We start from the raw sequence: 288358 nt of genomic DNA, 5'->3' as shown, positions 1-288358 counted from the left end.
TTCAGTGGCTTATTGAAAAAAGTCAACATCCCAGAAACCAAACCCGCAAAAGCAGTTTCCATGACCATTGCCATTTTTGACAACAAAGTCCTTGGGGACAGCTGTAATTAGCAGACAACCGCAATCCATAGCTCTTGTAGTAGCCTGCAGCAAGAGGTCAGGTAGCAACACTGGTCATTCCTGTTTTGCTCTAGTCGTCAAAGTAAAGATCACTTCCATCATGAGGGCAAAATGAGGATCAGCAATACATACACATGCATTCCGATGATGTGCCAGCTTACTCTCAGCACCAAAACCAGACATTGTACCTGCCCGTGTCCATGAAATGAACCCCATGACCACCCCTCATATGAATACAATTCATTCTCTTATCCCTGGTTTCCTCTGACCTCCTGAAGCATGTTAGATTACTTAGTGAAGTCAAAGTGAGTGGCCAAATTCATCCGTAGGCACTTAAAACAGAATTCACAGTGTGGCAGCTTAAGTCCTATCTGACAAAATAAACCTTAATCTAGATGCAATCATGCTTACCAAAGGCCTGGGATATCTCTCTCAAGGTCCCTATGGTATAGACATATACATCTCAGACATCTGTCCAGGTGTCTGTTGTAGCCAGTGGAGACCTAATCAACAGAGCCAATGGTGCTTGGGAGAAATTCTTCACCCTGAACGGGAAGGTCCACTTTTGGCTAAAATGAGTGGAGTACTACGCTGGCTAACTCTGACACTTCTCTGGCTACAAAGGGAGACTGAGGTGAGCTGCTTAGCGGCAAATGCCTATATTCTCAAAACACATTTAGATGAATCTCACCCCAGAGTATCCATTCATTTACTTAGCTGTTCCACTGAAATGACTAGCAACAATCACAGTCAAGTTCATAGTGGATAGATCACTGAGTTATTTAAAATCCAGCATGTTTATTTCATCCAAATCTGATCAAAACAGTAATAAAAATAACTCCCACCTGTTTGCAGTTGTGTGGGAGGCCTTCGGTGGCATATCAACGGCATGCATTTTTACTGACCTCATTTCAGTTACGTCATCAAGACTTCCAATATCAGCCACATTTCACCACCATGACACACATAATTGCATGAGATGCGTCTGTAAATACAAGTAATTTACACTCCATAAGCATATGCTTCAGCTGAAGCCCATTTGATATTCACATAGCAGATTTATGTCCTCTCAGTGGTTCGTGTGGAGCTAATAATATAATGATGTATCTGCAGTGTTGGGATGGCTGTAGTTAAGTGAGGCAGAGGTTTTTCTTGGCCCCTCAAAATAGTTAAGGTGATGTCAGCTTGGAAAGAGGAAAAAGAGGGAAAATTATATATGTGTGGTTATCACTAGAACCTGCGACATCTGTTGTCAGTGGTGAAAACACATTAAAAATGGGAGAGTAAAAAAGCAGTAAGGGACTCACTAAGTTTCCAAAGATGATCTTAACAAGTCATAGGACTTTTCAAGTTCTTTTGTTCATGGAAAATTAATTAGCTCTGCTTTTCAGAAGATATCCTTTATTATTATTATTATTATTATTATTGCTATTTAACTCTACCTCGATGTAGAAAACTGTTCCTGTGACACTGGACTGCAATTCCAGCCCATAACTGAGATGTACCTCCACATTGCAACATTCTATTCAAATTCAATCCTCAACCTCAAATTATTTATCATTCAGAATAAAAGGATTTGGTTTGATATTTTGTTTCAGATTCAGCTCAGAAGATGATTACACATTGGTCCATGAAACAAAGAGAAAAAATACCTCTTATAACATCCATTCAGACCAAAAAAAAAAATCAATAACCAGCTGCAGAATACTAAGAATGCCAAGTCAGAAGAGTGGACTTGGTCAAAAAACTTGAAGTTGTTGAAGGAGTTCCAGGAATCTTGGAAGTCCCCTTAGCATTTTCGTCATTGCAAGGGTACAAAGTTATCTGGAGCAGTGACACAGCACATTTCAGAAATGCTTTAAACCATACTCACAAAAACAGTTTACTTAATATCCATTTGTTTCCATCTACATGGCCTCTAGCAATATAAATTAGCCAGCTACTGGAAAGAGTTGTATAAAAACATAATATAGTGGCCAAGGTACAATTATGTAGCTTAGATGATTCTATTCTTTCACTGATTCATTTAAAGTTTCTTATTTCAGCTGCAAAATATTAGGAAACTTATTCTTAAAAGTTACATTTTCTAAGAATATTTAAAAACATATTAAAAGAAATTCAGGTTGTAAGTAAATAATGGCCATTAGAGGAACACAGACCTGCAGAATTCCCTCAATTTTAAGCTTCATCTTTGAAAAAAAAAAAAAAAACAGAGTTCTAAGACAACTGAAATAATACAGAAAATCACACCAAGTTCTGACATTTAGTTTTCAGAAGAGGAAAAAGTTTTTAATATAAACAGTGTTTGTTTCTAAGTTTTTTAATGTCATGATTGATAATACACATATTTAATATGCCAAAACCCCCAAAAAAATCCTTTTTGGATTTTTTCAATCCATTTTAATCCACCTGGAATTTTTTTAGGAGTTGTTACCTATGCAGAAAATGTTGTTTTATTTTTGTTCTCCAAATCAGAAGGCAGCCAGAGCTCATAACTTGGAAATCATCTGAGACGTCTCCATTCCCAACACTAGAGCATTAGAATCTGTTCCACTTTCAGCATGTAACAGCATATACTTTCATCTTAAGAGTTGTGCAAGTCAGCTGCCTGTTAGTGTTAAACTTTTTAAATCCTCTACAAGGTGAAAATCATCAGAGTTCTCACTGACACTTCCATATAATAAAGGAAGCCTCAGCACTGGGTGGTTTCAGGATGTACATGATTTAGCCCATCCAGATGAGAGAATAAGAATAGGTACATCGCAAGAGTAAAATTTACATGTTTAAGGTTTATTCTGAGAATCATTTTTGGCAGATCACACTTTTTACGTTACTGCTCCATTGCTTAAAGAAATTATGGGAAAAAAATGTATTCTTGATAATACATGCTGTCACGAGAAGTGATTGTTTCATTTTCCGACACACAATGGCTGCACAAAATACGTCAAATTATGTTTAATGAATGAATGACATCATAAACTTGAATTAGGCCAGAAGCACAGCAGTGGTTTTTCTATGATCCCTCAGCAGCAGTTGCTAAATAGAAAACATTCCTATTTGTGTCACATTGTGTTTTGAGTAATACTCAAGACATCTTCTGGAACAAGGCAGTGAAAAGCTACTCATATACATCCTATCTGGCTCACTATTCCACAAAGTATTTCAGCTCCAATCCACAGACTAATGTTCCTGCAATTTCTGAAATAGAAATCTGCTAATCCTGGCATCTGAGGCAGTACTGCATTCAGACGATAAAAGCCTGGGTTCATTTTCATTATTATCTGTTTACTAGTGTCAATTCCTTTGTGTATTTCTCAAGAGGTTGGTTGTAGAGCATGGCAGGAAGTAGTTTTCCTTTCCTGCAGAAATGTTACTGATTTGAACTCCTTCTCTATGTCTCTTTTCATATTTTAACTTTAGACGAACTGAAGACCTTTTAAGGCCACTATACAAAAATCCACAGTAACCATCCTCAGCACCATCAACACCACTTTTTCTCATTGTAAAACACTTCTGGATGAGTTTTGTTTGATCTTCTCTGTTGAAGGTGTAAGAATTCATTCAATTAATAATTGCAATAATACAATTGCAATAATTAAGTCAGTTTTCTGACTTTGCATTGACTCATTCCCTTCCTCTCACGGATCAACGAAGGCAGGATTCTCCAGCACAGGGATGATAACAAAGACTTGGCACAAAGAAGAAAAGTGAACAACACGTTTCAGTAGTGAATTGCCTCTGTAACCCAGGAGCTCTATTACAACCATGAATAAGGAAAACACAAGTTCAAATCTTCGATCAAATATGTTGCTTCTTTAACAAAGGGAAACAATTGTAAGCGGAAAAGTAAAAAAACCCATTTCAGGCTAGCTAGGATTTGAAATCTCAGTCCAAATTGCCTACACCCCTGAAGAATATCTACTGGGCTAACAATTTTTCTGGGGAAGATCACCCTTCAGCCTGTGTCTCCTACTTGCCTTTCTTTAGCTCCAGAAGTATTATCCTGAAGTTGAGACACTTTCTCTGACAAATTTATTTTTGAAGCAACGTTTACCCTAATAAATGGATATTAAGAACTTGAGCTTTCCCAGTGGAAACCTAATTTGTCAGATAATTCCCAGGAAACTCTAGTTAGCTGCAAACGTGTCGCATTTAGCTGAATTCAGCAGCTGCCATTCGTGATACGGTGCCAACAGCACTCACTGAAACAAGCAAATGAGCACAGGATTTCAGGTCTGACTCTGACCATTTTCTCTGACCAACATCACAAGTCCATTTTGTCACCACACTAGTACACAGACATGATACACGCAGCCAGAGTTAACCACTAGCTACCCCTACCTTTCTACATCTGTGTACAATTGTGCGTATTTTAGTGCAAGGGAAGAGCCTCACACAGGAACACTTCAAAAGAACGACATTGTAGATAATTCCTGACTCTACTCCACTCCCAGACGACGCTTAGATGAATGCAGAGCGGATGACCAAGTGACCTACATTTATTGCTCTTTCCAGTTGGAGTTAATTGAAGGGCTTCAATCAGATATCTGTATCTGGAAAGTCTTTACATTCCTTTAGGCAGCGTGGCAGCATTATCCCCTCCCTGAACAGCAGAGAGAACATGATGCTGCATCTGGTCTCTGGAGTACGTGTAGGTTCCACACAGTCACCTGAATGTCCACACTGAGGTACTGGCTGGGCTGTACCACAGCTGCTTTCTGACCTGCAAATTCACATTCCTTCACATGGTGTCTAGAGCATAAATTTCAGAGAAACCCCCACATTTCTCTGCACTTTGGTCTTGTTCTAATTTGGCATCAGTCCACAAAATATAAATAAAATATACAAATATTACTATTTCTCCTGTCACTGACAGTACTTATCTTGCTATTTCAATGTATTTGCCAATATCACCACCTGTGCTCTTCAACCTGTTTAACAGCAACCAATTAGGAAGCTGACAACACAGGAGATGCTGAGATATTACAGCAGCATGGCAGAGCAGAGGAGCAATAGTGTCTTTAAAGGAATCAGCTAATACTGGAATACTCTTGCATTGTGTTACATTTTGTAAGAAATAAAATAAAATGAAATGAAATGAAATGAAATAAATAAAATAAAATAAAATAAAATAAAATAAAATAAAATAAAATAAAATAAAATAAAATAAAATAAAATAAAATAAAATATCATCCTCAGAAGGGTTTATAATTTACAGAGACAAACAGATGTTATTCCATTTTATGGGCAGGGAAGCTTCAGTTATAATTATCATGAAATTACTAAATTCACTATCTTTAGCAAAAGAGTGAGGGAAAACATAAAACTAAAAGCAATGTATTTCAAGGGTGCAGACTTCAATAAACACTGTAAATTGGTGGGTGAGATCTCCTCGGAAACAAGTTGAAGTGACAAAGGAGTCCAGAAGAGTTGGCAATTCTTTAAAGAAATGACAGTGAGGGTACAACCAGAAGCCATGCCAACATGAAGGAAGGATAGGAAGTGTAATCAGAAAACAATTTGGCTAAACCATGAGCTCTTCAATGACCTGGAGCTAAATAAAATGTACAGGAAGTGAAAACTACATTGAAATACTAAAGGCAAGTACGAATGAATAGCATAAATATGTGGGGAAAAAATCAGAAAGGCGAAGGTACAAAAAGAGAGGAAATTAGCAAAGGAAGCAAAAAGCTTTCTGTAAGCACATTTGCAAGAAAAAGAACTCCAAGGAAAAACAGTGGTTCACTGCTGAACGGAGAGAACAGTTCCTGTCAGATGAGTCCCAGAAAAGTGAAATGTTTAGTGCCTTTTCTATTTCAGCCTTCATTGGAAAGGTCAACTATGACTAAACAGCTGATACATCCAAGGGGCAATAACTCAGGTTACAACAGGGGAAGATCAGACTAGAGAATACTTAGATAAGGTAGATGATTCCAGTTCAGTGGGGCATTAGGACATTTATCCCGATACTTAAAGAGCAGGCAGAAACAATCTCTCAGGCATTAGTAAATCTATTAGAGAACTCATGCAAGATGAGTAGGGTCAGAAGACTGAAGAAGAGCCAGCAGACCACCTATCTGTATGAAGGAGTAAGGGAAGAGCCAGGGAATTACCAGCCTGACAGTCTAACTCTATCCCTGGAAAAATACTGGAACAGATAACCTAACTGTAATACTTGTAAGCACCTAGGCAGTAACAAAGAGCAGCCAACCTGGATTTGTCAAGAACAAATCATGTCAAACCAATATAATTCCACTTTACAACAGGATAACAAGCCTTGTGGGTAGAGGAGGAAAAGAAAATGTCATACATCTTCAGTTTTGTGAGGCTTTTGACACCAACTCACATAGTGTTCTCATAAGTAAGCTGTGAAAACATGGTCAAGATTAAACTACAGAGAAAAGGCATGCAAAACTGACTGGAAATCTGCATTTTAAGAGTAATTTGTCAATGATTTGGTGTGAAAATGGTAGGGTTGTGTCAGATGGGAATCACAGATGTCTGTCCTACGTCTGGTAAACTTCAATATTTTCAGGAACTGGAGGGAAGAAGGGATAAGAATGTGTTTGTTGCATTTACAGATAAAATCAAGCTCAGGCAGGCAGTCTGTAAACACCCTGAAGGAATCAGGAATCAGAAAAATTGTGACAGATTAGAGAGGTGACCTGGAAAAATGAGGCACAATTCAATAACAACAAGTGGAATATATTCACATAGGTGAGAATAACAATTTGTTCAAACACAGAACAAAGAACCACCGGAGAGACAAAAACAGTGAATCACAAACTGAACATGAGTCAACAATGTTATGCTGTTGTTAAAAAGAAAAACATGACACTGGTGTGCACAAAAACATCACCTGTATGTCTCGTGAAACATCCCTCCTGCTCCTCTCAGCCCTGCAATACTGTGTCCAGCTTTGGGAAGGACAGACTGTGCAACAAGAATAGAATGTAGAAAACAATGTGAATCAGAAGGAAAGAACTGGGATTGTCTTGGACTACGGGAAGTATGAGAGACAACACAAAAACAGTCCTGAAGCACTTGAGAGACAAAAGGAATAATTTCTTATATGCGGATGTTAGGATAAAATATGTGGGGTTTAATTGTAGCAAGAAATCAAACATCAAAAAATTAATTTGATAAACATCTGTCAGAAATAGTTTAAGTAGAGATGATCCTAACACCAAATAGATAGATAGTCTGAAAGATTTCAAAATGTTCCTTTTATCAGTCTTTTTCTTCCATGACACACTGTGGATTTCAGGGACAGAGGTCATGGATGGTTAACCAAAGTTCACATGGGGCATCTAAAATCGAGCAGAAAATTGAAGCCTGACCTTAACAACACCAGTTCAACTGTCTTTACCTCAGAATATCTTTCCTCTCACTTCCTCCCTCCCAATGAATAGATTAAACATGTAGAGTCTTTGTGCAACAAATGCCACATTAAAACTGTTTTCATACAGTAAAAAAAATATCATTCCGGTTGATTTTTTTTTTCATTTATAGTTTTGCTTTCTCTTTTATCACAACACAAGTGAAAAGGAGGTGATGCCAAAGCAGAGTTTTCTGGTGGAAAATACATTAAAAATATACAAATGCACCTTTAGACTTCTGCATAATTGGATCCTAGTTGATTAAAGGTCACCAACAAAAAGCCTTTTGACACAGCCCCCCCCAAAAAAGCTCAGCTCCCTCATGTAGCATGTGTCAGTACAGAACAGAGAATCGACACATTCAGTTTATTATGCCACATTTACAATTTAGGATGGATTATTAGTGGCAATATTTCTTTTATAGAAGTAGCAGATGCCATTTTTTTATTAGAAATGCTGCGAATAGTAATTAATAGCTTCCTTTTCTGTGTTAATAATACACTACTACCCAGTAAATATTTGCTAAATAATTAAGTGAAGAACTTATTTTTCTTTTCAATCCTCTATGCAATTTGCTTAATTTGATAGATTTTAATTGGAAAAGTAAAGACTTGGTTAATATTTAAAAAACAAACAGTTAATCATGTTCTTTTGCACTGCCTGTGTGTATCAGCTCCATCAGAAGCAGCATGCTGTTCTAGAGGGATGGCCAAACTAGAATTGAGCCACCAGAGATATCAAATGGTGTCTTTGAAAAATGGATTTTTAAAAATCATGTAAATGCTTTCCTCTTTCTGAAATAATTTAGGGTCTAAAATACTCTCAAATCCCAAACCATTCCTTGCATGTATTTTTGGCACACATATTCCCTGAAAGTTGTAGGAATTGAACATCTAACTGTTTAGATGCCTTTGACAGTTCTACTATGTATTTAAATAACTTGGTAAAGAGCTCCTGATCTAAAAATGACTAATTATGCTGCAAGTGGATAAAGAAAATCAGGCACAGAATACCATACAGAGAGCTAATATTTCCATTTACAGGTTTCCTGAATGGTTTAGTACTCTCCTATGTTTTTAATATAAAGTAGTTCAGTTTTAATTTGAAATAGTAGTTATCAGTAGCACACATAAATAATTTTCTCCAAACAGTGGTGGCAGTGAAAGGTATTTTCAGTCCTCTGCAGGTCTGTCAAAATGTTTGTAGAAGTAATTCACACTTGCAGTAACTGAACCTATGAAAGAATTCAATTCAATTTTTTTTTCCCCTCTTGTGCAGGGTGATTACAGGCAGCAGGTTTGCTTTATGTAAGAGACAATAAAACTAGACCTAGTTGGCTATTACGAGCTCTGTGGTTTCTAACAATTACCTGAGATTTGAACACTTCATTCCCGTTAAAGTTAAGAGCAACTAGATGTTTAAAACCCCTTGACACCTTTGAAATTTCCAGCCAGCTCGTCTGAATTCTGCTGAGGGACTGACTCTGTATACGTTCACGTAAATCCTATTAAAGTCGGTGGAAGTCACAGGCATGGCTCTGGGGCAGAGCGGGACCCCCTGCTATCTAGTCAGTGCAAATTAACAGCTGGGAGTGGAAGGAATGTAAAAAAGCAAAATCTCTTCACAGGGCCGCATTGATATGCAAGGGATTTGCTTGTCAGGCTGAGATGTGTGATATGAAGTGAATGTTTATTGCACACTGCAGGGAGCTTCCAATAGCAGCCAAAACGAGGTATCTATAGTAGATCTGCATCGGAAGCCGACTAAAAGTCAAGGCAGAGTGAAAGGCCTTTTGATACAGAATGACTTTGCGATTCTACATATTCCTTGTTAGGGGAGGAAAAAAAAATCAAAAATACCAAAAATACCAGCATTTGCAAGTTAAGGAAGAGGAAATTTGGAATCCTGACATTTTACCAGGACTTATAACTTGACTATTTTGAAGTATTTTAAAGTGTGTTTACACGTAGGCTGTGAGTGGATGCACAAAACTCAGTAAATTCCCACAGGAACTTCACATCAGAAATGATGTGAACTTTAGTCTCGTAAGTCAGGTAAACTGTCATGGTCCCTGGCCACAAACACAATCTTGGCCAGTACAGACACGCACCTCCCCTTACTGAAGGACTTCAATGCTTTTTCTCACCTGATCCCTGGAAGAAAATATTAAGGATTTTTAATCTGTGTTATGTTTGGGTTGGCCTGCTATGGCCTTTCTCCAGGAGAAGTGTGGAGAAGGACATGATTTCTTCTTCCAACAAGAACCACAGACAACTAACCAGCCCCTAATTTCTTCCACTCGGCTGACGAGCTCCATTCATGCATGTGGTACAAAACCAAAAATTGTTGCTGCTTGCTGCTGCTAATGCTACAAAACCCCCCATCCTTTGGAAGGGACCAAGACAAGGGTACCAGGTCCTTGCTTGAGGGTGGGGAAAACATCAAGTGTTGATTATCTAAAGATTAATTTCTCTGACACCGTTCCTTTCTTCAGATCAAGCAGCCAACCAAATGGCCACCACTGCATCAGTTGCTTGGGCTGCAATCAGCTGTGGTACTTGGTATTCAAATGCTTTGATTAGTTAAGTTAGTTATGTATACTGGTAAGTCACACATGTTACTGCACAGATCAAATCTGCAATACTAACATGAATGAATGACAATTTGAATGATCCCCTGCAGATCAAGAGTTACTTTCCAAAGGATATTTGTAAATTACTTTTTCTAATGGCCACATCAGAGATTTTGCACTCTATTCATAGATCATTTGTGAACAGAAAACGAGGAGCTTCATCAAACAAATCCCTCATTTTGAGTTATTTGCCATGTTCTCACTAGGAGTAGTAATGAATTCAAAAGCAACACCCACATGCATCCCAGTACACTCAGCCAGCTGGCCCACATAGACAGCACAAACTCAAGCCAGCATGAAAAGTGCAAACACAACTGCAAAAAAAATAAGCTGTCACATGGAGATGGAGATGATGGGGGCAGAAACTGAAAATTTCTCTAGAGTTAGGCCATAGTACAAGGTTGTCTGTCAAGGCCATGGAGAACCTGCAGTCATGCAGGGACCTCAAGCTCTAACTGGCAAGTGGTAATGGCATCACTGTCCAGCTGCCAAGGTGACACAGCCAGCTGTCCTCACTGTCCAGACAGCTGGGACATCACAGCTGCTGATCCATCAGCATCCAAACTGCCACAGTTTCTAAAGTGGTATTTTGAAGTGAGCCATCACACTTTGCCTAAAGACTCTCACTATGAGCTGCAGCAGATCAGCCAGTGGGAGATGGTGCTGCTGAGAGCAGTGGCCTCATCCATCATCCTGGTTTGCCAGGACCATTTCCAAACCACAGTGTTCTGATGCAGAAAAACTTCAGCGGATCTGGGACTAATGGCTTAAAGAGTGAGGTGTGCATCATCCCATATACCACACTATCAACCGAAGGCAGAGCTTGATCATACATCAGTTAGAAAACTCACAAAGTCATTAAAACGTGATTACAAAACAAACACTTCAAATGTGAATGCACAGACAGATATGAAGTGTTGCCTGTTTGCAGCCCAAAATCACACAAAATTTGCTCCTGTCAGTGCAAACAGTCCTACATTTGAGGATCTCACTAGCATTAGTACATACCTATCCCTACATTTGCTTTTCCTCCCCTCTGAAGCACAGTCCAGTGTCCTGGAATCATAGAATTATTTCGGTTGGAGGAGACCCTTAAGATCATCAAGTCCAACTGTTGACCTAACACTGGCACTAAAACATGGCCCGAAGTGCCACGTCTACGTGCCTTTAAAACAACTCCAGGGATGGTGACTCCAAGATGTGTCCCTTTGAAAAGGGGGACAAATACTTTCCATTAAGTACCAGCAAACTGCTATATTTTAAAGCATGAAATATAGTATATGCTTGGATCCACTGGTTAAAGATGGGAGTTAGAACTGCTGTTATAAATACTTTAAAATAATAAAACAGGAAGAAAAAAGTGGTCCAGAAGATTACAAATGCACAGGGACTACCACCTCACTGCTTTGAAATTGTTAGATGTACCTATATACACAAACCCACCTTGAGTACTGCTCATATACATGTGTGCTCTAGTTCTTGACTAGATCCATGTGGAGTCTGTTTGGATGCCTCTGGGTGGAGGTGCTCAGCAGTCACACCAGTCTGCCAACCAGCCTTGCTAAGCCCCAGCTGGCAAAATGCATGAAAGTTGTGTGCGGATAGACCAACTCTGCATCTATCTTTCAATGTTGGGGGTTGTCTTGTGCCTACCAGCCCTGCAGCCTCTTCAGAGTCCTGCTGGCTAAAGTTTGCCTCTTCAAGTGCAATTATCTGCTAATGTTAATGGGAATAAAAGGACATAGCTACCTAAATTCCACTAAGGATCAGGATATACAGGCTGTTGTCCACTGCCTACTTCTGTAAGGAAACACAGCAGATTTGCTGTGTCTTTCTCTTCTTTCAGACTGAAAACTCAGATTTTTCCAGTAAATGCTGAGGCAGGGGTTATACCAATATGTATTACCCACTCAGATTTAATCCTAATGTTTCTTTCCCATCGAAAGTTTAGGCTTCCTTCCTCCAGTCATGATGGCTAACATGTTTCCACAGTCTGTCTCAGTTTAGGTTTGTGTTTGAGGAGGGGTGGTAGAAACCTTTGTCATCAGCAGGACATTTCTCCCCTCATCTCAATAGCAGCTCTGACTTGGAAAGCAGGACCTGTCAGCCAGAAGCCATTGGTCCCCGGCACCAGTTCTCTTTTCTACCTTCCTCTGGCACTAAGTTCAAAGCAAAACTTAGCAAGAAATTACAACTATGTCTCTTGAGCCCTGTGAGTCTGCACCGGCACACCAGCCTTCCACGTGAGGAAATGCAGAGCAAAAAATACCTTCCAGAAGGCTTCTGCCTAATGCTGGAAAGCACTGATGCACTCCGGCTCCAGGGAGAGGTAAAAAGTTGATTGCCACCCACTCAATAACCATTTCCTTCTGGGTGATCGATGGAGTGTCATCAAAGACCGGTCTGGTGACAGGCGCCTGTTAGCTATCAGACACAGGACGAGAATGGCTCCATGATAGATGCTCATGGAAAGGGAAGCAGTAAAGAGCACGGCAGCAGTAAAAGGAACGAAATAGGCTTCCTGCTGAACAGAGAAGGAGGCAGCAGGATAAATGAAGGAACATTGATTGAATCGGAACATTTCTTTAAGCACAGAGCCCAGACTGCAGCGCTCTCATCGCACCATGTAAAGTTTCTTCCAGTACGTGCTTGGTGACAACTTGACACACTGATTTTAGTATTGCTCACTCTGTAATCCCCAGGGGAAGACATCTGAGTTCTTAACAGTACTTTTGAGTCATACCTTCCAAATAAACCCATTTTCCAGTTCCCTTCTGGCTAAGGTCACTGAGTTTCTGATCTCACAAGCAAAAGCTTTACAGGAAAGGTGAGCGGAAAGAGGAATGAAGGTGTTTGTGCTGTTCCTTTGCAGTATCAGCTGGTATAGCTTGGCCAGTGCAGTTTGCAGGCAACATTAGCTGACATTACATTAAAGCTCTCCCACGTAGGCAGAGCAAGAGGATGGCAGGGAGCAGGGCTCTTCTCAGAGAGACAGCCTTCCCTTGACTTTCTTTGGAGATCACACAGTGACACAATCTTTGCACAGAGCTGTAAGCCAGAGCCAAGTAATTCTTAGATTTACAAGAAAGGCTGCAGCAGCCCTGATGGGATGGAGAAACCAGTGGCAGGGGAAAGTTCTGAGATGAGATGTGTGTATCTGCATGTTCTGCACCTCCAGCTGGGGCCTGGGCTGGAGGGGGCAGCAAGGAAACCTCAGTTCTTGTGCTGGGTGCAGGAGCTGCCTCCCCTCCCATCACTGCAGGCTTACGAAACCAGAGAGCTCCCAAAGCAGAGATATTCCAGTCTTTCCTTCCCCTGCCTCAGCTAAGCTGTTGTGTTATAGCAGCTCTTTACATTGTGAATTTTGGGGTTGCCCTATCCAGGAGCAAGAGTTGAACTCAATGATCTTTGCGGATCCCTTCCACATCAGGACAGTCTATGATTTTATGATTTAAATATCCTCCCTAGTCCAATCTGTGAGATGCTGTTGCACAAAACGACATGTTTTTAAAAGCACATGGTCTCCACGTCTCTCTCAGTTGGTGCTGCTTTACTGTCTGAGCCAGCCTTGCTGCAGGAACAGTGCACATGTGCACGCACTCACACGTACATGGACACAGTGTGACTGAAGAAGTTAATAAGCTTCAAAGAGCTTCAAAGCATGCGACACAATAATCAAAAGTTCACATCAGGACAAGGAGTGAAGAGTAAGGCCTTGCAATGAACAAATAAATGACCTATGAGTCCTGTGTTCCCTGTACATTGGTACACAGACCAGACTGTTACCAGCATTTCAGTGCAGGCACATCCAGCTGGAAGAGAAGTCAGTGTGATGGTACCTGGACCTCCTATCACCAATTCCAACCAACTTCCAGCTCCTCCCCAGGGTAGCAGATGCTATTTTATGGCTCATCTCCTTTTATATTACCCACTCCACAAAGTGTGAACAGCTGGGGTCTGGGATGTGATGCACACCCACAGCAGGGAGGGAAATCTTATCACCAAGCCCTTGGAAACACTGGGGCAATGGTTTACTTTCTACATATATTTTTTCAAGCCACCAGACAACAGAAACAACCAGGGTTGAAGAAACTGTTTCAGTTTCAGCTCACTAGAACCCCATCACAAGGAACCTTATGGAATAAAGAAGGCTGAGAATTGAGTTCAACTCTGGCAACATGCAGAAGAAGACACCAGAAATGATCATGAAACAGACAAATAAAATAAATGACCATTCCATCCATAAATGTCTGGGAAGATTACATCAAAAGTAAGGCTGTAAGGCATAAATTTCTTCCATGCAAGAAAAGAATAAAATATATTCTCTGATTCAGCCCTATCACACACCTGTCTAGGGATACCATGGAGGTACAGACTAAAATACATATAAAATACATATAAAATACAATAAATCTATGTCTTAGTGATCTCATAATTTGAATTTTTCAAATAACTGCTTAAATATCTTTGTACTTCTGCTAAACTGCTTTGGGAGTAACATGAGACTGCAATATGTTTAATAATATAAAGAAAACTTTGAAGCTTCATCTTCCGGATTTTTACTCAAGAAAATATTAATCTTTAAACCTGGGCAACTTTTTTCTTTTTCCAGATCTTTTTCCACATTTCAACCAATCCAAAAGAAAAAATAATAATAATAATAACTTGGCATGATCTTCCTGCTTTCAGAGTCATTTTCAGGGTTAATTTCTAAACTGACAGGCCACCTTCAACTGAAAATTTAAAATGTTTGCAATAGATAACTACCAAAAATAAATGTTGCAACATTTAAAGGAAATTCTTTGTTGTTTTTCCTGAGTTAAATTATTCCATAAATTTGACTCAACTTGTTAAACAGTTCTATTCTGATTTTCTTTTTAATCAGATCCTCTGTTTGGAAAAAAAAACATATATTCATAGCTAAGTTTTGATATTTACCAAATGGCCCTCTCTTCTAACTGGAAAACTTAGCAGGGTAAGGGAGTAAAAGAATGGGCCCAAACACAGCATACTAAATAACTGTATGTCTTGTCTAACTCTGCAGTGACTCAAGATGCTATCTAAAGAGATTTCTGACCACCAGTTTCCAGCAGCTACCTTCATTGCCTGTGCAGAATCCTTCCTTATTTATGTAAGTACATTTTAGTTATATATACTTATATACTTACAGATGCATTTTAAAATGACCTTTTGAATAATTGCTATACTTCCTTTAAAACTGATAACAAATGTATTTCAATTGTCCGTGCAATGTGTAATCCCACAGGCATATATATAGCTTTAAACCATGCACTTCATGGTTCATAGTGAATGCTTTACTGCATGTCTTAAATATACTGAAATTGCTGTAAGAAGATAACTTTGAAGATTTTTTTTTTATTATTATTATTCTTGATACCCTTGGAAAATTCAGAAAATGCTGAGATATGAAGGACACACCAGGAGATTTCATTCTAACTGCATAGATTTTTTTTGGTGCTATATAAAAGGGCTTCTTCAAAAGGTTGCAGCATGTTGTACTGCTTAGTTGGATTGAGAGCATATTTTCCTGTCCTTCAAACATTGTCAGCCAGACCTGGGAGAGGAGGACTCAAAGGACATCCAGGTTCAGCCAGGCGATTAGACACTGGTAGGTTGCAACTGGCATCCAACCACCAGCCCGATAATGGGTGTCCTGAGCCGGCCAGGATGCGGCAAACCAAGACAGAAAAACAAACAGCCTGATGACTGTCACCTTTGCTGTCAAATGCAAATAGCTGAGGCAAGGAGAAAGGAGGGGGAGAAAGAGAGAAAAGAAAAAAATATGTTAAAAGTTTTTATTTCTAAAGTTACACTATGGGTCCTTCTTTGTGCATCAAATCCATAAAAATTCAAGGAAAAAGGCTGTCTATCCCAAAACTATGGCAGCTCTGCTGACAGTCTCACTCCCTCCCCATCCACCTCCCCCCGTGCCAACAGCAGCATAAGGACAGATTCCCTCAGACATCAGGAAAATATGTTATTATTTCTCCAGGGCAACCTCAAGCCCAGGGGCCAGTTCATCAGCTGGTAAATATATCTTGACTTTGCTGGAGCCCAGGTGATTTATTTCAGGGTCCCGCTCTTCACGGGGTGTACACAGACCACAACTGCATGACATGATACGTGCACCCACCATCCTGCCTGCCCTCCGTCATGTCACAAAAGCCCCATAAAAACTGGGTTTTGCAAACACTACCAGCCTGGGCCAGTCACGGGCAGGAGATAAGGCTCTCCTTTCTCCCAGGGTCATGGCCTTCAAGATCCTGCCTTGCACTTCTTAAAAAGTCATAAAATGAAGATATTCACTGAAGTAATCCCAGACCCTGCCTGGGGAGGATGAGGCAGAGCCCTCTTGGTGGGGCTATCTGCCTCTGGGATGCATCCAGCCCTGAAATTAGCACTTGGAAATGTCAGAGGCATCTTAATGATCTGTGTTTAAAGGAGTTTGTCAGATGAGGGCAATGGTGGCGTATCCTACACAGCCCTGTGAAAACTCACTGTGTCACCTCTTTTCAAGAAAGCTGAATTCTCAGGGAAATAGGCGCAGAGGAAGGCTGCAGAACTGCCCAGGGACATGGAAAACCTGTTTTACGAGAGGAGATGAGATGTACAAAGGCTGACACAGAATATGGTTTCCATACTTAAATATCCCAAACTGATAAACACCAGGGAACAACTATTTAAGCTACAAGATGATTGTTGGCTGCCTGTGAAGTCACTTAATGGAGAACAGAGATTTTCTAACCATCAGAGGAAGAAGTTTTTTGAAAATATAAGAAAAGCTGTGAAATTTTTTCATGAGATCCAGTCAAGTAAGTCATGGAAATTGGCAATATTATTTGAGCAGAGGGACTGTACTCAGTGAACCTTCACATTCCTTCCACCCCTACATCATATAAAAGCCAAAGGGAATTTTGCCATAGATTTAATTTGGCTCACCCTGAAATATTAATCCTATCAACATGTGCATGTGGCCTAATCAATTTGGGGTCTTCAAATGATTCAACACAGCTTTTCAGACCAAATATGGACCTAAAACTAAAAGAATGTATAAATTGTATCTTCAGCATCAGGAATGCAGACCTGGGCCTGCAGATCTCAGTGTATAGAATAAACTGCAATGGCAACAGATACAGTTTATTAATCAATTATCTCTGTTTATTGGAGACCACTATCTTCCTGCAGCTGCTAAACCCAATGACATGAAATGACAATTCTGTAAACTTTCATGGCACTCCAGAAAAGCTATCAGTAGTTTCCTGGCTGTAATTTTTGAGCTGATCTAATCTGACATATGGTGATTTTTTGAGTCATTTGATAGCATAGAGACCTAAGTAAACCCCTCTGCAAACAGCCATAAAAAGTGGCCCAGCAGTTTTTGTTACTTTTGGAAACCCAAAAGCACGTTACTGCAAAGAGTCAAGCATGAACACAGGAAGAATTAGGTCTTATAGATCATGACCTTGGGTGCATAAAACCTTTTTAAAACAAAAACGCGTTTTCAGATGAACAACCTATTTTTATAAAAGGAGTCAGCCTTCTGTAAAAAAGCATGACTCTTCATCAGAAACTGCACAATCTAGTAGACAAAAAGTTTTTATCCTAACAAAGTATTTTTGTCAACAGTATACGTGCTTAAGAAGTTAATTTTACGACCATTGAAGACAAAAACGTTCGGAAGGGTGGTTGACTTTTCAGTGAAAAAGTGACACTAGGTACTCCTCTGCAAATGATGGAAATTTATTCTACAAATAAATTTCATCCAGACATTTCCCAGGGCCATATTTTTAAGTCTGTCTTAACCGGACTTCCATTTCTTGCTTTAGCTTATGTCATTTGATCGTCTGAGAACCAACTGATCTCATAAATCAGCTATCTAGATATGTAAAAACCCTAACTTGTGCACTTCAGAATAGGAATGCATATCCAGACCTGTCTCCTAAATATCTGGGAAACACAAACCAATAGAAAACCCGTCTCAGAACATCAGTTTTAAAGCTGATACCTACAGACTGAAACAGAGATTAGCCTAAAGAATTTCTGCTAGCTTATGCTAAACTGCATATCTTGCTTACTAGTAATGCCACATCTAAGTTTAAAGGAAAGAAAATGCTTATAGAAATCTGAAGTACACAGAAATGGTGTCTCACAATCATGCAGCAGCTCCTGGACAGAACTGAACTCATCCTGCTTAACTTTATCAGCATCTTCATAATAAAGACTCTTCGTGTAGATGTGTTTTCTTGTTTCCACAAAGGCAATCTTGTTTAAATTTGCTGTAACTGACCAGTGAACCCACTCAGAGTTATAAGAGAAGGTTCTGGGGATATGAAGAGATTTGGTTCCACCATCAGCTGCTGCCTGGGTCCTACAGCAGTTGACACGTTGGGGAAAAAGGAGGTGAAGAAAAGGGCCTAACCAAAGAGCAGAAAAATGGACACGGGTGTGAAGCTGATTTTGTGCCTGCAGCTGAAACAGAAGCAGAGAATATCGAATGTCAGATGGAAGTTTATCCTCCCAAGCTTTCCAGCACCATTTTGCACAACAAAGAGATCTGGCTAGTTCAGATAAGAGGTGGATGAACATCCCAAGCTTCAGTTGCTTATTTATCTGAGGCACTCCACCCTTCACTAAACATCTCCATTCCTAGAATGATGCAAGTCTCTTGATTAAAACAATGCGGCACATTACCGGAATACCTCAGTACCACTGTTCTCTACTCATCCCACCCCAGAGAGCCATCACAAAACCTGATTTTGTCCTCCCAACCTCAGTGGCACCACTACTAGGCTTGGGTAAATATTTCCTATCCATACACAGGTTGTCTTATCCAGTCATTCTCAACAAGGGAAGATATTCCCGCATACACTTGTCTTAAATAAAGTTTTTCTTTGGTACCTGTTTGTACAGAAATGCATGGACAGGATCTTTAATTCTATCTGTTGGAATAGCTGCTCACAATAACTGAGAATACTGTGTATCAACAAGTCCCTGTGAAGAAGAGAAAGGACAACCTTGTCATGGCATAGATCTTCCTTTCCTTTTGAAACCTTGCAAGTTTTGGTCAATTCTTATCTCTCACCACCCCTACATATAACCTTTTTGATATGCTGATTTAGAAGGCCCTTCAAAGACCAAATCCCTGTATAGTGAGCCTGTAAAGAGTAAGTTCACTTTTCTTAGCTATCTTCCACCAACCCATTGGAAGTGCTCTGTAGGCTTTCTTCAATGATCCATACATGGAAAAACTTTCCTGCACACCAGCCTTGTAGAGACCTTCCAAAAAACAACCCTGACTTACTCAAATGTCACTTATCCATCACAAAGATGGGGCTACTCTCAGGAGACCTGTGCTGCAAATCACTTGCTCAAGTCTCACTACACTAAAATTGCTGTTGTGTACAGAGGGGACATAAATTCAAATTCACATCCAAACATGGTTACTTTTTCTCTACTGAACTCCAAATTATTATCCTTAGATGAAAAATTCTCCTCATATTTATCCCACCATCTGCCAGGTTGAGGGTGGTAGACCCTCACTGCCTCACCTTCTCTAATCTGGAATCTGGTTCCTGCCAGGTCCCACCAACACTGGTAAAAATCTCTCCTTTACATTAATGTGTAAGTTAATTGCTTCATAATTCCTTCTAATATTTTCACATCTTTCACCTTAATATATCCTTCCAGTGTTTATTTCCATCTCTTCCAGTTGGCTGTTTGACTTCAACTAATTTAGCTCAAACAATCATTTAGTCTGATTTATTCCATATGTAAATCAGTCTGTTGTATTATTTGTTTGAAGAAATTCTAGCTACTGCTTGTATGCAAGACTCTATACATTAAATTTCATCCTATGGCATCAGCACAGTTAAACTTATCACCTAGTTTGTCTCATTTAAATTCATATTCATCTTCTAATGAGCTAAAAATTAACAAGGTGGATAAGGTTCATTACAAATGTGTATTCATCTTTACCAAAACCAAATTGCACAGCTGCAATAGAACACACAATTTTATGCATTGTGGTAGAAAACTACATGACTCACGGAATTTCAGACATTAACCAGCATTTTTTTAAGACCCATATTTATCACCATGTGCAACCTACAGAAATCCCCTAGACATTGTCTGCACATAACCTACCACTGTAGATCTCTACACAGCCTTAGGACCTGGCCTGAATATGGTTCCCTGTTTTCTCTACACTCACACATAAAAAACTGGCATTTCAGCAGTTTGCAACTAATCAATTAATAGGTCACTCATAGACTGCGATGTAGTCAAATATTAACATGAGAGCAAGTGACCTCCTACCGTCACTGCAAAACCGTTGCAGTGGTGACTTCTCTGGGTGAAAAAAAAATTAACCAGCTCTGCGGGGATCTCCATGAGTGAACATCCCACTTTCAAACAGTAAAACTTCTCTTGCCCTCTGGAATATCATAGCATCAATCTGTCACCTATTAGGGATTTCCCCTTCAAGCTGTTAACATACCTCAGACTCAAACAAATACCAGTAATTAACAGGTTTGTTAAGGAAAGAGAAACAGCTTACTTAGTCTTTGTCTGTATATGGAATTATTTCTATACCAGTGAGGACAATCCTTTTCTTCATCCTAAACTTGCTTATTACCTTGCACAGAGAGGCAGTACTGTTAATCTAGTGTACTCCTGACCCTTTCTCTCGGATTATGGACTTTGCGAAGAGTTGCACAGGTTTTATTCCTTCAAGCCGGCAGATAGATTGTTTTAAACTCCAACCTTGTCAGTTTTCAGGAAGCTAAACTGCTCTGGACTTGGATCTTGCCCATAAAAAAAAATTAGAAGCTGTAGGTCATGGTTTGTGCTGCAGAACTGGTGTGAATGATTTTGTGGTAGATAATCACATGTATGAGTCAGATCTAAACAAATGCAGCCAGATCATTGCAGAAGGGTACAGAGCTACCAGAAATGCTGTCTTTTAGATTAATCATAAAAGCTAAGTTCAATCCTTGCTTCTGCAGGTGCATTAAAGCTAGCCCTTGTGTGTGCTTTGTGGGCTACTAACTCTTCATAAACCTCAGTCTGGTGAAAGATGTCAGATTCTCCAATAGATATTGGCAGGATAAAGGTATTTTTTGTTTCCTAGGAACCTGTTGTCCAGCTGTTCTCTGCTTTTCGTGGGTCTTGTCTTCGGCAAAACAAGAGAGATTTATTTATTATTTTTTTTTACAAAGTAAAATTTGTCCTCCAAAATTTCTAGGATTTGTCATTTTTATTTGTCACTTCTTTCTTGTGGAAAAACTTCACATGACACTGTCTGGAAAAATTAAAAAATGTGCCTTTCTTGTTCATGAAAACTCTGTATCTAAAAGCCTATGGACCATTTTAATGAAAAAAATTCCTTCCACAGCTCTCTGTAGGGGAAAAAAAGAACAACAGGTTGTGTCTGTGGAGGGATTTAGTGCTCTTAAACAAAAGACAACTTTTGCCTCACAGATCAACCAGCACCAGTGAGAATTTCCTTCTCGGCTCACTACTTCCACTGCAACAGTAGTTCTGGGAGGTCAAACCTGATGTTTCAAATCCTTTTGAGCTGATACCATTTTTATACTGATACAGGTAAAACGAGCTTCAAAATGCCTATTAGAGCTTGCTGACCTCCGCAGTCCTCTTGCTCTCTGTCGAACTATTTATTTCTGTGGAAGTGGTGGAAATCTTGGGGGAAAAAAAAGCATTCTGCAATACTGCTGGGCAAGAATGGGGTGTCCGTACTTCTTCTGGATGTACAACTTCTTTACAGCCAGATTTGTGAACACTGGGAAGATGGTTTGGCTCAGTTATTTTTGCGGTGAGAGTTAATAAGTCTATGTCCACAACATCGTAGCTCCCCAGAGAACCCAAACCCAGTGATCTTCTCAAAGCCATCTAGCTTCCAGAGCCATGTACAGGCCAAGTCAAGCCTGTAATTACAGCCGTGAGAGACTGACCACATAACGAATGATAGAAATGAGTCAGGAGGAGGAAAGGACACAGTAACACCCTCTCAGGCAGTCAGGGTGGCCATCAATGGTCAAGAGCAAAAACAGCAAATCCAGTGGTGCAGCTCCTTTCCCTATTCCCCACCTGGTGGTACCAATGGGGAAGAAAACTTGACGCAAGGGCCAGAAGGAAGTTGTAAACAGTTTCTTCCAACTGCATTTTCAGCCCGGTCCAGGAGAACATTATTGTAGAGGAGAAAGAGCCGTCAACCTCTGTAATCTCTCTGACAGCTGTGGAAGTATCAGGAAGGAGCAAGACTTGATGATTACTAATTTCTTCATGCTGGAGGCAAGGAAAGCAAAGTACAGACTAGGTAATGATGATAGAAGCTACTTTTAAAACCTTTAGGAAGCCATGATGGCAGATCCCAAACTAGGAAGTTAATAGGTGTGTTAGGACAAAGAGAAAATGCCCTGATTTAACACATGGCAAAGAAAGAAGCCCTGGGCTTTTCTGTGGAGACTGTGGAGATAACCTTCAGCCATTCTGAATGGTGATAAACCACATGCAATATTGGTCTCTGCACTTTGTTAGTGACCAACCAGAGTTTGCACAAGATGCTTCATTTGGGTCCTCAGGACAGGTTTCTACCCATGGGTGAAATTAAATCTAGTTGCTCTTTTACACTAATCAGCTGGGTGGCAGCTGCCCTTTAGGTAAACAATGAAAACCTCTCTCACACTGGTGACAAATTCACTTTCTTAAAGTGACAACTGCTGTAAAACAGAAAGTTTGGGGGAAAAAAAAAATAAAGGAAAAAAATCTCATCCAGGATTATTCACTTCTTAAAATTACACCCTTCTTATTCTCATAATGCCAGCTCAACAATTGTTCAACACTCCTCTTTGTAAATTAAACCCCGTGAAGAAAACACTTTTCCCTTTTGGTCATAAAAATGTAGGTACGTAAATGTACTGACCCTATGAATCAGGGGTCAATTATTATTTCTCAATGTGTGCTAACAGACAGGCAAGTAGACACTGGACAGACCCCAAAAGGCTGTGGACTGTGTTCTGGCTGCCTATTACGGTCATTAAGTAGGTGATTCATTGCCCAGTATTTAGGATTGCCAGACTGTGCCTCTCTATGCAATAAAGAAGGAGAAGGAGTTGCAACATCAAAGTCAGGCATTCAGTCGGCCATCTGTCTAAGACTTTGACTTATGTCCCTTTATTGTACATGGATCAGGGTCTACAATGGTGTACTCTGATCACCTAACAAACATCAGCACCATTCTAGGTGCTTGTGTTCATACCAAGGGCCCTGCTCTGTGATAAAACCAGCCCTGTATAAGCTGGGACGGGAGCAAAGCACAGAAGGTCACTGCAATCAATATATGAAGGAAGGCTGGCAATGCTTTAGAGAAGAATGGCAAAGAAACCACATTTGATGCTGTGTTCACGTGCTGTGGCTTAGGTTCATGGAGTGGGGAGTGGGCTGGAAGCCCACAACAATGCATGAGACTCCCCACTTCCCCAGCACCTCTCACAGGTCGACCTCAAGGTGCATTGCTGGAGGGAGTGAATGTTATTGATCCTCATTTTCCCAAGGAAATGGAAACTTCATAACATCACCAAGATTGCACAATGAGCATCAAACCCAAATGGTCACTCCCAGAGTCTCAGTTAATGAGAGGAGGAAGAGCTGTAAACTGGCCTACTACCAACACCTAAAGCAGCATTTAAAGGCAGGACTGCACTGCTATTCCTGTACTTAATCTACCCCAGTGCAGTACAGTAGCAGGCAATTAGCATGTCTTTGTTGCGTGAACTCTCCTGCAATGTATGCAGGCCTGTGAAAACCATAGGTCTGCTGTGATCCTCTCAGTTCAGATGAGGCATTAACCCTGGAATGGAGGGAGCAGGTGGAGGTGTTTTGGCAAAGCTGCTCTTCCCTCAAGAGTCAGAATGCGTTGTTTTCTGAACAAGCCTAGTCCTGTTTTCTCACTTAATTGTACAGCTACAGGTTTGTTTCCACCTCTCGCTCTTGTCACCAGACTGCGTAAGACCTGCCAGGCTTCCCATGCCAGGCGTGAGACCTGTATGTTTGACTCCCGTTTCTGGTATGTCAGGCAGTGACGGAGCGATGCCGCAGGTGACACCAGCAGATAGTGAATCACTGCAGTGCAAAAAAGCTGCCATGCATCACTGAAGACATAAGTGGCACAGCTGAGCCACAGGGCAAATAGTGGCAACACACTGTGTTGCTCAGGATCACTCCTGCATGCTTGATTTGCGTTTCCTATTGCTAAGAACCAGACCAGGCCACGCACTGACAGCAGGGAGGAATAGAAGCATAGAATCATTTTTATTGGAAGACACGCTCAAGATCATCAAGTCCAACCATGGTAGCAATCAGGAGCAGTTACAGAAAATAGGTTTTAGAGCTGGGGGCAAAAGGGCTCTGGTGGTTTGGCTCATCCTTGTACAGCAGAACTACTGACTAGGATATGTCCCTGCACACAGACACTCCTGCCAGTGTGAAATGAGAAGGTCCATACAAAGTCTGGGCAAGTCTTTGAGCAGCTGCCTGTGAAGCCCTTTAAAAGGGCCAGTGGCTTCCAAATGAGCTGATCAGTTTAATATACCCTGAAATATTAGCATATGTGAATACCCCGTTCAGCTAAGTAGCTAGTCTGTGACTTTCTTCTGAGGACAATATTTAGGAAATATTGTTGCATTAGTAATGTATTTATTCCTATTTGCTGATTTGGCAATTCTGAGCCTCACCTGTTTGAGTTTGCCCATTTCTTTTACAAAAACATGCACATGCTCATGTAATTCATCGTGCTCACATAACTCTTTGTGTTCTGTTGCTGTGTTGATTTGAGATTCACACATGCACACAAATTTGAGAGGGAGATAAAATCACTCTGGCTGAGAAGTTTTATCTTACCTATCTGTTTCTCAAATGGGTCCATTTGACGTGGAAAGGAAGAGGATAATTTGATTCCTAACAGAAAATGTCCTCCTTTGATCTTATTTTTCTGCAGTTACCCATTCCCCAATAGATCTTTTCTCTGTGATGTTTTCCTTTTGTTTTCCTTCATCCCTGTCTTATTTTACAGTAACACATTTGAGGTAACTCACCCAGGAAGACATCATATCTAACCCATTTGCAGCCAGGCACAACTATAAAACTCACAGCACTACCTTCTGTACCATCCTTCATCTTTAGAGGATAAAACACTATCTGGCTGGTCTTGCATTTAAGCCAGCAGATGCTAGTATTACTGCATTTCAAAGGACCCAAATCAATCCATTTCCTTCATTGTCCCACTCTCACAAAAACCTAGACAGAGAAGCCTGAGGCTTTGTAGTATTTGAAGTGCTCTAATCTGGACAGATCTTACCATTGCTGTCATAATTGATTAAGCTGTTGCCAGCATCCCCTGCATCTCCTGAGAGCTGTCATGGTTCACATTCGTCAGGGCATGCTCCAAAGTTCACACACTTCCACAAGGCACAGCTCAGCGAGAGTCAGGCATCATTAGAATAATAATACTTCGCACTTGCATCTTGCCTTTCATCACAGGCTCCCAAGGCACCTTGCAAATAATCAGAGTCCATTTCTACTACCCACCACCACACTCTGGTATACCATACAGCAATCCACTCCCCTTCAAAAAATGTTCCATGGAGCTATTTGCAGAGCGAGATACACCAAAGATCAGTAAACACTTAGTAAAAAAGTGTCACGATGCTTTTGAGAGATAAGCATTATTTCTGTTTTAGAAATGGAAAAACTTAATGTTTGTGTTTGCACTGGTCTACTAAGGGTGGCTGAAAACTGCCCCTGAGACCAGACTTGCCTGTCACCCACACTGGGTGCCCACAAGCATCGCCACAAGTAGGACAAAAGTGTCCCCATGCAGGATTTTGTGAGCCTGTGTCATACAGGCTGTTCACAGACATAGTGTAAAGGAGCCACACAGATGGAAGATGGACGCATTGGGGAACATACTGCACCTACAGGTGATTTGAAGCATCCTCTTTCAGTTTACCATGTGGTTTACCAAAGAGGATGCAGATGACTCAGTATGGGAGCTAACACAAAGCACAGCGTTCCTAAATTCCTGCTGAGTGTCTAGTCACTACAACTTTTCACCTTTCTCCAGCCCATGGATTCACTAGATATTTATTTATTGGATGCAAAATAGTACATATTAAATGTATTTTTACAAATAAAATATTAAATTTGAATTTTCCATGATCCAAGCAAATAGGAGTTTACTCACCCGATCTGTGCACACAGGCACAAATGCAGTGGATATGTATATTTTATAGGTGTATTTAATGCATGTGCAAGGCTGGGAGAGAAAAATTCAGGCACATGTTGATCTGAGTGCTCATTCTGTAGGAAAGAAAGCTTGCTGTGTGCATGTGTCAGGTTATTTTAAACTTGAGTGTTTTCTTCAAAGCAAAGAGTGCATTGAAGGCGATATTCCCCCCCATAAACAATGCAGGAGGGTCTGTCCTCTCTTCAGGCTGGAGGCCTATGAGCAAGTGGCCAAACAGAACAAGGGAAGAGGCAACAAATGGAGATAAGGAGGCAGGAGTAAGTCTCTGTTCAGCTGAGGGACTTGGTGTCTTTACTGACCACAGAAAAACATAAAGGGAAGATTCAGCACAGGTTAACATCCATGTCCCAGGAGACTGAGAAGTTGCAGTTTGCCTTGTCAATACTTATCTCTTGGATGCTTCATAAGATTATGACTTCCTACCTCTACTTATTTTCTCTCTTCTTCTGCCCAGAATTAAACAGAGAGAAGACAGCAGGTTGCTAAAATAAAATTAAACAGCTCACTAGAGAAAGAGCAAACTTACTTGGAAATCCAGGAGCCATCTCAACTCCTACCAGCTGGAGTTTCTCCCACTTCTACAGCCATTAAAGTTATGAAATGTTTGGATGTTTTACTAATTCCATTAAGAACCAGAAAGGCTGTTCCCACCATGACCAGAAAATGAAACAGCAGCAATCACACGGGAAAATGCTCAGCTTTCCAGACTCAGCAGTTTTATTAGTGCAAATACCCTCCAGATAGACAGCCACACATTTGACTGCTTCCTCACACTGAAGCCTACCTCAGCCTGCAGAAGCTAACCCAGTTACCAACCTTCTTCTCCGGCTTGTTTCACCAGCAGGAAGGAATGGCTCACCCATGAGGACTCTGACCTAGGATTCAGACACATATATTTTTCTCTGTCTTTTGTGGACTGCCTGAGCGACTTTTGGGCAAGTTGTTAATTGTGCTTGTGTCCCACTTTCCCAGATGTGAAATGGAAATAATAGCACTTCCATGCCGAAAAAATGGCATTAATAAAGTTAATTTTGAGGCACCTGGTATATGATGCTAATAAAAATCTGGGAACCACGATTTCCCAGGCTTCATCTCTAGCCTGGATCCAGGACTTCTCTAGCAGCAGCAAATGCTAATGTGGTGAGCATGGGACTTCTTTTTGTAGTGTTATGGATGATTTTTCCTTGATCACACAGATCCTGGAGTCATGTGATGCTAGATAATTTCACTCTTCATTAAAATAAAACCTAAAGTTTCATAGTCGGGAGATTGCAGCACAGACAGTGGCAAGGGAAAAAGAAAATGAATGCCTAAAAGCATGAATGCAAAAGGGGAGCAACTGAAACAACCTGACATTAGTTATTTGAAAATATCAAGACTTCTAAGGTGATAGACGTTTTATTAAGGAGGAAAAAAAAAAGAGATTTGTAAGTGCAGAGTTGACAACACTGAGTTTTGTTCTTCCTGGTTTTTCCCCTTCAGGTGCTAATGGCAATACAGTTCAGATCAGCACAATTCACTCCAATTCACCAGTGCAGGTACCTAAATTACAACCCCAGCACTGCCTGAGTCATTGAGAAAGTAAGACAGAGCTCAGAGCTGAGTTTTGAAGCCAGCTCACGCTACGGCAATCTTGCTCACTAGGCAGCAATGTAGCGAGTGTAATAGCATTTAGCAAAGGTATATAAAGCCTTGAGGAGCTTATAACACTGCAATATAGACAGAGGGACTAGAACAGGAAGCCACATAAAAAGAAAAATAATTAAACCATATCAATAATCGCAACCATATCAAGCCTGGTCAAAGGGAGGAAAATATTGTGTCCTTGAATGCGATCCCCGCTCATGAATCCAGGCCCTGGCAGTCACGCGTGGGTCAGCACAGATCAGCACAGCTTTCTGGTGCCTTTTCCGAGGGCCAGCCCACCCTCCTGCACCCGGTATGCAACAGATAGGCATGTGTAAGTGAGGTGTAAGACACAGACGTAATCAAATTATTGGCTGGTTCAGCTAGTGAAAGTATGCAGAAGATATGTACAATCATCTGCTAACATTTTCAAACCCTGTCATTAAAAATTCCTTGCTCCAGCCTGTGCCAAAGGGAGTGAGTAAAGTCTGTGGGTCCCAGAGCCCTGGTGCTCCCATCACAAGTTGCCTTCTTCCTACAGCTGCACAGACCCCATCCCAGACCCCTGTACCCCAGAAGTGCCAAGACCCTCCTGCTAACTCTTCTACCTCAGGGATGGGGTGAATTGTGTGTGGTCTCAGCCCAAAAGGAGGGACAGCTGTGTTTGGCCTGGGTCTCATCAGAGAGGGGCTGCCCGTTCTTCCTAGGAAGCTGGAAAGTTCCCAGGCAATCACACAAAGAGAAAAAATCTTCTTAAGAGCCGAGGAAGAGAATCAGACACAGGACTGTGGAGGGACTTGCTCAAGGTCACATTGCAAGTCACTGCTAGAGCTGGACTAAGACATGAGGACCCCCAGTTCCTAGGTTGTACTTTGATCTCTTCCCTTAAACCAACTCAGACCAAGGTAAATCAGGATAGGAAAATGATCAGACTAAGGAAACTTTATCTAATATTAAGGATGGCAGCACCTCCAGATGATGATGCTGGTAGCAAGAACAATTTCCTAAAGCTGTACAGAAGGTGATTTGTCCTGGACTGCTCTGTGGAGCTTAACTGTAATTAAGATCACTCCAGTTTCTTTGGGCATCCTAAGTCCAAAATAGCAAATTTCACAACTTAAGCCACTTTGCACACTGGGCAATATAACCTGATCTTCTTTAGCAGAAATGGTCAGTATCTCTCAGATATTTAACATTCGTCTTCAGAAACCCATCAGGCTGTTGTGCAGAGCACTGCACGTCCTGCTCTCTCTCTGTACAGTTTATTGCTTTCTTAAAGAGAAAAAGTAAATGGGCCAGATCTGCAGCTGACGTAAATCAGAATCTCCCTCCTGAAGTCAATGAAGCTAAACCAGCGGGCACTAGCTAAAGATCTGGCCCAATGAGTTTAGTGCCATGAGGTTATGAATCACTGTTATTATGTGGTGCTGGATGCAATTGCCTGATCCTTTCTCCCCATCTCCCCAAGGGGTCTGGAGCAGCCCTCCTCCTAATGCTGCCAGCAGCAGGGGGAGATGAGAGTGCAATGTTCAATTATCTTTTGCATGTTTTTCCAATAGTAAATCACAGCAGGGGATGTGACCTCCTGCTAATTGGAAGTCATGTCCTGTGGGCTTCTCTTCTTCCCTTTTGCTCCAATGTATATATTTGTATTAAATACTGATAAATGGCACAAATGTGTAGAGGTGGTAGATTCTGTAGAGTTGCAGCTCTAATGAAAATTTTTCTCTCAGATCTGTTTTTCTCCAGTTTAAAAATTTTTCAATCCTATTTATGCTAGGTTTTAGCATGAGAGGCTAAAGCTAGTGGAGATTCCTTCAGCCAAACCTGACTTAAATCAACTGAGCTGTTCCTGTGTTATAGGAGGATAATGTTTCTTTCACTACGATCTACCATGAGGTCTGAAATCCCTCCATGACCGCTTTATGTTTCAGAAAGGGCAAAACCTAGAGATGGTAATGCAGGAGACAGGAAGCATTTCTGTGTAGCTCATCAGCAAGCCAGTTTAGGTTTTCAAAGGGATTTAATCTGGGTGAAATTCAACCCCGTGGTCAATGAAGCACTTACATTCCTCCTGAAGCTCAGCAATAAAACGTAAGCACTGAGGGTAAGGTTGCCAGGCAGAGATTTCGGGGTGGAGGTGTGGGGGTGGTACACAGGCTGTGACACCCCGCTGGCACTGTGGGGAAGGGTGTGCTCTCGTGTCACCCAAGCCCAACAGCACACGTCCCTCTGCCCTGCACCAGGGTCACCAGACCTTCTGGTGGTGTTGTCCCGGTGTGGAACTGCTGCTTCAGGCGCTGTGCAGAGGCATCGCTGCTGTCCCTGTGCTCCCTTCACCTCTTTGCTTTGTGTCTCAGGTTCTTACAGCCTTGTAAGCCCATTGGACACAAGTACCTGGTCAACTTGTTCTACAGGATGTACCTGGCAGTGGGGTGGTTGCTCTGGAAAAAGCACTAGACCATAATCAAGCATGACCTCCCAGCAACGTTACTGTCAACCTCTTCCTCCACCCAGTACCAACATATCAAATTTCCTGTCATCCCATAAACCAACCTAGCCCTGTTGCACACGTGGAGGGATGATACTTGAGAAGCCTGTTACATTACGATGCTGTGAGACACAATTACGCACCTCTGAAATATAACCAGCACCTATTGCATCATGAGAGATGTACCAAGAATATGATTAGAGAAGGATAAAAGGTGTTTCTTTAATAACGCATTAGCCTACGTGTTTAATGAATGTATTTTAAATGCCAGCTGCAGACAGAACAAGGTGTATTTCAACACACATTAGCTGATCAAGGAAAACCTCAGGAGGAAGTCTAAAGGGAACAAATGCACTTGGCAAACTGGAGAAACCAGCCCACAGAGAGTTTAATGGGAATTAAGGCCCTAATTCAGCAAGGTATTTAACGAGAGATTTTTAAAGGTACTTAGTGAGTTAAACATTTAAATACCTTTAGAAATCTCATCCACCAACATGTAATGATCTCTAAGTCTATGTTCAGACCCATCGCTGTTCATTTCAGCAAAGTAAGCAGTACTAAAATGCCCTGCTGATTCAGGACCTAAATCAAATTTAACAGGCCAATCCAGAAATTACCTAAATCCTATCCAAGCAACTAAAGGAAGATTCCTCCTCCCATTTGCAGGTTCTGGAACCCTCTTGTGAAGTCACTTCTCAGTATTAAATTCTGTGGCTTAGTTACAAAGAAAAAATCCATAGCTAAGAAATGATTTTGTGTCAAATTATGTCAGACCTTCTGAGAAGAGCAGAGGTTTGAATTTCAAACAGCAGAATCAATAATCAACACACTGTACAAAAATTTGGAGTGTTGCAAAGCAGAAGTATCCACATGACACATAGAAATGATGTTTTATAAACATCTCCCTTTTTATGTCTGATTAGGAATACAAATCACAGTTGCCTCTGAACACTATCCCAGCGGGAATTTTAGAGGAGGAGGAAATGAGAGGAATCTCAGACATCATAGGGATGGGTACTGTGTAAGAGCACAAATCAAATCTCGTGAGTCCTATCCTCACCGAGTGAAAGTGTCAGAGAATTAGGGCCAGTCAGAGATTTAAGAATCTCTCTCAACTGGATGGGCAGAGAGTAACGAAGTCCCTGCACCGGGGTTCCCTCACTCCAACTGACTGCTCACAAAAAAAGTTTGCAAACACATTTGAAGAGGGAATAGGAGGGACTGATAAGATGAAGAAGAGACCCTTGACACTCTCTAGTTCTTTCACCCCTGGAGTGAAAGCAAAAGCTATCTTGGCCAGATCTTGAGAGAGGGAGAAGATCAGATACCGGTGACACTACTTTGAAGTGTCTCCAGAAGTGGCTGACACCACATAGAGCAGTGAAAACCTGATAAACATCAAGTACTCAACAAAGCTTCAAATTTAAGAACCTGAAGTGTAATGTACTTCTTTTGACCCCGAGGAGTCTCTGCCCACATGTCCAAAGTATGAAGCGCCCTGGCAGCTGGTCATGCTGCACAAGCACCACAGCTTTGCCAGGTCCTGGATCTACTCTTGGGACAAAGCATCCACATCTAGGCAGCTGCTGCAGCAAGAAGGTGTCACAGCATCCTCTGTCACCTCACTAACATCAGGGAGCAGCAGGTTCCACGGCTGCGCTCCTTCCCCCACCTTGCAACCCCCACCCTCTCATGGGCAAGCGTTACCCTCAAACAAAATTGAGAGCGTTTTTTTCAAAAATGGCAATACGGGAAATGTTTTGATCTGTACTGCAAAAATAACCACTTTACAAAAAAAGCCCCCTCATGCTTGTCAGTAGCCCCAAAGGTGCTACTCTCACTCTGCACAAGTGTAAGAAATAAGACCACACATCTTTTACTCACTTTACTATGATGAGGAAGATTTGGAGGAGAGTGAGGGGTGGTGAACATAGTACTGCTTTTGAAAAGGCATTTTAAACTACATTTTTATTTCCTAGGGCAAATTATCATATGTTTGGGGTTCAACCTGGGCTACAAAGATCGTCAAGTACAGCTATTTGGTTAGATGTGAGAAAACATCATGTTCGTGAACAAAATCGTGCTGCTAAATCTCACCTGCACCGGTGCGATTTATGCTGACAAAACCCACTCATCAGCTAGCAGAAGGGTCGCTGGTGTGACCCTGCTACTGCTGGTTTCACAGTGAAGGAGGGTGGTTGATGTTGGTGATATAACTGGTATTACAAAACATTTTAGGCTGAGGTGGGATCCTTGACTCACTGAACAGCTGCAACACTATAAGATACAGTTGAAATGTCATTGCCTTTACACAAAATATTCCTGACCAGCAGCTCTGCTGGCAGAGTGCTTTGTGTACTCCCATATACCTCATAACTCCCTTCAGGAAAAATCACTTGCATTGGCTCCTGCAGTGGGTTGGAGTGTGGTGTAGGGGAAATTGGACATGGGATGCTCTGCTGCAGGATCAGTCATGGGCAGGGCAACCTCTTCATCCCACTCAACTACATCTGGAAGAAGGAATTTACAACTCCTTTAAGAACACAGCTCAGAACAGGACAACTCACATTTGCTGCCTAGCCTTTCTCACCAGCCAAGCAAAATCAGGCAGGCATCACCTGAGATTTTCATAATATTTCTCATCATATTCCCAGCCACCATGACAAAGGTCTGGGGTGTGTTTGTGGCCTCAGTATGCATTCATATGGGGAGCTCTATGGATGTAAATACATGAGCATAATTTTTAATGTAAATTTTACTGTGCAGGCAGTGAAGTGTGGGGTTTTTGTCCACACTGTTTCCCCCTCCTAACAGGTATCTTGTGGCTTAACTCCACTGTCCTGCACAGTGGTAAGCAATCCAAGGTAGCCAAGACTGCCAGTGGCTTCCCTGCCCTATCCACAGATGCTGTGTGCAGTGTGGTGTGGATCATCTAAAGACAGTGCTTCTTCATCTGGATCTAGCTCTGCTGATTGCTTTTGTTCAAGAGCTGCAGGCAACCATAGAATCACAGAATCCTTTTGGTTGGAAAAGACCTTTAAGGTCATCAAGTCCAACTGTGAAGCTAGAACTCTCAAGTCTACCTCTAGAACATGTCCCTGAGAACCTCATTGATGGGTTTTTTAAACAGCTCCAGGGATGGTGACTCAACCAATGCCCTGGCAGCCTGTTCCAAAACCTGACAACCATCTCTTAGCCTCACTGCTGCAGCAGAACATGTTGATTCTTCCTCCTCCAACTCAGGACCATCAAGCAGATCTATTTCAAACCAAGTACTTCTACTGTTTTGAGTAACATGCTACAAACCAGACAGCATCTGTCCCGTAGACCCCTCCCACAACAGTCCTTGCTGAAGGTTGTATTTGGCAGAGTTTACTGACAAAGAGCCAGAGGGAATTCAGGAGATAAACCAGATATTTGCAGACAGCAACTACTGTAGCTGGAAGGATGCTGGCAGCTCACCTCTGTGTTTCGTGACAACATGGAAACTCCGTGGAAACTCATTAAAGCAGTAGCTTGACCTGGTCTTCACTTCAGTGATCAGCATCAGAAGTCTTCCCCCTGGACTGCTCACTGGGACTGTTTCCAAATGGTTATGAATAAGACAGCAGTAAGAGCAGAAATGCTCGTAGATTAGGTAGTCACAGTCCAGTGGTACAGTTACAATATGCTAAGACCTAATGAAAATCTGGGGAAACATCAAAATTTAGGGGAAACAATTACAATGTTCCATTTCAGAAGAGAAGTAAAAACCTAAAAAAATTATTTGGGGCACAGAAATGTGGAAAATAATGAGGAAACACTGAAATAAGCAAATGTTTGGAGATTCCCCACTATCTGTAGTGGCTTCTAGTGCTTCTTGGCATGGAAATTCTACAATCTTTGAAGGCCTGACCAAATCCAGACTTTCGGAGTTGGAGAACAGCAGTTGCTGATGTTTGAGCTTGGAAGTGAAAACTGGAAGTATCAGTGCCCCACTATGAGATCATCAGATCTTCCAGACTCCCAAAAGTATGGTGGTGGGATGAGCATTGGCTTCGTGACCTGGTAGTACACCAGCTCCATTTCACTGCATGTGTGGTAACATCTTGTGAAAGACTCTATAAGCTCTAGAAACCACACCCTTTGGACTGTCTACATGAGTCATGTGTTCTAGGATTGTATTTTCTGGAAACCTGTGCCCCCCTCTGCCATTCAGCGAGCAGAGAAGAGACTACACAGGTTTTGACAGATGCATCCTTGGCCGGAGCCTCTGAAGTGAACATATACTTGCATCTGACCATTTCTCCTCTGTTTCTTCCTGAGGAGCCTGTGAAGTCCTGGAGGAATCAAGAAGACCCACTTGATGAGTCCAAAGGAAAACACAGACTGAAGTTCTGGGAACATCAGGTTCAAACCCTCAATAGGCTCTACTATTGACTTTCTCTGTGTCATTGGGCAGATGATATCACTGCCTTGCCTAAGTTTCTGCAAAACATGTGGACATCTGAGTTACCATTTTTAAAGCACTTTGGTGTCATAAAGTACCATGTATAGACTTACTCACAGGAGTTAAGTTTTGCAGTGCTGGCCTTATAGATAATTGATTGCTGGCAAATTTACTTTTTAAGGGTTTTTCATGTGTATATTTTCCCACATAAAAGTTTCATTTGGTCTGCAACTCAAAACTGTCAGGTTTGATTTAACGTGTTGCGCAGAAAGTAAGAGTAGGTTGTATGTGTCCTACAGATCTTGCAAGAAACCTTTACAGCTGCCAATTGACCCAGTGTATGAAATTGCGTATACTAGAGTGGGCATTTCTCCTAGTTTCTATTGAGAAAGTGGGAGGAAAATCCCTTTTGTTCTCTGGTGAGAGTTTAATTTATGTGCAAATGTTCTTTGGGTTTCCTGTGAGTGGGAACCCAAACATGGTGAGGAGAAAAGAATGCTTTATCAAAGCATCTCACATTTCTGGTGCTTTTCAGCAGCACACATTTGATGAAATAACACAAAATGGGAGTGAAGAGGCAAATTAAATAAAACAAGCAGTTCACAAAAATATATTGCAACTGGAACAGGCCTGCAGGAAGGATTAAGAAAAGGAGTCACTAATATGGGCCTAAAGGTTTGTAACTACTGATTTCAGTTCATTAAGAGGAGATGCCTGAAAAGGCCTTCACTTCCAGACAACAGTAAATTGTCAAGGATTTCTTGAAGTGGATCTACTTTCAAAGGTAGACAGAGAGAGCAAAAGGTACATTAAAGCTCACGATAATTAGTTATGTAAATAATTCCGAGGACCTAAGTTTTATTTGCTTCAGGTCTTGGTGTTCCAATACTTTTGGGACAAAACCTATACCTGCTTTCCACAGCAAAAGCTTCTGGAAATACAGCCAGGGGCTCTGAATACATTATGACACTCCTGCCACTGGAACAGATATCTGGGAGTAGATGGATGTCCTCTTCAATTCTGAGACCATTTAGAAAAGAGTACAAGCTGCGCAGCAGTGATTAAAATTTTCTAGCTAGTGAATCTCAGCAGATATTTTCTATCTTTTCAGACTCTTGAGTCAATGATTTCTTTGCCAGATGATGGCTTTAACAGCTATGAAATGCATTTTTTTTTCTATAATGTTCTCATGCAGTCTGATCATGCATTGTACTTCCTTTCAAAATGAATGAAGAAAATAGGAAATAAGTGATTTTGAACCTTACATGTTTAAAATCCTTAGCAACCCTAGGACACCTTTTTCTTACCACTCCTCGTCTTAGTTAAAGGTCACCTAATATCTATACATTTGTATCTGTCAGAGCTGCAGGTACATTTACTACACTAATGTTGACTAAAGGCAGTGGAAAGGCTGTCCATGGCCCCGTATTGCATCTTCCTCTCTGTGAGCAACAACTTTGGAGTCCAGTCAGTGGAAGGAGTAATTTGTGTGCAGGTTTCAAGATTATAGATTTCATTTCTTCCTCTAGCAACCCGTCCTAACCACTGTGATTGCAAGGAGGGCAGGCTTTCTTGCAGATTCTACCACAGATGTGTATAAGAAGCAGAGCATGCTTGGTTTCCTTCATTTAAATATTTCAGCATAATTTCTAGGATTTTCATCCTTCTTGACATCCTGTGCCTCTATCCTGCGGCAGGTATAAAAAGTAGCAAATTTGTGACAAAGAGATGATTTAAAAGTTAAGCACACAGAGACGTAGCATCATATTACACCTACCTCAATGTCTCAGCAGGCAGACACCTAAAGAGGGTGCCCAGGCCTGGCCCGTTCCCACCCCCAGCCACCCCTTGCATCAGATCGAACAATCACCTTGAAGAATCAGGTCTGTTTGCTAAACCAGCAGAAAATAAATCTTTTTGTGTGCGTGTGTGGTTAGTTTCCATGTCAACTCACCGCACACTCGCATGATCTGTAGATGTTACGTGAGGGAGGGGCAGGAATACGTGAGTGGTGGCAGAGAGGGGAAAGTAGGTTACATCAGATTAAATCGAACATCAAACTGCACCCCAAATCCCCAGTGGCACATCTAAATCTACCGAGGCAGCCATCAGAAGTCTCAATGGGATGCTGAATTACGTGAGAATCCACAAAGGCTTTTCGCCATATAAAGACAAACCTGAAGGTTGAGGAGCTTTAGCTAAAAGTTTCAGACTCTATGTGGATCTCCAAGAATTAAAGTCGCAAGCACAACAGTGAAATTAATGTTTAATGGTTTATTTTAGTCTAAAAAAGATCATTTAATTCCAAGAATAATGGCAATCGGCCTGAAATATATTAATATCTAAACACTGAAATGGTGTTGAAATGGAGAGTAAGGATGTTTTATCATCAATAGTCCTTGTAAGTTATCCCTATCATTAGGATTTGTTTTTCATTGGACTTGTAAAGTTAATGTTTGACAATTTGATGATATGATGATAAAGTAAGTACTATTTTTACCAGCTACATGAGATGTACTAAATGTTACATAGAGTACCTAGCCTACAGGTATAGTTCATGAACCACATACAGTTGAATGATTTAGGGATTTTAAAGAAAATTAAAATTTTTATTTCTTTTAGAGGAAAAGGTAAAAAAAAAATTTTTAAAACTGTTATTAGTGATCTTGTTTTTCATTGTATGATAATAAACTATTAAAATCTCTAGGTATTAAAGTTGCAATGAAGAGTAATGAAGGGTATTTATCTTGTAAATTCTGTTTTGTGTTAGATAAGTAAAAAATACTTCTACAATCATGTGAAGATCTTTCATACAATTGCAGAAAGATGAAACTTAATAAAGTACATGTATTAAAATGGCCTAGATTTGTCTCCATCTTTATTAACTATATGTAATATAAAGTAGAACCTGGAAAGTATTTTAGTAATATATACAGTATTACTGATAGTTTTAGTGGAATGCAAGGTCCAGTCATCATATGTATTTTCAAAAACTGTTTTGATAAATGTCAGTTCAGAAAATAGCTAAGTGGATAACGTGCTTTATCAGCTGGATCTGTCAGAAACATGGTTGTAGGACGCACAGAGAGTTGGAAATAATTTTAGCAATTAGTTCAGGTATCGATGTTGAAGCTTATGCTGAAATATTCTAATTCCTGCCTGTGCCTATGCAAGCCCTATTAAAGACAGCTTGAGTGTCTCTGCAGATCCCCACAGCTGCACTCTAGACTAAGCCAGGATGACTTTTGAAGCTAAGGTCAGGAAGAGATCCAGAAACATGACCTCAGCTCAACAGTGAATTCGGCAAATGTTGAATTCAACAGGATGAGAGCAGAAGTGTAAAATTAAATGTGCTTTGCAGAATCGCAGCCCAAAAGGTGAACTAGCACTATCATATGCTCTGCAGACAGCCAGAAGTCCATCAATATTTTGGGAAGTCACCCCTTGAGGATCTGCCTGCATTTGCAGCTCCATGGCCAAAGAACCTCCAGTCATGTAATGAATTTTTTGAATTTTGCACTTGTCAGGAGGGAATCATATTGCCCCATATGTTTGTGTTGCAAAACTACTTGCCCTTTCCCAGACACACTGATGTGAGACATAAGCTCATCATACTTATGCCATTAGTCAGACAGGACCTTGATGTCTAAACCAAGTGTTCCCCTACTGAAAACTGGGCCACTCTTGCTGAATTTGATAGATAAAATATTTATGAAAGGTGTGAGGAGCTCATTTGTTAAGATATGACTAGTGTTAGCAGAGTGTCTCTGACTGACACAAGTAATTAATTAGAAATACACTGAACTGCCTCACACAGACAGAATACAGATTTGAGGGGGGAGGTCTAGGCTAAACCCATTTTTCTCCTACCAGCAGATGGTACTGGAATTCTGTTGCTGGAGCACCACATTCCGTCCCCACTAATTCTCACCTTTGTGGTTTTGTTCTGACAAACACAGAATTACCATGTTTTTAAAAAGAAAAAGAAAGGGGGGGCGGGAAATTTGTCCTTTGTCAATAGGCTCAATACAAAGTGCTGGTTCAGCAGAGCAGGAGAAGAAACAGAGGACCTGACTACTACTATGACTACTACTGCTACTACTACTACACTGACATTAGAAACCTGTTCCTACTGGCTGCTTCATTTTGCAGAATTATGCATGTGCAAAAGATAAAACATTAATTGAAGCTTCTAAAAGCTAAAGAGTTCCATTGAGGATTAAAAGCTGTCTATATGCCGTGTATTTGCTAGGGAAAAAAGGTCTATTTTGTTTAGAACAAGAATGAGGTCCATGATTATCCTTCGTGTCACCATTGCATCTGCAGACCTTAAGACTGTCATAACCTTTATTCAATAAGCGCATCAAAGGAATGGGGAGATGGAAATATTTGACTGGAGTGGGGAATGAAAATTTGGCAGCAGTGCTGACATGTAGGTGAAGTCTACACAAGAGACCTGTGCTGCTCCTGGATCACCAGCAGCGCAATTCGTTGTTACCAGCCGCATGTTCTACATCATCCTGAACACCCTGCCCTAACCTCCCCTTTTGACAAAGCTCATTTCTTTGGGGTGAACAAAAGCACACTTTGAAACCTGTTAACACACCTCCAGTAGGGAAGTTACTACTGTATCCAGTTCAAAAACCATTATAGGGATTTTTTGGTGTGAATCTCAATACGTATTTATAATCTTGACTTCTAGACATAACTCCCACCAAGTTACAACGATTTTATCCCATGTGCTTTAGTTTATCAACATGTAAAAAGAAATTATAAAGTTTTCCTTCCTCGCTTGAGCTCTACAGTTTGTTCCTTAGAGTGGTATTATCAATTATATAGCACCAAGAACTCAGTGGGAAATTTTCAGGCAACATATATTCCAATAAGTTAAATAAAGCTTGATCATTACCACTGTTAATGGTCTGTGCCAGGCACATTCTCTGAAAAAAAAATCTCTAAGCCCAATTTAGAAGTTTGCGTGGACAAAAGATCATTCCCAACAGGTCATTTGGATGCAGTCAACCCATCTGGTATGATAAAACACATAAGTTATAGGAGATGGGGCACCGGGGCCCAGTGCCAGAGAATGGCCCTGGGTACAATTACTTGCCTGGACATATATTCAAGCCACGAGTGAGGAAAGAAGAAGGCAATTTATTAGAGGTTTTAATACCATATTTTTCATTGTCATAGTCAGACACATAAATAAATTCGCTAGATGTTGCTACCATTAAGTATCCTGATGCCAGGTACCTGATGCTGTGTCTGTGCTAAGTATAAAAGGCCAGAGCCTGTCTCTGGTTGGGACAGCTGATGCCCAAACATCTGGACAGGCCCTTCACCCCTTGCTCAGGCTGCCAGCTGTTGAGCCATCAGCCCAGGCTGTCCCCAAACTATACCAAAAAACTGTCCAGGAGAGCCATCCATGGATGATGGTGTGACTGAGCTTTTCTGCATGCCTGGAGCATCCTTGTTGGTAGTTTGTATGCAGATCTGTATTCTAGATCTTTCTGCAAATGTAGACAGTACAGCAGGATGAACACTCTTACTGAATACCTACAGCACAGTGTACTTTCTTCCCCATTTTTGTTACCCTCAAGACATGACATCAGTTCAGCAACGTGCCATGAGGTCATTGCATCTCTGCCTCATCACAATACTCTGCAGCCAGCAGGTGGAAATAGACTGGGGCTCCAAAACAGAAAATCCCTTTTGTGGGAAGCAGGAGGCAGAGATCCCTAGGCATGGACTGGTTTTGTGTTGATTCAGCACTACAAAATTGTTTCTGTCCTCATTCAAGAGATGCAGAAATTTTTTTAACATGTTTAGGTGCAGAGCTGGAAAGTAGGTCAGGTCGAATAAGTGTGACAAGACAGGCCACTCACCGGGAGGTGGAAAGTTCAGCTATTTTAAGTACAGTTGTGACAAGTTTAGATTTGGCATTCGCTGATCAGGATCTCTCGAACACATAATAACTTCAACCTTCTCCCAAAAGGACAATTTGCCTGTGTTTGTCCTTAAAACATTTTGTGAAGTTAATGGTAGAAAGTAAAGTATTTATTTTAGGGGCTGAATATCCCATTAAATAAGCAATTCCAAGGTACTTAGGACAGCATAATATGGTAGTTTCAGAAATTACACTTAACATTACATAGTCAGTTTTAGGGCACTTAATTTTTAACTACAGTGTGTTAATGAGAAAAATCTGATTAACAATATAGCTAACAAATGTGTGTGATATGATCCATGCCTATTAAGATTTATTAATATAATGTAATGAAACCATTTCAAATCATAACATTATTTATTATGTACGAATGACCTAAATTTAATTTTGTACAGAAATGAGCAATACTGCTATTATTTGTTATTTTACTTATAAAACAGCCCTCAGCTTTCAGAGATATCTCCATAAAAATAATTATAATAAATCCATAATTTTAAAAGTGGTTCCTTAATATGCGTACCAGCAAAGCTGGAAATCTTGTATAATCTATAATATAAGAATATCTACAAAAGCCAATTAGAACTCCATAGAACAACCAAAGTTGTTACAAGCCTGACCAGTTAACGGATCTTAACATAGAGTTCATGTATTTCTGAAGTCTTCTTTTCAGACCATGTCATACATGCACCAAGCCACACACATTCAGCTCAGCTATTGCTCATCTCATTGATCAACTCCAACAAGGTAGACCCAGTCTGATGTTCCTGTTGCATTACAGAAGTTTGTAGCACCATTGTCATGAAGCCTGACAGTAGGAGGAAGGTTGATTCAGCAGGACACTAACACGGGATTTTGAACTTTGGCCCTTCCTGGTTCACAGTCTCTGTGTCATGGAGCATTTACATATTCAAAGGCCCCAGGGAGATTATTGCTCCCCTTTCCTCTGGGGTGTGCAAGGAGGAGCAAGTGATACTCCATGGTGCTCAGACATACCAGTGATGAGGGTCACATAAACACACTTAGTGACTCAGCACATTCTGTTGTCACCACCACAAGTGCCCATTCAACTTTCACACACTTAAGATTTACTCCAATGCTAATTCGGATGCTCATCAACAGAGTTTGGGTCGCTTCAAAGTAATCCAAGAATTCATTTGAAATGCAGTATTTTGCCTACTTTATGTATAACAAGTCTACCAACTCCTGGCAATATTTTTTTTCTCTTTCCCAGAAGTGACAAAAGCATGGTGTGTTTAAAAAAGAACCACACGACATGCTCAGAGATTTTCTTCCTAAACGTGTGGACTCCCTACTAGTGTCCCCGTAACACAGAAAACCCTTTTTTGACATCCTACCACTAACTCGAGTTTAGACACCAGCACTGTCTTCACTGAAGCACAAAGATGTTACGGGACCAGCAGGACTTTGTTTTGGTCATGGCCAAGCCAGGCCAAGCTTCAGAGATCAAAATAAACTTTCAATCTCACACATCTACAGGCAGCTTGCGCTGATGCTCAGAGCCATGAGACTCTCTTGGGAATAGACTTTTAGCACAAATTTCCCCACGTGGGTGCTGCTTACACAGGAAACACAGAATTATGATAAATTGTGCAGTTAATAAAATTATCAAGGGTTTTTAGAATTATTTGGGCATAATTTTGCAGGGGTTTGGATCTAGGGAAGTCATTGATAGCTAGGTAAAGTGGGTATAAAATACTTTTCAAATTAGAAAGGCTACATTTTACACTTCATTATCACTCCGCTGCACTTCATATTCATATTTTATAGGCTACATTAATAATAATAATCAGATATTCTGAGTTACCCTTCACAAGGAAAATATGACACATCTCTCCTACAGCCATGAACACTTTTGTGACATACCGTAACTTTTGGGGTTTCCTAGCTTTTTAATGCTTCGTATCACATGCGTCAGACTGTGCAAATGTTGGGGGATTTTAAGGGTGACGGGAGGTGAGGGGGTTCTGGTTTTGTTTTGGCCTCTTCTTTTGAGGTGGCGATTTGTTAATTCTTGTTTTGCGTATAACCTCATAAGTATATTTAAGCACAAAAATAAGGAAACAAGAAAATCTAGTGCAGTGTCTAAATGTTACCTATTCTCAAACTTTTCAAAATCTTTATTCTGTACAAAGTCTGTGGATAACTTTCTCCCTGTGGGTCCCTCAGGTCTCACCTGGCATCCCTCATACCTGGAGAGTTTTACCTTCTTATTTGACTTTCCCAACATTTGGTTCCTCTGTGAAATGATCAGCAAACCTGTAAGTCATGCACACAAGTCACTACACACATATTACAGGTTCAATGGGAGTCTCATATGAAATACAAGCTCACATGATATAAATGTGCACCATGCACTGATTCAGTGGGGCATCACATGCACAAGCCCGTATTTATCCATCTAAGCATGTGCTTAAGCACTCTGTAACATCTGGTCCTTTCCCAGAAAAATGGAAATGCTTACACTGTCACTTAATTGCCATTCAGTCACCCATCATTTCTTTGGGGGACAATGTTCAAATGGGCCACACTTGCACAAGAGTGAAAACAAAGCTAAGTCAGGCCAAAGTGAAGCTCCATAAAGAGACCTCAAAGATGTCAAGGGTCTTTGGGGCTAGTTCCTGGCTCACATGATTTGGTATTCAATGGGAGGACTGATGATAAAAAGAACCTGCTGTTCTTCTCCACATCCACAGCATGAGATTAACAACAGTACAGAGACACCTGAACCAGTAGAGACACCATGCAACGTTTACCTATTTGCAGATAAAATCAGTTCCCAAGGCATATTGGGCTTGATATGGAAGACATTTGCAACCAGATCCAAAGACATTAAGGCATTTAGGTTTAATCCATTCCTGGGCCGTTGAGGCCAACACAGAGTTCTACCACACTGAGTGATTATGCTGGCTTGATCTTTACACATTCCCTTCTTATCCCAAGGGCAAACACATCCAGGGGCATGTGACCATGGCTTGCCAAAGTGAGTTTACTATTGGTGGGATGGGAACTATTTTGACGTACACCACAGCCTGGCCCAGAACGAGGAGTTGTCACCAGCAGTATCACCCGCACCTGGCAGCAGAAGTTTGGAAACCTCTGGCTTACAAAAACCACCATTAAGCTTACATTCTGGTCAAGACCATTTCCTATCCCAGGAAACCTGACGCCTAGGGAGGGATGTCCTAGATAGCTGTGTGCTCATGAACAGAATAGAGCCTTTCTGATGGATTTCCCAGTAGAGGCTTCTCTTGGGCACCTGTTTGCATCTCTCATTTCAAGCAAGGTTGTGGGTTGTTTTGTTGTTGTTTTGGGTTTTTGCGGAGTTTTTTTGTTTGGGTGGTTGGTATGGTTTGGGGTTTTTTTCTGGTTTTGTGGTTTGTTTTTGTTTGTTTGTTTGTTTGGGGGGGTGTTTGTTGTTGTTGTAGTAGTAGCGGTGGTGTTGTTTGGGCCACTGACAGCATGTGATTTCATTAGGCTTGTGAGTAAAATTGTGAGTTTTGTGTCTTCCTCCTGTGAACTCCCCGCCCACTCAGCCCATTGCTTCCGAGAAAGAAGACCCGAAAATGGCTGCTTGAGATTTTCCTTTTTGCCAAACTGAAAATGAGAGAAAAGCTATGACTTTCTGAGTGCAGCTGTACTTTCCCAATCAATAAAAGCTGATCAAGAGCCTGAGATGCTCTGCACCCAGCTATAGCCCTGCATTTCCTGTCACTGCCTGAGGTGAAACCTTCCGCCGCCTGCTGCGATGATTCATTTCCAAAACTTCAGTTAAGTTATCACAACAGCAGGTGACCTCTGATTTTCACCCGTGTCTTTTCCCCACCCTTGCTTTCTTTTATTCTTTTTCAATTAAAATGTGACTCACTGTGACGGAATTTTGTCAGAATCCATCAGCCCCGACCTTCTCCCTCCACAAAGCCTACTCCTAATACCTCTGCCAAAAATCTTTATTCTAAGCCTCGGTATTTGGTGCCATCATTTCGTTGGATGTATCTGCAGCTTCCAGAAACTGAATTCAGAGGGGCTGTGTTGTGCCAGGTGCTGTACAGACATAATGAGACCTTCTCCCAGGAGTTACATTTTAAAAAGGTCTTTCAGTCCTTTAATGATACTCTCTCTTTTTCTCTTTTTTATTCTATTTCTCTTGCTGGTGCTCTCATGAAAGCGGTAGCCTGGCTGCAAACTTGCCTTTTGCTACCACCACAACAAACTAGATTGTCTTATTGGAGACAACAGAACTAGTCTGTATTAACACTGTGTTTAACTGATGGTAGGATGTCCTATCTTTCACTCTTCAAAAACCAGTTATGGTGAAATGCTGGGATAGGTTGAATAGAAAAATTCTTTGAGGTTAGAGATCCAATAAACCTTCTTATATATATATATATATATATATATATAGATGTAACATGTTTTAAGAGATTTTAATTTGTAATTAGCTATGCTGTGTATTTGCTTTTTTATATTCATCCTTCTTTTCTGCTGTGCTGGGAATTTAGCATCTGTTGGGGAGGCAACCTTGGAAGAAAGGCAAAGAGCTGTAGTAAGGAGGTGTCAGCAATGCTGTTTTCAAGTCAGAACTGGACCACTGACACCATTTGATGGTAGTTACCCCACTGTGATACTGCCTCAGACCACATCCTGGGAATGTGACACTTTATGTGCTCATCAGAGCTCAGAAGTCCCAAACAACAAACTGCAGCACATTAGGCAAAATTCAGCAGGCTAAATTAAAAGGTTTTTTTTTTTTAAGCACTTGTTTATAAATTGCCCTATCTGATTAAAAAACAACTGAGGAACCCTTAACTTGAGCACCCCTGGGTGAACTCATTCTCATAAGCAAAACCTCCCACTCTCCCTATCAGAAATGATCTTCAAGAGAGAACAGACAACAGCCTGGCCCACAGGCAGCCACATACTGGTGGTGGAGCTAATTGATGCAAATGGCTCCAGGGTGTTTTGCAGAGTATCTCCAGAGGATCTTCATTGCCTTCATCATCCACCCTGTAGCACAGCTTTGTTAAAGACACAGGTTACCTTCACAAGACTTTTCCTAAGAAGGAGAGTCTAAACAAGGTTGAGAAGTCAGCACCAAACTCTAGTACTCAATATGTGAAAGCTGAAGGTAGGCGGCATTATCGTTAGTCTCTTAAACATTTTAGTCAAGCTCTAATAATAGTTTTTCCCACATAAAAGGGTAAATGATCCTGTGTGTCAGAGGTTATGTCCTCACTTCGGAATTAACTCAGGTGAAGATGTTGTCTCTTCCTCCTTCTGGTTCACAGAGAAAACCCAAATCCGGCGGTGTGTTTGCCATTCAGAGCGGGATTACAATTGAAGCTCAGGATCTGTTTTCACAAGGGCTGCAACCGTCAGTGCTGAGGTTGCAGTCGCAGCATTTGAATGTTGAAGCTCCCCAGTGTTTTCCCACACATCTCCGTGCCCAGAAAATCACTCCAACTTACATACACTCACATGGGTGGGAGCAGGTCTACACCATCATCTCACTCCTCACCTCATCTCTGGTCTTGATTCACTGATCCTCCATATTGTATAAATATTAATTCATTCCCATGCATTTTTTGAAAGTACTGAGTAGCTCATTTGAAAGAAAAATCAAAGTGTTCTGTCTTAGATATTCAACTCTGGGAATATCTCCCAGCAGGCAGTATGGACAAGGATGCACCAGGTCTGTTTTCTTCTGCTCTGCAGAGTTCCCCAGCATCTTCCCTACAGGCTTTGCAAACTCAAGGGCTCCGGTCTTGTCATGTCATGCATACAAGGCCAAAACGTAGAATCTCAGCTTCATTCCATGAAAACACCAAGCAGCACGACTGCAGCACATCTCACACTTCAAACTGAAAAAGAAAGGACCCAAAATTACAGCTGTGTCTTAGAGGAAGAAGGACCCACAGGAGACATAGGGCCTAGTGTGGTGAGGACAGAGCTATCTTGCTGTCAAGGAGGCCAGCCTGCTTAATGTGGATGCAACCACTAGTAAATGCATTCATCATGGTAGATGTAGCCAGAGAGACACCATTTAATGCAGTAAAAAAAAATATGGGGTATTACTTGGGTTAATTCAGAGACTCACATAGGTGCATGCAATCCCTTTGTGGAAATAATGAGTATAGAATATGGACATGGTTTGCTAACTTGAATTTAGACACACATGGAATTCAACCACATTTTTGCAACTAAGATCTTCCTGTGTGATTGATAGTTGTCCTTTTAAAAGACTCAATAGCCCCCAGATTGGGACTTTGTCATAAGTAAAAATACGACAGATTCCTTAGATGATGATTTTGCTGAGGGGAAAGGCCATTGGTATCCTCTCATGAATCAGAGTTTTTGTGACACTGTTCTTCAGCTGTGAAGTTTTTTTCTGGTGTGTAATATAGACTATCAGCTTTGCAGAAGGCAGGGAGGTGTATTACATGGATAACTGACCCTAGTCTTGTTTTGAATGTGGATTTCCTTCCGTGATGACTTTATATTCAAGATGGAGTAAATGTATTGCAGCTCAATTAACATTGCAATATTAACCTTAATTGGAGACCTCCTACCTGCAGTGAAAACACAAACAATAATAGTTGCCAATCTACCATTTGAAAAATTACCTACCTACTAGTTTGTATCAGACAGCATGTCATAACCAGCTTCCATACTCAGGAGCTACCCAGCTGGTGTTGAGAACCTGACTCAAGAAAAACCATGAGATCTAAATCTGGGGAAAATATTATTAGCTGGCTGTGGTCATGACAAAGGGCAAACACCCTGCTGCAAGCTAAGATGAAGAGGTTTTAGCCACTGTACTCGCGTCAGAGTGCAAAGTAGCTTTGTGTATGACTACAGAGGTGGGAAGGAGTGGAAGATCCTCTGCATGCTCACCCCAGTTGAGGATTACGTAGGCAAAAGGTGTGAACCTTCAGTGCAACACAATTGCAGTGGCTACACTATTTCTGGAGGAATTTCTGCAGTTCAGATTTTATCTGTCAACACTGGAGGGGTAAACTGGGAAAGTTTCTCAAGATTAGAGAAAAAGAACTCGCTGTGCTTATATGTACTCTATCTAAACCCCTTAGATCTGCACATTTGGCTTGGATGTCTTCAGAAGGACAAATATTTGCATGAGACTACTTCTGATTTGTACTTCCAGAAAAGCCAGAAATAGTATAAGAATATCAATAATGACCTCTTTACTTCTGCTTCAGTTTGCCTGCAGGAGGAAGTACAAATCTCCAAATATGCTCAGTTCAACTTCAGTTTTTCTGGGTCTTTTGGTCAAAGCAGTTTCTCTAACTTTAGCTATGGAGAAGGTAAAAACCCCTGGAACGGAACAGCAAATATGGCAGAAGTGTTGGGTTGAAGAGTAATAATTCAACTGTCCTACCATTACACAGAGAGAGCATGTTACCAATGGAAGACTCAAGACTTTCTTGTACTCTGGAGTCACTACATTGCACTAATGTACAGACCTATTTACTGCATGGTACCTATTTCTGAAGGTAGAAGAGAGAGATGAAAAATCTCTTCCTGAGCCTGCCCAGAGCCTTATTTAACAGCAAAATGTTGATAATTTTAGATCTATGCTATCATGACCAGTTCAAATTATTTGGAACAAAATATCACTGTAACTTGCTGCTCTGTGCCTCCACTGTGCCTGACCCACCAGCGTGGTCCCTGACTGAGCACACACACAAGAGGAGCCAAGCAGCTTTGTTTGGGACAAAGAAGCATTTACAGATGCTTTTCTTAATGGGTCCACTTTCTGATGTCAGTGGCATCTCTTTAAATTTATTTCTTTCTTTTCATCAGAAAAGCAGTTAAATCTGCATCGGGAACAGCATTACCAGAATGTGACTTTTCAGCGTCAGAGGTGTTGCAACACGGATAGCTGGAAGTCTGCACTGCAAATAGGATGGGAGATAAGGAACTTCTTCACATCTCGGGTGGCCTGCATATCTCCTTCACACTGGCAAAGTAAGCAAATGGCTTTGCTAAATGACAGCTGTTGGATCCAGCAAACTGTTGGCTCCGTCCCTTTTCACATACTGTAAATATCCATATCAGAAAGCCCACAGCTATCCCACATTGAAACCTTGGCAGATAAAAATCAAAGCAGAGATACTGAAGTCTGACATCTTCATCCAAAACTGACTGAAGTTAATCTCCTAAATGATTTGGCATTTATAGCTATCCCTAAATTACCCTTTCATTCTCGGCAAAGGTAGCAGGGGCAGAAATCTCTGCAAAGCAGCTTTGAGAAGTATTGGTAACGACACTACACAAAGGTGGTGTTGCCTTTCTCAGACTTCGCCCACAGAATCCATAAGACAAGCTGGAACCTACACATCTATTGTCAGCCCTAAAAATCCAGGCTTGTTATAAAATAAAAAAATAAAAATGAAAGCCTCCCTAGTTAAACCTCCCTTTTCAAATTCACACTGGTAACAGAAACCTTATTACCAATCAGGCACTAAGTGTGCTGATGTGAGCACTGCAGATCGTTTCTAGCATGAGTTACAGCCCATTTTCAATGGCTTGTGCAATCAGTGGGTTTTCTAATTGCCTTGGGGATTAATAACACAATAGGAGGCCATTTCACATTGGTTGACAATTATTTTATCCAACTGTATAAAGAACAGGTGATAAATTAATAAATTATAATCAGTCAGTTATTAAAGCTTAATGGCAGATGGCTGTAACAAGAATAAAAAGAGCCTGAGCCTCACAAAATGGTATTTTGATAGTATTTTTCAATGCATTTTTAATGAGAGGCATATAAAATGCATAAAAACTTATAAATCATTTATAGAAGAACAAACTACAGAGCTGAATGGTCCAGTTATAATGCTATCATTATATTATTAATATCACAAGATCACACAGCCGCCTGCCAATCTGACTGGCAGCTTATTGTGTCAGGTGCTGTATAAACAGAGAGGGCTGACCCAGAGCTAAGGAGCTGGATGGCCACGGCCGGGTGCTGGGGGGCTGCACGCCTGGAAGATGACTTGCCAGTTCCATGGGAAGATCCCTGGGCTAAAGGCCCCTCACACACAGAAGCTCTGTACCAAAGTCCTTACTGACTGCTGAACACAGCCCAGGACACTGGGATTTTAACCCAGATGTACATATGTTTATTTTGAATTTTGGTGTGTGAAGCGGGTTGTGCCATGAGACCAGAAAACATCCCACTTTCTGGTGGGCAAATGGATGTGCAACACCTTGTTTTTTGTTGGTAGACATGTATTTTTTCACAGCACAAGTGTATGTGCATGTATGTATTTCCTGAACACCTTTTTTTTGGTATAATCGTCTGAAAACATAATCAATCAAATCAGTCTAGAAAGTCTACTGTTTTCACAGAATCACAGAATCACGCAGAATCACATCATGTTAGGGATTGGAAGGGACCTCAAAAGATCATCCAGTCCAATCCCCCTGCCGGAGCAGGAACACCCAGATGCGGTTACACAGGAAGGTGTCCAGGTGGGTTTGAATGTCTGCAGAGAAGGAGACTCCACAACTACCCTGGGCAGCCTGTTCCAATGTCTGTTACCCTCCCTCTTTTTGCTTCTTCTGAGGCACTGAGTAACCTACACATGCATTTTATCATTTCTGTATATTGGAATGAAATTCTGGCCCTTTTTAAGTCACTAGTAAAACTCTTTTTGACTATAGTTGAGCCAGAATTTCAAAGTTTGTCCTTATTTTCCAGGTTACAGGCCTACAGAGTACTATTTCTTCCCTTGTACTAGTTCAATGCATATGCTAAGAACAGCCTTTGGCTGGTTAGTCACTGGCTCAGATTGACCTCAATCAATTATAACTCAGGATTTTCCCCATGGGCAATTTAATGTTAGAAGGACACTGCTTAGGAAGCATTGATACACATCTGTCACGCACACAGAAATTCAAGCTTCTCCACCTCAAAACTCACCTCACAGAAAATTTTCCCAAATTCCTCCCTGCTGAAGGTTACCTAGTGATTTAGGCAAAATTAATTTAATATTCTTATTCCCTAAAGCCAGATGTGTTCCTCACAAAATAGTCATCATGAGTAATACCCTCACAGGCTGTATTAAAGCAGAGATCAAGAGCAGAGTAACCTCTGGAAACTAAATTACACTTCTTAACCTACAGGTAAATGCTTAGGCACTGCCAGACTTAAAAAATGTGGTTGACAGCCAAGTAGTCTTTCCCGAACATGGTCTGTCATGGCAACCAGTGCTGTCCCTTGGCTTTTCCCCCCTCCTTTCCTTCCTTCTCTCCCTAGCATCACTGGCTGCTTGCATCTTCATCCCACATCAGAAGCCCCATAAGAGGTGGCTCTCTTTATTTGCAGTGCTTATACAGCCCTGAGAGCCATGGGGAGAGGCTGGTCATGGAAAAAGGCCATTCCCACTGCACATATCAGAAAACAAGGACAAATACTCAACAAATATATTGGAAATATTTCCCTTACGCTGCATTTGCCATAAGCAGCCTGCAGCTGAACACAGCAACACCAGTCTGGCACCTTTTTCAAGCAATGACACTCGTGCTGTGTTTTCCTCGAGCAAGGGAAAAAAAGAGTGGCTCTTTTACACCCAAAGTGGAAGATGTTTTTGAGGAGCAGCAGAGCAGAGACAGACTCTTACTGGGCCTTGAGGAACAGAGTCAGCCCAGAGGGATGGCCTGGACACTGGCTGGGTGTTGACCCTGTGGGGATGAGAAGAAGGGGTGATGCTCAAGGTGCATTTGACCCAGTCCTTGTCCATGAGTGCCCTGCCTCCTGGAGGGTTGTGCCCCTTCTCCTGGCTGCTGCCTGGTGCTGCACAGGCAACTTTTCACTGGACTCCCCTCTCCCTGCCCCTCCACCTCTAAGTGTCCATCCTCTTTCATCTAAATAAAGAGTGATATGTGCCAACTCTCATGCCAAATTGCAAAGAGGCGTCATTAACAGAGACATCTATATGTGAGACTCTTTCAAAACTCTAAAAATTTCATAGGTATTAAAAGAAACACAAGGATTTCCCCATTTCCTTCCCCTGTAACACCTGCTTTCCTACTAATAAAAGTCCCTTTGCTCAGCATGGAACAGAACCTCCCCTGAGTCACAGGACTGTTTCTCATGCCCCTCATATGAGGTCTCAGGGTCCAGTTGTTTCTTGTAACCACAAGAAAGTACCTGGCTTTTCCAAGCAATCAACATGGAAAGACTGCTTATGCAGAAAATTAAAAAGGACTGATCTTTTGCAAGCTTTGAAGAGCACAGTTAGGCCAAAAACATGCAGTTTCCCCAGCTGTGAAGGACTCTCCAGGTGGTCAAGAGCTTATGAGGGCAGCACCCTTCCTCCCAGCAGAGATTGACCTGCAACAGGGTTCTCAGGGACTGCACAAGTGGAGAGCACCTTACTCAGCTGGTCCTGCAGCCCTTGGGATGGCCAGACAGCAGGCAAGCAGCCAAACTGGCCTCAGGCCATCCCTAGGCTGAGAGGAGCTTCAATGACTTCTTTGCCTCCACATCCCCACCAGACCCAGTGCCCCAGACTGACTCTCCCTCCACCATGAGCTCTTGCCCTCCCTTGCCTGCGAGCTCTGCTCCTTCTGCAGTGAGCTGGTTCATTTGATGCTCTTCTTTTCCCTGGTCAAAATGTGGATGATTTTTTTTGAGTCATTTCTCTCTCCCAAAGTTAAACTGAAGCATTTTGGCCTCTGTTTTTGCAAACATGTGGGGAAACTGCATTTCCCACAACTCCCACATTAAAACTGTCAGTATACAGAGAAACCCTCCATCCACCAAACCTTTTCCCTCTTCTGATTCTAGGGTCTTGGGCTTATTATCGTGATGCTACATTTATCTGACCTTTATCAGATATGCCATCTGCCATGCTAGAAACTTTAAAAAGCATTTAACTCTGGTTGTATCTAACTGCATTTTTCCTCATTACCCTCCAAATTTAGTGCAATATCATCTGGAAACACTGTGGCTTTCAATTCAGCTGAATCAAAAAAGCCAATTACATCAACAATAATATATATTAAAAAAAAAAAAAAAAAAGTAAAAGGCTAGAATGCACCCAGGATTCCAAGAACTAAGAAATAGTTCCAATCCCTGCAGGTTTAAATACAAGCTAATTTTGTACTTACTCCGTAAGTAGCTATCAACCTCAGACTTTCTTAACTGTGTTTTATTCTCCCCCCAGCTCACCAAGGTACACAATGCTCACAGTAAGCCGCCTTTTTTTTGGTCTCCCTCAGCAGCAATATCCTCAAAGAATTCCAGCCAGTTAATGAGGCATGCCCTTCCCTTCCTGAAACCATATTAGATATCCTTAATTAGGCCATGCTTTTCTAACTGTTCCTCCCTTAGTATCTCAAAAGAGGAGCTGAAGACTTTTAACTGCATAGATCTGCAGCTTCCCAGTGCATCCCCAGGCCCTTTATAAAAATAGAAAAAGAGATCACATTACCTCCCCCTCCAAACCTAAGATATCTCTTCCCTGAAGGAAGCCAACTTGTAAAAATAGCAACTAAGACTTCTCCAGTTTCCCAACCAGAGCAATAGCAGCCTAAATAGATGTGTATTTTTCTTTCGTCAGCGAGGATGAGCCTCGGCAATGTTGGAAATGTGTTTCAGATGAGCATGTGAAAGCAAGGGAGCACATCCCCTGCTCATCCTGAGCTCATGTTTCTATTGTTTATTCTGTTCACCTGAAACTTTACAAGATAATGTTGTGGTTTCTAAGACAGAAGTTTCTTCTATTTTTCTTTGTTAGGCTTCTCAGTGTTTAACTAGAACTGAAACATACCTCTTCAGATCATGCAAAACTTTGGCCTTGTACTGGAAATACCAGAAGCTTCTGGAATTTCTCCTTTTTGTTTTTCTTAAGATAGGCTCAACACAGACACATTCAATTCTCTTGATTAAGAGAAGATGAGTTTGGAATTGAGGTTTGCAAAGCATAATCTAACTGATAAATTCTACCAAAACAAAAACATCAATTGAGTCTCCTGATTCTCTCTTGGAATAAGCCCTGCAGTTACAGTACTGCCTACTCCCTCCCCATCAGTTTTTTTTTTAAATCTGATCTTCACATTTAACCAACAGGCAAAACAACTTCCTATAAAGATCACTTTCTTGGCTTGCCCCATCACTACACATTAGTGCAGAGATGGAATCTTCTTCAACAAACACAATTATTTTCTTGCTGCAGAGATAATACATTTTTCTCGCTTGGTGGGACTAATAATGAATGTAACATTAATTTCATACAGGCCAATGCAAAAGTGAGAAAAGACTGAAGCCCGACATCAGCAAACCACGGCAGATGTGTGTGGGACCCAGACAGAGCCCAGGTCTTTCACAGTTGCCAGACATGGACCAAATACGACCTCCCCCATGTTGTAGGAGCTATTTCTTCTGACTGCAAAACTTTACAGGCTTCATAGCAGTTGCAGGATAAACATCTGGTGCCCAGAGAAGGCCACACAGATCTGTTGGACTGGGGTTTAGGAGGTGTGAAAGTCAGTACTAGTGGCTCAAACAAGATGCTACAGATGGGGAAAGCTGAGTTCAACATTGAGACTGTGATAGTCAGAGGAGAGGTGGAAGCAGGACAGCTGCTTCAGGGACAGGGTAGGGTTTCTGCCAAAATTAGCTTCCTGTTTACTGATGACTAGCATTGCTTTATGCAAATTAAACCAATAGGACTGAAAGAGTAATTTCTGTGACCTATATCTGCACCATAGAAATTATTGCCCCAGAAGGCCCAGATTTTACCATTGCTCAGTAGATGGCTAACAATATTGACCTGGAAAAGTCTTCGATGTGTCTCAGCTCTGGGACTGTTAGATCTCAGGAGCAGAAGATACTTCCAGAATGCTGAAAACTTTAAAATTGTATTTAGTCTTTTAAAAAACCTTGCAAATGCCCTTGATCTCATTTAGTACTGATGATTGTCCTGCTTCAAGTGGGAGGTGAGATGAAAAACATCTAACAGTTGCAGCCTTTCAGCACTTTTATGGATTTCTGAAGTACAAGTAGATATCTCAAATTCCATAGAATTACTGGATAATCTTAAAATATTTTTTTTTTAATAGTAGTTGACTGTATAATGATTGTTCACTGAAAAAGACACTATTTGTGACCTTTGAGAAGTAACCAGTGCATCTGAACCCACTGAACATATACCACAATCAAAGGCAATCAAAAATGTGCATGACTACTTCTGTGGGGGAGACACATTTACCCCTATTTCTTGCAAGAATTGCAATCAAAACTATCTTTCAATTATGTTTGCACATCAAGAATAATGTTTTTTTCCTTCCTTTGTTATTTCTTCAGATCAGTGTGAGAGAAATTTAAAAACTTTCTATAAAAAAAACATTTATCTCCAATGCATTGCTTCTCTGTTTTTTCTTTTGTTGAGGACAATGCTTGGTTTATCGTCTTATCTCTGTGGCTAATAACAATTTGTGCTTTTCTTTAGGGAAACACAGACAAGGCATCATGATGTAAAAACACAGCGCAGTTGAAACATTTCAGTTTTACCTCAAGGTAAATTCATAAAGGTCAAACGTGGGTATGAACCTGACCCTGGGTAAGCTAATCTCATATTTAAGGTGAAATGCCTTTTATGTGCATACATCCTGCGTGCCTGAGTGGTGCAGAGTACCCATCTCTGCTGGTTTGCCTGCTCTCCAGCTCATTGTTCAATCCAACCATCACAGAATCATAGAATCATTTTGGTTGGAAGAGACCCTCAAGAACATTGCCAACCATTAACCTAACAGCGGTACTATAATGTGTTGCTTAGAACCTCATATATGCATCTTTTAAACACCTCCAGGGATGGTGGCAGGCTGGGCAGCCTCTTCCAGTGCCTGGCAACCCTTTCTGTGAAAAGATTCTTCCTAATATCCAGTCTAAACCTCCCCTGGTGCAACTTGAGGCCATTTCCTCCCATCTGATCACTTCCTACTTGAGAGAAGATACCAACCCCCGCCATGCTACAACCTCCTGTCAGGTAGTTGTAGACAGTGATAAGGTCTCCCCTCAGCCTCCTTTTCTCCAGACTGAACAGCCCCAGGTCCCTCAGCTGCTCCTCATCAGACTTGTGCTCCAGACCCCTCACCAGCTTCATTGCCCTTCTCTGAACTCTCTCCAGCACCTCAATGTCTTTCCTGCAGTGAGGGGCCCAACACTGAACACAGGATTTGAGGTGTGGCCTCATGAGTCCTGAATACAGGGGCACGATCACTTCCCTGGCCCTGTTGGCCACACTATTCCTGATACAAGCCAGGATGCTGTTGGCTTTCCTGGCCACCTGGGCACACTGCTGGCTCATGTTCAGCCACTGTCAATCAACACCACCAGATCCTTTTCCACCAGACAGCTTTTCAGCAACTCTTCTGCAAGCCTGTAGCATTGCATGGGGTTGCTGTGACCCAAGTACAGGATCCAGCGCTTAGCCTTGTTGAACTTCATACAATTGGCCTCAGCCCATCGATCTCAAAGAAGTGCAAGCCTTTGCAGAGGGATTTCCCCGGGTTTGCATGCCAGAGAAAGCCCCTCTGACAGAATCTGGAGGTTTCAGGTGGGTGCACACATCTGAGGCTGATACTTGGCCCCCACAGCCCTTGCAAGGGTTTTGCCTCTGTTTCTGGATGGGTGGGTATGTGCAGATAGCATTCTCTTGGGTGCTTGGGTTTGGCTGTGGTTTGGGGGCAGTGTTTTCATTCACATTTCCTCCATTACGCTTTAACTCTTGTCATTGTTCATTCTCCTTTCATTGTCGTGGAAGAACATTTCTTTCACTTCAGCATTTGGTCACATCAGAAGCAGATAAAACTGTGGGAGGTGGCGGGAGGCATGACTCATCCTCAGAGGTCACCCTGCTTTGCAGAGAGGGGGCATCATTGTCTCACCTTCTTCCTTGAATTCAGCATCCCCGAGCCGTGCTGCCTGTCAGTCCCGCCTGCCCACCCTCTCGCCTCACTGCCATCGCTTCTTCTGCTCCTAGCTTTCCCCCTTCTGAGGACAACACCAGTTGTCAAAGGGACCTTCAAGACCAAATTCAAAGCAAGGCTCACTTTGGTGCAGCACTGGTGGGCTAGCTGGCCACCCAGTGTATGCTACAGGCATGAAGCTTGATGGCTCTGTCCATTCACGTTAAGTATCTAGGCCTCCCTCATCACCTCAATACCTGTTAATTTACCATCACAAGACTTTACACATTAAGGAAAGACTATTCCCCCTTTTTCACAGAGAGTCATAGTTCAAACACCTTAAAAATGTTGGGTTTTACTATATCGTACTGACTTTTTCTGTACCACTATCAAATGGAAAACCCCAAAGACACATACTGAATTGATACCGTCTGAATATGGCCCTGGTCCAGTTTGCCAAATAATAAATTAATTCATAGAAAAGCACGTATCGGAGCAAAGTCTCCACACCACTTCCTTTCCATCTGACTCTTCCTCTTCACCTCAACTGTTAAACATTTTGCAATAGCAGAAGTAGTAAAAATTAACCAACTTAGAGGAGCCATGTAGCAGGCAGTCTGCGCGGGAGCCCTGAAAAGCCTGTAAGCCGTTCATTAAGTGGGAATGAAGCTATTCCAGTGATAAGCATTTATGAAAAACCCACCCCCAGAATCAAGTTGGAAAAATCATTATGCTTGCCTTCCCGCTGTGCTCTGGAAATAAAAATGTCTGCTTTGATATGTCACAGGCATTTCCTTGGAAAAATTTATGTGAGAGTGAGGAATTCTTAGGAATATTTTACTTCAGACCACAAATGTATAGGAATAGTCTTCTAAAGGCAACTTACATCATGAAACACACTTGAATTTCTAGACCACAGAGTCATCTGAACATTGGATCAAATCTGGCTCAGAAATTAAAACAAATACCCTTAAAAAGGGTGTGTTTAAAACAGCAACAAAAAAAATCCTTTATATGCAGTGATATTAATACTATAATTAAAAGCTGATGGAGAATATTAAAAGCAAGGTGTATCCTTCTAAGAAATTACCTAACAGAAGTAATTCCACGGGAATTCAATTACCAAGTGTTGGAATCAAGGTGGGGGGTGAGTGAAGTTTTCTCATTTTCATTGTTGTCAAACCTTTTATGTTGTGAAGACATCAGTTCGAGGCCTCTGAACATACAAATACATCACAAGAGTTTAGGCTGCCATATCCAGCCATTGTATAGCACTACTGCAAGGATCCAAGGATGTAGGATGCTTGTGGAATAGTCTGAATACAGAGATGAGTCTATACAATTTAAGTCACCATTTAAGGCTTACTGTGCAATTTTGTTGCAGAGTTGGCCCTTATACATATAGAAGATACCCTTCTCAGGGAGAAGCCACACAAAATAAAACAGAAACTACACCAAAGCAGACAGCCTACCCCCCCAAAAAAAGCAATGCTTGTGCCTGCAAAGAAAATGGCTGAAGCTTGAAGCATGGCTGAGGATTGCTCTTCCTCACAGCAGAGCCCTTTTGCTCCTGCTGAGACTCAGCTCAGGCTGGCGCCACATTTACTTTTGAAGCCTGAGCCTTACTGTTTTAAAATGGTGGTTATTGAGACTCAAAAAACAACAAGAGCCACTGAAGCAAATGGCAGCTGCCTCCCCTACGAATTTGCAGCATCGTGCTTTATACATATTCCCAGGCTTCAGGGCCACTATAAAGACATTTCTTCAATAGAAGGAATCATAAAGGTGCAAGTCAGAATAACAGAAAGGTAAAACTAGGCCCTGTAGCTTCATATTTTCTTATAAAATTATTTGGCTAACATAATAAATGGGTCACTTTTACTTTTCTGTGGAGAAGGTTGAAAATCCTGGGAATCCACATGCAGATATAACACAAAAAGATAGTTTTGCAGATTAATTAAAAATAAACCTTCTGAAACTTTCCTGTTTTCTTTTTAACTGTAGAACTTTCCAGACATATGATATCTAGCCACAGTATGGCTAATCTTATGATGTTATTTTAATTATAAAAACAAAACATCAACAGTTACCTTCTGTCTCCCTTGATATGAAATCCAAAGAGCAAAAGAAACAAGCCAGTGATGTAACCCTTTTTCCTGTTTTGTGTTTGAAACGTCCTCCAGTTACACGCACAATGGCCAAAGGAATTGCTTCTCATTTACAGTTTTTCTCTCTGCAAACCATAAACTGCCCTTTAATTGATTCAAAAGGTGGGTAGGGGTTAGCAGAATAAAAGTCACAGAGGAGCGGGAGATCTTTTTAAAGACTTTCAGTGGCAAATACTGACAAGGGGATAATGCAAACACAGTTAAATTCTTTTGATGCAAAGGAAGCAAATGCTCATATTGTGACTTGCAACAGAATGAGTCAAATAATTAAGACAATCAAGCTATGTCATGTTTTAGCTCACAGTCCCTGTAAAGTCTGGGGTTATAAACACTTTCTTTTCAGACAGGCAAACAGTGAGAGCTCTGTTCTGTTTTCCAGGGATGGATGCTATCACTTAGACAAGATCCTAACTCCCAGAGGGTGATAAAAGCTTATCACCCCCATGAACAACACAGCCCAGTAACTGGTGGGTGCCTCTATCTCTCAGCTCCAGCTGCTGGCTTCCTCTGCCTTGAAGTAAGGGAAACATAAATAAAACAATCACCATATGGATATTGCATTATGTAAATGACAGTGGCTGTAAGAAATGCAGTCTCATACAGTGTTGGCAAAGGACTTAATTCACCACCAGCAGTTCAAGGCGGGCTGAGCCGAGAGAAACGTTCCTCAGACATGTTTCTCCAGCAGCAAGGGACAGCTGAGCATTATCTTCAGGACACAGTCTTCCTGGCTAGCTGACACAGGGAGAGTGCTGGAAATTAACAGTCGGTTGCTGAGGATGGGTGACTCAAACTAACTGCCCAAAATGAGCAGGACTTGGTACAAGAGGAAGAACGTGCTGTATCTTGCCTCTGGCTGCACTTCCATGTAGCACCAACTTCCAGTATGCTCATGCAGCAAGGGGTGGTTTGGGACAAAGAGCTTCAGGAAACATCATCTTGGGTCTGATTCTTTCTCCTGGTTAAAATCAGCAATAATAGCACTAAAAGATGAAAGATGATGATGCACTGTGACTCCTGGACTATAGCAGGAGGGACTATTATATTGTGCTTTAGCATGAAAAAAGGCCTTCCTAAGCCTTCCCCCATCTCAGACTGTGCTCTGCTGGGGTTGATTTGCTGCTCATGTCCATTTCCAGCCAAAGTCTGTTATTCAGTTAAACCAATGCAAATCAGGAGCAGCCCCAGGTGAAGCTAATGAGGTTTCTCCTGACTCGTAGGGGTGTATGAGCCAGCAGATTTCATTCCTCTGTGGTCAGTGTTTATTACTGTAAGCAGGGAAAGCCAGAACTGGGCTGATTTACAAGTTAGTCACCAAAGTCTGCCATGAGCAACCCCTCTGAAGGACAGCCAAGGACAAAAGTTTAGACCTCATACAATTTTTACTGGTTTCAGCACTGGCCTTGAATCATCACTGACTGCCTAGAAGCAGTTCAGAATTTAGGAATCCAACATGGGACTGAATCTGAACTCAGAAGCCAAAATCCCAAATTGAGGGCAGCAGCCCTGCACCCTCCTTTCTTTAAGTTTCTTTGAAAGGTCTGTGGGCACACATGTGTTTGCTTTTCTGCACACACCCAGCCCTGTCCCAGGCTTGACTTGTGCACCACAGGGTCAGTGCTGTCCCCAGCCTGGGGCTCTGCTCCACAAGACAGGTTCACAGGGTGCCCAACACGTCCTAAGAAGTAAATGGCTGAGAAAATTTAACTTCTATTGCAGAACCTAAAACCAGGGAATTGCAGAGCCCTATGCCTGTTATCGGACCCAGCCCTTCATCTCTGTGCCCGGTTCTCAGCACAGGTGTGATTTTCAGCCTCAAACAACTTGAGAGACTTCATTTAAATAAGCCGCCAGTCTGAGTTCCCTTTAATCTCTGAGATAGGGGATTTTTTTGCTTGTATGTTCTGTGGTTGTAAGAATGAAAAATGAGTGGTCAGACCGGTAGTTTGCAGTTATATTGGCTGTTTCCTTTTCCAAAGATAATTATTTTTTTTTTTTCACTCAATGAGTCGGTTTTCTTAATGACTTGCAGTAAGGTGGTGGTGTTGCTTTTTTGTTGTTGTTGGGTTTTTTTTTGTTGTTTTTAAACTTTCATTGTTAATAATGACTCTGAAGTAGTCTCAAAGCAGTGTACGCACAGTTTTACAGAAGTGTGAATGCTCTGCTTTGAACCCCTTGCAAACAGATCACAGTCCCTAGGAGAGACACGCAAGTCTTAAAACTGACAGAACAAAATGAGTAAACCCGCTTACACAAACCACCACATAGTCTAAGAGACAACAATTGCTCATTATCCTTTTATTATACTCAAGCAGAAGAACCTTCTACAAAGCAAAACACTCATAAAATCTCCTACCAGTTAGGAATCTCTGAGAAAGCTATCCTCATCGTTCAGTGCAGGACGTTAATCCCACAGCCAAGGGAAATTATCTTTTGATAAAGTTAGGAAGTACACAGCAATAGCAGCAACCATTCAGGGTTTTTAAAACAAATAAATTACTGGGGTGCTTCCCATGTGTTACAAGCCAATACTACTGAAAACAGTCATTTTGCCCATTATGAGTGATTTATGAACATTCGCTTTCCTTTCTTCCCCAGCAAAGCCAGATACTAACAAACTTGAGATTAGAGGCTGAAAGAGGGTATCAGCTACAAATAGGATCCTAATGTCTATTGTTCTTTGTAGCAGATACGTTGGCCTGAAGACCGGGAATAGGAGGAAAAAGCAATTCTGTGATCCACAGTTTACACCAGTAAACAATGATTCTTTTAGTAAGTTTCTAGAAGATATGGAGCTTCACCCATCCAGGTCTGTATAGGGTACATCAATACAGATCATAGAGAAGGCCTCTGAAATCAGTTCATTGAATTTTATCTGTCCAAGGCTGCTCAGGATGGGACTTCTACAAATGAAAAGATGAACTCGAATAAACATTTCACATCTGAAAGTATGTTCTGATTGTTGGGAGTGATTGTTCCAGTGTTCACAGTTCCTATTTTCAACATCCCATTTCTGTTAATAGAAGGCAGAAACAACTTTTGGAGAGGAGATTGAATCTTTCTGGTCGACAAAGTTTGACTGGGTCTACATGTCTGCAGCTGAGTAGAGATAGGGGTCACCTGACTATGCAAACAGATCACTTTTCTCAATGTTATTACATCCTCCCCTGTCCCATAGATCACCTCTAATTTCAACTCCATCAGATCAATATTTGCTTTGCCTTTAGTCCTTACACAGGTTGTAACCTAGGAACATCACCCTGTGCTTTAGATTAAAAACTGGAAGATGCATAGAGCTTGCATCTTTTTCTGAAGTACCCATAAACCCTTTGAGGTGATGCCTATCCAGAAACTTGACAATTTAGCATTTGTCTGACACACCTACAAGAAGAACCACCTTCTTCCTCCACAGGCCCTTTTTTCTCTTGCCAACACTTGCACTTTCTCTTCCCCAAGTTCCTTTCCTGGGTTACTCACAAGGTATGTCTCAGCTGCAGTTATTACTCATTGCACAGATGCAGCACATGGAATTAATTTCAGAATTCAGTCTGGCCTGAGCAGAATAAATACCCATGCAATTAGTCTGCACAAAGATCCTTGTTGCAATATCTACGTCACTTAGAGTGCACAAACTAGCTTTGCTCAAGGTGACTCTGAGATGCCAACGTGGTAGAGCAGGGAAACATGGAGTTTCCCGAAACACACATACTAAATTCTGTCTTATTAGAGAGATCCATGGGATTTGGGTGCTCTGGGGCTAGACACAATAAGCCCAGAAGATTTTAAGTCCTAATCTTTGCAGCACATGGAAGAGCACCATGGCCACACAGAGTGTGGAGTTCACCACCATGACTGCTGGAAGGACCTGTAATTCCCTACCTTGCTGTTTAGCATTATTTCAAGTTTTGAATTCTATAACAGTTGCAGTGCTTCTGTGTATATTTCAACAGTAAGAAGAATTTCCAGAAAACTTCATAAGCTGTTTGTCTTCATTGTTGACACAAGCTGCTGACCACGCAACACCCTGTAGTTAGTGTTTCAGAGTCGGACAAGGGATTTCTTACTTTCATCCATTGGCAGAAGGACAAATTAAAACAATCAGTTAATTTCTTCCCATATATAGGTCTCAAAGCTGACTGAATACTTTTAGTTCTCTATATGATTAGTGCAGTGTTCAAAATCTTGAGTGGCAAACAAGAGAACAATTATTCATTCTTTCCCCTAAAACCAGAACTAGAAGGCAAGCAATGAATTATCATGTAGATTATTTAAACCAGAAGGAAGTCCCTTTTCACATGATGCATACCTAAACAAATGGAACCCATTGCTACAGGATGTTGTAGGTGCCAGGAGTTTAGATGAATTTTAAAAAGCAATTAGACAAATGTATTGAAAGAAAATCCATTAGCAACTATGAAAAATAAATATACACCTCCTTTACCAGAAGATGCTGAAAGGAAATGCTGGGGGACATGAAACTGGAGAGCTGACTCATTTTTATACTACTCTAAACATTCATAGTAAATCAATGTCAGAGACAGAAATCCTGGGATAGCTGGATCTTAACTCTAGAGCTGCTTTTACATTTGTATGGTTAAAAAGCATTACCTTTCCTTAGCCATTGTCCATACACATTTCTTCTCAGGGAATTTCTTCTAGCACGTGTCTTTAAAACAAGGAATGACATATTTACTAGGTGATGGTTTCCATTTGTTTCTTATGTGCTGTAACCTCAATTGCTAGCAACCTTCTTTTTGCCAGAAGTGGCTGTCATTTTTATTTAGATATTAATAGACCTTTTACAGAGCTGTTGGGCACACTTGTCCTCTACCATTTCTCATTTTTATATTTTCACCTAACATAAATTGAAAGTTTGAATGAAAATGTGCGGTCATGTTTTGTGTGCCATGCCAATATCTACAGAATATAGATAATTATACACAGTATTTCTGAAGTCACTAGGTTTCATACTTCTATTGACTTGACAAGGTAGTTTCAGGGAAATTTAAATGATCAGTTTCATCAGACTTCCAAGGGATAGAGAGAGTTTGAGTTTCATTTTTGGTGTAGCATAACCTCCAGAAAGGATTTCTGAAAGGCATTCCTGCAATATCCTTCTGCCTGCATCCTGCTTCTGCTCTTAAAATGCTTTTTTCTACTACTTGAAGAATACCAGGATGCCCACTCTTGCAGTTTCTCTTAATTGGTCTTGTATGAACACCTCATGAGATCACTCTTTGTAAAATACTGACAGGCAATTCCTTCAAGGCAGCCTCATGTGTTTTAGCATTTCTTGTTGCTTTGGGCCATTGCCCAAGGGTAAAAGCTGTTCATGACATGAAGCTTCTACATCTAAAACCACTCCTCAGAGGAGGTCGTCTTTTCCCTTTATTTTCTGTTTCAGCAGTACCCAGGAGGGATGGGAAGGTGCTCTGGCAGAAAGAAATATGTGATAGATTGCGGCCGCAAACTCCCACCTCTTGGTAAATATAAAGTTGCATTTTTTTTTTTAGTATGCCTCCAGAAACACTGTTATTTATTTAGCGAACCCTCCTGGAAAAAATATCCTTCTGAGCTTTCCTTCTGTTCAAAAAGCAATAATAATTTTAGAGTGAGCATCAAATTCCCAGGTCTATTTGTGTAAAAGCACATACAGTTAAAGTTTAGATCAAAAGAGGGGATTAACTGCATAGGTATAGAACACAGCTGATAATCAGCTGTCGATGAAGGTATTTTTTTCTTTTCTTAAAGGAGGAAATATTAAGAAGAAACTATCCACAGAACTTTCCAGACTGAGGGATTCAGCCTGCAGCGACATCCTTTCTCCAGGCAGTGTAACCTTCCTGGGGGATATTCTCCGGAGAACTGGGTGCAAGTCAGCAGTGCCCAAAGTCACTGGGAGTGGCTCATAAATGCTGATTTAACTCTGGAGCTGGTTGCTCTGCACAGGTGCAAATTTTGCCCTTGGCAAATATAAGCAACGTAAGTGACACAGAAGCAATGACTTCCGCGACCTCTCTCAGATGATTTGCATCTGAAAAGAGACGTTTTTTGAAATAGAACTGTTTTGTCTTAATGTCTCCAAAATAAAATTATTTGACTCTTTGATTCAAATTGACTTTTAATTCTGAAAGTTTCTTCAATGCTCAGCTATTAAAGTCCTGGGCATTTTTAAAGGTTAGACTCCAGAAAGAATTTTTCTTTTGATTTTGACCCAACTCTGACTTAAGAGCAAATTGCCAGAAGCAAATCAATCAAACTGAGTTATTAGCAGTTGTGTCAAAGTGAAACAAGAGTGAGCTTATCACAGAAGGTGTTGCCCACAAAATTTCCAGAGCTTTGCTCAAAACATGGGGTTATTTTTGCACATTTTGGAGCTATTCTTTGAATGTGTGGACAGCAATACTGACATATAAAGAATTAGCAGCTGAGGTTACAAAGAGAGCTGTGTGCCTGCAGAATTCTGTCCCAGGGACCTCACTGTAGTACTGAGCCTTTGATATCCATGGAAATGTGGATTCCCAGGAATTGTAAGTAATCCTGTGGGCAAATTTATCTTACAACACTTGGGAAAAATAAAACGCATCCAGCATGAGGTCATCAGTTCCTGCTGCGGGAACAATTGACAAGATGTAGTTTAAAAAGCCAGAATTCACTTGAAATCCCTCTACATCTGGAGCTTGCTCCTCAAGTTACAGGAGGCACAAATGTTCAAAACACTGAACCATTAGTGACTGAAGGAGCAGCAAAACATCTGTATAATGCATGAAATGTCTGGAAGTGTCTGACTCTCTGGGAATCAGCTGAAGCTTTCAATTGATGCTTTAATGGTGGTAATTGAAGTTTGCAGCACCCGCACATCCTAGCTCAGTAATTAGATGGATTACAATCTTTCTTGTTTGGCAGCATTCTTTAAACAAGCCTCAGCTTTTCATAGAGTCAACACTCTAGCAGAGATAAATGTCACATCAGTTCAGAGTGAAAAGTAATTTAAGGAAAGAGTCAAATTTATCTTCCCTGAGTACCAAACAGGAGATATTTCAAAGACAGGACAATGGGCCTTTCTATCTTAAAAGAATGGCCCATTTCTCACATATAAAGGCTATCTTGTGAGGGGGAATCTATGGGTGTGCCTTCCTTGAAATCACTGAAGCTAAACCTGCTTATAATATTTCAGGATCCAGTCTATGTATTAATGAATGGATGAAATTCTGGTAAATAGAATTGTCTAGGGAGAAAAGGGAGATTTCCAAAGGAGTAAAAATATATTGCCTATCACTTGGCAAGATAGGATTTGTCACTGTGATTGGTAACTGCATGGCCCATGGGGGAAAAAAAAATAAGCTATAAAAAAAGCTTTATGCTGGTATTTTTGAAGTGAAATTTGAAATTAAATAAAGGCAGTAGAGACTGGGAAACACCCTCCATCTATAGGGGAACGGGAGACATGCTTTTCAGTCACTTACATCCAAATCTTGCTTCTGTAAATTATTTTCACTCCTAGCCCAAAAGTGGCAGCGTCTAGCTTGTTCTTGTTTTAAAGCTACTGACAAATGCGCTATATTTCCCTATCTTATTTTATCGGTGCCCTTTGCATTTTCAGAATCAATGTTTTGAAAACAGATTTGTTTCCTAGTTCTCATGTCTAGATTTTCTCCTACCTGGATGTTTTAGTTGAATGATACAAAAACTTCTAAACATCAGTGGACTGGTTCATCTAAAGAACAGAGCAGCCTGAGGATTCCACTGAACAAATCCTTCTCACTATGTCCCGTGAACCAGATCACATGGTTGTGTCACCGCTATGATGGAAGGAGACCTCCAAAGCACAGCAGACAGGTATGGTTGATCTTCTTGAGGTCACACTATTGCCTCAGTTGCCCCTACAGCATCTCCTTTCCCTTCGCCACCTTCCTTCCTCATTCAGCAGATGGACAATGCTGGTGCTTTTACTATCCCACCAGAGTTAAAATATTTCATGACTGGAGCAAAACAGGTTGGCATAATTCCAGTGGCCAAAAGAGCACTGAGAAAGGAACTATGCATCTTCTCTTAATTTTATCCATGGCCTTCCAGTCATGTGCACTTCAACTGGAGGAAATTTAGTAGCTGCCACCATCATTATTCTCTCATAGCAGATTTTGCGTCATCCTCGGTTCCCCCACAACTGAACAGAGCTTTGCAGTACAACATCCCACCCAATTTTGCCTTGGTACCTTGAAACAAGAAGAGCCCTGTGGAAGCTGCTGCATTCCATTTCAGGGAAATGTATGAAGCATATAGATACTGAAATCTGAATCACTGAAGCCTTGACTTAGTATCCATTGCCATCAGCAAAGGACCCTACTGACAGTAACAGCAAGGATCTCACTCACTGTTCAGCAAAGGTTCGTAAGAACAAAACATCCCACAGGACATGCTTCATTTTCTCTATGATTTGCAAGGTGCTCAAGTACGTAAGTGATCAGAATAAATAAACAGAAAAAGAACGAACAAGCCAGACACTTAGACAGATGACTGATAGAGACTCTTTGTCACTGCAACGAATCACTCAGAAAGTCTGGGTTATATTTCCAACTTTGCCACAAGGTGCTGTCTGATCTTTGGGAAGTCCCTTGAAGGACATTTCCAGTCTGAAAACTGTCTACCTGAAAATGGAAACACCTAACTCAGCAGACTGACTTTCTTGAGTAGTCATTGTCATAGTGCCTTCATTTCACGAAAATAATAAGAATAATTTTTTAAAAGTGTTGTTGTGGGTTCTTTTTTCTTTTTCAAAGAGCTGAGCTCAGCTGTAGGCTGCCTTCTGCTTGCTCAACAGAAAAAGATAGTTGTATCCCTGCAACTTCGACATCACGGGCTGTTGAAGTAAGGTCCCTGTGGACTTCTTGGCTTGCACAATGTCCAGTGCAAACGATGATTGTATTTCCAAGAAGGAATGAGTGTAAGCTCATTTTAATGAAAGACTGCAACACCTCCAAACATCAGGGCGGTGGTTTACCAGAAAAAGCTTCAAGTAAGAACATTTGGGCATAAAACATATTAACTACTATTAAGTTTAATCATTTCATAAAATGGATTATATAATGTGATTGCCTACACACAAGAGACCCCTTGCAGGCCCAGGTTCCTTAACTGCAGAATATATCTTAAGGCTAAGAGATCAATCGATGGTAAGGACACTTCAGAGGTTTGACCACGTGTGGGAGGAGTAGTTTAAAGGAAGGTGCTTTAGCTGTACATCCTTTCCTGTCCTACAACACAATCAGTAATGTAGCTTTTAGGAGGATTATGATAAATTGATAGTGTAATGATAGGACACAGATATCCTGGGTGAAAGAAAACCCTGGATAACGCTGCTGTCAGTATGGTTTTGAGTGCTAAAATCCTTACACATTTTGGACGTCTCCAGTGCAATGTGGTACAAGCAACACCTGCAGTGGAGGTACAACATGAAGCACTGAACCAAAACAAGCTGCTCTCTGAGAAGTGAGCACTGGAGATGATGGACAAAGCCACCTATGATAGCCTTGTAGGATCACACCCATGTTCAGCAAAAGGCACACTAAGCCTCTGATTGACACACAACGGTTTTCACATACCTCTGCCACTTACGAACTGGTGCTGAAAAGGGAACTCAAGAGCTAATTTAAAGAAATGGGGCTTATCAACTTGTACTTGGTGCCACGTAAGTCATAAGTATAGCTACACTATTTTGAGACCAGCTCTGGCTCTGAGAGCAGCATAGACACAAGCACTTGGCACTGTGCCTGCACCAATAAATGATGCCTTGGGTGGTTCGGGTCTGGATCTCTCATCACCTACTGCATGGTTCATGGGTAAAATTCACCCATGGATAATGGTGAATTGACTGTGCTGTTGAATAACTTCTGCTCACAGATGCACTGCATCAAACCAAAGGCCACACATACATACAGAAACTGAAATGTCCACGTGCATGTGGAGGTGAGATAGAATTGTAGCAGCTGCAGAAATCACCCCTGTCCTACGTAAAAGAATTAGCAACAGCTACCATTCATCCATCTATAGTCATCCATTGCTAAGCTTTACAAAGAGGGTCTCAGTGTCCTTATCAACAGCTCAACTGTGTACTTCACAAGCACACTTCACCCCTTCTCCAGACTGGACCTTTGAGCAACATAATTTGTGAAAGACCATTTCAAAGTTCTTTCACAAAACATAGAATCTCATCACCCAGTAAGATGGTTGGGGATGGTTCAAGGTGACAGTGAATACCTGCAGGATACACCAGGTACCAGGTGTACAGAGTTGCAATAACTCCTGCATCAAGTGTGAAGCATAGACTGGATGCCAAATGGTACATTGTCCTTGATTCAAGTTATTTGACATAGGTGAGATACAGGGGCTGATAATCTTGTTTTGCTGAAGTTTTCTATAGAAGAATATTGTAAAGCATTTTCTCCTAAGCACTCAGCTTCCTATGCCTCAATCAGGTGGCATGAAAGCTGTGCAGATTGGACATACACTGGAAGCAGACCTGCAGCCTTTGGAGGTCCGCAAATGGCATGGAGTCTATATGGGATGATTGCACCAAGAACAGATGACATTCCCTGTGGGACCATTGCCAATTGGCTCTTCTTATCTGCTGAAAGGCTACTGGAGGTCACACTGCTGGAGCCCCGGTTCAGCATTGTACTTTCTTTATATTAAAAACAAATGTGCTGAAGCAGTTTTTCTTCTTCGGACCCTACCTCGTGCCATCATATAAATAACAAGCTTGCTACTTGCATATACATGCATACCCTTTATATATATAATTTTGAATGAGGCTGTGTCATTTCTTTGTGAATAAACTAATATCCATGGAGCTCATTCATGCACAGGTATACGTCTGATCAAGGTAGGACAGGAAACATAGAATGATAATTTTAGCTTTAGCTAAAACGATATGGAGTATTTTCAACCTGACACAATTTTATTCATTGCTATCTGTGGAATTCATTTAGAGAAGATCACTCGCACAACAGAGAAACTAATCACTATAGGCAGAATTCATTTTATCTAAGATTAGCCATTTAGGAGGCAAACATCTAATCTGAGGCTGTTTTCTAGGCTTCCTACTGAATGGAGAAAGAAGGCAACACCCAGTGCAGGCAGGATCAGTGACTCTCTGAAGACAACTCTTTCTGCTGACTACAGAGGGAGTTTGAATTACTAGTTCACTTGAAATTCTTGGCTTTTATGTAGTTCAGGTTATGAGAAGGAAAACTTCCTCCAAATATTTTCTCCTGCAACATTCTGTAGTTGCACGTAGCATGCCATTTTGCTTGCGCTCCCTGCCTATTTCAGGCAGTTTTCTGCTAAGGTTAGAATATAGCAGATCACAAAGGAATAAAGAGCACAACCTTTGGGGTTCTCTGAATAACACTCATAGGCTGGGTGCCTTTTCCCTTCATCTGTAAAAAAATTATGGGTCATTAATGCATTCAAGAGAGGGAACCAGTCCTGATTTCCAACAGGATGTTCATCAATACCTAGCACTGCCACGGCTATGAAATATCTATTGTTTGGTTTAAGCCCTGCTTAACAGACTAGGGATAAGAACCATAAAGCAAGCAGACGCTCTTGGATTTTTGTATCCTCAGAAGTGTGATTGAAAAGCAGTGACTGGTTCACTGCACTATTGTTCAAAGATTAAGGCAAACAGAACAAAGCAGTGGCAAGGCCATCCAGTCCATCAGAGAAGACACACTTTCCACAGTGTGTTTCTGAGTGTTTTGTCCAATCACTTCTTAAAAGTCTCCTGCTGTGGGGGCTTTACCAGCTCTTTAGGGAGTTTATACTAGTATAATAATAGATCTCCCTCTCAGGAAAAGTTCCTTGGTATTTATCCCGTTATTCTTTGTATGGTATCATTACGTTGCTACACTCACTTCTTAGATAACTCCAATAATCTTTCCTTCAAATTTGGGCTTTTCATATACTTACATGGTAGATTCACTTCATCATTTCATAGATAATATTTTAAAGCCTTGCTGCTTAGAAGACTGCAAAGGGAAAGAATTCTTGATGCAAACCTGAAGATGTGAATTCAAGCTCACATGAATACAATGGATACATGGATTTCTGTTTTGAACAAGTATTGAAAGCTTCTTCCCATCCACAAAGCTACACACAAACATTAGCTGGAGGGGTAACAGGGAGTTTCTCAGGTGCCTCCAGCTACAGAAACTTCATATGATTTAACTGACTGTGCTGGTTACCTGCACTCAGGATGTTTTTTTCTTAAGTTGGCCTCACACTTTCTTTAAGTCCTTTCTGTTTGCCAGTACCGTTTTGACATAACAAGTGTCCAACACTGAATATTTTGTCATAGATGCTGTTACAGAAAACAGAAGTGTCTGTTCCTGTGAGCATCACTCATGTTTCTGTAGCACCTAGAAGCTCCGATGCCATTGTGCAATGTGTTGAAAATTAAAAACATGGTCTTTTTCTCATAGTTAAATGATCTATTTGTATGAGGGAGCCTAAGATAGTGTATCATGCTCATTTTCACTAACCCATTGATTACTCCCTGAATCTGGCTGCATTTTCTCATCAGGCCTCAATTATCTCAATATTTTCAATTGAAAAACACCCAAGATTTGATTCATTTTTCAACACTAATTTAAATGAAACAGGGAGTCATAACACTTGCTTTCTCAAAACCAACACAATGTTCCGTGAGTAGTGTAAGTTTAACCTACAGTTAAAATCAGAGAAAACATTTTAAGTGGGGAAAAAAGGCTGTTTTTCATTAATAAAATTAAATTAGCTTGAAGTGGAGACAAGGGAAAGCCTGAGGAAGGCAGACTGAGAAGGTTTCTAAGTATCAAAATACAATGAAAAAGAAACAAAAATATAAGTGGAGAAATCAAAAGTGTTTTTAATTCAAGGTTGCTTGTGTGAATGCATTTAATACAATTCTTACCACCATAAAAGTTCTAGCTTACAAAAAAGCTGCCACCGGTAGAGAAAATAATCATAGAAGGAAGTATATGGTAGGTTTAGAAATTCACACACCCACATGTTCTTCCTCTGTCCCTCCACCTCAGTTGTGTCTGTTGTTTTTCTCATAAAACTTCATTTGTTTTGCTTTCCTGATCTGTATCTGGTCATGATCTTTGCTGGGGTAAATTTCAAATTTGGGCTTCACATCCCCTGTGTTGAGAGTGGATGTGTCCCAGTCAGAATATCACTAGGATGAAGCTGATCAGTGCTTAACTCACCCTAAATTCATTGACTCTTCCGATGTCTAGAGTTTTTTTATCCCGCAAACCATCATATCTTTCTTTTCCATTTCCACCACAGGACCTTTTTCTGTTCTCCCTTATTCTCATATCTCTGAACAGGCTTCCATGCAGTCAAAGTGGCTACATCTTCCTTGTATACTGCTTTTATTGACAATTGAGCCTGGTGCCAATCTTCCTGCGATATGAGGGGAGATAAGGCTCTTGATGCCAATCAGTTACTCTACAGGGGAGATACAACATTCCTCTGACAAATATTTGACTAACCTTTCTCCCAGCCCTATATATCTCAGTGAAGCACTATAAAACCCTGTGGCCTACCAGACTCATGTGACATTTGAGGCAGAGGACTTACCGGAAATTTTGAGGTAAGGGGAGAAAGAAAGAAAGAAAGAAAAGAAAACCAAATTACGAGCTAAAATTTCAGCTGGTATGAATTAACAACGCTTCACTGAAATCAAGACCTATATCATTTTGCTTTGGTTAAGAACTAGGTTACACAAGTTTATATTCCCAGAAGCTCTCCTGGTATAAATTCTAGTGTTGAGAATTTTTTCCATCAGGCAATGATTCCACATAAAGCTCAGACACTTAGTGGGTGCAGATTATAAAAGTTATATGTAAAATGCCAGATGAAGTCAGTGCACACCAATGTTTCCAGTGGATTTAGTGCAACTCTTCCATCTTTGGGGAAGAACTGAGTTTTAAATAGACCAGCTCTTTACTGACTTCATATGAATATCTTAATCTCAGCTTGACTGGCAATCTTTTGTAAAGGGAACACTCTTGGAGGATGAAAGCAAAGGAAAAACTTCTTCAGAAACTAAAAGAGGTGGGCAGGAAGCCAGTTGGTGCGAAAGTCTGAAAAGATAAATTAAATGGATGTTGATTCAGTAAGGACCACTGAGCAGCCCACAATGACCAGCATCTAGAATGACGTATCAACTGGGAACAGTGCTACTCAGTATAAACCAAATCAAAACTCTGACCAGGATAAGGATCTTCTGCACATTCCCAGAGTATTTGTTGAGATAGGAAGCAAGACTTGAGATTTAGGCAATTAGGTACCCAGGTCTGTCTAGAAAGTACCAAACACATATAGATGTGCCTCAGAAACCTTCTGTCCTCATCTCACTTTGTCTGTGACCTGTTCCAATGTCTGGGACACAGTGACAAGGCACATCCAAAATAAGAGGCACTATCCAAAATTGTAGAGAAGGAACTGACTAATGGGGAGCTGACAACGGCCTGTGCACAAAGAGGAACTGTTGGGCTGTAGAGAGTATTTTTGGAGTTCCTTAAGGATCAGTCTCAGGACTGATGTGACAATAATTTCATTAATAGCATTACCACAAAAAAAAAAAAAAAAAAAAAAAAAAAAAAAAAGTCCGCTGTAAATGGAATTTGCTGAGGAGAAGTTTAAAATATCCAGAATTGTCGACGCAGAAAAGTATGGGGAAATCATACAGAAAGCACCAGACAATGTCAGTGGTGAGAGTAAGTGAATGACTTTCAACAGGGAGAACAAATTTGGCACTTCCCTTATAAGTCAATGAGAAAGGATATGTGGATCAATGGCATGAGCATATTAATGCAAATCTGCAATAATATGGATCTTGCTAATTTTCTTGTTCACCAGTCTGAAGGAATAGATGATCTGATAAGGTAAGTTGGGCTCAGCACCAGCACCTTGGTTAAGGGCTGATCTGACTTGCAAAGTCACCAATATGAAAAAGAATTGGAGATACGAGTGCCCTATGTATACCCAAACATTTCTGAACCCACTTTCTCTGTTTTATATGGAGAAGTGCTCTCAGTGACATAAAGCATAAATCATTGCTGTGTAGAGATCACAATGCAACCAAACAAGGACGGTGGCTCATCCCTCTTGTGTTTATGACTTTTTGGCCTTGATCGCTTTGTGTAACATTTCCTTTCTTTTTCAGTATCACCTCAAGGAAAAGCAGGCATAGGCACAGACATGGTCTGGGTGCTGGGGGACACTGCGGCTGGTGGCCTCCACTCCTCAGACACTCTGGGACAGGTTGGTGGGTGTAGGAGAAGGAACAGCTCACCTGGGACAGACAAACAGACGAGCCCCCCTGACTGGTGCTGTCTGATGGCCCCAGCAAGGTAACACAGCACAGCCAGTGAGTCAGAAAGGAGAAAAAACATGCTCCAGAGGCAGGGATGTGAATGAGACTTTCTGCCTGGGATGGGGGCTCTGAAAGCCATTTCTGGGGCTACCAAGAGGCTAAATCCCAGGAATACCACCCAGGTGTCCATTGCTAGTCCCCACCGTCTGAGCTGTCATGCTCATTGGCAGCCTCACATAGGTCAAAAATCAAAAATTTGGCCAAGAAGCAGGCAAATCCCAGGGCACCCACTTGACCGACTTATCCTGTGAGCCTGATGCACACATGCTGCAGGGATGGGCATCTTGGAAATGCTCACTGATACCACCCAACATGTTCATTTGGGATGCAAGAGACACACACTCAGATGAATACACTATATGGGAGAAACGCAGCTCTGCCAGGTGTACAGGAGCCTCCGTTCTGGGACTGAGACACAAAGCCACACCTGCAGTCTCTGATCAGGCAGGATAAATTGCAGTTTTGGATCATAGCCCTTGGGCATTAGTACAAGCTAGCAGATCCAACCCTGGAGTGCTTCTCCTTAAGGTTATAAAACACAGAGGGGTTGTTTTTTATTCTACAGATATTTTTTTTGGGGGGGACCAACATTGGTGTTTTTTTTAAGAGAATAGTTTAAAACATGCTTTTTTGGGGTGATTCACACCAGTCTTTTCAGAGACCTTGCACCAATATGTCTTAAGTAAGAAAATGTAGGCACCAAGATCTGCAAGCTGAATTTTCCAAAGTAAAGGAAAATTAAAAAAAACCTCAAGACTATCATTTAAACTCCAGGGAAATTAACCCAAGGTCCATAGATTTCCCACTCTCCACTGCTTCTTGTGAACAAGACAAATAAGCCTGAGCAGTTAACATTTCACTGCTTGAATAAGTGAAATTGCCCCTTACAAGCCTAAAGCTTCCACTAAGAGACAGCGAAAGTGAAAAAAAAATCAAATTAAAACTACTGCTGTACACAAATGCACTTATTCAGTTCAGGATTTTCAGTCAATCCATTAAAGCAACAGAGACACACTTGCAAGTTCCTATTTAGCCATACACCTCCAATCTGAAGACATTAAAACATAAAAGTTTGGTTTAGGCTATTCCGACTCAAGACGTTATCAAAACTAAAAATGTCTTACACTGCTTGCAAATTTATTACTCAGAGAATCTACTTGTCTGGTTTCTTGTCAGCCTACAGAGGTTTTTTGTTGGTTTTTTTTGACAGCATAGTAACATTTTCTTTCTTCAATGCTTCATTAGCTCATCTTACTCATACAATTTTCCCCATTTTGTTTCATGTAAATCAAATTACTCATCAGCTCTGTAATGCCTTCAGTGTACAAAGAGCCTTCTATTGAAAAAAAGAAAATATCACATAGTAAAAAACCCCAAACTGATGTTTATGCAGGTACTATAATTTGTTGGAGAACTATTAATAAGAGGCATACAAAGCTAAATGAGGGTAGAGGGACTTGGGAGGAATTTTAACAGGATTAGATTCTCTAGTATGTGGCTGAGGTAAGGTGCTCAGGAAATATTTTCCAAACCAGGGGATTTTTGCCTTGCTATATCTTTCTTTCTTACTTTTTGGCAAGTGTGGCTAATGGTACTCACGCTTCGTTGCCTTGGTTCATCTGCTTAGTATTCCCCTCTTGAAAGAATGTGCTATAAGCAGAATATTCTTTTTATTCACCAGAAAAGACAGGTGAACTGTAAGCAGTTTACAACTTTGCATGCAAGTATTTTCTCATCCTCTGCAAGATGAACAATGACAGCAGAAACAAGCAGCAGGGTCTGCGGTGCAGACTTGAATTTGACTGTGAGAGAGAGATTTTGGTGAGAGGCTGGAAATCACAGCCATGGACAATGAACCTGCACAGGTCAGGTGAAACTGAGGACAAAAGCCCAGAAGTAGAAGGCAAGGACAAGACGTGGGGTGCCCTGTCAGAGATCCCTCTCATGGTCTGGGCATCTCCCCTCTTCTCCCCATCAAGGACAAGCTCCTCTTTGCACAAGTAGGGTGCAGGGTAGAGAGGTGACAAGCAGAGGGAGAGGGTTGTGAGGATCAGTGCGTTAAACATCCTTGTAAATCACAGTAACAAGGTCTGAAAAAAGCAGCCCAGTTAGAAAAAAAAAAAAAATCAGTTATTAATCCTGTTATATAATACATCTAGGACTGATATTCAGATGCACAGATGCATGTGCATATGCACACAATTTGTTATTTATAAATGTGTCATTTTAACACTGGTTTTTATCCTAACATTAAGGTACTGCCAAATACAAAACACAAGCAACTGCAACACACAACATTAAAGCAGAAAGAAAGCAAATGGCTGAATGCTGAGTGAGCAGACAAGAGAAAACAGTGTAAATCGTACCTAGCAAACCCTCAGGGGTCTTTCCCAAGCATGATCAATAACAGGTTAGTCTTCTGAGCAGAAGGAATTTCTCTAGAACAGACAGGCAGCATCAGCTGAGATTTGTTTCTCATAGACATGGTATAGAGCAAAAGGCTTCTAAATGCCACTATATAACCAGCAAAACCGGTGACTTGAAGGATTGCCTCATATTTATTGAAAGTGATGATAGAGGGGTCTTACAATGTGCAGGCTAACCTAGGGAGCAAGTTTTGAAGTGGTATCAGTATGATGAGACACAAGAAGAAACATCTGTGAGAAATTCAACCGAAAAAAAAAAAAAATATAGTCAAAATGGCTGATCAGAATCTCAGGGAGAAACTTGGTCTCAATTTCATTAAAAAGAAGCTTTCACCTGTAACTAATGCCCTTGCTTGTAAAAGCCTTTTGGTTTTAACAGAGAAAGAAAGATGGACTTTGAAAAGATCACTGCTCATGGCAGAGAGAGCACTAATTAGCCAGCGGGGACCCTGGGGAGTAGATCTGTGTATAGCTGTGAAGCTCAACACTTCTTGCTAAATTTTCTGTCAGTCTGAAGCGAGGTAGGATGCGTAGCCAGAAGCTGTCTTTTCTCACAGTACCACAGTTTTCAGCCCTGTCTGGAGCGGCAAAATGTAGCGGTTTGTGAGAGAAAAAAAATTGTTTTTCAGCAGAATTCAGTTTTCCCTCTCATTCTGTATTGCATTTCCAATAATTTAGCCAGTAATGAAACCAGCTGTGGACAGCAAACTATCCAGGGCTAGTGAGCCTTCAACACAGTTCATTCTCCAGCCTCTGCTCCCAAGGACTCTTCCAAGACAGTTCAAGGGGAAAAAATGATGGGGAGATTTCAACATCTTCCACCCCAGTTCTTTTCTGTGATTTGTCCTTGAAATGCACACACTGGGATAACAGTAATCCAGAGCCAAGCACCTGACACATCTCTAATTAGCATTGTTCTTGCAGTCTTACTTTGGATTGTTCCCCTGTGAAATCATTCTTTCTGAGTCAGAACATACGTTGCATTTTAAAGCTGTTTCTGCTGCATTTGTTCAAGATTATTTGTTTCTACCTGATCTCATCTAAACACCCTTGAAATGGAGGGTAGTAGCTATTCTTTCATTTCAGAGGAAATCTTCAGATAACCAGGAATTTACTACAAAATGCTGCCCTTCATTCCTCTTAGTCATTCTTTTACATGATTGCCACTGACTGGGGTGGAAATTTGCAGGTTAATGCTGAGCAAAGCTGTCTCCTTGCACTAACCCTGTTTTCACAAGAGAAATCTTTCTGAACTTTTAGCAGACCTACTTCATGATTTGATGTTTTGCTTTCAGCTCTTCTTACTCAAACAGGTCAAAACCTCCTCTGTAAGAACCTGATCCTGCACCAGTATCAGCTCCTGTGAATCCAAAAGCCCCATCTTCAGTGGGAATGGGACATCATGGAACTGTTGTTTCCAACAGCTCAGTGAAATATGAGTACCTTAGAAGAAAGGAGCATGGATTACCCCCGTAACAAGGTTTTTTGGAGCTCTGGCATCTCCAGGGTCTTCACACACAGGGAGGCTTGGAGAAAGCATGACAAGACCGATGGGTTCAGGTAGTCTTGATAGCTCAGTTTCAGCATCTTCACGAGGCTGGGAAGAAAGTGGGGACACAGAAATGGATGAAGACATTGCCAATTTGCTCAGGAAAGGCTTGTCTGTAAAAGGCCAAGAGCTGCCATGCTGATACACTGCTATCAGGCCCTGCTCCACTCCTGGCATAGAGGAAAAAAAAATATCTGTATCTACCCACCCCCATTAAAGAAGATTGCTTTTCTTTTCCTTGAATAACATGTATCTGTCCACAAGTAGTGGGGATGGGGAGTGTGAGTGGGTGATGGAGTCAAAATCTGTTTTAGCAGTGGGACAGTGGGGACTTGCAGAGCAGGCTGCCTTCCTGCATCACATATGTTAGTGGTTGGTCTGTAATCCTGGAAGAGTTGGGGTCCTATAGGAACCACAGGTTTGAAGTTGATAGAAGAAACTGAAGGGAAGCAAGTCTATTTCCTCTAGGATTTATCTCCTTACTTGGGAATCCTCACCTCTCGGCAGAATAAGAGGAACCACCATGTGGAAATGGACTGAAACCTGCAGGCACACTGTATCATGAGATGTAGGGCAGGGAATTTTTTCCTCTCTCTGTGCATGCTTCACTGAGGGGAACACTATTTTCACAGTATCCTGTAAAGTCTCAATTAGAGTTTCACTCTTGCCTTCCACTTGTGATGTCTTCCCACCCCCCCCTTGACATCACGTCCAGCTGTGTCTGCTGCACTTCCCTTGCCACGGTCCTCTGCACAGATAACAGCCAGACAAAGGCAGCCAGAGGGCCAAAGGCAGCATCTCTTTCTGAATACAGATTACACGGCTGAAGTCACAGGGTGAAGTTTACACAGGCAATCCTCCCGCGTCAGGAAAAGCAGGCACTTGCACTGGCCTCAGGAAGCTTGGGAGGCTGGATGAGGACTCTGGCGCTTGTCCTAAGATAATGTTAATTTAGTTCTGTGCAAAGGTGGCTAATGAAGCTCTTGGAAAATAGGTAATGCGGGGTTATTGCACAAGAATCCACAGTCCCTTTTTGCCAGAGGAGAGACATTTGCTTCCTTCCACCTCTGCCTATTGCTCTGGCTTGCATAGCTATGAACAGGGATAAGACCCGAGAACATCATAGCCCAAATTCTCGGCAACTGCTGTGCGGCAATCTTTGTTGAGATATCCCAGTGTCAGGAGGACATCCAGTATTGCACCATCCCAAATAATTCCTGGCTCCAGGAATGCACTGGGAATGTGTGCTGAACAAGCCCATACCCAGCTCCAGGAGAGTCACCGAACTGAGGTTGCTCTGGTTTGTTGCAGTGAGTCAAAGTATTCATCTGGTGCAGGGATCCAGAAAGCACTAAACTATTCAGTCTTCATGAATATTGGCCAAAGTGAGGTATCTGAATCTTGAAGTCCTGTAGATATAGTAAAGAATATTTCAAACTCCCTCTGAACTCAATACAGAAGTAGGTTTTTGAGAGGAAGATGTTGAGATTTGCTCCCCTTTTCTTTGGAGGTCTGCAGATTGTGACCATGGAGGGTCACATCTTCCTTCAAAGAACTGTGAAACTAGAGCTGTTCCTCCTCTCAAAGCCTCTCATCTCCCTGGTCTGCCATCAAATTTCTCAGTGTCGCACCTTCAGCAGAGATATGCCAGGTTTGCTTTCATTGGCAATTTTGTCATACTTACCCTTCCAAAAAGGTTTCTCCAGCAAAGATTGGGCTCCCTGTAGTAACTCAATGAGACCTATCAGTGAGGTTCAGGAGAGAGGACACACTCCTTTCTCTGCTCAGCTCCAATGGCCTCTGGAGCAGCCTAAGCAAAAACTGCTCCCACAAGCAAAGGAGACACAACTTCCTCAGCCCACACAAAGGAAGAGTATTGGATCCCCATAAAACCCCAAATATATGTCAGATACAGCCTATTTCATGCCTCTTATATCTTCTTATATAAAGTCTGAAGTAATGACAGAATACTAATTTCCTTATTTCACAAGATCATGTAACCTCCAAAGCACTGGCAAGAGGTATAAACATGTATCTATGCAAGCCCAGTGTATCTGTAAACAAAATTAAATGCACCTGGAACTGGAACATCACAGCAGCAACAGGACTACATCTCTGGCTGTTTGCTTCAGCAGGAGGTACAATCGGAAAGGCTGTAATGCATGATTTAGATGCTCTGTAATATAAGCACCACAGAAGAGCTGTGACCCCAGAGTTACAGGTAATTTTCCCCTGACAATCTCCTGTGCCCTTGGCGTGAATCCAGTTATTCCAAAACCCAGGATCTTTAGGCTTCATGAAGACTTGATGATTAAATTGGCATACGTGACACCGAAATTAAAAATAGATAAGAAGTAATAGATCAGCCTGTACATTCCCTTTCTACAACAGGGACCTTCCCTGCCACACGTTGTACAGTGGTTTTCTTGGCTGATTTTTAAAGGACAAATATAACATGGATCTATCAACTTGTAGATGGCTCTGGCATCTTTACTGCATTTGTCACCTTCCCACCACGTTCAGTCCTCCATTTACGTACCCCTACTTAATACATGGGCAAGATACCCCCATTTAATACCTCATCCTTTAGCACAGGCCCCTCTGTTTGATAACTTAAAAGACTGCTGAAGTGGTTGTGGACAGAAATAACTTCAGCATCTACATAGTCCAGAACACTGAGCTCTGATATGAATTTTAATTATTCACGTAATTCACTTTCCTTGACTCAGATAACACATTTTTGGCACCACGAGTCTCAGAACAGCATGATGCTCGCTGGGCTCAGGCTCACCTTTGCTGGGCAGAGATGGCCTGTCAAGTCTGTAACCTCTGCCGAAGTGGCTGCCGAGTCACAAGGTCATTAGTAAGAGTTTGCCAGCACGCCACACAGGGAGTCATATTTAATAACCCATCTGCTGTCACACTTCATAAAATATTTTCCTATTATTTCTCCTTCCTGTTCTGCTCCTAAGGAGCAAAGAAATCCTTGGCTGATGTGTGACTGCAAGAACCTGTTTTTGCAAATAAAAGTGCATTTCCCACTACCCACAAATGTCTGATATCTCTTATCATTCTTGCTGACATTTTAACAATGCTGGCTGCTGTTAGGGATCAGCATTAGGATTCCTAGTCACAAGCCAGCACCTTATTTTACTACACACTGCAAAGACATAGCACAAAATCTGCACCCCAAGTGGCTGCAGACTAAACACATTCACAGGGCCATTCCCTTCCCGTCAGCACGAATTCCCCTTTGGGACCAGCCTCCCACATCCCACCACTGACTTTAACTGACCTGTATGGAGACCTGCTTTTTCTGAATACCTTATTCTTTATTCTTTTCCTCTATTTGCATGCTCGAAACTAAGTTAATGATGCTTCAGTAGCTGGGTTATTTTATGACGGTCTCTACCTTCTTTTTCCTTCTTTTTTTTTTTTTGTTATAATAAACTGTCCTGCATTTCTAAAGCTATCTAAGCAGCAACATCCGTTACAGAAATTCTGTCTTCATCCTGCCATTTTATGCTATGTAAGTCCCATTAGTCATCTTGAAAATTAGTAGCTCCATTTTGTTGTCTGTTGGGGATTTTTTCCTAGAGGATCTGAGGGGGGCAGACAGAAGAGATTATTGTGAATGAACTGATCATTTTCTGAACTCATTAAATATGACAGCAATTCTTAATAATTAATGGCAACAGGGGTATATTCCCCCTCCTTCTCAAGACACCAAGAATGCTCTTTAATAGCTGTACAGAAATCCTTTGAAAATAGACAATGAATCTGCTCCTTGGGGGTAACAGTAAATGATCTGGATTGATGCTTTCCACTCATCTTCCACTGCAGTTTGCATTTAAAAAGAACTTGAAAAAGAAAGGATTTGCTTTCTAGTCAGTTAATATTATGCTTACTTCACCTCTGCAAATGCCTCGAAGTCTAAACAGCAGATGTCACAGAACATCCTCACTGGAAACCTTTCTGCTCCCTTCAGCTCAGTGGTGAAGCAGCGTTGCAAATGCCAACAGCTTTCCCCTGAAGAAGCCTTCGGAGACATCAGCTCCTGAAACCCTGCAGCATCTCCTCACAGCAAGCAAAACACCCTTCACCTGCCACCAAGGAGAAAGGTGAAGCAGGAAGAGCAACTTTCAGGAGACCGTGTGAGCCTCAAAGCCAGAGGACAAGAAGGAAAAATGAGGGTGACCAGATTCCTGACACTGGTCGTTTGGATATTTTCCGATAGTTGGACAACACTGATGCTGGTGGCAATGGTCAGATATTCCACATCTCCTCTTCCTATTCTGGATCCAATCAGTCTCTTGTGGGATGCTGCTGGGAGAAACACGTTCAGTTTTTCTTCACCGGTGGGTGACACAGCCACAGCAAAGGAGGAATCTGAAGCACAGGATGAAGCAATCTCACTTTGAACACATGAGACTCGGGAGGTCTGCTTATACTTTCATTGCAATTAATATTGTTTGTTTCGATCTTATACAGCTTAGCTGTTTACCCACAGGCAAAGGGCTGAAGTTTTCTGATCACAAAAATAAAACAACTGAGAGAAGAGAACCAAAGGAAAAATCAACTAATGATCATTGCATTTTTACAGGAAGTCAGAGTTCTGCGTGAGGATTAGTCTGTCTTTATGTCAGATGGAGAATTCAGATTGCAGGTTAATAACACTAATGAAATTTAATGGATTCTTAATTTAATACAGATAGAGGCTGTTCATCTTTCCAGTTCCAGTAACAGAGGATGCATTTATGCAAAAATTTAAGGATATGGACCAGAACATGGTAGTCTATGACTGGAACAATCAGGTCTTGCATGTATTCTGTGAATAACACAGTCCTACTGTCCTTTGAATCTTGTACTACATTTTACACCTTTTAAAACTGAATACATAAATTAGAGTTATTCCTGTGCAAAACAAATGTAAAAATGGGACAGTACAGCCACACAGAGGAGGGGAAACAAACAAACAAACAAACACAAACAAACAAAAACATATTTAAAGACAAAATAGTATTTGATGGATTTGTTTGGCAGGAAAAGTTATAGTTTTACCTTTAAGTAAAGAGGAAGAACAAGCTGCTTTGCTTTAACTGAAAATAAGAAGACTTGCAATTTCAATATTTCCAAATAAAACAGAGGTTCTTTTCTGATGACTGATGAAAAACGGGGAACCTTATTTTTTCTATTCATTTTATTTTTAGGAGATAGACTAGTGCAATTGCCTGTACATGCCCGTCAAAGATGCATTGCCAATCCTAACAGCAATTTTACCCTGTTGCATAAACTGGCAAAGAGGAAGGAAATGTTCATCTAGAGAAGATTCTGCATTGAGTTTACAGCATGGAGAAATAAATACGTCTTGTTCTAAAAGGACAGGGTGAAAGCAGTTGTGGTCCTCCATACTGAGACAAATTACTCTTGGAAGTTGGACTGATGGTCAGTTTTGCAGGAGCAGAGGACAACCATGCTGTTCTAAGGGACAAACAAGAGGGAGAAGCACTCAGCAATGTTCAGTGTCCATGCTCAGGACTGAGGGGAGCAAATTAGGGAAAGGTTACTACTTCGTACGTGATCCTGAAGTCCAGGAGAAGGTTGAAATTAGCCGCAAACCAGGCGAATCCCCGCATTGTGATGACTTGCATGAAGCAGAGGTTATGAGCCCTGTGGCAGCTCTGTGTGAAATGGTTTTCCCAAACCACTTCCACTTTTGAGATTTCTCCTGTTTCACACCAGGACAAAGCTGTGACCTCTAGAAGATTTTCTCAGATGGTTGAGAGCCACCCATCCCAGAAGGGTCAATGATCTGGTGGCTGAGGCCTCCATGTTGGACAAAGATGACCAAAGCTCAAGTCCCTTGTTGATCCCAATCAGGGACTGGATCTCAGGTTTTCCATGTACCAAGCAAGTCCCATAAATATCAATCTGTTTGCTTTCCTGGGCAGGGCAAGATTAGTTAGCTAAAAGAATACAACCTCAAATCTGGAGTTCCTGTGAAGAGCACAGAAGATTAAAACCTTTGGGAGCTGGTAGGAAAATTAGTGCAGCTAGGAGAGGTTTTAGTCTGGGGAGTTTGAGTTTTATGGATTGTTGAAACAAATTGCATTTGTGCAGCCCACATGAGCTTCAGGGGAAAGAAACAGTTGTGTGTGAACAGAAAAAGCACCAGATTGACTAGGAGGAAAGAAAGACAACCACTTCTGTAGGAGGTAACCCCAAGAAAACTGAAAGAAAGGAAAAGAATCTGGGCTACACACTGGAAAACTCCAAAGAGTTAAGAGAAAGGGCATGAAAAGAAACCAAAAAGAAAAACAATATGAAGCTTTAAAATTAATCGGAAAAAGTAAAATTATGAAAGAGGTCTCCACATGAAAATGGGCAGAGGTGGTGACTCAGGGGAAGTTCAGAGGGTTTTATCTGTAAACAAATGTAAGAGATTTCAGAAAGCAAATAAGGAACTAATAGTAGCAGCAGGAGATACACAGGGAGGAGTGTTTCAACATCACGGGCATAACCAAATCAGAGCGAGGAAGTGAAAGTCCGAGAGGATGGGTGATCAGGGAGGGGAGCGATGTAGCAGCTAATGACACACAAGCTTTCAGATTTTAGCCTAGCAAAGTTGAAATATTGTGTCTTGCAGAAATTTTTGTCTGCATGTTATACCTGTGGTACAGAAAGCATCACCTTCATTGTTACCAAAAATCTGCCCCAAGCTCCCAGGGATTATGTCTGCATGACCTGCCTGGGACTAGTACTATCAATTTACGGGATCAAGCTCCCACTGAAAACAGCATTGGAAGGAGTCTTAGGAGGTGTCCTAATTAGTTGTCCTGCTCAAGACAAAGCTATCTGCACCTTGTTCGTTCCTGACAGATGTTTGTCTGGTTTGTAAAAGTTTCCTTACTTATTTTCATCCCTAATTAAGACATTGCTGTAGTGAGACTGCATCAATTTTTAATAAATAAATCTGTTCAAAACCTACATCTAGCCCTTTCCAGAATGTTGTCGTGTCTGCAGGCTGAGTGAGGAGCCAAGTCCCCTACTGGGCTGCAGGAGGCTGACCCTATTTCTTTGTGGGTGGGAATGAAGATGTACATCCTGAACTTTGTTGTGTTAAGTACAGTTTTGTTCCTTGCAGTGTGTATTTAGCTCACTCGCACACATAAAATCAACATACAAAGACAATTTGAAAGTCTCCGTGCTGTAAAAAAAAAAAAAAAAAAAAAAAAAAAGTTTAAAAAAGAAAAAGGTAAATATTTGTTTTAAAGTGCTCACATTTAATCTGAATGTGAGACTGGATGGTGTCACATTGCTCATTGCTGGAGAACCAGCAGCCTTGGACAGAGGGAATGGTCATTGCATCATGCAGCTTCTCCTCCAGCCTCCACCAGACGCACTGCTCACACCTCACCTGCTTTTGTCCACCAGCTACCACCTGCTACCCACTTGCAGTGACTGTGGGACAGCTTTCCATAGGATGCCACAACTCAAAAGGATCCAAACAATGTCAGGATGGAGTCAGACAAGGGTCGGTGGTGTGAGTCAGCCCAGCTGCCATGGCCAGCCCAACTCACCACACTTTCACCGACACTGTCCCACGGCAGTCGCTCTTCAACTGACCCAGTCTTGTGTAACCAGCCGCAGCACAACAAGTTCACACTGAGGAACACCACATTCTCAGTTGCCAAATGTTTATTGTACAAGCCTGGGCTAACCATAACAGGAACCCAGCTCAGCCAAAGCCAAAAGAAAAAAGATGCTTAGCTTGGGATGCAAGCCAAGTCAAGTATTTTGTAAACAAGCTTGGTGCTCTTCCTAAAAATGGAGGTCAAATCCTCATTTGGTGTAAAAGGGTATGGCTTAAACTGAACTCGAAGAGCAGGTCAGCAGAACCAGACAAGAACTAAATGTCACTTTATAAGGGCCTTCCTAGCTCTTTAGTGCTGTTCAAAAGGCCAAACAACCTCCCCAGGCTCTTCACCCCTACTGCTTGCAGGACCGGTCCTGTATCAGGACACCTGCATTTCCATTCCTGCTATTGGCTGTCACAATAAAGCTGATTAATACCTCCATGTGTAGTTTGTTGCTTTACTCACAGTAGTAAAAAATCAACATAAGAATGTCATCTAATCAGATGAGATGACATTCCCTCAGGTTGCTCCTGAAGGCCACCAGGGAGGTGGCAGAACCTTGGATGCCTGGTGGGGTGACGGGCAGGGGGAAACGGCAGTGGAAGAAGAGTCAGGCTGTTGTTCTGATGTGACTCATTCATTTTCCACTTGGGTTTGTGACTGTTCCTACACAAAAAAAAACTACTGCTTTGGGGATTTATTTCAATATTTTTCTGACACAGAGCTTTTTTTCATCTTTTCTGCTCCTCACATGGCATTTAATTTCTAAGTATGGGAAAGTTGATGTTTCTTTCCTGTTTTTACCCCACCTTATAGTGACAGATGACGTGGTAACATTTGTTCACATTTATGCAAAACCTAATGACCAAAAACACTATTATTTTTGTGCCTATTATGCCACAAATCTGGAATTTGGGTTAAACCACACTCTGGGTGGAAGACATTATCTCAAAGACTTGCTTTCCTAACTCGCATCTAAGGGATGTGAGTACATTTACTAGCATTCAACTAGTTTGTTTTAAGCCCTCTGTGCCTTTTTTTTTCCTTTGATAATGTCAGTGTGATAGGAAGTTACGCATTATGTTAAGAAAAAGAAACAAACACTCTAGTAATCTGCTTTAACTGCGGTCTTGTACGTTTCTTTAGACTTTTATTTAGTTATCAGGAGAAATGTTATACTGAAGCCCATTTTTTATTTTCTCTGTACAATCAGATATTTTATATACTTTTATTATATCCATTCATCTTCATCTCCTTTTTAAGCCAAGCAACACTGCTCTGCTGACTCTCTCCTCTCCCACAGGCCTTGCCTGACTTTCAAACTTTCCCATTCCTCTCTATGGAGCCTGTTACTTTTATTAAATCCTCACCCCTTCCTGAGTAACGATTTGTATGGCTTTTTACCCCATCCATAAAACACAGATGTTTATATGTGGTTTTTTTCTCAGACGCATGGAGAAAGTTTCTGTTTATTTCTGTAAAATGGGGATCTGAACCCCTATCAAAAGGAAAAATACTGAAGAATTACTCCCCCTACACACACACACAACGAACGGATTAATTTCAGCAAGAGCAGAGGGAAAACCTAGCAGATGGAGTTTTCCTCCCTCTGAGGCACTTTGGCTAATTTACACCCTCGTTTCAGAGCTAAAGGCTCCCACTGAAAGGCAGCCATGTGTTCCTTTTAAACAGGTAGATTTGATTAAGGGCTGGACTTCTGGGTCATGATCCTGCTGGCTCTGTACAATCAGTCCTACCAAGAATAATGAGATTACTCAACGGAGTAAAGCACTGCAGAACCGAACCCTGGAGTCTCACCAATTAATAGGAGAATTTTCTCTTCTTTTTCTCTCCACCCCTTTCTTTATTGCCCTTAAAATGCCAGGGGAGCTTCAGAGTTATAGCAATTATTGTTATGGAGAACGAGGCATAAAATGAACTGTTATTGCCTTTAAAAGAGCTGGAATCTCTTTACCTTTCAAGAGTAGGGCATAAAAATCTGTATGCAAATGAATAAATATAAATGCAAATATAATCTACACCAGGAAAAGCTGTTTTACCCTGAGCTAAGGAAGCATAACGATAATCAGGCTCCCAACTGTAAACGGTGCTCAGTGTTTTGTAAGGGCTGTGGAAAAATGAGGTGAGGGTTTAATCCACTTTCTCCTCTGGCTGGAGGAAACAGGTGTGGCTCCATTTGTAGGTAGCTTATTATTTTTCATGAATATATTACAGGCACTCTTTGCATATTTCAAGTGGTAGCAAACTTTGCTGATCCTGCTCAGGAATACTCAGTGGTTACAGAACAACATGGACTAAGAGGTTTAATTGTTCTGCTTTGCTCAACTTGGATGGTTTATGTGGGTCTGAAGAAGCAATAAAATATCCTTTGGCAAAGAAAGTCTTCCAAGTGGATGGAAGATGAGTGCATCCTTTGTTTACCAACGGACAAACAAGAGGGGAATTAAAAGGCAGAATTTCTTGTCAAAGGCCCCACCTTGCAATAGATTACCCATGTGGGAAGCTTCCAGGAGATGCCTGTCCCCAGCCCACATGGGGCAACTGAGGTTCATGTGGCTGAGACCTTGTTGGCAGCAGAGCTCCTTGAAGAAACATTTGCATCAATTCACGATGAATGATGAGAGCATCGAGTGAGAAGCTGGCTGAGGCCCACAGGCAAAAACTAATCACTGTGATTTCAATACTGGGAGAAAGAGAAATGAGGTATAGTGTGCTCTGGTCTGGGTCAGAAGAGGCGCACACGGAGCAGTTTGGGGAAAACTGGATGATCCTAGTGATAAAAAAGAAGAAGGGGAGGGAAGCCTTAAGTGACCCCCAAGTGTGTGTTGTGTCCCAGAGTTCACCTTGATGCCCGTGGCAAGATGTTGAGAGTGATGTCAACTTAAAGAACAAGAAGTGAAGAAAGCAAGAGATATGAAAAAAAAAGACAGTAGGTCATGGGGAAGGAAAGGAACCAAAATGACTCAGAGGACACCAAACTTCTTTAAATGCTAAATGAAAAGACCAGTAAAATTCAGTTTCAGACAACACTCTGGGAGAAACTAAGTTCAGTGAAGGAGACAGGTTTAAATCCTCCCAGGATGTGACACAATTTATTGGCAGAACAGAGAAGACCTTAAAAAATCTCTGGTGAAACTAAAATTAAAGGGGATTATTTTGCTGTAACATTCACAAAAGGACAACAGGGAAACAAATGTACATTTCCCATGAGGTGCAAAGGTCAGAAAAGAGACATGAACAGATGAACAAGAAATTGAAACTGCTAGAGATTTGATTGTAGAGATGGGATTGTTGCCAGCATTGAGAAGAATGGAAAACTTCTATGTGAAATTTGGCAATAAACTAATGAGAGAGCAATAAAAGTAGGACACAGTGACGACCTTGACTTCAGTATTAGGGGGGAAGAAATGCAAGGCACAAAGTATTTTAATCTGGCATAGAATAATGTACCAGCAGGTCAATACTTAGCATGGGAAGAAAACATTAAACAAAATTAAGAGTCAAGAAGAAAACACAGAAAGTTTCTTCAATTTTAACAGAAACTTTAGCAGAGCCGTATTATCATAGAATCAGAGAGTAATTTGGGTTGGAAGGGACATTTAAGGATCATATGGTCCAAGCCCTCTGCCATGGGCAGGGACACCTTTCACTAGACCAGGTTGTTCAAAGCCCTGTCCAGCCTGGCCTTGAACACTTCCAGATGTGGTGTATCCACAGCTTCTCTGGGAACCTGTTCCAGTGCCTCAACGCCCTCACAGTAAATAAATTATTTTTTATTTCCAATGTAAACCTACCGTCTTTTACTTTAAAACTTTTACCCCTTGTCTGGTCACTACAGGCCCTGGTAAAAAGTCCTTCTCTGTCCTTCTTATAAGAAAGACAGGGAGGGAAGATGGGTGCTGAATGAAGGCAAATACTCTTGATGCCAACTGGCTCTACTGCATCTGGAAGGGTGGCAGAGAACCAGCAGGGTGACAGTCAGGAAAAAACACATCAGGGAGAAGAATGCCCAGGAGAGACACAGATAGGTGGGAGGGGTACCAGTGGCCTGAAAAGAGCATCTGTAAAGAAAGCTTGGAGAGAATGCATAAGGGGGAAATGTGCTGGGAAGCAAAATGTCTCAATGCAGCTCTCTGCGTGCATTGATAAACCTCTTGTGTCCAAAGCAGATGGAGAACAGTAGATGTTCACAGCAAGGAAACCAGCTGGGGCAGAACAGGCAGGGTGCATTGGAAAGGAGACCCACTTCAAGGCCACAGAAAACACTTAAAAAGACACACACAGCAGGCAAACAGCTCTCATATGAAACTGGACATCAACAGCCTGGAAGAAACAATTGATAAACTGGGGCAAGTGAGACTAAAAAGATCATTATCGAGTGTGACATAAAAAAACAGGCCCTGATATTATGAGCCATTCTGCCTGGCAGGCCCATAAGCTTGCTAAAAATGTTACTGATTTCAGTCATATCTCTGCTGGAATCACTCTGACATAAGCAGGATGAGCTGGAAGGCACTTACACCGTTCAGCACCTCACTTTTCCCTACAGCAGGCCAAAATCCAAAACTTCAGTACCGCACTTTTCCCTGCAATGGGCCTCTTCATGGGCCCTCATTTGATGTTCTGGCCAGGGTAGAAATGAATGGTTGGGGATGGGGGAAATCAGAATGAAAGCCCCAAAATGATCAGCAGAGTTTTCAACAGTAGCTGGAGAAATTACTCACTGGTGATTCACAAATTCTATGGTCAGAAGGGGCTGGTGAACATCCCCACTGACTTCCTGCAGAACAGGCAACTAAAGCCTTGCTTTGCATCAGGCTCTTCACTGCTGGCTGATCTGGAGCATGTCATTTAGGCTGAGTTCAAAGCTTTCAGAGAGAGAAATAATCCAGCTGCATGTAAGCTTCTGCAAAGTTGCTTGGTGGTCCTTTTCCAGTCGGTGGGGATATGGTCAATATATCTAATGGAGCTTCAGTCATCTCATCCTAAATTGGGTGCCTACCTCTGGCTGAGTTAATCACACCCTGAACTTCATGAACTCTGCTGGCTGGATCCTCACCAAAAAGAAAGAAGACATGGAGTTCTGAGAATTACAGATGTAGATTCATTGTAGGCACCCAAAGCTGGGTGAGATAAATCCCAGCCCTACAATCCAATGTCCAAAGCATCCTTAAATTTGTTACAACTGTTAATCTGGTTTATTCTGTGTAGATAAATCACACTAGAGAAAAGGTATAATTTTTCTGTCTTTGGCTTCCAAACCACTGACTTTGTAATGTCATTGCCTACTTAACTGAAGAGCTGTTCACAATTAAATTACTCTGCTGTTATACTCTTCTTTTCTCTTGATCAACAGAGCTCATTATGGGCTAGATCTGTTATCATTGGAGACTATATAATGATGCCAGATACGTTCAAATAGCTCCATTAACCAGGAAAGTAGGATCTAGAAGAATCTGTGAACCAAATGCTCTATAAAAAGGGTTTGGTTTGCCACCTCTCTACCTTTTTATCAGTCTCAAAATTAAAAAAAAATGAACAAAATCCCCCACAAACTCCACAAAACTCTTCTACTTCCAAAGCGGTTATAAAAATAGATAAATGTCAATATTAATAGATACAGCAGCAGTTCCCATCATAGGGAGGAAATGTGTAATAAGGGAAGAACATGGTAAAGGAATATCCCCTATTTGTGGCTTCTCGGATAGTATAACAGGTGTCGTGGTCATAGTGCAGTGGAGGCTTTGCCTCCAAAAATACAGCAGCCAAAGGGAACAGCCATCAGGGGCTATTTTTTTTTCTCAGCCTCAGAACATAATTTCTTCTTAAGGCCAAAGATGAGCTTTAAATGAGCCAAACCCATTGCAACTGGATCACAAGAAAAAAATTGTGAAACCTACCTGTAAAAGCTGATATTCTGTTATCACACAAGCCTACTGCATGTTTGACAAGAAAACTGCCACTGTTATATTCATGCATAACTTGTGTGGAAAGGTCCAGTGTTATTTTTTATTCATGCATAATCTTCCTTTTTCACTAAAACTATTTTTATTCCAAAAATATATTTTATCTTTTTTTTTTTTGGTTTCACAAGCAGAACCCCAAACCAGGGGGGGAGGAGAAAAATAAATGCTGCTGGGAAAGTGATATATCAGGTTTCATGCTGGTGAAGGATAAAATGAGCAGCTCAGAAAACACAAGGTTAGACTTGGTGCATCTGTGCAGTTTGCTTAATAAAAACTGACGTCTGCTTTGCATTTTTTCTTTCCCCATTCCAGCTAGCTGGAGCACAGACCAGCATTTCTCAGGGCAGGATCCAGTTGTTAATGATAAATACTGAAATACAATGTTGGCAAAGGCTTCAAGAGACGGTCCAGCTCAGTCCCTGGGAGGTTCAGGAATACCTAAACCACCTCTGAGGAATTCTGATAGCAGATGTCTCAAAGGTGCTTTGATGCTGTCCTGAAGGCTGTGGTAGAGCTGTGCCGTGATAGCCCTATCCAGACTGCAGGAGACTGGGTCACACACACATTTGAAGATGCACTTCACACCACTCTGAGGACTCCAGGAACTGCATATTATCCTTCATAGCCTAATGGCTTCTCTTACCTCCGCCAGCTGATCTGTTCCAGGAGCTCAAAGGGAAAGGGAAGCCAACCACATCTCCCCAGAGGGGTTTCTCAGCATGTACAAAGCCTTCCACAGGTATAGAGGAAACCCAAACAGCTCCACCAACCCCCACAGCCCCAAAGCTGGAGGATAGTAAGGATGAAGGGAAGTGTACCACTGTCTGATAGGTATTTATTTTGAGCTGTTTTAAGTTGACTCCACAGCATTTGCTGTGGTTCTGTTTACTGCTTCAGGCCTTGGGGGGAAACTTGGTCATTATCAGCAAAGCAAGAATCTGGCACCTTCAAAACTGTGCCCCAAAGGTCTAAAATGTCTCAGATTCCTCCTTCCCTTCTCCCTGGCAAATCCCTTCTACAGAAAACACCTATTTTCATGTACGCCCAGGATGTCCATGTGACACACCCAGGCAGAGGCAGGTTAACAGTGTTCCAGACTTCCGTCTAGCTTAACATCCCCAGCTCCTTATCATGATTGGGATCTGTAGTGATGGGGTAAGATGTTGGTCACTTAAGACATTAAAAAATCCTTCAAATCCAAGCAACATTGGTAGCCCTCCTGGGCTTTAATAGTCCATGCAGACAGACATCTGATGCACTGTGGAAGAGAATTAATAAATAGAAAACATTAATACAGAGGTAAAGACCGGGAATTGAAAGTCATCAGAAAAAAAAAAAAAAAGCAAAAAAAATCAGAAAAAAAAAAAGACCTTATAGTTAATAATAATATTCTAGGATGCCTTCATTCCATGGCAATTTCATCAAAATTGTTCCCATAAGAAAAAAAAAAACATATTTATGTCTTTGTACTTCAGGCCTAAATTCCACCAGGCTAAAATAAAATAAAATAAAATATTCTGTCAATACCAAAAACATTTACAAAAACAAACTCAAGGGTTAAATGTGAACAAAAATAGTTTCTAATTAGTGGCTACTGACAATTTGGATTAATTTATATAAGACTGCAATAAGCTATGTCTTCCAGTCTTTTGTTTTGTTTCTTTCATCTGAATTAATCAGAGAGACGAGCTCTCTTCTTTGTGCAAGTCAGTTCTGTGTTCCCTTCTCTTGGAAGAGAAATTTACTCGGCTTCCTCCAAAAGCTGCTCTCGCTCACTCTTCTTCCCAGTTCTTTCTCAGAACCAAACTGGTTTCTTGAACAGTGAGATTAAGTCAGCTTTTCTGCAGTGAGCTTCCACTAAAATATCTTTTAGATACCATCTCTAAGTTACTCCTGACCTACTTTCATTTCATTGAATGAAATTCATTTCATTGAATGAATCAAGCACCTTTACTCAACCTCGTGCATTCTGTGAGTTATTATTGCTTCTGAAAAAAAGACTCTTACCCATTTATAATTGCTCCTTGTCCCAATATACTACTTTAATTGTTGCCTTTAGTTCAGTATAAAGCTCACCAGAAGTGATGTTGCAGATATGGAGTATGAAGGCTGGTTGGGAAAGCAGACAGACATTCAATTTACGTGCGAGCAGGTAAAATTACCTTTCTGCTTAGTGATACCTCAGATTTCCTAAGCAAGCCAAGGCCTTCCTCTGATTATAAGCCAACGTTATTTTAATTCAGTTATTTGTATTCAGCTATAGCCTTTGTTCTGGGAACACAGCCAACTGAAGTACTGAATACTGACTATAATTAGAGAGGTAAGCATCTCCAAAGGGAACAAAATCAACACACACACAGAGTCATTATACAGGATGCATGAGGAGGGAGTTGAGGAGTGGAGGGCAAAGACTTGGACACACACAATAAAAGCCCCACACCCTAAGCGATCCGTCTCTACAAAACTGACATCTCTGTCAAATGAACTCCATTCCCCTGATAATTTGGAGAAATGTTTGTTTGTGGAGTGGGTGGGCTGGACTCATGTCCTGTTTGCTGAAGCAACAAAAGCTCTTGAAAAAGAGCCTTCCTAAGATCTGACAGGCCTTGGCCTTCAGCAAACAACATGTTCAAAATAAGCAAATAATGAGCAACCTTCATCGATGAACTGCCATCACAGAATGCCTTCAGGTCTTGCAAGAGCAGTCCTTGCTTGGCTGTCCTTCAGGCCTTTTCTCATGGCCCCAAATAATCATGTGGCTTTTTTGCTCTCCGTCCTTCCTTTCAGCATTTGAGTCATTGCTATGTTTAACATTCAGTACAGTTTCATAAAGAAACCAGTTTATCTCTGGCCACATTGTTCCAGGTATTTACATGCTACCTGGACCATGAGAAAATCAATAGGAATCAAGTACCTAAATACATTTGAGGATACAGACCACTGTTCCTCCTGAAATGACCATCCATCTCCTGTCCTTCCAGGGAAGCAAAAGCACTGCTTTTCTACTAGTAATATGACACAGCCTTCCTGTTCATACACAAATATCTCCTCTGAGGAGCAGAGGTTTTGCACTTAACTGGAACAGGCTGCAATGACTAAAACTGGGAAAACACGGTCTAAGTTACAAGTGTCTGCAACCACCCAATTGCTCCTGGGTGGTTTACGTAAATCGGCTTACTCAGATTGGCCTTCAGAGCAGCTCCTAGGGTCTGTTCAAGCATGTTGGTCCTGTTCCTAAAACACAAGACTGTCATTCACAGAGCTACCTACCAAGTAACAAGAAATTTGGTTAAAGTCTGATGCAGACCCCATTGGAGGCTCTGCAAAGATTTCCACTAACTTAAAATTCTCATTATCTCCTAACTAATATCTTCGTTGCCCATTGTAGTGGGAAAGTCAAGCACAACCGAGTAGGATGAATTAAAAAACAAAACAAAGCAAAACCAAAACAAAAACAAACAATCAAACAAACAAACAAAAAATAAACCACACAATTACTCTTCATTCAAAACTCAGGATTGAAACCTACTGTGTAAGGACTACAATATCAAGGTCTTTGCATTATTGTTTCTCATTGTTTAGCACAAATGTGACCCAAGAGCATAGTCTCCAGTCCCTACCAGTGCAAGACACATCTGACTTTACAAACATGAGATTTCAGCATCCTAGAAAGAGGATGAGGGGGCATAATCTGAGGTCAGGCTAAAGTCACTGATTTTGGCCTGCCCAGCTTTGCCAGATTTGGACTGACATAGCTGTGCTAACTCCAGCAGAATGAGAGGTTCTCCATTAAAACAGTTTTCTTATTAGCAGAATTTATTTTGCTAATGATCAGAGGACAGAAAGGAGAGGGCTGTATCACCAGCCAAAGCAGAGCTTCCCCAGGGTAAACTGTGTTCTCAGTAGGAGAGCTCTGTGACAAGTACCCTACTGGGCATTACCTTCCAGCACAGATGTGGTCTGAGCGCTTCAGAGGAATCCATGTCTTGGCTTTACCTGGGCTGAGGGTTTGTTTTCTGTGCCTTAGACCTCACTCCCTAGAATTATCTCTGCTCTTATACCAGTGCCTGTGTTGTGGCATCCCACTTGCTTTTCTCATTTCATTCAATTTCCTTTGTTTATCCATAAACAGTTTTAGACAAACTGAAATACCCCCACTTCCCAACAATCATACACTTTCAATATTCCTGCCTTCACACCAACCTTCCTTTCAAATCGAGTGTATTAAAAGGGGGAATGTGGTTCACCTCCCCAAGTGGCTTGGTAGGCACTTGACAATGAGCCAAGGTCAACCCACCACAGGGTATGAGATGTGTGATCAGCACACTCAGGATAAAGATCACCTTGCAAGCACATTACCAATACACCTATAGCATTTTAGGCTCCTTAGAGACCATTTTCATCCTCAGCCTTTCAGTTGTTTTTTTTTTAATCTTGACCAGGGCCTGGTCTGAAAGTCAGTAGACAACTGCCATCCTATTCCATCAAGACATTCAAAGAAAAATTAACCAAATATCCAACTCTAGGAGGGAGATTTCACTCACTGCTGACTTGGATCAGTTACTCTCAATTGTGTACAGTGTTTATATCTGTAATACGAGACACTGGAAATGGTAGTTTTGTTATGTCAGTCTTCTGGCTAATATTTTAATCATTTAACCATCCCTCTGCCTTTTGGTTGGGAGGAGAAGTCTTCACTTCCTGGCATAGTATTTCTGCACATTTCTATTTTCTGCTTCACTTTTTTTTTTTTTTTTCCAGAGAGGGATGGTGTTCAGCTGTGGACAAAATGATATTTCAGTACCTGTCTACAAAGAGATTTGAGATGTTTCTGGCTAAAAGTGATAGTGCGTATCTGCCATCACTACAAAACTCTGATTTAAGTCAGGATTTAACTTGTTTACCTAGATTTTAAAAGGAAAAAAAATAGGCAAAGAATAATGACAGTACTTACACTGCATCCAGAAATCATGCCTAGATTATACATAACAGTACATCTGAACTCACTGTACCTTTGTCACACTGTGGCATCTGTGCTATTGCCATTCTATGTGATACGTCATGTATTACCAGTTAATTGTAATTTTCCATGGTAGTTTTCTACTTATGAAAATGCTTTTTCTTGAGCTAAAGTCAGGTTATCATCTCTTTCAGTAAATAAGTTTGGACCAAAGAGCACAGTTTGTGTTGGCCTCCTTACGCAGGCAACATCTCCCTGATGTAAAGCAAGTCATGAAGCTGCAGCTCCCAATAACTTGCTCACAGTTTTGGCCTTGTCTCTGTTACTACAAAGTATATTTTTCACACAGGGATTAATTAAGGTACATTAGTCATCTCCTGAAAGCTAACAACATGGCAATGCAGTGCTAACACAATAGGTCTCCTCAACTACATGGCAGAGCTGTACTTAAAACTGCGACTGGCCTGAACCTTGCTTCCTATGGGACCTTGCAGCTCCTCACTGCACGTTTCATTTCTGCTTCAGAAAAACTCATTTTCTAAGCAATAAAGATACAGCCTTAACTTTCACTTTTTTCTCCATTAAGTGGGATTGAAGGTGGTGAAACATGAGTGTACAATGAACACACTGTAGTATTCTACAGCGTTAGTTTTATATGTGATCCGAGGTGACGCTAACATGGTAATCCAACCACAGATGATATAGCAGCCCCGCTGATGGGCAGATGGGTCTGAGCCATTACAATTTCTTTGTCTTGAACCCAGTCCTGGTTTTGTCCCTTGCTAACAACTGACTGAAAATCCATGAAGTCGGAGGATAATAATTTTTACTCCTCTTCTGGAGACACAACCTTAATAGATAAAAAGTTCATCAACAGCACTTTCTCCTTGCTGGTAGGCATGACCAGAGGGAACATAAGAGCTGCTGGCTACCACTGAAATCTTCTAATTTCATCAGGATTTAGGTCACTGTTGCTTAATTTGACACTGAGCACTCCATACTATTAGAGTTTGTGTGTGTAAGTAGATGGATATGAAACAGCTTCATAATACAGCTTGGGACATTTGACTACGGTGGTTTGCTAAATGCCACTAAAATTTTCTGAAATGTTCAGCATAGGGTAAACCCATTGACTGCCACAGCCTTCAGCACATGTTGTCTGCTGTCCAGAAGAAGTTACGCAAAACAAAAGAGGAGTCATTTCTTTATGACAGGGCTTTTCCTGAATGGTAGGTAAAAAAAAAACAAGTCCATGAATAGGAAAAGCCACCCTATACAGGCAGTTCAAAAGAAGGAAGGGCTGAAAAGTGGAAAAGTCCCCAAGCAGAAAAACACAGACTTGAACTTGTGAAGGAGGAGTACTCAGCACCAAAGGAAGTTTGGGAGGTAGAGAGGAACCAGATGACTCAGTTGTTTAGCAGAAGATGGCCTGTGAGACCGGGAAGGAAACAAAAGTCTGCTTGGTAGAGAGAGAGAGGCTTTGTGATTTGGATCAGACTTCACAAGGAGGAATAGAGGATGTTTGCCCTACAGGCCTCTACCTATTGAATTTCGAGGAAAATTTGAAATAAATATGTACAGAGCATTGGAAAATGGAAAGAGTTCATTACAATTTCCACATAGTCTGTGGAAAATAAAACCCACAGCTTGATCAAAACCATTGCATTGTCTGAAGACCCTTCATTATCTGTTGCCATCTTAGGATGCTCTTTCAAATGTTGGCTATTGGATGGGAACTGGAGGACAGAAGAAAAGAAGTTTGCATGTAGAAAAGATGTGAAATACAATAGGGAAGAAACAAACACAATAACAAATTAAAAACAAACAAACAAACAAACAAACAATAATTTAAAATATAAAAAGCCCTGGCTGTAGCTACTTGAAATATATGTTTCCAACTTCAACCTCCAGCTTCCTCTAAACAGGATATTCTGTGGATTTTCTGAAAGTGCCTGTTTGTCTTAGAAAGAGCCCTTGGAAACTGATCAATGATTTGCCATGTCAAATGTGTAACACTCACTAGCTTATAAATATGCAAAACTAATATAACACAGGCACGGTGCTGTGTTGCTCTCTGAAAACTTAGCCATGTTCAAGGGTGATTCAATCTTCATTCATTGCTTCTGTGGGAGCCATCCATTTTGTCAGATGTTTTCCGTGTTCCCCATAACCTCTGGGAAACTGAAAATGAATTGCCATCGAACGGAGATGACTTCTCAGGAAGGTTTGCCAGTTTAGCTGTAATCATATAGGCAAAGCAGAATCATTGACCCTCCAAGAATCAATACAGCTATACTAGTGCAAAATTATTTATACCAGTTCCATTCAAGCCATGTCTGCAACACAGACTTTGGAAAGCATCAGTCATGGGTGTGCTGGGCTGCAATGTGTGACAGACATAACAGAGATGGCAAGAGTACCAGCCTAAACTGATTTGCAAACAGCTGTGATTTAACTCATGCAGAATACTCCACTAAGCTACACAGGTGAAAGAGTTTTGCCCATATAACCTGCACACTCTTTTCTGTGCCAGAAATACGCTCCTTGAAAAGACCTGACCTTATTCTGGTGTAAAACGTTTATTTACCACCACTTATGACACCAGTATAGGCGTCATTTGTGCTGACAAAGATCCTTATGATGCAAGACTGTAAAGACACATCCTTTCAGATTGCCCAAGTGCAGGGTAATGACTTGTGTATTCAGCTCCCTCTCTCCACTCTCTCAGTTCAGATAGAGATGAGCTTAGTGGGCAGGTCTGCAAGCTCAATACCTTCAAACAGGGGTGAGTGCCAAGCAGGGCATCTCCCAAAACATCTGCTGTTATTCTACGGGTACTTCTGCATTTGCATAGAGTCCATCAGGACAGATGAAATAGCTGCCTAGATTAACCCAGTTGATTTTAGAAGAAAGAATTTTGTCTGAGAGGTCGGTAAATACCAGCAGGACACCATGACAAATCACTCAGAAAAATAACCTCTTCTACAGGCAGAACCAATCTCGAAGGATATCTGTTCAGTCCTCACCGTGTTTTCCTCTCTCTTTACATGTCAGATGAATATGTTGCCATTGCTAGTGTTTTCTTTTAGCTTCCTTTCCCAAGAATATGAGGCCCATGTAACCACACTGTGTTAGATCGGGTGTATCAGTATGCTGGCCTTCCATTCCCAGCAATAAATTTAAAACCCAGTATCAGTTTAAAAATTAATAAATACATTGATAGAGAGGTGGAAGGCTCAAAGACATGAAAATTATGCAACTAGGAGGACGAGGAAGAAGAACAGAAATCACATAAAGAAAAAAAAATATATTGTGTATTGTTTTAGGACCACCACCCCATGATAAGAGGTAGATAAACTGAAAGGCACCCAAGTGAGGAGCACTTAGATGGTGAGGGCACTGAAGCTCATAAAGTACAAGGAGAGGCCGGGGCAGCTCACTTTGTTCAGCTGGGATAGGAGAAAGCTAAAGGCAGGGGCATCAAGTTGCTGTTTTCTACTGCTTGATAGAAGGAAAACAGGGAAAATGAAGCCAGTCTCTTCTGAGAGATGCACAATGAAAGGACAACATGAAACAATTGCAACTGGCAACAGGAACTATTTCATCTATAAAAAAGAAAATGGTTTTGCCTTCAGAGGAGTTCAATGACGGAAGAAAGCCCCTGAGAGGGTGGGCACTGTCTGACCTTGGAGATTTCCAAACCTGACTGAAGGAGACCCCAAGGAACCTGATCTAACTCCAGAGTTAGTCCTGCTCTGACCATCGTCGTGGATTAGACATCTCAAGAGCACCCTTCCCGCCTAAATCTTCCTATGATTCAGCAGTTATTAGACACGAGAGAGACCACACAAAAATTCAACCTCAAGATACAGATCTATAGGAAATGAAACTTCCTTGGCTTTGCTACCCGTGGAACTATCTGAGCTTTTCAGCAGTGGTTTTCTTTTGGTTTGCCTTTATTAAGAGGAAGTTGTATTAAAGCAGTAGTGTGAAAAATAAAGAATGGAAATATGTGCTCAGCTTTCCCTTGAATAGGCAGCAAAAGAAAACGCATCTTTAATCACAGTGATAATATGTTGCTTAAAGGATGAAAGGAAGTTTGCTGTACAGCTTTGAGTCCTGGAGAAAATAGGTAAGTCTATGGAAAATAAGGTGTGTGCCTTCATTTCCAGCGCATGTAAGGAAACATCATAACAGCAAGGTAGCAGACATTACTAGTGCTCTATGTGCAGAATGTTTTTCCTCTCTCTGTCTCATCAGATGGGACCATGGCCTCAGTTTCCCCTCTGAAATCACCACCCTTGGATTTGGGTGATCAGAAATGCAATGCCAACCTGGGTCTGGACAAACTGTATGATGCTGCTTTTGCTCCAGGAAAAAAAACCATTTGTTGAACAGAAACACTAAGCAAAAACCCTGACTTGACTTTACCCCATCTAGACGGACATTTTCATATATTAAGATGTCAATCCCTGACACATGAGGGCAGAGAATAGACATGGGGCAACTCCACAGACCTCTCTTGGCACCTCCAGGTGAAAATAATTGCACTCAACTCCTTACGGATTCTTGTTGAGTTTCCAAAATCTCATCCATCTAGAAAGAGCAGGATGCAGTTAGTCTCCATTCTAGGAGGCTAACTGGATAAAACCCAGAGCAGCCTAGTCTCAGAGCGGCCCTGCTTTTAGCGAGAGTCTGGATCAGAGACCTCTTGAGGTCTCTTCCAACCTGATTCATCTTATGATCATACAGATATTAACTCAAGAGCTTCAACACTCAACTGATGCCAATCTAGCTGTCTCGCACATCAGCATTCCCCTGCATTCACCAGCTGCAGAAGAAAAGATAAATAAACATTTCAACCAAATGTGGTTCTGGGGTGTTGTGTTGTTAGCCTTTCTTTTAACCAGCAAAAAATATAAATTGGGTTGGCAATTCTGTTTTTTTACACCTTTCTCTCTAACCCACTGAATTGCTTTGGTTTAAAAAATGACACACCCCCTACTCTGGAACCATTCCATTTAGGGATTTTTATTCAGAAAACACATCATCTTTAGAGAGGATTCGTAACAACCTTTAATTATTTTTAATTGAGAATGATTCAAAATTGCTTTGTTTCATTTGTTTGGACCTAACAAGATGTTTACAGTCTTCTCCCAAAGTTGTTTATATAGAGACGAGGATTGCAGTCTTGAGTTTTTAAGGTGTGTGTTTGGGCAGCTCATTAGCTCACCAAAAGTATAGATTAACATAATATTGTCAGTGGTTACATACTTTGAAGAAGCAGTCAAACCAAGAATTGGTTCCTCCTGTGCCACGAGCAGCTTGTTCTTTCCTATGTCTCCTGACCATTTTCAGCTCGTCATGAGTCCTTCTCCTCACCGTGGCCATTGCACCAGAGCAGTGCTCCTTGAGCTCTGTGTCTTCCCAGCTTTCTGACAAAGCTCCCTTGGGTAATTTATCTGGAGCAACCAAACAGTACCTGCTTTGGCTGCAGATTTGCTCTCCCAGAAATCCTCTTCACCAGCCTCTTGGTGGGGAAAAGGAGTTTGTTGCTGTTGCGGATCATACACCAGTTCCCGCATGGAGCTAATGGCAGGACTGGATCATGCTGGGCCTGTTATTCCTCTGGAAGGGACGAAACCCTGAAATCCTGACATAATCCCAGGGGGATGGCTAAGTAGGGATGGTTACATGACACACTGCAAAAATATCGGCAGACCTCTAGGATATCGTATGTGCTAACAGCACTTCCATTACCTCCCCAGAGGAAGCAGCATTTGTCAGTCTGGAAGACGGAGACGCCAAGTGTTCCTCAGTCAGAAAGAGCAAAGAAAGCCTGTGTTGCTAGCTAAGACTGGAACTTGCTCGAAGAAAGTTCCTCATGTCAATACTCATGCACTGAATGAGATGTTTGCATTAAGAGAAACTGACCATAGCTATGCAGCTTGCAAGGGACAACTACTACCAGGCAAGACATCTGACTCCTTAAATTTTTGCTGAAAAAGCCACACGTTGAAACCTAGTCAGCTGATGTGCCTTCCCACCTAGAAAATAAACGTGAGCAATCTTATATAATTATAATAATTAGCATTTGTGGTACGATGATGCTTTGATGTAACCCATTTTATGTGGCTTTTTATCATTATTCTTTAATTAAAAAGATCTCCAGCTATTGAGATCAGCATGAGTGTGTCACACGCAAATGAGTGAGAAAGCAACTTTACCCCAGATCCTAAAAATAAAGGTTATTTCAGAATCTGGATACCCCTGACACCGGCACTGCTTGTAGCTGGGGCTTTGGTTCGCACTCATGTCTCCAGATACCAGCCTATGCTTGGCAGATAAGGAAAAGGAGCAGAGCCAATAAGTTTCCTAAAGTCACAGCTGGAGCTGGAATCCACCATGCTGGGTCTCAGTTCTCTGCCAGATCCAACAGACTATGCACCTTTCCTACTGTAAAAGCTGCAGATGCCTAAAACAGACTATGAAACAAGCCAGTTTTGTTTTTTTCCTCAACTTGTTTAAGAAAGAGAATCCATTTAAGGAATCACTACGTGGTATATTCTGAAATGCATAGATTTTACAGCAGCATGTGAAGTACAGTCATGGGACTGAAGCACACAACAAGTGTTTGAAGGTGCTTAACATTCATTCCATCTTTGTTCTGATTTAATTAGTAAACATCTTCAAAGAGAACTGGCTGACTGCTCAGGCAAAGGGCACAAGCAGCCCAACACCGCAACAAGCAAATAAATGTTTAAAGGAAGATACTTGGAACATATAAGAGCCTGGGGTTTGTCCATGCAGAAATAAGAACCAAAACCTTTATGTGACTCAAAACTCTAGTTAAAGACAAGGTAAATCTGTGCCTTATTCTCAGAAGCCTGCTATAGAAATAAGCCAGTAATTTACAAAGAACTGTGCCTATAATCATATTGGCACTGAAATGCACTTGGGATTTGCAACTGCATTATCTACATCAATACTGTTTTCCATGTAAACAGGTTTTTTGTCACTGGTTATCATAACAATCTAAGAAATATGGACCTATCGGCAAACAGTGCGCCCAGCTTTGTGGTGAGCAGTGAGCTGTTTCCAGCCTTCTGCAGAATATTTCTGTGCACATCTCGGTGTTAGGCTGGCTGCAGAAAAGGCTGGAGAAAGCCATGATTGTATAAAACAGAGACCTCTTGAAAACAAAAAGTTTCTAAATAGACAGAAATGCCTGCTTACAGGTGAACAGTGTCAGGCTTTGATCTTTAAAGTTAAATGGATGGAACATCTTTCCTATGAGGACAGGCTGAGAGAGTTGGGGTTGTTCAGCCTGGAGAAGAGAAGGCTCCGGAGAGACCTTATTGTGGCCTTTCAGTACTTAAAAGGAGCCTATAAGAAAGACAGGGACAGACTTTTTAGCAGGGCCTATTGTGATAGGAAAGGGGTAATGGTTTCAAACTAAAGGAGAGGAGAATCAAGCTAGACATGAGGAAGAATTTTTTTTACAATGACGGTGGTAAAATACTGGTCCAGGTTTCCCAGAGAGGTGGTAGATGCTCTGTCCCTGGAGGCCAGGCTCTGAGCAACCTGATCTAGCTGAAGATGTCACTTCTCATGGAACGGTGTTGGACTAGATGACCTTTGAAGGTCCCTTCCAAACTATTCTATGATTCTGATTCTAAATAGCAGTCTGCTCTCCTTCTGAGTGCCTAAATATCCTGAGAAGTCTGTTTTGCAGGCTTGGTGACCAGGTCCCGGGTGTTTGTGGAGATAGGTGGAAGTCAGGCACATAATCATCCCTGTGGATCATGTTGGTGGCCTTTTCTGGCAGAACCACATGGTGCATCTCCTGCTCTGAACTGGCATGGGACAGTGGCACAGAAGCCGCTGGGGTTGGGATGAAGAAGGGAATCTGGGCTATGAAATGGAGAAGCAGAAAGGCAGGAATCTGCTCCTCTGCACTGCTCTGCCAGGGCTGGAGCAGGACTGAGCAATGATTTCTTAACCATCCCAGAAACCTTCAGCAGAGATCCTCTCATCATCTCACCAAAAGACATCAAAGGGCACTGCCCAAAGAATCATTGCCAAAATGAGGTAAAAGCCTTTCCTCCAAATGCTGTAGTTCAACAAAACATACAAAGAAAAAGTACTGGAATGGAGAGGAAAAAGGAGGGCTGTTATTACATCATCTGACTGTCATGGTAAATTCAGTTCTGGATGACTGCAAACTTTCCCTGGCTTTTTAAAACCTTTCAGTGCAATCTGGATTCACTTTGTAATTCATATTCTCTAATCCTTCCTCTTTGCCACCTGTCAATCACCTCTGTTTTGAACGTGAGTTGTTTTTGGCAAAGACGCTTTTACTGGATAGAAAAGTGCAGACTGCCACAGCAGAGTTATTGCCCCAGCTGGAACGCCTATCTACCCTTAAAACACAGTTTTAAAAAATCAATGGGTTTGTAAATCCTGTAAAAAGAATATTTAAGCAACCACAAGACATTTCAGGACCCTTACATACTGATGACTCAAGAATTAATCATTGCTGATGAAGATTTATAAGACAAAATAATGGAGTAATAAAAATCAAAATATTCCTTAGTTTAACATTATTATAATGTAGCCTTATTTTATAATCATATTAACACAGAGCACATAACCTGTATAGAATTTGAGGTCAGGGCTTACATCTGTAATCAAATAACATGAATGAAAGCTAGTCAGGAATTTTTGTGTCTTAAAATGAAAACACACGAATAGTTGTAGGGGATTTTTCAATACCTCCCCCCCTGAGATAGACCTGTAACAAAATAAAACATTTAAAATATCAAAAATGTAAAAAACATGGGGATTTTTGGTTTTGGTAGGCTTTGTTCTTTTAACGGAACTTTCCCATGATTAAAGGAAAAACAGAACTGTTGCAAATGTTTCCATAGGAAGTACTTATCACTTCCCAAACAGCTCTCATCTTCTTTCTCCTGATTCATACTTTAGATTGAAGCTGACTACACTCTGAGTCCCAAAATGGTACTTAAGCACCGTGAAAAAAAGGGAGTAATAATATAGTGCTTGGTGGACTATCTATAACACTATGTGACTTACCAGCTAATACCTATCGTCCTATTATTTCTCGGCTGTGTTTAAGTAGATGACCTCAGGACAGCAGGGAACTCACTAAAATAATCCTTTCCTCTCCAAGAGTTAAAAACCCACTTCTAGAACATATGAACCAGAAACAAAATCAACCTTTGCAGCCTTCTCTTTGCCATAAAAGGACTCCTCTCTCGACAGCCACCAGAGTCCATTAGCTGGGAAAGCAGGCAGGTGGAAAAGAAGTTCATGTTTAACCTCACTGGGTTTGAAAGCCAGCGCTGAAGTTTATCAGCTCACAAGCCCGTGAAGGGAGGAGGAAAGGCAGAGAATGGGATTTAGTCAAAGACTTAGAGTTAACACAGGCCACTGGCGCTAATAAACAAACATTGCCAGACATCAAAAGGAAGTAAGTAAATCTGGGAAGGTTTAGTCCAAACAATGGAATGGCAAGCTAAGCCCATTGCAGGGTGGGCAGCGGGGTGGGTGACTTTGAGATGTTAACCCTTGCCTGGGTCACAGTGGGAGGGTTGGACCCCAGATCTATTCTAGGGAAGCAAGAAATTGTTCCCCCAAAATCAGAAAAAAACCCCTACAGTCAGAATCTCAAATTTCTTTGGCTTTCCATCTTAATTATCTCATGTAAGCTCAGGAGTCAGCCTGGTGCAGCCAGGTTACTCAACGAGCGATTTGCCAAAAGATTTGCAAATACTGATGAACCAAACCTGATATCCAGGGTTGAAACCTGGCAAGCTTCACACAGCACCCAGACAAGCGGTGGGTGATGGCCTCAGAGCAGAAGCCATGGCTGCTCAGCACACCAGAACATGGAGGTTTTCTCTGTTTGGGGAACAATCTCCACTGCCACCAGGCAGTGTGACTGCAGTACATGGACCCTAGGGATGGAGAAGCCATGAAGATGTAGCAGCACTGCCTTTTGCAAACATGTCCCCAGGGTCTCCAATGGTATTTTGAGGAGTGCACAGACTGCCACGGGTCCCTTCCTCATTTAACGAGCATCTCTCTAGCCTAAGTGGTAGTGTCTCTACCCTAGGTGGGGTTGATTCAGCACAAACGAATCGTACACCTACACATGCAATTCAGCAGAGGGAAGAAAGTGACATTCGATCATCTAAGGCTTCCTGATCTACGTAACTCCCTTCATCTTCTTTTCTTCTTTCAGTTTCTATTCAAGTATCAATTTTGCTCTGCCCGTAGCATAGCGCCTTATGAGCACAGCTCCAATGGCGGATCCATGGAGGCATATGTATACCCACCCTCAGAAAAAGACTCTTCCTGAAGGGAGAGGCTTTGAGGAAGCAGCCAGGGCCTGGAAGAAAGAAAACCTCTTCTCTTCAGGTGACAGCACTCAAAGAGTTGGGAGTCTCAGAACTATGGGTGGTCTCTGACTCATCTGCGCTCAGCAGGGTCTCCTGAACCAGCAGTGCTCAAGATGAGCTCCACTAGGCTCAGCCAAGGATCCCCTACCGGGCTTGAGGAGCAGGAGCTGCCACCTTGCATGGGATGCCCTGAGATTTCCCGTCTTTCTCCAGAGCCAAACCTCCTCCTGAGCACTTGGCAAAACTGGGAGAGGCTGCCACTCACAGAGGCACAATCTTACTTTTTTTAGAGGCATCGTTTCCTACTGAGCAGAAACGTGAGGCACTGAGGTGAGTAGAGCACTGCTTGCAGAGGTCAGAGCCCACCTCCCTGGGTTCTGGGTGCAGGAGCCTCATCAGAGGCAGATCTCCCCCAAAGCTTTTTCCATCACCTTGTTCCTGAAAGAAAGGGGCATACGGTGACAACTCCGTTGTAAGAAACTGAAACTTTCCCCTCAGCTCTGTACTTCAAGTTGGCAGATAAAGAGCGGAACCAGAGGCATTACACAGCTTGTGTCTCCTTGCTCAGGAAGAGTAAGGTAAAGGGAAAATCCAGAGCTCCTTTCTAGCAGCTGGATGCCTTCACTGCAAGCTCGTCCTCCCAAAGGGTTTTCCTCAGGCTGAAAGCACAGGAACTGCCTCTTGCAGGCTACTTGCAACTTATCCCTCTGGAAAGGGCAAGTGTGTGAGAGGGAGAACAGACAAGAGATCTTGAAGGATCCAGACGGCACAAACAGAGGCCTCAAGCAGGACAAACAGCCAGATGTATTCAGGTAGGTTTTGCTGATCACCATGGCATTGTATCTGCAGGGCTTAGGGCTCCTCTCCCGTAGCTCCCTCTGCCCTTTCGCCTGAGCAGAGAGGACAGATGAGCCAGCAGTGCCTTGATCCCAAAGGCAGGTGATACATTTTAAAAAATAATAAAAATAAAAAAGCCCCATGATGGACATAGAGGTTTAAATAACATCATGCATAATACATTGCAAATTCCCACCTCCAAGCAAAGGAGAGATGGCTGAAAGGCAGTGCAAACCGAGCCAAAAACAAAGCAAGGCTTTTTCCAAAAGGCAAGGGCTGGCAAATCTGTAAGAGCCTGCAATCTGCTGCAACGCAGATTGTATGAAGGCCAGGATGAAGAACAGCAAGCCAAAAAGGCCCCAGTGCCTGAGGATTATTAACATTTTTTTTTCTTGTTTTGCTTTGTGTTTTGTTTTTGTTGTTGTTGTTGTTATTCCTGCTTAGTCAAGGCTCAGTTTGGCACCTCACGGACTCCCATCTGCTGCCGGGAGTACACACAGACCACCTAAAACAGAGCAACCAGCAAGTGCTGAGCCACAGCTCCAAGTGGCTCCAGCCTGGCTCCCTTCCCACACTCCCCACCTCCCTTTCCATCAAGCAGGATGCCTTGTCATGTCCCATGTCACCTCGAACCTCTTCAGATCACAGTGTGCCATCTTTCTTTATCAGGCAAGGTAATGCAATGACAGGATGATGTGCAACGGGTCCATGTTTCTTTTATTAGGATTATGTGCTTTCCTGCAAAGTCAATGGGGCCGAGTTTCTCCGAGAGGTCATGAGAATTATCAAGTGTGTCTATTCACACCTGTATTCTCTATGATAGCACAACGAGCTTCATTATTTTAGGATCACATCAGGTATGCAAGCATCTAAAGCAGCCACAAGAAGCCCAAAGAACATAAGCACGTATTTAACTTTGAGCTAAAGGATTCCTCCAGACTTCAGTTTTATTACCCCTGCGCTTAAAGCTAGGCACATGTCTTTTGTGGATCCTAACAGCATCAATAATTTAGGTTGTGGAAGCAGCTAGAGGCCCCATTTAAGTTGAGATTGTTGTACAAACAAAATAATTGACAGTCCTTGCCCTAAAAATCTTTCAGTCTGGAAAGCAAATCTGCAATTCCCTTTGTAGTTTTCTCTTCCCTGATTTATTTTTTCCTCGTATTTAATCTAACTTACACACTTCCGTGCAGCAACATCAGCATGTTATTTTTACATTCAGTTCTTATTGACTAACAAAAAGAATTGACTTTATTGTTAGAAAAGGGCAGAGGCAGCTGGGCTCAGACCCTGAAAGATTTACTGCAGAGCAACCGGTTCTGCTGAGGCACTAACTGAGATGTGAGCCATGAATTAAGATGCTTCTGAAATACTCTTGCGAGCTTTCAGCACTAGTGCAAGCTTCTTGTCAGATCAGCTGTTTGCCAGTCGAGACAATAAAAATGCAGCCTCTAGATTAACTTTCCCCAAGGAGTTTGGGCTTAAACCACCCAGGATGCTTTCTGACTGTATTTGTCTATGTAGGAATTGGTATCAGTTCTCCTACAATTTGGATCAGATGCAAAAACGAAATAACAAACAGAACCAAGTAGCTGGGTCTCTGTTTTCTGGTTGATATGGTCTTGGGTATTCCATGCATTTTTGCAGTTCTAATCCCACACAGAGCAGGGTCCTGGAGACAGGGGACCTCTGGCAATCAGGTGCCTTGCTGCAGAGTCTGAGTATTTCTGTGTGTAACTGTCATGAGTTCTCCTCGCTCACTTCTCTTCCCGCCAGGCCCGCACCCCTGCTCTGCAAAAATACTGATTCTCATTTTCCACAACTGCTGTGGTCTCCTCTCCAGACTGCCCCTTGTCCTCTTCTATAACATGAAGTCCCAAACTGAACCTCATGGTCCAGTCACTGCTGAGGAAAGCAGAAAATTGAGTGTCTGGGTACTTTTTATTTGTTTTTCTGAAATACACCCCGCAGTGCCAGCAGACCAGTAGAGCAGCTTCCCTTAGCACCATGTTGCCCCCCTGACTCATAGTCAATTTGTCATCCTCTAAAATCCCCCAATCCTATTCCATGACAGGAAAATGCTGGTTAGAAAACAGCAAGTTTCCTCTTTTTTGGGAGACTGACAGAACTATTTAAAGGTTTTTACAGTTGCTGTTGTTTTTATAACATCGTTAGTGTGCACAAAGTTGACCACATCCAACATTCCTCTTAACTAACCCCTCTGTAGCTGCAATATAATAAGAGCTAAGAGAGCGAGCCAAGGTGAAATAATAAATAAATAAACGTTTTTATTAGGTTTCATATTTTCTATGGAAAAGGATAGGAGCATCCACAGCTTTGTTAGAGATTCCCCATCACTCCCCTGTGTTAGATCCAGAACTCTCCAGACAGATGTAGATGCCATAACCAGAAGCAAATATCCCGCTCAGCACAAGGAGATTAAAAGAAGACCTTGTTTTTATGCTATGTAAGCATTTCAGTAGCATCTGGAGGTTCCAGCCAGGGCCTTCAAGAGCTAGACACAGCTCACATGTAAACCCATCTGTCAGGCCTTGAAGGGGTCAGGTTTAGTCTCCAAAGGCCGCTGCTGAAGAACAGCAGTAAAACCAGCACCAGTCCCAGCCCAGTTGCCTAGAAGGACAGTTGATATTTTCTCTGGCACAAGCAATATTCATTCTAACAAGTACTGAACCAATGACATGAGACCCTTTTGTTAGGTAGAGAAACAACACAGAGCCACACTCCCCATCACACTACTTGTTACCCATCAAACCTGCCATCCACCCCATATGGTTGCCCTTACTGAAATTTTTTCAGCCCAAACAGAAGCTGAATTTGCAGCTTTCCCAGCTTTCCCACTTCAGAGGGTCCTGAGTGCCCAGGGCTTTCAAGAAGCCCCATCTGGTCCTCAGATCAGAACTACCTTTCATGCATGACCCATCTGGCACTAAGAAGTAAAGTTCGGATGGAAAACAGCTGAAGTTTCAGCTATCCCTGTGTCCAGCTCAGGTGCTCCCTCAGCAGCTGAACCCATCCACCTGGAGTGACTGGCAGTAGTTGTCACTTCTGCCATCCACCCTTGGCCAGGAGTTCTTATAAGCTGTTCTGTTTGGTAGTAGCCCCAGTGATGCTCTGCTCCAAAGTCAGGGTACAATTGCACATGCGATCCATACAGAAATCCTGACAGAGAAGGCACCATGGAGCTTGCTTTATGCTTCCTTGTTCTTCCATGAAGCCATCAAGGACCCTTTGCCATTGTGCTCTTCCATCCCTTTGGGACTTCTCAAGATCAGTTGCTTTTTTAATTTAGACCTCTAGCCAGTAGGCCAGAAATAAGGAAAACTTCTCTTTCCATAAAAGACACCTCATGAGTGAAAAGGGTATTAATTAATATATATAAAAAAAAGCATCTTTTGTTGCTGGTTCTGAGGTAAGATTTGAAACACATTTCTTGAGTTCCCACTGATTTTTACCAGTATTGATTCAGAATCTTGGCCCATTTTACCATGCTGGCATATATTAAATGGTGAAAGCTGACTAGTTGCATTGGTCTTTTATTACAGCAAGGATGTTTAGAGGTGTAAGAAGTTGGTCCGGTGGAATTTGTGTGGCAGAGGAAACAAGCTGAATAAAAAAAGATTGCTTTGTCTTCTATGTTTTTCTATTGAATCGTATTTAATATAAAATATTAGTAATCATAATAAATTCTGGAGAAACTCCTTTGTTATCTCTTCATTTGGGATGAGCAACCCTCTGACAGAGCATTCAGGTGCTACATTGAAGTTATTAGATTTCTGCTTTCCTGAGATCAGCTTTCTAAGAATCAGTTAAACATGTGCCTTCTGACTTCCGAAAAGGATGCAAGTGAGGGAGAGGATCCAAAGCCATACAACAGAATCAGAAAGACTCCCCTCAAATTGAGTAAGCTTTGGATCAGCCCCAAAGCCACTTTGTCTGAAGAAAAAGAAGAGAACCAGAATTTGAGTCTTTCCCAAGTGTCAGAGGCATAAGCAAGGCTGCATGTAATGGAAATAAGGAAATGCTGGCTAATAAAGATAGGGCAGCAGTTTCCTTACAAGCTTTTCTCTTTTTCTATGATTTAAGGACAAGACAGTTTCTAACAGATTAGTCAAGTGGCCATTTTCCTTCCAGGTGAAGGCGTGGTGAGCATCAGTAAAGGCTGAATATACAACACTGTAGAGTAATTCTGCTGTTTGAGGTAACAGCCTCCAGCAAGGAGACCGGGCAGCTGGTCTGAACATGAGGTAGGCACACAGGCATCGCACAGCCAGACACGCAGCTGTATTTGCAGTACACAGTTATCTGCAGTACAAAAAAAGAGGTACAATGGAATTTCTCTCACCCAAATGCTGATCAAAGGGCACTGAGATATTCCAGGCCAAGGTAATGATAATACAGCAATATATTCCCACTGTTGGTACAGAAGCAATAACCCCAGCACAATCCAAAGGTGACATTACTGCTGGTGCTCTGCAGGCCTACCTATACAGACACTTAAAAAAATCCTATAACTCTTTTACAAGAGTGAACACAAAGCTCTGATAAAACTATTTCTTTCATAATTACATGCTGCCTACCTACATCTTCCCCATTGCTATCTCCTGCAAAAAACAAGACAGACTTCATCCTTGGTGGTGCATTTGTGTGGAAGGAAAGCATGAATCAGTCACTGTTTAAAAATGTTTTGACTCCTAAAAGACTGTAAGTCCCTCTATAAACATACCATACTACCATTAACTTTCCATTGGCCTCCAGTGATTGATGAACTTCCAGGGCAGAAATGCAATTTTGATCAACTGAGTCTGGGCATAAGAGAGGCCAGAGAAATTCCTTCAGCAGGTCTCATAATCAGATTAAAATATGTGGTTATATCTTAGAGTCATAGAATCATAGAATTGTTTAAGTTCAAAAAGACCTTTAAGATCATCAAGTCCAACCATAAACCTAGCACTGCCAAGCCCACCACTAAACCATGTCCCATTAGCATGACATCTACATCTTTTTTAAATACCGCCAGGAATGGTGACTCCACCACTTCCCTGGGCAGCCTGTTCCAGTTGCTGACAACCCCTTCCAGGAATGAATTTTTCCTAATATCCAATCTAAACCTCCACTAGTGCAGCCTGAGGCTTGCCCTACTACTTGTTACTTTGAAGAAGAGACCAATACCCTCCATGCTACAACCTTCTTCAGGTAGTTGTAGAGAGGGATACGGTCTCCTGTCAGCCTCCTCTTCTCCAGGCTAAATTCCAGTTCCCTCAGCTGCTCCTCATCAGACTTGTGCTCCAGACCCCTCACCAGCTTCATTGCCCTTCTCTGGATTCTCTCCCGCATCTCAGTGTCTGTCTCGTAGTGATGGGCCCAAATTTCAACACGATATTCAAGGTGCAGCCTCACCAGCTCCAAGTACAGGGGGATGATCACTGCCCTGGTCCTGCTGGCCACACTATTCCTGATACAAGCCAGGATAGCACTGGCCTTTTTGGCCACCTGGGCACACTGTTGGCTCATATTCAGCTGCTGTTGATCAACGCCTCCAGGTCCTTTTCCACCAGCAGCTTTCCAGCCACTCTTCCCCAAGCCTGCAGCACCCCACGGGGTCATTGTGACCCAAATGCAGGACCCGGAACTTGGCCTTGCTGAACCTCGTACAATTGGCCTTAGCCCATTGACACAGCCAGTCCAGATACCTCTGTAGAGCCTTTCCACTGTCAAGTAGATCAACACTCCCACCCAACTTGGTTTTGTCTGCAAACTTACTGAGGGTGCACTCTATCCCCTTGTCCAGATCATTGATAAAGAGATTAAACAGAACTGGCCCCAATACTGAGCCCTGGGGAACACCACTCATGACTGACCACCAACTGGATATACCTTAACTTGCTTGTGGCAACAGACATAGTAAAGAAACAGGAGCATTTCTGTTTTTCTCAGAGAAAGAACAGGTGATGCCTGAAAGAGTTTTAGCATCAATCTCTCAGTGATTTTAATCCTGAAAAACATTTCAAGAGCTTTACATTAAGTTTTCATTTAGGGAACATAGGTCTGTACTTCTCGTTGTAACTGTTTCTGTTTAGGGTAGAAGGTTTTTATCCTCCTTCTTCCCTGGCCCAAGAACCACAAAATGTCTTTTCCTGGAATGGCTCAATTGCATGTAACTATAAATTAAAGATGAGCTATCCCTATATTGAAGCCCTGTTCAAGAACCACATCAAAATATGTCTGTGTCCCACATTTACAAAATGCATATTTGCTTCTTGCTAAGAAAAACTGACATTTCTGAGTGGCTGTGTGCTGTCTGTTTCACTGAAAAAAGCACCTTTTAGCTGTGGTTTGTGAAAGGTGGTCTCCTCTCACCAGAGGTGCATGCTTTCCCAGGAAACAGGGCACTGGTCTCATTAAGATCCAGTTGAGAACAAATTGCCCTGCTAAAAGGAATGTTTTGCAATTTTAGTACCTAAACAACAAAATAAAACACAGAAAACTCAAAATAAAAAGACCTGTCATTCATGCACAAGTTTAACCTGCAAAACTGAAGCAAGGTAGGTAGGAAAAAATGAAAAGCATTTCAAAGTGCCAGGTAAAACTCTAAATGTGTCTTCCCACAATGGCATCTGCCCACCCTCACCATAATGGTAAGGGGTTGTCCACCATATCAATATGTTCCACATGTCCTCCATGCCTACATACCAAAAGTAATAGGTAAAAGTACAGGAAGAAAAAGTAATGCAAATAAATGTACTGGGGATGGAAATCAGATCTCTTAAAATTAATGGCAGTTTTGCTGCTGGTTTCAGCAGAGCCAGATTTCATGTACAGCTAACAAAACAGGTCACTGATGTTCACATCAGACCACTTCCAGATTCCACGCATGGAAGCTCCTCTTGGCAAAGGGGGCTTTCACCTCTACCTTTCTAAAATCCTAATTCAACCTGGTACTTAAAGCCCTTGAGAGAGAGATTATTCACAGCTTTACACTAAGTAAGAGCTTATCTTGTTCAACTGCTGGCTAAGATTCTATCTTCAGAGAAAATACACAAGTGAAAAGGAGGGACGTGTACTCACTAAGATGACAAGTCTGAGTTCTCCCTAACCCTTGCTCTCAAAGTTATGTTTCTTTCTGGTATTTGAGTGACTGAAGAAAATGCTTTTCATTTTTTCCTAGTTTGGGGAAAAGTGGCATTCCTGAATCCTAGGTAACAGGGGGGACTCAAAGAGGAAATGTCTCCAGGCTCTCTGCTGAGTGTCACATTTGTACTAGTTGTGGCACCCTCAAAGCTTGGCAGAAGCCCTCATGCTTTCAGAGCGTCAAAGACCTGGAAATTCGTAAGCCAGGTATGACCAGAGGCCAGGGTGAGGTTCAGAGGTCTCTTCCAGTCTTACTAACTCTTCACACTCTGAAGCAGCCATCATCTACTCAAGTTAGTCTCTGAGGACACCTGATCTCAGCCTTGAGACCTGTCCTCTCCTGGACAAGTTTCTCCAGGACATTGTTCACTTCCTCCAGAAGGAAAAAGAAGCCCATAAAAGCACACTTCTGGTTGAAAACACATTGCTGTATAAGACGGCACATACTCCATCTTTTGAGCCGAGGTGGTGTAGAAAAGGTCAACCAACACCCAACAAACGAGCATGCTGTTCTTTTTCAGTGTTTCCAGTTTTAGAAAGCCCCTGTCAGTTCTCTGGATAGAGCACATTTTTAAAGAAAATGGGCCAGAAAGTCCTCTACAGATGACTCATACTGACAGAGTATCAGAGCAGAAAAACGGAGCTGTTGTCCTATCAGGGCTGAGCCAAAAATAGTTGTTTTCGTAAGAGCTTTACCTGATTCTCATTTTCATCTGCACTGAAGTCCAGTGGGGATGGGAGAACCAGTTTTACTTCAACTCTAAACTCTTTCAATATGCGTAGCAGACGTGTATTTCCGAAAAGGATGTAGCAAATGAGATTGTTGGCAAGAGACTAAAATGTTGGCAGAAGAGGTATCCTCAGAAGGTGGTGAGTAGGACATGGCATTATTCTGGGTTTCTGCCTACCTAATAAAACTTCTTGATGTGCATCATAAGTATTCCCCTTTCCATGTAAATACCCCAACACTTATTAGCATGTATGAAAAGCAGACCCACTCTGGGTATTATTACTGACCCCAGCAGTCACGTTGCTCCAGAAATAAAAATCCATAATGACTGCAGAATTGCCCTCAGCTGTCTTTTTATTTCCAGTATTTCATGCTTACACAGGCCTTTCATAAAGAGCCAAACCCACTGTCTTGGAGGAACTTATGAGCTTGCTACAACTGACGTATGCAGGACAAAACTTTGTAATATCCTTTTAGCCAAGGTATGGAACATCCTATTTTTTTATCACTCTCACCTCCATACTCCTCTGTGTTGAGTTAGGCTGTGTGCTCAACCAAGCGACAACTGTGTCATGCCATGGCAAGGGTGTTTGGCCTAAATTCAAAATGGGCCATGGTTTTAGATGCTTGAATTGAGACACAATAAAAGGAGTAAATTTTCAGAAGTATTAAACATCTGTCTATAAAGAGATGAAGGAGGAAAAAAAATAAATTCTCTTTTTCATTTTGAACACCAGAAAAACCCACTAAAGCCTGCATTAAGTTTCTGACATGAAATGCCCTTCAGTAAGCCACACAACACCCAAAGATGTCAGATGAATAGCACAGTATCACTGATCAACTGGCTGGCAGAGAGAAATCCAACAATTTGTTCAAAACTGCCGTGGAGATGAGGGCAGAGCCCAGAAGTTAGATATTTCAAGTGGTTACCACATATCCCTCCCCTGGAAGCTGGCAGCTGAACCCATACGCATTTTTTTACAAACGACTATGGAAGTTGTCACGTTCTGTGACATGTTGATCAAGGTTCCCCACCAAGCAAGCAGCTTTACTTAACCTCAGACCTGCTTCTGAGTTGCGCACACATCCAAGCACAAACATACAAGCACAAGTCAACAGACCCGCAGTGTCATGGAGCCAAATGATATTCTTTCAAAGCATCAGGCTGGGAGAGGGGGCCAGAAGCCGTTGGCAGCGCTCAGACCTCCCAGCCTGAGAAGAGAGGCTCTCAGGTTCCTCTGTGGCTGCGTACGTTTTGCCAACTGATTTCAGACCTTGGGAACATGAGAAGAGCTCCTCCATCTATTGATCCCCTTCACCCGCCTTGCTGAGCGTACTCAAAGGATGGGATGTGAGAGGATGCAGGGCAAAGACAGACGGCATTTTTTCCCCATCCCCTCAGTTCAGCACTTTAGGGCTACTAATTTATCCACATGGTTCTTCAGTTTAGCATAAACATGTTGTAAATCCTTGTGCAGCTCCACTAGCTAGAGCAGTTCAGCTACAGCAAGATGCCCAAGTCAAGTATCATGTCCGTTCCTTCAAGGTCAGTTTTGTTAAAAAGCAGAAGATACAAAAGACTGGATGGGTACAGAATCATGTACGAAGAACATTCAGGACTGAGAAAGAACCATCCCACACCCTATGCCTTCTGAGACACCAAAGAAATCCCTGCTGTCTTTAGATCTTGTCACAAGCTTGGTCTTGACCATATGACCTATGCTCATGGGACTCCATTTAACAGGTCATGCAGATACACCAACGTGTACGAACAGGACAAGGGCCCACCTTCTGCTTTTCAAGTCAGACACACTTCTAGCCTTAGTGCATTAGCCAGAGACATGCCAGCTCCTCTGAAGTAACCTCTAACAGATCAGTGTAGACAAACAGAATGCTGTTGATCTCTTGCTTGACTAACCAGGATATTTTCTGTGACAAGAGAACCGTGTAAGTTGAAAGAAGTAATAATTCCCATTTATCTGACACTCGTGAGACTGCATCGGGAGCATTGCATCCAGTTTTGGGTTCCTCAGTACAAGCAACACATTGACGTAATGGACCAAAATACATTTCATCTATAATTCAGCTGTGCTGGATTTCAGGACTAATGGTTTATACAGGGTGAGCTTTGCAGCATTGATTCAGATCACAGAATAGGTTTTTGCCCAGGAACATAATTCCTTACAGGCAAAACTACTTATTTATTTTTATCAATTTCACCTGGGATTTTAAGGGCAGAAAAAGACTCATTTTTTCAACAGGAACTACAGTTATGACCAGTTTGACTACAATGGCTGCCTGTTACTATGAATTTATGCCTAATAAAAAAGTAGACTCTAGTACAGATGTCTGAAGACAAAGCCTGGACATTATTATGTGACAAGACCCTGTACAGATTTTCTAGCATTTGTTTTATAGTCCCATGTTTTTGAGCTGTATTTTCTTCTGTTTCTTCTCCCTTTCCTCACAAACAGGGAGATACAGTGTGCTTTTTAATCGTGTCAGCAGCAGTCTATGAATCTCCTATAGTTTCTCTGTAGACCAGGAAAAAACTCCCTCCCAGTCATTTCACATTTCTTTCACATTATTTTATGTCTGCTATCTAAAGATGAAGGGTTCAGTCCTTTCCTTGCCATATGGGAGCAATAATAGATACTCAGCAAGTGCAGAGTTTTCAAGAGAGATAGTATCTGAAAGCAGTGCCTGAAAGCTCAACAGAAATACGGATTTCAAAGTTGCATCCAGAATTGCAAAATTCACATATGTTGCATCTCACCACTGAGGCTCCTGTATCCCAAAACCTTCGTCTTGTCCATACATGTAAATAAGACAAGACAGGCACTGTTCCTTGGCACTGAAGCCAATTGCCCAGCAGCTTGTGTGCAGACAGCTAAGCCCTTTTACCTCCTCAGAACAAGGTGCCTGCAGCCAAATTACTGCTGGAGATGGCCCCTGGCCAGTGCGAGTCCCCAGACAGTACCCGGGCATTGTCTGGGGAAGCTGCGTGGGCTGGAGCCGTGCTAACAGCTTACAATATAGACAGGTACACACCAGTGCTCACGGCTGTGCCCTGACCCTGTTTAACCTGTTGGGATAAACCTGGTCACAATCTCCTAAGGTTCTTGTATTTGTGGGTTCTTCTGCTCTCTCTTGGTCACTGCAGAAGAATGGCTTCTGTTAAGCCAAAGCTCAACTGCAGTTCAAGAATCATGTCAGCAAGTGCTGGAGAATAGCAGAACAGTACATAAGTTCTTAGAATTTGCTGTTATTTATCAGAACTGACTGGTTAAGGTGTCTTTTAAGGGCTAAGATGACTGTTGTCTTTCAGAAAACAGATTGATAGTCACACAGGGAGCAACTGGGGTTAAAAATCGAAATATCTGTCAAGTTCTGGACACACAATATTAGACAAGAGGTGACAGATCAAAAAACTTTGTGTCTGTCACTTACAGCCTGCTCTATAAAGGTCTAAAACACACAGCTCTTCTTTTAAGGTCACGTTTCTAGACCCTTCTACAGTATCTTTGCACAACTCGATGGAGACACATCCCTGAGGGGCCACCTTGTACCCGCCAGCCCTGCCTGCCATTTATCATCGTGCTGGAAGTGCTCATGAATTACTCTCCACATATACTAGTTTATTTAGAGATAATTCGAGTTGCCACATGTGTGAACAGGGCCTTTCATTGAAAACCTGTAAGCAGCCAGACGGAGGGAGGGCTCATGGGGAGCCTCGATAAAGTGTTTCAAGCAAAAGACACCCCGAACAGTTCCACCTCTGCAAGCCCAGCAGGCAGCCCACAGCACGATGGAAACACCAGTGCAAACAGTTGTCACTTTTTACTCGACAAAAAAACAGGAGTTCTGCATATTTATTTAAACTCAGCTGACTATTAAAGTATAGACATGTAATACTGACCACTGGTGCAGCAATAACATGTTTCAGTGGTATCTTGTTTTCTATTGACCCTTTCCAGCCAGACCAGAAATAGGTAATTCTGTTGGAAAAAACAAAACCACCACCACCACCAACAACAAAAAGATCAGAAAAAAGGGAGGAAAAAAAGCACACTTTCCATCTTGCCATCTTGAAATAACTTGGGGTTTGTACTAACAGAGCCTGGGTGGATGCCAGGTTTCCACTCTGCTAGAGGGATGGCTTGAGGATATGGTTCATTAGCAAAGATTTAAGAAACCTGACACAGCACATAGCTACTTGCTCTGTGAATATTAATAACAGTGTTAAGCAATGTCATGTCAATTGCCTTACAATTACAATTGTAATTACAATTACACCTTAAAATTTGAATCCACAGGTGTGGAAGAAGTGCACTCACGTGCAGTTGTGCATTGGTAAATCACTGCTAGGAAGGCAGTACTGTTCAGAGGCTTTGGGTGAACATTCTTGGCCTTTCTACAATTTGCCATCCAGCTATTCTCACTCCCTTGCTATTCTCCTCTTGTTCTTGGAAGCCAGATTATGAGCCACCAACAGCTGATATATGAAGGACATGGTCACTTGGTCAGCTGGAGCAGAAAAACCCATCCTTTGGCAGTGGAGAGCACAGGCTATTTCTTAGTCAATGTGGTCATTATCAAAATGTAAAACCAGCAGTTTCCAATGCATCTGCTACATTAACATTGGATAACTCCTGGTATTTCAAATCTGGAAAGTCTGGGCTAAAGATGCATAGCTTGTTCTGCAACATGAAAGGAACATACAGGTCTGAGAGTGAATGCTCCTGTACAGCCGGTGTAATTGTGCCGAGTAACGGCATTGACTAAACACATATTGATACCTGTAATGATTGATATCAACATCACTCCAAAACTAGGCCCCATACTTACAACACTGGGCTGTGCAAACAGCTAATAATTCAGTTGGTAATTGACCTCTAAAAGAACTCTAGCTACCTCTGAGGAGCTGCCATCTCCAGCTTATGACCCCCATCATGGTTCCAGACATCAGCATTCAATGTCACAATAGTCCCATGAAACCAAATTCCCTCCTTCTTGGAGAGACCTGGCTTCCAGGTATGAGCAAAGAGGCCAAAATCTTGACTGCTGAATGCACGCTAGACCAAAGACTGGTCCCTGCTAAATAAAACTTGCAAGAATAATTGCTTACGCTATACAGAACCGGACTTTACTTCACCTAGATCTACAGACAGGATTATTCCACCATGAACAAGAGCATCTCCGGAATTTAGGTCATGACTAGATGTTAACATGGACCACTGTCATGTACAGCCCAGAATTCGTCCTGTTTTAACTAATTTGGACAGGTAACAATACACACAAGGACCTTTCATCCTTTTCATGTTGTCATTCACAGTCCTTTAAGCAATTTGTCTGATATCAACCAAATTATTCCCCCATACAGGGAAGCTGAAACACAAGGACTAAACAGCTTTCTGTGGAGAGAGGTCTTCTAGTCTGAAGACTGGTGAACAAATATTGTGTTCATCTACAAAAAGGTCAAAAAAATAACATCCGGGAAACTGCAGACCAGTCAACCTTGTTTCAGTCCCTGGGAGCACTGTGGAATGCGTCCTTACAAAAGGTATTTCCAGGCACTCAAATGACAAGAAGCTGACTGTGAAAAGCCAACATGGATATACTGAACGGTAAATCATGCTTGACTAAACATCTTGCTCAGTGGATGAGGGGAAATCTAAGGATATCATCTACCTTGATTTTAGCAAGGTGTTTGACACAGACTCCCTCAAAATCCATTTTGACAAGTCATTAAGATATGGGCTGAACAGATGAAACTTAAAATGGTTGAAAAACTGACTAAACTGCTGAGCTCAGAGGGCGGTGGTTAAAGGCTCAAGGTTATGCTGGCAGCTGGTCATAAATAAAGTTCCTCTGGAGTCAATGCAAGTCAGCTTTACAAATGACCTGGAAGGTAGGACCGAACGCACCCTTACCAAAGTTAAGAATGAGCCTAAGCTGGGAGAGGAGTTAGATGGGCTTAAAGAAAAAGACACCATATAGAAAGATCTTAACAGGCTGTTGAGATTTGGCCAACAAGAATGAGGTTTAACAAGAGTTTCAGCAGAGATAGATGTCAAGTCCTGAACCTGAATGGAATAATCCCAAGCAGTAACACCAGCTGGGCACTGGCTGCTGGACAGTTGCTCTACTGAAAAGGCACAGGGTGTCTTGGCAGACAACAAACCAAACACGAGCCAGCTACATACCCTGGCAGCAACGAAGGCCAGAAGCATCCACGGCTGAATTAGTAAGACTATTGCTGGTAGATGAAGGGATGTGATTTTCCTACTCTGCTCGGCACCTGTTAGGCCACACCTGGAACACACTGTCCAGTTTTCCCCGCCACAGTTCGAGAGAGATGCTAAAAGCCTGGAGATGGTCCAGAGAGTATCAGCAAGATTAGGGTCTAGAGAACTTCACAACTGAATGATTTGTGCTTGCTTAGCCTTGAGAAGGAAAGGCTTAGGGTGGGGAAAACAAATCACTGCCTTCCAACAACCAAAAGGCAGTTGTGGAGAAGACACATCCTTCACAAGGGTGCACTGTAACAGGAGAAAAAGCCATAGGAACAAGTGTCTTCAAGGGAAGTTCCACTTGCATCTTAAAAAAATCTTTGTGTGAGAGCAACTGAAGAGTAGGATCAATTGCCTGAAGAGAGTGGAATCTTCCTCACTAGAAATGTTGAAGACTTGGCTTGACTGGGCCTTGAATAACCTAATCTAAGGTCCTGCTTTCATAAGAAAGTTGGACCAGATGGTCTCAATAGGTCCTTTCCAAATAGGCTTGTCAGTGCTTCTGTGAGTCCTTTCCATTTCTTCTTAGTATACACTTTGCTGTATATTTATGTTCATGGAAAAATTGCCCTGAGCTTTTCCACTTTGCAGCAGAAAACAGTAAGGATTATGAGGAGCTTATGAGGAGTGGTTGAGGGAGCTGGGGCTATTTAGCCTTGAGAAAAAGAGGCTGAGGGGACACCTTATCACTGTCTACAACTACCTGAAAGGAGGTTGTAGCATGGAGGGTGTTGGTCTCTTCTCCCAAATAGCAAGTGATAGGACAAGAGGAAGTGGCCTCAAGTTGCACCAGGGGAGGCTTAGATTGGATATTAGGAAAAAATTATTCACAGAAAGGGTTGTCAGGCATTGGAACAGGCTGCCCAGGGCAGTGGTGGAGTCACCATCCCTGGAGGCGTTTAAAGGGTGTTTAGACAAGGTTCTTAGGGACATGGTTTAGTGCTAGAGTTAAGTTAGGTTATGGTTGGACTTGATGATCCTGAGAGTCTTTTCCAGCTGAAATCATTCTATGATTCTAACAGTATTTGTTTTCTGTGAGTGTCCAAGACACAAACAGTTAAAGATCTCTCACTAGCTCAGACAGCAGCTCCAGCCCCCACATATCCAGACTCTTAATGGCCTGAGTTGCACCCTAACCTGCACACCTGGCAGACATCCTCCTTGCCAGGTTTCTGCCCAGTCCAACCCTGCCCGGAGGGGCAGAGAGTCTCATGCTTCTCGCTGCCCAATGCTTCCCCTGACTACTGACTTGTTTCATGCTCCACATCATGTGCCAGCCCAAAGCACAAGCCCTGCCTTTCCACCTCCTGGACATGAGCTGGCATGCATGGTCCAGCCTCCCAGTGGGAGCAGCAAACTCCCATGAAAGCAAGGAAACAAAGGCGACTGTAACTGGCAAAGGCAAAGCTGGCAGCAGCCAAAAGTCTCAGCTTACCAGAAGCCCCTTGTGATGGCTTGAGCTATGAGCCCAAGAAATGAACAGAGCCTTGCAGATAAGCTACTCCAGGGCCAGCAACCAAAGAGTTAACCATGGTAGCAATAACAAGGTGAATGATTGAGTGTAATTTTTGCTGGGCATATTTAAACTCTCCATCCCATCCACTGTTGCCCTGCTAGGATCCACAGCGAGATGGACACAACAAGGAGGGTGGGTTTGTCACTCACACCATCGCTTTCCTGCCAGAAGGAAAGGAGGGGCAGCTCTGGTGGGAGACAGCCGGCAAGTGCAGCAGCCAGCGGGATGGCAGTGATCTAGAACAGCACCATGGCGTGCGGCTGGGGAGGCGCTGGGGCCACCAAGCGCTGTGGCACACCTTTGGGTGGCTTCCACCGGTGTGAATCATCTCCATCGTGGATGCCGCACCTGAAATACTTCTCCAAAATTGCTTTGGATAAAATACCTCTCCAAAATTGTTTCAGATAAGCAGTGATTCCTACCCTGAGGAGCTGGAGACATGTCTAATCCCAAACTCCTCCCTTTCCTGGCCTCAGCTCCCAGCTTGCCGTAAATGAGAGTGATGCAGACACCTCTGTTGCTGTTAATTACAATGAGATGTCTGAGACAACGGGAACCCGTTTGGCGCAGCAGTCTTGAGGTACTTGGGGTGATGCCCAGCTGTGTTTTGCTTGGCCCCATCTGCAGGCTTCCAGAAGACCCAACGTCACTGCTCCCTGTCCCAGCAACGCGCCGGGGCAGCCACACACGCCAGGATGGAAAGCAGGAGCGTTAGTAGTTGGGCAGGCAGCAGACAAGCAGCCACTGTGGAGCCATGTGGAAATTAGAAAACAGGCAGAGTAGGCACCTATTTTTGTGAAAATGATCTGCAATTACATTGATATTAACTGTTTCAGGCCATGCACAGGAAGACAATGTAGACTTCAAAACAGGCATGAAGCACAACTTCACAAAAGCAGGAAACACACTTATGCACATATTTATACTGGTTTCTCACACAACAAGTCCAGATCACTGTCTGTCCACCCTCCCTCTGCTGAATACATTGGCTGAAAGGAGTCAAACATGTCAGAGAACTGAAAGATGATGAGATTTTGATTCACTGTGTGAAAATAGCTCAGCAGAAGAGAGAAACCCCAAAGTTTATGCACTACCAGAGATGAGTGGCTTTGGAGGGGGACCAGCTGTGGTCCCAGGGCTGTGAGTGCAGGGAAGGCACAGATCCTGCCTGGAGATAGGAAATGGTGGTGGGCAGGTGTCCGGACAGGTGACTGACTCAAGTAGTAGATGGGACATGGGCCTCCCATGTTAAAGAGGATCTGCTCAGTTCTGGTGTCTGCAAGCTCTCACGCTCAGTAAAACATGGGAAAAGCAGGTACACCCAAAGAAACAGCAAAGTTTGGTAATGATAGCTTTGCAGTTTCCTCCTTATACCAACCTACACTCTCAGTGGCATTCACTGGGCACCATTTTTCACCTACTGGTTCCTCAGCTCCTGAACTCTTCCATTTCCCATGTTTCATAAAAGCAGGAGTTTTCAGCACAAACACAAGCAAAGAGAAATGTGGAATGGTCAGGACATCCCGCGCTCACCCAGTGCTCTGCACCTCTCCCTGAGAGCACAGAGGTGGCCAGGACCAGCAGGGAGGACCTTGGGTTGCCTGGCAGCTCCATCTCCTGCCTCTTCCCTCAGCAGAAACCAGCTGGAACTGCTGAACCACCTGGGTTTGCAGCAGAAGCATTCTGAGACAAATTGCGATGGATCTGGGGGATGTCCAAAAACAGTGAGCAGATAGTGATTTCGGAACTAAATGTCCTTGGGTGTGGACATCTGTAATTCAGCTCCTTGGTACATCTAGGCGTTTTAGTGTCTTCACCTTAAATTTTGCAGAGCCCATTCACCACCTGCTAACTGGTTACCCTGACCAGGGCATTCTGATTCTTATTAGAAATTCTATCTTGATATATACACAAATTTGCACAGAAGTGGATGTCGCCCCAGAAAGATTAAGTGTAGATAACAGGTGTGACAGTGAAGATGACAAACGCTGCAGTCCTGGTTATAAAGAAAATGTAGTGGGCAATGCCATCGTGTTCATGGCCTCCCAGCTGGTTCAAGGTTAAACCATAACACGTAAAGTATGACAAAGACACAAAATCACGAAGACAAATGGTGTGGTGATGTGGGAATGATAAGCAGTGGTGGGGATTCTTCCTCTTATCCAAGCAAATCTTCCTGTGTCTTGTCTTAGGAAACTATTTCAAGTATCTCACCTATGATAAAAAGAGGATATCCTAAATGAGGGTTAAAAATGGGAAATCCTATGGCTGAAAGAAAGAACATCCATCACAAGGAGGCATGCAGGAGATGGCACCTCCATGCTGAGAGAAATATCAACAGTTCCACAAGAGCTACAAACTACTCAGAAAGTGCTACTTTCTAAAGCTTTTCTTAAACCTGGGATGTTTGCTTCTTAACTTAGCAGACCCTGAGGTCCCTTATCAGTACTGAATGTTTAGATGACCTGGCAGTCTCCTGAACATCTTTTTAAAACGAATAAACCTGACAAGCACAATGCAAGTTACAAACTGCCTTGACTTCCAGGAATAAGATGATGGTTCAAAGAATGCAACCCTAGTCTTGTTGACAGAAAAACAGTGTATCTTATGGCAGAGCCTTCCCATCACCACCCAATTATTTTTTCATTCAATTTTCTACCCCCTACACTTTTGCTACGAGGCAGTCGGGATGTCTCTGTGCAGCAAGACTCATTCCAACTGGCAGCTCTTGATCAAAGAGCACTGGAAACATTAATCAATGTGCCTAATCATTTCCAATCACAAGAAACTTTACTCTGTGACCTGGCATATAAACACCGAGTCGTCTCATTCACTGGTTGACCGACTAGAAACTAAACAATCCTTATCGTACCTAATTCATCTTACTCCTCCAGGTTATAGATGGATCAGCCTGCAAACCTCTACCAGCAGTGGCAAACTTTTGGCACTTTACTTAATCAAACTGATTAGTAACTTGTCTGTAGTGCCTTTTATCTGTTGGTGCCAAAGTAGTTTACAAGCATTAAGTGCATCTAATTTTGTGATAGCAAAGCAAGATGTGGTTACTATTTTCCAAAGCACCTCCAGTGATGAGGGAGAGCTCTTGTTTTAAGGAGGTGGGGAGGTTCAAGACAGCAAGTTTTGCTGATGCATGAAAACCACTTTGCAAATTACATGAGCGAGTGGCGAAGTCAGGGAGGGAGCCCAGGAATTTTGATTGCCAGCTATCTGTGCTGCCCGTACTGCCATATGGTTTGTAGCAAAAAGGAAAAGAATAATCAAACCAGACATCTGTGCCCAGAGCCTTATCTATTCAGGCACCATCCTCCGGACAGCCGCACTCTGAGCACAAACAAAGGGGGATGAGATCTCCGCTCCCCTCGGCGGGTCCATGGGGGGACGTGGTGCCTCCTGCGCTGGTTCAGGTTAATATGTGTGTGATCACCACCTGTTTGGGAGTTTGCTCCCACAGTAACATTGATTTCTCGCTTAATGCCAAGAGCAGAACAACAGCTCTTGCCATCACAAGGAAAGCTGACAAAAAGCTAAGGTCGCTTTAGCTTTCCTCGGTTTTCACTCGAGTGCCCCTGATTTGGGGAAAAAAAAAGAAGGAAATAATTATGCCAAAGGTCGGTCTGTTCCAGGGCAGCTTGTTCCTGCTTTGAAGGAGAGAGAAGTGAGAGGTGGCACAGAAACCTGCTCCTACACCTGACAGGCTCTCACAGATGAGAGCTGGCGATGGAGCCCCGAGGAAGCAGTTCACAAACTTGCATGACCTGCCTTGAACCTTGTCCAAAACTGTCCCGTTCTCTTCCCCGGGGAATGGTGCCAGCTTCCTTTCTGCTCTCTCCTGGACACTGAATAGTATTTCTTTTCCTTGAGAGCTGGTGCCTTTGGGGAGAGGTGTGGGGAGGTGAAGAAGGGCTGGAAGAGATGCACGAGCATATGGAGACTTCCCTCCTAATCCACCGCTGCGGTGAGAAGTTAAACGAAAGGTTTCCTGGTGGAAAGGCTGCCAACCTGGAGCTCAGGAAAGTTGGATTTCAGCACGTGCTCAGCCGCAGGCTTTGCTGCCTGGCCTTGCCCAAGCCACTCAAAAGCCACATGTAGAATGCTACTGACATATCTGGCTCCTGGAAGGAAGTCCACGACACCGAGCTGGGTGGCTGCAGAGGATTAGGCATCATTGAATAGGTTTGGCACGAGGCAACGCATCTAACAATGGCTGCCAACCAGGGCAAGAGGAGGTGCCAAAAGACAGGAGCAAATCTGCCCCAGGTCTCTGCTGTTGGTATCACGGGGCTCCGCGGGAGCCTGCTGTCAGTGTGGGCAGTGAGGGGCTGGTTCACCCTCCACTGATCCAGCACCTGCACTGGCTTAGCACATTATCCCTCCCTGCTCCCATCCCCGCGCCCCAGGTTTCTGCAACCGTTCACAGACCCCAAACTGTGTTTTATCCCCTTGATTCCCAGCCCCAATCTGCTGCAGAGGCTCATAAACCCAACCGGACAGGCAGGGGACAGTCAGGACAGCTGGAAGCAGTAATACTTTCACCAGCTTCAGGGAGCGATGCCAGGGCTGGTCCCTGGATACCTCTTCTCTCTCTGCACATAGCTGGGGACTGGGATTTTGTACCTCTGCATGTCACCTGGTGGTCAGGCACTGGGAAGAAGGAGCCAAGGCTTTGGATACAGAGATATGCACAAACTCTAGGAAGCCCTCAAAATGCAAAGCAGAGCTGTATCTCCCTCCAGTTAGGAGCAGAGAGTGCTGTTTACTTTGCCGATCCAGCTGACACAGTATTATGTTTATGTGGCATCTCAGTACCCTGGGGTTACAGGCTCCAAAGCAGGAAGGAGAGAGCCAGTAGGATGGTGTCAGTGCCACACTCGCCCCAGGCTGGGCCCTCCCAGCAGCATCACTACAGACACCAGGGAGCTGCACCAGCATCCTACATGTCTCTTGGGTTTGCTGCCTAAGACCTTTTCTGCAGCTGCTTGGCTGGCCTGTTTCCTACCACCAAAATGGGAACAAGGAAAGAAGACAAAGACAATGTCTCAATCTCTCAGTGAGAAAAGCAGACACAGGCAGAGGTTGGAATATTCCCACATATCAACCATTCAAAAAACCCTCCTTTTTCATAGATGACAAGCCCATGTTCCAGTTTTCCTAGACACTGGGTGAGGATGGCTCTGAGGAAGGTCTCAGCAGTCGCAATACCGAGGTCACCCTTTCCTGCACCTGACAAGCACCAAAAATATTTGAGGACTCACAGAAGATGAAGTACTGCTGCTTCTGCTGTAAGACAAAAACTGGGAATGCCAAAGCCACCAGAAAGTGAACAGTTTCAATAATGATGAAGAAAGCCAAGTAAGCCCTTCTGAACCGAACAGGAACCAAACATGAACCATACAGCCTGCATGTGCTCGGAACAGGCTTTGACAGAAAGAAGGGTCAGCTTTTTGGCTGGCATAAATCAACCCAAATCCATCAAGGTCAGTGGAAAAGCACTGATTTCCTTAGGTAAATAAAACTTAGTTCTCCTGCTGATTCTTCAAGAAGGCAGTCACTGTGGGGATGACTTTTCCAAACCCAGCTGAAGTTCCTGGTGAGCAAGCAGAAAAGCAGAGCTGCTGTGGAGAAGAGTGGCTTAGCAAAATCTTGAATGAATCACAGACAAAGGTCTATCTTCCCAACAAGTGAGTTGTTGGTGAGCTCACTTGGCCCTGAGAATATTGTAACCATGCTCCCATGCTGCTAACTGGAGTCGAAATACCCTTCCTTTAAGCAAGGCTTTTTGAGTTCAGCCTCCGAACTAACGTCAGGCTCCACAGCTCAGGGACCAGAGGAAACAACCGCCTGTACATCTGCTCTCACCCACACTGATGGGCCCTACATAAACCCAAAGTGCCCTCCCTCCATCACCACACAGCAGGTGACAGCCTGGGATGGGAGCAGCCCGACACTGGGCCAGGTTCGTGCTGGAGCTCAGTCCCCAGGACACATGCTCACAGCCACTTTCCCAACATGGCACAGACAGAGAGACAGGGATGCAGCTGGGAGGGGTGCAGGGATGGAACCGGGAAATCATAGAATCATGGAACAGTTTGGGTTGGAAGGGACCTTCAAAGCTCACCTAGTCCAGCCCCCTGCAATAAGCAGGGACATCTTCAACTACATCAGGTTGCTCAGAGCCCCATCCAGCCTGGCCTTGAATGTTTCCAGGGATGGGGCATCTACCACCTCTATGGGCAACCTGGGCCAGTGTTTTACGACCCCCACTGATCATTTGATCGAGTTGAAAACAAATCTCTGCAAACACCTCCCTCCTTTCTGTGCAGCTCGGAAAAAAAAAAAAATAAATGCTGCTGAAGGAGGGTTTGCATTTAATAATGATCAAAATATACCAATTAGTTCTTAATAAAGTCTTACCACTTGTTCCCTTCCCCTGTTCTCCCTTGTCTCTTTTTAGATCTCTGTCCCTTCACTCTTCAAAAGGCAGAGTGCCCGGTGCTGCACTACTGGGGCCCAGCAAGTGGGTCAGGCTCAGTACAGGACCTCCAGGGATCGCTCAGCTTGTCAGAACTGATTAAAATTTCTCTATTATACTTGTCTCGGATGGTGTCAGATGGATCTTCATTAGTTGTTTTGTTCTAGTAGCTCCTTCTCACTCATGCAGGCAATGAGTAGGGGGTTGGTCTCATGCAGCTTCAGACATCCAAAGTGCAGGAGTCCACATCTCAGCCAGCTGTCTGGCCTCCCCAACAGTCACTGCAGGCAAACAGCCACTACCAGAGGGCAACCCACCTATTTCAGATGACTGCCTCAAGATGAGATGGATCCAAAGCCTTTTGACCCAATAGTTTAAACTATGCCCAGCATTGCCCAGCCCTGATGAGGTCTGGATGGAAGTCTTGCTGTAGGACAGGAAGGCAAATGGTACCTGGGGTGCATTAGGAAGAGTGTGACCAGCAGGTCGAGGGAGGCTGTTCCGCCCCCTCTACTCTGCCCTGGTGAGGCTGCATCTGGAGTACTGTGTTCAGTTCAGGGCTCCCCAGTTTAAGAGGGACAAGGAACTACTGGAGAGAGTCCAGCAGAGAGCTACAAAGATGATGAGGGATCTGGATTATCTTTCTCATGAGAAAAGGCTGAGAGAGATGGGTCTGTTCAGTTTGAAAAGAGAAGCTGAGAGGGGATCTCATCAATGTTTATAAATATCTCAAGGGTGGTTGTCAAGAGGATGGGACCAGACTCTTCTCAGTGGTGCCCAGTGATAGGACAAGGGGCAATGGGCACAGACTGAAGCACAGGAGGTTCCATCTGCATATGATGAGAAACTTTTTTACTTCGAGGGTGCCAGAGCCTGGAACAGGCTGCCCAGAGAGGCTGTGGAGTCTCCTTCTCTGGAGACATTCAAACCCGCCTGGACACATTCCTGTGTGATCTGCTCCGGGTGAACCTGCAGGTGGGTTGGACTGGATGACCTCCAGAGGTTCCTTTCAACTCCAGACACTCTGTGATTTTGTGAAAACTCATCTTTACAACAGGAAGAATGGGTTTCAGCAAGTAAGCACACACCGCCTGACAGGTGGACACAGAAAGACCCTAAGAAAGACTTAGACCATACAAAAAAGCCAAGGCTGTCAAGCCAAAGAATCGCGCAGTGTGCCTTTCCTCTTCTCTTATTATTGCATTTCTCTGGTCTTTCCCAAATTTCCCTGTTTTCTCAAGGTGCTGTGTAGGACTGAAGTTCAGGGACTCTTACACAGCCAGACAACTAAAGTGTCTCTTTCTTGCCAGTTCCTGCAGCCCCAGGTTTGGTGGCTTGCAGATAAAGTGGACACTAACTAAATCACATATGCTGCCTTATGACCTTCCCTGCCATCTCTGTCTTGTTGCTGGATCCCGTGATGCACAATTCCCACGGGGCACAGAGACAACTGTTGGTAATGCCGTGGTGATGAGCTGGTCCTCAGATGTCTGCTAAATGAAGGCTGGCATTAGGCATCATCCATTCCTGTGGTCATGGGAGGCCCATAATAATCAAGGTAGAGTTGCTTTTGCCACCCATACTGAAATTTAAATAATAAGCCCAATTTCATCCTCCTTCTAGGACAATTCAAAAGCAGCACAGTATGATGAAAGGATGAGAGAACAGATGGGTTTCATTGGCAGCATGCTACCAAGGAAAGCTTTTCACGGAAACTTAAAAAAAACCCCATGACTATATGATTCATAAATTCTAAAAGCTGAGAGTAACCAGCTAAATGATTTTGTCTGACCTCCTGCCTAACAAAGACCACAGAATTTCATCCAGTGATTTCTGCTCGAAGCCCAGTAATTTGTGGTTCAAACAGAACATCTCGACCAGCCTACTGTCCAGCTTTGATGTGAGGATGTCAAATGAGGCACTAACCACTTCCCATGCTGTCAAAAACTGGCCCTTCTACAGGTTGACAGCATCTCTTCACCACTGCATAACTTGCCATAGCCTTCCCAAGGACACAAACATTTATCTCTATCGAAACTCTCAAACCATCGAAAGAGAGAAACTGAGATTCTGAAGAAGAAACATCAAGCAAGGATATGCCAACAGAAGGATAACAGAACATGCCAATGTAACCTTCTGCTGCGGTCAAATGGATGAAATCTACATTGAAATGCAACTCGAGGTCCACTTGTTTTCCCACTCTATGTAAGTGGAAAAGTTATTTTGGTTCAAAACAAAATCTTCTCAAACACACAATTTGTCTCTGTGACTTGTAAGGAAAACACATCTATTTCATTTTAAAAAGTAGTTTTTTTCTGCCACTTGTAAAGCTTGCTACAGCTGCACAGAGATAAGTATTTCCACAGGAGAGACCTTGAGTGGTCAGAGCAAAATTCACTCCAAAACCACCTCCTGCAAGATAGGCCCAGTAAAAAGACAGCTCGCTGCTGACTACACCTCCTGACTTTTTGTTTCCAAATTTCTGTGGTTGGAAGAACTGATTGGGTAAAGAAAACTTTAACCCAAAATGGCAAGCAGTCCAAAAGGCTTAAAGACCAGACTCCTCCCAGGTGAAAAATATTTATGTTGAGCACAGAATTAACACCAGTTCTTCCTTCTTTGTATCTCACAAGTGCAGGACTCAATGACGACCTGGGTGATTAAAGTTCTGCCACCCACAGACCTACAACAGCCCAGGCAACGGCCTCGAGATTTCTCTGTAACATCAGCCTGTGTTCATAGAATCATAAAATAATTTGGGGTGGAAGGGACCTTCAAAGCTCATCCAGTCCAACTCCATGCAATGAGCAGGAACATCTTCAACCAGATCAGGTGGCTCAGAGCCCCGTCCAGCCTGGCCTTGAATGTCTCCAGGGATGGGGCATCTACCACCTCTCTGGGATACGTAGACCAGTGTTTCACCACCCTCACTGTAAAAAATTCCTTCTCATGTCCAGCCTGAATCTCCACTCTTTTACTTTAAAACCATTTCCCCTTATCATACTGTAACAAGCCCTGCTAAAAAGCCTGTCCCCATCTTTCTTACAGGCCCCTTTAAGTACTGAAAGGTCACAATAAGGTCTCTCCGGAGCCTTGTCCAGGCTGCACAACCCCAGCTCTTTCAGCCTGGGGGGCTGGAGAGTGGGAAGGGGTTTCAAGCATCACATCCTGGATCTACTCCTGTTCATCACTAAATATTCATATTCACATTTAATAAAACCAAGCCAGAAGGTTCATTCCAACAGTGTCTCTTTTATTGCCCTTTCAAAGAGATGCTTTCTCACCCTCTGCCTCTCACCCTCTGCTTGCGCTTGTGCTATGGCCAAACCCTGGCTGTAAAGCACATTCTCAGGGTGTGTATCTCTGGCCCCATGGCTCAGCCTCTGCCGGGATAAGCCCGGCTCAGACCCTGCTTCCCTGCGGAGGGATGAATCTCATCTGCAGAGCAGGTACCGGTGAAGCTTCAGCTCCTCGAGGCGCTGAGCTGGCTGCGGTCAGCCTGGTGCTGCAGATAAAGGTGCTGAGTGTTCATGGAGGGTGTCTCGGGGCAGGTTGAGGTCCACACTTAATTACACACTTTTACAGCCATTCTCCTGAGAGACTCAAGGAGTGGCTTTCTTAGCCACTGGCTTTTTTAGCCATCCATGAGCTCCTACTACCTACACAAGCACACAGGAGTGTGGCAACAGGAGCAGCACACACACCCAGAAGAACAGGACACGTAGGCTTATTATTAATAATTAAACACTCATCTAATACGCTGGGTCTACAGAAACTATGTAGTGCTTTACCACGTATCGAAACTTCTGTTTTAAGGCAGAGTTAAGGCACTATAAGGTTTAAGGCATCATAATTTTCTGTATAGAAACTCTTAAACCAATTAAAATCTTGTTTGTGTTGAAGTGTATAGGTGCAAATCAACCTGATGCAGCCTGCTTGAAACTAAGTGCACTAGAAGCAGCAGTAGCTACATCCTATTTCTGTTCCCATGGATCTGCAGAAATTAATGTTGCTGGCACAACATAAGGATGCAGTTATGTCCACAAAACTGCAATGACACGAAAGGGATTAATGCTTAATAGTGGTTCAGCTGAAAAGGTACAGTTTCTGAAAAAAAAAAGCCTAAAGCACTGGTTTTTGAGGTTCTGGGTAACCAACAGTTGAAGTTCTGCTTTTAAATCATCCATCCTGAAGCAGTCATAGTGGGCAAAAGCTGTGATCCCAACAGCGCAGCAGCGCATATGACAGGGTGAAACCCCACAGCCAGTTTAGGTATAAGCCTCACAGTTTCCATTACTGCTACTGTAATGATTTTGCAGCTCTCATTTATTTTTCACCATTTCAGCTGCTAGTTTGTGGCAAACATTTTTAAAGAAAAAAAAAAAAGAACCCAAAACCCCAAAGACTGCCCATCCTTGACAGGAACAGTCCTGGCATGCCTGGAATGCGTAAAACCACAGAAGAGCCATTTCTGTTCATATTACTCCTTATGAAATCCCCTTTTAAAGAAGACTCGGCATTGGAGGCTCCAGTCACTCAACAGAGCCACATCAGGATTGCCTTTCGCTTTGAAATGCGACTTATCAGCTGAAGCCCAGGCGGGTTTGGGTATCTGACTGTTGTGTCCTTTGCTTTGAACTCCGGTACCGTTAAGCACACGGCCGCCAAACTGGTCAAGTCATTTTCCTCTCCTCCTTTGTCCCCAGGTTTGGGGAAGATAAAAGCCACACCAGGCTCACTGCCCTACCAATGCCAATTTGCCTGTTGATGTTACATTCAAGAAAAACCAAATAACAGAACCCAACACCACACAAGACGATTATCACTGTTACCCACACAAACACCAGAGCAACCACAGTGTGACTCAACAAGACCTGGGCTGCAGCGGGTATCTCTGGACACGCACAGGAACGTTCTCCAGGCCATGCAGCTCTGCAGCTCTCTTGCTCTGACATGTCCTTTTCTTGCATTGCTTCCACAAGTTCTTTTTTCCAACCCCAAAACTTGTAGCATCAGCAAGCGGCTGCTGCCAGCACAAGGAGTGAGCCTGGTGTGAGCAAGGCTCTGATCAGCCCCTTGCTCTTATGGGGATACCTACAGGGCACAGGCTGGGCAGATGCGACTTTGCTGTGCCAGAGCGAGGAGGCGACCAACTCATGCCGCTGCATTAGTGCTGTGTTGAGCACAGCATCTCTTGAGGTGCCTCAGGAGGGTCAAACCCTGCTCCTGTTTAAGTTACTGGGCAAACTTTTGCTGGTTTCTCTTTGTTTTCCACCTCTGCTCTTTGCTTTCCTCAGCTTCCTAAAGGTTTCTGGGCTTGCTTTCCCAGGTAGAGCATCACTACAGGCACACTGCAATCTGCAGCGTGAGGCCCATGTCTAGCTTGAACACCAGAAAGCACCAGAGCAATGCAGGGCAAAGCTGAAACACGGGGACTGTTAACCCCAATTCCCAGCGCCTAGTGCAACCTACTCACATAGACTAACAGAATTCAAGAAACACTATAGTTCATAAGCAAGAGATCTGGCAAGACAGACATTAAAGACTGCAATAAAGAGCAGGCAAAGAAGTATCTTGTAGACAACTGAAAAAAGAAAAGATAAAAAACGACAAGTAGGAATTCCCCAGTGGTCTGAGTTTATCAGTGTGATTACTTTCAGGACTTTTTTTGTTGTACCACCTTGATTTGCATACAAAACACCTCTGACAGGAAATATCAGCTGTCCTGGAAAAAAACACGGGAAGGATAAGGATTTTTGCTGTCAAGGGTAGAACGGTTTTCGGCACCATACGACACGCCAGAAGCCTCTCTCCTTGCTAAAGCAACTCGCAGCAGCACACTGCGGTTCCTCCTGGCTCCCAGCTCCGCATCCCATCCCAAGGGCAACAGCGCATGATGCAGCTCCTCAGGAGAGCTTCCAGAGTCAGAAAACCTAAAAATGAAAGAAAAACCAGCAGGTGAGATGATTTGCATTCCAGATTCACACTTTACACAGCACCGAATTAGCTGGTAGGAAGTGGAAGAGTAAAAAGGAAAACCGCCAGCTTGAAAATGCAAATCTTCACCCTAGTACAATTGCAAGCCACAGCCAGGATTCCTACAGGCTGGGAAAGGTGCTAGTTAGAACACATTTTTCAGTACTTTTTCAATGTGGTCACTTCATGACCTCGACAGTGGCTTTTGATGTGTGGTTTCATTCCTATCCCAAATATAGTCAGTCTCATTTCCTGAAGAGAACACAATCGGAAAAGTAGAAAACCTTTACAATGATTGTACGGGTACTTCTGTCTCTCTCGTTTTGGTCTTTTATTTCTACCGCGCTGCACTAAAGAAACCACAGCATTTTTTAAATTAGTCCGGTATAAAAAATGCATCTTTTCCCAAAGCTCTTGGATCTTAAAGAATATAAGGTTGCCACTTTCAAACTCACTAACTGTTGGCAGCACAAAATGAAATCACAGCATTTTGTTTCAATATGGTATATGTATCCATATATATGTAAAAATTCCTCTACACATGGCTACCAGGAACCATGCTTCGCCCCCAGCAGCGAGCAGTGTTTGTTCAGCAGCTCTTTGCACAGGTATTGCAGGACCTCGGCACTCGGTGGCCATCAACAGTCACAGCCCCATGGGAAGCACATCATCGAGTGAAAACTTGCTTCACAGATGAGTCAATGAGACAGTGGTAATTATAATTCTACACCTCTTTGCATTTTTCTGCAGAACTCAGTTCATTGCCTTACCTGTCCACGCTTGGTCCCTCTCCCCGGGGAAGTCCACATCTTTAGCAGTGAGGTCTTTGTCACCTCCAAGTTCCTCTTCCCTCCTGGCCACTGAGGAACACTCAGGCTTCCCAAGCACAGTGACAGGTCCTATTGAAGAGATCATCGAGGCACAAACAAACTGCATCAAGGACAAACAGCATCCTGGGTTGCAGGAGCACAGCTAGTAGGTCAAGGCAAGAGACCTCAGTGCTCATTAGACCACACCTAGACAGTGCATCAAATTTTGGGCACCTCCATACAAGAAACACATGGACAAGCTAGAGGGAGTGCAGTGAAGGAGCACCAAACTGGCCAGAAGCTGGAGGAGAAGAAGAGGTTGAAGGAGCTGGGCTTGGTCAGCAGGGGATGAGATGGCTTTGAGGGATCTAGCAGCAGTTCCCAGCAACTGCAAGAGGTTACTGACAACACAAAGCCAGGTTCTTCACAGTGGTGTCTGGCAGAGGAATGAGTGACAACATCCATCACTTGAAACAAGAGTGGTTCAGAGAGGATGTCAGGAAAAACTTTTTCCATGTGATGACAGTCAAGCTGTGGCTGTGCACTCTCATCCTTAGGAGTCTTCAAGACTCAACTGAATGAAGTCATGAGCAACCTGGTCTGATCTCACAGCTGACCCACCTGTGGTCCCTTTCAGCCTGAATTATCCTACAGTCCTACAAATAATCCTCTAACTGCCACCAGTGCAGAGGCTTTGGAGAAAGGGGTGGGAATTGTTCAGTGCTTGGGTACTGTGATAACACCCAAGAGAAAGAGTTTAGAGACAATCACAACCCAAGACTGTGAAGACCAGAAGGTCCCTGTAAGCACTGTAAGTTGTGTTTTCTGTGTGTGGCAGAATGCAAACCCCCCTCTCCTCCCCTCCCTCCTTCAGTATGGAATGAGTAGGCACATCTCCTTCTCTCTCTGCTACTTGAGGCCAACAGCTTCTCTTGTTTGGCCCCAGAGCACCCTGGCCAGGGCCATTAGGAGAAGGGAGTGCCGAGGTGCCAGTGAGCCGCTGGGCACCTGCGGCCAGTGTGGGGGATGTTTGGAGGCTTCAGGGGTACCCACAGCCAGTGTGGGGGTGCAGAGAAGCTTCTAGAATGCCTACAGTCAGATCTGATCAGCCAGTATAAAAACGGGACTCTCGTCGAGACTCCGCCCATTATCGCGGGTCTCTCGGAGCACGAGCTTAGCCACCGCCACCAGGAGCCACGGCCCCCCCGCTCCCCGGGACTGAGACTCCGCTTGCCTTGCCGCCACGTGTGTAAGTAAATTAACCCTCACAGGATTGCGAGTATGTTTATACTTTTCGTGCACATTTGCACAGGTACTATTCCACACACATTTGCACGTGTACTTTAAATTATTTCCTTGCACAGTCGCAAGTGTACTTTCCACGCACATTTGCACGTGTAACTTTCCATGCTCAATATGAGCATGTGTATAAATTATTTCCTCGCACAATTGCGAGTGTATTTTCCTCCCGTGCTTCCACATAAGCACGTGTAATATTCTGTGCAGATTTGCACGTGTAAAATTAATCCTCGCAGAATCGCGAGTGTACACTTCCCGTACATGTATCTCTTTAAAAATAATCCCGCACCGTGTTCAGGCAAGTGTGTACTTCTCTGGGACACAGGGCCGGCTCCGGCATTGTTTTGGTGAAGCCACGTGCATGCACTCTGTGGACCACCTGTTGTATTAGTTGCTGCCCCTTAATAATTTTCCTCAACTGATATCCGAACCTTTATTTAAGTCGCTTTTGGAGTGCTAAAACCCTGTTTCTCACCGGTTTAATAAAAGTTGTTTTGGACCCTGTTGTCCCTTAAACTAACCTCGGGGTGCCTCTGTGACACCGTGGGACACGACAAACCAAACTTTTCTGCATCCAGTCCCACAGTGACCCAGACCCAAATGTCCATCTCAGTTTGGGTATCAATGGCCGAGGAATCCCCACCCATGTCCCATCTGCGGTACACACAAGACCAGTGTTGGAGGGCAGTCACACCTCCTCCCTCCCCTATACACACACATTTACTGACCACGCAGGATTTCCTAAGCCAAGTGAATAGCACTGACTATAAAAGGACTCTCTATACTGCCCAGTGCTGCAGCCTCTGTTCCACAGGATGGAGATGTCTCAAGAAGCCATCCCTCTGTCCCGCAAGCTGCAATGCTCTGGTGCAGGATGAGCAAGCTCCACTGCCAGCACAGCCTTCCCCCTTCAACCCCGGTGTTGTAAAGGGTGTTGGAGTAATGTCTTGTCTCCAGTCAAAATAACTTATGTGGCTAAGAGGCAGGAAATGTCACAACCAAGAAGATGAAAAGGGACCTTACAGACAGAGCTGTTGAGCTCTGGTTTCTTAGAAGAAGCCATACAAATCATGAGGCAACTCTCACGTGTGCTGGGTGGGCAGGAGAGGAGGAGGTGGGAGAATAGAGGTTCATCTTCTAGCCCCAGGTCAGTCAGGAGGTCAGTGGCAGAACCATGAACCAACCTCCTCCTCTCTGTCCCAGAGTCTTGATCCTCCCTGCCCCCTTCATGCCTCCACTTGATAGCCAAGCCATGCCAGGGAGTAAACCTGCCCTCCTCACACTGCACACAACCACCTTTCTTTTCGGAGCCCAAAGCCTAAGGGATGCCACTTCCCCCAAACAGAAGTCAGTCCTGACCAAATAACATCTTTTTAAAAGGCAAACCTGCATTTGCATTAAGAAACTGGTCCAACTTTGAAGATACGCTCACCAACATGTTTGGAGATGTGGTCTGTTCTCACAGGGCCTTAGAGGGCTCTTAGGGTTTATCCACATGTGGCTTTTTTTGTACTTGGAAGTGAGACCAGTAAGCATTTTTGTATCTACCTATTCATAGGTTTTTATTTTCATTACAGAAGAGGGTATCAGATCACCCAGTTTCAACTTCTGCTGAAACTCCTGCATGAGCCAGGATGGCTAATTTCAGGCAGTTTCGGAGCCCCTGTAGTGACTTGAGCTGGTCTGAATTTCTGTAACTGCACCCATACTGAGGTCTGTACAAAACAGCAAAAGAAACCACAGCTTCAGGCAAAATTAGTATCTTGGTACAGAAATAAAGATGAAAACCCTCACCTCCTCCTCCTCATTGAGAGGTGAGGTCTTGAAGCCTTTGGAAACAGCGTCCCCCTCCTCTTCCCACCCTCCCATTTCTCCATCCTTTGAGGAAGGTCTCAGGGCAAGACTTTGCAGCCTTGTTTGCCAGAGGAAAAGGATGCTTTCTGTCTGGGAAGCTGCGAAGACTGTGTGGAGCAAAGCAGACCCGGAGCATGCAATTACCCAGGCAGCAGCAACAATATGTTAATTCACTCGATCCCTCTGAAATGAAGCACAGTGCAAGTCCCTGGAAAAAGTGAAAAGGAGCCTGTTAAGGAACCTGTGTGAAGGCCTTGTGCGCAGCAGCCCCTACGAGTCCAGACGGGGACGGACTCTGCACAGCCGACGTTTTCAGAGCCGCGCTGGCAGCCCGTGCGCCTCCTCTTCCCGCCCCGGGGCATCCAACAGGAGCGAGGGGAACCAACCTCAACACCAACAGGTCACTCCTGTCCATGGGACAATATCCTTATTTTAAAGAGCTGTACCCCTGCAAGACACACCTCATCCACAGCAAGGTCACCCTAGGTGGATCATGGTCATAAGGCCATCATGAAGGCACAAGCCCTCTCTGTGTCCAGAGCTTTCTCACACTTTCAGGAGTGGAGCCTCCCCCCTGGTGTTCTCAGCTGCCAAGTTCATGTCCTGAGCTCTGCCCGTCTGTTCAGCTGCCCAGAGCTCCTTAGGTCAAGAAAGACAAGGAACTACTGAATGGTTCAATATAGAACTAAAAAGATGATGAGGGGTCTGGAGCATCTTTCTTATCAGGAAAGGCTGAGAGAGCTGGGTCTGTTCAGCTTGGAGAAGAGAAGGCTGAGAGGGGATCTCATCGATGTCTCTAAGTATCTCAAGAGTGGGTGTCAAGAGAATGAGACCAAACTCTGTTCAGTGGTGCCCAATGATAAGATGAAGGGCAATAGGCATAGACTGAAGCACAGGAGGTTCCATCTGAATATGAGGAGAAACCTCTTTACTTTGAGGGTGCCAGAGCCCTGGAACAGGCTGCCCAGAGAGGCTGTGGAGTCTCCTCTGGAGACATTCAAACCCACCTGGACACATCTGCTCTAGGTGAATGTGCTTTAGCAGGTGGGATGGACTAGATGATCTTCAGAGGTCCCTTCCAACCCCAATCATTCTGTGAATCTGTTGTTTCTGTAACTGCTGTCCTCCAACAAGAAGCAACAAAGCCAACACTGGAAAGAGAGAAGAAAACTGAAATGGTCCTTTGGTGAGTTTAGTGTGAGAAGTCAATGCCCTCAGAAGGTGCACACTGACCAACTACCTCCTCGTGCATCACCCTTCTGATTACTGCTGAATAACTGCTCTAACACCCAACTAGAAACTATTGCCCCATGCTGGCATCATGGTGGAAGTGGCCTTGCACTTCTATAGCAGAATAGGTGCCTTGCTGCAGGCAGGAAAGCCTGCCTCCCTCCTCGGGAACAGGGGCAGAGGAAGGGTCAAGATCTCTGCTACCTCCATATATTGGACAGACTGAGCACTCACCTGCTTTCAGGGCAGCTTTCAGGTGACTACAGATCTCCTTGAGGAGCAAGCAATTGCTTACATTGAAGGCAAGCACGGCTTTAAAGCTGTGTAGCCTCCTGCAGAGAGCTTGCTGTTGTAACCCATACAAAGATTAAACTCTGCCATGTGGAAGAGTTGCACACTAAAGCTCTTTCTGCATAAGGCTGTTGACCACTGAGCTGATATATTGAGGTCAGAGGCTCCTCAGTGCTGACACACTTCTTGAGGGACATAAGCGTGGCTTTCATGCACACATACAACTGTTACCCTGAGGAGCAGGGGGCAAGTAGTTCAACTGCAAGAGATTTAAATTCAGCCCTTAGGCTGCACCAAAACTCCTGGATTCCTGCAGAAACGGGATCAACAGCAGCAAACATCTAGAGAAAGGGTTTACCAACTTCTACAGCAAACTGGTTTGTTTGGATCGTTTTTTGAGTGAAAGACTAAGACAAATCACACTGTTGGCTCTCCCTTAAAAATGCATCTATTTCGCACAGACGGACTTTTTCTCTCCAAGGAGAAGAAAGGGAAGCAACACACAACACTGAGCTGCAAAGCCACCAGTGCCTAGCCGTGAGTCCTGGCCTTCACAGAGCTCCTGGTGGCTGTCCCTAAATCAGAGCACTTCATCACCAAATGACATGTCTCAGATGAGATGAGTTTCCTGAAAAGCACTGACAACACACAATTAAAAGCTCGGTTCAGACAAGCAGCTAAACAAGTCTGCTTCTGATTTTTGAGCTGAACATTCAGGGCTTCCCATGTTTGCTCACTCACAGGTTATCTGGGCTGCACAATCAGCAAAACTCCCACAAAAACACTCTCTGGGGCTCGGCTACCAGGCGGTCTGTAATGGAGCTGTTTTAGAGAAAAACAGAAGTGTTATCGCGTACGCGGCTGTCCCAACACAATTAGTCATACCTGATGGAGAGATACGCCTCCTCGCAGGGCTCTTACCACCTTGTCAACAGATTAAGTCAAAATGAAAACATCCTAACTATCAAAAACCAACTTGAAAGCTGAATCATAAATCCTGAAAGCAGCTTCGATGCTACAAAGAGATGTCTTCCTTGCAAAAGCAGGCAGCTGGGTTCCTTCCATCTGTCCTGTTTCTTCCTCCCATACATTTCCTGACATTGCTCAGTGAAATAACATTTCTTCTTTCGTCTCCCCACTCAAGCAACCCTTTTTTGCTCCAGCTGAGAAGTGCTGTGGGGTCAGGAGAAGAAACCACACTCGAGGCAGGAAAAGGTCAGAGCTTTGATGGTGGGAAACAACATCCCAGTCGTCTCCTCTGCCTGACCTCAGACAAGTTCCCCAACACATCTTTGCCTAATTTCCCCATTAAAATAGCAAGTTCCTCACCACTCTGGGTGACTACCAACGTGGACAACAACCAGGGGAGACTGATGATGTGTCTAAGCTTCCTCCCACCTCAACATCTCATTCATAGAACCATAGAATTACAGAATCATTTTGATTGGAAGAGACCCTCAAGATCACTGAATTCAATCATTAACTTTACTCTGGCACTAAACCATGTCCCTAAGAACCTCATCTACATGTCTTTTAAACACCTCCAGTGATGGTGACTCCACCGCTTCCCTGGTGAGCATGTCCCAATGCTTGACAACCCTTTCCAGGAATAAATTTTTCCTAATATCCAATCTAAACCTCCTCTGGCACAACCTGAGGCCATGTCCTCACACATGGTGATCTTCAGCACAACCTAGACCTGCGTTTCATGCAGTACTTCCATACCTGTTTACTTCTCAAATGTCTCTGTTGGTGTCTTCTAGCTTCCAAGGTCTTGGCAACCATTCCCTACCACAAGACACCATTGCTGGCTCACGAAATCCACCTTCTTTCTTCAACACTTGACAGACAATTCCATGGGACATTTTTTTTGCACTGACACTAACGAGCAATGGAGAAGACTGCCAAATGAATGGGAGGAGTTCAGCTCATGGCTGGTACTGGAGGCAGAACATCAAGATGCAACTCAGTAGTTAAACTTCTCCAGATGGGAGGTCACTTGGCAAGGAGGCACCGCACTGACCTCACAGTGATCCTGTGGTTGCTGTCTGCAGTGAGGACCCTGGCACTGAGCAGGGTCTACACAAATGTGCATCATGGTGGGGCTAGGAGCAGGTTCCTCTTGATAATCATTATGAAATGCATTTGGAAACAAATTTGTTTTTCAGAAGCCCCCTCTCTGGTGCCAACAAGTCTTTCAAGATGCAACCTGCACCACCAGGGCCCACAGCAAGGTTCAAGGGGAAGCATGCTCTGCTTCAAGGAGTGGCCAGCAAGGCTGGGAGCTGCCAAACAGCTCCATGTCCATGGCAGAGCTCATAACCAAAGCCAAACCCTCCAGATTTGGGTAATTCCCAGGCAAGTCTCAGCCAAATCCACACGTCTGCACTCACGCTGAAGAGCTGAGACGCATTGAGAGAGAAGAGCAATTGGTGCAGGTTGCCATGGCAGTGTGCATGGATGACTTTATCACCCTTATCAGCTGCAGCAGCATTTAGGCCCATTATCAGAGAACACCAGGGTATTTTTCGTTAAGGGTGCAATAGGTGGGAAAAGCAGAAAATCAGAGTCAGCCAGAAGCCAGAGGTCAGCACACAAAGCAGGAGGGTGAGCTGCTCCCATGGGCACACAGACATTTACCCAGCCCGGGGCTCATGCTGGAGTCCAGGGCTGCTGCAGGGCTCCCCGGCAGCCCCCAGCCCAGGACCAGAGCTTTCCCTGCGAGCGGAGGGCGTTCTCCTGCGCTCCCCGCAGAGCTGCTGGAAGTGGGTCAATCCTTCTGCTTTGCTGAACCTCCTGGCAGGTCGGTGCTGCACCACTGTCACTGCTTGTCATCTGTGCCACGCGGCAGACACATAATTCAGAAGTTAACAAATTCAATACACCTAATTAAATCAGCCTTGGCATCTGTTCAAAACCCATTTAGCTGCTTTTTTCTTTTTTTCTTTTTCCTTTTTATTCCCTGCTGTTGGTGGTGAAGAGGCACACAAGAGGAGAGATGTGAGAGAGCGTTGCTAAGGGGTGAGCCGGTTTTCATCCCTCAGCTGCTTCCCTGCTGCTCTCCCGTGATCGCAGAGATGATTTGTTTCCTTCAAGGGAACATGACAAACCCACGTGGCATCTCTCCTTTTGCCCCTTTTCTCCTTCAAACGAAATGACCTTTCCTGTCTTCTCATGGGTTTTACAAACAGAGTTCCACACTCGCTGGCGATAGTTTGGCTCTGCTGCTGACACTGAACGTGGGCTTGGCACACAAAGGCAAGGCACATCAAAGTGTGGCCTGCAGCACCTTGCCTGGGCTGGACACGCTGCAAGGTGTGAGCACCACCTTCCACCATCAGACTGAGCAAAGCCAGAAAGCAATGGGGAGGCCACCAGATGGCTCACCACCGTCAGGGTCTCCTCTGGACGCCCTCCCAAGGAGCTACCAAGCCCACATTCCTCGGAGCAAATTTGCTGTCTTTTCCATGTTCTTCAGGTCTTCCATAGCCTTGCTGGGGTGGGGAATCAGGACCAGTGAACATTCCAGGTGCCACCAGACCAAGGCTATGTTGTTTCCTCCAGCCAAGCGCTGTTTCCTCCTTAACTTGATATGAAAGATCTCTCTGGGAAAGAGAGAAGAGTGTTACATCTGGTTGATGGCACTCTGCACAGCAAATCCATCTGCAGTCTGTTCCCTGCTCTCACCTCAAAGCCATCCTTGGCCTCCCTGCTCAAAAAGCAGTTGTTTACCTTCCCATATCTGCGCTATTTCCTTTCCTTTAATCCATCCTCCTTCAAAATAATTCCTAAAATACTTAAAACAATCATGGGCAGCTCTTCCTCCAGACTCCTAAAACGATGCTGTGCTGTGGTGTTGCTTTTGTAGCCAGCAGAAGTTGATGCATTTGAAGAGCTCCAGCTCCCAGCACCGCAGCTGCAGCAGTAGGTGCTGCTCTCCCAGCTGGAAAGGATGTTTCATGGCAAACCTATTGCTCATCCCTTTCTCAGCACTGTGAAAATAGTCTAAAAAGCACTTTAAGCTAACTCCTCTGGGATGAAAGGCATCAGGATACTGTAAAATACCCCTCTCACCCATGGCAGTGGATGTTAACATGAGTCTCTTAGTGAGCGCAGAAGTAATTTCTCTGCAAGCAAGCTCCCTCTCTTTACACAGTAATCGTAACATGGGATGTTCGGCCTGGCCTGGGGACATCTCTCCCCTCTGCCCACTTCCTCACCTTTCACACACGGGCCATGCACACCTCAGGCTGCACACCACAGAGAAATACTCCTAGATCAGAGGAAAGAAATGGGAGCAGAGGATACCAGCTCAGGGCAATTACCTTGGCTGCAGTGAATCAGCACGTGTTCCCCAGCACCACCACCACCAGAGCCTCTCCCATGCGCTGATCTGCTCCACAAAAAATGTATTTATTTACACTTCCTTCATACTGATCAGAATGAGAAGGGCATTTACTTGGCCTCCATAGTACAAAAGCCTGTCCCAGCTGTGCCGGTGGTGCTGGGTGATGCATGAACACACAAGAAGAGGCAGCCTTGGAGGAGATGCTGGTGATCCCAAGAGCTCAGAGAGGCCAAAAAGACCAAATGCCATATGGCACTGAGTTTCAAGCAATGGTCACTCACGCTGCTGAATTAAGCGGCAACTGTCCTTTGTATGGCAAAGGGTCGTGAGAGAATCTGATGGGTTTAGCACCGGCGTTGATGGGAGCTGCTGTGACTTTTAAACTCAAAGAAATAGGAGGTGGCTTGTTGAAGAGTATAAAAGTTCACACACGCATTGTCACATGAGATAGATGTCTTTCCTGCACCTTTTGGGCAAGACGAATCTGGAGGGAGACTACAATTATGGAGGTGGCCTTGCAGATTTTGGCTTGTCTGCTTCTCCTCAATCTGACAAAGGGCTGCAATAATGTGCCGGTTTCTTATGGCCACTCTTTGTGAGATGACCCAGTAGGGGAGATGCCCATGGTCCTCCTTGTTGGGCCATATGCCCAGGGTGTGACCAAAGTAGAGACCCCAGTTTCCTACTGTGAGCCCCTGGCACACTAGGTGAAGCGCTGCCTCCATCAAGCCAAATGGCTACAACCATACCAGGGACGCACGGAGAGGAGAAAGAGCTACAGCTCCTATTGCAAAAACGGAGAAGGAGATCATTCCTGGTGCTTTGCACCTAGAAGTAACCTCCTCTCCATTCTCCTCCTTCCCACTACTTGCTATCACCTCTGGCAGCAAGGGGCTCATTCAGCTGCTCTTTTGCTGAGACATCAGATGGGCCACCAAGCACGAAGTGAACACCACAGCCAATGGGGGTTCTGGCCTCTTCGCAGTGGGTTTAGCAACTGGCTTTCTCCAAAGGATGAGGTGGTGTAGGAAAGTCTCATCCCTGCATTGCACGTCATCACTTCATCAGCTATCAGAAAAGATACAGTTTACAAAGATGTGATCTGGACTGATGAAACACATCAGGTCCAAACCTCCACAGCACGGACCTATGACCTGTTAAAGCACACACAGGAGAGCAGCAATTTGCACTGCCAGGCTGAGAAAGAAACCAGAAGCTGCCCCTGGCACTAACAAAAATGCACTGCATGTTATTAAGTACATGTGAAATAGTGTCCTTGGAAGACAAGCCATCAGCTCAGCATCTCCTTTGCACTCAGTTGTTTTCTCCTTGTATGAACCTCAGGTGTAAGTAAGCCAAAAAAGATAAACTAATTCTCGTGCATTTGCTCTTTCACGATATCTGTCTACATGAGGGCCAAACAGTAGGACCGGTGAACTACCTGCATGTTCTCAGAGCTTCACCATCCCTTCAGCAGCAATTTCTCCCCGTTGCGTTCTCCTCTTGCCCAGTCCTAGATTATGGGTGTAAAGCAATTTATTGGCAGGGATGGGAGGAAAATTCAGAGGACGAACATCCCCAGTGCTCTCAAATCCTGTGCACTCTTTCAGCTCTTCTAGATACCACAAAGCAACAAACACCAGACTGTCTCGTGGCTGAACCAGGTCTCACTGTGGATGCTTCCAACCCCAGCTCAGCCTGAGCCACCCCACATGGGCTCCCTACCCTTTCCAGATTCCAAAAATGGGATCCTCATCCTCTCTCCGAGCCTGGCCCAGCACGGTCACCAACATCTACAAATCACTCAGATAACTAAGCAGCACAGGACAGCTTGCCAGTGATTCAGCCAGCCCAAGGCCAATGGCTGGGAGGCTTCACACCGTTGCTGTCGATGACACCAACGACTCCATTGCCAGCAGGAGCCCTGCGGGGCCACGACAGGAAATCGGGTCTTAATCACCGTCTCACTTTTCACTCCCCACTTCAGTTTTGCTATTTTAGCAGCTGCTGCAAGCTGGCTCCACACTTTCAGACGAGCAACCGTTGGGGCACAGGGTTTAGCTTGAGTGTTTTCAGGCTGCGGCTCCAAATGCAAAGAAAAATGTGAAGCTGGGGGAGGCTGCAGAGTAGAAATCGGGTAGCGATCAAGGCATTAAGACACAACCAAGCAAGCAAAAGAAAGCCTCCTGCCCAGGATGACATCGCCTGCGCTGCCTGAAACACCAGCCAGACTGGTTGAGTCCATACAGACAGGAAACTGGCACTGTGTGGACCTACTGGCTGGGGTTGCTGCCCATTTGGGACAGTCGTGTGATATGGTCCGATGCAGATGTGTCTCCAGGTGCTTCCCCTTCTCCTTGTTCATGACACATCTATAGATCTGCTGTGATACCAGACCTGGGCTTTATCAGCTTTCTGCTCAGCCTGCGTGGCAGCCAGGGAAAATTCCCCTTGAAGGGGGGAAACCTTCTGCCATCGTAACCCACACAGATGGCAAAGCCAGCCCCTGTACACCTGCACCAGAGACCATCTAAAAGGCACGTGGCCGGAGCCTAATTGCACAACCATCCACATGCATCTGCACAAGAATAGTTGCCAAGTGCCCATCAGCCCATGCTTCCCATGCTCACATGGCCTGTGGACGTTCAGGGGCAGCAGCCTGCCCAGGAAAACAAGAGGTTGGATTTTGTGCCCAACTTCAGTTGCTTTCTCCTCTTTGCAGCCCCTCAACCTAGGCACAACGTGAGGTAATGAGAAAGCAACCCCAAATTTCTCTAGTCCCGAACATCCAGACTGGTGTAGGTGACCCTGGAGGTAACAAACAACCTGTGCAATTCCTCAGGTACTCTCACATGTGCTAGAAGAACGTGGTCCTTCACTGTGATGAGTGTACTAAAGTTCACAATGTCCCTTCCATGGTGACTGATGATAGGTAATGTGCATTTCTATGCCACATTGATAGCAGCACAGCAACACCCTGGAGAGATCACAAGGCAAGGGAGCAGAATCACAGAATGGCTGGGGTTGGAAGGGACCTCTGGAGATCATCTAGTCCAACCCACCTGCTGAAGCAGGTTCACCAGAGCAGATCACACAGGAATGTGTCCAGAGGGGGTCTGAATGTCTCCAGAGAAGAAGATTCCACAGCCTCTCTGGGCAGCCTGTTCCAGGCTTTGGCACCTCAAAGCAAAGGAGTTTCTCCTCAATTTCAGATGGAACCTTCATGCTTCAGTGTCAGAAGTGACAACAGGGTTCTCATGACTGGCCCAGTGCCTACAGGACGATGTGTGCGGGGGTGAGATGTCAGGGCAGACTTTGAGCCTGACATTTTATTTGATTGGAGGGTCAAATATTTCTCTGCTGGCTTCCCATCGGTTGCAAGGTTTCCCCCTAAACCCATCACACAAAGTTGATGCTGTTTAAAACACACCTCAGATGTACTGAGGTCTGCTTCTAAGATGGATACCAATTAGCCTATTCATAATAGACCACATCAAAGCATCTTGTGATATTTGCCGAGACACAATAAAACACCTTGGAATCTCTTCCGTACGACTTAGGTACTGGTGTCAAAGTGACAATTCTTAAAATTCTGGAACCCTTGAGCCAAGCAACCTTTGCCACAAAACTAAGTATTTGGGAAAGAGGACACTATTAACCACCTGACTTTCTCATATTGCCTCAAGCAACATTATTCCTAAAAACACCCTCACATGATCCCTGTGTCATGCCCTGAAGTCCTACCCTTGGCTCCCCATCACCTCCATGTATCACAGATGCTGTGGGTGCAGAGCTTCGGGGTGCCACAGCCACTGCCAAATTACACATGACCTATAGGAGTTTTCCCCTTCCCCAACCTTGTTCTGACCACATTCTTCTCCAGAAACAGATGGAAATAAAGCCTTGCTGCAAGAGGGGCTCACAAAACTTGCTTTAAAAATCCTCCCCAAACAGCCCGCCATAGCCTGGGGCACTAGTATTGCTACAGCAGGTGTAGGATTCATCTCACCCACCCTACAGCCATCTAAAGCATATATATGTAGCCTAAACAAGCTGGCTATGGACATGTCACATCTGATCAAAGAAAGGTGTTTGCAGTGTTGCCTTCTGCATCGGAACAAGTCGGCAAAAAGTCTGTCAAGCAGTCAGGGAAGCTGAAGGTGCAATTCATCTCATTCATCACATCCTTCGCACCTTAAACCCCATGGACAACATGGACGAGGCCTCCACTGATTACAGCAGAAACCAAACACTGTGCTGCCAGCCTACACGGGGGGTGCCATGAGATGACTCCCACCCCACCAACTAGTCAGATGGAAGGAAGCAGAGACTTCCAGAGGGCAAAACTGCTCTCAAAGCCTAACTTCAGCATCTGAGATGTCATTGCTCCCACTCCAGTGTGCTTCCAGAGGTTAATCCCCCATCCCTCTAGCAAGGGGAAATAGAACAGATATTCACATTTCAGCTTCACCACCTTGTGCTCCAGCTTTCCCAGCAAATGAAGACGGTTTTGTGCTCATACAAAATTATGGATAAGGTGCAAATGCACACATAACCCACTCTGTAGTCCTGCCCCCATGAGTAGCAGCCTTTGGCAACAGGACAGGTGGGAAGCAGGCGCAGCAACATCTCAAATGGCTCCATCAGGATTCATTTCACCTGAGGATGGTTATCAGAGGGTGCATATTTGACTGACAGATTCAGCATGTATTAACACATCTCAATAAAACACCCTGAGACTCCAAGACAGAAAATGTCACATGGGCAGCTAATTTGCTCCTAATAGTGCATTTACCTCTGGCAGAAGTCAGAGACTGCAAGTGCTTCATGAGCCATTTGCAGGAACATTTGTAGGCATTACTGAGTAACTCAAGAACTTAATTATCTCCTTCAAAATGACCCGTGCGATTTAAAAACCTATTTGAACATTGGGTGCCCTGGGATCTGTAATCCCCAGTCTAGTCACTCAGATGGCACGATCTCAAAGTTACCATGCAGGTCATTCACATTGCTCTAAATCACCCTACCTACACGCCAAACCCACAAACATGCCTCAAAATCCACCTTTCCGAACAGAGAGAGAAGCAAAACCACAGCAATCACCTCCTTATCCGCTACCTGCTCAAGCTTCCCAAACGAGAGCCGGAGCACACTTCCCCTTATGGGGCTCAGCAAACCTTCAGCACCAACGCAACACTGAGCATCTTCGGACATAAAAAATATATATTTAGGCAAGTTACTATGCTTCTCGGAAACTTTTTGCAATATTATTTACAAGGCTCAGCAGCAGTTTTTAGAGTCGGCTGGCAGCTCACAGCTCGAATCAAGACACACCACACATGAACCCTCTTACTAATAATGGCCCATGGGGCTGGAAAGCCCCCATGCATCTCTCAGCCCCGCGCTGCAGTGAGGTGACACGCCTGGGTGCTCGATTTGAATACGTATGGCCGAGGCCACCCACGGGGAAGCACCCGATCCTGCCTGGGAGCTGCAGTCCTGACCCCAGGGACGCAAGATGAGAAGGGCAGGGGCTTGCGCTTTCATTTCTCTACCCAAAAGTATTTCCACTGAGTGATGGTTAAGTGCATTCACCGGGTTTGGTTTTTTTTTTTTTAAGGCATGTCATTGTAAGAGGACATGCCCAAAGTGGAAAAACGCGCCAGTAAAATTCCTGATGCCCCTGTCCTCGCATTCAGTGGCTGATGCTACACCATCCCAAGGCCCAGAAGCTCCCACATAAACCTCAGTACAAAACATCTTGCAAAGTGGATCCCTCAGCAGTTCTTGGAATAAGAGTAGCAAAGCACCAATATCACAGAATCAAAGAATGGTTTGGGTCAGAAGTGACTTTGAAAGATCATCTAGTCCAATTCCACTGGCATCGGCAGGGACACCTGCCACTAGATCAGGTTACCCAGAGTCCCATCCAACCAGATCTTGAACACTTCCTGAGAGAAGACATCCACAGCTTCTCTGGGGGACCTGGTCCAGCGCTTCATAAGCCTCGTAGTAAATGCAGAGACACAAACCACGAGATTGGACACAAACACAGATTCTCAAGCCAGATTTCTCTTCTGTATTAATGCACTGGGACTCTGGCTGATGTTCACTGAGAAACGGAGTGCAGCACCTACCACACTGCCACTGCCTCAGAGGAAGCTCCGGCCCCGGGCTGGCACTGGTGAAAGGGATGTGCTCCTCAGGCTATGGCCATCTGGCGTTTTGGTTCAGTATCTTACTGGAAATCAAATGGCTTCAGCAGTTCAAGGCATGGTGTGAACTGCAGGAGAGGATGCTCAAGTGTGTGGTCCAAGGAGCTATCAGCAGGGCCTGGTGACACCACAAACAGGAGCAGCAAGCAGAGCCACGCACTTGCCATCGTTAGCACATCCCTCGCTGCAGTGCTCCCCACCAAAACATCTCCTTTTGACTCCGATTCTCCCTCACTCCTGTATGGCTCTGCATACCTCCAAGCTATCTACCCACCTCCAGCTGAAGCCACCTCAGCCCCCAGCCACCCTCCTCAGGTTAAGACCTCCTCTGCAGCTCCTGTCATCCCCAGCGTATTCCCACCTTCACAGCTAAAGCTCCTTCTGCATCTCCCCCAAGGACACGTTTCTCCCCCTTGCTCATCACTTTTTGAATCTCATCACCTATTTCTCGCAGAGCCGGTGTTTCTGGAAGCAGAGGGAGGTCTGGGCACACTCTCCTGGGTTGCCTGCAAATTAATCCCCAGACACAGTTATTCCAGGTGTTTTCAGGAGGCTGAGCACACTGGGTAAAACTCTCACTACCATTGAGTTAATGGGGTTTTTTACTTTACTTCAGCCACTATTTCACCTTTAATGACCCAAAATTATCATGCTGCAACAGCAGTTGCCTTACCTGTTTCTGCACCTTCTGGATTGTCCTGCTGGAAAAGGGAAGTAATGGCTCTGGAAAGAAAACAAAAACAAAAACCACAAAGAATCGAGGAAAGCCACTGGTGACATCTATTCAAAAGACAAAAATTGCATGATGTCCTGGAGAACAGCTCCAAAGCTCTAGCTTTTCAATGCTAGCTTTCATTTAAAGGTGACATCTTGAAGTGTGGCTCCAAATGACATGAGCTGCCCCATGCCCTGTACCCCATTGAGGGGAGCAAAAACTCCTCTCTGAACCCTTTAGATCAACAAACCAAGAGGAAAAAGGTACCAGAGACCCAAAGCACATTTGTGGAAAAGCATGGATGGTGACCTTATTAATGTTTATGACCTTATTAATGTTTATAAACATATAAAGGGTGAGTGCCATGAGGATGGAGCCAGGCTCTTCTTGGTGGCAAGCAATAATAGGACAAGGGGTAATGGGATCAAGCTGGAACACAAGAGGTTCCACTTAAATTTGAGAAGAAACTTCTTCTCAGTGAGGGTGACAGACACTGGAACAGGCTGCCCAGGGGGGCTGTGGAGTCTCCTTCTCTGGAGACATTCAAAACCCACCTGGACATGTTCCTGAGCGACCTCACCTAGGCGGTCCTGCTCCAGCAGGGGGATTGGACTAGATGATCTTTTGAGGTCCCTTCCAATCCCAAACATACATACTGTGATACTGTGAATTAAGGTTTGTGGCTCTTGGCATCATGCTCCAGCTGTTATAAAACAATATGTTCACCTCAGTCATGCAGTTATCGATACTCTAGCATGAGTCATCTGTAATACTTATCTAATGGTGAGTAAGCTGCTCCTGCTGGTCATATTTTCCAGAGAAATCTGTAAAGTAAACAAGAAGGGAAAAACACCTATCAAAACATGTTATCAAAGAAGTAAAAGGAAGGGGACGGTACCTGGGCAGCAAGGCAGCACACAAAGTGGCAGGGAGAAAGTTGTCTTGGAGTTATCATATGAAACACGCACACCAGGAGAAGCAAGACAATGATAAGGGTCCATATGGTGTATAAGTGATGTACCACTAAACCAACCAAAACATGATCCTTCCTGCTGCTGGATACTGCAGCAAACACCTGCAGCAGAAGTTGTTCATGACACAGCTTTTGGGATTAGGACTCAAATCTACAGAACATAAGGTAGATCTGGGGTCTGTGCTCATCACTTCCTCACCACAAGCAGTGTTGGCAGTGAGTGTGGCCTGTGGAAGAGCTGTTTGAGGTCAGTGTCCACAAAATCCTGAACAGCAGGAAATCCCCAACCCAATCAGGAGGGTGTGAAGCGATGCTGAACATGGGGATGCTTCCTCACCTAACCATGTTTTTACTAAAGCTCAGCAACTAAATTGCAAATAATTTAATGGTGTAATTAATGAAAGAAAAAGATGAAGCCGCCCTGTTTCACATCTGTTTGGTGAAAGCAACCCTGAAGGACCACACGTGCTCTTTTGCACCCAGCTGTACGTGATCTTTGTGTTCGCTGCCTGCCTGCGCCTTGGTGGGCTCTGGTGAGCCACAAGAGCAAAGGCCAAGCTGTAGAGGACTTTCTCACCAGAGAAACTGCTGCTGGGGAGGCGGGGGAAATACCCCAAGGGTCTCCCAAGGGGGCTGAGTCATCACATGGGTGTCTCACGGAGATTTTGGAGGGGTAGCAGGGGTGGAGAGGGGAGAAAACTCCAAACACCTCTTCACCTTCACACGGCAGAAAGGAAGAGAAAACCCCGGGTATGAATCACCCTGCCCAGACATCTCAGAGCTACCAAAACGTTTCACACAGGCTGCCGCAAAGGCTCCCACCAGCAGAGAGGAGTCCATATGCTGTCCTTGCAGCTCTTGCAAGGTTTTGTGGGGCAAGAAGCTTCAAGGGTGAGCACAACGCTTCTGTGAGCTTGACCCCAAGCAGGCAGCAGATATGAGAACATGGCCATGGGGACCAATCCAGCCCTTAACACCAAACCATCAGACTCCACACCCAAGTGTCAAGTCCAAGTTGGTCACCTCTACACCTCCTCCTTCCTGGGAGAGACTGCAAAGCAAAAGCTCTGTCATGGCTAGGACAGCATTTCACAAAATCACAGATTGGCTCAGGTTGGAAGGGACCTTCAAAGATCACCTTGTCCTAACCTACTGCCATGGGCAGGAACATCTTTCACTACATCAGGTTGTTCAAAGCTCTGTCCAGCTTCACCTTGAACACTTTAGTGATGGGGCATCCACAACTCTGCTGGGCAACCTTATCCAGTGTCTCACCCCCTTCATCATAAAAAATGTCTTCCTCATGTCCAAACTACACCTGTGCTTTTCCAGTCTAAAACCACTGCCCTCTGTTCTGTCACTACAGGCCTTGGTAAAAAGTCTCTCTCCATCTTTCTCATAAACCCCCTTTAAATACTGAAAGCCCACAATAAGGTCTCCCTGGAGCCTTCTCTTCTCCAGACTGAACAACCCCAATTCTCTCAACCTGTCCTTGTAGGAGAGGTGTTCCAGCCCTTTCATCATTTTCACGCCCTCCTCTAGACCTGCTATAACATGTCCACATCTTTCTGTAGTGTGGACCCCATTGCTGGGGCAGTTTCACAGTGCACCCCCAGCACTGCTCAGGGCCACCTCCATCTTCCCCTGCCTGCTCCAGGGATGGGGGCTCTTGTAAGGCAAGTGCAGGGACTGACCGCATCAAGAAGCAGGCTGACTGTGTATTTTTGTCTGCTGGGTTAAATCTTGTGCAAATCAGTGTTTCGACCCAGGCTGCTGCAGGGTCGCGTGAACCCTAGCACCAACACCAGGGATGGGCTGGAAACCAGTTTGGGAGAGGAAAGTCAGCGGGACCAGCCCCTTTGTCACCAGCACACTCACGTCAGATGAAAAGGGCCACGTAACCACGGCCTTGGACAGTTGCTCATGGCATTTAACCATGAGCCTCAGAATAAAACCGATTCCCGTATTTTAGCAGAGGATCTGTATGGGGACAGCCATTTAGAAATAAAACCAGGCCAATTTATTCTCTCCTGAATCCTCAAACTCATTTTCATTATATACATTTTCTTTTCTCTCCTTTTTTTTTTTTACATAGGATTGAGAAGGGCGTCCCTGGAGCACGAACTCCATCTCCATCTACCTCAGGCAAACATATAATCCTGCCCAGAAACAAATCAAACACCTCGCTCCCACTGCTCTTATTAAAAAGCTTCTCCAAAATCTTTCTTCTGACATGACTATAAAGTTGCTTCTCATTTCCAGCCTAGGCACTCATGTCGGGTGAGATTCACCTGCTCCTGAACCAAAAGCATCCTTCTCTTTCAACAGATCATCACCTCCCTGGTACAGCTGGGCTGGGCTGAGCAAGCCGTGCTGCTCCAGCTCTCCCCTCCTGGCCTTCCCATCCACCTCTTCCCATTGGAATTTATCTGGAGGACACAAGAAATGGACACAGTCATAGAATCATAGAATAATTTCAGTTGGAAGAGACCCTCAGGATCATCAAGTCCAACCATCACCTAGAACTAAAGCATGTCCCTAAGAACCTCATCTAAATACCTTTTAAACACCTCCAGGGATGGTCACTCTACCACTTCCCTGGGCAGCCTGTTCCAACACCTGACAACCCTTTCCAGGAAGAATTTTTTCCTAATATTCAATCTGAACCTCCCCTGGCACAACTTGAGGCCATTTCCTCTTGTCCTGTCACTTGCTACTTGGGAGAAGAAGCCAACATCCTGTCTTGGGAAGGTGACCTGTCCTCTAGGAAACATCCCTTGCTTTTCTTTCTACGTACACATCTGCTGCTCTAAGACCTTTTCAGTAGAACCTTTAAATCTGTGGTTTGGGCTTGGTAATTTTTTAGAGTTGTATGATCAAAATTGCATATGCCTTTTAAATGTCTAAATACACATTTCATAGGAAATCAGTATACAGGGAAAGAAGGGGAAAGACAACCACATCTTTCTGCCAGGATGCAAATAAAGCATTGGGTAGGAATTCAACTGGCCACAGCTGTAATCTAGCCCTAGCAGTGCTTTTGCTGCACCTGTGATATAAAATTAGACACAGATTAGGAGATTCCTGCAAAAGAAAAGACCATTTTGCCAGCTATAATTATTTTTTGGGGAAAAAAAAAGAAAGGTTTTCAGACACAAATCAGTTGAAAACATGGTCTAATACAGGATTCATTGTGTGCATTTTGGGGTTGTCCTGTCCGCAGGGACAGGAGTGGGACTCGACGATCCTTGTGGGTCCCTTCCAGCTCAGGACATTCTGTGATCCTGCCAGTTTTGCAGGGGAAAGAAAAAAAAGGAATCAATAATTATCTGTGTAGCAACCTAACACAGCTCTACACATTTCTATCAGTAAATAAACGTAGTCATATCATAAGGATTGCCCATCTGTATTATGGTACAAAGGCAAACAAATGCACACCACCAGTTTTGGGCTGAGGCTCTGGAATTTACAGAAGCAAAGAAAAATCAACAGGGGCTCTGCCTGAGTGAAGATGGCTGGTTTAAGCACACAGGGCTTGCGCTGGTGTTCAGTGAACCTGCCTGGCTTGCATGCGTGTGTGCACAGTTAAAGATAACTATCTTGATATATTTAAACCAAAGAAGGAGAGAAAAAAAAAATCTTGCATGCAAAATGTGGCAACGTTGGCACAGATCTTGCAGATCTCAAGGCAACCGAGCGGCTGTCTCACAAGAGGTCAAGGCTCTGGAGCTGATAACCCCTCTGACGTTGGCATTTTCTGAAAGGTGAGCTCATCTGGCTGCCCCTGCAACTTCTGCTCTACACACCCTTGGTGCAAAAGTCACATAGCGAGCAGGTGATGAGGTGACGCAGCGCTGTGGTCATCCAGCTCCATGTTTTCTACAAGCTGGAGAACATTTTTGGGTCCCTTATTTTAGGCTTAAAAGTTTGGAGACTGCATTCTTAGGAAAAAAAACATGTGAAAATAGCCTGTTCCTCTTAACCACTAAGTTCATTTGCTTAGATAGCACCTTCACCCTGGAACTGGTGAAGCACTTGTGTTTTCCATGGAGCAAAATCACCGGTGGCACTTAAGAGAACGGCAGCTCAGCGTCATCTCTACAGTCAATCTGCTGCTGGATTTGCATCTGGTTTGGTCACCTGGCTTCACCCAGCTGCTCCAAGCGCACCTCCCAGTCTCTACGGTAGCTACTAATTCTCGTTGTACACCAGGGTGGTAAATACAGCCATCATCTAAGATGTTTGCAGCCGCTAATTAAATTTCCGTCTCTAAGTAATGAGATACAATCTCTCTTCGAAAGCAGCAGCCTTGACTCAGCATACAGTGCAAAGGGAGAGACTCTGCTTCTTCACTTTCTTCAAAGGTCAGTGAGGTAACGCCCCGGAAACCCTGAGTAGTAACATCTCGTCCTTAACCAAGGTGCAGGAGCTGTGTTTAGGCAGCTGGCTGATCACAAGAGCTACAAGGACACGTGTCCGCTCAACAACAACCAGCTCCGCACACGGATGCCTTTTATGAGCCGCCCTTGTGTTCAGCTTTGCTCGGAAGAGCGTGCCGCTCCGCCGGTGGGACCTGCAGTGTACGGAACAGCAGTTATTAGTGAAGCTAATTACAAACAACGCGGCTACTTAAGAGGGCTAAAAATAGCGTGGGCGTATTAATAGATGGAGCATAAAACTGGGACACGCTCATCTCGAGCACAGCAACATCCTACACGATCTCGAGTAAATCTCTTCATCTGTGTGTTTCGTTTTCACAGTTTACAACGCAGGCAGAAATATTCGTTCTCAGGCTGCCAGGTTGAATTCCTCCTTGTCTGAGAACACCGAGAGGTCCTCTCCTGTATCTCCACACAAGTGGAAAACATTCCTGTGTCAGCCACACTGGCTCCCTGACAATAATTCCACGCCGTTTATGCGGCAACTCAGGTGGTAGTTCCCAGAAAGCTGAAATATTTACCTTAAATAGCTGAGTTCACTAATGGGTGATCAAAGGAAGGTAGGCTTTGGAAACAGTTTCCAGTTGACCTGGAGCTGCTGGAGCAGAGCAGCAAAGTCACCGGCTCGTGCCCAGCACCGATGCGCAGGCAGGATGGTGAAGGGGGAAATGTCTGACTCATTTACTCCATGCAAACTTTAGCCAATTTAAAAATCTTATGATTTGCACCTAGCTAATGACCAGAGACACAAAAACTTGTAAAGATATTCTAAAACCCTCTGCCTCCTCCACACACCAGCAAGGTCTCAGCCCAGCATCTGGAAGCAGATGTGAGAAACCAAGCCCTTCCTTCCCCAACCTGCAGCCTCTTAGTCGAACTCATTACAAAAGCAAAGAAGGGCCTGACGACCCTTCCAGGCTGGACAAATGCCACTGCTGTGCTGGAGGACATCTCCTGAACGCTGGTCTGAGAGCAGAAGACCACACCAGCCACCATAAGAAGGAAAAGACACGAGGACCCACAGCTCCTTTCCCAAATATCTGATGTCCCAAAGAAGCCCGAACCCTGGCCAGCCTTGCAGGGGTACCAGGGCACCCTTGCACCAGCTGCCATCTCCCCAGCTTTCAGGCCGGTTTGAAACTTCACAGCACTGATGGCTACAGGCAAAGCAGCCAGATGTGTACAACCTCTGGTCCACCCACGCAAGCTGTGGTTGCGTGGATGAACTCTCGGCATCACCCCAGGATGCCCAAAATCCTCCCTACAAACATCTCTCTGATGCAGCTATTCGTACAGAAGAATTTAAAAAACTGTCTTTAATGACGATGCAACTGCTGTGCAATAGGAGACCTGCCTCCTAATAACTATAATCAAACATACCTTAACCAGTAAGAAAAGGGAGTGGAAAACTGATGTGCTCCAGCATCTGCACAGGTCTTCATCTATTTATTTAAAAGCAAGCCTGAGTCTGAAAATGAGACGATGCAATCCCACAGTAAATGACAGCAGTTGTCCTACCTTTGCACTGATGTAGAAGAGATAAAACTCTGCCCTTGAGTGCTTTGTTACCTTCTGCTGAAGAGTTCAATATGATAAAAAAAATCAGCAAAAAAACATAAAAGCCACAAACCAAACCAGTTTCAATACAAACAAACAGGGATGTTTTCTTTAGCCATTTCTACCGTGGCAGGAGTGAGATAAGCAGACCTCTCATATAAGTATTGCAAAAATAGCTGCAGGAAGATAACAAAAATTGAAATATATGTCAGACATAACTGTCAGCTACGGTCGTTTCAGGCTGCAACTGTTCCCACGCTTGCTCTCGAAAAGGAGCAAACAAGAACATGTAGCAGGGCTTCAAAAAGTCATCATCCATCAGATGCACAACTGGCTTCCAAAGCAGGAGAGGTGGCGGGACTCCCCAGCACTGCGGCTGCGTCCCAGAGGCAGAGAGCTGAGTGGGAACGCGAAGGACGGAGGGATGGAGGGGGGAAGGAACACACCTAGGAAGGTGGAACAGTCTCCTTACACTTACATGTTTCTCTTCCTCCCCACTCTCATGGCCAAATTACTCAAGGCTTCTGCTGCCCACCATGTTTTCCAGTGGACATAAAGTCCTTTACCACCCTCATGAATAAGGCACTCTCCTTCAAGAGCCAAGGGAGCCCAAGTTCCTCACTGAGCTCCAGTGGTCCCAGGAGAAGACCCAGCTGAAGGCGGAGGTGCTGGGACATCCCTGGTTGGCAGCTCTTCAAGCTCTGGCTTTAGTGTTCACCCTTCTTGAGTTTGGCTGAGATGTTTGATCTCCTGTAGGACTCTGCAGCAGCAGGAGGGATGACCCCTCTCTTCTGTACTTTGCTCATCATGGTAACTCAACTGTGGGATTGCTGCAGCCCAGGACCTTGGCAGATGCACAGGTACTCAGACACATGGTGTGAATTCTGGGGTTGTCTTATGCAAGGACAGGAGTTGGACGTGATGATCCTTGTGGATGCCTTCCAACTCAGGACATTCTATGGTTCTACGACTGCACAGCACAGCAGGTCCTTGCTATTGACAGGGACTTGGGAAGTTCTCTGCAAATCACCAACGGGAACGTGAAAAGAAAGCGGCACCAAGTTACAACCCTGGGAGGAAAGAAGGGACGTGCACGGTGTGTGCTTCTTTCCTTTTTGTTCAAACCTATGACCTCATTTTTTCTGAAATATCCCTTTATGGTGGGATAAAGCAATTAATTGAGATGGAGGTGTTCTCCAAAGCTGATAGCCACTGCACCTCTGATGGACCAAAGGATTTTCACTGATTTAAATGAAACAGAATGCTCAAAAGTGGAAAAAATATATTAAATGTAAAAAAAAAAAAAAAAAAAAGAGTGATTTTTAATTTTTTTTTTTACTGTATAAATATAGGAGCAGTTACATTTATACAGTCCTAAAATAACATTCGGCCCTTTGAAGGCAACCGTGAGGCTGATGTGGCCCCTGGTGAAAATGAGTCTGACACCCCTGACCTAACTCATAAGCAAAGTAAAATTAAGTTAAGGAAAGGGAACCTTTAGCAAAATGTTGGCCAGTATTTAACAACTTCACACATCTTCCTGTCGGGAAAAGCTTCCCATGGGAAGGTCCCTGGCTCCCCAGCCCGGGGTGCGCTGCCTGACCCAGTGCTGGCAGCATCCCGAGCGGCGGATGCGGCCAGTCCATCCCAGCTCACCCGCTGCTACAGGACGGATTCGGCTGACTTCATCGGAAGCGAATCAAACCTCTCCCCCTTCAATCCTCCCCCGCCAGCCCCTCATTCATGTTGGGAAGGAGCCTGGCAAACCCTGGGTTGATTATAAGTGAGGGGAAGCGGGAGGTTAAAAAGCTCTGAGGCCCCTTTCAGTCTGAAAGACAAAATAATCGTGAAGCTAAAACAGATGCTTTGCTGAAAATAAAGAGTGGTTTCTCAAAGAGAAGCCAAAAAATAGAAATGCCATAGAGTCCCAGGAAACCACGAGCATCCTGCTCTTATAAATAACTGTAATACTTGAGTCTACAATAATATTATTGCAATATTTTGAAATGGTGCTGAAAGATTACACGTGTTGTTTGAAAGATAAATTTGAGACACAAAAACACCATGCCACTAGGTCTAATGTTTAAGCCCTGACTTTAAAAATATCTCCATATATTTACAATTTACTTCCATGAGTGACACTGGGAAGATTGACAAGACCAGTCACCCAGGCACAGGGTCGAGCAATCACCCATTTAAATGAGCTCTAAACAACCAGAGCAAGAGATGCTAAAAGAAAGCCCATTGAGAGATAAGACAGCAAATGCCACTTTTCAATGCAATTATGCTCTACTCTCATCCCATTTGGTTGCCCAACTGGTTTCCCTGGAGATCTGGAGAGGAGTGATATTCCAAGAGAATCGTTCTGTAGGTTCACGTACATTTGTCCATGGTCTTTTATGGAGCTCTGACCCAGATCTTACTGAGCAGGTAAAGGGATGCTCAGGCTCTGGGCTTGTCCACTTCTCCACCTTTGTAATGAACCTGCCGCCTCCAAATCGCAGTAGCTGTTGGCAGTTTCTTGGTGTGACCAAGTCTCTGCCGCTGAACGGACTGAAACTGCCGCGTTTCTTCCCTCTCAGTTAATGCAAATGCATCAATTGCAATAGGCGATCACAACTGAAGAATCACAGTCACTGAATGGTTTGGGTCAGAAGGGATCTTCAAACATGAACTAGTTCTAACCCCCCAGCCATGGGCAGCAACACCTTCCACTAGATCAGGTTGTTCAAAGCACCATCCAGCCTGGCCTTGGACACTTCCAGGGATGGGGCATCCACAGCTTCTCTGGGTAAGCTGTTCCAGTGCCTCACCACCCTCATGGGGAAGAATTTCTTCCCTATGTCCAATCTAAACCCACCCCCCTTCAGTTTAGAACCATTGTCCCTTGTCTTGTCGCTACAGGCCCTGATATGTGTCTTTCTCATAAGCCCCCTTTATGTACCACAAGGCTGCAAACAGGTCTCTCTGGAGCCTTCTCTTCTCCAGGGTGAACAACCCCAATTCTCTCAGCCTGTCCTTGTAGGAAAGGTGCTCCATTGGAACACTGGGGTAGACAGAGGCAGCTCTTCGGGGAGTGAGCCCACCCTGGACTTAGGACTCTATTTATTTTATCCTTCTGATGAACATCTCTGGCTGCTGTGCTTGCTAATACACCCTTCTGAAAAGGACTCTGCATTGTCTTTACTCAATCTCTGGAGCTCAAGGTGAGAAGTAAGTCTGCCAAGCGTGGGACCAGCACAACCATCAAGGTTTGTGTCTTTTTTGTGCTGCTTTCCACAACACTTGAAGCACCCCTGTTACTGCCCTGGGACCTGGCAGTTCAACTCTGCTGCAGCTGCGCCACAGGTATTTGCACTAGACCCTGCTCTCTTGCCTCCAGATGGGCTTTACATTCACTGCTTACTAATATATTCTGAATTCAGAGACGGGGAAAAGGCTCCTATCTATTTTCACCTCAAGCTGACCTCTCACCCCACTGCCAGGGTGGCTTTCCACAGACTTCCCTTCTGCATCGACAGGTGATTTTTCATTCCCAAGCTCAAGCTAGACCGGTACAGAAGTGACAGGTCCCTCTTGTATAGTTCTCATGCAGCCAAAATACCTGCAGCTCAATTACAGCTGAAAACTCCTACTGCCTGGCAAAAAGCTGCCAATTTTTCACACATAAAATGTAGTGGCAAACAATGGAGAAAAGGGAAAAAACAGAAGGTAAAAAAGGAAGAGGGGATGAAAATAAGAAGGAAGATAAGCGGGGGGGAAAAAGAGACTTGGAGAAAAGGATGGAACAAACAAGACAACCAGGTGGGGTGACTCTAGTAAGGCTCAGGCACCAACCCAGCACTGGCTCACCTGGCATACTGCCCACGAAGAACCAGCACTGCATTAGGTACCAGCTCCCCTGCACTCTGCCAGGCCACAGGCTTTAGCTTTCCTCCTGCACAGATGGCCCCATGATCATGTTTCGATCCTTATAAATTATTTACATCAGATACGAGGAAGTGGAGACATCAGAGATGGAAAAGATGCACCAGCGCATCCTCTGGGGAAGAGAGATGGATCCTTCCCTGCATCACACCAGCAAAGCAGTGATGCTCTGTCTCTCCTTGGGAAGGTGTTTTGCTGATCAATGCACTCACCAGGCTGAAATTCTTCATCATATGTTTGCATAAATCTCATTTGTTTTGACCTCTAATCCCTTTCTCCTGGTAGTACCACCTGCCTGCATCCCATGGAGTCCTCAGTTGCGCAGCATCCCTGGGACACTTCCCTCTTTAAAATTTTCAAAAGAAATAAATCATCCTCTAAAGCCCAGTGAAGGATACTTTAAAGAATTCAGAGCTCAAGTATTTACAAAAATAAAATAAAATCAAACCAGATTGATTTTTAAAACCAGGGACTTTCAGCAAGCACTTCACACTTCCTGCCTTCGTCTCCCAGAGGGCAATCGCTCACTAGTGATGCGGTCAGCAGAAAAATATTTCCTGAGCTACGGACCAACTGCTTTGTGAAGTTACTCCTGCAGCACCAAAGGAAATGTGAGACTCCGGCACAGCATCATCCTGCATCTTGCGATGCTCAGCCAGCTGGAGTTTGTGGGACGGGGCAGCACGCATCCTCCTGAACACCTGGCAAAGTTCAGAAAGCTCAAAACAACCTCATCTCCAGCATCACATTTTAAGAGCTAACTCCCTCCTGACAACTGAGATAGAGAACCTAAAGGAGCATGTCACGCTTTGAACTTCACAGTAATTCACCTCCTTGCCAGGATTTGTGCATTCTTTCTGTTGGCTCCAAGAGTTCTCTGTGCTCCCTTCGCTTACACAAAGCTTCGTGCAGATGAAAGACTCCTGCCGCGAGTCATCAAGATTTACTGTAATTTTGGTTCAGATCAGGAAAGCACTTGCGCGTGCGCTTAAATCACTGCCAAAGTCAAGGGCACCCAGTTTCATGCTCCCATACTCCAAAGCAATCAAGATTAAACCCTTTTTCTTTTTCTTTAGGATAAAAAGGCAGTGAGAATATTAATTAAAGTCTGATGGCAATTACCTAAATGATCTGTTTGTCACTGTAACAAATCAGATGGGAAGATGTTAAAGCACAGTTTGGACGTAGGGACAGAAACTGGATGGGGAAAAGTCAGCACTGAGAGTTTGGCTAAGCAAGCACAGGGTACAGAACACAGTGCTTGTCCACAGCACCTTTGAAAACAGATTCTATGTTTTCAAGACACCAAAGCTATAAATGATAAGTTCTCAGTTAATTTTTTACTTAAGATCCCCCTTCTAACAGATGCTTTCTGCCCTGCTCACAGAATCACAGAATCACAGAATGTTAGGGATTGGAAGGGACCTCGAAAGAACATCTAGTCCAATCCCCCTGCCGGAGCAGGAACTCAAAATAAGAGGGACCGAGCTTATCTGTTTCTTCCCCATGGTATAATGCATTTCTGTTGGCTTCTCCTGCTTCACATGCATGAGCCTATGCTGGTACTGCTAAGCCCTGAAGACGAAGCAGATGTTCTGGAGGCTCTTCTAGACTTCATGACTTCTACCTCACTAGCAGCAGCTGTGCTGAAGAGATTTGAGGATTCAAGTATTTGGGAATATTCGGTAGTCCCATTACTGCACTCCTAGAGCTACGCATGGGACAGCTGCCAGCCACGGTCAAACACAGTCCCAACAGGTTTCTCCACAGGTCTCTGCTGCAACATCACCTGAGGCTGCGCCAGAGCGGGACCAAAACTGGGCACTGACAAGGTCCCAGCCATGTGCTGGAATCACTTCAGCCTTCCCTCTATGAGCATGCAAGCCTAACACACAAAATGATTTCTAGCAAGAGCACTGTAAGTTCCAGGTTGACTGTGCCTTGGTGGCTTTCAGAGAGAAATTACCTCAGCTGACAAATAAAACAACAGGTTTGGGGTTTTTTTCCAACTGCAAACTCAGTTGGAAACTGAAGGCAAAGACGTGAGCTCTCCTCTTCCACTCAAGCACTGCTGCCTGACACGTCATCTTGTCACGTTTGAGATGCACGTGCTGTGGGTACACCGGGTGCATGCCATGGGTATGTGAGGTACACATCATAATGCTGTGGGTATGTGTGCTGCATGCTGTGCGTATATGGGGTGCACACCACGTGCATGCAGGATGCATGCTATGGGTACATAGGGTGCACACGTGAGTATATGGGGCGCACACCATGGATATGTCAGGTGCATATGATGGCTATGTAGGCTGCACACCATGCCTATGCAATGGTGCGCACAATGGCTATGTAGGGTGCACACCATGCCTATGCAATGGTGCACATTATGGGTATGCAGCGTGCACGCTGTGAGTATGCAGGTTGCACATTGAGGGTATGTAGGGGGCACACCACAGTCATGCAGGATGCAAGCCACGGGTATGCGGGGTGCACAGCATGTGGGCCACACACCATGGGTATGCAGGATGCACACTCCTCTCCACTTTCTTTTAACAAACCCAACTTGATCCTGCAGTACGATGAAGAGCAGGTGCCCAGGAGGACAAGCCAGGCTGACTCTGCTGGGAGTGACCTGGCTACACCAGCTGGTCATCCCAGGTGGCCACCTGCCCCCAGCATGGCACTTCCCCACCATCGACCCCAATATCGCCCTGAGACAACCCTCCATTTCCACAGGATGGGACAGGGCTGCACCCAAAGACAAACCTGCAATAAACAGACACCCGAGCAGGAGATAGGTAATGTGGAAAAACCCAACTGTGGTGCAACGTCATGCAGACCTGGCTGGGGAGAAAAGCCCAAGCGCCGGCTGGTCATCCACCGCCCAGGAGACCTCCATCCCAGAGTGACCTCTGGGTACTGGCATCAGGCCAGTGGTTGCTCAACCGGTGGCGTGGGGCCAGCAGCTGCCAGGCTGGTCTGAGGCCACTGTGGAGCAGCCAGGGTGACTCAGCACAAGGTCTGAAGGGAGGAGGACCAGCCTGCATGTGACAGCACCCAGAGGTGCCCGGGACTCCCGTGCTGTGAGCTGTGATGGGTGCTGGCCTGCACTACAGAAAGCGGAAGGAAGGACACAGAAAAACCTAAAAACGTGGCTGTGGATGTGGTTTCAGGAGAAGCAAGGTGTCATGTCCTGCGCTTTGATCCCCACTGCCCTTCCCAGGGATGGGGCTCCCTTGGGATGCTGTAGCCATCAGCCCCAGCCCAGTGTTTCTTGCAGGCTGATGAAGACAGACAGCTGCTGTCACAAATGGCAGAAAAGCCTCCCCGAGAAGTCACCCATGGCATAGTCTTGGCCCATTGCCACACCATGGATTGCTGTTATCTCCAGGCATCTCATGGGGCATTGCAGAAAGCAGGGCAGGTGGTTTGGTTCTTCAAAACAAAGCAGTACTCTCACCGATGCCAGGCCGCATCACTCTGAGACCTGCCCCACGCTGCTGAGAGCACATCAGGGCTGAGCTGGCAACAGCGCTCATGGTGGGACCTTCAGCTGCAATGTCCTCACCATACCCAGTGTGGTTATCAACCTGATACCAACCTGAAGTACGGCTTTTGCTGGATTCTTGGGATCAGACCTCCTGCTGTGCATTAAGTGGCTGTCACAGGCCTGCTTGAAGAAAATTGCAAAGAAGGGGTGAGTGAAGTAAATTGTTACAGTCACAGAAAATCTGAAAAACTCATGTGTGACTGTTTAGCAGAACAAACCCACAGTGCACATACAGACGCTCTCTACCAGTCCCTATGCATGGAAGACGGCATTTTACCAGATTTATTCTGAGCTGAGACAATGACCCTGCCTGGCCCTTTGTACAACACTGTAAGAGAGATTTACCTGGCAAAGCAATCCTCCTGCGAGGAGAAAAAGGTGCTAATTCAGAGATGTCTTTTCCAGGAATCTCTTACAGAGAGCTGGACCACACCTGGGTGGTTGGTGGTCTTGCTTTCTGCTCAGGAGGGCTCCTAGGGACAAACCTGCCTTCGCAGGCAGAGCCCAGCTAGAGGAAAGGACAATCCATCAGCAGGTCCCTTTGCTCAGAGCTTTGCCCAGACACACTGCAGAAGCCGAACACCCCATGCTGTTGGTTCTGCACTGCAAAGAGAAGGCAAAGGGAAGATGCCGTATTGGAAGAAGACATAATGAAGAGCAGTGGTTTCTCCCTGGCTCTCTCCTACCTGCTAAACACCCAGAGAACACCTTGAACCATCGGCAACTACCAGATAAACTCCAAAGCATGCAAGAGAGAAAGGGAAAGAAAGGAGGCAAAATAACTCATCCATTAAAGAAGCAGGAGGATGGAGAGATTAAGCTTTATGTAAGTTGTAAGTAAGTCTGGAGAAAAGCTAGGGCAGCTGGTAGAAGGGGGTGGTTACATCACCTAATTTTAAGCAAAGCCTTCATGTGCAGTGGGAGAAGAGAGTCCTTGGCTCCTGCTGGCTGCGAAGCCTGAAGTTATCAGCCGTGCACACAAGGACCTTCCAAGCAAAGACGTGTTTGCACAGCTGTAGGCCACGCAGTTTCAGTTAAACGAACAGCCTTGCTTCCCCTCCTCAATCCCATGTCCTCCTGGGCACAGGGACAACCCTCAGAGCCTCCATCTGCAACAAAACCTTGACGCAAGTGACGCTGACCTACAGACACAAATTCATTTATCGCCGGGCTGGGAGGCTGGACAAAGAGGAGCGGTGTCTCAAAGCTGGGTGCCAGGGCCACTCTCTGATTCAGCAAAGCCCTTGATAAGAAATGTCATCCTCCATTGAGTAATTTTAGCTCGTGAGATAAGAATCTCTATCAGGCTCAAACATATGGCTGGCTGCAGAGCACGCAGCAAAATGAGACGGGTAATTTATTTGCTTGTGCTAAGAGCACTCCCAGACTCAGAAAAGCTGATGCAATGAAATAATAAGTGCCAAATTACACTCCATTCTTCTTTGCAGACCTGGAAGAGGCTCCTGCGAGATACAAGGGCTTGTATCTCTCTCCTCCGAGCATCAAGACACTGAGGAGACAACAGTACTACAGGACTAATGAAGACGGGGCTGGACAGGATTTTCTGAAGTCTGTTCCTTTCATCAAATGCAAACTTATACCCACGGATATATCCAGGGGATGAAGTGGAAGGGTTAAGGGACAGTTATGCAGGACCAAGAGCTGAACTCCAGTATCCTGAGATAAGCCCTAGTGTTAGAGCATGGTTTAAAATTAATGGTCAGCAGCACCATTGGCGCACATGGTGCTGCAACGCTGTCCTGCCAAGTCCAACCTGGCACCTATGATTTAGGTGACCTGAGCTAATCTGTATAAACATGACACCTGGCCAGACACTGCATGGCTTGGGCCGCTTAGAGAGTAATGAATTCCCTAACCTGAGCTGCTGCAGGAGCACCTAATCCATGGGGACAACTCAAGGACACTCCCAAGAAGCACTCAGCATGTTTAACAACTGGCTGCTGGGAGGATCTGCTGAGAAGGTTCATCCCCAGAGAGCTTGCTTTCTTATACTCTCCCCTCTCTTGCTTATCATCAAAGGAGATAACAAACTAGATGGCTTTGCTCTGTAGAGCCACTTCTACTTCTCATTTTCATCAGCATAGCTGCTGTTCAACATGTATCACGTACTTCCCAACCATCACCTTTAAATGGGGGAACTTCACTCTCAGACTTAAGATTATCATCCCAACATCCACTTTATAATGGTATCTCATGTTTAACGTGCAAGTATTTCAATTTGGTGCTTCCAAGGAACTGGGCAGACCCAGACTTTGAAAGTGTCTGTCCTCTCTCTGATTCAAATCCACTGTAGAAATGTAGTAGCTACACACAGGTCTCAGATAGTCTCTTCACTGATGTGAAATGAGTGTTGCTTCCTGACCAGTGGTATCTTCCCATCACCAGATCCACCCGTGTCACTGCCATTCTCACTGGAAACATCAGCAGTTAAACCAGCGACTGAATGAGTCACAGAGATTAAGAACTTCTCACTAATACTAAGAGATGGTCCTTCCAGCTCAGTGCTGAGACATGGGGGTGAGGGGGAGTGGGGAAACCTCTGATCTGAAAAAAGATGGATTTGCATCTCAAGGGATTTCAATCCAGCATTTTTCATCACCGCCAAATTTATTACGGAACGTTAACATCACAATATGGGTCTACATGCCCACGCTAGCATGGCCTTCATGGCAACATAGAATCATAGAATCATTTCAGTTGGAAGAGACCCTCAGGATCATCGAGTCCAACCATCACCTAACCTAATTCTAGCACTAAACCATGTCCCTAGAAACCTCATCTAAACACCTTTTAAACACCTCCAGGGATGGCGACTCCACCACTTCCCTGGGCAGCCTGTTCCAATGCCTGACAACCCTTTCCAGGAATAAATTTTTCCTAATATTCAATCTAAACCTCCCCTGAGGCCATTTCCTCTTGTCCTAAAACACATCACACACAGTAACCTCAGAGGAAGAGTCTGGTGAACCCTTTCCATCTTTACTACCACAGAGCCTTCACACCAGCCAGTCGGACCACGCAAAGTGCAGCAGAGAAAAGCCCCGTGTCCCTCATGCCCCTGGAGCTGTATCTCTAGAACAGACCAAGCCCCAGATGCCCTCTGCCATCCCAGCCAGCCTTCCCCTTCCAGGAAATGCTTCCAGCACTCCTGAGCTCAGGACAAGGGAGAAGCCACGCATGTTTATGAGGAAAAATATTTGCAGCATGAGGGAAGTGAAAAAAATAAATCAAGCTTCAACTTTCTTTTCTGCAACCAACGTTTTTAAATTCTCCAAAGGTGGTAAATTGAAACCAGGCAATTTTGCTCTACTTTTTCCAGCTCCTGCCTTTCTCCTCTTGTGGCTTTGGATGAGGCAATGTGATAAACCCATTTATTTCAACTCTCTTTGTATCTCATCAGTTTGGAAAATACATCCCTGCCGTGCTTTGGAGCCACAAACAGTGCAGATAAGTGTGAGGGACTTGTCATCCTCACTTCCAAAAATAAAGCAGCAAGTTCCTCTGGCATAAAGGCACAAAGCTACTTCCAGAAGCAATATATTTAATGCGGGTGTGTGAGCAGGGATGCTTAAAAAATTAAGTCTTAGATATGCGGACGAGTAAGACTGTAGAGGTTTGCAGATGATTTTTACATGAAGCCTGCTCAGGTGTCTCCTGTCCCCTGCAGACACAGGCATTGGTGACACAGGATGCGGGAAGTGGGCACAGGAACAGGAGGGAGGTTGAGGGCATTAGGAGAATCCACTCAATTGAAAACTAATGCCTGGACTCATCCCACCTCTTGTCTGATGGATACTGGACTAACGTGGGAAGAAGGGAAAATGTTTGGCTGTTTTGGGGTGTTTTCTTACCCTGTGGTGAAGTTTCAGTCCCGCTGTAGAGGTCAGGAAGTGGCTTGTAACATCACCTCTGCTTCATCCTCCTGGACCTTCCCTTGCGCACCCTCCTCCCGGGCAAAATCCATCTCTCTAAAACGAGAGCTACACTCCAGGCTTTTCTCCTTCTGAGCGCTCCCAACAGCAACACAACATTGATTTTAGTTACTCATGTGAAGCCAACTCCCTTCTTTCTCCTTGTGTGATACTGGAGATATAAGCTTAAGCTTCTCTGTCTCTGAAGTTGAGAGGGGATCAGCAAGTCTTTCGAAATTTTGTAATCCAAGCCCAAATCGCAGCTTATGGAGCTTCAGCACCTACAAAGAAAACACAATTTTAATATCTGGATCAGGACAGATTGACAAACTTTTAGGTTTTATACATGATTTCTGTTAGTATTAAGAGCTGAAAATTTTATCCCCATGGGAGAGTAATGTCTGGTTCACCCTTCAAGGGATACCCTGACCTTGCAGTACAAACAGAGGAACATCTTGTTCTTGCTCAAAAATTCAGCCAACACAAATTCCACCCAAACAGAGATGAACAAGGGGTGTCAGAGAAAGGTGAAAAAAATCCAATTCTATCATCCTTGGAGGACATTTTGAAGGTTGCTGAATTCATATTCATTTTGATTTGAAGCACTTTGTTTCAATAGTTGGAAATTTTGCCTTAGGTGTCATAAACTTTTATACTTTTCATTGTAACTTGCATTAGAAACGAAGAGCCATTTACAATACAAACCACAATACAAACACAGTTGGAAAATTTAGATGTACAGTCACTAGCCAATCCTCTCAAATATGTTATTATACTTTTCCTAAAAAGGGGTATTTATTGAACTCGACTCTCCCGAGGATGCATTCACAACTTCAACATAGTGGCACATTAGTGAAAAAATCCCAGTCAGCTCAAATGCCAACAAAGGAAACATCAAGCTACTTAAATCAAATGAAATGGGTTTTAATATGCAATGCAATAAAGTTACCTTTATATGTAAATCCATTCTAAAAGAATTTCTGCACTCCACTACAGATTCATATAGACTAGTAAAACGACTGCATTGCTTGTTGATCAATACTAATGCAGACATTGCTCCACTAGGTATAAAATACTGGTCCAACAAGGAGGCAGGAAAAACTCCCAAAATCTCCAAAAATCAGATCTAGATTAAATTCTAAGTTTTGTCAAAAACAGGAGCTGTTTGTGTATGGACAGAAACAGAAACACAGCATCTAGATACTTTATGTGGAATTGAAGATTTTCGGAATCTCCAGGAGCTTCTGCTGCAGACACCAGCCAGGCATGAACAGCCCAGTGCAATGTTCTGAGAAAGAAACTACGCACCTTCATCTGCTTTCAGGGAATCTCTGGAAGAGATGGACAATCAAGGTGATGGAGAGGTCAACAAGGCCTCTTAGGATGGAAAGATCCACAGAGGAAGGAACTGGCAGCCCCATCTCATTAGGAAGAGACCACAAATAAGCTCCAACCCAGCAACCAAGGAGGACTGCCACGGTAGGAGGCACAGAAATCAGGTCTAGGACATAGCTGGGAGTAACTCATAATTTAGCCTCACAGAAGAAGAGATCTTTTTTATGAATGGGAAAGGGTGAAGAGCAGCACTACACAGTTGGGTTCTGCATGTAGAAGTGACAGACATGACTTGAAACAGTCCCCGCCACAATGGTACAGCAGAGCTGGTATTCCCCCAGCAGAAACCAAACAAAGCAGGAATGCCCCAATTCATCACCACCTTGCCTGGTGCCCCTAATCATGGATGGGAGCTCCTGAGACAGGTACCAGACACGCTGCCAGCAACCCTGTCTCTGCACTCACACAGTGATACCAGCAGATGCTCACCAAGTGCCTTCAAGAAGCAACTGAAGGAAACACCTCAAAACAAAAATGCCAAAAGCAAGGTGAGGGACAAGTATTTCTCCAGCTGCAATTCTGATTTCTGCTTGCAGGGCTCTTAAACCAGGCAAAGAGATGACTTAAGGGAGGCGGGGGTATGACTTGCCTATGTATTCAGAAATGAATGGGTAGGGAACTCTTCCTTCTAGTATGAGAACGAAGATGCATCAAACAAAGCAAGAGATGGGCTTGAAAGAAGCAAAAGGAGGTGCTGCTTCATGCAATGAGTAGCAGCAGATCTGTGGGACTGCTTTCCAAAGAATACTGTGGATACTCCATTTTGTATACATTTTAAAGGAAACTAGACAAATACATCACATGTAAACCTGCAGAGGATTGCCGAGTACACCAAATACTCCCGAGCTGAAAACAGTAGAGTGCTGGCGGAGGGATGTATCACATGTGCTTGTTCTGCCTTTACTTTTCTCTAAGTATCTGCTTATGACCACTGTTGGAGACCTGATTTTGAGTTGTTTGGTCTTACATAGATTTAATGTTCTTAGTTATGGACACCCACAGGCTGGCAGAAGAAGCGGGAGGGCTGGTCTATACTGCCAAAGAAATGCCTCCCTTGGGTGTAGAATATGGCACCGGAGGTACAAAAGCCACCAAGGCTCAAACATTTTTGCTGGGAAAGCTTGGAGGGGTGGGCCAGGGAAGCTAAGAGAGGTGGATCACCTCATTGCCAAAGGAAAGACGGTGGTATCTGGTGTGGTGGAACAAATGTCTCTGACACTCCCTGGGAGCACGGGAAGGACAGATGGGAAGACAGGAACTTCCAACAGGGCCTAACCCACAAGGATGGCAATACCATCCTTGGTCTCTTTGACCACCTCTTGCTGCTTTCTGTATTTAGATGTCAAGCATTTACATGCCACACTGTCTCTCTTGCTCCAAGATGTGTTGCACTGTTTTGGGGGCCTGGCTCTCTAAAGGCTCCCCCCAGCATACACCCCAAGCTGCTGTGGGCTCCTCTTGTGTTGTACAACCCTATTCATCGTGTCCATCTCCATCTTGTGAATCACTGGACCAAGCCTGCTCCCTGCCAGGTAACCAAACACACCTGATGGCCCATCCTTGGCCAGGCCATGATGCTGTGACATGCATCAGAGAGGAAGAGACGCAAATAAGATGCCTTTGAGCCATCCATGTCACACACACCTGCCACATCAGTGTCTCCTTCCCACTCTTACTTTGCCACACCCCAACCACACGCTTCCACCTTCTCTCCTATTTTAACCTGGACAATCTCCAACGCCACCTCACTACCCCTGGAAGGAGGTGATGCACTAGCCCTAATTTTGGGTGAGGAGACATTCCTTTTTTATTCAGAAAACTTGTGGTTGCCAAGCACTTTCAAGACCGGGTGTCCAGGTCAGCGCTTTCCGATGAGCTCTACAAACTGGTCTGCTCTGAAGACATGCTCTCTGTGATGTTGAAAATCAGCCACAAGCAGAAGTCATTGAGGAAGACAGAGGAAAAGCAGTGTGGCCTGAGGAGCTTCAGCACACACTAGGGCTGGGTCGTATCAGAAGGGCTGTGACCACAAATCGAGGATTTGCAATGTACAGCCTATAAAGAGACTGCACGACTCAGGGCATCTGGAATTACAGAGCGCTGCCCTCAGGCTGCCAGCGATACTCTCCTGGGCAGGGCACGACGCTGACACAGTGACATTACAAGCACAGGTTCCAGTAGCATCCCGGCCACCCAAAGCCCTGTCATGAAGTGGCTGAGCTGTCCCGAAGCTGACCCTCCCCGGGAGGAACTCTGCATGCTGACAATCCTGGCACGGGGATTAGCAAGGCGGTGTTGAAGTGCTAAACACAGGCGGAACCACAGAACGAAACAGCTTCTCACGAATAAGGGGACAGGCAGGAACATCTTTTCACATATTGGCTGCTGCGCAAGCAGAGCTTGCCCTGTTCTTGGCTGAACTCAATGCTCAGACGGACAAATGTCTTGTCCACATGGCTGAGCTGCACAGGGACACAGTAACCTGTAACTTGGCAAAAACGGGGTACAGTATTTACAACAAGGGACAATTACATGCAAGACTACCTCCAAACATCCTACCCAAGCAGTAAAAGCAAGAACAATTTGGGTTATGATCTGGATTGCGTTCCTCTCCCACGCTTCCTCAGCAGCTGCTTCTCCCTGCTTCTGCTGCCATTTAAATCTTCCCCTCCTCCATTCCTGCATTACTAATAAATTAGCATCACACAGAGCAGCAGGCAGCAAAATGCATCAGCAGGGCTGCTGAAGGCACTGACTTCAACACTGGCTTAAGCAGATGTGCTAAGGAAACATCTGGATGTTATTACCAAAAGGCTTTCTAGGTTCCTCATCAGATCAACACCTCTGTTTCCTTTGAGTCATTATACATAAGAAACAACATAACACTGATACTAAAAGCGCCCCAATTGGAAATACAGTCAGCCCTCCATGTCTAACATCTAGAAATATGCTAGCACTGATCCAAACCCTCAATGGGGGCAGTCAACCCATGACTCCCAAGCAAGGAGCTTGGTGCTACACTCTGTAGCCAGCAACAACAGGTTTGGCTTCAGAGGGCTTGCAAGTTCACCATCTCCACAGTTAATCTCAATGGCAGAAAGTGATCCATCAAGAGCTGAAGAGGTCAAAAAAAATTGCAGGACTCTGAAGCACAGTGGCACACAGTCTGTCCTGTCCCACCACACAATGGAGATACACCTCACTCTTCTTTTCCTTTTGTGAACCACTTCACTTCGCCCAGCTCTGTAAAATACACTCCTAAGCAGATCTCAGCTGTATGAAGATTTTTGACATGTGGCTGGTACAGTGAGAAAGGTTGGACTAAAACTCCTTTCAGAATGCAAACCAAGAAAAAAAACCCCACAACATCAAAAAGACTAATGAGATGCTTGGCGTATTAAAGAAATGGCTACATGGAAACTTTTCAAACATACAAGACCTACAGGACTGGCTGAGGTAAGGGGCATAATTAGCCCAATGTGAGCTTGCAAGGCAGGTCCACACCGCTTGGATGCACAAATGAGGGATGTCACGTACCAGCAGAGAGGCCCTGTTATCTTTGGGCCTTGGGTTGGCACAGTCGATGGGAGTGTGAGGTTTAATACTTGTACCCACACTTCAAGAAAAATGCTGGAAAAGCTGGAGAGAGTTCAGAGAAAAGCCACAAGAACAAAACCAGGCTTGTACCAAGGAGCTCAAGGAAGTCAATCAAAGGGAAAGTTAAAAGGTACCTCACAGCCTGTAAGTACCTGTCAGGAAGAGTGCTCTTCAGCCTACCAGACACAGGCATAACAAGGTTGAAAGTTGAAGCTCAACAGAAACCAAACTAGAAACAAAGATACCGTTTTTCAGCGCTGCAGGTAATTTACAGAGGGAAAAGTCCTCCAGCTGGCATGGCCAGTGATCTAGCACTGGCAATTTTTAAAATAAGATGAGATTCCACCACGCCTCTCTTGCCCCCCGAAAAATGTACATCAGGGTCCATCCACAACTGCTGAACCAGAGAGGAAACTAATTCCAGGAATCTCTTAAATAAGAGGTTGGTCTAAACAAGTGCCGTGACCTTGAAAACCTGCAGGTGAATGAAGTACAGCAAAGAGGCGGCCAAATTACCTGTGGCTGGGCACCTCCAGCCCCAGGGATCTCTGCCCAGCCTGCAGGTCCTCTGCACCCCATGAGCACCAAGACGTGGATTTTGCTGAAGAGCAGCACAGGTGCCAGATCCCCACCAGGAGCAGCACAGTGAGATGCTGTTGAACTAAGAAATCCACGTTGCTTTTTTTTCCAGCAAAGGAATTGAGAAAAGTCACTGCCAGACAAAAACAAGTAAAAAAATTACACTGATGGGCAGAAACAAAGCAGGATATAAGAGGAAATATTTTACAGTGAGAACAATCATTCAGTGGAACAACCTTTCCCAAGGATATGGTGTAGTCCCCACCACTGGAGATTTTCAAGATGTGAGTGGACAGGGTGCTAGATAATCTCATCTAGTCTCCCTTTCCCACAAGAGGTTGGACCTGATGATCTTTCAAGGTCTCTTCCAACCTGGGCTGGTCTACGATTGTACGAAAGACACACAAAACTTTCCTGTTTCTTGTGTTTCGGGTTTTTTTTAAACTCCCAGAAAAGCACATCTACAGGTGAATATGAGCCATCATCTGGAGGGCTGTCCCTTCAAGTAGCTTTCTGGCAGAGCTGGCAACAGATGTCTGGCAGCCAGATTTACCAGCAGATGCAGAAATGGAAGTAAAATTGAGAAAGGAATTGCTTTCTCCAGATGCTTATATCAGAAATCCCCACCTTGGAACATGGTCCTGCCATCCCGGCTGGTGGGGACAAGCCAGGGACGCCTTCACGGGTGTCACACTGCAGCAAGCAAGAGGACAGTCATTTATTGGAGCATGGTGACTTGCTGAGCTTGTTAAAACAGCAGTTAAAGCCAGTGAAAACCAGCTGTGTTTTGACAGCGTTCTTTCATTCCTCCTTTTTGAGAGTTCACACGTTACTGGTAGTTTTTTTCCAACAAGCTACCTGAGGGCTGCTGGGCTCCTCTGCTTTGGATGCAGCTAATGTGTTTTCCCAGACAGGGTTGTGATTTAGCCCGGAGCTACGATGCCTGCAGACTGGGACTGAAACCTCATGTAAGACCAACAGGACCAGGAGCCTTTTTTCTCTCCTTCCCTGTGGTCCAGCTTATGTCAGGAGCAATTCAATTAGCCTGTGCCTCAGTGCCCATCTGCTAATGGCCTGCTCTCTCACACAGCGGCCACAAGGATAAATATCAAATCATACCTCCAGGCTAGAGACGATGTTCAGGAGGATCATATAGAAGAGTGCAGGCAATAGAGCAGACTGCCCATCGCTCAAAAACTGGTTAGCAGATCCACATCTTCTCAGCAAATCTGTGGCTCCCTGAAGCTGAAGAGATAGCAAGGGGATAGTTTGGGGATCCCCAAATTGTCGTCTTTGATGTCCCTAAAGCAGAGGTCAGAAAAGCAAGTTGGAGGAGCAGTGCTGGGATGACTGAGATATGGATCAGAGCTGGGTGCATTTGTAAAAGCAGCTGTTAAAGAAAACCTATTAATTTCTGCTGATCCATGTTCCTCCAAGCTATATTAATACAGGTGTTTTGAAGAAACTCAGCTCAAATGCTGTGAAGCCTACAGGATTACAGAATTGTTTCTCCAGCATCTGCCATTAAAAGGCTCTAAATATTTTAATATGAATTACTTCTGACCACACTTTGTCTTAATGGCTTAGGAAGAGGGCAGGGAAGAAAAGGTGGAAGTGGGAGGCTAATTAACCTATATCAGGAATGAAGGCCTGCCAAAACTGTCTCCAGCAGCAGCAATAATGATACATCATCACCATCATCAAAAGGGAAGCCACCACAACCCCCATCAAGGTTATGATAAGGCTAGCGAGAGGCCAGTCTGAGATCCGCAGATGACGGCGTTTACCTGATCCCTCCCACAACTGTTCTCCCTGAAGCGAGGACACAGCTATACTTAAAAACTTGTGAGCACAACCCGTAACACACAGCTTCACTGGCTCTGCTGCTGGAAAGGGCTGTTTTGTCTTGGGTTTCTTTCCTTCAATATGAAGGTCAGCAAGTAACACAGAAGGTCGAGACCATGCAACTTCATCCAGACCCACACTGTCTCTCAAGACACCCAGTCTCTCAAGATTTGGTGCACTTGTCAAAAGCTGTGGCTTCTGGAGTCACGTGAAATCATAAACATCAATATTTTGCCTTCCTTCCTTAACAGAGGAGACACTATCTGAATTTTATAGGTTGAGAGGTGTTTCTAAACCACAGAAAGCTTTAAAAGTCACAGATATATAGAAGTAGTCTTAAATACATAACATTACGTATGCACAGATATGCATATTATGCACATAAACTTTTTAAATCTGTTTTTAAATGCCGATGATTTTGCGCTTCTTGTATTGTTGTCACACCATATTTTTTCTGCTGGCACAGGCTGAACAGGCATAAGAAGGTTCATGCCTATGGACTAAAGGCACTTAGAGCTAAATGAATGAAGGTCCCAGCTCTGCCGCACTGAAACGCCCACTGATGTTAATCATGTTTAGGCTTCCAGGTCTCCTTTGTGCTTCTCAACTCCAGGATTTTCACATCTGCTGGGTTCCTCTAAGCCTCAAAAGCCTCTCCCAGGACATGGTCCCTCAGCTGAAAAACCCTAAGGATGCAAATGCCCTGGTCTAGTCCTTCCTGCAAACAAAAAGCCAATCCCAGCTCCTGGCTCGTTTTATGAAGTTTTCATCACCATGGTGTTGGTTTATGGTTGTGCATTTGCAATACCTGCCCTCATCTGTCTCTTCTTTCCTCAGAGCTTAAAATGTGCAGCCCCACTGTGAATTAATGTATAGCATAAAAATCAAGGAGCTGCTCTTACTCCCTAAGAAACCTGGAGGCTGCAGTGAAAATCCAGCCTTTTCCAGCCCTGGATTTGCACATGGTGGCTGGAAAATACAGCGGGAGCTTAGGGATGGGGATGAACTTTTGGGGCTGCAAAGCACTGAATCACTTCCTAAGACATTTAGAACCACTGGGTCACCCAGGCTGAATCTTGCTTAAGGGAGGTCACAAGTTTCACTCATTTGCCTTTGGTTTGGGCTGTATTGCTGGTGTTTGCCCCACCTTCCAGGGAGGCATGCAGGCTCCATGCAAACATCTCAAGATAGAGATGCTAACTCACCTTTTTGATGGCTGGCTTGAATACTTAGAAGTCTTTGGTATTTAAAAAAGGCGCTTTAACTCTGATTTATCTGTACTGCATTTTCGACTAGGGGTGCCTGTGATGTAGCTGCTGGCTGTGGAAGGTGCTTTGCCTGGTGACTTCCTCATCTGTTCACAAAACCCATCTCCAGGAGAAACCCTGGGGCTCCTCAGCTCTCTTCCTCTGCAGACAGTCTGTCTTTTGCTCTAACCCTTTTTATTTATTTCTAATTGCCAAAGGAGAAGAGTAGTTTTCAAAGGATTTAGCACAAGCGCCTGGCAGGGAATCAGGGTGTTGGCTGCTTTGGGTGGCTGGGGGTGACACTGCCCTAAGAAGGAGACGGAAGGAAGGGAAAGGAAGGGCAGTGCAAATGCTTCCATCCCGATTTTTTCCATTCCAAGGTGAATCCACATATTTCTCCGCACCCACTCTTTTTTTCTGTTTCCAAACGTCTCCTGCTCTCTACCAGCTCTTCCGAGTACTCACACACACAAGGACGCCTTTCCCCAAACATCCTCCTTGGATGCCTCATGACCACAAACTCCTGTGACCCTGTGTCATTCTTCTCCCTCAGCCTCTCATTAATAATTTACTTTCCGAGTTACTAAACCTTCTCCTCAATGCTCACATCTTGAAGGGCAATTCTCATCTGGCTGGCTAAGCAACGCTTGCCACTAAGCAGAGAAACCTGGACTAAAGAAGATGCTCATGGTCACACCAAATACTTCTGATAGAAACAGGGATTTCACTCCAATATCCAGAGCTGCATCCACAGAGAGCAACCCCTGCCAACCCCGGCTGCCGTGTGCAGCATCTTCATCCCACTTGCAAGGGCACATGTTTCAAGAGCCTTGTGCCAACGCTTCAGCACTTCCACAGAAAACACTCTTTGGCATTCAAAAGATTTATTTTAAAAATGCATTTGTTTATTATCTCTAGGCACAGATTCATTTTCCAATTTATGTCAGCAAAATTAAAAAAAAAAGAAACAAAAAAACAAAACACAAAACAAACAAAGAAAAAGGAGCCCACCTGACTTGGAAGCCTAAAAATAGATCTGCGTATCGCAAATAGCGAACTGTCAGGTAAAGGCTGTGGATTGAAGGTTCAGATGAATAATGTGTTTGTTTTTCCTGCTTCAATACTTTCCTGCTGTTATCACTGTACAAATAAGTCAGTGCACGCTAATTACTCTGATGGCAATTTCCTGGGAGCTGGTACTTAAGTATCAGGCTAAATTTATTCCCAAGCATCACAGACTAGTCCTCCCCACGCACTCCCAAACACACAAACAGCCCAGGTGCCAAATTGCCCCTTGTCCTTCCTCGCCACCGACCCAGCGTTGCCACCACAGTCCCACTCCTGACTCCAACACCAGCAACACATCATTCCTGACAAGGCCAGCAAAAACCAAGATGCGAATGTGTAATACAGGTCAAACAGGGCCTGGACCTGGACTTATCTCCTTTAAGGTGCTCAAAGTATGTACAAATCGTGGATACCAATTGTTATTCATGCAGTAAAAGGGGCTTAATCTTGGGAGCCAAGAGTACAAGCACCTTTTCTGCAGGGCACACACATTAATAAAGAAAGGATGGGAAGGGAAACGTCTGTGAAGTGTTTTTATAAGGCACCCAACAAACCAGTCTCAAGCCCCTTTTAGCCCAAAACCATCCCACAAGGCTCACAGAGTTTATATTCACGGGTGAACTACATCAAAGAACCGCCTAAACAATGCCTGTGGTTTCTGTTGTTTTTTTTTCCCTCCCCCCACCCCGCCCTTGGTATTTATACAGCCACAGATTTGCACTGTAATTTGGTCAAACATATAGAGCAAAGAAGGGAGGAGAAAAAAGCACTGTTACCTGAGTTACATCCTGAATGGCACTGAATTTCTGTATAAACCTTTAGTGCGATCCCAACCCAGATGTGGGCTGAACAGGCAGTACAAACCCAGCATCCTCCTTTGTGTGTTTTTTCAGCCTTTAAGGGTGTTTTTTGGGGCTGGTTGCCTTGCTCTGGATTTATGGTATTATCATTCCTTTCTGCTTTCACTGCTTGGCAAAGGGTTAAGCAACCTCTCAGATCCTCCCTGGATGCAACTCCATGCATAACAAAAAACCTTCCAGCTCAGTGGAAACAACTTGAAAGAAGGGCAGTGACCCAGCCAAAGGCTGAAGTTTCAGGTCACAACACCCCTGCTCAGAAACATCCACCTTCTTCTGGCCACGAGTTTGCAGCAAGTCACCTCCCATTGCAACGATTCATCAGGAAAACACCTTTTTGGGACCTAGCTGTTGTTAGAATCCTCTCCTGCACCTGGGATGAGGGCTCTGAAGGGCTCTTAGCAAGGGACACAGCAGGTACATACTGATGAAACATCCCCTTGCATCCAGTAATAAGTGCTAAAAACACATGGCTCATTAGGAAAAAATAAAACTCACACTGCAATAGTGAGCTTTGGCTTCATTTACTCGCAACTTCTGCAAGGGAAACTGCGTAAGGAAATGGGTGTTTACAACCCCTGTCAACCTGGACACGTGCACACCACATTGCACGGCAAAATCAAAGCCATTTGGCTAGCGCAGGAGCCAAAAGCCCTGGATCAAAGAAAATAGAAGGTTTGGTGTTACTGCACACTGTGCTGGGGAAATGGCACATCTCAGAAATGCCACGTGCTGGAAGAAGGCTACGGAAGGGAAGGATGTGGCCTCTCTCCTCTCTTCCAAAAGGAGCTCCCTTGGGACGGTTAGAAATAATCACCTGCTGGACCACAGTATTGGGGATCATAGAATGGTTTGTGCTGGAAGGAACATTTAAAGGTGATCTAATTCAACACCCCTGCAACGAGCAGGGATGTCAGTGGCTCCATCTCTGCGCTGCAGCGAGGATGCTGCCAATCAACCCACTGCTGAGAAAACAGCCAGCAAAAGGTTCAAAACGCAGCTCCATACAGACATACACAAACATGGCTGTTGGGAGGAGGATCTTGGCTCATTTGAGGCAAAAGAAGACAAAAAAGGCCAGTGTGGGCATTCAGCCCTGAGTCTGGCACTCGGCGCAGCTCCTCCCGACCTCACACCTACCTGGGGTGGTCTTGCTGATACAGAATATCAGGATGGGATGCAAATACAGAAAAAGATGAAGGTGTGAAAAGAAATATTGAAAGCTCTTCCAACCTTCACCACTTTGTGCTGTTAAGTCTAAAAGCAAGAGTCCAAAGGAACAAACTGCATGTGCAGGTACTGGGTGCAGACTTTCCCATTTATCATACTCAAGCCAGCCACCCAGGGAGCAGGGCAGAGAGGAGAGGCAGAAAGCCGGAGTAGGTTCCTGGTTCAGCTGTAAGTCCCGCGATTTTGATGAGATTACGTCTGTGACTCTCCCCCACAAGTTTTTTGGCACCAGGACCAACCCATGATATTGTTTTCATTCGTTCCTCCTTCTCAGCCATGCCGGCACATGCTGGTTTGCCATGCAAAACCACGAACTGGATCAGGGAAATGAATCTGCAGAATAACAACTTGGGAGAGAGAGAAAATAGAGAGTCACATCAGCTGGACGGCTCCCCGATGCGAGCACGTTCAGCGACATCCTTCGCTGTCGGCAGCCTGAAACAGTTTTAGGTGCAGCGGTGCAGAAGGATGCCCAGATTTCACGGTACTGCTGCTCGGCTGCCGAGGGGATGAGCCACCAAACATGGCCATGGGCCTGTATTTTTACTCAGCAGCCGTATTTATGTGCATTATCCAAAAACTGGACTGAATTCAGCTAAGTGATCCCATTTTTCAGCTGACTGGCTTACTGTATGATCCTGCAGCACTGCCTGAACCAGCTAGAAATATCGGCTACAAACCCAAGGCAAGCTATTTCTGACTAGGTGATAAAGAGTGAAACCCACAGCTGAAGCTTGGTATGTACCAGGGACAACGCAGCACAAGCTAAAACACCAGCAAAGGACACGACGACTTCACCAGTTTCCCTGACCAAGAAGCAGTGGAGGAGTAACAAGATGTTGACCTCTTAAAGTGATCTTGTATGGCCTTGTATATACTCACATGAGACAGATATGTGTATTTATTTTATTATTTGCTGAAAGTATTCACGCTATGTCCCAAAAAATGCAGATATGTCTTTCGGTGCCCAGAAAGGCACGTCCTGTGGGCAGATGCAAAAAAAACACGGTGTGCTTTGCCTCTGTAGCCGGCTTTGAGACCGATGCGCTCTGCTAGCAGAAAGCAGGCACAGGCAGGGTCTGCATTCCATAGCCTTTAAAAGGGCCCTGAGCCACCCATTTTGGGAGGAATTTGTAACTGAGGGACATGAGGGCTCAGATCTCCTGTCCATGCGCAAACCCATTCCTTTGCTGCCCAGACCACCACATGCTGGGTCAGGCTATGTCCTCTGCTCCGCAGCTCCTGCCGCTCCATGCTAATGCTGGGGGTACCCTGAACCCCACTTGCCCCGCTGTGTTAACTGGGGGCTGCCCCCATAGAATCATAGAAAGGTTTGGGCTAAAAGGGACCCTCAAAGGTCATCTAGTCCAACTCCCCTGCAATGAGCTGGGACATTTTCAACTAGATTAGGTTGCTGAGAGCCCCGTCCAGACTGGCTGTGAATGTTTCCAGGGACATCTACCACCTCTCTGGGCAATCTGTTCCTCCTCCTCCTCAAAGGAGACAAGTGAGCAATGCACACATCCTACCTCCTAAAAGCAACTGAGTTGCTCTGGCTGCCACACTCCAATGGACCCGAAGCATGAGTGATGATGATGATGCAGGTCAGTGGGAAGATGTGGGGACAGGATTCTAGCATTTCACTCAGTAACCCCAGTAGCGCTGGGCACTGCCAAGCTGGGAACAAACTCTGGGGAGCCTCTGAAGCCTGGCTGTCCCCACTTGGTTTGGAGAGGGAAGAACAACTCTCTCCTTGGCTCTGGCACTCATCGCCACCCCTCTTTTTCTAGCAAAATACTCATTTGGGGTTTCTGAGCTACCCTGGGGTCAGCAGCTCTGGAAGGACCCTGGAGGACAGCAGCACCACAAGGAGAGGCCCTTACTTCTGCCCTGGAGGTATCTTTCACCACCACAGAGTGCATGGGAAAACTCGGGGCAAGGGGTGAGCCCCCCGCCCCAAACCACAGAGCAGCTCTGATGGGGCACCCACCCAGGGGTGCAGCCCAACACCCAGCTCACGCAAGAAGGGCTTGCCCATCCAGGGCATGGCTGCCGTGCCGGCGTTCACCACCGCTCCGTGCCACCCAGGGCTGACAGCCAGGGCAAGCACTGGTGAGAACAAGCCCTGGGCAAGAAACCCAGCTCTGCGTCCTGGCTTTGCAGCCCAGTGAAACAAAATGAGAGGTGCAGCTCACCGGCTCCGAAGCACACACCCTTCCTAATGAGAGTCGACCCAGGAGCTATGCGGGAGTCCGCCCATTCCCAGGCAGGCTTCAACGCCACTGAGAGCCAACGCTGGAGCCAGGCAGCCTCCGAGAAAAGAGACACGAATTGGAAATTTTGCTTTGATGCCGGCTCGCCAGCCAGCCCCGGCACCAGGGAGGAGGAGGAGGAAGGATTGCCGGCGCCCGCCCTGCTCCCTTGCGTGTGCCTACACGCGGGGCTGAGCTCAGCTGGAGATCCTGGGAGAGGGATGCAACAACTGCTGAGCAAGTGCGGAGTCACCTGCTGCGCCCGCCCTGACCGGGCTACGCACGGCTGGCACGGCCGAACCCCAAAACGGCAGCGAACCACCCGCCGCTGGACAAGGAAACCCATGGAGGACGGCTGGCACGACCAGGATGCTATGAAAGGACCGCGTCGTATGACCGTGCATCATCCTAAGATGTCGGTAGGAAAAAAACCCATTATCTGCAGCTAAATCTGGGCAGAGCGCAGTGCCAGGACCTCTTCTCATCCCGAAAAGGTTATGTTCCAGGAGACACAAATATTTTTTATCAGCCTTGCCGCCGCTGTTAGCGCAGTAATGATGTCAAGCATCACCCGGCGGCAACAGCAAGGTTCAGGACCTTGCATTAACAGCAGTCTTGATCTAGCTCTAGAAAGCCGACAGTTGCAACGGGACCAGAATAAATACAAAGGTGATTGGATGACAAAGATTTCCCGATTGAATTCCTGACACTTGCATCCCTTCCCCGACTCCCTTCCCGTATCTCTTTTAATTCGCTTCCATAGGTCTGAAAGCACTTAAAAGACTACTTAGGCGCTGTTAGCATCGTCATCCTGATGGAGAAACTGCAATCCAGAAAGGATGAGAAACCTATCCAGTGTTGCCCAAGAACCCAGTGGGAGAGGAGAAAGCAGGACTGGTTTAGTCCTGGTTAGTCCATCCATCCCACCACGCTGCGTTGCTGCAGGGCAGGAGTTACGGGCAGGCGAACTGGGGTGGTTACACAGCATCGCCGTATTTCCCAGGCTGGAGAGTGCCCCACGGCACGGAAAGCGGTGGCCACTGTCCATGCTAGAAGGATAGTCCAAAATACATTACTTGTTTCTTTTCTACTTATTTTTCCCCATCAGAAATAAGCTGTTTTTAACATTTCGGACTGCTGACTTTCTAGGGAGCAAAGGCTGTCAGAGGAGGTGGCAGGTGTGCCTCAGTTTCTCCATCCATAGAATCATAGAATAGTTTGGGTGGAAGGGACCTTCAAAGGTCATCTAGTCCAAACCCCCCTGCAATAAGCAGGGACATCTTCAACTAGATAATGAAATAGCATTGATGCCTGCAGGCATTTGCAAGCAAAACCCACCAAAAAGCATGGAGGATTTCTGTTCTGTTACCGTTGCCCAGTCCCAGACCCTCTGTGTCCAAGGTTCAGGTTAAACAACCATGCACCAGGGTGACCGGGAGAGGGCATTTCAGAGAAACAGGAGTGGACCTCACCATACAGAGTTCTTATCAAAGCAAACAGGACCTGAGAGTTGCCCAAAGGTTGTAAAGCTGGATCCTTCCTGTAGCAGTAGACACAAAACCAGGGGCTGTGGCTGTGACAGTGCTCAAGTGTTCGAGCCACCGATTCAGGTGACCCTGGAGAACACCTCACAGCCAGCAGGTCTACCCTGACTGGTGGACCACCGAGATACAAGATGAAACAAAATATTTCTATTTGCCCTACGTATTATCCAGAGTGCTATGATGAAAACACTTCTCAGTCCAGGGCAGTAAATGTGCCTGGTGGAGAGAGAAGCCAGAAAAGTCTCCCACCTTTCTATGGACTTATTATTCCCTTCTTTAATTCCTCCACTTGCTCTAGTGATCCCATCTTGTCCTTCCCACTCCCTCACCTCTCTCATATTAAATCATTTGGACTCCTTGTAACCTTTTAAATTACCATACAAATGAAAAATTAAAGGATTATCATCATAGTGACTAAGGATGTTGTGTCCAAAGGTCAGGCCTCCAGAGAAGTCCACCAACTTGACCACGAGGAAAATGTATGGGACTCCAGTACCAGTGATACACACAATCAAAAATGAGCCTGGTTCAGGACACGAAGGACCACCTCTGCCCCAGCTCTTGCTGTTCAGCTACGGACCATGGGCACAAAGCAGCTCAGTGGCTTGGCCAAAAATCCAGCGGTTGGGTACAGAAACATTACAGCTGAGCATTCCAAACAGGGGGCTGCTACGCAAACTTATTTACTGCTCAACTCTCCATCACTCAGTCCTGCCGGGAAAGAGGGTTTAACTAAAATCTCACAGTACGACAAGTGCAATCAATAGACTCTGTCCACATGCATCCCAGCTGTTGAAGCAGGACTTATTTTATCTGGTCTTTCAGGCACAGATTAGCTCCTCTTCGGCACCACACAGCATGAGAAACCTTGCCATCCCCAGCTAATCACTTGTCCCTGATAAGTGACTGGATTAGGCTGTTTCCATTCTCATTAGAGACCCTTAAACACAGACCTTAACTCTACCTTCAATAAGAACCTCTACTTGTCTCTGTGGTTCAAATTCTTCTGTACCAGCTCCTTCTGTTAGGTCGACAGTGCTATCGTACCCGTATCACTCACATCTGTCAGCAAACTCTCCAGCTGCCCAGCCTGTGCATCCACAGCTAACACGCAATACTGGTCTTCACATTATGGATCCAGTGTTACCGGTTTCCCTAACTTCCCAGGCCCTTTATGGGAATCTGCAGCCAAGCGCGGTGGCGGCAGCAGCTGCCACAAGTGGCCGGGCAGGGCACAGCACCACATTCCTCCCCTGGGAACGAGCAGCGTGAATAAACCTAAAAGCCGATTTTATTGCATCTTTCAAATTCTTAACAAGCCAACAAAAATTACTGCTGCCTTTTTTTTTATTTCCCATTTTCAAAGTGACAAGGCTTCTAAAATCAATACTTTTAAAATGCCAGGATATTGTTAGATGCATCTGGGGATGGTTAATCAGAAGCACTAAAGAAATAATAAAAAGAATAAAAAAAGGCAAAATGAATTCCCCAGCAGGACACACAAGAGTTAGGGAGTGACTGTCCCCCTCCTCCCTGCTGGGACTCAAGAGCACAAGAACATCCACCCATCTGGCTGCCCATGCCAGGCTGGCCCAGGACTTGCAGGACAGGCCTTTGGAAGGAGGCAGGAGCCATTCACACCTCAGCTGAGGCCATCTGGAGGGCTGAGGGCTCACTGGGGAGGAGGCCCCAGCAGGTTTTCCCTCCCTGCTAGAGCTAATAGCAGGACAGACACAAAAGCCTTCTTGGAATCAGGCAGCTGCCCACGGCAGAGAAGCCCGAGAAGGGGTGTGAGCGGGTGGGACGCGGAACAGGATACAGGGCATATCACAGAATAGAATCATTTTGGTTGAAAGAGACCCTCAGGATCGAGTTTAACCATTAACCTAACACTGGCACTAAACCATGTCCCTAAGAACCTTATTTACAGGTCTTTAAACACCTCCAGGGATGGTGACTCCACCACGTCCCTGGGCAGCCTGTTCCAATGCCCAACAACCCTTTCAGCGAAGAAATTTTTCCTAATATCCAATCTAAACCTCTACTGGTGCAGCCTGAAGCTGTTTCCACTTGTCCTACTACTTGTTACTTGAAAGAAGAGATCAACCCCCTCCATGCTACAACCTCCTTTCAGGTAGTTGTAGACAGTGATAAGGTCTCCCTTCAGCCTCCTTTTCTCCAGGCTGAACAGCCCCAGGTCCCTCAGCTGCTCCTCATCAGACTTGTGCTCCAAACCCCTCATCAGCTTCATTGCCCTTCTCTGAACTCTCTCCAGCACCTCAATGTCTTTCCTGTAGTGAGGGGCCCAAAACTGAACACAGTATTTGAGGTGCAAAGACATCCTTGCTCCAAAGCATCAACCTCAGCTCTTTCCCAGCTCCCGCCTTCCTTCCCAGCGCTGTGCCACACACATCTGTGCGGGTGTGGAGAGCCAACTCAACAGCTCAAGAGGTGCAATCATCATTAAAGCCAAGCAGGCTCCAAGCTGGAGCAGGGGAGAGGAGATGTCTTCCCGCCAAACCAGGAGGTTTAACACTGCTCGCATTCCTGCATTCCTCTGCCGCAGTGTAATGAATAAACCCTCACAAACTGCTTAAAATGAGGCGGTTTTGGTTAAGCCCTGCGAGTGTGCGGGTGTGTGTTTTGTAACCTTACACCTTTGCAGACAGAGCCCTGCTATGTTTGTAATTGAGGAGCTGAGGTTTTCCAGAGCCGGCCTGTGTGACCAGGCAGAGACGTCAGCACATGCCTGTTTTATGGAAGTAGCATCCCCACCACAATGGTGTAGAGATGGGATAGAAAACATATAGAACCATCCAGACACCTCGCTGGGCAGGGGTGCAGCACAGGTCCCTGGCCAAAGCACACACACCAAGCCACTTCTGATGAAGTTACACCCAGACCTTCCAGCTATCGGCACCAGTTTATCTGCAGAGGATCCTGTCTGGGCCTAGGAGCAATAATATTATTCATGAGTTTACTGAAAAATTTGGTGGCTACTTAACCAAAGGTCAGAATCCACACACCCCTCTGCTTGGCCTTGGCTCCTCAAACTTGCCTCTGACAGCACCATCTCTTGTCTCTTCCTTCCTATCTCTTCATCATCCTCCAGGTCAACTTGAGGCTTCCCCCCCCATGGGCCCTGTGGCTCCAGCCATGGTCCCATTCTTCTCTACCTTCCCTTCACCTCCACCAGAAACACATGTCCAGCCCTCCTCTGCACAGACTCTCCTTTCTACTCCAGGCTGGTTTCCTTGTGTTCAAAATTAAGTCACAGAATATCTTTTGGATACTTTATTGTCCAGCATCCAAATCTGCCGTCACCATCAAAGCTCTTGTGTTCCCACATCACAGACAACACAACTGCCCTTCCCTGAGAAACGAAACTTCTCCTGACCAAAGAGTACGCCACCACAGAGGTCATGTTTTCTATCCCATTTCACTTTGCCAAGGCCCTCCCCTTTCCCCACCTCATCACGCAAGAGCTCTCTAACTTTCGAGGCATAACCCATGCCCTACAGTACCCACTATCTGCTGTTGACTCTTACAATGCTGACTTCTACTTAGGAATCTGGTCTCCTGAGCCAGTCAGCAGAAAACATCTTTGATATTGAATATTTTCTCCCTTCCTGCCCTATCTTGCCTGGTAAGAATTCCTCTCTAATGTCTACCAAACCACTTCATCGACTTCATCAAAACTCTCCTTTGCTGTGACATTTACAAGAAAACTCAATAACTTGTGAGGCTGCTGGTGTCCTGAGACACATCTGTCAAGATGATCAATAGTGCCCTAGCATTTTCATTTTACTCCTCCATCTGCATGTATCCAACCACAACCTTCTGTCACTGATCCAGCCTGTAAGCTCCCTGGGGGATGGACAGCCATTGATTCAACATTTGTACAAAGAACGATAGGCTCTCAGGGCACAGTCAGTGCTTCCAATGTCACAGTGGTGTAAATAACACATTTAAACACCCACTAAGGTCAAGGTATCTACCTGCACTAGGTGTGATCCCCAGGTTTACAGCAGAAAAAATGGCCAAGAAGTCCATCCACATTATGTTGCCAGGAAGCCACAAGTTACCTGAGGACATTTCACAGTGCACTGAGATACAGGTGGTGGTTGTATCTAGTTACAACAATGTCCTAATTGCTCCCAAACAAATCACAGCACAAAGCATTCCCATACTACTAGAATGCCTTGACACACTGCTCTTGGTAGCATGGAAAGCATCCCATGATGAATTTTTGTACGTGTCGAAGAAGTCAGCGTTACCTTGTTTAAAAGAGTAAGCTCCATACTGACTACTTGACCACGAATGCACTTCAGTGATGCTCTCTCTACTAGACTGGAAATCATAGAATCGTAAAACAGTTTGGGTTGGAAGGGACCTTCAAAGCTTATCCAGTCCAACCCCCTGCAATGAGCAGGGACATCTTCACCCAGATCAGGTTGCTCAGAGCCCCATCCAGCCTGGCCTGGGATGCCTCCAGGGATGGGGCATCCACCACCTCTCTGAGCAACACGGGCCATGGTTTTACCAATCTCATTGTAAAAAAATTCCTTCCTCATGTCTAGTTTCAATCTCCCCTCCTTCAGTTTAAAACCACTGCCCCTTGTCCTGTTGTACCAGGCTTTGCTAAAAAGTCTGTCTCCATCTTTCTTATAGACCTCTTTTAAGTAGTGAAAGGCCACACTCTTTTAGTGCTTCTTGCTGGGGCTGAGCCACATGTCGGCAGGTTTGGGTTCCCACTGCCCCATGGAGAGGGACCCCAGAACGTCTGCACTGCAGGAGGAAAGCTCTGCCTTCCCCAGGGGGAAGCATTTCCCATGGCTCACACCAGACATTTTGCACATTAAAATGTTTCTTCAGCAAGAGCTTGTGCCTGTCACCTCACAATCACCTGTCCTGTAGGTCAGCTACCAGCATTTTTGATCAGGCTTTCTCCAATGAGTGCAAGGCTGAAAACACCATTCTCTGAGAACAGCAAGATTCTGCTTGGTTGAACACAAACTAAACTGCCTTTGTTTTTACTAATGCAATAATTGCACATTACAGGCATTTTCAGGCCCACTTTGAAGGTTTTGTACCGCCAGTGCTACACAGTTCACAGGTACAGTCAAAGGTGAGAAGGTCCCTCTAAGGCTCCAATGAGCAGGGATTTCAGTGGGATGTGTCTACCTAGACAGGTGCAGACAGACCTGGGCTTGCTCCACTTGTGCCCAAAGCCAACTGGGATTCAGTCCAGCTTAAGACAAAAGCCACGAAGCCACATTAGTACAGCACTCTGCCCAAGCTCATATGCCCAAAGTGGGTGCCCTGGGCAAACACCAGCCAGACCTTTGATTTTGTCCTCCACAACAGTTACATGAGAATGCAAGGGTTATAAATCATCAACAACTCCAAAAATTCATAATAACCACAACTAGTGACTATTATAACAGATTCAAGTCAACAAGTGTACTACTCTGACCTCACTGAATGGTGGCTTTCAAGCCATTTGGTCCTTGGGAAACCATGTACCATATTGTGTGGGTCTGTGGAAAATAACATAAGAAACAGCTCCTTTGTGAGAAGACTTAAATTTCCTTGAAAAGATCCCACACCTCAATGAAAAAAAATGTTTAGGAACCCACAAGGTGAGAAAGGTTTGAAGAACCAGTTAGAAGGTGTATAATGAAGCAAAATCAACCCTGGGGTGGAAACAGCTGCTAAAAACCCAACCCAACAAAACCCCCACAACAGCAGTGACCTCATTGCTATGGTTTCTGAGGAACAGTTTATTCCACAAAAAGTAAATTGTTCACAGGGAGGAAAGTGAGTTGAAATTTAGCCAGTACAAAGATACATGTGAATGTACAAAGAAAGCTTTTAAGATCCTGAGTGGTCATCAGAAGGCACCCCCAATAACATGTGTCCCTTAGAGGTTGGAAAACAGCCATTTGCTGCATCGCCAACACCCTTGTGTACAGATGGCACCTGCAAGTGTCTGATGAACCATCCAAGCAGTCATCAGGCTCAATCCTGTTCAGCTTGAATGCCTCAGTAAACACTAGAAGAAAGAGTATTTCTAGATGTACATGGGTGACAAGACAACCATATACTGAAATAAAAGGAGCTGATGGTGTACTAGACTTTCCCATTCTGTTGAAATAAAATTATACCTTGGGTTAGTTTCAAGATAGTTTAAAGGGAAAAAATCAATGACCTTCTACACCTCGGCGCTTTCAAGATGCTTGAAGCATTTGACCTTTTTGGAGAGAAAAAGAAAACACCACAAAACTTTTCCATCTTATAAATCACGTGGATGCAACCTCAAAGGGTGAGGTGGACTGGGCTGAAAGCCACTGTTCAGCTCCACGATGTGGTGAGAGTTTAACACCTCATTGTTGTCAAAAAACGGTACCCTTTCCCAGTCTCCCCAGAGCCACGGCTGGCCCTGGTGCTCACCAAACCTCTCCAGAAGCTGATGCAGTCTCACTGACCAGCAGAAAGCCCACCAAGCATGGACACAAGCTCACTTTCTAACAGCACAAGGGCTGGAGAAGTCGGTGGTACCGACCCCTTTGGTGGCAGGAACAGTGGCAGCCCAGCACCTCCCAGAACAGCCCATCATGTGGCCAATGAGTAGCAGAAGGGAGAGGCACATGAGGAAGAAGAGGAAGAGAAGATAATAATATACAAAAGGCTCGTTTCATTTTTTTTTTGGAAACTGCCTATAATTAAAACCCCAAATCAGATGCAAATTTGGCAGCTGCAGAGAACGGTGCTGGGTTCTGTTGGTTTTGCTTGAGGTTTCTCAGCCTGGTTGGCAGGACACTTCAAGCAGATCATCCTAAGGGAAATGCCTTTGATTTTTCTTAAGAACTTGAAGCTGCTTTAAACACACAGCAAAAATTATCCTCAGGTACCAACTATTGCCAGATTCCCTGACAAGACAAACACATTTATTTTATCTCCGAAAAAATATTTTGCCATTTCCTACCTCTGCATGAAGAAAACAGCTAAGAAAAAGGAGAAAACAACTACTTAGTTCAAGAGAAGAGAAAAAGAACATGCACATGATGCTTTGAAAATTGCACAAAACACTCTAGTGGGAAAGAAAAGCAAGAGAGCAGACAGGGAAGTTGCTCTTGCCCCTGGTGCCCTTCACGTCATGGTACTGGGTACGGGAGCATGAAGCTCTGACCACTCCTGCAGATCCCTGCAGCCGGTAACTCCTGCCTTGCAACCTGTGCGTGCCCCATGCTGGCCTCTCTCTTCTACTCATTAAACCACACCAAAACGCCCTTTTTGAAGTGGTTTGCCAGAAAGAGCTCCGACAGATTTGAGGTGTGGCTCTGCCGCCGCTCCGTCAGTCTGAATTACATGCTGCCCTCCGGGCCACACTTCGTCCCACCGCACCAGTGCTGCTGCCCGTGAGTAGCACAGCCACGACACAGCTCCGTGAGCCACCTTCTCCAACAGATGATCCCATTTTATTGGTTTTAATATATATAATTTCATTAAGGTCACCAGTAACGTGCATTTGCACACAAAGACTACTCTCTAGGACCAGGCTTTATTCCAGGTCAGCCATTGCCTGTAAAGCTGGCAAAGTGGTGCCAAGCATCCCATTCCCAGTCAAGTTGGACCACATGTCCCATGCATGGTCAGACTCAAAGGGACAACGGGGTGGCTGCAGCCGTATGGCACAGATAGTACCAGTGATTAGCCCGGAGAAGAGAAGGCTGGATAGACCTTAATGTGGCCTTTCAGTACGTAAAAAGGGCTGATAAGAAAGATGGGAACAGACTTTATAGCAGAGCCTGCTATGATAGGACAAGGGGTAATGGTTTTAAACTAAAAGAGGGGAGATTCAGGCTAGACATGAGGAAGAAATTTTTTACAATGAGGGTGGTGAAACACTGGCCCAGGTTGCCCAGAGAGGTGGTAGATGCCCCATCCCTGGAGACATCCCAGGCCAGGCTGGACGGGGCTCCGAGCAACCTGATCTGGGTGAAGATGTCCCTGCTCATGGCAGGGGGTTGGACTGGATGAGCTTTGAAGGTCCCTTCCAACCCAAACTGTTCTATGATTATATGGTTCAAGAAGACCACACTCCATGTTGGGGTGTAGGAATGCAAGAACCAAGTCAGAAGTTAGGTGTTTGTTGGAAAGATTTAACCAGGCATCGGAAATGGCCCCAAACGAGCAACCAGAATTTCTCAGCCCGGGTGAGGGAGCAGGGATGTTTGAGCAGGGCTGAGTCAGGGCAGGGGCCAGCACACAGCTCTGTGTCGCAGCAGTGCAGGCACGGAGCAAAAATTAACGGGAAGGACAGGGGGGCTGGAGGCAAACGGCAGGGGCCCAACAAGAGAGACTCCTGCCCACAGGACACTGGTGGTCCTGGGCAGCAGAGGGAGGGCGAGTCACCAGTGGGAAAGCACCAGCACTGCACTAAAAGCAAAGCTGGATACACCAACCTGCAGCACACAGGACCTCGTGGCCCAGCACGTCCCCACTGTGTCCCACACGCAGCTACTGCTCCCTGAAGATCTTTGTCTCATGGACCACGAAACACAGCAGACACTGGAAGATTTCTGGTGGAAAAGGTTGCCAGATCTCTCATTCACTTAGGCAGGTTTTGGTGGTCCTTTATACTTTGGCTTCACTGAAGCAGGGGATGCTTCAAACACAGAAGGAAACACCACAGAACAAGAGAATTGCAGAAAAACAATCAGTAAGGAAAAAAAAAAAAAGCAAGTAAGTTTCCAAATAATAAGAGTTGAGGATGGCAGAACCTACAAAAGGTGTAAGAACAGCAAGAATTAAAACACAGGGATAAATGGGAAGGGTATGAAGAAGCCTCACTGCAGAGCGGGGATGTTCTAGAGACAGGGAAGGCAGATAAACTGACCACGAGGGTGAACCAGGCAGTGTGCAGCCAGGATTCATCGGATTAACAATCTGAGCTGGGATGAAAATACCTCAGTAAATGACACAGTGAAATCCATTCAGCCACTCTAAAAAAAAATACTGTGCAATTTGTGCATCATAATGTCACCTGTTGCTGACACAAGACCTGAGGCTGCAGTTCAGCAGGACGCTGGCACAGTTCATGCAACCCCTGCTGCCACAGCAAGACCTCCATGAGGTGGCACGACGTGGTGATGCTCGGTCCATCCAGGTCTGCTCACAAACGGTGCCGGGTAAAGCCACGTCAGGCATCATCCAGTACCATCTGTCCTCCCGCAGCCGGCGTGAAGCCAGCCCAGACACAGCAAGTCAATGTAACCTTCACATGGATAGTTCAACCCGATCCCACAGAGCGGCAATTGAGTGCCCAGAGCTGATCTGGATCAAAGCCATGCTGCTGATGCTGCTGCCTCACCCCGTGGTGCCAGCAACAGGTTGTAATCGTCGTGAAACCAGCACCAGAGAAAGGCACAGGAGCAGAAAACAGCACAGGACCCGGTTCTGCTGCCCGAAAGCAGTTTCACACGGAGGAGGAACGAGACAAGACCGTCGCTGCTGCTGGTGGTTTACAATCTGGAGCACTGGGGAACAGTGGGTGTTGAAACAGGGATTAATTGCTCCTTAGCTGAAACTGGGATTCCTGCTCCTTTTTTCAGCTTTTAACTGCTATGGTAAAACAGGACAGATGCTTGACAGGAGTCGTGTTTCAAAGCGTCAGAGATGCAATGGGCATTTTCGTGGAAATCTCCCTTTTTCTTCAACAAATATATATTTGAAATGAAAAGCAGCCTGAAGGAAGACACGGGGAAACCTGAGATCTCAACAGCAACGATCGAAGCGGCATGCACCATTCAACAAGCAAAAACAAAAGCATTTAAACTCAATGAAGTTAACAGCACGCCTTGGAAGTTTTTAAGTGAATAAAAAGTTAAAGAAACACATAGCAGAATTATCAACAGAGATGGAAAGGAAACAGAAAGCAAGGAAAGGAAACAGGACAGTAAATCTTCACCAATCGCACCAGCTATTTCCAAGTGGCTACAGGGAATATTTCGGCACCTTCCTGCAAATGACGACACTGTTTATTTTATCAATGCAACTGAGCAAACAGGCCCTGCCATTGCTAAACATCTTTAAAACCCCCTGTTTTACCACACTAAATGCCAGCAGTTTATGGGCAAACTGTCCACTGCCCAGGGGGCAGGAGGCTCAGTGCTTCAGCTGCGGAACTCCAGAGGATGCTCCGGCTGTGGGTCTCTATCCTGACTCCAGGCTCCTGGAAAGACATCAACTCGTGTAAGCAGAGTGTTGTAAAAAAGGCTGAGCTCATCTGGGGAAGGCAAAGCCCGTTTCAGTCTGGGAAGAATCCCACTACATGTTTTTGAACCACAGTCATGCACGGGGAGGGACCCAGGAACAGGGCTGGAGCATCATCTCCTGCGTGTATCCTCCGCGGTTGAGCATCGTGGGGATGAGCAACAGCCCCGGCAGCCTGTTACACAACGCCAGGCTGTTTATGCTTTTAACTAAAATGCTGAAAACAGAAGGAAGGAAAAAAAAAATCAGCGTAAGCTAGCATATTAACCAGCCAGAGGGGACACATATGAGAGCTGCCCCCTCCACACCATACAGCACCCCAGTATCCTGCCAAACCCCAGCTCCCAGCCCTCACCTGCTGCCAGGTGGGCATAGATTTGGGGAAAGCACAGTTCATCTCCAGACCTCAGATGTTGCAGGTTTGATGGGATACCCTGGGAAGCCCTTCACTGGAGCACCCAAGCACCTCTGGGTCATTTCATTTACCCACCATCCAGCACTGGTCACATGCACCTGAACTGCAACCTTGCAGCACCCAAGCTGGGACGGATGAGCCCTCTCTAGGCTCTGCCACCCCCAGAAAACAGCTCTGGTCTGGCAAAACTCACCAGCCAAAAAACTGGTCCAGGACTCTACTTTTTGCCAACAGGTTTCTTTCTTCTTCTCTCAGACTGAAGCAAAAAGGTGTGGGGTTAAGCCCAGCTCAGGATGCTGAGCAACCCAACCCTTGCAGATGGGCACAGGAGATGAGATGAGGAGGATGAGCGTTCCTCCGGTCCACCTGAACCCTGAGAGCATCTCCTGCACTGCTGCACTCGCACTGCTCCTCTCAACAACTTTATTCACCAGCTGCAAGTAAAGCTCCAGAGCAATTTTCAGCAGAGATTCAGAGGCATGTGAGATATTTCCAGATGATTGTTCTTTTTTTTTTCTTTTAAAACTGGCTGCGTATTTCTGGCTAAGTCGACAGATCCAGTCGTTGCTGTTACATATTGTCCTCCCCGAGAGCTATTTTTGCTCATGGTAAAAGAAACTCCAGTTCTTTCTGATTAACTCCACAGAAATGCCCATTGCTCACACAGGAGTCTGTAAAGCTGGCTTGAACTAATCATCAAATTAGTTTAAAACAATTACATTCTGCGGATGAGCATCCTCTGGCATCCAAAATATCATTCTGAGGTTTTTATGCACTTTTAATGTTATTTTGTTTTACTGTCGCCATCAGGTTAATCACAGACAGAACAGAAACATCATCAAAACCAGCCAGCCCATCGTGGCATAACCCAAAACAACACAATTAGTTACCATAACCAGCTTCTCTGCAGAAGCAACATCTCATATTCCAGTCTTGGTTCTGTATGTGCCTCATGATTCAATTTTGAGGGGAAAAAATCCATGAGGAATCTGCATTGTATTAGTGCAAACCCCAACACTGCATCATGCAAAAGGCAGGAAAGAGCTGACCCCAAATGTGATGCAGCAAGCACGGCACTTTGGCTTCCAGCAAGTTTGCCCAGATAGCCGGGTATGGCCCCTCACTGGTGGTCCAGTACAGGATGGGGATCTTGTTTATGTTTATAAATATCTCAAGGGTGGTTGTCAAGAGGATGGGACCAGACTCTTCTCAGTGCTGCCGAATGATGGGATGAGGGGCAGTGGGTGCAGACTGAAACAAAGGAGTTTCAATCTGAATATGAGGAGAAACTTCTTCACCTTGAGGGTTCCAGAGCCTGGAACAGGCTGCCCAGAGAGGTTGTGGAGTCTCCTCTGGAGACATTCAAACCCACCTGGACACATTCCTGTGTGATCTGCTCTGGGTGAACCTGCAGGTGGGTTGGACTGGATGATCTCCAGAGGTCCCTTTCAACTCCAGACACTCTGTGATTTTGTGATAACTCATCTTTACAACAGGAAGAATGGGTTTCAGCAAGTAAGCACACACCACCTGACAGTTGGACACAGGAAGACCCTAAGAAAGACTTAGACCATACAAAAAAGCCAAGGCTGTCAAGCCAAAGAACCGCGCAGTGTGCCTTTGCACTCCATTCCCCCAAATTTGCCAGTGTAAGAAAATGAGGCTGCTGGTGCTTCCACCATCAGCTGGGCTTTCACAGGAGCACAGAGCCCGTGTTTCAAGTTGACCCAGGGTCAGCGCAGCTCCGCAGTGGGGAAACAGCCCCGTGGGACTCCACACGCAGCACGGAGAGTCTCTTCTCCTTTCCCTTTTGTCCAAGCATCACTTGAAGCAAAAGCCTGGAAACGCATTAACCAGGAAAGAAAAGCAACCGCATGACACAGCGAGCACACAAAGCAAACCGTGACATTTACAAGTGAGGCTGGTCTTACTCATTTGTATTTCAAAGGCCAGGTTGACACAAGACATTTTTCTTGTTCTAGCTTCGTCTGTGAAGGGAATAATACATAATTCTGAGTGTTGTTGCCACAGTGTCAGCCAGAGGCTTCCTGCAGAGGCAGCTACAATGACATTCAACTTTCCTCCCCTGAAGAATCTAAGATCCAACCTGGGAAAATTCCCCTTTGGCTGATATGACCCACACTGATTTCGGGAGACTTGCTCATGCCAATACGCTCACTGACCCAATCCTAAACTCTCTATGGTTTGAATGAACATTAAGCTAATCATGCTGAGTGTTTTTCCTCCTTCAGTAACTTCACACTGCCAAAACCCTTCCACCTTCAGCACTTTTGCTGACGGAAGGTGAAATTTAGGGAGAAAACTCAGGCTCAATGTTTCAACACCTTCAGGGCCTCTATCAAACTGTAAGGTCTCCTTTTTTGCACAAAACTGGTATTTTTGATCCAACCACCAGTAACAACCCCAGCAGAGGATGGAGGACCACCAGCGCCTATCAGAGTCACATTGGCAAGCTACGGTGCTCCTTAGACCAAGAGCTGCCTCTTCCTTCAGCTCAGCAACCTGATGCACAATTCAGCTGAAATCTAGTTTACAGCCTTCCCTGTACACCAGACCCACCAAGACCCTTGTCAGAGGTGGTGATACTCTGTTCTGGTGTAATACCTGTCCCAGTTGTCAACTTTAAAACTGGCAGTCAAGGTACATGGCACATTTACCTCTAACAATTTCAGCCTCATATCCTCCTCCCAGCAAAAACCCATCTGTCTCAAAGGAACAAACAATTCTCTCCACACCACACACATTTTTATGCACCTGTTTCCAGGCCAACAATCTAGAAAGTCCAGATCTTCTTGGAAGACTTTACTTGCCCATCACAATTCAGATGGACTGTGATTTACAATGAGGCAAATATGTAAAAAGGACAAAGTCACAACAGATCAGGTCTCCAGCTCCCTGGAAGGCACCATCACGACCACACGGAGGCCTTAAAGAGATGCTATCATAAAAAGGCCATGAATGTCCACACAATGAGAACATCCTCTTCAAGCAGGACTAAAAGATGGGTGCATTAAGTGGGCATCTTGCTCCAAGGGTTCCTTCAGGTCAGAGTTGACCACGAGGCTCCAGTTCTCCTTTATGACATGACCCCATGGTTAACTTTGGCTCCTTTTCTCCCCCAAAAGCACACTGGCATTGTTGGGAGTCCTTTTACCCAGCTACTAAGTCTGTGTACATGACCCTAACGGGCACACTAGGAAAGCAAAGCAAGCAAATTAGCAAAGACAGGTGTGTAAGAAACAACAGGGGAACCAGCTTGAGCAATTAATGATCTCCATATTGAAATCAGAATTTTCCTTTCAAGTTTGCCATCCAGTGCAGAGCTCCTCCTACTGATCTTCTCCTCCACCCACCACCACCGTGCATTCGACCTCTGCTGCAGCTGCTGTCTCCAGCCTTCATCCATGCCCGTGACACCATGGTCACCGTCCAGCACATCTCCCCTCCCCTTTCAAGGCAGTTTTATTCCTGTTTTTAAAGCAATTTTCCTCATATTTTCTTTGACCATGTGTGTGGACCCATGCCTATCTGCACACAATGAGTAACTGCAACTTGGAGGTTTCGGGGCTCCCACCTGGCAGCTGCAAAGCCCATGGACCCCTAACTTACAGGCAAATGAAATGGTGCTGGATGAATGAAATGAACCAAATGAAATGGTTCGTGTCTGTGTCTTCTCTCGCCCAGGTGGAGCGATGGTAATTGGGGATGAAGGAAAGCGAACTGGGATGGGTCACAGAGAGGTCTGGCAATGGACTGGTTGGTTCTGACACATCCCACCCAAGATCCCACCACAAAAGTGAGAATGATTTCCCTGTGACAGCAAGACAAGGCTGTATATAAATCACATATTGTAACATGTACATGCACAGAGCTATATATAAAGATACACCAAAATAACACCAAGGAGTATGGATGCCAAAGCAGGGATAAAATTAGCTTATTAGAGAAGCGGAGAAATCTTGTAAGATCATGGAAAAAAAGCCTATTTTGAACAGTAATGATCACATTTCAAAAATAGTAGATATTCTTGGCTTGGAGCCGCACATACCACAACAGACGATGATCAAGTGAGATCTCATGAGAGAAAAATCAGCCAGAAGATCCATGGGAGAAATCCCATGAAAAACAAGGATTGCATGAGTTAAGGAGCTCCAGCAAATTATTTCCTTGGCTTTACTGAGGGTGCTGCTTAAGCCAGCCTGCTGCTAAATGCAATCTGCTTAAAATTGTGCATCCCTGACATGGCAAAAATCAGCAGAACCTTAGAAATAACTTTTCAAAATCCATTTCTTGAAGGCTAATCCAACAATAACTAGATAAAAAGCCGTGTCGGCAGGGACTGCCAGGATGCCATCCGTGAGACTTAACCCAGATAAGGCAAAAATGCAAATAATGTCAAATGCATATAAATTAGAATAGAATAATACTGTAGTTAGCTCAATGACTTCATAAAAAATATCAATTTACAGTGCAAAACGAGGCTTAAAAATGAATGAAAATGGGTTAGGGGAGTTCCATCACAATTGGATAACGTGCTCAAGGGCATCAATGGGGGCACACAAGCATCCCAGGGCTGGGAAGCATTTAACAACTTCCCTAGAAAGGTAAGACTAATAAATACAAAGTAGTATTAATCTGTAATAAAGCCCACTATAATATTTAACAATAATTAATCGAATTCAGATAAAGGTGGTATTTATAACGAGCAATAATAAGTGCAAAACATAATCAGAATCCCTGCACCCAAAAATTAAGACCTACCTCCAAGAGCAGGGCAAGCACGGTCCATCTGAAGAGGCACATGCTGCCCCTCACTTCATGGATATCAGGATTTTTATGGCAAAACCTTGGGTAAAATCCCTTTCTAAAGAGAAATCTGTGCCCAAGACATCAATGCGGGTCTGAGCATCGTCTGCCCAGCTCAGCAAAAAGTTTTCCTAAATTTCCCATCCATTTTGCTGGATAATTTGGGTGTGGCCAAGAGGGATGAATTACAGGCATGGGGTAACTCAATCCGTCTCCCCCAGAGAAGCTCTACTGGCAGCTCCAAGTGAGGTGCTGCTGACTTTGGATATCTTACCTCTTCTTTTTTTCCCTGCGAGTGACCACAAGAGAAACTTCAAGCAAAACTGTCCTAATCTCTCCTGAAGATTTTGATTTCAGTCTGACGTAGGTGCTATTTGAAGTTTCATGAAAGGACCATCCTAAATAAAAAGGTTTGTGATGGTCATGTAGCAGTAAAATCTCTTTCAAAGCTTTAACCCAGGGGTGCCAAACTCATTTTCACCAGGGGGCCACATCAGCCTCGCAGTTGCCTTCAAAAAGCCAAAGGTAATTTTAGGACTGTATAAATGTAGGCTTTAACCCATCAGTTCATCGGGAGAAAACCAAGGATGTTCGTTAACCCTTGGTATGCTGGAACAGTCAAAGACACTGCCCATGGCCAAGATAAGCCTGTTATTTCAAAGGCTGCTGTAGCCAGGCACCAGCTCCAAATTTTATATTTATCCTCTGTTTCAGGGAAACAAGGACTTAATATTACATCATTTTACATACAAGCAACAGAGATATCAATAAATTAAAATGTGGGACTGCTCTTTCCCTAATCTCAGCTGTCTATAAATTAAGCATCCAAGTGTCTGGAAACTCTCCATGGTTCATGGAGGAACAGGCTGCTTCAAAGCAACATTTATTCCCCCTCTTTCCACTGAATGTAAGTGGAGCTTAAGTTAAAAATCAGGGTTTTTTTAGACTTCTCACCTAATCTCACCTGACTGCTACCCACAACCATTCAGGAACAGTGATGTCCACCAAAGAGGAGCTCCAACTGGCACAGTCATGCCAATACATCTCCAAGAGGGCCAGCACGCTGACTGCCAAGTCACACTTTCGGACACTCTCGGTCCAGCTGTGTGACCCGACCAAGGTCACACACCAGTATATGCTGACGCTAGTACTGGGATGTTCCACGTTCAAGATTGGGCTCTTCAACCTCTCAGAAATGAAACTGCTTTAAAAGCCTTCATTTGTGCTCTCAGAAAACACACAGAAATTAAATGCCCAAAGCATCAAAATTTTTAAATTTTATTAGCTTAATTGTTACAGAAATATGAAAATTCAATTTGGCACAACAACCAACTTCCCCCCCTCCCCCCAAACATCTCTCCCCGGATAACCTACATGGTACGTGACTTCACGGCGGTCTGATGTGAGGAACACCCATTCTGCCCCATTCCCACCCGGTTCTGCTCACCTGTCCAGCAGCCTGGCCCACACTAGGGGCATCCCCACAGGCAAAAGGTTCCAGTTTCTGCTGTTTATCCAAAATACCAATGCATTTGAGAGTGAGTAACATAAAACAGCCAGAACCATCAATTTTCTGCTCTTTGAGACTATGCCCGCATAGAAAATACTCCCATGAAAAGATAATTTGTAAAGCATTATCTATAAGGTAAGGCCTACTGAGTTAATCCTCATCACAATGTATCTCTGATGCCTTCTCATGGAAGGATGCAACCCAGTAAAGAGGTATTGCTGGCATGTCACCACACACGGCCAATCTGCAGGATCATCAGCTCTCTGCCATGACCACAAGGAATGACAAGATGGAAAACCACCACCCATCTCATTCCAAGTCAGCAGCTCCCAGCATGTCTGCTTGGAGCAATAAACCCCTCTCACAAAAGTGACTCTTTGCTCCATCTACTGCTGTTAAAGATCTCTCACATACTCTTGTTTTGGGAATCCCATTGACAAATTCAGGCAAACAAGCTTGAACAAAAGAAAGAAAAAATTCAAGCCTAACACACGCAGCCATTCAGCAGTTTGGCTCATGTGTTTCACTGCCCTATTTTTAGTCGCCCATTCCATGAAGGTGCATTGGCACCATGCACCCCCCAGCCCCATCAATGTGGACCGTCAAGCTTCTTGGCTCCAGCCATTGTGCCACCTTCTCCAAGCCAATAGTGATCTGGCTGCAGGTTGCAATACAGCAGGCAGTTATGACTCAGGACTATCATTAATATACATTACCCCCAGAGCACTTAGGGGTTAGAAAAATACGCCCCAGGTTTAATTAATCATTCTTGGCCCCTTTTACTCCATACTGGTTTTCAATATACAACTTCCTAATTCAGAAAATGAACATGGTTTTCTGCAAAGGGGTCAAATTTATTAAGGAAAAACATCCACACAAGGACAACATCTCTCAAAGGAGATGTCTCTCCAGGACATGCTGCAGATGCATCCGCTGCCCACCTGTGCCATCACTTGTGGTCTACAAGTGACCCAGAGACCTATCCCTGCCTCCTTCCAAACCCCTGAACACCCGCCCCATCACAGCCAAGACCGCAGGCTATATAACAAAGGGCCACATCCACAAGTTGTGGCCTGGGAGGATCGTGTAGAACACTGGGGAAAGCTTTCCTATGAGCAAGGTGGCACAGTGTGGAAAGTTGTCAGCCTGGAGAGATGGGGACATCTCCACCCCTGGAGGGTGCCTTCTCCTGACACTGGTGGCACCAGAGACCTCACCTGGTCCCTCCCAGACACCACATCGGCGGTTTTCCCTTGGGTCCTGCTATGTTGTAGGAGATGTTGATGGCCAGGCTGCTCCCCTGGGACTTCCCTGCCTCTCCCCCAGGTCTCCACTGCAGACCATGTCTGGATGGTCTTCCTCAACTCCCCTTGTTAAATCACCAAGGTGCCCAGGAAACACAGTGCACACCCCAGGGAGACAACAAGGCCAGGGCAGCTCTGTGCATGGGGAGGAAGGCAAAGGTGTGGGGAGTTGAGGAGACACTGAAGAAAAACAGAGATGACACAAACCACCTCTGAGATAAGCTTTTTACTTGCGTGTAATTTAACCATCCATAGACGCCGTTAACTTAAATAGGAAACAGCAGAACTGAACAACCCATTGATGCAAAACCTGAAAAAAAAAGCCAGAAAACATCTGCTTCAACTAAATATATTCAGTTTGCTACTGCACACCCCCCACGAACACACAAGACCCACATGGCCGTACAGACAATGTGATTCAGAAAGGCAACTGTACAAGTTTGTACCAATGCCGAGCTCTCTCTAGGCATGGACACATGTAAACACTGGCCATGGCAAGTCGCTGGCTGGCCCAGATGATGCTGGGAGCTGCTGATGAGGAGCAACTGAATCTTGGAAGAGGAGAATGCCATGAGCTGAGGGAAGACGGGCCTGAGCAACATCACCATTTATTTTTTCCAGATTTATTTCAATGGCTCTGGGAGGATGTAACGTCTCCAAACCTTGGATGAAACGCCTGGGTGCTAACATGATGAGGATGGAACCTGCAGAGAGCATGGGGCTCCCTCCCCATCCCCGCAGCCACGCACACACTAATCACTCCACACAGCTGCTTTAAAGAAGTAAAAATCCCTGAAAGAGGAGACAGCTCAAACAGATTTTTATCATCACATCCTGCACATAATAAGTGAAATCAGAAAGTGGGAGGAGCAGCCTAGGAAACGGATAAGCATTAGATGCTCATGGTGAAATAATCAGTGTCTCGGCTTTGGCGGAGGGGAGGCTGTGGGAGCGCTCATTAAAATCAGGAAAATTAGTGAAACTATCAATGAACTGAAGTGGGACCTGTCACACTGCAGGATAACACAGGCGAGAGATGGGGTGGACTGACCATCTGTGACCCTGGCTGAGCTGACAATGCCTGATGGGACACATGTGCAGGTCCAAATCACAGCAAAAAAAAAAGGCTTCATCAAAAACCCCCACTGGATGCTAAGCCCAGGCTGGGTGTAAAATTAATCCCAGCAGAACTGGGGCAGGGCCCGAAGAGCAACAGCTCGGGACAGCTCCCCAGTGCACTCAGCATCGCCACGCTGGGCAAGACGGGTCCTAAATCCACAGCAGTTGTGATCTAAGGGATGCCACCGCTTAACCAGTCATCCCTTGAGCTGCAGCAACTGGCTGGATTCCTGTACTGCTACCGCATCAAACATGAGGCAAAGCACAGCCTAAAAGCCCTTCCAGGCAGGTTTAAACTAACCAGTCTAATGTCACACTCGCAACAGTCTAATGGGCAGCAGCTCAACAAGCTCTGCTCACCCAGCACTCCTCAGATGGCATTGATCAAAGAAGGTTTTAAGCTGTTATACACCATCCTGTATCAGTGATCAGCGCTGATTTAGCTGAACCACAGCGAAACCCAGAGGAAGCTTCATTGCAGGGATATCACAAGTGCCAGCTGGTCACCCTTAGCCAATACTCACTGCCAAAAATGCTGCCCGTGCCTCAGTACCCTGCTCACCCTACGACCCAGCCCACCTTTCCATGTTTCATCAGCGAACATATCTCCTGGCCTGGCCTCGGGGCTTTGCCCCGTTTTTGCCTCCCTGCAAGATCCTCAGGCTTGACAAAGTCACCTCCTCATGTTGGACCCGTCCGCCTTTTCTCAGGGCTGATCAACTTGAGTCATGCAAATTACCCAGGGTGGAGGTAAACTTTGTTAGTGGCAGAAAGGGGCATTCAGATGGTTCCTTTTATGTTTCACAGGTCATTTGCATCCTTATTCTCTGCCTTTAGGGCAACTCCCAGTTGACTGAACACCTGCTTTTAGCTGCTGGGACGCAAATAAAACACCTTCTCCACCCACCCCCAATTCACACTCTTTCTGAATATTTAGCTGGTTTCACTGAGACTTGCAAAGCCCTCCTCGCTTCAGGCAGGCTGGTCATTTTATCTTGATCAATATGGAGATGAACACATTCTCCTGCTTAACACGTCCCAGAATCCCAAAGCATCCCAGCAAACCAAACCCAAGGAGAGCAGAGAGCCCAGCGCCAGGTCACAGGCTCTGTGGCTCCACATCTCTGAGTACCAAACACTCTCGCTGATGTCTGAGGTGTCAGCCTGGCACAAAGATCCTTCCAGAAAGGGAGGGATGCAGAAAGGAAGCCAGCTGGAGTGAACTTTATTGCAGAAAAGCCAGACAGCCAGCAGCCAAGTAGAAATGAGGCTCTTCGCTGACAACCACTGATACTGCAGAAAGCACCACCCCTGCTTAGACACAGCAACAGGATCCTCCATTACACTGCTTGTCCTTAACAAGATCATCACCACAACTCCAAAGACTCAGTTTATCCCTGTTCTCTGCATAGAGAATCAAGGCACGACCTAAGAGCAGAGAGGGCAGCAGCAGAAGCATCGAACACAAGGGCACCATGAGTCCCTGCAACATCTTCTGGTCTCCAAAGTAGACAGAAGGAAGGTAGAAGATGTATGTGTCCTCCACTGGGACACAACTAGGGCTCATGCAAAGGGCAGTGACCACACAACTTCATGTGACAGTGTTTCCCTCACTATAAAAGGGAGCATTTCCTCTCTCCAGGGCTGCAGTGAAAACACTCCAAAGACTAGTAACACAGAAAAGCTTACAGTACATTGCAGAAGAAACTCTGTATATAAGACACACACACACATTCTGTTTGCCCAATGAAAATTAAACAAGAGTGATGTACTGCAGCAAATTATATTTGTTCCTTGATTTAAGGTGACAATCTTGAGGATGCATCTTCAACATCAATCCCTCTTTCCTAACACAGGGCAATGGGCTCCACCTCTGACAGCATATTGGAGGGCACCAGCAAAAACAGAAGTGTATAAAAATATCTTCTACAGTTGCAGCTGCTTAGGTACAACAGCTTGTATACCTAAGTTTTAGTATTTTCTACTCAGTATTTATCCACACCGCAATACGGACGAGCCAGCACATGCTGAGCGCTCTGCAAACAGACGCAGAAAACAACATTCCTGTTCTCGCCCCCAAAAAAAGCTTGTGGTGAAAAGGTGAAGCAGAGGATGCAGCCCAGCAAAGGCAGATAGATATCTGGAGGGAATTTCCCCCCCACAGGAGATGCAGCGAAGTGCACAAAAGCTCTCCATCGAGATGCTCATCAACAGAGCCCTGACAGCAGGTCTCAGCTCCTCACATTACCGCACCCACCAGCAGCTCTACCACAGCTGAGTTACTGGGACATGGATGCTCCTGCTACAGGTGTCAGGCTCCCAGAGAGGCAGGGCAAGAATCACTCCAAACCTTTTCACGGTTGAGAAGCCACAAGCCACGTTACTCAAAAATCCAGAGGATGGAGCAGTTCCAGGGCTGGTTCCCAAGAGGTTCGTGGGCAGCGCCAGAAGCCTCATCAAGTCTCAGTGCAGCACCTCCTGGGGCTGGAGTGATCTTGCTGGTCCCTACTGGGACTGCTACAGCACAGCATGAGATGACCCAGTTGGACTGAAATTGTCTCGATGATGATACTCTGTCCTTCAGGAACGTACTTATGCTGCCAGCCAGGGTGTATAAATGCTGAGAGCAGGCTCAGACAAGTGGCTCACAGATTTAGGCTGTGTCCAAACCTTGAAGAAAATGTAAGGGCAGCTTAGGAGAGGCCCAAGCTTTCATCCAGTGGGTTTGCACAACCCAAGCCACCAGTAAGAACCCTGAACTCCAGTCCTCCTATGGAGGGTGCAGACAGGCATTGCAGACCCTGCATCCAAATGAGCCATCCCAGCTCCACTGACAGTGAGGAGCAGCAGGCATTGTAGGGAATGATTCAACACATGCAGGTGCCTACAGCAGGTCAGGGTCAGGCGCTTCATAAAAACACCCATTTCCCTCCAGCAACTGTAAAAGGAGACCGGGGGAGAACTGGTTCAGTAGCACGTAATTGCAGCAGAGGTCTCTCAATCTAGAAGAGCAAAGTCTCTTGCTGAGAAGCCCACATACAACCAGAAACAAGGTCTGTGTGATGCACAGACGTCAACACATCCAAGATAATCTCCAGCCCTTCTGAGACCCTCAAGCACATCAGCAGTCTAGAATCCTCCCATCAGCCCTGTAGAGGCAAAATACAGTGAAACCCATAATAAAAATTAAGTCTAGAGGTTCAACAGAAGAGGTGTCAGCCACAGGGTGCTGAGAAGCCCAGGAGGGCTTGTGCCTCCAGGCTTGTGAGTGCTGAAAGCCATCACCACTCACCTCATTTTCCAGGAAACCCTGGCAGCATCTGACCTCCCTTCCATACGCTCCTCCTCTCTCCTTTTTGCAGTCAAACGAGACCTATATGACATTACAACAAAAGAAATGTCAGCAAGCCCAGCTTTGTCCCATCCTTTCAACCGAAAAGCTTCAGTTCCTCGGTTCTTGGAAATAAGGTTGCACTGGAAAGCAATTAATTACAAACTTCAGGTTATGTATCTACTTAAATATGTTTATATACCTACTTAAATATGTGTATATATATATATATATATTTAATATGCATATTGTCTATTTTAAAATATATATTTACACTGGAGAGGGGATAGGACCCCCTTGCAAGTGGCCGATGCAGCAGCAAATGTCCAAGCATCAGGAGCCCTACAGCTTGTTCCATGATAAACAACCATGATGACCCAGGGACGGGGCACCAAAGTGAACATGCTGAGGTCCTCCAGAGATGTTCACTGTCAGCTCTAAAGCAATCCCTCAATCACTCCTGAAGAGTAATGGGAGGAAACACAGCCAGGAGCGCCAGGGAACCTGGGATGATGAAGAAATGGCCTTCTTGTGGTGCTCACCCAGGGCTGGTCAAGAGCTCCTGCCCCATGAGCATCCCAGTAGCATCACAGAGAGCACGTGGGTGACCTCCAGGCCTTGCTGACACCCCACGTTACAGCTTGGGGGTTGCACAGGACAGCCAGGTGGACATCAGGCTGTTGTTCAGGCCACAGGGCCGTGCTGGCCGGTGGACCCAGCAGTCTGTTTTCTCCCACCATCTAGGTCCCCATTCTCTCTTTCCTCTCAGGACACAAGACCCCTTGTGGGGACAGCCATTTGTCACACAGCCCCATATCACACAGTCATGCAGTGGCAGCAGGAGCTTGAGGCAGAACAGGGTGAGGGGGCCTTTATTACCATCAGAATAGCCTCATCACTCAGCCTACTTAACCCAGCTACATTTGCACTGCTAAATTTGGGAGAGTATGAGAAGCATTCCCAGAGAACAGAGGTGGGGGAGGGACAGGCAGGCTTTCCCCCTCCTTTAACTCCCTGCCAAGTGCTCTGTAATTCAAAGTCCATGTCAGGGATGCCACCCCAAGCTGCACAGCAATGGCCCAGACCCAGCAAACCTGGAGATTCGGTGCCTTAACCCCTTGGAGTCAGCATCTGAGCTTGGCTATTTTAAGAAAACCGAGTTAGGCTTTCTGAAACGACTCCCACTGAAATAACAGGTTTCCAGGAGGCATGTGCGGGGAATTCAGGACATCTCCATGCAGGAAAGGAGGTACTCAACTCCAGATAGCCAAGTCCAAAGACCCTGTCCTAGAGGGATGCAGCACTCAGCTTGGTAATAGCTAGCAGCAATCCTTACACTCCAACTGATTTAAGAAGTTGTGAATTACTATTTTCAGGTGCAAAACAGAAGAACTACTCAGGAAACACAGCATCAATACCAGTAGCAAGATGGGGCCACCAGCCCTGGCAGCATGTAGAAATATTGCCCTGACCTGCAGCACAGGCATCTAAAAACAACTGATCACCAGGCCACAGAAGCAAATTTCACCTCTCTCCTGCTCTTGTTGCTGGCAGGTATGGGAAGCAAACGTAGGTTACAGTAACCTTTCTGGGTCTGTTTTGCATAAACATCATTGGCACCTGCACTCTCCTGCAGATGCCCAGAGAAATGTGCCCCTGGAAACTCAACCCATGAAACGTCCCGGTGGGGAGCTGCTGCTCACATCCAACAAATAAACATGTTAGTTAATCCCAGAGGGTGCCAGGTCCGATGGTGAGCCAGAAATCTTCCCTGGTACCCACAGTGAGACATTCGAGGGAGCTTTTGAGGAATCCAGGCATGAGGATGGGCAACCGGCCGTGGAGCTCGGGCTGCTCTCCTGGGACCTTTCCCAAGCAATTCACACACACACCTGAAAAAAAAACCTAGGCTTGTTTTCCGTAAAAGTAGGCATCAAACGCTCTGACATCAAGAAGGATGATTAAAGACAGTTGAGTTATGAGGAAAGATTAAAAGAACTAAATATGCCCAACTTGGCTAAGCAATGAGTAAGAGGAGACATGATAAAAGACTCCAGGCATCTGAATGAAGGGAGTGGCATGGCATTAAAGGGCTGAATAAAATATCTTTCTGAGAAATGGATCTATCAACGATCTCCCAAGAGATAAGGTACAAGCCTCATTTTTTAGGCATTTATAAAACTAGTTGCTAGAACCGAGGAGAAATCCACATTGCCCTGAAGGGAGGAGGCACCAAAGCTTTTCATCTCCGGCTCAGGGTGCTGTGAACAAAGCACGCGATGCCACAAGGGAGTAGGGGAACTTGGGAAGTGGCAAGTATTTCATTCTGTCTCACCCAAGAAACAGAGATATACTTTTTGGCTGTAAAATTAAAAAAAAAAAAAAAAAATCATTTTCACGCCTTCCTTTTAACTCAGCAGCCCTAATTCATAATGTTTCAGGTTAAAAAAAAAAAATAAATAAGAGAATAAACACCAGCCCATTCAAAATAAGCAGGGCTGGGAGTCTTACGAGTACTTGACTTTTCCCCCCAGTAGTAAAGATACTTGGGGTAGTGCAGAGGCAAGAGCCCAGCTTGGGCTGGGCAGCAGCATCCCCAGGGACTGCGATCTCGGCAGCTCCCAGACCCAGCCAGACCCAGCACACACGTGGGCAAGGTGGAAAAAGTCTGGAAAGCGCTTCAATACCTGGCTCTGGTGAGATCGTACGACTCGGAGAAAGCGCCCTCTGAAACACAGGGACCTGACATGCTTTGTAAAGATCAGATGCCCTGAGCCATGAGAAAACCGCCCAGGAGGAGAGCTAAACCTGTCTGGCTTTACCCCAAAAATCCATATATAATGTATGTAATGCACATACCTACCTAAACACCAAGCCTGTGAAGCCAAAGCAGTGGATTTTGTTTAATTTTACATGACGTCCAACTATACTGAACATCTACCCCGAGCGTGGACACAGGGATGTGCGCAAGGGAAGGAGCTTGACCTGGCAACACTATTCCCGTAACACACATGCACAGTGACGTTTCCAGCAACACCAGCTTATCAGCTCATTTGGGGTGCCTGGGGGTTGCTATTAACCCCCAAATATTCTTTCAGGTGCTTCTACCTTGCTATTTTGGAGGCAACTCAGCCGCTGGGTATCATTTACACACCTCAGCAGCGTCCCAGACGTGGGTACCTGAGAGTCACCTTCATCCTCAACAGGGCAATGACAAAAGACATTTGCTGATGGCGCAATTTTAAATCACAGTTAAATTCCCACAGTGGCCATAAATTAATATTAAGAGGGTGGTCCTGTCCCAGCTGCCCCTCACTACCCTGACCTGGTGAGTCAATGCAGGGCAATTAGGTCTAAAAGAAAACAAGCTAGGAAAAAGAAAAAGGTGAACAATTTTCTTCTAATTAATTCTCCAAACCAGTTCAGTGGAGTTCAGGCAAGTACTAGAAATCTTTCCCCTTTTGGCATAAGCGAGATCAGCTGAACCGCAACATGTGACTGCAATCCAAGGCAACCTTTGTTTGCAAGACCAAAAGTGGATCTTTTTGATTTATTTTTTTTCCCCCTTTCCCACAGCAAGCTCTCAAGTCTGCAACTGCCTTTCTCCATGGGAACAGGAGATCCACCGTTTGCTGACCGGTGAGTTTTACTGCAGTTCAAACAGGATGTTCACAGAGGATTTTATTATATTTTTTTAATAAGTGGAGCATTTTAGTAGGCAGTGAATCTTCTTGCTTTATGCTTGCGTGTCTCTTTGGGAGGCTGAAGTACAACACCAGGCTGCCAGATTCATTTTATATATTGAAGAAACATGATTCCACCCAATCTGAAAGGCAGGCCAACATGAAAAGACCCGTTCAAAGTGGAGGAAGCTCTGCATTACAGTTTGGGATGAAAAGGGGAAAATTAAAACATCTAAGAGAGATTATTATACCTTCTAACAAACCTTCCTCTTCCCATATAGAATCAGCTGCTTCCATCACTCCAGCAACACTGATGCTCGAGATAACCAGGCTCAGGGTATCACCATCACAAAGAATTAAAGGCTTTCAGGTTGTATTCAAACAACTCCTTCCTTTCCTTTTGAAGTTAATTTTGGGCATCCCCGCTCAGGCCACGACTGCAGTTTTACTCTGCTCTCATCACGCATTCAGACAGACAGACAGCCTGCCCTTGCAGCCAGCATGGCAAGAAGGCAAAGCCGCGCTCTGACCCACAACTCATCCTTAGATGAACAGCTCTGGGGAAATGAAGAAGGAAATGCAAAATTTTGCCTCATGCAATTCCCACCACAGGGAGCAAAGGTTATCTTTTCCCCATTCATCTAATTAACAAGAAAGAACCCTAAAACACAGACAAGTTTCTACTATTCAAAATAGTGGATTGGGATAATCCATGTGTTTAAAAAAAAAATGGAGATTAGCCTGAAAGAGCAGCAGGTCCCATCTCCTGCATCACTCACACAAACACCCAGTGCTGCCACAAGGAGCGGTGGAGAAAGGTCAGCCCAGGTGTGGCCCATGCGCCCCCACCACAGGTGAGGGAAGGAGGGCAGAGGGGAAGGTGTAACCCAGAAAAAACAAAAAGCTGGATCTGCAGCTCTGCACAGACAATACAGAAGCCCTGGTACCCGGCCAGAGCACAGCTCGCTCCCGCTATACGGAGCCCTGACACCTCGGCAGAGCCGGCATGGAAACCAGTCCTCATCAGGGACAGTCCCTCTGAAAGCCACGGGAGAGTTAACAATTAACAACCTACAAAGAAACCCACCTACTGTTATTATTTTTCTTTTTTTTTTGACTTACAAAGAGCAGCAGAACCCGCTCCACAGTGCACAGCTCTGCAGGGTGAGGATGCCAAACCACGGATGCTTCGCTGCTCGCCCCTGTCCAGCCCTCCCCGGCACAAAGCCCCACTGCTGGCAGCAATGACAGCGACTTCTGTATCACTCCCTTGACAAAACTATGTAGTGGCATGCCTTTTGGTGCTTAAGAGAGGCGATTTCCAGCACTATCTCAGAGAGCATCTTGCTTTCCAATGAACCACGCCTCGGGATACCTTCGGAACTGCCTGGGAATGATCTGCTAACGTATTCTGCATGTGGGCAGCGGGGTGACATGCACCAAACCCAGCTGGATAGGCAGGCGGGCAGGGCGGCATCTTCTGAGAGATGACAGAATAGAAAGCAGAAACTGGGAAGGATGATCCGTTCAGCACCGAGGCACAGAAGACAACCAGCCCCAGCACCACCTCCCTCATGTGTGCTGGGAAGCGGCCGGTTCCCCACGTCCTTCCTGAGAAGTGTGTTTCTCATCCTGACACATGCATTTTGATACCCAAGTCAATCCCTGCTCCCACTTGGCAGAGCCTTTGCTGGCAGTGCTTTCTCCTGGGTATTTTCCAAACGCTTATCCGGAGCTTCCCATCCCCACTCTCTCCCATATCAATAACTGTTTTTTCTGGTTTTACTCAAGATCTGAAAAGGCACAAGAGAGAAACTAGTGTTTTTCAGGTTTCAGGAAGGCAGGCACCTCTGCCCATGCATGTCGCTGCTCTTTGGCTGGGGGAGAGGGGATGCACTTGCCCTGTGCACAAAGCTCCTGGAGAGGGAACCGAGCGGGATGTGAACGCCTGGACCACTGCTGGCAGCCTGGAAAGAGTTACCGCCTGGCTTGGAGGATTTCTGCCTTCCCAACAAGGCGGCCGGGGTGAAGAATGCAAGTGACGCAGCAGCATCCTGCCGGGAGAGAGGGGAAAAAAGTCAAAAAGAAACCCCCAAGAAATTAAAAAAACTAAAGCTCTTTGGATGACATTCAGGATGACTACACTTTTACTGTAAGTGTTTAGTAACCGGGAGTCATATAACCCTTCCCTGCCCACTTGGGGCCACGACACGCAGATTACAAACTACAAGAAACACTTCATACACACACGCCCGGCCGAATCCCCCGTGCGAGGGAGGACAAAAAAACCTTTAACAAATTAAGCTGCGTTTCCCATTTAGCAGAGCCCAATCGCTATTTATTTAACAATTTTAAAGTGTTATTTTAGCCTTCCTGGTTTGTGTGTGCTGAGAGGCTGTTCCTGGGACAGGAGCCAAAGTCAATTAGAGCAACCCAGCAGCCGGAGAGGGAGGGAAAAGCAGAGTGGAAGAGCGGAGGAAGGCACCGAGGCAAGGCTTCACCACGGGGACGGTGACTGCCAGCCCCCTGCAGACCTGGAGGGAGGTGAATGGAAAATTGGGGGCAGCAAGGGGGAGAGGGAGCTGGGGTGGAGAGCACTGCCCGGTCCGTCACCATTCGGTGGTCACCAGCAGAGGCTCCCTGCTTTCAACACACCCATCACAGAATGGTCGGGGTTGGAAGGGACCTCTGGAGATCATCTAGTCCAACCCACCTGCTAAAGCAGGTTCACCAGAGCAGATCACACAGGGATGCGTCCAGGCAGGTCTGAATGACTCCAGAGAAGGAGACTCCACAATCTCTCTGGGCAGCCTGTTCCAGTGCCTTGCCCCAGGCAAGTGTGCCACGAGATGAGCAGATGAAAGCAAAGCCAGGGCAGCCCTGCAGACACAACCATCCATCCTGGGAGGATGGCGCAGAGCTCTCTGTAACGGGGATGTTCCATGTGAGTACCTCCCAGGTGAGCCACTGAACCCACCCAAGAGATGCTTCCACAGAAGTGACCAGAGGATGGATGATCCACCTAGGTACAAATTCTGTTTGGTATCCACCTGCTCAGCATGCCCTGCAGCATCAACATAAACATCTCCTGGCGGGTACCAGATGAGTCCCACTCTAGGGTCCTGCATCCTACTCCTCCTGGCATCCCTATGCCTCCAGATCAGCCTCTGGGAATGACTTTTGAAGCAGGCAGAGGTGATATAGATGGTGGTGAAGCAGGATGGATGCTGTCCCCAGTTGAGCAGCTTTCCTGAGCAGATCAGGGGAAAGCTACCTGGTACCTGCTGATGGGGGCTATGAAACATGTGTCTCAGACTGCCACCAGCCCTTTCCCCTTCCACATTCCCAAACTGAACATTTTCTCAGTTAACACAAGACCCCCTCTTTCACCTCTATCAAAGCACAACATGCTGCTTTAACCACCATTTTCTCCCAAAGAGCTCGAGGGCTCTTTGGCCATGGTGGCTCCAAGTGCTTCCTGAGGTTCATGTGCCCCATCACCACTGATGCCAACAGCCTGCGGCTGGCCAGCAGCAAAACCGTGATGGCTCTTCTCCATCTGCAGTGCAGGAGGAGAGCAATGAGGAGAGGGAAACCCACTCACCCCCAGCTCCTCTCCCCCAGCATGGCCATCTGTCCATTAGGCATGGGCTGGTGGAAGGACAGACACAGGGTCTCCGCTGGACCAAGCATGAGCAGATTCTTCCACATGGCTTTTCACCAAGTCCAATCAGAGAGAGAAAGCGCACACAACACAAGTGGAAGCCCTAAAAAAAACATAAATATGATACAGGGGTGCAAATCTAAAGACAGAGGGAATCAAAACACAGGGAGCACCAGGGAGGAACTAAAATGCACCAACAGCTTAGAGGAGCCAACAACAAACCCCAATACTTGCAAGAGCTGGGTGGACTGGCTGCACAAGGCCAGAGATTTCAATAGACAGACTCATCAGGACCACCCCAGGAATTAGTTAATAAAAGCACTGCAGCATGCTGGGGCATCACGACCCCGTCCTCCAGAGATGTTCCCAAGACAGGTCCCCGTGTGAGCACCCAGAGCAGGACTGGCAGCTGTGACAGTGCATTAGGCAGAGCCACGTTGCGCACAGACCTGGAGCCGGTGCTGCTGCAGGCAGGGCTGCAGGCAGCACGACTCAGTTGCTGCAGCTCTGCAAGATTTTATCCTTCCTATGCTGGTCAGGAAGAGGCAGCGACCCAACCCAGAAGCCTCACATCTCCTGATAGTCCTTTTTCTTTTTTTTTTTTTTAAATATGACACAAGTGTTACTGCACAGAGAACACCTGAAAACGCAGGGCAAGGGTGATGCTAGCACTGAGCATGCCCATGCATGAAACGAGTGATCAGCAAGATACACACTACCCACAGCATCACTGTAAGTGAGCCTGCCCTGCATCTCAAGGCCAGCAGGCTCCTCTCCAGCCACCCATCACCTCCTCATCACCAGGCTCGGTGCCCTCCACGGAGGGAAGCAGTGCTTTACCACCTTTCTTTATTCTCCTTTGCTCTCATTTTTAGGAAATAACAGTGAATGGAGGAAGGTAACAGGTGGGAAACATAACAGAAGCAACTCTCATGCAAAATCCATTGGGCAGTTGGTAAAGCAAGAAGCTAAAGCAAAGTGAGCAGAAAAGAACCAAGGAATGAACACTGCAAGACCAGAGACATTATTCTGCATGCTCCAGAAGTACAAACCTGGAAGGAGACATAGGGAAAAAAAAAGGTCACCCCAGTGCTCAAAGTCCACTCTGCCCCTTTTGAGCATTTGAGAAAATAAAACCTTCAGCATTGCCCAAATCACCTGCTGCATTTTGCAGAAGGTAGGTTTTCTGCATGCCCAAAGACACGTCCCCAAGATGCCAATACCACTTGAATGACCGTGCCGAGGAGCTCTGGAGCTCCGCTATCAAGCAGCCCTGCCATGCCCTGCCACAAGCTCGCCGTCCAGCAAACTTCATTTGGTGATCACTACTTGTGATATTATTCGGTTATTTTGATACTATGTGGTGTGTAGGAACTGCCTGGAGACTTGACTTCTTCCCAGTGTAAGCCCCAGCCTGTTAGCCTTGAAAATGCAATGAATAACAAACTGCTTGTTTTCTTCTTCACTTTCTCTGTACTCTTTTAAAGACAAATTACCATGCTGCTTTTATTTTTTAAGCAGCCTGGATCAACACCAATCACATTGAGCACCAGCATGTCACACATGTCACAAGCAATCATAGCAAGCTTTTTCTTTTTTTTCCATGGGAATTTTAGCATCAGCTAAGCTAGAACCGAAGCCTAGATTTTCCTAGCATGGCTCACATCAACATCCTCTAAGACAGCATGCACAGACGCTGTGCTCTGCACTGTGCAGGGATACAGCATGGCAAGGGAACCCTGCAAACCACAGAGGAAAGCTCTGCAGCCTACAACAAAAGATGAGGCGTACCCAGATCTGCCTATCTATGATCTTCCTCTTCAAGGCACTTTTATACTCTCCTGTGATTTTAGAGCCCAGCGCACACTATTTCAGCTTTGATGCTATGTGTTCTTATTATCAACCGACCAATACCAGAATATCCTCCTTTCTTCTTGCAGTAAAACCCCTCGTTTCCCTAGGAGGTACAGCTGGTAGGGCAGAACAGACCAGGCATTTAGCATTTAATCAGAAGTATCAGCTTGAATCATCTAGGCTTGTACGGCTCCAGAGCATTCCCACCAGCTGCAAACACCAGACGAGTAACATCACCATCAGACGGCAGGGGTATCTGGTTTAACAGCCGCAGGGGAGGAAATCATCATTTTGCGTCACAGCACAGAGTGACCAATTTGTGGTCAACCAAACTACTCCCAAGAGTCGAAAAACCAAGAGCAATGCAGTGATATCGGAAGTTTGGACTCAGAACAGCAGAAGGTGTCGGGACACTCGGCCTCAGCAAGACTGACAGGGGCACAGGCCATGCCAAAATCTGGAGGCAAGGACCACAGAAACGCTGGGCCAGAAGGAACTTCAACGAGCCACCCAGCCCTGAACCCTCTCTGGGCTTGTTTCTCTCGGTGCCGCTCTCCAAGGCAACACCGGGCAGCTCTGCCAAGGAGGAAGCAGGACTCGGCTGCAGCTCCCAGCAACGAGCACCACTCGGGAAGGGCTGCTGTGCTGCTAACAAAGCGGTTTCTAACGCTTTTTGGGCCAGCTCCAGCATCACTCACTCTCCTTCGCCACCACCACCAGGAGCTGGAACGTACACTTTGAGAAATGCCAGTCTACCCTGCTGCTACCAGGCACAATGGAGCTCATGCACTGGAAGACAGCATCCAGAGAAGCATGTCCCTGTACACAATTTTCTTCTTACAGAATCACAGAGTGCTAGGGATTGGAAGGGACCTTGAAAGATCATCTAGTCCAATCCCCCCATCGCAGCAGGAACACCTAGATGAGGTTACACAGGAAGGTGTCCAGGTGAGTTTTCAGTGTCTCCAGAGAAGGAGACTCCACAACCTCCCTGGGCAGCCTGTTCCAGTGTTCAGTCACCCTCACTGTGAAGAAGTTTCCTCTCAAATTTAAATGGAACCTCCCGTGTTTCAGTTTATACCCACTGCCCTTTGTCTTATCATTGGTTGTCACTGAGAAGAGCCTGGCTCCATCCTCCTGACTCTCACCCTTTACATATTTATAAACATTAATGAGGTCACCCCTCAATCTCCTCCAAGCTAAAGAGCCCCAGCCTTTCCTCATAAGGGAGATGCTCCACTCCCTTCATCATCTTTGCTGCCCTACGCTGGACCCTCTCCAGCAGTTCCCTGTCCTTCTGGACCTGAGGGGCCCAGAACAGGACACAATATTCCAGATGCGGTCTCACCAGGGCAGAGTAGAGGGGGAGGAGAACCCCTCTCGACCTTCTAGTCATGTCCTCAGAGATGGACACCGGGTGCTGTACCCCTCACACCACCTTCCTGTATGTCTCAAATCTCCTATGTTCCCTACAAGTTTCAGGTGCTCAATCACCTCTCCTCTCCCTGCCTTCCTTCCTCCCTCCTGCATGCCATCTGTTGTCTGGGCAAAACTGCAGAGCCTCACTTGAAATTAACTTTGGGGACACTTTTCAGCTTTTCCTGTACTAACAGCAGCTCCTCATCCCAGCTCACAGTGTGGAGGGAGATACAGGCAGTCTACCAACCAATCTACTAATGATACAGGCTGTGGCTACACAACTTGACCGCACGATGAGCCACAGGCACAGCCAAGACCAGGAGAGCAGAGATACGTGGCTCCAAAATCACTGCTGAAGACAGCATCCCATCAAACCATGCACTGACACCTGTGGTTTTATGTTTGTTTTTCCCCTAGGTTTAAAATATGCAAATTTTCCTGCTATTCCTCCTAAGGGAAGTTTCCCAAACAGAAGCTTCGCCTTCCCAAGCCATCTGCTTTCATATTAAAAATAGAGGGGCTAATACTGGATACTGTATTTCAAGCGAGGTTTTATATGACAAGGAAGACTGAGTTATTGCCTTTTCCATTTTTCTCTGGGCTATTCAAGCTTTGCCTTTCTTGTAACAGCATCCCATTGTTGATTCACAACCAGCTTGTGATTCACTGCAGCTCCCAGATCCCTTTCTGCACTTAATTTGTTACTGCTCATTTTTGGGTACACGCATCTGATTTCTGAGAGCACTTTTTTGCACTTGTCTTTATTGAATTTATTTTTCTCGTCTTCAAAGCACCCCTGCAGCTCATTAAGACAACTGTAACAGAAGATGCTATCACCTAAAGTACCTGCAATGCCTGTTGCATTTTGTGTCCTCTGCAGTCTACCAACCAATCTACTAATGACCCTCAAAATGCCTTTCTGATTCAACAGCCAACCATTTCTTTTAGTTTCTTAAGTACCCACTTATGATGATTTCATCTTCAGCACATTTCCTGAGTTTGTTTATCGAGCTGTCGGGATTTCCTCAAGAACTACTCAACAGCTTTCAGCACTTTTTTTTCCGTAAAGTCACTAAAATACCAGACTTGGTTTGAGTTTGCCCAGTAGTTCTGCAAGGCCTCCATCCTTTGGGAGAACTTGGTACACCAGGAGGTATCCCAGTTAAGAGTAGATTCAGACGATACAAGTTCTGCAGTTAAAGTCTGATCAAGCAGATCATCCGTTCCAGTTCAGGATCAGCATCACCGTTTTTCCTCAAGTCTCACCTACCGAGCTGTCTCTCTGTTGCTATTTTCCTTGGCTGAGCTGGGACTCCAGGGCTGCAGGAGCTTACAAAGGAAAGCTCATGCCCAAAGGGTTAAGACTTGCTTTTTCATTTTCTTTAAATCATAAATCCAATTTCCACTTGAAAAGAGAAGAGTTCATTTAACACAGTGGCTCGGTAGGGTAATGCAGGGCTTTGAAGGAAATTTGAAAACAAGAAAAAGGAAGCAAGAGGAGAAAGCAAAATAACACTTCCAGAAACTTTTCCGAAGGAAATGAGTAACCACTTGTTATTAAATTATAAATCCCAGTTCTCGGGAAGTGGCATTGTCCATAGTCTATTTTTAATAAGAAAACACCCCTGTCACTGGCATGAGGGTTGAACATGTTGATGAGACGTGTCTGTGGACAGCCGGAGTGTTCACTGGGAGCCATCATCTCATTCCTGACATTTCTATCACTTATCAGCAACCCAAACAGCACAAAAATGAAGTGGCTTAGGGAAAAAGAAATGGACCCAGGTGTACAAACAATGGCTACTGTTTTCCATGGAGGGAGGACAGGAGGAAACACTAGAGACCAAGTGCAGAAACCAGATCCCAAGTGTAGTCCTAGGGTTCGCTTTTGTTTTCCACATGTGAGGGATACGCATGAAGCAATGAGGAAGCAAATCTGTGCTGACCCCAATGTTCCCATAGGGGCTGAGGTGACCTCCCATGTGCACTAACATCCTCTGTGTCCTCAAGATGGGGACACACTGGGCACACAGTAAACCCTTGATCCCTTTTCCCTAGGGTCTGTCACCAAGAAGGGGCTTTCTGGGGAAGCACCTGATGCTGCAGCTCCACTGATGCTGAGCACTTCAAAGGTGTAATTGGCCTCACTTTATGCTGATAAATGAGTCCCAGATTCCTGTGGCGAAGTGACTCACCAAGGGAGAACAGACACACCGTGTCAAGGGAAGGGAAGCAAAAGTCAGCAGAGCTATCGGGAGGCTCAGCTATAGGCACAGCCTCGAAACCAAGCCAGGGGGACCACAAGCTCTCAGATACCCCACCATCACACAGCAAATCTCCTTGCACACTGGCAAGGGGACAGTTTTCAGCACCTGGCACCAAGCCCAACCAGTTCCCAAGACCCAGCCAAGCACTGCTGAGCCCAAGCCATGGGGTTCAGCTGTGAACTACATCCCCCAAGTGCTCAAGCCAACTGACCCAAAACCACACACACCCCCCTGCAAACTGTCCAGGCTGCACCAGGAACCAGTAAGAACTTATGACCAACTCAGTGAACTACAACACACTATGGCTAATTTTACTGTGAGGGTGACCGAGCACTGGCACAGCTTGCCAGGGAGGTTGTGGAGTATCTATTCATGGAGACAATCCAAAGCCATCTAGATGCGGTCCTGGGCAACTGGCTGTTTGGACTGGGAGGCTGGACCAGATGTTCTTCAGAGATCCCTTTCAGCTTTGACCATCCAGTGATTCTGCAATTGCAAAGACATACTGCATTGCAATCCTGCACATTAGATTAGCTTTCACTGACCTGGTGTAAAAAAAAATAAGACTGCAATTATTCAACTTCTCAACTATTTCTGACATTCTTCCCATATATGAGGTTTAAGCCTTTTTTTTTTCCCCTTAACAGGAATGCAACCCCACAGTTTGCAGAAGATTATAAAACACACACACACACACATCACTCTTCCAAAACAGCATCTGAAAGCATTTGTTTGATGATTTTTTTTTTCCTCCCACCCATAAACTACCACCCTGCTGGTTTCATTCATTGTGCGGCATTTTGCAACGAAGCGTAAAAACGGTATTAATCATAGCTCTGAAAAAACACCAACTTCTTCTCTGAGGTTTGAAGTAACCATTTGGAAGGAAAACTTCCAGGAGCCAAAGGGACTGACACGGCTGGAGACTGAAGTCCTTCTTTTCAAAGGCCAAATGTATCCCAATATATCCCTTGGACAGCTGCCCCGAGCCAAAGTTACAACACTTTATTCTTCAGTTCAAGTATCAAGAAGGAGATTCGGTACAAAATCAGGACAAAAATCCAAAGTGAATGGGAAAATGTAGCAGGCAAATATGTCGCAAATATAACCAGAGGCTTGAGCTCTGGTAAGGATCGATATCTGAAACCTCATCTGTCTCTCACCACCAGGATGCTGCAGGGTTTGGGGCCAAGATGAATAGGTAAGGTCACCCATTCCTCGCAGGCAGCAGCCGAGCATCCCGGACCGAGTGCTGACACCCACCCGCGGCAGAGTGTTGCTTCAGCAACAGTCAGAAACACAGAGATCTGCAAAGGCTATGCCAAAAAATAAAAATCATTATCATCTTTATGTTTTCTGGCCAACCACCATCAGAGAAAATTACCTTCTACATAAATCAAGCTCTTTGTCCACCTCCGCAGATTTAGTGCTTCTCCTGAACACAAGGAGGGGCTTCTGTCAAAGACAGGGTTGGGAAAAAGCATGAGGCTCTTTTGTAAGTTGGATGACTTAGCAGAGATTTGCCAAGGGTTTTGGAATCCCTCCGCTTCAGAGGCGAAACATTAATAATTTAAATCCCTCCTTTTAAATTAGGAAGGGCACTAAAAGAAACTATTGAAGGAGAAAAACCATCAAGCCTGCCACAGCATCCAACTCAAACACCGACATTTTCTCTCAAACCCCAAAAGTGGTTTCAACAAGCTGGCAAACAAGGAATTTACCTTTTTCCTACCCATCCTTTCCCAGCATTTGCTTCTCTGCCATTAATCCTCCAGGCAAAGCAGTCGACCGCGGGGACAGGGCACGCCAAGCACCCTGATACAGAACGTCCCAGGATGCTGCAACCAGGGGCAGGCAAGGTAAGAGCAGTTGCAAAGCGTCTCACAGGGCATGCCAAATATTTCAGGTTTATTGTTATATTAGGATGGAGAGAGAGGAGAGAGAGGGAGAGGGAGAGTTGGAAGGGATCTACAGCCATCATCCAGTCCAACTGCAAGCACTTTGTATTAGGAAAGGGGAGAGAGAAAGTAAATAATTAGTGATTGACCTTTTTCTTCTTTTTAATCAATAATCGCAGACTCTTGTGTGCTGTGAAGTTCTCTGCTTATTCAAAGCACACGTGCCTCTGCCTGTCTTGGCTACTGATACCACTTCTTATCAGTACGTTTCATTCTTTCCCATTCTTGCAAGAGCTCTGCAAGGTGAAAAAAAAGGATATTATCTTTGTATTTTAGAGGCAAAAAAGGCTGACAGGGATAGGTCTACCTCACTATCAAGGCTTTTGCAAGAGCAGGAACAATGTGGTAGCCCAAGATTTAGCATCGTCTACACAAGCCCCACCAGGGACCCCAGCTCCTTCATCAGCAGCCATCCTGGGCAGAAGCTGCTGTCCTGGTATCAAGGTGGCCAGATAAAAACACACTCAGAGGGACATCCCCCTCTTCCATGCCGATACACGTACTTCAAATGACCAGTCCAAATTTGCCAAGAAAGATGCAGATGGCCAGGGAACATCACACATTTATTCCATACCATGGTTCCTCTTGGGCCCCCAGCTCAACCAGCCAAGCTGAACAAGACCTTTGCATTGATCTGAATCCCCAATGCAGCTGTTTAGACACTGGAACAGTGCAACCTCACGTCTCTGCAAAGGATGCTTAAACACAACCTTTTATTCAGGAAGAAAGGAAAAGGAGGAATAGTTATTCAAAACCTACATGCCAGCCAATCTGGCAACCGAGTGCCATCCTCCACAGCTTTTTTAGACAGTCAGGAACTTCAAATTTATTTTGTCTCCTGCTCCCAGCAACTCCTAAACAGTGCGAGCTAAATATTTATAGAAGAGTCACTGTTTGTTTAAGTTTCAATCTATACTTGCTGAGGTCCAATATGCCCAGTTCTCAAAATGACAGCTGATTACAGAAGAGCCTGAAAACATGGCAGAGGGGACTCTGACGCTTACCAGACCTTTCATCTGGACACTTTCTCCGGTGGTTGCTTTGGGGCACCTTTCCCAGCTTCTTTCAAAAGAAGAAGAACAACAGCTCCCACCAGCCCAGGTCCACATTTCATCAGATGCTTCGGCACAGCTCTGCTCAGTGCCACAGAGCCCCAGGTTTTGGGGAGCCCCCGGAGCTCCCCAGCTCGCAGAGAGGTGGCCTGATTGCTTCTGGAAATGCAGCTGGAACAGTGTCGTGGTTTAACCTGAGCTAGTAATTCAACCATGATAGCTTGTCCACTCACCTCCCTTCCCACTCGCCCAAATAGGGGAGAGAATCAAAAGGGAAGGGAGAAACTCGGATTGAGATAAACACAGTTTAATAAAATAACAAAATACTAATACACTACTAGTAAATACATATATATATATAATAGAAATAGAATATAAAATAAGAGATACTCAAGGCAATTCCTCACAAACCCCGTCCACACTGAGCAGCCAGTCCCAGGAAGCAGCACCTGATCCTGACCAGCTGATCCCAAAGAGAGAAAAGAGTAAAAAGGCAGAAAGGCTCAGAGGCGTCTGCAAAATGGCAACAGGCTGAACTAAACGTCCTGAAGCAAACTCCCCCAGCTTTGACAAAAAGAGTGAAGAAGTGAGAGAGAGAAAGCACCCCAGAAGGTCCCAATTCTCCTTAAATATAAAGCAGAACACTAGTGGGATGGAATACTCTCATTGATCAGTCTGGGTGCCAGTCCAGCTCTGCCCCATCCATGCCCCCCTTCCTCGATGCCTCACACCTGTGGGCAGAGCGCTCAGAACATCCTTGGCTCTCAGACCAGAGCAATTAAAAACATTGACTCTGTGCTGGGGTGTTATCTCTTGTTCTCAAACTAAGTCCAAATAATGACCGTGCTAGCTATGAAAAAGAAAGGTTTCTAACTGCATGAAGAAAATTAACTCATTTTCAGTCAAACCAGTGCAAGCAGCTGAGCTGCCTCACAGGATGCACCAAGGCAGGGTGCAAACATCTCCGAGTGTCCAAGCCCATGAAACCAACTTGCCACAGGTGGGGCACGGCTCAGTGTACCTCTGGCTCAACAAGTCCTACCCTGACCTGCACCTTCTGTTTCTCCTGGATTCAGCAACTGTTTTTCAAAATTCATCGCAGTGTTCACTCCCATGGCATAACAAAGTCCTCCCACACCTTACAGAATCACTGAGGATACCCAAAGTTTTTGGCTAACTGGACGATCCGTCAGAAGTTGAAAATACACCTGTATGTATCGACATGCTTCTGCTATAAGCTAGGTAAGTCCAACAAGTCACAAGGCAGAGGACGACAGCACCTTCTTCCACATGGTGTCACACAGTTTCACAGATGGGACAAGAAAAATCAGACTGTACTTCAGATGCGATGATTTCAATTTATACATCCCATAAAGTCACGTGTAGTTAAACACTCCTGGAGTCGTCCATTTGGGGTATAACTGGGGAATCACCACCATGAAGGTGCACACGAGAGATGAGTCTATCAAGCAGGCCAACACATTCCAAAGAGCATCTCACCCTTGCAGTTGCTCAGCATCAAACTTTGCAAACTCCCAGAGGAACAGCAGAGGCAGGAAGACACCACCCAAGCAAACACGCTTTTCAGCATCTTCCGGTGACCACACAAGGTTTCACATAAAACTGTTTCCACAGTTTCACATAAAATCTCCTGCATGAGGAACTGAGCAGAAGGTCCTTATTCACCTCAGACGGGTGAGAGGCTGGGACGTCTTTGCCTGACTCCAGCTACATCAAAGCCAGCACCTGCTTTGAACGGCCCCTTGGATGAGTTGCTGAAGAACTCAAAACCCCCATCAACACCTACCACCGTGTCCAATCCATTGAGATAAAATCTTTATCAGCACAGCAGCAAGGTGGGACTCAGCAACACTGCCCTGTCTTGGGCTTCTTCAGGGGATAACAGGACCTGTTCCTCCCTGCACAGGGTGTTTCAAGGCATTTTGCCCCAGTCACATAGAAAATGCAGTATCAAGCAAGAGGACAACTTTTGTCAGGTGGATCTAAAGGTCAGGTTTGCATGCTGCCATCATTAGGAGTCTCAATATCCAGCATGAAGACCCTTGCATGGATGAAGAACCCAATCGCACAGATGGCCATGCCAATGCCATGCGTGCACGTCCTACCCACACTCGTCCTCACACGTATTTTCTATCCAGGCGTGTCTATGCGCACACTCACGGGAAAGCACCTGATGAAGTTTTATGGATGTGCTCATATGTACACGCACATAAATATGCAGGAGTACACAGGCCCACTACAAGCAAGCCATGCTGAGAGACGGGATTAAAGAGGAGACTGCGACATGTAGGAGGGTGGAAATAATGACAAGCGCTTTCATCAGTAAAATCCCAATTACCCAGCCTGCACAGAGCCTCTCATCTTTACAGAGCAAGCAAAGCTACTTATTACAGAGATTCCTTTACCATAATCGGACTTTCAGAGAAAGGAGAGAAGCTGCCCTGGCTTTCCCGTGTTTTATTTCTCCAGGTCTCAGGGGAGAGACCCATTCCTGTAAGTGCACACCTTGCACACCTTGCCACACGTGTCACCATGGCTGGTGAGTCCACTGCATCCAACCATAACCAGGTCGAAGGCACAAGACTATGGCGACCAAGGAGCCTTTGAAACCACAGCCAGTCTCCTCCAGCATCATTCACAACATTAACACCGTGGGGATGGCTGTACCGATGCTTCATGGAAGACAGACATAGACATCTCACAGTAAAAAGCAAATTTTACTGCAGCACAGAAGACTCTTTTCTAGTTTAATTCACCTGCTCCTAAAAAAAAAAAAAAAAAAAAAAAAAAAAGAAAAAAGGAAAAAAAGAAGAAAAAGAAGAGATACAGCCCCCCTTTTTCCCCTTTTACATAAATATTGGATCTGAGTGTTTTATGCTTTTAAAAAGTTAAAAATAGGAAATAATATCAAGGCTATGTGCTGCACCTTTTATCAAAGCCTTTTATAAACATCAAAAGCAGCTCCTTCATGCTCTTTTATACTTTCCTGCTGTCACTCACAATTCATAAAAGGGGACGACAGAGATACAAAGGGTAAAGCACTTCCCAGCACTGTCACAGGGAGTCAGGGACAAAAAGCAGCTTCTCCTCAAAGCTCTAAGAGCAATTTTATGATATAATGTCACTTTCAGCACAAGAGATGAATAACAGATATTCAAAACATAATAATACTTTCACAAGTAAACAATGCTTTGCAGTGTCAAAGCTTTTCAGCAGCGCTGTCAAGCCTTTGCAGAAGAATCAACAGCGCGATCACCGTAACACCACTGGGAAGCAGACACTGCGAGAATAAACACGTGTTTGGCTGAAAAACACAGTCTCTCAAAGGTGCTGGTCTGGCCAAACTCCATCTGTGTTCTCTGGAGATGCACATCCACATCCCCCCTATAAAAAAGGGGAGGTTTGGAGATTAACAAGATGAACCAGAAACTCTTTACATATAAACTTGACTTTGACCTTGCCATCTCTCAGAGACCTGCCATAAATCCAAACCTCCTCCCCATCTGTATGATGAGTGGGCTTATACTCGTCTATATTCAAGAGATATGAGCATTAATTAACTTTGACGTTAACAAAAAAATCCACATTTGAAAGATGGTATCTGCTAGAATATTCATGGCTCTTTCCAGCTTGTTTATACACCTGGATACAGAGCAAATCCCCCATGCAAACCATGGCTAACCTGAGAGCACCATTCAGCTGTTCAGCATCTTTTTCACAGAAGACAAATTCCATAACTTGCAGTCACCGTTATTTTTTTCCTGCCTTGCACAGTTAGGAATTCCAAGGGAGGAAGTGATAAACCCATGATAAAAAAACATTCCAATGAACTTTCAGCATTATCCTAAGCAAAAATGAATTTCCTCCTTAGTCATCCACAGGCAGGGTAAGCCAGCTCCCTCACGAATTACAAAAAATGCTTATCTGGGAGAATACCTCACTTCCTAACACCTCAGTATTTAATTTTTAAGGAGGGCAAAGGTCAAATGAAAGCCACTTGATGATGATGATAATACAACTCTGGGTAAAACTGCACAGGGACCCCAGCAGAAAGAGTTGCTCATTACGAAAGAAGAAATTGTGAAAACCCAGCGACAGTGCCAGCAGGGAGGGTGACGGCACTTCAGCATCCCTGTGCCACAAGGATGCTGTCAGACGATGACGGGGGAACATCTGTGATGCGGGGCTGGCCGAGACAAAAAGCAGCAACAACCCCCCTGGCCCACGGAGAGCCAGGGTATGTTGGGGTCCCAGTATCGCTCAACACCCCCTTTTTCCCAGGAAAACTGGGGTGTCAAGCCCAGGCTGGAGTTGGACCCCTCTCCTGGATGGTGAGCAGCAATCCACCTTCCAAAGGCACCACGGCTGGGATGCATCTGTGCCCCATCCCCCAACTTATCTACTATAACCTATATAAAAATATATAGGATTTTTATTGCACAGCAGAAGAGCATATGCTCAGGTCCCCCTTTTGCTGCTGGAGCCTTGGGTGTCTAATTTGACCTCCTGGCTTTGACACTGCAAAGGTAAAAAGGAAGCGGCACAATGATGGTTTCCTGCAAAAGCAGAGCCGGTGAAACCACAGGATCCCCAAAACATTGCCAAAGAAAAACCAGGAGGATGGGTGTGAGATTTGCTTCCAGCTCAAGAAACACATTCAGAATAAAGAATTGCTCAAAACAGTATTTAGAGTTTCTGAACCGGGTTTCACGCTGTAGGACCAGACGATCGGGCAGATGCCCTCCCTCAGCAGCTGGCTGGTCCTGTGGAAGACGTTCCTGCTGCCACTTTTCATCTGCTCCCCAAAATCAGCAACTAGATCAGCTTGGAGATGATTAAAAATTAATTATGAACTTTTGAGATCATGTCCCATTCACGGTTTTGGGACGGTGCAAATCCTGCCACCTTCACTGAACAGCCCCTCCAGGGGCCTCTCGCAGCCTTGGGATACCAGCCAGCTTTGGAGGCTTTACATTTTCGTGGCATGAGACAAATTTCACTACGAGTTCCTCAGTATTAATCCACACAATCCTGCTTAGCAGATGGGAGCCCAAGAAAACAGCCTGTTGACACCTTCGGCTCCGCAGAGCCCCTGAAAGCAATGCAAAGGATTCAGGAGCCGAGCAGATACTCGTGCTTTTCTGGCTTTAGCAATGACATGTTCTTGTGACAGTTCACTGCTCCTTCACAACCTGGACAGCACAGTAAGCCAGCAGATAGGTAAGTATTTACTGTGTACTGGCAGATCCAGGTGCTCATGGAAAGAGCAAAGATCACACCTTAAGAAAGAGCTTTATTCTGAAAGTAATAACTATGATGCTTTAGACAGTTTAAAGTGCCGAGCAACATCTCGAAGCAATAAACAGACGACTGTGCAACACACACCAGCAGGATTATTTCAGGCCTTTAAAATATATAAATACTTATTTATAGAAATATAAATAGATAAGAAATATGGCCTTGTGTATCCCCAGTTAGATGCTGTGCAAAAAGGCACAAAGTTTGGGCACAAATGGCACATGCCGAGATGCTGTCAGCAAGCACACCAAGAGTGGGGTTGACCTAAAGCATGAAACCACACACTGCAAAAGTGGGGGAAGGTTTAGCATAAGCCAAAGACTGAGATACACAATTAATTTGCTTTGCTTGAGCTGGCTCTCACTGCTGCCCAGTGAGCAAAAGCCAACATACTCCAAACCACAGTCCTGGGGTCAAGAGCAACTGGATGAGCACAGGTCCATCAGCATCCCTCGCTCTGAGCACCATCTCCTCCAAATCCCCAGACAGGACAGGGAAAGCAAAGCCAAAGCAAAATTTCAGAATCAGCCGCTTCAGCACTTTTCCTGAGCAGAGGACGAAGAGAATCCAAAGAGTCAGCTGTAAATATTTTAAAAGTGGCGAATGGACATCAGGCAGCCAAGCAAGAAACTTTAAAAGCACATACTTGCATTTGCTGCTCCCAACCCTTGCAAATCCAGCCTGCTGAAGTGGTAAGGTAGGTTGGCCACAAACTGAAAGCTGAAACTAGTTTCAGCCCCAATTCCAGAGAACTGGGAGTAATTTTAGAAGCAGGAAACCATCAAGCAAGAGACAGCATCTGTAGATTAAATCCTCTTCCTTTGTCAGGCTTCAATACATTCGACTCACAAAACCATAAAGACAGTACAACTCCCTAAAAAAAGCTTAATTGTCAAATTTATCTTATAGCTTGGAGGTTATTTTTTTTTCCCTTAAACCAATAAATACTTGCAACTCCTTTATTTGCTGCCAGCTGGGGAGAGATTCGAAAACTACTGCAAACCTGCAATTTCAGTGTTTGTCTGTGCTGGGCACTGAAAAATTCCTCTCGAGTGAGAGTGAGAGGGGTTAGTCATGACAAGAACATCCCTGCAATGTGCCGGGGCTGCTTTTCACTGTCATCCAACCGTCATTAATACCGGCCCATCCATGATTCTTATAATCAGTTATGTGCTTTTCAAACACACACCCAAATACAATACCCTCCCAAGAAGTCAAACCAAAGCTTTTTGCATAATTTTTTTTTTAATTAATAACTTGCATCTGTTCATAGACCTATCCCTTAAAGGGCATTTTGACCCTGCACTCTGCACCCTGACTACAAGGTTTTGCTATTTTAGCAGCAAGTACTTTAAAAGCCGACGGAGCTCATCATTTAAGTAGCACCCAGGGATGCACCTGGCAGCCCCCCAGCCCAAATGCTCACACTGACCGAGGGGAAAGCCCTTAAATTACCATCCCTTTGAAGCTGCCCCACGTCTGTGCAGGATGAGACCGGCTCCAAACAAAGCCCCAGATGATTTTTCTCCCCTATAAAAGACAGCTGTAAATTTGCAAGCGCAATGTCGGTTTTGGCCAAGCTCTAATTCTCAGGCCACTCACAACTACCAGCAGGTTCTTCCTCTGTGTTGGAAGGAGCCTTCAAAGCTCATCTAGTCCAACAACCTGCAACGAGCAGGGACATCTTCAACTAGACCAGGTTGCTTTATTTGCCTGTCCAGCCTGGCCTTGAATGTCTCCAGGGATGAGGCATCTGCCACCTCTCTGGGCAACCTGGGCTGGTGTTTTACCACCCTTATTGTAAAAAATTTCTTCCTCATGTCTAACCTGAACCTCTCCTCCTTTAGTTCAAAACCATTCGCCCTTGTTCTATCGGAACAGGCCCTGCTAAAAAGTCTGTCCCCATCTTTCTTATAGCCCTTTTGAAGTACCTAAATGCTACAGTAAGGTCTCCCTGGAGCCCTCTCCAGGCTGAACAAACCCAACTCTCTCAGCCTGTCCTCACAGCAGAGCTGTTCCAGCCCCTCTGATCATTTCTGTGGCTCCTTGGCCCCTCTCCAACAGGTCCATGTCTGTCCTGTGCTGAGGGCTCCAGAGCTGGACACAGGACTCCAGGTGGGGTCTCACCAGAGCGGAGCAGAGGGGCACAATCACCTGCTGGCCATGTTCCTTTTGATGTAGCCCAAGATATGACTGGCTTTCTAGGCTCCAAGAGCACATCGCCGGCTCATGTCCAATCTTTCATGCACCTCATGTGAGTTCCTTGGAAAGCTCAGACTCCCACTGCAAGAGGCACTGCAGAATGCAAGTTTTGGCGTACATCTACCACAGCTTTTCTCCTTGCTCGGTGTCAGTGCAGACCCATGCAATGCAGAGGGCGAGCACCACTGGAGCTGCTCTAGGTTCCCCAGGTCACGGGCAGGTTTTGTTCTGTCTCCAGACAGGCACCTCCAGAAGCACCAAAGTGACATGTATATGAGTTTCTTAGGGACATTGTTTAGATGTGAACTTGACAGTGTCAGGTTAATGACTGGACTCGATGATCTTAAAGGTCTTTTCCAGCCAAAATGATTCTATGGGTCTATGACTGCACCACTGGAGCAACTGACACACCATTCTCTGGAGTGACCTTGAGCACTTCTTGTACTCCAGAACTGTAGCCAGTGCCTCTTGTCATACTCAAGATCCATCAAGAAGTCTATGTACAAGTGATGATTACACCTCATTTGGCTCTCTAAATAAGGAAACCCAAGAAACTCCTTCACATCAAATTATAGAGACGTTCTTCCTAAAAGGTTGAGCAACAAGGGCTGGAAGGAGACCAATAAATACATTTTGCACATACTATCCAAGTCTTCTAGAGATGTTCAGGGCTTTAATTAGGCCTTTCTTTGCCTGCAAGAAGGAAAGCCCAAGTTCCTGGTTACATACAAAAGATAAAGCTCATTCTGCCGCAATGCACTGCTGACAAAGGACCTTTTCACAGCTTACAGGAACAAGTGGAGATCTGGTTTGCAACATCTTTACCACACAGCTGGCTGGAAAATAAAAAGGACTATAGATATCAATATAGATATCAATGGTGTTTGCTTTAATTGTAGATAAAAAGCTCGCACTGCCAGTGATCTTTCTTTCTCAGATGCCTTAAAAGTTGTTAGGAGCTAGTTAATAAAACACCAGGAATTTCAGCAATGGGAAAGTTGTGTTTTGTAGCCCTGAGAAAAATGGGTTGAACAACTTTCCTCATCAACTCACACAATGGGGCTCGCCCACCCATGACAATGAATTCAGGTTAAGGAAGGAAAACTCATTTTCTGAATGAAGGGCTGAGACCCAGACCGAAGATGTAGCCAAATCCTGGATTTTTAGTAGTGTATTAATTTGGTGCACAGGATGAGGAGCCTCTAAGCAAAGCCCTGATCAGGGTTGCTCTACAGTGGTACCCACCAGTCTGCACATCCAGGGACGGATGCTGCACAGTCCGGCCTTATCTCCCCTCTGGCTCCATCAGCAGAAGACCCAGCAGGGCTGGGAGGACAGTGGGATCCCAGGAAGTCCAAGCTACTGGAAATTCCATTGCTGCAGGTGCAAACCAGATCTACATGAGAGTGGAGTCTAGTTTGGTGAGCCCAGGTGAATCTGAGCAGCATTTATTTGGGTTTAGTAAATAATTTCTCTGTGCTGAAGGACAAAAAGCTGGGGGAGAAGAGTAAACCAAAATGCCAGGAGCCTCCATCCTCCCCAAGGAGTGGGGTCTTCCAGATGCCCTTGGGCTGAGCCTCCAGGCAGTCCTCCTACTGGAGAAGGTCCCATCTCGACTTGCAGCCACGTTGCAGGAGGGCTGACCACCAACCATCCCCACTGATGTGGCAAAATGCTGCTTCCCACCTACCACATCCAAATCCTCGTGGCTGAATTTTAGCCTGTGTCAGAGGCACAGTAAGCACTTGCTGTTCCTGCTAGTTAAAGCAAAGAACCTTTTTACCCTCAATCTTTGTCTACCATCTCCATCTGGCCCACAAGTCGCAGTCAAATTCAAGAGCGAGCCGACTGATTTTGCTTCCCCACACAAACTCTCTACCCCTCATTTCCTTCCTTTAATCTGATGCAAAATCATGCTTACAAAGCAAGAAGACGAAACTTTTAATGCCTCCCAAATACTGATTGGAATGCAGAATAAATGTATAGCAAAGCATTTTCAGTCCTTTCCCTTCAGCACCTCCTCTTTGTATAGTAAAAATAAATGAGCTAGATTCAAATAGCTAACTTCTTCTCAGCCCTTTAGGAGCGATCTGTTTTCCAGCAGACAAGCAGATTCAACCCAAATCTATGCAATTGCCAAAAAGGCTGATTTCCACAGTAAACTGATACCCACAGAGACCAACACAATGCTTCAGTATTAAAGGAAAAAATAACCCATTGTAAATTACTATAAAAATACCAATTTGGTCATTATCACTACAGCTCTTGACTTATCCATGTCTATATTGAATAGGAATAGTTTTAAAATTGAAGTTCAAAGCCATCTCCTTTTCTAGTAGGATAAACCATCCTCAAAATTACGTTCTTCAGCAGAAATACTGTTAAATTAAGAAGAGGAAAGATGAACACTTGTGTCATCTCCTTTGAAACCAGATGACAAAGCCCAACAAGCAGATCCACACGTGGCTGGTGCCGGCTGCAGGTTACAAACACAGCGGGCAGCTGCCTGAGAGTCTGGGGAGATCACAGAGGAGGGATAAGGGGCCACAGATACGAGCATCTCCATTCGCCTCCTCAGATGGGAGGCCCACGTTGGGCATTAAAACCTTCAACACAATCTGACCCCACTTCTCCACACAAACCGACAACTCAAATTGGGTCTGTGTCCACCTCCAGAGCACAGCACCAAGGACTTTGGAAGGTCTTACCTTCAGCAGAGATTAGTGATGCAGCAAAATGATTGAATTCCTAAGGACCAGGAAAGCAAGCTGGATAGTGCATGAGAAAACCATCTACATACCTGCTGGACATGAGTGCTGCAGCACTGGAAGAGCTCTGGAAGAAGAAATAAAATATCATCCTGCCAGGTAAAGTGGTGGCTCCATCTTGAGAAAATGCAAGAAGATGTATTCCAGTAAGGATGGCAACTGGTTTGCTATAATCCTCAGGACAGGGAGGCTTCCTTCCCAAATGACACAAGATGACCCAGGAAAAAACAGGGTAAAAAGGCAGCAGGAACTTCCAGATGCTTTTGTCTGCAGCTGATGTTCTCCAGAGGGCTCTGGGAGTCCACCCCATGATCCTGAAAATCCTTGGGAGCTACCAAAAGGACCATGCTGCCAGGCTCCTCCAAACATGACTCCACACCGGTGGGAGTGCAGGGCCGGGACCTTCAGAGAGGGGAAAGGGAAAGACCATTACGTGACAGCAACATTGATTGGACAAGACGCATTCCCATGCAAGCTCGTATCTTTTGATTTACTTTGGCACAATACGAAGTTTTTAGTTGTTTTGTTTTTTGTTGTTTGTTGTGTTTTTCTTTTGCTTGGTTGGGGTTTTTTCATCTGTGTGGTTTATTTCAATGAATGTCACACTGCCCATAGGCATACAACGGGGCCACCACCTCCAGATGACTCGCAGGTACCAAGCAATGTGAGAGGAGGAGGACAATAAGCCAGCAATTGAAAAAAGTTTGCACCTAACCAACAAATCCTTCCAAACTCATCTTTCTTTTTTTTTTTTTTTTTTTTTTTTTTTGTCTAAGGAAAGGAGATGGTTTTTCTTCCCTCTCCTTTTTTCACAACCCCTTCTAAAGCTAATGAGATGTCTTCTCCACCAAGGAAGAGAAGGACAGAAGGACTACCTGCTCTCCTGGTTTCGGAGGAACACATCCATCCATGGCTTGGAGCATCACACCGTCAGGTGTCTGCACTGAGGTCATCAGCGAGATCCTACCCCTGACATCTCAGAAACACACAGCTCTTGAGTACAACCACCCTCTCTGACCTCCTACCAGGCAGAGCCATGTTTCCCACCTCCACAATCAAAGAAAATAAACACGTCCCAGCAAAGTGGCTCAAAATACCCAGGGAATTAGTCATCAAGATTCTAGTATTTGATGTCTATAAAGCCACCATAACCTGATTTTTTGTTGGTGGCGTTTTTTTGTGTGTTGTTTTGAGGTTTAAATTTAATCTGATCTTACTAATTGTGCTGGGAATAGAGCCGCTGGGATTTTTGCTTGTTATTTTAACATATGAAAACTGTCGCACAAACACAGGCGATTGCCAGTCCCGGAAATAATGCCGAGCAAGCACTGAAAGGAAACTCAAATAACTCTTCGCCCAACATTGCTTTCTAGTTCATCTGTAATAAAAACAGCAGAGAGGCGCTGAGAGCCAAAAGGTTGGCTGTTTTGTTTGACTTTTTTTTCTCCTTTGTTTTAGCTCAGGCAGCACAGGAAGGTGATATCATTGTGTAATGTAACCAAGCAGAGGAGTAATGAAAGTGCAAGCAAATAGATCAAATAGCAGAGGGTTAAATAAAAGGTGTGATAATCATGTGTTTCGCTAATTGTGTCAATAAAGTCCTATCTCTCCTCAAACAGAGGAAATGTCATCAGATATTAAAAAAAAAAAAAAGTGAATAAGCAAATGTACAAAACCTCATTATTTTTCCTCAGATGTTCTTTTTAAATGGTTGATTAAGAGAATCATGTGTTTATTCTAAATAAAATTTCACTGACTTTAATGATGTTTAAATCACCTCAAGTATGAAACCTTCTTTGAATCAAGACTTCTTCCTCCCTAGGGAAAACAACAAAAATTGCCTTTTCTGCAGTGAAGACACAGTCTTACCGCAACCCAAGCTGACCCGGGTCATGATGCCACCAACGGGACTGGACGACACCGTAACCCATTAAAATCCGGTGTCTTTGCAATGAGTTTGGCTTGTTAACTACAAAACGCGAACCAGTACCAGGCAAGCGGCAGCCTGTGGACAGGCTGGCAGACGGAGTTGCAGTTGAACTCTGCTAACTCATGCAAAAATAAATCTCAATTTCTTTACTCTTGCTTCTACTTTTTTTTCCAGGCATGGGGAGAGTTAGGAAAAGAAATATTCTCTAACCTCCCCACTGTTAAATGAACTGAAGCTAGAGGAGGTCTGACCCAAACCCCTGAGATGATGAAAACATTTTAGAAAAGGACTTGAATATCCCAAAATAACTCCCATCCCACCAATTACACAGTGAACCTCAGCTACTTTGATGACACTCAAAATGCCTGTAAAACCTGTTTCTCTCCTGCAAGAACACGTGCCTAAAATCCCTGAGCTAACGGTTTTCTCTATAAACCAATTACCTGCAAAATATGAGCATGCAAACAGAGATAAATCTCTGTCACCAGATAAATTAGACCTGCCCCACAGACCCAACCCCTTGTTGTGCTGTGCCCAGAGCAGCACCAGGGCTTTTTGTCCGGGCTCCACCATGGATGTGTCAATACCTACTTTGACCACTTCTCCTGAGAGACAATGGTCCTAACTGTCCAGTGAGCAAAAATGTCATCTTCTTCTTTACCTCTTTTTATTTATCGCCCAGTCTCGCATATACCACACAACTCACATCACTCCCATCATCTGCCTTCAAGCCCAGATGGATGACAGCAGGACCCAAGGGCTATGGAAGAGCTCAGTGACCAGCACCTTGCACATGTGTTTTTACAGAAACATATGGGCTTTTCTAGTCAAGTTATAAGGGTTGGGACAACTGATAAACCAATGACAGATTATTAGTGTTAATTTTAAGCAGCTTCCTTCATGGTATGGAGGATCCTCAGCACCTTTCATCCCTGGATGTAAGGAGAAGATACTATCAGGAGTTGGACTCGATGATCCTTGTGGGTCCCTTCCAACTCAGGACATTCTATGATTTTATCTCAGTGCTTCCTAGTTTGGGATGCAGATGAAGTGCAAACTCTTGTGCCCTGGAGAGATGCCTAAAAAGTCAATTTTCCAGTTCCTTGGACTCTGCCCTTAAAATATGCCAGTTCATTAATGCTAAGCACTCTGCCTGCTATGAAGATCCTACCTCCACCTCCAGCTCACTGCACTCTAGGTTCTCAGTAGCCTTCTGCTTGCCTCTCAAATCAGAGGGTCTTCCTTGCAGACTGCCTAGGAGTATTGCCTAACACCAACAGTTTAGGTCTTGCCCTAAATAACTTACTGAGGGTCATGCGGTAGGCTGGCACCAAAGCCCTGCAGAACATCCAGATTCTGCAAGTCATGGGTGAGCACTTGAAAACACATCCATCCTCCTCATCCCTTGAAAAACACATCCAACCTTCCCATCCCTTGATGAGGAATAACTCCGCTACTCGTACACAACAAGGGTTCAATCACCCACACGAAGAAACACGAGGCACTGAGCACACGTCCAGCTCCAAGCAAATAAGGCATCAGCCTCAACACGAGAGCAGCACTGAGCCCACGGCTCCTCTCCAAGAGCAGCAAGAACAAGTCAACATGAGCTGAAGGAAAACAGCAGCAAGCAAAACGTGTCCTGCTACGGAGAGCCCCCAGATGATTAATAGCGGCGCTAAACATGCTAGAGAGACTCGCTGCTAATTAGTTAAGAAATACAGGGGGAAAGAGAGAGGAATAAGGAGTTCCACCTGTTAAATTTTGACCATTAAAGAGTCCCAAGTGCAATGGCCAATTTTAAAAAACAAAGGGTGTTTTCTGTGCCTGTGGTTTTTGTTTTAAGGAAAGGGCTGTTTTTCCACTTCAGCGTGTTCGTTACAACCCAGCCACGTGAGTTAAGTGCAGTAAGGGGCCTGTTAAACCTCACAACCCGCTGTAGTAAGCTCCAGAGGTGACTTTATTATGGGCAAGAATGCAACCGGTGGTGTTGGCCAACACTGCTCCATCCACCAGGCACCCAGCTCCCCGGCACCAAACTCCCCTCCTAAACACAGGGTGAACATCCAATATGTTTCATTACATCCCCATGCAGAATAACATTTCCATGCGCAGAGACTGCTTATCAAAGTCAATGTTAAACAGCAGGGGAAGGAAAAAAACCCAACCACACAACTTTTCTACTTTTCTATAAATTCTCTAGCCTATTTTAAGTAGGTGTTATTTGCTAAAAAGCAGCAGATTGCTATAGCGAGTAGCCCAGCCACCATGGGGGGAATGGTTTTCTTCTGGTTTCATGAACCAAAGCAGGTTGAGCACCAGCGCTGGTGGAAGGAAAAGGACAGGATCAAGCCCAAACTGTCCCCTACAATAACATGCAGCCGATGAATCAGCTCAAGCCATCTCCAAAAGCCTCTCCTTGGCTGTTACCTCCCTGTTCTTAGGTACGCAATTTTCAAAGAGCTATAGACTGAACCTGGCATAGCAGTGAGAGTGGCAAAATCAGAGGTTTTCAGGACAACATCACCTGTGTTTTGTATCATTGAAGAAGCATGATCTTTTTTACTTTATGGACTCATGGAAAGTCACTGGTAATAGTATCTTCTATCATGTGCCTATGATACTTATGTCCTTATAACAAAATTTTTCAAATATTCTACCCCCTTCCAAAAAAAATGTAAGGGCTGCTGCTCCTTTTCCTCCTCACTCAGCAACACCAAATTCTTGGAGTAACCTGACTGCTTTGGAGGGCTTCACAAGCTTGGTCAATAGCCACATCACAGGCAGTCTCCAGAGTGAGGGCTTTGCTCCTAGATCAGAAAAATCAGCTATGGCTGGGACATGATTAACGAAGGGAGGTCACTTCACAGACAGTCCACCAGCCTGCAACCAGGTGAAGACAAATGCACATCCAACTAGCAGTGAAGATCAGGAGAAGACCATTACAGTTTGCTCATTAACCCCCAAGAGCTGGTAAACTTGCATCAGCCTGAGATACCCTCTGGAACAACCCACTGTTTGTACTAGGGAGTATTTTATGAAAACAAGGTGGAGGCAAGAACCATTTATCGTGTCTCATCCTACCATTTTTCATTCTACAAGTCAATCCCTCCCTGCAAACTCCAACCAAAAGATGTTTGAAGGAGAAAGATAAGCATTGCCCAGTAGATGGGGAACTCCAACCTACACTTCGCCCAAAGACGAGTCATTTGATAACACAAAGTGCAACAGAAAAATGCTTCCAAGAACTACTGACTCTTCTAACAGTTCCAGAAGAAAGTGCACTTCTTAAAATGTAACCCTAGATATTCCATTGAAGGTATCATCACACAAATCCTCCTCCCTTGCATCCATCCAAGGCTCTTCACCAACACTCAGTATGGATCTGCCAACCAACCTGAACCACCACCTAGGAGACCAAGGGGCTGTATTTTTACAGCTCAAGTTCTCACACAAAAGGCAGGTCTTGACTATGCCTTTTTGTCTTCCCAAAATAATTCCAAATGAGGATCACAAGCAAGGCCATTATTTAAAACACTGCTGAAAAGCCTTACCAGGAAAACTGTTCTTCTAACCCTTTTTGTTTTGAAGACAAAAAGCAACATTTTAAGCAAATGTCCCACAATCTGACATTTTAAGCACCTAATGTCACCTTGGACCATTTTCAAAGTAAGATTTAATAACCATATGTTCCAGCTGCACCAGCTGACATAGTTATACTCAGAGAAAAAAACTTTTAATATGTTACCTAAGGGGAAGCGGGGGGAGACACTTTCCTAACAAATGAAAGCTGTTGCATAGAAAAGACCAAAGGAACAAACTGTAAGGTAAATATTAACTATCGTTCTTATAGTACACAAGACAAAAATGTTCCCCAACTTATTAGGGGACAGTACCAAGAAAAATCATTCTATTTCATGCTATTGAAATCACCTCTAACATGGAAAACAGCATTCCATACATCCTCCTCTCCACAAAAATGCTTTGCAATGAATCAGTGTCATTCTCAAGAGATACTGAGTTGCCTCACCTGGAAAAAATGAAAGGTCACAGAAAACCGAAGTCTATCAAGAAGGACCATTTCAGCCCCGAACCAATTCCAGCTCAGACAACGGCTCTGCCCCCTCCGAGATGCCATCAGGCTCCTTGGGTAGGAGGAACATCCACCTCCCCGCTCAGTGATGCTCCAAGGGTGCAGGTCATTCAATAACAAGCTGACCCATTTAAAAAAAAAAAAAAAGCCTAGCAATCTTTTTTTTCCTTCTTTCATTTCAGAACATCTGTGCAAGACCCCAGCACAAACTGCCCCTGTCTTGCAATTACAACTTTAGCTGGGTGCAGGTGAGACCAGAGGAGCTGTAACCCCAGCACTGTCCCTCCAGCTGCCCCATCCGGGCACTGCAGGGTGAGGGACCCTTTGCTGATCCAGTTCCCAAACTTTGCTGCTGTGGGATGCACATGACAGGAAAAATCAGACTTGCAGATTCTGGCTTCAAAGCTGTTTTACAGAAATGCTGACCCCCAGGCTAAGCTTGCAAAGATAAGCTGTGCCCCTTCAAGTGCAGAAGGAAACAGACTTCCATTTTACTTGCTTGCTTACTTTTTTTTTTTGAACAGTTTCTCATTTAAATCAATAATCTCTCTCCATCAACTTCAACTACTAAAAGAAATGTCAAGATCTATGCATCGAAATGAAAAGCAGGTTCCTCCACCTGGGTGGAGGGAAGCACATCAATCAGCAAGGTGAGGGGCAACATCACCACCCCAACATGGTACCCACCAACCCCACATGGTACCAGCCAGGCTGCAAGAGCAATCGCAGCTCCTTCAGCTCTCTCTTCAGCACATAAGGTATTTCACGTTTATTTGGGGTTCTCCTGCCTGAGTGCAGGGCTGTTCAGCCTGGAGAAAAGGAGGCTGAGGGGAGACCTTATCACTGTCTACAGCTACCTGACAGGAGGTTGTAGCATGGAGGGGGTTGGTCTCTTCTTTCAAGTAACAAGTAGTAGGACAAGTGGAAACAGCCTCAGGCTGCACCAGTGGAGGTTTAGATTGGATATCAGGAAAAAATTCTTCACAGAACGGGTTGTCAGGCATTGAAACAGGCTGCCCAGGGAAGTGGTGGAGTCACCATCCCTGGAGGTGTTTAAAAGGCATTTAGACGAGGTTCTTAGGGATATGGTTTAGTGCCAGAGTTAGGTTAGGTTATGGTTGGACTCAATGATCCTGAGGGTCTCTTCCAACCAAAATTATTCTATGAATGGGAGCCCAACTACTGCACTTTTTTCTTCTTTTTTTTAAATTTAATTATTTTAATTCCTTACAAGAGAACTCTCAGTTGATATGTACCCGTCCCTTGGAAGCTGGCTTACACCTACGTTTCCATCACACTGTTCACACCCAAATGGGCACCATTTCACCTCCCGTGCCGCCTGTGGGCTCAAATAAGAACCTCTTTCTTTCCTCAGGTCCCATACGCAGGCACGTGGCAGCAAGGAAACCATCAGCTCTCCCACCAGCCCATGTCTAGCCCTGAAGGCCTGCAAGAGCTCTCACAGGTACGAGTTGGAATGGTTGCTTCATCTCCAGGGATGCTCAGTTGCATCCCGATGTGCAGCCCGGTGCTGGGCTCCCCTGCTGGGCATCATTGCAGGATTCCCAGGAAACCGGGAAACTTTCCAGCAAAACTCACTTGTGCCTTGGCCAAAATGAACTGTGGCTTCCCACACTTGGCTTGGTCACCATGAACCATCCCAGCTTCCTAGAGCGCGGCTCAGCCTGAATCTTGCGGTCGCTTTTTGCTACCTTTTATTTATGATTTTTACTCTACAGCATTAGTTACCAGCATCACAGTATCACAGTATGTTTGGGATTGGAAGGGACCTCAAAAGATCATCTAGTCCAATCCCCCTGCTGGAGCAGGAACGCCTAAGTGAGGTCGCACAGGAACCCCAAATAAACGTGAAATACCTTATGTGCTGAAGAGAGAGCTGAAGGAGCTGCGACACTAAGTCACCTAGAAAAATAATCCTCCTGCTCGTTACATTTTTGGTTCTTCATCTTAGATCTGTTCTTTAAGCCTTCAGGATCTAGACTGTCACCACGAAGGCTAAAATTATACTTTATAGTCAAACAAATGCTGAAATTCTCACAAGACTAGGCCACTCCAGGAGCAAAGGAGTTGTGCTAAAACTACGAAAGTGGCTAACAACAAGATTAGTTAGATCCTATTGAAAAAAAACAGAACACCAAAAAACCCTACAAAAAATGAAGGCACCAGGCCTTTACTTTTCAAATGCACAACCACCCAACTCAAGGCATCTCCTTCACAGCTGACATTTGCTTTCATCAAACCACCACCACCACCTTCTGAAATCCCTCAACTGAACTGGATTTGCAGCTCTCCCTGTTAAACCATCCATACCGCCACTGCTTAAAGTCCAAGAAAGTAGAGACGTGGCACCCACCAGAGTTGGGATGGTGGGGTTGGTCCTCTGAAAGAACCAGTGGGACAAAGACTCAGCAGAAGACCCCAGTGCTGGTGAAGTTTGAGCGCTGCAGCATCAAACCAATGCAGCTCTGGCCCTGCAAACACTGAACTGATTTGTTGGTCCAACAAGGCCAAAAGAGGACATTTCTGACCCCCTGCTCTTCTCTGTGCTATTCTGAACCAGTTCAACTCATTAATCCCAAGGGAAACCACCCACTGCTCTTTGATGGGAGGGTTTTTTAGTGGGTAAAGCAAACCAGCCCAATGCTAGTTGAGAAGCACCAAGGGGGTAATACGGGCGAAGAAGGAAAAAGCCATTTTTTAATGAGTGTAAATCACCTCTCGCACAGCTGACGCATTTCAAGCTTAATATTTGGCTCCTTTTAAAGCTGAATTCTCAGTGTTTGCCTCGTCCTCCGAGAACCAGACAGGAGCCCATGGTAATGACTTTCCCTGCGCACTGTCACACTTGGCTGGAGGTCCGAGCATCCCCACGTGCTCGGGGCTGGCACCCAGCTCCGCAAAGCCAACCGAGGTGAAGATTCCAAAACAACACCTCTGGGAATAGCAGTGACGAGATATTTTGGCAGATTAGGCTCTGTCTTCCTGTTACTTTTTTTAAAGCTCCCACTTATTAAGGGCACATGTGCAATATTCTGTAAATAATAACAGAAAGTGTTTGCCATTAAGCTGAAGCCCATGGAATAATTTTACTCATTTTAGCTGGCAAATCCAAATAAAAGCCTGCCTGCCGTTATAGGCAGCTTTAATGTGTAGCTCAGTGAAGTCAACGGGCACGAGCTCAGGACCTTCTTGAGGTGAAAGAAAATATTATTATTAGGAAAGATTTCATAACAGTCTAGGATTAGGCTTCATCCAAACATAGACATTGCATTCGTTTAACTAAATCCAGCATGGAAAAGTTTTATTGCATCATATAGTTATATTACAAATTTACAGGCCAGGACTCGTTTTTCTGCTGATATCCAAGAGTGAGCCCCTTTCCTGCTGATGCACAGACTCCCATCGAGGACTGGACTCCATCTCTACCTGCCCCAGCCCCTGCTCACTGTCTCATACCTGTAGACCAGTGCCTACCGTGCACCGCGGCTTTAATCCTCCTCGTCCAAACCAAGTCAGTGCTCCCCGTTCCCATCACTCTGCTTTCACCTACGTCGCCTCCATCCTTTAAGGTTATTGCACAACAAGAAGAAAAAAAACAGAAGCACAAAAAGACAAGACCTCTGAAAACACACCTGACTCCTGCATAACCTTCTCTGTTTCACAAATAAACACACAGCCTAATAGTGGCAGGGAGCTGCAGGGAACCAGCTGTTTGCTCCTCACTCCGGCTCTGCCTCCCACAAACCCTGCGCCATGCACAGAACAGACAGGGCAGCGCTCAGGGCCAGCTCAGCTGTGTGGATGGGCGACCTCCCCAGGCTGGCACCCCCATCATTTTGATGTCTAACCTTCCCGCAACCCAAAGAGGAGATTTTTTCTAAATTTTACTCCAAGACTAGTGATGCACTGCACACCTTCTCACCCATTTATTGCTAATAATATTTTTCTTTTAGTCATGTCCAGGCTCTTAAACATTTCACATCCAGGCTTTCTGAAGAGCGAGCATGCTGCTTCTGAAATGAATGCCACATGTTGGTGTTCAGACTAGAATGACGAGAAAAATAAGAGAAAAAAACCCTGAAAACAGGAATATTTTGTTACTATATTAACATTTAAAGGCATCAAAGGAATTCCTAGCCACATACCCTTTGCTGTACATGAATGCAGTTAAATACTATATTTACATACAAGGCCTGCTGCATGTGTCTCAACAGAACTTGCAGTCCAAAAGGCCCCTTTTCTTTTGCAGGGACGATGCTGCCGTGCAGGGTCCACTCTGCCAACACATCTCCTGGTAGACATTACTGCCCGCTCTGCTCTTTGCCATGACCCCGTTACTGGAAGCACTGCCTGGGCTGCCAAGCCAGGAGAGCAACACAGGTGAGCGCTCTTTGGTTTGCTCCAAGGAGAAATAAAAAAGGAAAGAAAAGAAGAAAAGAAGAAAAGGTAGGGTCAGATGAAGCTGTTTAAAGATCCACTTGAGCTCACTGGATGGGAAGGGAAAATGCCTGGAGCCTCCACAACTGCTCCTGCAGCACTGACCATGAATCGCATCCATGGCTTCACATGGGGAGAAAGGCACACCAGCCTGCCTACCCAACCTACAGTGTCTACCAGACCTACGTGTGAAGTCAGGGACTTTCAACTGCTGTGCAAATACATTACCAGCAAAAGCAGACCCATCTGTCACCACGCACCTGAAGCACCCAAGCTGCGCCCAGCCTGTGCTCTGAGCTTGGCTCCCCTCCTGCCCAAGAGCTGCTCAGCCTTTCTTAAGCATCTGACTTACCCTTGCTGAGAGCAAACAGTTCTACTTCAGCATCTCCATTAATTTCAACGGAGTCAGAATTTCTCTCTCATGGTCATAATCTGCACCAGGGATAAAGGTATAGGAACAGAAGACCTGTTCTCATGTAGATGTCCATCCTTTATCACCAAGAAAGGAAAGATTATTGCAGGTGATACCATCCTTCTTTAAGTGAAGTCATGTTAGCCCAAATCCATAAACCCTCAGGGCTATTTGGCTGAAATATCTGAAATAACTTCCTTCTGAAGACTGCTCATGAAGATACTCCCTTTGCCAATCTCCTTCCTAGGCTGAACTCATTTCTCTTGAGGATGATGCTGGAGCAGAAGCCAGTGGCCTTTCCAGACCACTGTCCTCATTTACTTGAGACAGTAAATGCAAAGCTGATACACACATGGTACATAATCATACTGTTGGATATATTTGGTGAAGGAAACTCCAAAGGTTAAAGAAAAAGAAGAGAAGGAAGGAGGGAACACTTAAAACATATCAAGAATATGATAGTAAGTGGCATATTAACAACTGAACTTCACGATTGAGGGCTAACAAACAGAAAAAAAATAATTATAGGAGGTTAAACCTGTTCAATTTTTTCTCAAGAAGATGACACCTCCTGCCCTCCCCTGACCCATCCAACACTGCTTATTTGGGAGTCGGGCTATGGGATCAGACACGTTTGTGGCTGATGTAACCCAGGAAACCTGACGCTGTGACGTTCTCAATCCCAAGTGTGCTCCTGCAGCCGGCACTGTCCCACCACTGCCCCGTGACCCCAGAGGGGGTGGCAGCTGGGGTGTGATGCAGCAAGGCTATAAAAAGCTGAGGATGCAGCCAGGAAAGTGGTGGCCGACCTGCTCCAGCAGCGTGCCAGCATCACCTTTCACCTACATCTGCCCAGCCACTTTCCCAATAAAAGATTATCTTGGAAAAACAAGCCCCGTCACGGCTGCTTGCTCCAGTAGGTCCCACTATCAGGTGGCAGGGGGGGCGGAATCCATGCCCAAAGCTGTCCCCTGGGTCACAGGGATCAGAACACGCTCTCACAGGAAAAGGAAGCCTCTTCCCAAGCCCCTTCCCATCCCCAGCAGCTCCTGCCAGGGCTCAGCCCCCTTCATCACTCCGCAGAGGCTGCCCCCACACCACGGTGTAAGCAAAAGCCTCAGCATCTTCAAGCAGCAGACTGATGTCCCCTTCCCAAAAACGGTCACCAGGGAACAGCACAGCAAGAACATCAATGGCACACTGAAAAGCCCCAATGGATTTTCTAGCTCCATCCCCCCAGCTCTCTGACCTGGCAGCAACATGTGATGGACTCAGGATCTGAAAGCCAGCAACAGAGAATCACAGAATCATAGAATAGAATCATAGAACAGTGTGGGTTGGAAGGGACCTTCAAAGCTCATCCAGTCCAACCCCGCTGCCATGAGCAGGGACATCTTCACCCAGATCAGGTTGCTCAGAGCCCCATCGAGCCAGGCCTGAGATGTCTCCAGAGATGGGGCATCCACCACCTCTCTGGGCAACCTGGGCCAGGTTTTCACCACTCTCACTGTAAAAAATTTCTTCCTCCTGTGTAGCCTAAATCTCCCCTCCTTTAGTTTAAAAACATTGGCCCTTGTTCTATCAGAACAGGCCCTACTAAAGTCTGTCCCCATCTTCCTTACAGGCTCCTTTTAAGTACCAAAGGCTGCAATAAGGTCTCCCTGGAGCCTTCTCCAGGCTGAACAACCCCAACTCTCTCAGTCTGGATCTGGGAAATCCAACTTAGCAGACTCAAAAAGGAAAAACCTATCAGAAATGCACCAGCCCCAGAGGAAGGTGCCAGAAGCTACCAGCAAGGGGATGTTTACATCCTCATCTGATGTTGGCTCCATAAAAACATTCTCACTGCTTCCCATGCAGGACCAGACTGCTCATGCCTAGACATAACTCGGCTTCACTCCTCTCCACATCCTCCCCAGTATCCAGCTCCTCCGGCTCCCACACACAGCATCCTGGGAATCACAGGCACTGCAACGATCACTCTACCTGGGCAGACAAGTCCTTATTCCAGCTAAGCTGTTGTGCTCATTTTAGCTCCATCATCCAGCAGGATGGACCTTTGAGCTATCAAAGTGCTGCAGTCAGCCAGTGAGACATCAGAGAGCCCAGTAAAAAGTTATGTTGGACACTTTCAAGATTCAGCTGGACAGGGTGCTGGGCCACTTTGTCTAGACTGTAATTTTGCTAAGAACGGTGGGACCAGATGATCCTTGAGGTCCCTTCCAGCCTGGTATTCTGCAATTCTATGTCAGCTGTTCCTACACTTTTGTTTTGCTTATCTGGATTCACATCCATAAGGACTAATTATTTATTTATTTAGCTATCTGTCTTTACGTTCTTCTATACCATCTTTCAAGTCATCCACAGGCTGTCACTATATACACACCACCAACCAAAAATGTTACCATAGTCTTGATTATTAGAAAAATAAAAGCACCATTTTTTTTTTCCTGATGGTTAAACTGATCTATCAAAAGAAAAGGGCCTCACACAACACAGCAAGACGGCTGTGAACATAAGACTGGCAGAAGAGTCAGGACTCCTTAGAAATGTGTTTTCAGGAAGAAAGTGGAAAGATCCTGGTAGATATTACCAGTTTTTTCCTACCTCAAAAGCAACATGGATTAACAAAGCCAATAAACACAACTTGGAAACCTATACTGGAGTGCCTTGGCCTTGATTTTGGTCTTGAAATAACCTGCCCCAAGCTCAAGAATCAATCTTAACGTTTATTTTTAGAATGCATTACCTTCAAACCTCCAGACCTGTCCTTTAAATAGTTCAAAATGCTAGCTACCTTTTCCATTTTTTTTCCATGAGGCTAAAAACATGATCTGTGAAGTCACATTTATCAAGAAAGACTTGTCTATCATCGCTATCTCGGTTAGTACTTTTCCAAGGAAAGCAGGGTTCATTTCACAGCAGATGTGGGCTTTCCCACCACGTACCACCAGGAATGTATCATGTAGATATCCAGGCATGCCAAAGCCAGCCTGCTCTTTCCACAGCTACACCAAAGTTCTGGCCTTGAGCTGACAAGGCCCAGTTCAGCTGATAACTGTTACTGTCACTGACACAAGTCAAATCTGTGTAAGACCTTGCTCTCTCAGTGGTTCATTTTCTCAGAGCTGCCAAACTTGTTCCACGTGGCTATTCAATCTGGATACAAAGGGCTTGCAGCAAGTATCTGCAGCAACTCTAGGCACATTTTAACTTTATTTGAGGAAGTCTGTGGGCTCTCAGCCAGGCTGGGGAACGTGCACAGCTGCCGTGTGGTTCTACATGCAGTTCGTGTACCTGCACCACCACCAGTCAGGGCCCCAAAATGCACGAAATTTATGGTTTTCCTTGAACCAAAAGTCATGTTGGTAGAGATCTGCATAAATGCACCCAAGCCAACACGAGGACATCCGAACTTCCTGTCTTCTCATGAGCGTTCACAATGGCATAAAGCCACTGAAGACCACACATGGGACTGGGAGGGATGGTGAGAATCTGTTCTCCGACCCTAACGCGGTGGAACGGAGCGACAGAAATAGCCCTACTTGTGGAACATGAGGGGATGAGGGACCTTGTGATCCTCAAACGCCTTAACGTCACCACTTCCTGCCACCCTCCTCCTCTGTGTACCCCTAGAAAGGGATCTCTCTGAAACTGTCTTCTAAACCCAAGCCCTCAAGCATCCCCACGGACGCACACAACCCAGAAGCCTGCAGTAGTTCACTGTATGTTATTTTAAGTGGTTCGGTTGCATTAACGAAGTCTTATTCATCAGGATGCCCTGAAGCACATTAGGCCCTAATACGCAAAGATCACAGCTCTGCATATCTAAAAGAACCAGGAATAACTCTGAAGAACGTGAACCCTCCGGAAACCATGTGATGAGGCTTCCAGTGACAGGGATGGCTTTTAAATACGGTGAAACAGGAATCACCAGGTGGGATCAAAACCAACCACTATTCTTGCTCAGCAGCTGGTTCTTCAGCCTGAGATGTTTTGGAGAACAGATCCACACAGGCGCGAGAGGACGCTCCCACCAGCACCCATCACCAGCACACACAAAACACTTGCTGCATTCTGCAGCTCAAATCAACAGTTTAAACCAATTCCTCAGCTGCTACCAGTCGCAGCACAGCAGCCGACACGGTTCCCCTCCTGCCACCCATGGCAAGTACAGTGGCCTCCAGGAAGCAGAGCAGACAGCTGACACCTGACAACATCCACCACAGTGGTTGCACTGCTGGGACACCACCTGCCACAACCCCTAGAGGTCCATTTAACCACAGGGTCACTGCTTAAACCAGCCATGTATTTCCATGTAGAGTTATTTATTTATTTATTTATTTCTCTCAGATAGCTTTCTTCTTGAGTTTTTGCCCCACCTGACCTATTCTGAATCTCACCAGGGTATAAATTCATGCCTGGTAGTAAAGGAGGGTGCTGCCTCCCCAGCCCAGGTGAGTCAAAATGAGACAGCTCAGGCATCTGCTACCCACCACTGTCTACTTCACCTCTACTCCTACATGAGTGCACAAAACACCTATTTCAGGTGACTTTAATGTGCTGGGTTACAAGGCATGACAATGCCCGAGCTCCTTCATGTGGTGGTCTCCATTTTCATGTGGTGGTCTCCATTTTCATGTGTTCCAAATGAAACTTCAAAAGAAGTGGTGTGGTTCTGCAAGTTTTCAGCCACCTCAGATGAACCTCCTGCAAGTCAAAACCTTGTGTATTAGAACACTGTGGCTCCATAGCATCCTACGTAGCAACTCCCCCATTTGGTAGCTCAAGTACTGGTTCTACAGAGGTGAATTCCCATGATCATGTTGTACCGACAGCCCTCACAAAGGCAGAGCCACCCAGCATCCTGGGAAGCAGCGAGCACAAGCAGGTTCTGCTCTCTAGTAAATGGGAGTATGTCTGGTTTCGGTGAGTCACCGAGGCAAAGCACCAGGTCTTGAGAATGGTCCTTCCCACTGCCAAGACTGAGAAATAATATAAGCTGGATGACGAAATGCAGGGAAAAATAAAACAAAACACAATATCACACCGTGGTTCATTTATTGTTTCAAACAGCTGCAGCAGAAATTATGCTTTTGTTTTTGCTGCCTTTTCTCTTTTTCTCCCCCTTCCCTTCCACACAGATGAAATGAAGCACAGAAAGCAAGGGTCCTGTCAGCACCTGTTCTGCACCGATGGTTTGTTCTTAAGGGCCAGCCAGGGAAATGGACCTCAAATTATGACCACAAGTACAACTGGATAGATAAACGTCTCCCAGAGATAAAGCCCTTATTTACAGTAGAGCACACATCTACTTCAGACTGCACTACTGCAAAAAGCATCTTTGTCCATCTACAACAGGGGCTTGTCCCGCCTTCGTTGCATGAGTAGCTGGAGTTAGAATAAACCCACAGTGCAGAGGAGGACCTCTTGAAAGCCAGCTGAACCATGGCACCGTCTAAAAGCTTTGGTGTTTCACTTCAGCTCCTGTGACCTCCCATTTGGAAAGATGCAAATAGTTTAAACGAAGAACTGAAGCACCCAAGTCTGCTGAAAACTGGAAGTAGAAATTCAATCTTAGCAGAAAGCCTATTATGAAGAAAACCATCACAGAATTATAGCTGGATCTAAGAAGATGACTAAGAAGTCATTACTGCCACAATTCTAATCAAAAGTAAGTATGTCATCGCATTTCTTGTGCTTTTTATAACTCACATTGCCAAACAATCCTGGTAAAGACTCAGCCATGAAAAATAAACAGCTTTCACTGATGCTCCTTCTAAGTACTGCACACTTTCCTGCAAAGACACCAAGCTTGGGGCTTGGTGCCGGAGTTGGGCGAAGGTCAGTTTTAGTTAAGGTTGGTCCCATTAGAAATTTCATGACTCTCTGCAGATGGGCTGGGATCAATCCATCCCTGTTTTTCCAAGCACAAGGCATCAGAAGTAAGATGACCAGCATCACACACCCATCACTGAGTGACCCAGCTGGTGCTGATGGCCGGGAGGGAGCCAGAACATCAGCACCGCACAGCTTCAAGGGCAACACCACTCTAGAGAATGCTGCAGAGCAAAGTATTTCTGGTATATCTGAAGAAGATATAAGGTTACACAGGTATCAGCAGGATGCCCTGCCTCCAAGATGCTGTGTGTCATCTGGGAGCTCACATCCAGGAAGGACACACTGAACAGAGTCCACCAGAGCAGCAAGCTGCCAGGAGCAGGAGGGGAATGACCAGCCCCTCTGAGACAAGAGGACAGAGTGAGCTGCTTGTGTTGGACCCGCACGGCTCATAGGGGATGAGATTGCTGTCTGCGTCACAGAATGAGTGATTTAAGCTCGAGGACACCATTGGCACAAGAACAGATGAGAATCAGCTGGCTATGAACAGCTTCAAGCTGGAGCAAGGTGGTCCCTGGCCATGCCTGGCTCTGGATGGCTTCCAGATGCAGTGGGGCAGGCAGCCCAATCAATCTTGAAATGCAGCTTGATAAGTTTATTAATGAGATTATATCCCTTGGCTGCTTGTGAGGGTAAGGAAGAGACTTTCATGATCCCAGCAGTGTCAGGCATTTGTGTGTTCCTCCTCTCATTAGCAGCATTTCTTAATTGGCTGCTGCTTATCCTCTATGACCTAGACACCACAACTCCTACAAACATCCCTTCTGATGGGAACTCATTCTGAACGTGTAACAGGACGCTCTGGAAACCTAGGGATTTTAAAAGCTACTTCAAAGAAGTATTATTTATTCCATTTCACAGGTGCAACAATGAGTACAGGAGGAATCTGCTTCCACACCACAGGGAACCATTTCTCAGCACTGCGCTATGTATGACCAACACGAATTACACATCAAGCCCAAACCAGTATGACTACCAACAAGGACAAAACCACACCATGACAGAGCATGCCATATATTGGAGGGATTACCTCACTCCTTCAAGGACAAGAACTCAGAAAGCTTTCAAGTGAGCTTGCTCTGTCTGATTTCTGTTACCCTTCGCCAGCACATGAATGACAAGCAAGGTTCCACCACTCCTGTCGATCACCGAATTCTTTTCACATGCATGCTATGATAAATCCCATATAATCCTCTCTGTCTGACTATGTTTTAGGAGAGAGGTTGTCCCTACCACCTCCCAGCATGTCTCCATCTCACCGCCCAGCAGCCCCTCTGGTTTCTTATCTCCCAAATACTTCCATCACTTTTTTGGGATGTCTTTGGAGACTACTGCTCAGTGTTCTTCTAAGACATTTGTTTTCAAAGGCACTCAGATACTTTGGCAGCTTTCAGGTCCATCTGTTTAGATAAAAATTACTTTCAAGTCCAAGACTCGTAGTTTAGCCTTTCAGCTACAGCTTTCCAATGACCCAGTCTCAGTTAAGCGAGTAAACGCGGCCAATGTGTGACACCATTTCCTTCAGGACATCCCCAGTGGCTCCAATACAACTACGAGGATATGCTAATAGATTCATTTCTTGTATTCCAGTGCCGTCTAACGTGAGGTTTTAGTCCGGAGCTGCAGGGGTTTTCAAAACAGTGGGTTTGTACCAACCACGACACCCTCACCTCCCTACAAGGCTGAAGTCTCTACTTGCAGGGGCTTTACCTAAACTGAAATACACTTCATTGGCACTGAGAACACAGGGAAAAGTCTGATCACAGGTTCTCCACCCTCCATAAAGCCTGGGAGCAACCAGCTGGGGACAAATCCAAAGCCAACCCAGCTCATTAAACCATAGGGTACACCCCCTAAAATGTTCCAGTTGCAGCTGCCCAGGAATAACCCAGAGTTTTGCTTTTAATCCAGATTAAGGTAGCACCCACGTTTGCTCTGGAATATAACAAACCTGAGCTTAGACAGGTCTTGCTGTACACAGCCAGGTTGTCCCAGGTGCTGGCAGCCAGGTGCCAATCTCTTGGAGGAACTACATCTTCAACAAACCTCATCTAGCACAAAGCCTCCCCACCCTTCAAGGCAAAAAACTACAGCCACTGACAGCCCCAGATGCTGAGGATTACTTAATGTCTGGACAACTATTTGCAAGCACGAAGCCCTGTGAAAGCACAAGCAATTATGCAAATACAAAGCAAAGAGGAAATGTTGGCATCTTATACAAGCTTGCCCTCATTCTATCAAACCCTCGCAGCAGTAATGCGATCCCCCCCCAGTAAAGCTGCGGGGACTGTGTCACCTGCTTTCACGCACTCGTCTTTAGCCCCTTCTACATCCAGGAGTGAATGAATTTAATTAGTGTCTCCATCTTATTTAGATATAGTTTAAGGCGAGGGGATGTTTGCAAAGGGAATCCACTTCTCATTTCAGCCCCTTGGCCGGGCTCAGCTCGATGGGTATTTATTCAAAGCATTACCACCCTCCCTGCCTGCTCATATGCCAGGGGTTGCTCTCATCACAGCGTCACAAGTCACATCACGGCAGCAGGCTAGGCTGGCCTAAGCAGGCTGGCCTAAGCAGGCTGGCCTAAGCAGGCTGGCCTAAGCAGGCTGGCCTAGACAGCAACTGAAGGCAGCAATCCGGCGTGCTGGGAGAGTGATCCTATGCTAAGATGCTGGATTTGAGTGGGAAAAGGTCTGTCTGCGTTCCAGGACAGCAAAGCAGAGTAAAAGCACTTACTGCAACATCTGCATCGCTGCACGTAACGTGGCTAAAAAAAACAAGGAATTAAATACCAAATCAGTGAGAAATTTGCATACTGGCAAATGCTTTAGTATTTAAAAAATACAGATTTCACTTCACTATCCAAAGACTTCCTTTCCCCCTTAAATCTCATACACAAGAAAAAAAAATAATACATATCCAGAGACTTGCAAATTCTCCATCCTCAAACTGAAAGGCATATTAGCTCCTTTCTGCAGACAAGAAACCAAGGCATCTCACATTTGCCTTGGTTTGATCCATATTTAAGATGTGCCAAGAGCTGGTAAAATGATGAAAAGAAAATTAAAAGAAAATTCAGAATACACCCACAGCCCCAACCAGTGTAGTTATGCTGATAAAATGCAATTAAAAAAAAGCCTTTTTTTTTTTCTGAAGCTTATTTTTTTTCTGAGAGCCAGTTTTGGCTGCCCAGCAAAAGAGCTGCATGCAGCAGCGGGGCAGTGGATCACATCACCTGCCGCAGGTGACATCAGCATCACCCAAACATCCCTTGCTCCCCAAAATGCCACCTCCTCTCTTCCTACAGGGAGGTAGCAAAATGTCATCAGGGAACTGAAAAAGAACCTTCCACAAGGCAAAAAAAAAAAACCCAAAACAAAACAACAAAACCACACCAACCTATAAACTCAATAGTGTGGATCATCACTCCATCTGAGCAGTTTTAGGTGTTGGAAACCCAAGGGGCAGTGAAACTCAGATCCAGCACCAGGAACTCTGGGCTGCCACTACTGGACTGGGATGCTACCAGCTCTTCTCTTGGGAGAGACATTTATGCTAACACCAATACCCAGAGTAATGAAAAATTAATTAAGGATATTTTAAGGCAAAAAGAACATTTTGGTCACAGAAATCTAAATCGCCCACACCTCTTTTCACTGTGTGTGCAAGTACAGGTGTGCATCCACGCATTAAGTCTTCAATCCTGCATGCTTCAAGCAAAGGAAATACGCAAAAATGTTTTTAAACACATACAGCGCCTAAAACAGCAGCTCATACTGGTAATATAATTACTGTCACTCAGTTATTTCATCCAGGAAATTAACCTAATCAATTAGAATGATAAGACAGGCAAAACTTGGCTCTCAAGGCAGAAGCTACCATTTCTGGGGGGACCAGCTCCCCTCGGAGCTTGACGCCCTGTGGCCACCACGGTCTCTCGGCCACATCTTTGGGGATGTCCCCTGCCTTTTAATGCTGCTGCCTCTGCAAACAGCATCAGCCCCAGGGACTTGGTTTAACAGCTCATCCCTGGCCCTCCTGCAGTGCAAGAAAAGGGCGCTGATTTTATATTTGTGTTTTAAGGAGGGAGATCTAATCAAAATCAATTTAACAGAGTAAAAATCATGGTGCCATCTGAAGCCGAAAGCACAGTGAGAGCTGGCTGACAAAATAAAATGTCAAAAAACAGATACCCTGTAAAAAGACATAGATTTTAAGTACCTTGGGGTCTTAGACTCAGGTAGCTGCAGGAACATCTCCAGGAAGATGACAGCTAGTTCACTTCAGTGTATTAATATCACCGAGCTGCGGGCGCTGGGTGGCCATCACCATATTAAAACCCCCTTCATAAATCATTTTGGGAAGCTCAAAGAGCAGGTGCTTGTTTCAAAACAAGGGTACTTCAGGGGTGCCCCCCCTTGCCGCTCGTGCTGGCAGAGCCGCAGGGGCACAAACAGCTGCTGGCACGTGGTGTCACCCCCCCACATGTCCCTTCCGCTGGGAAACCACCGGCTCCCAACCTGCAGCAACCAGCATTTGGGGGTTTTGAGAAGGGGGAGCAGTGTCTGGACAGTGGGTGGGTTTGCAGGGCTTGGGCTTGGCTGGGATGTGGGGGGGGACCCCACGCTCGGGTAAGCAATGGAGGCGGGAGACAGGGCTGCATTCTTCGTAGGTGAAATAGCAGAGAAAGGGCTCTCGCTGCTTCTCTCCACATTAGTCAGCACGTAGGAACACAAAAAAAAAACGCAAAGCAAATCCGCTGTGTAGTATTAGGGATTATGACTCAGAGATAATTTCCCCCCCCACTCCGCCATGATTCATCCAGCGCAGCCTCATGGCTCAGATTCAGAGCAGCCTCACCGTTTTGGTCTCCCTCTGCCTGAAATCCCACTAAATAATTGCTCTTTGCAGTCAGCAGTGAAGAATTCAGGGTTTTTTTTCTCTCTCTTTCCCCGCCGAAGCGGGGGCCGCAGGGTTGAGCGCTGCACGCCCGGACCATGCGCCCGCGCGGATGCTCAGCACCAGCACAGCCCCGTGGGAGCCGCGTGACCGGCCGTGAGCGCAGGCGCAGCCCAAAAGCGGAGACAAACGGGACGTTATCCACAGCACAGGGGACAGCTGGCTATGAAATGCTTCTCAGGAGGCACCGAGCAAAACATCAGGAGAGGGGTGCAAGTTCAGAGAGGAGGCGGTTGCCTGACGGTGACAAGAAACATCCCACACAGCAGCAGTGTCTAACTGGAAAGGACCCAGTTTAGCTCTCGGGATGGGTCAGAGTTTGCTGCGAAGGAATCCAGAAGCAGGACAGGGGAGCCACATGGGGTTTCTAGCTAGCTAGATCATCCTTTCTGCCTCCTTTGAACCTTCAGCACCACAGGTGATAAAGGATACCTCGCTGCAGGGAATGAGACCTCCAGAAGTACCCCACACAGCCTGCACCCCACTTGTGATTTTTAGAGGAAAAGGAGCTGTAGCTGCAGTACAGACTGCTGTGGAAATAGGGGAAAAACATTATTTTGCAGAGGACGTGGCCTGGACAGACCCATCCCACAGTCAGGACACTGAGCACAAAGTGATCCGGGCTGGGCTGAACCAAACAAAAAGTGTCGTGGCCCCTTTGCATTTGGATAACAATAGCAGTACATAAATTCCACATTTCAAACATGGGTAAGACATTAAACAGAGACTCTGCAGAGAGATTAGGAGGAATAAAAAAAACACAATAAATCTTTATGTTCTTGGACTTGAACCGATTGGCAGCAAAAGCCAGGGAGCAGGGCCTCCTTTCCCCAGATACTACCACGGTGCCCTGCAGAACCAAGTGCCTTGGAGTTCAACAGCTTGCCCAAAGGTTGCAAAACACGGAGTACAGAAATATCTAAGAGACGTTCCTCCAGGCCCACTCCCAAAATCACTCTGTTCCCAAGCTGCCAGGCACCTGTGAGGTCCCTGTTCCTGCCACCCCTGCTCTTCTCAGAAAGACCACGTAAGGCACCCCTGTCAAACTCATTTTCACCAGGGGCCACATCAGCCTCGTGGTTGCCTTCGAGGGGCCAAATGTAATTTTAGGACTGTATAAATGTAGGAGTAGTTCCATTTGCCCTTTGAAGGCAACCGTGAGGCTGATGTGGTCCCTGGTGAAAATGAGTTTGACACCCCTGCTCTAGAGGAAGACACTGACTCAAAGTGCAGTTTCCACCCTTTCCACACACCCCTTGGAGCTGAGGTTCCTATCTCCCAAACGAGTGTGGAGGCACCTCATGCTCTTCTCGCTCCCCTCAGCATCCAGGACCAGACTCTGCACAAGGCACATACACAGTTTCAGCCAAAATAAAGAGTATCAACGATTAGGATTCCATCTAAACACCCTCTTCTTTAAAAAAATAACTTTCAGATTAATGATTTAAGACAATTAACTTCAAAGACTAAATTTACTACACTGAGGTCAACACAAGCTCTACAGATGTCCTGTTGGGCAGCAGGTAAGCTAATAGAACACACTCATGTTTAAAACTGCACCCTGGAAACAGTGTTTCTGTTGTGTGGAAAAAAAAAATGTGCTTTAATGACCTAAGGATCCAGTAAAAGCAACTGGTACAGAGAGACTCATCTTCTGCAGAGGGGAGCATAACCCATAACCACAAAATTAGCAGTTAACATTGTCTCATTTTACAATAAAACCCATATGCAATATTGCATCATATCATGGGGACACAAGCACACCTAACATCAGGGTTGCTCATGCTTCCAGTTATCCTTGGCAGTAAAATAAAGAAGATTAATCCAAATAACATATGCCAGAAGGAGCTCTCAAACATACTTAAGTTTCTAAACCTTATTTCCTTACCTGGATTACCACATTCCTTTAAGTAAGTGATGGGGAGACTGCAAGTTACCTGTCTAGAAGAAAAGACACCTCACCCTTACACAACCACGGGTCACCAACACCACGGGGAAGGCAGCAGGAGGTACTGACAAAAGGACAAACACTGACTCTGAAAGGACAAGAAAGAGCTAGGAGAAGGCAGCCAGCTAATAACAAAAGGAGAAGAGAAGGTATTTATGAGTGTGAATCACACATTTTCCCAGATGTCTTTCCATTAATGATGAATATCATAATTCCCCTAAATAATGCAAGGAAAATTGGTTTAATCATTTAAAGGCATCATCAATAATAAATACGTCAGCTCCAGATGCTAACCTCACTGTTCCTCCCTGCTCAGGGACTGTTTTAAGGAAAAGAGTAAGATCGCTGTCACTTTTTAATTTCGGAAAGATGCTTCAGTATCAGTCAGGGGAACGAAGGAATAACCCATGACTGAAGAATGGAAATGCGAGCGTGCACATGCCCTGCATGGTGTACAAGCTCTTTACACGACAGCTGCCGTTCCTGTGCGATAGAACAGCAATGGAAGTGCAGTTCTTGTTTACTCAAGCAGAGGTCTGCACTGAGATAGCCAGGGCCAGACAAGAGGAGAGACCTTCCCACTTGCCCGGAGAAGGTTCCCCACCAAGGACCTGTGAGGATGAGGAAGGGGCAGCACCAGAGGCAGCGCATCCATCACCTGCAGGCATGAGGGCGATGCCACCCATGAGGGGTACCCGGCTGCTCTGCCAGCATTTGAACAAGAGGGAGATGGAGAAAATGATGCACGCTGCTTTTCAATACTGGATTTCTCAGGCATTAAGAAAAAAGGAGATGCAAGAGCCCTGAGCTTCATTGCTACAATGCTGCTTGCAAAAGCCACCGTGCTCCAGGTATGGAGCATCCTCTACACCCCTGGACAATTGGGACAGGTTTCCCAGCTCACCTTGACCTGGGCACTGACTTCTCTGAGTCACCCCCTCCCCGAGGCGTGTCTCAACGCCATGCTCTATCATGACAAAATCACAGTCCCAAGGGCTCCTGCTGCCATGGCAATCCCAGGCACTAAAGACAAAGGTGATGGATAAGCTCTGAGGGACCAGTAGGAAGAGCTGTTTGGGGATGTCCTATTCGCAGGATGGAAGAAGGGAAAGGAAAAAGAGGTAGAAACCCCAAATCACAGGGACACCATGTTTCCAAAATGCTGGCCCATTTTCCCGAAAAGTATTTTCCTTGCAAATATAGGAGGGGTACGGAAAGCAGGGGAATCAATCTGCATAAAACTGGTATATTTTTGACATCCAAAGTAATTTTCTGGCATCCTGAAAATAAAAGGGGGGGTGACCACCAGCAGAGAAGATGGAAAACCAAGTGCACAGAGCAATCACAAGCATGCAGTGTCTCACAGCGAGGAAACCCAGCCTGCCGCCTCTGCCAAACTTCTATCAGGGGCCGGGGTGGGACAAAAGGTTTCTGCCACCAAACCATGATTTGTATTGTTTCAAACTTTTCTCTTTTCCCTTGGAGTCACTCTTCCGATTCAGAATCTGTACTATTTTAAGCAACTTTGCTAAAAAAAAAAAACAGAGTCTAATGCTTGTTTGGCCTGTCCATAAAAATCTTTTCCACTGGAACAAAGATTTAAACCTGTGACTCAAAATGAGTTTACAATGGGGAACTGATTATCAAGAGGACCAGAATATCCTCTTATTAGAAAAATGTTCACCAGGCCTTCCTGAACTTTACATGGTGGTATTAACAGCTTGTTTAGTTGCCTGCAGGCAATATCGGTTGTCTGTAACACAGGTCAAAAAATATACATATTTTATAATAAAGAAAAAGAGCGGGTGTGTGCATGTGTATGTGTGGTATGTGTACCCACACATGCACATACCTGCATGAACACAGACATCCTTCTGATTATTGTCAACAAAAGAGATATCGGGAACAACAAGGAATCACAAAAAAAAACACAAGGGTTGGAAAGGATCAAAGGATACACTCAAACCTGTTTGCCTCAAGTAAAACAAGCCTAATTAAGGCACTTTTTTTAATTATTATTATTTGTCTATTATGGTAGCAAGCATCACGGGGGAAAATCAGGGCCCTATTTGTACAAGTCCTGTGCAAATAGTTAAGGCAGTCTGGAAGAGATCTACAGGCTTCATTTAAACTGACGTAAACCCATAAAAGTACTCTGTATCCATCTTAGCTTAAACGTATTTCATTAATTACTTCTTTCTATTGGTACAATATTTATTTGCAGATAAATTATTTCAAAACAGAGGAGGGCACATAGCCCGGGCAGCAGCCCAGGCCAAGGCCCATCCACAGCCCAGGTTTGGGGATGCTCATCCCAGCACCATCCTTAGGAACCATTTCCCAAGTTCTGCTCATCTATTTGGGGGTTGGATCAGTTCCAAGAGCCCCTCATCCCGGCCATGTGTGTGCACATCCCCAGGGTGAGCTCTGCCCCAAAACCCTGCACCCATGATGGCCAATTGCACCCATGTGTGTCAAGGTGCCACCTCCAACCCTCCGGCACTGCCGCCTGCCCTTGCTGTGGAGCACCGAGGGGAAAGCATGCGTAAAATGCCCAGCTCACTGTTATGCAGCAGGACAGATTAGATTTTAAGGCAACGAGTCATCAGCTATGAGCCTACGAACTTGGCTTTGTACATGTCAGAGCAGCATTGTATAATAGCGACCTCTCCCTAGATCCTGCTGACCCAGATCTGAACCAGCACCCAAGAAGGAGAAGTTTTGGAAGGTTTCCTAGCTCATTTTTTAGGTCCTAATACCAACAGCTAGTCAAAGTCTGGTCTTCTGGCAAGCAGAGAAGACGTATCCAAAAACTGCATCCAAACTTAAAGAACAAAATAACAAAACTAACATTACCTTGGGAAGCAGAGCACAGTGTAAAACCCTTATTACAATTTTTTATGGCTCCTTCTTCATCAGCAGAATTTACTGGAAAAACGCAAAAGCAATCACCATTTTACAAGGACGTTTTGCTCTCTGCAGTTCCTGCACCCAGTTTTACATGGAGAACATCAACAAGGTGACACGAGACAATTGCCTCCCCAGGCAGCTGCAGCATGTGTTCCTCTCGCCATGTCAAAAACCCACCTCTCAATTTATACACTGTGTAATAATTATTTTGCTAATCACAGACTGTTCTGTGCTTCTCAGCCCGAATTATTATTATTATTATTAGAGCTGGCTCAGCCACAAACACGCCTGCTTTCCAAACGCAGGGCCCTGGGATGAAGAAGAGGGGTGGGAGGTTTAATCCTTCACTGGTTGCAGTGTGAGGCAGCGAATGGCATTCTGGCATGTAATTTCTTTCAACAGCAAAAATAACATCTTTCAGGAGTTTTTCCATTTTGAGTTAGCACACAATCACCACAAAAAGAAGAAAAAAAAATGCTGGGTAAGGCAACATAACACATACTATGGCCTTCTTTCAATTCGCCAGCTATATTTATCTCTCAACTGTAGCATAGAAACATATTTCACTTAGAAGAACTTTTTAGCGGCTTAAAAGAGACACTCAAGTAGCAAAGGCCACACACTTAGATGCCAGTGGAGGAGAGAACGAAAAAAGATTTATTTGTTTAGATGCTGTAAGCTAGCTGAAATCTGCCACCTACAACTCATCGCCAAGTCTTCCTGTGGGCAGGCATGACTTGTGCACAAGCCAACCCGAGCTTGAAAACTTTTGGTAGAAAACTGCTCATGATCTGGCTACTTTTTAGTCACCTATTTCACTTCGACCCACTTCCTTTTTTTTTCTGAAACATCTGCCTTTGACCAGGGCCAGAGAAAGGATGCTGCCTAAGAAAAACACGAGCATCTGCCCCAGTACAGCAAGTCTATCACATCTGAACCCAAAAATGTAGGGCGAGCAGCAGCACAAGCCCCATCATCAAATCTGGGGCAACCTGCACAGTGAGAGCTCTGCATTAAGTAGACCTCGATTTTAAAAACAGTTTCTTCCCAGCTGCCTGCCAGCTATCACCTAGTCCTTATCCCTTCCAAGGCTAGGTCCTCTGCAACCCCCAAATTAACCATTGTCCTTCAATGTCCCATCCTAAAGGCTGCAGCTACTACAGAAGTTCAGGTGCCACCATCATGTGCAGTGGACTGATATATTTGTGAGCAGATAAAACATCCCATCCTTGAGCCGAACTAAACCAGGGAAAAAAAATATATAACCCATCTGGGTGTGCAAGGGAAATAGGATTAGGGCCTAGTGTTTTGAAAATAGCAAAGCACCCTAAAAATTGGCACTAAGTGATCCTTGGTTGCAAGGGTCACCAGCAAGATAGAGTTACAAATATGGCCTGAAATAACCCCTTGGTCAAGAGGCGCTGGGGGTGGATGGCACCGCTTGTGAAAACAGTCTGCATGGCAAAGGGGAAAAAACAGAAGAAAAAATGAAGAGTCATCCTGAATGAAACATGACACCGAGAGTTCACATTTCATTAAGAAGCCTCACGTGTTGTATCAATGACACGAAGGAGGCGGACTGGAGTTTGGTTTCTGTTCATTCACCTTGATTACATCCTTTAAAACATTCTTATCAGGTTACATCTTTCCAAGAAAGAAAAACCTCTTTCCATCTGTCTGATGATCCACAGATCCACTTGCCTAAACTGTGCTCGGCAGAGCTCACCCGACCTGACCCCCCTGGAGTGCAGGCTGAGCATGTTCAGGAATTGCCACCCATCGAAGAAACCAACGCCGCAAACCAGGGCCAGGAAGCCTCAGCTTTCCAGTACGGGAAATGCAGTGCTGAGTCCTGGGATTTTTTAGGGGAAATAAAAACAACTGTACAAGCAAAGCCACCCAACCAACTCGCTTGCTGCAAGGCCGATGTAGCCAAGAATAAAATGTCTGCTGTCAAGTGATATTGAGTGTGTTCTTCAGATTGCCAACATCAAAGCATTTCCCAATTTCAGATCCTTCCATTTCTATAATCGGGAACAGTCCAAACATTCGGCTTTATTGTCTGCAAGTCAACCCCTCAGAGATGCTGCACTTCACAGGGTTCACTGTTTGTACAGAGGTGGGAAGTGCTGTGCAGGACATGCCCCCACCCCATTTAAGATCCCCCCTGCTCCCATCACTGCCCGCCTGCTCCCCCTGGATGGTATTCTCTTACGGGGACTGAGATTGCCCAAACGGAGCCATCACCAGTGCACACACACAACCCCTGCTCCTCACGCACCCCAAAGCCCGCTGCCATCAGGGCATGGCAGCCCTGGCAGGACCACCACAAACTGCGGCACATCCCTCCAGAGGGCAGAATCATAGAATTACAGAATAGTTTAGGTTGGAAGGGACCTTCACAGCTCATCCAGTCCAACCCCCTGCCGCGACCAGGGACATCTTCACCCAGATCAGGTTGCTCAGAGCCCCATCCAGGCTGGCCTGGGATGTCTCCAGGGATGGGGCATCTACCACCTCTCTGGGCAACCTGGACCAGTGTTTTACCACTCTCCTCGAAAAATTTTTTTTCCTCCTGTGTAGCCTGAATCTCCCCTCCTTTAGTTTAAAAACATTGGCCCTTGTTCTATCAGAACAGGCCCTACTAAGTCTGTCCCCATCTCTTTTACAGGCTCCTTTTAAGTACCAAAAGGCTGCTATAAGGTCTCCCTGGAGTCATCTCCAGGCTGAACAACCCCAGGTCTCTCAGCCTGTCCCCACAGCAGAGGTGTTTCATCCCTCTGATCATAGCGGTGGCCTCCTCTGGACACTCTCCAATAGGTCCATGTCTGTCCTGTACTGAGGCCTCCAGAGATGTTTGCAATACCCTAGGCAGGGTCTCACCAGAGTAAAGGGGCAGAATTGCCTAAACAGGCTTGACAGCAGGTAGAAAAGCCCTGGGCATAGAGCAAGCCAGAATGCTACAAAAATTAGCAGCAGAAAGGGGAGAGAGATGACAGCAGGCATGCAGAGCCTGGACTCGGAGTGCAGACTGCAACAGCCAAGGAAGGAGCACCACCGAGATTAGGGTGAAGGGGAGAAGCACAATGCCCACTAACCCCAATTTTATTCTTAACCATCAGATCTGAGAAGCATCTACTTGTCCACACCAGCTGCAATGCAGCAAGGGATTTTGGCAAGGGAAGACAAAACTGCCAGGCTGAGACTTATTTAGAGAGAAGGGAAATGAGAGCAGCTCCAAATCCTTTATTCCTTTTTTTTTCAAGAAATAATGGGCACAGCTGTGGCCACTCCTCGGCCATCAACTCTCGGGCTGTAGAGCAATGCTAACAGGGTGCTTGGCCAACCTGCCTTGGCGAGAGAAAGGAAGAGCCACACAGAAATTATAAAATTACTTGGAGCTGAAACATGTGGACAAAAAGGTAAAGAATGAAAAGCCAGAATAAGAAAGAAAGGGGAAAGAAGGTAAGAAAAAAAAAGGGAAATATGCCTATGAAAAACACCACAGGCATAAAACTCTAACACGAAGTGGAACAGAAAAAGAGAAGCGGAGGGAAACTAGGAGGAGGAAGAAAAGTTAGAGCTAAACAGACAATGATGCTTTCATTTATATGTTTGCATATATATAAAAACACAGATAAAAGTTACTTGGGTATAGATATATACATACACACACCAGGAGAAAAACTGTGCCATGCTTTATCTACACTGCTGTGAATCAAAGCAAAGACTTCACAACCAGCCACTGGCCCTGACAGGTCAGCACAGACAGTTTTCATCAGCACAGGGGTGCTTTCTGTACACATCTTGTACCAAGCTGGGTCCCACATTTACTGCTATTCAGAGCTAAAACACAGAAGCCATGTAAGAAAATTCACACTACAGCATCACATTTATGGCCATCATGTCTCCATCGTGTGCACGGATAGCCACAGATTTCCAAGAGGACTCTCAGTGCTGTTAGTTATTGGCATTACATACAGCACCACCAAGAACTTGAGATACCAAATGTGTCTGTGCTGCACATTAAACAAAAATAGAATAGAAAGGCCAGTCTCTGGCCCAGAGACCAAGTGACCTAGGATAAAACCAAGATATAGATAGAAAGTACAAGCAAACAAGGCAGGCTGACCAGAGCGGAGCAGAAGACAGGCCAAAGGAGATGCCATCATCTCACCACACGGGACAATCCTGGATGGGCACATCTAGCAATCTTGCTTTAGACAAGAAGCCAGGAAGGGGTCAACCACAACAGAGCAGGAGCGAAGACCCACCCATTCCCTGTTCTCTGAAATCCCACTTAAACCACTAATTGAGGTGGTGTAAAGATCCCCCATTACTGAAACAACCAGTAGTAAGTAGTAACCCACATCAGAACCACCACATCCATCAAACCACACAAAGAACAACCCCTAACTAACATGGCCACAGTGTCCATCATGATCTTGACTTCACAATTCCTCTTCTGACTGCTGGTTTGTTGAAATAGCACATTTTGGGACACACAAAACACATGGGAACCAAGGATTGTACACGGATTAACTCTGAATCTATAAGCCCACCCACAAGGTGATAAAGGATAAAACATAATTAAAAAAATAATAGTTTAGCATTTAACACGTCTGCTAAATAAAACAGCTTGCTTTGACTTGACAGGGTGTTACAAACCTGTCTTGTGCCTGCAGAAAATTCCTGGTAATTAACCCTAGTTTGAAAGGGGTGAAGAGAGGAAAGGGAGGGCAAAGTTAAGGATGTCTGGGCACAAACCTCAATCTTGCTATTTCCTAACTTCTATATTCCAAAAAGGCTCAAATCACTGCAGGTAACCAGAATTACAGTCAAATGTATTTTCCCCAATGCTTAGTTTAAACGCTGCAGTCATCACCAAATTTTCTTTTGGGTACTGTATTAAGTGATGAACAACATCTGACAGATATTCTTTCTCCTCTTTTCTCCAACGCAGAGGTTGTGGACCTCGTTTTGCTTGTGTGTTCCTCAACTGTCTTTAAACATTATACAAAATATTGCTACATGTTTAGAAAAAGGACCTTCAGTCGAACATACCTTGCACATGGAGCAGAATATCATGAGGTTTGTCCTTATCTCCTGGGGTTGCCCAGTCCATGTGAAACCGGACCCTCAAAGAGCAGAGCTTCATTTCTTTGCAGAAAGCTCCTATGGTCTTGGGCACAAAGCCGTCAGCAGTTTTTCTGCTACCTGAGGCAATGCAGGGAATACCCTAAAAAAGAGAAAAAAATACCTCATGACTTTATCTGTACATCCAACAGAAGCCAACATAGAAAGACACTGCAAGCTGTCCATGCTGTGGTGGAGATGAGATGCAGCTTTCTGGACTAGTTGGAGCTTCCTTCATTTGCAGGCTGCCTGCACAGGTATGTCATTGCTGTTGTCAAGCCAAGATGCGATGAATGTCAAGGCCAAGCCCAGAACTCTTCCAGGAAGATGGTGTTGCACCTCCTAATCAGCCAGAGATGACAGAAACACCAAAAGAAGACCTATAGATGATCTTATCACCAGAAAAAATTCAAAAGCACTAACCCACCAGCTTGACTGACCCAGGTGAGGACAAGTCTCATAAGCCAAAAGAACCAGCATGGCAGGAGTAGACACTCCAACCCCTTCCCCACACTCTTCTACACTGCTGGAGTTCAGAGACCTGTTTTTCACCAATGAAGCAACAATGCCCAAGAACTCGGCTCCCTGGCAACAGCTGTCTGCAAAAAGGTTAAACAGAGCTACAGATCATCTTCACACCATGATCACCTGAGCCTGGATTGTCCAGTCAGGTCACCTACTGCAAAGCAGTGTGGGGCTCCCAGTGTGTAGACTGGTGGAAGGAGGCAATCTCATCACTTCTCCTGTGGTACCAGCTACCCCAGAGGGCTCGGACATGACTCCAAGCTCCTTCTTCTGGAGACACCATGGGCTGCCACCATGGAGGGTGGTCAGGAGCCTCTCCAGGAAGACCCACTCTGCTGGCCCAGCATCCAGCAAACCACGGCTGCATGAGCTCAGCTTCCTGCTGAGCTTCTAATGGGCATCAAAGTCCCTTAATATCTTCAAATGAAATATTCATGTTTTAAGTGGTATTTCATGGATCTACAGGCTTTGTCATGACTCAGGGAGGCCTTAAACAGATCTAGACCAGACTTCAAGACTTTCAAGAGAGCATGGCTCCCAGCATCCCAGACGCCAGCCCTGATGGTATCTCATACCTTCATGACCTTTACCTGTCTTTCTGCTGCCACAGTGGAGGCAACAGCATTTTTACCTGCTCAGCATCCAGATTTTCTATGCAGAACAAGATACAAGTGTTTGTCAAATAAACAGATTTTCAAAGCAGAACAAGATACAACTGTTTGTCAATAAGAATATTAACACTCCTGATATTATTAGAGGGAGGTGAAATGCATTAGCAAGACCACCTGGGTCACAGTGGATCAGCACAAGTGACTGAGGTTGTTTAATCCCTCCTATACTGCCTTGCTCCATGAGGCAGTGTTAGCATTTAATTAACAGAGGGATGTACAGAACTGAAATCCTATTTATTGTGATTTATCTCCCAAAAGTACCCCAAGAAAAATATTCACTAAAAGTTTCTAAAACAATCCTGCAACATAAGGTTTTTGCTAAAAGTCTCTTATGTCACGAAGATCTGTAAGGAAGACAGGGACACCGGGTACCAACAGTGGTGTCCAGACTATACCATCAGGCAATATAATGTTACACCCTTATGCTAATGGCAACGTCTTGAGCTCTGAACAGGCTTCGACCTGTTTTAAAGATTATTATACCCACGTTGCCTCCTAGTAACCTATAAATTCTACTTGATACACTTATCTTTAAAATTAAAATTATAAAATTATGGCCAACTTCCCTTCCCCTTTTCCTCCTCCATGAGAAGGATGGCCATCAGTAGTGCTATGAAAGATGAAAAGCCAGTATTCACGTTTACCTGTCACACTAAGCCAGGAGTTGAGGAAGGTCTTATGTCCAGACTTCCAACATTTGGCGCTTGGTGAGAAACTTTCAGCAGCTTTTTTCCAGTCTAGCAACATTGGTTGCAGCCACCAGACCTGCCCCTCCAAGACAGCAGCCATTTCAACCATGTCAAGTAGAAGTACAGAACCTCAACCACTTCTGAGAAGCTCTGAGGGTCCAGCTGACATCAGGGCTCTACCGTCCTACACTGTGAACAACCACACAAAAGGCAGCATCTGCCCTGACGTGTTCATAGATGAAAGAGACAAGGAGAAGAGTGGACGGGGAAGGAGAAGAAATGGCTTGCCAAGGGCAAAGTCCCCAAATCCTACCCAGAGCCAAGCAATGGAACCCTATCAACTCTCCAAACCACTTGTAACAAGGCAGACTAGTAGGTCTTAATACTAACTACCCAAGATAAGGAAAACATTTCAAGACTAACTTCTCACCTCTTCAGCATCTTGGACTGCAAAGAGCAGCGCCATTCTTCCCCTCTCAACCTACTCATCTTATTCGTATTTATTTACTCATCTTGTGTACTCATGAAAGCTGGGTCTCCTTCCATCTTGTTCCACAAATGGAGACTTGAAGATCAGCTTTTAAATTTTTCCTCAGTTACCACAGAAACAGAGGAAGTGCTGGTGAGCAGAAACCTCTCGGGTCTGCAGCCCAAACTTCCAGCTCATAAATTCAGCTGATTATTTTCATTTGGAACATCAAACCCACGTAATTTTTTTTGTTAGTATTTTAACACAATCTAATAGCAGTCTTTTTAGCATTTAAGAAAAACGTAAAGCTTTCCCCACCCCACCCACAAAAGCAAACTGAGAAGAACCAGAGCCAGATGTGAGATACCGGTAAATCAAATGATCCAGTAATTCACATCACAAACATGATCGTCTAAAACCCATGAGCAGCATCTCAATTGCCTGTGCTGCAGCATAAAGCTCTGGGCCTTTGCTCACCACTACGATCATTTCTGGGAAAGTGTATTTCAGACTTTCCTACTCTTAGGAAGAAAAAAAAATAAACAACCCATTATTATTTAAATAGGGCTGGAAACATTACTAAATATTTCCAAGAGGATGTATGGTAGCTTTTTGCTCTGCATGCTACATTACAGGTCATTGCACTGATAGGTGTGACTACCTATTTACAACACCAGCCAAAGCATATTAGGGGGTTTGGTACATCACGTCTAGAGACTGCTATGGCATTACTATGTCAATGTATAATAAACTTTATGCCTGCAACACAGCTAATATAAGAATAATAATAATGATTATGATAATAATAATGTTACCAAACTTTAATATTAGCTAAGACAGACCCATGCTAGACATTTTTCCATGCAGAAGAGATGTAATGTAAAGGGTTGGAGCACAGCCTGGGCTGTGGCCGTTGCTCCATGTCCCACAAGCTCAGGCATGAGCCCACAGCTGCTGTTTCCACCACATAAACCAGTGCACACAATGTCACATGTATGTCAGCAACGCACCACTGCCAGCGACTGCAACACCCAATCCGACACCAAGCTGCAAGGACATGGCACCTGGCTGAAAGCTGGTCAGGAAAAGCCACCTTTCCTAAACCTACACAGGCAGTAACGTTCCAGCCTCTTGCACCGCCCACACGTTGCACAGCCCGCAAGCCCCTTCCACTTGTGCTCACAAAGGCTCACTCCCTGACTGGGCAGGGACCTGTGCAAGGCAGTGCAATGCATCTTATTTTGGCTGAGATTTTGCTCAGGTGACATTTTCAAGAAGAGGTGGTTGCAGTATGATCAAATCTAGGCCTCAAAACACAAAGTGTTCATCAAGAGTCACAGCTTGTTTCTTAAAGAAAAATAAAAAACACATTCCTAAATTGGATTTTTCTCCTACTTCCTAAGTGACTGGCAATAGCTCCCCATCCCAGCTGAGATTTACACAAGACCTCACAGGATGTTGCCCTTGCAGCACTGCTGAAAAGTTCAAAACTCTCAGTCTTCCTGACTGGGAGAAAAAAAGCGAGGCGAGCAATCTCTTAAATCCAGTTGTTGGGACTTCAGGAAAGGCACCACATGTCCTGAGACCACAGGCAAGGAGTACATAAGCAGGCAGCAGAGGGGTTGGCCTGTACCTGCTTCTGGATGACTCTGAACCTGCAGCGTTTGCTACCTTGCAAATATCCCCTGATGCAGAAGAGCTTACAGCAGTACTGAGGCGATGGTTTCTATCAGTGCAAGGAATCGGGATGCTACATCCACAAAGGTGTTATCGGCATTACACAGCCCTCAACCAGCTCAGCTCCACCAGTAAAGCTGAAGTGCAGACCAGGCATCCCACCAGCAGTTATCCAGGGAAGCCATGCAGCACAAAAAAGGACATTCAGAGAAAGCCAAGGACAAGCGCCTGGATTGTGATTAAGGGAAAATAATGGTGGGTGGTTAGGAGGGCTGGAAACAGGACCAGAGTCTTCCACCTTAAAAACCCTGTACTGGCTGCTCCAGAGGCTGGGGGTTCCCAGCACAACCCACATTGTGCTGAGGGCTTCCACAAGCTGTTTAATAAACTACGTGATGGGATGTGGTCTTGCCTCTCCCACACACCTCCTGTCTCCACCTGCCCTGAAGGAAACAGCCTGCAGCTCTGGGCACTGCTCTTGTGGTAGGAACCTACTCTCCCCAAAACAGGGAGAGCCTTTTGGGGCTTTCTTTAGGCTTCTCTGCCATTCCATCCTTCCCCCAAGAGAGAAGCTGTGACCAACGCCAGGGGAAGCCCCCAGTTTGCAGGTAAGGACCTTGGTGGTGTCATCCTCACCCCTCATGAAGCTCCAGAAGTCCTGCAGCTCTTGGCCATGCACACACTTTGGCACCGGGTATTCCTGACCAAGGCATGCAAAAGAGATGACAAAACGCTATCTTCCCAAACATCTCATGGCAATGACACTCCCATGCAACAAACGATACCATCCCCAGTAAACACACAGTATTTCCAGGGCTTTGGGCTGCTATTTCTCACCAGGGCGCTCTGCACACCCCATCTCAGCTCAGCCTGTTCTCCAGCAGCACAGGTCGGCTCCCAACACCCGCACAACCCAACCCCATAGTGAGGGACACAGTCAAACCTCCCCTCTCCCACCAAGGGACTTTCTAATGAGCTGGTTTGCAGGAACCTACTCAATATTTTTATACAAAATTTCTTCTACTGCTTTTTCTGACTCAGGTTTTAAGGCAGAAGTGACCAAGAGAACCCATCCCTTCCCCTGGCAATTTGTTCCAGTGGCTAACTACCCTTTCAATTAAAGACCCATGCCATAATTTCTGATTTTAATTGTCTACCAGACACTGTTTCTAGCTCTGCCTGTCACTGCTGCATTCGAGAGCCATTTACTGCTGCTACTATACCAGCAACAATTCACATGTGGATCATTTTTCCTTCAAGGTGATGGGAGGTGCAACCATAGTATCGCTGACAAATATAAAATAACAATAGCAGAGAAGATGTGAGAGCACAGGCATCAGAGCAGGTGGGACAAACCTGCCTGGAAGCCTCGGGCGACACTCAACCAGCTCCTGATTTGCAGCATACAGCTCAACACCAATATTCACATCCATACCTTGAATTCACATAAATAATTATACCACCCAGGGATGCATTAAAAGGCATTTCAACCATACAGATCTGGATGTTTTGCAAACCATACAGTCCATTCCGTTTACCCAGCTGGTTCCCAAGTCTGTGTCACCCTGCAGACTGATGGCTTCAGCTGAGGAGAGCTAATGCACCAGGTAACCATCTCACTGCCTCTCACCTGTCACTCTTGGAGGAATGGGGAAGAAGCACCACCAGCAAGCCCCATCTTAAACAACCTCTGGCACTTGCCGGAGAGAGGACTGAGGAAAGACTCAGGAACACTGCATTATCGCAACACTGATAACTCCAAAAAAATGCCGTCCTCCACTGAACTGTACCAACAAGCAAGCAAACATCAAGCGCTGCATCTCCAGGTATAAATAAAACGTGTAGCTGCAGACATACTTCTTGCCAGGGCACTAAGCACTTTGCTACATAAGAAGGCAGACTGGCTCAGGAACAGATGCAGCTGTGACGAGGAAAAACATACCCCATATGCAGTGCTAATGGCTCCAAGAGACAGATTATGTCCTTATTCCCTCCTCAGTCTTCATAAATCCAGCCAGGAACTATGCAGGTGTTCAGTATTAACACTACCAGCCAGCGAGGTGACAGAAAACAACACACCGTGCTTCAAAGCAAGATCTGTTATCACCTTGCTGTAAACAGGCAAAAGCTTCCTGACCAGAGATGCATCTTCCTCTCCGCTAGTTCATTTTGCAGCTCTGCACCATTCTTGGCTCAGAGAGCAGGACCCCAGCACACGCCACCGTCCCGTGGCCACCGGCGATGGGTCTGGCGTGCCCATCGCCTCACCAGTAACGCACCGAGACCGGCACAGAGGCTTCGCCGAGGCTCCAACAGACCCACCTGAACTGCTTAACTGATGGATACACAGCTGCGGTGCACTGCACCGCGGGTACCCGATACCAGCCTTCACTAAATTCATGTACCGGGAGAAAGAGATGAGCCCTCGGTATTCCTGCAAGCAGCAAAAATGCCTCCCATGTCACAAAAGCCAGCATTTCCCCTTCCCATGGCCTACCAGTGCTATTATGTGCACAGACCAATGGGGAAAAATATACATATATTTTTTAATGAAGATGTCATAAGCCCTGCCTTGCAATTCCTAGTAGAGCTGCACCAGCATCACTACAGAAAAAGCCTGAAGAAAGAGGTCTGTAGAATAATAGTGATACCATAATAACCCACTGAACATCTTCATCTGAAAAGTGACAAAAGAACACAAGCTGGATTGATATCTTAAAAGTATAAAGTATTTTTTACTCTAGTTTTGCTTCACAACCTCGGCACTATGGGTGCCAGAAATTCCTCTTATAAATAAAAGTTAGTGAAATATCTACGGCCAGGAAGCATAAGCTGCTTTTGTAAAGCATTCTGATTAAAAACAGGAAGATACAGTTCGAATCTTGCAAAGAATTAAGCATAAGCTACAATTTTAGCAGATGAAGTTCTTAATTAAACCCAAATCCACGCTTTGGTTCGGCAGGGGCACAGAGAGAGAACACCAGGACTGCAGAGCTGCACAAACGGAGACACAACTCACCATCGCCTCGGAAAGCTGTTAGCTCCCACCGAAGTTATATTCCAAACATGCATGTTCACCCAGGGAGCCAATATTCCATTTTACGAACTAATTCAAGCACACCATTCGTTCCTGCAACAGATGGGCCTTTCACTGGTGGCAGGCCTAAGCCCGTCCTTATTTTCACTATTGAAGAGCTGCTCTGATGTTGCGTGGACATCAGTGTGCAAAGGATGCAAAATCCTTCAGGCCTTGCCGAGGCAGAGCTGGCACTGCTCTGGCTGTCCCTGCACTGTCAGAGCGGCACAGCCCCTCTCCCAGAGATGCTAGATGTATAGACATACAGTATTTTACTCCTAACAGGTATAGAGGCTCTTCCATAGGCTGACAAACTGCACCTGTACAGTTAATTACCTTAATAAAACTCATAACACACAAAGGCACGGGCTGAATTATAACAATGCTAAGGTAGCCGTAAGCCAGACTCACGACTTAATGCTGGGAGAGACAGAGGAGAGAAAATAGAGGTGCATTCCCAAAACGATGCAAAGTATGTAGAAGATCACTTGAAACTCCCTGGGGTGTAAACAAGTATTCATCAGAGATATGCAGCACCTAGCAGAAATGAGCATCTCACTGGTCCACGTGCTTGGAAACTGTACATACTAAATAATTTTCAGCATCACAGCAGAAAGGCAACTGGATGTTTATGAGGCACAACTAAATATCAGACTATATCTTTACTTCTTACAGTGATGTCAGTGCTTCAGAGCTAGATTTTCTTAATATCCTCGTATTTTACAACATCATATATGAGTGCTGTTGCAATAATCCAGACCAGCTGGCACAAACTGACATTAGCGAGATTGTATTTCTGCTCAATGAAGAAATAAATGCTCCCATTTCATATAGCCATAACATGTAGGTAATATATTGTGCTCTTTGTATTTAGCAATGGCTAATACATTCTAATACAACCCCAGCAAAGCTCTTTAGTTCCAAATCAATAACTTAAATAATGCACATTATTTAACATATTAGTAAAAAGGAAGTAGCATGGGGTTCATGACTCACTGTGTCTGACCAGATACATGGACAGGCAAACATGTCTAAACTTGTCAACATGAATGGGATTTAAAAGATCTCACTGAAGGCCTCCAGCATCTTTCAGACACAATTATCGGTTCTGCTGGGATTTCTCCGCACGATATTTTAAGATACAGAAACCATCAGTTAAATAGATTGAGACCGAAGACCTGAAGCACTCTGTCAGTGAAAACATTTCAACATTACTTATATATAAAAATAAAATGCGGCTTACTGAAGTTGTACTTGAAAACCCCCCCAGCATTTTAAGGAAAAGATGGCCTAAAAAACCCTTTGTAAAAATGGTCTTTGGAGCCTACAAAGAATCTTCCCTTTTTATTCCTCGGGCCCTCGTGCTACCCAGCTCAAATCAGACCGCCCATATCAACGACGGCCCGAGCAAAACAGTTCAGCCCTGCAGATTAAAAGCTTAATAATTCACGCCGCAAACACACGCAGGCAGCAGCCGGCCCGGCTCCGCACGCACCCCGCGCCCCGGCCAGCGCGCATTTTCCGCGCAGACAGCGCAAACCCCGGCGCCCTGAGCCGCGGGGACCCATCGCCACCTCCCTGTCCCGAGCGTCTCCCCCACGCCACGGGCATCCACATCGTTCTGCCCCCACGGCCCTGGGCGCCGCCGCGGAAGGCCGAGGGGTGGGGGGAGTGGGGGGGGGGATGGGGACATCCAGCCGTGTCATTTCGGAGCACGGCGAGACCCCGAACCTCGCCAGCTCTTATCACCGCGATTTATTTACATTGGAAAGCATCCCGAGCCCCTTCGCCTCCCCCACCCGCACAGATTTCAGCTTGCAATGGGCTATTTTTAGCCCACCGTCGACCCAGCGCTTAAATAAATAACGAAATAAATAAATAAATAGATAAAAAGATAAATAAATGAAATGCAATCCATCCCACCCCCCCCCGGCTCCGCCACCCCATCTGCACCAGCCCCCGCGCCGAAAGCTGCAAACTCCGCCGCGACCTGCAAAGCCCACCGGGGAGACACGAATAATAAAGCAAGAGGAGGAGAAAATTTTAAAAATATATATAAATAAAAGGCCAGACGAAGAAATCATAAATAAAACCACCATAAACATGCAAACAACCTCCCCTCACCCCACCGCCGTTAACTGCGGTCCCGGTACTCACCGCGACCCCCCTTCCCGGGCAGGGGTCCGGCGGGCCGGCCGCGGGGCCGGGCGGAGCGGCGCGGAGCAGCGCGGGCCCCGCTGCCCATGTGCTCGCCCGAGCACGCGCTCGGCTCAATGGAACGTTGTGCTGGCGAGCGGCTCTGTGACGTCACCGCCCCCCGCCGCCGGCGGCCGCAGCCCCGGGGCAGCGCGGAGCGGCCGCCCCCCGCGCTCCGAACCCCGCGGAGCCGAGCGGTCCCGAACCACCACCCCCGCACCCACCGGCCCGCGGCTCCGCGTACCCCGGAATTAAAAATAAATAAATAAATGGATAGATAAATAAATAAAGTAAAACAATTAACTAATTAATTGAACCGCTCCGCAGGTGCGGGGGCAGCCGGTGGTGAGGCTGCGGGACCCCGTTCCGTGCGTGTCGGCCCCGCTCCGAGCGGCGCGGGTGAACGGGATCAGCTTCACCGAGAGCGAACGGCAGCCTGTACAGCTTTTAACCTGAGAAGGTGCCTGTGGTCCCGCATCTCCTAGCTTGCTGGTAAAACTCGTAGATGTATAGAATTAACCCGTTCTTCCCGAGCACTAGTGCTGACATATCATGCATGTCTCCAAATAATCGCAGAAGGATACAAGAATCCCACATACAAGTAGAGAAAGTAGCTTTGCGATCTTCTAGGTGCTGGAAGAAACATCAGAAATACAGAACAGGCTACAGACTGGTGAAACAGTAAAATAAAAGCAAATCTCCAATACACAGACAAAACAAGTTTTATTTTCCTTTTTTATATTATTTTCTTTTAAAACAAAGTGAAAATGAAATGTATCCTCCTCCATTCCAGCCTGCAACTGAAAGCAAACAGAAGGTTCAGTATCACATGATTTTTTTCCTCCCCCACTATTTTTCTTCTGTCCAGGGGGAAAGCCAAACTCCTGCTGTCCCGGCACCTTTGCAGCCACACGGGAGGTGCAGCGTGTCTCTCCTGCCATGTGCACAACCTGTTCGCACCAGCCATGGGTGGTGATGCCCAGTATGGAGCTGCCTTTGCCACATGAGGCTAATCAGCCTCTGCACAAAGTCTATATCCAGAAGAGTGATGTATGCAAGGCAGTATTGGAAATGTGGATAGCATATGCTGTTTTGTTTAAATAGTAAATATGCTCTTAACTCCCCTACAACGCTTTGAATATTGCAATAAAAAGCTGATCTGCAACAGCAACCCAGTCATTACAGGAGAAGTAAATGCTAGTGCAAAAGGTACAAAATTATGGTATAAAAATGTGACTCGACCCAAACTGCAATTCTGTGGTGCTGCAGTTTAAGCAAGGTACAAGGCTGGGCTGGACAAAGAGGCTTTGTGGGCTCACAGTAAGGGAGACGAGAGTCTTCCAGATCAGGAGGATTGAAGCCATACCCTTCAGCAACCTGCTGCAGCAGAAGTGGGGTGGAGGACACCACTCGGGGCCACACTCCTACAGCTGTCAGGGGATGAAGTATTAAATAAATGACCTCCTGAAGTCAATGAACTTAAGAGAAAGACCAAAATCTATGGTCACTCGCGAGACCAAAGAATCATCTTGTCAGCTGAAGAGACCTCAAGTGCTGGAGCAGCCCAATGCACATTTTTTTTCCTCCAAATCCATTTCCCACTCCAGAGTTTGGAATGGTGGCATAAAGTTGTTATCCTGGCTCCGCATGGCTATTGCCCTTAAATGGGGCCCTGGTGGATCCTTTGCAGCTCCTGGCTGCCAGAGCAGGAGAGAAATATGTATCAAATAGCCTTGAAAATTGAGTTTTCATTCCTTTCTCCCTAGGACTCTCTTCCTTGGCAAAGCACACATGGAATCTGTTGTTAAACATCAGCTCCAATTAATACTGCTTTTTCCAATGCCACAAACTTATCCATGTGCCACCACAGCGCCAGCAGCACAGCCATGAGCACAGCTCTGTGTTCTGTGATGAGGGAAGGGTATCCACATGTACAATTCCTGGCATGACAAAGCCATGAAAAAGAGTGTGAGAGCATTTGACTGCCTGTTTACACACAAAGAAGTCGGACCACAATCACAAGAGCCTATCCAGATGTGGCTTCAGGAGGGACCTCCACAACCAGTGGCAGAAGGATGTGCTGCTCCCATCTACTGCAAGGCAGATCTGCGGTTTGAAATTCAGGCTCCAGACCCCATAAAAATGCTCAAACCATCCTTTATACCACACACCTTTCCTGGGAGATGGGGGACACGCAGAGGGGGGTGACAGTTGACCACCAAGTGCTTCGCCCAGCAACAACAGAGCTGGAGCCTCAGCAGTCGCAGTGGGACCTGCCGTTTCCATAACACCCAGCATCTCTCATTGTGGGAGTGAACATGAAGAATCTCTTTCCATGGGCATATAGAATATGTCTTCTGTTTGAATCGCTCAGCCTTACAGCCTTTCTAGTGGTTGTACTCAAAAAATCATCTATTATTACAACCTGAATATACTTAGTCCATGTCAATAAAGCATAATTATCTTTATGACAGCTTAGCACACTTATACAAGGCAATTTCAGTGCTGTAAGTTCACCTCTGCAAGTTGAACATGGCAAAATCAAGGCCAAATGACTCAGCATGCCATTTCCAGGCCAAAAGAAGATGAGAAGCAGAGATCAGGGGTCAGGCTGCAGTGTGGCTGTGCCAGCTGAAGGCTCCTGATCTCCAGCACTCTGCCATTGCTTCTCTGTCCATGGCCCCATCAGCTTTGCTGGTGCAGGGATCACATAAATGCTTCTTAATCCATGTCAGGCAAAGCTGGTCACATAGGTGAAATGCCAATGTAGGCAATGGGAGCTGTGATGTGCTCGCCATGGGTAGCACAGCATGGAGGTGACAGCCCACAGGCAGCTGGAGAGTGAGGTGTCCTCAGGCAAGGCAGGGAGGTGCAGGGGAGGCTGGGGCAAACCACCACGCATCCCACCCAAACACAGGTCATGGAGAAGTACAGCAGAAAAAAACAGCTGAGAATGTGTAATCATAGCAATAATTATACCTTCCTCACCCAGGGATTAATCCTGTTTCAGGTTCATGCTGTCCAAAAACCAAAGTCACCTCAGATGCTCAGAAGAAAGGCTGGGTCATTGCATCTGCTCCTCTCCTACTAGAAGCCATCATCAGCTGGCCCATAAAGGCATCAGGTTCAGCATCAGTGTCTTCTCCTCACTTCACCTTCTTGGATATTATGTTGTAAAATTTCTTCTCTAGAGGTTAGAAACCACCTAATTTCCATTTTGAATGTATACAAAGCCTGTGTACACCCATTCATTCTCCAGCAGGTGTAATGATTTGACACAACTGGATCTTCTCCTCACCCTTACACATACCTCCCTACTGTATTTACCAGTATCAAGTTCATTCCGTGATAAAATAATGGTACAAGGTGATGGTGCTTATTGTAATTTGTTTCTACTCCACACTATTTTAACTTAATTACTTGTATAAATCTAAGGAAAATGCATTCTTATCCCCAAACAGTGCCCCACCTCTGGGCAATGGTGACTCAACTGTGGTTTTGATGGGGATGAAATTCTAAGAGCCAGGAGTGAGTGGGAATAATGGAGGAGAAGCAAAGACTGGAGACTTTCTGAAGCTGCTGGAAAGACTCCTACTGCCTTCCATGTACTCTCAGTGTTGAATGTAAGATGAAGAATAGAGAGGGGGAAGGTGTTAGAGTAGTACAGTGACTACTCAGGTTTATAGGAAATATCCCCATCCAGAGTTGGAGGAGCAGATTATGCTATCATCATTGCCCATTCTGCTCCCCAGAATGTATGTATTCTTTTTTCAAATATAATTATGTTGCTAGATTTATACCTGTCCATTTCTTCACAGCAATTGTTCAATAAAACATGTGCTAACACCTCTTTTGATGGAGCATAGACAAGGAAACAGAGATGTTTCATTCTGTAAGACAGCTGCATTAATGAAGCTGAGTTCAATTATGCTATAAAACCCCAAAAATGCATTATGAATCCTTCTGTGGGGAAAATGTTTGGCCAAGAAGTGGGAGCAGGAAATTTCTTCAGGTCCTGATTCAGAGTAGCTTAGTGGTGACTACAGGGCAGAGAAATAGGACATGCAGGGTTGATACAAAGCACAGTAATAACAGACTTACCATTGGTGGCTCAACTATGGGAGTATGTGACTCAGATGCTCTAGATATTTCACAAGTTTGTGAAAAAAAAAAAAAGTCAATATTTTAAAATTATGCCTTTCTGAGTCTGTAGCAAGATGCTCTGTGAGCCAGAGAGGTGCAAAAACTCTATTTGAGATTATAGAGAGCATTTAAGATTACCAGCCTGAATGTGATTTATGAAATGAAAAAGCAGTGAAATAAAGTGAAACCAAATGTCTGCGTTACTATATTTGTGTTGGACTGACAGGACGGAAAGTAGATCCAGAGATAAGAATGCTTGAATGCAGAGGTCACCAGTAGTGAACAAAAAAAAAATGTTGTGAGAGAAAGAAGAAAGAATTCAAGTGAGAGAGAGACACCACCATTCGGGTCCCAGCCAGATTTCCCAAAGAAGCCCCTGAGAAAGGGACCAATCAAGTCCTTGGGGAGAAGGAGTCAAGTTTGTTTGCTTTGTGTGAAGGGCAAAAGATCATGACAGAAGTTGCAAGCCTGGGAGAGGAAGTGGGAAGTGGTGCCTTCAGCAGGGATAGAAAACCCAGGACATGAAGACGTCATCTGATGAGAGGTAAGAGTCATAGGTCTGGTCACAGGAGATAGCACAAGCCCACCAGCATTAGGGAGATGTCCCACACTGAGCATGGCATGCCAAGGGGATGTCCACCAGGAGATGCTCAGCTTGAGAAGGCATGCAAAGGTCCACTGTACATAGGTTTGGGTTCCTTGGGCTCTGTGAAGAGAGGAGGAGACCAGGAGAGCCCTGTGCACCCGACATTGCCCACATGAGGACTGTATGTCGCAACAGCAGCAAAAGACACACAAAGCAGGTAGAATGCCACCAGCCTCCAGAGAAGAAGGTCGTGCCTGCTTCCTTGTTTCTGAAGCACTTGTCTCCCGGGAAAACAGCAGAGGCCCTGCCCTCCTCACACAAGGATCCTGTTTCTAAATCGCAAAGAGGAAACTCTTTAACTTGTCGGTTATTCTTTGGCACCTGTGATTGTGTTTGACATTATAAACAGGTCGGACCAGACAAGCTGGCACACACCACCACAGTGTCCCCAGGGTCCTTCCCTTTCTGTTTACTTTCTGGTTTAGCCTTAATGCTAATCTCTCCATCTATAACAAATAAACAGCATTCATGTGAGTGATTTTAAGGGACAGTGACACTGGCAGCCCCTGAAGTGTCACGACAGGTGTGTTGACACAGCCAAGCCATCACTCATATTCAGGGGCGATGCACGATGTTCCTCCAGCAGCAGGATGGGAGTAGGACACACTGGACCTGGTGTTCCTCTCCTCTCAAACCCAGCTGCTGTCCATGCACTCACCTTTAGAGTTCAACCTTCCCAAAGTGTTTTTTCATGGATGTGCCCCGCACTCCCCCCATAGGCACAGCCATGGGGCAGGTGTTGGGGCTGGGTCCTCTGGGTGCTCAGGCAGGCTGGTTTGTGGATGCAGGGCTGGGACCTTCCTCTGAGGCAGTTGGGAGACTTGTGCTCTTTTTAGCACAGCTGGTGACGGTGGCACCACTGCTCATGTTTCATATCATGACCCAGTACCTCTCTAAGAAGTGGGAAACCTGGTTCAACACCCTCCTTTGCATCTCTTTGCCTGCCAGAGAGTGGCTGCACCCTGGATGCAATGAGCTGTCTCTGCCTTTGGCCTGTCCTGGCCCCTTTTTTCCCACCTCCTATGTCAGAGGTGAAGGTGTGCACTGGAGCAGGATGCTGTCCTCGGATTTGGAAGCCCATTTCATAGCCACAATGATGCTACTCCTACACTACAAGGCACAGGATTCCCCCTGGGATGCGAATGTGAGTATAGGTAAACTGGTTAACAGCTGCTAAATAAACTTCACAAACAGTGGACAGAAGACCTAAGGAGGGAGGCAGAAGTACCTGGTGTGGATATCTGTCATAAGATGCTCACCAGTTCACTGGTTTACTCCCAGAGAGTGTCCCATTTGAACCCTGACCTCGTGATGGATACCTGTGTAGCTGGTATCTTTGCTGTACCAACAAGAGATTTAAGCAATTGCATATTACAGTCAAAAACTGAAATCAGAGCAGCCACAGTACTCACAAAGGAAGATCAACACCAGGCTGTGCCCCTTCCACATCACAAAGGATGATAATTAATTTTGTGTTGCACCTGGGAAGCAGAATAAATGAAAACAGTTCAGAAGCAGTAGTGGCCAATGAAGTCTTATAATGCCCCTAAGATGTATATATGTGCTATATCAAAGTTCACATATATGTAAACTGAGGTGCAGATATGTCAAATATCTTGCCTGTGGCCATACAAGGAACACACATTGACTTCTGGTTGGTGTAACTGGGAGGCACTGGAGTCCTGACGCCCAGTCTCCTGTTCTCAGTGTTGGGTGATAGATGAGGTTGGCTGAGTTGGAAAACTGTGGCCGACATCTCCGCAGTGTCATGATTCACAACCCTTAATCGCTGTTAAACAAATCAAAACTGAAATTATACGTAAAGAGATGGGAACTACAAAGCCTGAAACATGCAAATTTGTTCTTCCCCATCAAATCTAATTAGATTTGCCAAAATCAGTATGCATTGATCTGTGATTCAAACAGTATGCTGATAACAAATTTTCATGATAGACGTGGTTATGAAGCTACTTGACTATGAATTAGCCCCTTCAGCAGAAGCTCTCAGCGCATTTTCTCAGCACGCTCTTCCTCAGACAGCTTTTAATCCCCAAATCAAGAGACGATCCCATTGTTCAAGGCTTGCTGGGCTCCCTGCTGAACGTCCAGCAGAGAAGCGAGGCAGGTGGCATATTCATGTTGACTATCAATCTTCGTTAAAATCAACACAACATTTTTAACCACCGATCTAAGTGAACTGTAATATGTACTGGGAAAAGACCTTTCCGCTACTAGGCAGAGCAGCTTATTTTGTTGTCATGATGCGTAGCTTCACTTCAGCAATGATGGGTAGAAAAAGCATGCATTATATAAAAAAACATCACATAACTAGACTATCCAGAAAAACAGCACCACACAGATGCCAGTGTCCAGTCTCTGCCCTCAGGATTTAGGGATGTTATTTCTTTTTTCTCAGCTCATGAAGCCACACTTATCCTCTGTTTGAATGTTTTGTCTTAAATCCAAATAATCCCAATAGATACAAGTAAATGGAGGTGGGAAAACGAGGGCAGAGCAGGTAAGTTTTAAAGAGGTCAGAACAAATCCTTGACATACAGGGAGAGACTGAAGGACAAGATTTTCCATTTGTCCTCAGTTTCAGCTGAGCTTTGCATCTACTGACATCTGAGAGCTTCCAAAAATGTGCCATCCCTGAGAGCCAGAGTGCATCAAAGTTTAAAGTTACCTAGAAAAAATGGCAGAGGGCAAGCGGTGTACTTGTATCTGTCTGTACCACAGATTTATCTTTTCCCTGCCATTTTTTCATCAATAAATTGTTATTGCTTCAGGAAAGGAAAACTGCAGCAGTTTTTTTGCCTGGTCTTTAAAAGAAATGAGCATCCTCAACCACAGGTGGAGGCAATGGGACCTGCAAATGCTCAGCACCTCTGAATATTGACATACTCTGCGTCAAATCACGTGTAACCACAAGACCCACCCTGCAAGGCAGTCACAACCAGGATGCTGATCCCTGGGCACTGGCACAGGTTATTCAGGCTGTGTAGTCTTCATTCTTGGAGATATTCAGAAGGCATGGTCATGGTCAAAAGGTCATGGTCCTGGGAAACCTGCTCAAGGTGTCCCTGCTTGAAGATGTGGGTTGGACCAGGTGGCCTCAGAGGTTCCTTCCAACCTCAACCCATCAGTGAGTCTGCAATGGAGAGGGAAGGGCATGAGGATAATCAGGGTTCCAGCCGCTTCACCATAGCCCACTGGCAGCAGGATGTAGCTCACCATAGAGATAAATCACTGAAAGATCATTGCAAGGACCAAAGGGCTGGATCGTGCACAGCAGAGTGGAAATTACTGTGCAGTTCCACAGCCTGGCTTGCCTCCAGCATTTTCATGAGCTTGTTATCACAATATTTATACTTTTTAAAAATCCAATGAGTTACAGCAATGCAGTATGGGCATAGTCCTTCTAATATATATTTTTTTCCCACCTAGGAAAGATTGTACCAGGATAAACATTTTTATTCCAGTGATATGGGATGGATTTACAGACATATAAAGGGTGAGTGTTACAAGGATGGAGCTCTTCTCGGTGACAACCAATGATAGGACAAGGGGTAATGGGTACAAACTGGAACACAAAAGGTTCCACTTAAATTTGAGAATAAACTTCTCAGTGAGGGTGACAGACACTGAACAGGCTGCCCAGGGAGGTTGTGGAGTCTCCTTCTCTGGAGACATTCAAGACCCGCCTGGACATGTTCCTGTGTAACCTCATCTGGGTGTTCCTGCTCCGGCAGGGGAATTGGACTGGATGATCTTTCGAGGTCCCTTCCAATCCCTGACATTCTGTGACTTTGTGATTCTGTGTGTGATTTGGGAGTGGGATGGTGGTCGTGGTGCAAAGTCCTGCAAAACTGAAACCTGGCACCCAGGCTGCTCTCACCCTGACCCCTCTTTGCTGGGTCTCTGCTTCGCCCCAGCTGAGCCGCAGTCACACTGAGGCCAAGGAGAAAAGAGGACAGCCTGTCTATGCTTAGGTGGTGCCATTAAGATTTGGCAACAGCATGGTATTTTTGTGTAGCTAGGCAAAAAAAAGGTAAGGCATCAGCTGAGCTCATTTCATAAACCGAAGTAAATGGAACAACAGCACATTATGGACTATACACTTCTATACCTAAATTTCCTGCTGCAAGCTATGGGTTACTATGTTTTCCTACCCACTCCAGAACTGTCCACTCGAGGTGGTTACCAGAAGAAACCCCCCCAGCAGAGACAAAGCAAGTCCTGAAATTAGTTAAAACTGGAATGGGCTGTAAAACATCATGAAATCCTGTCTGCCCTTCGGTTTTAAATTTGATTTGGCTGAACCAGTTTTCAAACGGGCTGGAGAGCCAGAACGGGCCAGTGGGATCACCCCGAGAGGCAGACGGTGGAAATTCATCTCCTCATGCCTACCTTGATCAGAGCAGTGTCCCCCTCTACCAGGGAGGGTGGAGTCCTTTTCTGATAAAAGGCTGAGCTCAGCAGACATTAAAGGAAGGTTGTTACTAAAGATCAAAAGGTAGGAATGGGAGATAGAGCTGCTATCTTTCATGCGCTCCTCAGAATTACGCAAGATCTTTGCAACTTTTGAAATCAGGGAGCTGGGTTTTGGAGCGCGGTCCGCGTGTCCTATTGCACTCTTAAGTGTTGCTTCCTTAAAGGAAACGCTCTTGGGGAAAGTAGAGTCCGGCAGGATCAAATGGGTTTAAGAAGGGTTTGTCAGTGGTTCCTCCTCACTGTGCAGCTCAGAGTAACTTTCCCTTATGAATACAGTGGTCTTGAGAGTATCTGCACAGGTCAGCTGCTGAAACAATAATTTTTATTTTTTTTTTTCACCCCTTTGCAGAAGAAGAACAAGAGGAAGATGAGGAAATTGATGTCGTTACATTAGCTGAAGCAAATGAATCGGAATCCAGCACAGAGTCCAGCACAGACACATCAGAAGAGCACAGTAAGCCCCACCACAGCCCACTGGTTCTCAAACGGTGTCACGTCAACATCCATCAGCACAATTATGCCGCTCCTCCTTCCACCAAGGTTGAATACCCAGCTGCAAAAAGGCTAAAGTTGGACAGTGGCAGAGTCCTCAAACAGATCAGCAATAACCGAAAATGCTCGAGTCCCCGCACGTCAGATTCTGAAGAGAATGATAAGAGGCGAACGCACAACGTCTTGGAGCGCCAGAGGAGAAATGAGCTGAAGCTGAGTTTCTTTGCCTTGCGTGACCAGATACCAGAGGTGGCCAACAACGAAAAGGCGCCCAAGGTTGTCATCCTGAAAAAAGCAACGGAGTACGTTCTTTCCATCCAGTCAGACGAACACAGACTGATTGCAGAGAAAGAGCAGTTGAGGCGGAGGAGAGAACAGTTGAAACACAAACTCGAGCAGCTAAGGAACTCTTGTGCATAGGAACTCTTGGGCATCACTCAGAATAACCCAAACTAGACTGAACCTATGGTAAAATATTAGTGTTTTTAATATCACTCATGAACTACACCAGTCCATCGAGTATGGAACTATTGCAACTGCATGCTGTGCGATTTAACTTGAGACTACACAACCTCGGCTGAATCTCCCAAGAGTTTGGCCAGCACCTCAAAACTGCCTCATAATTGATACTTTGGGCATAAGGGATGATGGGACATTCTTCATGCTTGGGGATGAACTTTTCAACTTTTTTTCTTTTAAAATTTTGTATTTAAGGCATTTTTTCATATGAAATCCCCAAAAAAAGTTGTCCCCAGATTGCTGTATATATTTACACATCTTATTGCCATGTAAATACCTTTAATAAAGTCTTTATAGAAAAATGTGCAACATTAATACGCAGCAGTTGTGGCAACTGGATTTATACTTGTCTTGAACTTCTGTGCCATAACATTTCACAATTATGTTTTTTATTTAAATACATTTTTTCTTTTAAAAATGATTTTTATTTTGTTTTTAGATAAATAAATATTTGCCCAAAATATAATTAGCTAAATCCTGTGTAAAGACTTTGCTTTGTCTCACACTGTTGTCATTAGATGCTTATTTCCATGACATCCCTCTCCCTGTCATCATGGCAGTGACCTGACAAAAGTCTAAGGGGAGTTAGATGAGAGGAAATTATGATCATTTGCAGCTTGGTAAGGAGTTGAGTTTCTTCCTACCCCCTTCTGTTAATTCCAACAGATTAAAATAATCCATCTAACGCGCTTTTTCGTTCAACCAGTTACCACCAGTGCTTCAAGGTGCTTGTAACAGTGTCTGTCTTGACCATGGTCATCTACCTGCTGAAAATAAAAGTTAGGTGCTCTGTTTT

General features: G+C 44.8%; 1 protein-coding gene and 3 long non-coding RNA genes across 5 annotated transcripts; 2 read left to right on the top strand and 2 right to left on the bottom strand.

The window, feature by feature from the left end:
* Positions 1–117622: 117622 nt before the first annotated feature.
* LOC135578704 (uncharacterized) lies at positions 117623–182032 on the bottom strand. Its single transcript, XR_010470803.1, has 2 exons — positions 167754–182032; positions 117623–154080 (listed from the first exon to the last, which is right to left on the bottom strand). It is a non-coding gene; the product is annotated as an uncharacterized LOC135578704 (long non-coding RNA).
* A 2820-nt stretch (positions 182033–184852) lies between these two features.
* Positions 184853–188537, top strand: LOC135578705 (uncharacterized). The gene is made up of 2 exons (XR_010470804.1): positions 184853–186373; positions 187684–188537. It is a non-coding gene; the product is annotated as an uncharacterized LOC135578705 (long non-coding RNA).
* Positions 188538–193011: 4474 nt separating this feature from the next.
* On the bottom strand, positions 193012–277482 carry LOC110364973 (uncharacterized). Of its 2 annotated transcripts, none has more exons than XR_010470802.1 (5): positions 277230–277482; positions 267894–268068; positions 236251–236620; positions 209994–210074; positions 193012–209639 (listed from the first exon to the last, which is right to left on the bottom strand). It is a non-coding gene; the product is annotated as an uncharacterized LOC110364973 (long non-coding RNA). The 2 variants fall into 2 exon arrangements; XR_010470801.1 differs by having other exon boundaries at positions 193012–209850; positions 277230–277477.
* An 8104-nt stretch (positions 277483–285586) lies between these two features.
* On the top strand, positions 285587–288037 carry LOC135578619 (myc proto-oncogene protein-like). Its single transcript, XM_065053500.1, has 2 exons — positions 285587–285626; positions 286838–288037. The coding sequence occupies exons 1-2, from the start codon at positions 285587–285589 to the stop codon at positions 287461–287463; spliced, it is 666 nt and encodes a 221-aa protein (XP_064909572.1). The 3' UTR covers positions 287464–288037.
* The last annotated feature ends 321 nt before the right edge of the window (positions 288038–288358 follow it).

This window comes from Columba livia, chromosome 2 (assembly GCF_036013475.1).
Source record: "Columba livia isolate bColLiv1 breed racing homer chromosome 2, bColLiv1.pat.W.v2, whole genome shotgun sequence".
In the NCBI taxonomy this organism is placed as follows: domain Eukaryota; kingdom Metazoa; phylum Chordata; class Aves; order Columbiformes; family Columbidae; genus Columba; species Columba livia.
Note: the sequence above shows the minus strand (reverse complement) of the source record. Positions and strands in the feature narration are given on the sequence as shown.

Coding starts and splice junctions, on each gene's coding strand:
- LOC135578619 (XM_065053500.1), top strand. CDS start 285,587: ATGGAGCTCTTCTCGGTGACAACCAATGATAGGACAAGGG. Junction 285,627..286,837: donor AACCAATGATAGGACAAGGG/GTAATGGGTACA, acceptor AGTGGTCTTGAG/AGTATCTGCACAGGTCAGCT.